The 284045-nt window shown below is 43.7% G+C and overlaps 15 protein-coding genes, 2 long non-coding RNA genes and 1 other non-coding gene across 39 annotated transcripts; 7 read left to right on the top strand and 11 right to left on the bottom strand.

Moving 5' to 3' along the window:
- Window positions 1-110819: 110819 nt before the first annotated feature.
- On the top strand, window positions 110820-112487 carry rag2 (recombination activating gene 2). The gene has a single exon (XM_037451765.2). The coding sequence runs from the start codon at window positions 110824-110826 to the stop codon at window positions 112420-112422; it is 1599 nt and encodes a 532-aa protein (XP_037307662.2). The 5' UTR covers window positions 110820-110823; the 3' UTR covers window positions 112423-112487.
- A 2323-nt stretch (window positions 112488-114810) lies between these two features.
- On the bottom strand, window positions 114811-118842 carry rag1 (recombination activating 1). The gene is made up of 3 exons (XM_037451397.2): window positions 118508-118842; window positions 117305-118425; window positions 114811-116564 (listed from the first exon to the last, which is right to left on the bottom strand). The coding sequence occupies exons 1-3, from the start codon at window positions 118840-118842 to the stop codon at window positions 114811-114813; spliced, it is 3210 nt and encodes a 1069-aa protein (XP_037307294.2).
- A 10607-nt stretch (window positions 118843-129449) lies between these two features.
- Window positions 129450-133049, bottom strand: si:ch211-256a21.4 (uncharacterized). Of its 2 annotated transcripts, XM_037450613.2 has the most exons (4): window positions 132821-133049; window positions 131921-132117; window positions 130712-130903; window positions 129450-130150 (listed from the first exon to the last, which is right to left on the bottom strand). In XM_037450613.2, the coding sequence occupies exons 2-4, from the start codon at window positions 132111-132113 to the stop codon at window positions 129837-129839; spliced, it is 699 nt and encodes a 232-aa protein (XP_037306510.2). In that variant the 5' UTR covers window positions 132114-132117; window positions 132821-133049; the 3' UTR covers window positions 129450-129836. The 2 variants fall into 2 exon arrangements, with proteins under 2 accessions (XP_037306510.2, XP_037306511.2); XM_037450614.2 differs by lacking the exon at window positions 132821-133049 and having other exon boundaries at window positions 131921-132202.
- Window positions 133050-133539: 490 nt separating this feature from the next.
- accs (1-aminocyclopropane-1-carboxylate synthase homolog (Arabidopsis)(non-functional)) lies at window positions 133540-141483 on the bottom strand. Of its 2 annotated transcripts, none has more exons than XM_062563204.1 (16): window positions 141398-141483; window positions 139246-139908; window positions 138424-139160; window positions 138281-138340; window positions 138105-138175; window positions 137948-138017; window positions 137311-137377; window positions 136826-136923; window positions 136559-136636; window positions 136270-136370; window positions 135731-135820; window positions 135599-135644; window positions 135267-135408; window positions 134926-135068; window positions 134620-134773; window positions 133540-134457 (listed from the first exon to the last, which is right to left on the bottom strand). In XM_062563204.1, exons 2-16 carry the CDS (start codon window positions 139883-139885, stop codon window positions 134042-134044), a joined length of 2913 nt encoding a protein of 970 aa, XP_062419188.1. In that variant the 5' UTR covers window positions 139886-139908; window positions 141398-141483; the 3' UTR covers window positions 133540-134041. The 2 variants fall into 2 exon arrangements, with proteins under 2 accessions (XP_062419188.1, XP_037306507.2); XM_037450610.2 differs by lacking the exon at window positions 141398-141483 and adding an exon at window positions 140061-140539 and having other exon boundaries at window positions 133541-134457.
- Window positions 141484-141585: 102 nt separating this feature from the next.
- furinb (furin (paired basic amino acid cleaving enzyme) b) lies at window positions 141586-193501 on the top strand. Of its 2 annotated transcripts, none has more exons than XM_037450612.2 (16): window positions 141586-141777; window positions 146936-147212; window positions 165869-165967; window positions 170752-170847; window positions 172028-172156; window positions 172263-172339; window positions 179977-180065; window positions 182074-182246; window positions 184309-184521; window positions 185723-185823; window positions 187539-187642; window positions 188534-188651; window positions 188808-188987; window positions 189150-189277; window positions 189679-189807; window positions 190749-193501. In XM_037450612.2, exons 2-16 carry the CDS (start codon window positions 147036-147038, stop codon window positions 191444-191446), a joined length of 2511 nt encoding a protein of 836 aa, XP_037306509.2. In that variant the 5' UTR covers window positions 141586-141777; window positions 146936-147035; the 3' UTR covers window positions 191447-193501. The 2 variants fall into 2 exon arrangements, with proteins under 2 accessions (XP_037306509.2, XP_037306508.2); XM_037450611.2 differs by having other exon boundaries at window positions 141586-141781.
- A 4217-nt stretch (window positions 193502-197718) lies between these two features.
- Window positions 197719-210757, bottom strand: man2a2 (mannosidase, alpha, class 2A, member 2). Of its 9 annotated transcripts, XM_037452009.2 has the most exons (24): window positions 210622-210757; window positions 209436-209492; window positions 209169-209262; window positions 208585-209047; window positions 207995-208252; window positions 207712-207856; window positions 206606-206777; window positions 206244-206371; window positions 205776-205949; window positions 205183-205369; window positions 204523-204700; window positions 204070-204272; window positions 203399-203581; window positions 203170-203284; window positions 202978-203048; window positions 202724-202889; window positions 202327-202563; window positions 201971-202093; window positions 201602-201716; window positions 201245-201378; window positions 200930-201071; window positions 200579-200712; window positions 199448-199834; window positions 197719-199142 (listed from the first exon to the last, which is right to left on the bottom strand). In XM_037452009.2, the coding sequence occupies exons 4-24, from the start codon at window positions 208714-208716 to the stop codon at window positions 198990-198992; spliced, it is 3537 nt and encodes a 1178-aa protein (XP_037307906.2). In that variant the 5' UTR covers window positions 208717-209047; window positions 209169-209262; window positions 209436-209492; window positions 210622-210757; the 3' UTR covers window positions 197719-198989. The 9 variants fall into 9 exon arrangements, with proteins under 9 accessions (XP_037307906.2, XP_037307909.2, XP_037307902.2 ...); XM_037452012.2 differs by having other exon boundaries at window positions 199448-199561; window positions 199640-199834; window positions 208585-209492; XM_037452005.2 differs by having other exon boundaries at window positions 209169-209492.
- A 2034-nt stretch (window positions 210758-212791) lies between these two features.
- On the top strand, window positions 212792-218209 carry unc45a (unc-45 myosin chaperone A). The gene is made up of 19 exons (XM_037452013.2): window positions 212792-212970; window positions 213110-213302; window positions 213444-213619; window positions 213703-213792; window positions 213903-214070; window positions 214278-214446; window positions 214550-214720; window positions 214799-214970; window positions 215061-215361; window positions 215459-215553; window positions 215678-215819; window positions 216014-216154; window positions 216303-216430; window positions 216502-216568; window positions 216659-216772; window positions 216855-216970; window positions 217291-217408; window positions 217485-217640; window positions 217759-218209. The coding sequence occupies exons 1-19, from the start codon at window positions 212947-212949 to the stop codon at window positions 218032-218034; spliced, it is 2817 nt and encodes a 938-aa protein (XP_037307910.2). The 5' UTR covers window positions 212792-212946; the 3' UTR covers window positions 218035-218209.
- Window positions 218210-218826: 617 nt separating this feature from the next.
- Window positions 218827-222133, top strand: LOC119196380 (RCC1 domain-containing protein 1-like). Of its 2 annotated transcripts, none has more exons than XM_037452017.2 (8): window positions 218827-219119; window positions 219246-219455; window positions 219541-219706; window positions 219802-219923; window positions 219994-220098; window positions 221191-221346; window positions 221428-221457; window positions 221583-222133. In XM_037452017.2, exons 1-8 carry the CDS (start codon window positions 218918-218920, stop codon window positions 221738-221740), a joined length of 1149 nt encoding a protein of 382 aa, XP_037307914.2. In that variant the 5' UTR covers window positions 218827-218917; the 3' UTR covers window positions 221741-222133. The 2 variants fall into 2 exon arrangements, with proteins under 2 accessions (XP_037307914.2, XP_037307913.2); XM_037452016.2 differs by having other exon boundaries at window positions 221176-221346.
- LOC119196382 (calcium and integrin-binding protein 1-like) lies at window positions 221809-223680 on the bottom strand. Its single transcript, XM_037452026.2, has 7 exons — window positions 223563-223680; window positions 223073-223107; window positions 222892-222991; window positions 222623-222776; window positions 222424-222542; window positions 222229-222317; window positions 221809-222130 (listed from the first exon to the last, which is right to left on the bottom strand). Exons 1-7 carry the CDS (start codon window positions 223611-223613, stop codon window positions 222109-222111), a joined length of 570 nt encoding a protein of 189 aa, XP_037307923.1. The 5' UTR covers window positions 223614-223680; the 3' UTR covers window positions 221809-222108.
- Window positions 223681-223952: 272 nt separating this feature from the next.
- On the bottom strand, window positions 223953-232138 carry LOC119196375 (titin-like). 2 transcript variants are annotated; one of them, XM_037452002.2, is made up of 4 exons: window positions 231902-232138; window positions 231377-231488; window positions 224831-231100; window positions 223953-224650 (listed from the first exon to the last, which is right to left on the bottom strand). In XM_037452002.2, exons 1-4 carry the CDS (start codon window positions 231920-231922, stop codon window positions 224616-224618), a joined length of 6438 nt encoding a protein of 2145 aa, XP_037307899.2. In that variant the 5' UTR covers window positions 231923-232138; the 3' UTR covers window positions 223953-224615. The 2 variants fall into 2 exon arrangements, with proteins under 2 accessions (XP_037307899.2, XP_037307900.2); XM_037452003.2 differs by lacking the exons at window positions 231377-231488; window positions 231902-232138 and having other exon boundaries at window positions 224831-230401; window positions 230497-230677.
- A 366-nt stretch (window positions 232139-232504) lies between these two features.
- On the top strand, window positions 232505-235185 carry gdpgp1 (GDP-D-glucose phosphorylase 1). Of its 6 annotated transcripts, none has more exons than XM_037452023.2 (2): window positions 232505-232741; window positions 233536-235185. In XM_037452023.2, exon 2 carries the CDS (start codon window positions 233610-233612, stop codon window positions 234696-234698), a length of 1089 nt encoding a protein of 362 aa, XP_037307920.2. In that variant the 5' UTR covers window positions 232505-232741; window positions 233536-233609; the 3' UTR covers window positions 234699-235185. The 6 variants fall into 6 exon arrangements, with proteins under 6 accessions (XP_037307920.2, XP_037307918.2, XP_037307915.2 ...); XM_037452021.2 differs by having other exon boundaries at window positions 233487-235185; XM_037452018.2 differs by having other exon boundaries at window positions 232506-232741; window positions 233472-235185.
- A 1456-nt stretch (window positions 235186-236641) lies between these two features.
- Window positions 236642-242606, top strand: rhcgb (Rh family, C glycoprotein b). The gene is made up of 11 exons (XM_037452014.2): window positions 236642-237504; window positions 238369-238561; window positions 239113-239263; window positions 239441-239588; window positions 239696-239862; window positions 240065-240202; window positions 240294-240430; window positions 240582-240706; window positions 240880-240953; window positions 241288-241355; window positions 241936-242606. The coding sequence occupies exons 1-11, from the start codon at window positions 237282-237284 to the stop codon at window positions 241973-241975; spliced, it is 1464 nt and encodes a 487-aa protein (XP_037307911.2). The 5' UTR covers window positions 236642-237281; the 3' UTR covers window positions 241976-242606.
- Window positions 242607-248142: 5536 nt separating this feature from the next.
- Window positions 248143-251238, bottom strand: LOC134131241 (uncharacterized). The gene is made up of 2 exons (XR_009956641.1): window positions 250712-251238; window positions 248143-248402 (listed from the first exon to the last, which is right to left on the bottom strand). It is a non-coding gene; the product is annotated as an uncharacterized LOC134131241 (long non-coding RNA).
- A 2784-nt stretch (window positions 251239-254022) lies between these two features.
- LOC119196445 (uncharacterized) lies at window positions 254023-263258 on the bottom strand. The gene is made up of 5 exons (XR_005114310.2): window positions 263086-263258; window positions 261629-261817; window positions 260936-261010; window positions 259546-259882; window positions 254023-254376 (listed from the first exon to the last, which is right to left on the bottom strand). It is a non-coding gene; the product is annotated as an uncharacterized LOC119196445 (long non-coding RNA).
- Window positions 263259-264917: 1659 nt separating this feature from the next.
- Window positions 264918-266964, bottom strand: LOC119196444 (Golgi apparatus membrane protein TVP23 homolog A-like). 3 transcript variants are annotated; one of them, XM_037452145.2, is made up of 7 exons: window positions 266909-266964; window positions 266241-266323; window positions 265750-265894; window positions 265537-265626; window positions 265336-265464; window positions 265113-265241; window positions 264918-265023 (listed from the first exon to the last, which is right to left on the bottom strand). In XM_037452145.2, exons 2-7 carry the CDS (start codon window positions 266318-266320, stop codon window positions 264997-264999), a joined length of 600 nt encoding a protein of 199 aa, XP_037308042.2. In that variant the 5' UTR covers window positions 266321-266323; window positions 266909-266964; the 3' UTR covers window positions 264918-264996. The 3 variants fall into 3 exon arrangements, with proteins under 3 accessions (XP_037308042.2, XP_037308040.2, XP_037308041.2); XM_037452143.2 differs by lacking the exon at window positions 266909-266964 and adding an exon at window positions 266424-266775; XM_037452144.2 differs by lacking the exon at window positions 266909-266964 and adding an exon at window positions 266479-266775.
- Window positions 266736-266808, bottom strand: trnar-ucg (transfer RNA arginine (anticodon UCG)). The gene has a single exon. It is a non-coding gene; the product is annotated as a tRNA-Arg (tRNA).
- Window positions 266965-267559: 595 nt separating the features above from the next.
- On the top strand, window positions 267560-274429 carry polg (polymerase (DNA directed), gamma). The gene is made up of 22 exons (XM_037452137.2): window positions 267560-268144; window positions 268334-268529; window positions 268716-268883; window positions 269042-269188; window positions 269335-269414; window positions 269522-269704; window positions 269886-270028; window positions 270154-270277; window positions 270365-270589; window positions 270668-270785; window positions 271141-271221; window positions 271351-271467; window positions 271579-271739; window positions 271826-271879; window positions 271969-272086; window positions 272188-272323; window positions 272429-272675; window positions 272800-272922; window positions 273017-273185; window positions 273281-273489; window positions 273568-273728; window positions 274292-274429. The coding sequence occupies exons 1-22, from the start codon at window positions 267573-267575 to the stop codon at window positions 274354-274356; spliced, it is 3597 nt and encodes a 1198-aa protein (XP_037308034.2). The 5' UTR covers window positions 267560-267572; the 3' UTR covers window positions 274357-274429.
- fanci (FA complementation group I) lies at window positions 274367-283666 on the bottom strand. Of its 2 annotated transcripts, XM_062562987.1 has the most exons (38): window positions 283533-283666; window positions 283266-283368; window positions 283101-283173; window positions 282841-282971; window positions 282410-282563; window positions 282219-282276; window positions 282019-282060; window positions 281728-281851; window positions 281515-281600; window positions 281279-281411; window positions 281106-281183; window positions 280880-281016; window positions 280577-280757; window positions 280387-280474; window positions 280152-280282; window positions 280008-280078; window positions 279753-279867; window positions 279499-279621; window positions 279279-279347; window positions 279075-279176; window positions 278799-278990; window positions 278350-278471; window positions 278098-278259; window positions 277607-277786; window positions 277353-277519; window positions 277191-277267; window positions 276928-277044; window positions 276799-276850; window positions 276595-276722; window positions 276019-276084; window positions 275826-275922; window positions 275537-275721; window positions 275397-275453; window positions 275250-275309; window positions 275082-275156; window positions 274843-274938; window positions 274654-274755; window positions 274367-274497 (listed from the first exon to the last, which is right to left on the bottom strand). In XM_062562987.1, exons 2-38 carry the CDS (start codon window positions 283344-283346, stop codon window positions 274435-274437), a joined length of 3975 nt encoding a protein of 1324 aa, XP_062418971.1. In that variant the 5' UTR covers window positions 283347-283368; window positions 283533-283666; the 3' UTR covers window positions 274367-274434. The 2 variants fall into 2 exon arrangements, with proteins under 2 accessions (XP_062418971.1, XP_037308033.2); XM_037452136.2 differs by having other exon boundaries at window positions 283266-283660.
- Between the last annotated feature and the right edge of the window lie 379 nt (window positions 283667-284045).

Raw genomic sequence — 284045 nt, 5'->3', positions numbered from 1 at the left:
TTGAATTTTTTGTTGGCACCACTGTTCTCAGGGCAGTGCTAGTTTGCCTGTTTGATTGTTTAGTATGCGGTTCCAACAGTTGAAGGACAGACGGCTTTGGAAACCCAAGGCTCTTTAGATTGAAGGACTCCCGCTGAGTGGAAGAAGTTGCAAACAGCATGAGTCAATTTTATGTCTAAGCAGGGCTTCTTCCTGTGGATATAGTGCACTTTTAAAGTGCTCTAAACTCTGCTGGTGTTATTCTCTCCACGATGAGAGCTTTTACCTCTTTTTTTTTTTTTCCATGCGCAGTGGTCAACAGTGAGCCGCTGTGGCTGCTCACTCAGAATCAGGTGATACCATTTCTCTCTCAGCCGATCCATCATTTTAACAGACATTTCATGATGTCTGTCACATGAGAGTAACTTGAAACATGTGGTTTTTAGCTCCATGGTGAAAAAGCAGGATAGACATAAATGCATGATATTATCTAAGGTTCCAGGAAGTTCACATCAACACCTCAATAAGCAACATATTCGCCATATAACATATTCAGTGCATACCCTTTCAAAGCGGGTTGATTCCTCGGCCCCTGCTAGAAATGCTTGGAGGCTCCTCTTGAACCTCTGTTGATTAAAAGGAAATTAAAGAGTTTTCTTTGTTACACAAGTGCATCCACCATCCAGCAGCAGAAAGGAACTGCAGTTTGGGCCTTCAGTTGGATGTGGGCAAGAAGCTCAAGCCAGTTCACAAAACTCTGATGTCCCGCCTTCTACTGCTCATCAATTCTTTATTTCAAAATATACTGAGACTGAACGCGCCACGCGTCCCAATTACACCAAATTTGACACAGCATGTCCTTGGCTCCTGGGTAACATACCTACCACGTGTAGATTGGAGGACCATTTATTGAGGTATGTGTAGGATGCACATAAACATGCACACACAGACAGAAAAACACAAAGGGATCCCTTGCTGTCTGGGTTGGTAACATATTTCCTACGGATCCCCACTGGAGATATAGTCAAAAGGTTTTCACAGAATATTCAGTGTACTTCACTGTAAAGGTAAAGCAATTATTACATAATGAATGTTTAACACTTGCTTTCACTACAGTCATGTATTACCACATCTACACTGTTGATAATGAAGGGGTCACATAAAGATGGCATTACCCATCGCCTGCAGCCAATGTGTAGAAGCTGCTGGATAAAACCACACTAGGATAAACTAGACAAACACAAGTGTATTTCTTCATGCCTTAGAGGGAAGTTGGGGTAGCAAAAATGTTGTTTATTCAGGGAGACTACTATCTACACAAGAACCCTTTAAGGTACACATTGGCTCTATCTTTCACATAGGGTGGGAATCAGGTAAGTAATCATGCAACGCATTATATTGATCAGGAATGATTGTTATCTATTTTGTTTTACAGCTACCTAGAATACACTTGGTGTAACAACCACATTGATTGAAACAAGGATAGAAAAGCAAAAAAAACAACTGAGAGAATATTTGAACTCTCGTAGCATTCATGCTCTTGGGGAAGACAGTTATTGTATTTTCATTTGTCAAAACCAGTATCTGTTATTCTGTAGATGTTCCCACTAAAAAAAATTGTCTTATCTTATATTTTCTGCCTTCAGATTAGAGCAGGCAAATTTTTGTCTTAACTGCTGACCCTGCCCATCAAGGTGAGTTTAAATATTTTACGTAATTCATGTTCCCATCATTCAAAATGAAGGACAACTACACTCACCGGCCACTTTATTAGGTACCCCATGCTAGTAACGGGTTGGACCCCCTTTTGCCTTCAGAACTGCCTCAATTCTTCGTGGCATAGATTCAACAAGGTGCTGGAAGCATTCCTCAGGGAGTTTGGTCCATATTGACATGATGGCATCACACAGTTGCCGCAGATTTGTCGGCTGCACATCCATGATGCGAATCTCCCGTTCCACCACATCCCAAAGATGCTCTATTGGATTGAGATCTGGTGATTGTGGAGGCCATTTGAGTACAGCGAACTCATTGTCATGTTCAAGAAACCAGTCTGAGATGATTCCAGCTTTGTGACATGGCGCTTTATCCTGCTGAAAGTAGCCATCAGAAGTTGGGTACATTGTGGTCATAAAGGGATGGACATGGTCAGCAACAATACTCAGGTAGGCTGTGGCGTTGCAACGATGCTCAATTGGTACCAAGGGGCCCAAAGAGTGCCAAGAAAATATTCCCCACACCATGACACCACCACCACCAGCCTGAACTGTTGATACAAGGCAGGATGGATCCATGCTTTCATGTTGTAGACGCCAAATTCTGACCCTACCATCCGAATGTCGCAGCAGAAATCGAGACTCATCAGACCAGGCAATGTTTTTCCAATCTTTTATTGTCCAATTTCGATGAGCTTGTGCAAATTGTAGCCTCAGTTTCCTGTTCTTAGCTGAAAGGAGTGGCACCCGGTGTGGTCTTCTGCTGCTGTAGCCCATCTGCCTCAAAGTTCGACGTACTGTGCGTTCAGAGATGCTCTTATGCCCACCTTGGTTGTAACGGGTGGTTATTTGAGTCACTGTTGCCCTTCTATCAGCTCGAACCAGTCTGGCCATTCTCCTCTGACCTCTGGCATCAACAAGGCATTTCCGCCCACAGAACTGCCGCTCACTGGATGTTTTTTCTTTTTCGGACCATTCTCTGTAAACCCTAGAGATGGTTGTGCGTGAAAATCCCAGTAGATTAGCAGTTTCTGAAATACTCAGACCAGCCCTTCTGGCACCAACAATCATGCCACGTTCAAAGTCACTCAAATCACCTTTCTTCCCCATACTGATGCTCGGTTTGAACTGCAGGAGATTGTCTTGACAATGTCTACATGCCTAAATGCACTGAGTTGCCGCCATGTGATTGGCTGCTTAGAAATTAAGTATTAACGAGCAGTTGGACAGGTGTACCTAATAAAGTGGCCGGTGAGTGTATCTTTCCAGGTTCACATCATCCAATCATGTTGGCTTAAATCTGCCACCATTGTCATATGCTTTATTTAAGGAAATTGCTTTCCCTAGCATAAGGCCTCCATTGAGACCAGCATGAAAAGTATTTATTCACTTACATTTCCAAGTTAATTGTGATGTAGTTAGAAATGTAGATATTGAATACCTGTGAAGACAAAACCTCTGAGGAAGAAGAAAAAAAAACTAATAAGGCCTCAAAATAATATGCACCTAATAATGTTTTCAGTTATGACTGGAGTTTTAAAAAAGAGACGAAAAAAAAAGCTGCATGTCACCTTTACATTCAGATGAACTCTAAACCCGATTGGGGCACCATTGCTCACCGTGGATTATGACACAAGGAATATTAACTTAACCTGCGTATTGATGAATAATATATTATTTTTCTCACAACCCCGAATGTCAAATGTGAGTAATTTACGAGTAATCTTTCATCTGTAAACAAAAACAATGCGCCCAATGTCAGCGGCCCTCCCATATAACCCCAAACAACCTCCTTTGAACAGGTTATTTTCTCATTGATTGTTCACACACTTAAGACTAAGCTCCGGAATAAATCTCACACACACAGTATAGCAGCAGGATACTGTACATCTAAAAGAGCAACCTGATGTCAAATTGGCCTCGTACAAATACACGTGGTGGTTTTTTCGTGGTTAGAAATGTTCATTGGATAGCACAGACAAGAAAATGAAAAAGCAATAATTCAATTATTCTGTCTGGAGTAATGCAAACAATAGTGCTAGTAAATAATAATAATAAAGATAATAATACTTTTATAAAGAGAAGAGTGGGTTTTCCTATTAGGCACTGAAAGATCCAACTGAGGACGTGTTACAATTCCATGATTACCAGGCCTAAAGTTACACTTAGCACATTTGTGAGGAGCAGCATATCACATCTTTCCAATGACAAACCTGACTAATGTGATTGCAGATAAACATGATGATGGTGGTACACACATGCTCTATTCGCTCTGCAAAGGATGGTCCCTTAAGATTAAACACTCACATAGCTGTGGTTCATTCAGTTCACAACCTGATGGAAGTTTGAGGCTGCTTGAACAGGGGGGAGGGATTTGGTTGTTGGAAATTGTTGTAATTTAACATAACATTTAATCTGGTGTTGTCAAGAGCCAATAAGCATATTTGCAGCACAATGGCATAATTGTTATATAACAACCAAACCAGTATATAGGAACGCACGTGAACATTATATACAGTACTTCTCTCCGTTCACTTCAATCCACCGGAGACTCGATCTAGAAAACATGATTGCTTTGTTTTACTGAATTTGGAGGTCTGAGGAGTGAAAATCTAAGATGATACGAAGACTCCTCCTATCGCCCAGGCTCGGAGCAGAGGAACTCTAAACACCCCGAAGCCCACCCACATGGCCTGAGTCACGCTCACAGTGGTACACTGTAGTGACAGATGGACTGTGCACAGAGAGATGCCTTTGATTGGATGAAATACAAATGCCTGCTGCAAGCCATCACACAACGTACAGTTAACGTGCCACAGCAGACAATGTGCTCTCTGTGTTGTTTTCTTTGCTGATGAGCGATGGTTCCAAAAGGTACAGGTGGAAGTGGGACCTTTCACATTGATGCACTACCCCGTCACGCCCGGTGAAACGATCCATAAGTCACCTACCTTCCCTGTCCTCGTCCCTCCAGTGGTCCTGGTATTGGGCAGATCCCAGCGTGTTTCTGACGGTGCACATCTGGCACTCGGCGGCCAGCGCTGCCTTCAGTGTTGCCTACATTGAAAACTGCAACCTCTTCTTGGCACCTATGCAGCAAATTTGGAATCATGGCATACTTCCAAAATGGTTTGAGGCAGACTACATTTTGTAATGTTTCGCCAACAATGATGTTCCTCTATCAGGCAGCCAAAACATACGTCCACTCATTCTGAGTCCCACTACTGCTAATATACGTATATGGATATATAGTTATAGATATTAATTATTACTTTTTGTATTGCAACAAGGGCAGCTCTGTTCATGTTCCCTGGTCATCTCCTGTTTCTACAAGCGCAGTCATCTGTGACAGCAGGACCTACAGCCTGGAGGCCCCGAGGAGGAGCTAATTCAGGTATCTGCCCCATCTGCTCTCAAATCTTAATATAACAGCAAGGCAAATTTGAGGTTTTAAGTTCACTTTGTTATTATTAAAACACTGATTTTTCAGATTTTAAATATCACAATTATGGGTGGTTTAGGCCCTTTCTGTTGTTTAGGTGCATGGTCATTTTTGGTGTGTATTGAGATGTTCTATCAAGCTCTCTACTCCCTAAATAACAGCACTCAGTCCCTGAAACAAAATGTACATGAAATTTGAAGATGCAAAGCCGTAAGCAGACATAATATTCAGGCGTCACTAATGGTAATAAATCCATTGAATACATGTTTTGCTATATTTGGATAAGAAAGCAGCCTTACAACTTAGAACATCTTAATATCTGAAACAAAAAAAACCTTTTGATTTACCGTAGAATTTTGAAATTAATTAAGCATCCCTCCCTTTAATGCACCTGAAAAAACTTTTTCCTTTCAACCTAAGGCCCCCATCTGGCGGATGAGATGAAAAGACTGTGCTCACTACATTTGCATCAAAGTCTCAATGAGTCAGCTACACAAGTGGAGACAGCTGCACCTGCTGTTTTTTCCTTTTTTTTGTTTCTCACAGTGAATTGAGGTTCACCTAATGCAACCAGGATCATTTTTAATTTCTTCATGGCTCTGTTGTTGAATGCGTTTTGTTTTTTTCTTTCAACAGCTTTTATCAAGAGACTAGAGAAGTAAATGTATTAGATGTACAGGGCCAGAGACATTTTTTGGTAACCATCATCCACTGTGTCTGTTATGTTGCTCTATTCAGTTGAAATCAGCAGATACGTACGTGACACAAAATATCCTAATGTTCATTGGGAATATAACGTGTATCAAGAATGTTAGAAAGTTGAGTGAAACCTTCCTGTGATTTTATCCAACCTGCCACACACTGAATAATAGTCTATGTGTTGGTGTGCAGGGGGATTGTTTCTTGACATTGTGTTTATCGTAGTAAAAATACTATGTTTCAGTCAGAAGGAACATCTGGGGGGGGGGGGGGTTGTGAACACCAAAAACTTTTTGAGTGTTGGTCCTGAATGGCTTCAGACTGAAGCTCCTAAACCGGATGCAACAGCTGCTGATTGCTGAGACTCCGGCTGAACATCTCCAAGGAAAACAAGTGAGTCGATGATGGATGATGTCGATAGGGGCGAATCATCTTCATCTCAGGCCGTGTGGTTTTCTACAGTGTCTCTGTCTCTTACTGGGTGTCTGTCTTGCTGATCAGAGAAAAAACATCTGGAGTTCAACGGTCTCCTCTTGGCCAAACCATCAGAATGATGAAGTGGCCTGACAGTCATTGAGTAGGCTGGGATACACAACATCTTGCCCTATTGCAATCTTCATTGGAGGTCAGTGTATTAGCAATAAAAAAGGAATCCCTTTCAAAAGGAAAACGGCCGGTCAGCATTCGAGACAGGCTCAACAATGTACACCTCCTCCCATACAAGCATGACAACAGCGTAAATCATAAAGGGCAATGGGAAGTCTCATCTCTTTTTTTACCAGATGACGCCTCCGGTGATACCGAAAGGTTGACTTTTTGCTTTTTAAAGCGGACAGCTACATCCCTTTTCCTTCCAAGAGGAAAAAGAAAAAAGAAAAGTGTGTACCTGGAGTACACAGCAGAAGGATTGTAAAGGTAGGTGGGAGAAGGGGGGGCTGACTTGGAAGACTTTTCTGCGACATCAGGCATCTCGGTAGAATGGATGGCCTTGAAAGCGCCGAGTTAACAGAAAACAGCCACGGAGATGCATCACGGGGCTCTCGCCGAAGGATGTGTCTGTGCAGCGCCGTATCGGGGGGGGGGGGCAAACCGTGATTGGCTTTGCTTGTTTTGTCATTTGTTAACTTCCCTCGATCAACCCAACAAAAAACACAGTCAGCCTCCGAGCAGCATGGATAATCTTGACAAGAACATATCAGATGCATCTGTTAACATGGAGCATGCTGGCTTATAATTTATTGGGACTGTTGTTGTACGTGCAGTGTGCTGAGCAGCCCTCTTAAAGCACATGAAAAGGGGCCTTCAACTACCCTGAAGAATTATAACTTTTTTAAATACTAATTCCATCATTATGAAACACTACTAAATCAATTATGAAAGTATGCTTACACAACAAACTGTTTATCTCAGCAAAAAGGATGGAAATGTTAGAATCAACAATAAGGTACAAAGTACAAGCAGTACAAAATAATTGTATTGTGTAATGTAGTGTATTGTGTTATTTGCAATGGCTTTGAAGTTGTCGCATAATAACACGGACAGAAATACGGGAAAATACCACATTCTTTGTGTTGGAAATATATGGAGATAAGCTAATGAAATTGAAATTAGCTTCAAGTGGGTATTATCCCAAGTTTTCAGTGAAAATAAAAAGCAATATTATTCACTTCTGAGTTTTTAAAAAAGTCTTCTCTCCACCGAACCACAGACTTAGAAGAAAATAGATGATGTTAATCACAGATTTCCTCTGTTTGCCACATTCCTCTGAAGCACACCAGTCCAGGAAGCGAGAGATGAAATTAGAGCGGATGAACAGATGTAGACGGCAAAAAAAGGGGAAATAAAGGAGAGGAGGACATTCACTCGGGAGAAGTGTATTGAGCCAGACCTCAAGAAGCACTGCAGATCAACCTCTCTTTGACCCCAGGGGCTAATCACAATTTTAAAGCATCCCCGTGCCCCACCTTGTCTTGACCCTAAAGGCGTACTCAGAGGTAACCTCTCGCGAAGGTGTCTCCTCTGGACTCATTAGAAATGGATGTGGTGTTTCTGTCAGACATGTTGGATGTGAGCGGTTTGATCAGCTCTGCCAAAGCGGAACACGCAGCACTTGGCTTGCACCACGATGTGCCCGATTCAGTGTCTCTGGACTTTGTAGTCAGGGAGAGTAACCCCAAAGGGCAACACAAAGCTCTGTCCTCTCTTTTTAAGTAAAAGCATTTTCCCTCTCCCCTCTGAGGAGGAAAGTCAACATAGAGAGTAAGACTTGAAATATTTCAGTATATGGCTCCATTACTTATATCCCATAATACATCTTTGTATTTCTTTATATCCGGTGCCTGCTTTGTCCCAGTAAGCTGTCCAGGAGTCAAATACAAAGATAGCAGTTACTAAGTAAATGGGTCCCTATGCGATAGCGTTTCATTTTATTTCGCCCCTTTTTATTTTTCTCAGTCAACCAATTGCTGAGCTCTGTGTGGGTGCATAAGAGCATCCTCTTTTTCATCCCCGAGGGATAAAAGTCACCTTCTCCAAATCTCATTGAACAAAAAGTCACACCGAAAATAAAAGCTAAACTCTATATTCCGCCTCTGCACAGAGTTCAAGCTTAAAGAGAACAGGGTTGGCACTTTTTAGTTCTCTCTTTGTCAGCAGGAACAGACAGACAGACAGACAGAACCTGGAGGAAAAACAACTGTAATGTAATTTAAATACATGCGTTCTGTTGAAATCACTTGACTTGCAATTTCTTTTACTCTGCCTCCTTCTTTAGCTAACTCCACCTTCCCCATCACCCCTCTGAACCTAATTCACTCATTCTCGCGGTTTCTCCTTCTCGCACATCGTGCCTCATCAAAGACGAAGGAGCAGAAAAATTGAATCAGGTCATTCTAAATCATTGATGGAGCATGAGAAGCATGTAAAAAATGAATCCGACAGGGGAGCTGTAATAAGCCATAAACAGGTACTGTGTTTTGATTAACAAGCATTTATTTCTCAACGAACTTTGCTAAAAATTATCATAGTGAAGATTAATCTTCAGTACTTAAAACATCCTTGATATTTTAAGATATTCATGATTTTTATGGTCAATATTATTTATTATCATCTAAGAACCGCACAGTACGTTACGAGGAAAAAAAGAATGAAAAGATAGAAAGAAAGAACTCAATTTTATGTCAAGAGAGAACATGTGACGTCGGTATCTCACTATTTCAAAGGTCTTTGGAGCAATCAATGGCCTTACAACTGTTACTATGGAAACGTGTATTTCTACTGTTGATTGACAACTGACACAACCTGAGGGCTTACTCACTCTCAAGTAGAGCTCCAGCAGCTGTTAGTGAGCATCTACACAATCTATTATATTAGTTTCATCCAAATCAGATATTCTTATGAACAGTTAAGAGGGATGTATCTATTTATATACCTAACAATACTGAGATTTTGATATTAATCTCAACATCCTTGATCCAATGCTGATGGCATGAACACAAAGTTTGGGATAAAGACTCAAGTGTGTGTTTTCAGATGTTTTTCTGCAAACAACAAAACATCTCAAAAGAATTGTGCAGAAATTGGCAAACTAAAATCTCTTCAAAATTTCCCACTCCACGAGCCAAATGTCTTCCCATGACAGCACTTGTACTTTCAACCTCTGTTCTACAGTTGTTTAAATGGCTCTAATTCCTAATATCTGCACATGTCTGTATCTTCCAGAAATAATTTAAAATTAATAAAAGTCCTGCATGCTTGGTTAGTTTCCTTGTCGTATTTGCCTCTTCCTGCTACTTCTTACCATACTACCATAAAAGGATTAATTACTGACCAATTCTCCTGTCTGCTCATTTATCCAGAAAAACTACTCATCATCTTGGGCTTTTTTATTATATCTGATTACATGCCCAAACAATGTGTTTACAGTGAACTACACTAACTAAATTTACCCCTAATGAGATGACAGTAAGTCCAATATTGTCCATCTAACAAGCTCACAAAAGGAACATGCCAACATTTTGTAGGCAGGATTTAATCGATGGAAAATAATTGTAATCTTAGGGGCAAGAGAGGAGGAAAGGTTGTGGTGATGAATTGGGTCACAAAAGATATTAATGGGCTTGGTGAAACAAGTGAAAGTACTTTAAATGGGCAATTGTTTCAGATCGAATCAAATGTGATGCAATAAAATAATGTAAAATGTAAGCTGCTTTCACACCACTCCACAACAAGAGCCTCATCTGTAAGAAATGACTCGAGAACGAAGCAGAGTTACGGAAGCTCGTATGAAGCAGCATCGTCTTGTACATCCAAGATTTTCATTCCTCATTGTCTTGTATTGCCCATCACTAATGACTTTGCTACATGTATGTGTCTTGTGTAGGATCTATGGTTCTTTGGCTTTGCAACTCTATTAATGCAAATTATTTTTATTTTTTTAGATTAGAAATTGAGAAGTTCAAATTTCTGACACAATATCAGATATCAGAAATTTACCTTCATGGTTGTGTTCTAAATTGCTGCATGTTAATTTCCATTAGTTCTCCAACGATGATGGATGTAAATAAAATATCCATATAAATGTCCCTAGACCTGCCTCATGTTAAAGTCTGAAATGTAACTGCACCATTGTACTGTATTTAGTCATGTTTCTGTACCAACTCTGATACATTCAATGGTTATTGTGGAGTATCATTGATCATTTGAATGCATTTCTCAGTCAATGCAGAATGAAAGCGGTTGGGTTTTGCAAACACACACACACACACACTACGGAGCTGAAGATAAAGCTTAGAGCAGAAGTTCAAATTTGGAGTTTGTAGGAGGATAAAGAGGACGGAGGATTTAATGTGCGTTGCACCTCTCCATCGTTTTTATTCTTTTTCTCTAACTTGCTGCCCGCATGGGCTTATTGACCCCCTAATAACACAGGAGTAACAGCCATGAACAACTATCCTCAAAGAAAAAGATCAGAAAAAAAACACATGTTAAAAAAAAACATGTATGCTTTGTGTTTCTTCTTAATTTGCGTTCTTTATCTCACCACTGTAGATCTACCCTCTGCTATGTGTCATTCCCTCCCCACCACCCTGATTCACTGAACCCTGCCTAGTATTTCCACCGGTTGATGGGTTAATCCCCCCACCTTCCCCCCCCGCATCGTATCCTCAGACTTATCTGGTCACCAAGGTGCATGAGATAGGCCCGCTGTGCAGTATGTAATGGTAGTCTGTGTTGTGTGCTCGGTCATCCTGCTGTTTCACAGATGCTGTGCATGATGTGATGGTGGTGTGATGATGTGGTTATTATAGAGGGGACGCAATAAGGGACACTAGTCCCCTGGGTAAATGTATACTATGAAAGTGGATAAAGTCCATGATTAACACACCTTGCGCCCTTGTTCTTGTACTGGTACGTCTACACGTGCACATGCACATGCAAACACATCTCGCACACACTGTGTAAAGAGACATGTTTGTAGGCCTGATGAGTTTGGTAGCAACTAATACATTTTGTTCCTTAAACCCTTCAGTTTGTAGGAAAATTATTTATACTGGAGAGTTCTTTCCAACAATTACACTATTCTGTAAAGATTATATTTTCACTAACGCTTGTACCAAAATGTTAATACAGTTATTGAATGTGCTTGTCAATAACTGTTGCATATAGCTGACTGGGTGATTTGATTGGCAGACGGAGTTACAGCTCCAGCTTTAAGAGCAACTTCTGCACAGATTTCAGTCATATAAAATATGTCTTCCTCATGCAAGTTAACATTTATGACATTTAATAGAAATCAACAAAAGATTCAAATGTCCATTGTTGTGTGTTGTGCTATTCAATTAAGGTCAAAAATATTGAATAAGGGGACTGAAAATGTAGGTTGACTATAAAGTGGCAGACAGCACAAGCTTACTTCTACGTACGTGTTGGTCCCATAATGGCAGACTGTTCTAGTTACGTGAGAGAGAATACAGTATTTTGGGATCCCCTTTTTGTTGCTTGCAAGCCCAAAAAGAATGAAACCTGCCTCCCAAGGGGCAGGAATAATAATTAGCAATTTGTTTTTGCAAAGAACCCATTAGCCCTCATGGTGTATTGCACGGCTCGCGGTAGTCAGTGAGCATATACAGTACCTAGATACATAGCACTTTGCACAGATCCATCATGTTGAGCTATTATGCTGCTAGCTGTGCTGTGGATAATTGCATGGACAATACCTCATCTGTGCTTTATTTCTGGCCAAGAATAAGCAGATAAATAAATAATTGTGAAATCTAAAAAGGTACTTATGGTTGGATGGGCTCAGCAAGTTTGCACTGATAGATTTAAAGTCTCATCAGCTCCAAGGGTTAATTTGCTTGATTTGTTTGTTGTTCCACTTCACTATGTTTGAAGAACTCTTCCTGTAAGGATAAATCAAGTGAAGAAGTGTAATGTGACCAACACTTCTACTTTGATCCTTGTGTGTGTGTGTGTGTGTGTGTGTGTGTGTGCTGGAATGGCTTTGTAAAATAAGTATGGAGATGTTGCATTAGAAGAATTAAAATAGGCTCTCAACATGTTTGATGGCTGAGCCAGCAGCTAAAAGGCCAACAGTGCAGACAGACCCAACAGTGTTTACGTAGGGGGGAACTGGAGCGTGGATGCAAAATTCTGCGCTCAACCATGGGAGGCTGATTTATGTGTATGAATTAAAATTCAACTCATCACCCAAATAATATTATACAAAATGAATATGAGTCTCCAGTTTCCCCTGGAAAATCCCTCCAATGCGAAAAAAAGAAGAAAAATCAAAGCATGTGCCAGCCAGACTAAGAACACTTTGATAAAATATTGTTATAAAGAAGTCAACACCAACACAAAATGAATTAATGTGATCATATATTTACCCAAATCGGTTTGAGTTTGACAAAATAAAACTTTCAATAAACTCTTTTTTTACTTCTATATGTGAAGTAAATCTAGAAACCTAATTATTAAAAATATTTGCTCAGATCAAAAGATATATTCTTTTATTAAACCCAATATTAGATCCCTTCCACCATCGTGTGACTCCCTGAACCTTTAAAAGCAGACGGCTCCGAGCAGTGATACTCTTTATTCCTCCATTTTCTCTTTCTTCCTCACTATCGTGCGCCATGAAATATACGCAGCTTTCAGATGAAATGTGAATACTTTCTGTAAGATTGCATGGCATGAGGGTTAAAATCCTACTTTGGAAAAAAAGTATCTTGCGGCCTGTTAGCGCAAAAATATTTTGCACTCATGCACTCCGATTCGTTCCTACAGCTTATAAAAGGTGTCAGTAGACCTCGCCGTTTTAACAGTTGAGGGATGATGAGAAAATGTGCAATTTGCACTAATGTTATTAGTGCAGCAACATGTTTGCATCCACAATTTAGATAAATATTTGGAGTATTGACCGTAGGTACGATTTGGTTGAGATTTAACGTAAAATCCAGCAGTATATTCTTTCTGAAAAACTGCATCATGTCAAAAAGGCTGACTATTGAGGGGATAAGGATTTTGTGTTTCGTTTAAAGTGTTACGTCTAGCAACTGCAAAAAAATCAAACAACGTAGCAGCTGGCTGCGAGATGAAACCACGCCTACTTGAGTAAGCCAAAAGCATCAAGGCAGCCTGTACTAACATGACAGCCAGAGACGTAAAGATCAAGCACTGAATTTGATCAATTAACCGTTATGTCCAACAACAAAAAAAGAGGAAACATTCTTAAGTTCCTCCATCTCGCTCCCTACTGCTCGGGGAATACTACCGTCTGCTCTCTTCCTGGCAGCAGTCTTTTAGCCACGGGAAGTTGGGACGCCGACCAGTCTGCTGTCCTGCTCCTATTCTGTAGCTTTAGTGGGAAAACACGGTGGAATTAGCCAGCTACTTTGTGCACTCAAACAACTGCATCCTCACAGCGTAGGAAATCTCATTGTCAGATAATCCGACATTTAAATGGATTGAATAGATTTTGTGATTTACTGCAATATCAATTTAAAGTCCACGGAAAGAACATGCTTTTAATGTTATACATCATTGCTCAATAATTAGTCGGAGTCAGCAGTGCTCCTGAGGATTAGGCACATGCCTGAGTTTGAGGTCCGTTATCCAATTAACTTATTACCATTTCTGAGAAACCCGACGGGAACCGGCCACATTGATTTTCATTTGGTTTGAGGTTCTTCATGTCTTCGTCCATTCTTCTTCTCCTTTGACTCCTACGGGTCAGTGAAATGTCCCTCCTGACCCACCATAGGGGCGGGTGGACCCAACCCCTTTCTTACTTCCACTTAGGGTGCCCCACTATTTAAGCCACACCCGAGTGGTTTTCTCTCTCCCTCCAGATTCCCAGGCACTCGGTAGGTCTCACTGGTGCTTGTAAGGTGAGGCTCATTTGCTGTGGGTTTCACCCTTTGTACTTTATGTCTTTTCTTCTGGTCCAGCCCAGAGCCTCTCACTTTGAGCTGCAGTGAGCACCCTAGGGAGCCTCTCAGTGCCACTGTAGTTTTGTTTTGTTTGCTCCGTTTTTGTGTTGCTGGGTTTTGTTTAGCTTTGCATGGTTTTGTATTTGTTTTTGATTATCTTTTTTAACAATAGAGCTTGCAGGGAGAAATTCTATATTATATATCTCCTTTTTATGGTTTATGGCCATCCTGTGTCAATGCATGTTTAATAAATATTGTAATTTTTTGCTGTCACATCTCTGTCTCTGTAACCTCTTTCTCTCTTTGACGAGGCTCCTTGATGGCACCAGTTTAAAGGCAAGTTTTCTGCACAGTAGGTCATCAGCTAGAAGCTGTTGACGTGTGTTATCCTAATCTCTAACTTTGTAAACCGTCTCATTTTTGCCAAAACGCATACCTCACAAGGCAAATGAAGACAAAACCGTTTTGCATTAGAAGTGCAAGAACACTAGTAGTAGGGCTAAATTACGTCTGTGTTGCCGTACTGTCCCTGTACGTCCTGCAGCAGCAAACGTGTCCCTGAACAAATGCATTCATGGGCTTACTCAGACTGCCACACAATGCACGCACAGAAGCTGCTGCCTCTTCCAGGCTTTTGTCCTTGTTTGTTTTATGTGGACATCGGCGTATACATTTGTCCAAGGACTCTCTGTGGAACTCCTTGCATTGCAGGACACATATGGCAGCCCCCCCCCCCCCCCCCCCAAAAAAAAACATCCTTTCGCACATGCTCTGGAATATTCTGCTGCTTTCCTAAACCCTCTCTTTCCAGGTTTAGTCTGTTCAGAGTGGTGTAAAAACGACTCGCGTTCAAACAGTCACAGCTGCACCAGAACTAAATTCACACCAAATAATGTGATGACCGTATCTACAAAAAGGTAGAATGCCACCCTTCATCAGACACTATTAGAAGAATCTTATAGTTACAATGTGTTGACTTTCTGGTGTCTCGCCATGGCTCCCTTGTTTGTTATTTTTTCATCTTGAAAAGTTCAAGTAAAATGACCTGCAAACGCAAGAGATTTGGTCTGTTAGGACTTAAATGATGAAAGACATTTTTTTATGTATTTGTGAGGAGCAGAAGTGCCATTCCTGAATAGCATAGACAGTGTTTAGTTCATAAAAGCTTATTACGCCTACTTTTACCACAAAACATGGCCGAGCTGCAACACAATACACCATTATTGACAGTACCCCAAATTATTTCCATCAGCAGTACAACTCCATTAAAGACCATGTGACCATGTCCTCACACCTGCCAATTTCCATTCACACACAGCTATTAGATTTCAAGGTACATATGTGATACATAAAATAAAAAAATGGGTGTCTGTATTATGTATAACTGATTATGGTGCTTCTTGTAGTACCACACAGAGGTTGTGTGATAGAGCGGAGGAAGTGCAGCAGCTTAAAACGTGATTTCCTGAACATATCTAAATACCACAGTGACCCCTGCTGGACAGGTCAAACTGTTTAATACCCTTTAAAATTAAAACAAATAGAGATCGACAAAGAAAAAAAAGAGATGGAGGAATTTGTATGTTTTGTTCTTGGGAAGTAAATGATTTCTGTTCATTTAGGTCAAAAAGTCTGGTAAAATTCACTTAATGCTTTATATTGATAGTGGACATCTAATTAATACATTTACTGCTGACATTTTTACAAAGATTTTTACTCCATTGTCTCTGAGGCAGAGGCTGCATGTTGGACAAATATGAGGTTGTGGCAAATTATTCTATTTTGTGCTTTCATACATGAATCTTATTCATGTAAAAGACCCTTAAACTCAATATGCAAAGAAAGTTTAAAAATAAAAAAAAGAATCTGAGCTGGCAATCAACTGGAATGGAAACACCATAATCCTCACTCCAACCCATCTTTTTACAAGAAAAAGAAGAAAAAAAAAGAAATAATTCATATGCATGAAAAGTGTGAAAGTAAGCAGCCGTACCATCCACACATCACCGTCAACTCCCTCAGCATCATTCAGATGACTGACAGGGCCTAGAAAATTGACAGCGAAGAGCAGCTTGATCAAATGTGAGCTGACTTGTCACTAAATGTGTAAATGTGGCGTCTATCAGGTCAAGCAGGAAGTGGATGTCATCCCCACGGGAGATCTAATGGATTTACAGTACTGCCACACAGATGTTAGGGAAATGACATTTATTTTGAACGTGTAAGCTCAGTCTTGGCGGTGGAGCGTGAAATGAGTCAAATATGCCTGTTGGCTTTGTTCAGATTTCTCTAAAAGGGTTTGTATTTACCTTTTTCTCTTATTTAAGAGTCTTCCCAAAAGGGGCACTAGGGAACTTTTCTGTCTTTATATTTCTCAAAAGAAATCTGGACTGTATTCTGACTAAACAGTCCAACATACTGTCTTACATTACAGCGGACAGCAAGTGCTTCTGGTGAGATAAACACATTTCCAATTAAAGTCCAAGTCCCTGACATAGTGGAGTGCGCATGTGTACACACTAGCTGAACATCATGCACTGTTGAATAAAAACACCAAGAGGGGTTTTCAGGTGAGTAGCTTCACCAGCTTGAGTCAAATTACCATTCAGATCACTTAGCTCATTACTGTAATTTTCATGTGGCTTCAGATGAGGATCAATTATGAGGGCAGAACAACACAAAGCTTGCTTTTGTGTCTTCTAACTTCAAGCCATGGGCTTCCAAACGAGCACAATGTAAATAACGCCCAAATACATAATCTCACTTTCACCATCAATGTAGACTACACTATTTTCCCTGCATGTTCACAAATAGGTTATTTAGCCTCCCGTCTACAGCGTTCCTTTATAAAAAAATCACTGAAGTGCCAAACTAATTGGGTTGTGTGTATGTGTGCAATGTCATCTGCATCAAAAATCAATGTGTTTTTTTTTTTTATACAAGAGCCAACAACATGACACAGTGAGTGAAGAATAGTGTAAATATTAAAAAAAGCATGTTCTCAACAAGCAGCCCTTTACCCCTGTCATTGTTTGACCGAAGTGCAGCATCTCTTACACCCCCTGCTGTGAAACGGAGCAAGCTTAAGTGCAATCTGGTGGCTTTTGTGTTGGGGTTGTTTTGCCTCCTCCTGAAATGGCTGCACTAATGAACTCGGGAGAAGCCGAACGTCGTCGAAAAACAACACGTACTAATCTTGTGCTCTTGAGAGGGACATCAATTATGTCTTTGTCTGGGACAGGGTCTGTGCGCCATTATTCAACATGATCTAAATTAAAATCTAAAAACATCTCCATGTGATATTTATGTCTTAAAAAAGGCCAGACTTTTGAATAACTGTTATTAGTTTTAGTACAATGGCTTATGTAAGTTTGAAATCATCAAGTGAAGCTAGCAATCACCAACGACTGAACAGAAGCATGTTAAATATTTAAACTTTCATTTGAAGAAGCTTAACTGAATAAATACTGCATTTGCAGAATTAAAGTCAATGGTCAACTACTCTACAATAGGAATATTATTGTATCAGGTTTTTAAAATGCACAATTAAGGGCTTCATGTCATATTGCTTGGATTACATTTTGAAGACATTAACTTTTGTCACTGCTAGGTATGTGATTTGTTGGATCTTTGTCTTTGTTATTAACCTTCTAAGAAAAATAAATAAATTCATTTTCACAGGGGACTGATGGATTGTGCTCAAAGTTATATATTTTTTGTACTAGATTCTTATCAAACAGCTCTCCCCTATGAATTTCTACCATGTATCTTCAATCAAGAGGCCCTGGCTTAATGTGACACAATGAGGACAGATGTAATCCACACCCTCGGACTGTATTTATTGGACAGTTGCACATCATAACCCGGAGCAGTGAGATGCTCGCGCATCCATTTTTATAGAAGAAAAAAAAAAAACAGCCTCACTGCGATATTAAATATTTTTCACTTCATAACAATGCACCAGCTGCTGAATAGGACAGCATGTGAGGCAACACACTTCATTTCAGCATTCGATTTATAGCATTATCCATCATCATATGAGGAAGTTGTCCCTGACCCCTCATCATAAGATGCATGCAGATACACCAAAAGCTGCTTTCTCTCTGAATGAAAAATGATTTTATATATATATATATATATAAAATCATTTCATACATTTTCATTGTCAGTAGCATTATTGCTGGATTGAGATAATGACATTGGGTAAGAAAAGTGGTTAAAAAATACAGATATAATCATGCCATAACATGTCATCATATACATGAATCTAGTGCTTGGTTAAACTTATGGCTTCGCACTCAAGTGGCCAAAGAAGAAAACACTTAAAGCTTTCTCTCCCTCTCTCTGGAGCATCTTGACCCGCAGGTAGAGAGCCACACATGCAGCACTTTACGTGTAGTTTTATATGTTCTTTTCAAGCTGTTGGTCATCCCCAGTAAAATGGATTCAAACTATTTGGGAATTTTCTTTCCCTGTACTTAATATGTCATTTAATCATGTCATATTCCGTGAAAATACATGAAATGTTCCTCTTTTCCATCAGCACAGTCTGCCTATGTTGCACACATTCTTCCCGAGCATATTGTTGACAAGATCGCTCTTCATTTCTCCCAGCCTCCACCTCTTCTAATCTTCATCTGTTTATCATTCCATCCATCTTGCGCATGAAAAACATTCCGGCAATCATTTACACAGCAGATTATTGCCGCTGTCTGTTCATGATAAAGCACTATGATAAATAGAATATTCCAGTAAAAAGAATTAAAGCGTCAAGTATTTCCTCCCAGTGCTCATGAGAGAGGCCGTATTCCCATGTTTATATGACACCTGTCCTCTTGTAAACTGTGGTAAGCGGAAACAGCAGCTGGTAACCTATAAAATGTTCTGCATCCCAAATCCAAATATTTATGAAAATAAAAACAGCAGGCTTTAAATCAGACCTCGAGAAAGGACTTTACTGAGAAGCAATGTCGTGTCCAATCCTTTGCTGCATCCGTTGATGAGTTCATTTTATGTATTAAATGAATGTAGGCGCATGCATGAGTCCTGGAGGTTTGCTTTTAAGAACATCCATGTATTTAACAGGGACAGAGTACTTAAAAGTCTCACATTTAGTCACACGTTGTTTTTCACATGCTGTAGCAGTACTACTTATTTTTCAGAACAATGGTGTTTCATGTAAATCAGTTGCTTGCTTATATATTTAATGCAGGCCCATATCTGTTGCTTTAAAATGTTAAATGTGCGTCTCACATGTGGATCTGATGACAAATATTCAGAATGTTCTTAAATACCCATTATACGGTAGGCTTATATCATCCACCGGCTATCCCCACTCTCCATCTTTTCTTGCCCACCTAATTTTTGTTTAAATGCGGTAAAATAATGTGGTCAGGCCTCATAGAAGCTTTTGCCTGTAGGTACAGAGAGCAAAGATTGTTATATTTGTTTTCTGTGTCCGGGGGGACCGTATCAATCTGAGGTGAGAGTAAAGATATAATAATAATAGCTCATTTGAATGAACATTATGGCAAACCTGGTAATGAAATAACCTGCAATCAACAGTGTATATCATCTGTAGAAGAATTGAGAATCTTCAATAATTTTGATAAAGCATCTATGGCACATTCCTGGCTGAGAGAATACCAATAAAGTTCTATTTTTGCAAGCATTAAACACCTTGTTTGGTTCACCATGTTAATTTCATTGGAAATGTTTATTATTCTGCTCTTGACCAGTGTGGAGTTCACAACATGTGCGCAGCATTTAATAAAAAGGAGCTGCCAATAGAGAAGCCCAACAAAAAAAGAAATGTACACGGCTATTTTACATTATTGTGATATTGTAATACTGAGCAAATGCTGGACCAGATGTCTGCAATATCTAAATCATGCCAATAATAGTTACAATGATCCCAGAACAGGAATATTTTATTTGATATTTCCCAACATAGTCTTTAACTTAGCAAAGATGTTGATTTATTTTAATGTGTTGTGTTGGGCTGCCACAGTATTTGCCTTTATAGCGTATTCACTGTATACTCTAAGCTTAAATGCACTTTGCCCCCGCTGTGTCTGAATCAATACCTGCCCGCTTGTAAGATTTGGCTCCAATAATTCATATGGCCAAGGCATTTTTTTTAAATCCCAGAACACTACATGAATACACTGTCTGTGTCTGACTTGTATTCCTCTTTTTGCCTAATTTCACATAAATGTAAGAATCAAAAGGATGAGCCTTAAAAAAGTGAAAAAGAAGAAGAGGGACGGGGCCATTTAGCGGCTACAGTGGAGGATTATATTCATTTCAAAGAAGAAGTGGGAGAATAATCCGTTTAACATTTGGGTGTCTCCGCCCTTGGGGAACATGGGGCCTTCTAACTAGTGTTTTAGCAGTCATCACGGCCTCACGGAGCAGTGCTCAGTCTCATTACCACTTAACGGCCTTATTAAAGTCCAGCTCCAAACCCCTTACATGATATCAAACGTGTTCCATTAAATTGTGACATCTCGTACAAAGTTGTAGAACCTATTAAAAAACGCATGGTGAGGAAAGAGCCACAGACACAAATAGTGGAGGAAACCTATTGGATTTTTTTTTTTTTTACTATTTCCAAAGCTTAATTTAGGAAATTAGAGCAGCTCATGTTGATTGTGAAACGCTTACTGTTAAATACGTCCCTTGAGGGAGAGTCTTATGGTAAGTGTGTTTCCCACATGATCATTAACCATAAACATCAAAGGCTCTTGACCCAATCATTTCTGGTGTGGAGGAGCTAATGCAGCTTTAATTAAAATCCTTTTAAAGATCACCATGGGTGACCGCTGCAATATGCTGTCAGGATCATCATTGGCTTCTCTCATTTACAGTCTTTATAACGTTGTCACACGAATCAAACTGATATTCTTAGTTTGTTTTCAAAAATCATCATGATTTTTTTTACTACTACTTTCAGACTTGCATCAACTGAAAATAAGAATAACATGTTTGACACTAAAAAGGCACAACCAAAATTACCAAAATATTTTAAAATACATTTTTAATTTTAAATAGGGGACTGCTCAAAAGAAGAATGACAACATTCAGATTTTGCTGAAAGGTTTACAGTAATTTCCCCTCACAATGGGGATTGATAAATTGACCTAAAGTTACAGTCTCTCCCAGAAGGAATGTAATTGTTTTTTTAACTATGCATAACACCAAAAAGCACTAATAAAAAGCATCAGTGACACCGGAGCTTATCAATACTCAAATCTATAACAATTAGGCACTGTTGCCCATTTTTAAAGTTTCAAGATTTTTGGCCGGCCGAAGAAACGTGGCAGATTCTGTGGTAGAGAACCCCCCTATATCCCTATAAATACATACATTATTTTTTGTAAGCTAAATAAAGCATATTTAACCTAGTTTAAAGTCATAATAAAAACATACCTGCATGTATAATAATCTATTCCTGCCAAAAAAACAGTAAACACTGCATCTTTGATTAACTCTTTGGAACTTGTTTTCATCTTCTGTACATCTTTGCCAAATTGGATTTATTTTTGTATTCCATCATATCCTATCCCAAAAAGGCGTATTCGACCAGATTAGTCGAGTCCGTAAACCAACAAGTGGGATAAATCAAAAGTATACACGGCCCGCCAAGCAACGTCAACAAAGCAAGGAGAAGCTAGGATAAGAACACACACAGAAGGAGAGTCCGTTCATCATCTGCTTGGATCGACGTTACGTCAATAGATCATTACATAGCAAAGCATTTTTCCTTATGTTAAATATTACATATTTTAACGTGTAATGGATAGGAAAATAACCGTATGAATATTTGGCAAAAATAATCCAAACTGTCTTTTGAAGTCATTAAAACATGTTGTTCTACCGATTGGAAAACACTTGTTGTTTCGTCCCGCCTCGGCTCCAGGAAAAGCTCCCTCAGCTGCACGTGCTCGACTCCACCTGCCTCGTGAAGCTGGGGAAACATGTCTCATCCTATCGCTCCATCAGCACCGGTTCCCCCAGAGGCTGCATTCTTTCCCCCTGTGCTCTTCTTCCCGTACACTAACAGCTGCTTCTCCAGCCACCAGTTTGTCAAAGGTTTGTGGAGGACCCCACCCTCATTGTACCCAGCTACAGAAAGTCAACCTGCCAAAGACAGTGATGTTGCCATCATCACGTCCATCCTCTGCTCCTCCATCACAGTCTGGTACGCTGCAGCCACAGCCAACGACGCAAGGGCAGCTTGCGCCGCGTCAGAGAGCTCATTCCACTTTGGCAATAAATGTTCCTGATTCTTAAAGACATTGTCAAGAGGTTTTGTTTCATGAAGATACAATATTTAGCTATTCATACTAGGTTCTGTCCGTACTCAAAGTGCATTCAAACACAAGTAGACAAATGTGAGTCCTTAGCTATGATGTCAAGGCTTTTATGTGAATGTGGCCATGATGTTACCTCCAGCGAGTACATATCTTCTGAATGCTCCCTCAGTAGTGACCTTCAAATGGGTCCTCTGAGCCATGTTGCTTCGAGTCACAAAGGAGAGTCGGTGAATGCAAGAAGGGTTGACAAAAATGCCTTAGTTCTCATTTGTTTTATTAAACTTGTACTCAAAATATGAGATATTTGAAATAGAATGAATGCCCCAGTGGCACTCCGACCATAAATTAATAGTCTTTATGGCATTTAAATGCCACACAAGATTAGATACTTGCGTCACCATCACACCTGGAGCTTTACACACCCCCTCTGTCATACAAGGGCAATCTATGGTGAAACCAGGATAGCAGAGAACAGACTGTATGAGCCTCAGAGCCTCCTGCAGCAGAGCTGTCAATGCAGAGCTCGCTGTCCAACAAGCATCTTTCTCCATCCTCCCTTCCTCTTTCTCCTGGCAAATGATTTGTAGAGGGACAGATCATGCGTTGCCAAAACCACAGATATCTGGCAGAAGATCACACAGATGGGCCACTGAGCCAGCTGAACCCACAGGCAGCTGGGAGTGATGATGCACAGGATGCTTCCTATCAACAGGATGTACTGTAGCACAGAAGCTTCACAGGCGGACACTGAAGGAGGTCCTGCTAAGAAACAGAGGACCAGAGAGGAGGAACTCCAATCTGCAGATCTGAGTAAACAGTTGAAGGGGGATATGAGGGAGGAGAAGAAAAGGGAAGCCTTTCTTTGGACATACGACAAAATTACACGTGGGACCTTTATGACTTTAAAGATATTCAACCCACTCTGCGTCTTGCAGGGGTCGTCGTCCTGTAGCAGCACTAAAGGCCATAACTCAGAGTTTTGTTTTATGCTTAAAATAATACCATTTAATCAGAGATTTGCATTGGCAAGCCCATTATGATACATATTGCAATACATGTGTCAATTTATTGTGATAGTTGAGTGGACTATAGTCATACATTTAATTTAACTCACATCAAGGTTGTATTATTTCAAGTCTTACTTGTGCACTACTTAATGAGACTTTAACAAAGCAAGTTCCGCCGGATAACTTTAAATGAGAAAGCACCCTATAAAATTGCTTTAATTAAGTGCAGGAAACTTGTCATTTCTGTTAGGAATGTCCTTTAACCATTCCCCTTTTCATAATGTTTCTACCTCTTTGCCCAGGATTTTCTCTCTTCGTAAGGCACAGCTCGCAAAATAAGCAGAAAAAGACAATGAAGATGCAAAAATGATCAACTCCATTCTTGCTGAATGGTTGGAAATTGCATTTATCTGCATAAGTGATGGCACACATCAGCTGGTCTAAATAATCTTCATCTATTTTTCATTTGGTTATTAAAAATGCTGCATATCACCCACAAATGGGCCAAACAAAAGTGTTAATCACCGGTAGTTGTAACAAATACTTTTAATGCACTTAAAAAATCCACCCTTAAATACTTTAACAGCAAAAGTGTTTTTTTTCAGTTTTAAAAGTGTCAGTTCAAAAAGATTTTAAAATTACATTCAGTTGCATGGACAAATGCACTTGATATACTTGGGCTTCTTTCCTTGAAAACTTTCCTACCTATATTCCCATAGTATTAATTATGGTCCTCTCCTTGTATTCACTCTAGCCAATACTGTGTACTAAATTTAGTGCAGACAACACATAATCATGGACAGGACAGAAGTTTGAACCAGAGTGAGGTTGAATGTGTGTGTTAGTGCCATGGGTAGAAAATGTTCTTTGGGTCAAATTGGCACAAAAACATTTAATAAACAGCTGATGGAAAATATGGCGATGAAGGATAATACACAGAACAACTGACAAAATTGTACAAACAGCTAAGCACTGCCAATAACAACATTAAGGCAGTGGTTTTCTGTAGGGTACGATGTCCCATAGATTTGACCTTTTGATGATCGCAAGTAATAACTGTACGCCTACAGTAACTACTTCCCCTTATCCATACAGATTTACATCTCAAATGAATGTTCACTGCCAAAGATACAACTGTAATACATTTTCTAGGATAGAAGTAGCTATATATATATATTAGAGGACATCTTGGTAATTCATATCATGGCCAATGATCTAGCAACAAGTGAGTGAGTGAGTGAGAGGAGTTTAAATACTGAGGTGAGGTGCAGCGTAATGGACAGGTGTGAGTGGTTGAGCTGATGATGTGGGTGTGGCTGACAGCTGCACTGAAGGAGCTAATTAGGTTAGTGAGGCAGACTGACAGGGAGTGTATGAGAGCAGGACTGTGACACACAAAATAAGAACGTCTGTAAGAGGCTTTTCTACCCTACAACGTTAAATGATTATGCACACATGTCACCCTTCTCCTACAAATGTGGAATTTCTTTGTCACTTTGGTGCCGGCTTGTAGCTCACTCATCTGCATACTCTCCCTAATCACAAGAACGCAAAAGAAGAGCATCTCAGATGCTTTTGTCCATGTGTTGTTACAGTGCTGAGTCATGCATAGGGATGGGTGTTATTTGGGGGTTTTTTCCGATACCGGTGCCTTTACCAAAACAATGATTGAAACAAAAAAGTGAACGGCCGAATAATACGTGACTAATTAAATATTGCCGGCGCAAGGAATTGTGGGACTGCATATTTCCCCTCCTTTCGTAAAGGATGGTCCGGTGGTTCTGCCACAAAAAAAAAGAAGGGTTAGAAAGTCGAAATTATGACTTAAGATAAGGTAATCTTATAAGCTCCTTGCAGCTGGTTGTTGACGTCACTACTGTCACAGAGAGGTGTCGTTCGTTTGTTACCAACGTCTCGCTGATGAGCTGTTGAACCGGGAAGTCTGAATCTGTGAATATCTTGCCAACTTTGCCGAACTTTAAACGTTCTACGGACACTCAGTCCACACCTCATAACCAACATCGAGGGACAGGGACGTTCATGCAAGCACGACAAATTTCAAGTATAACGAAAAGACTGTTTCTCTTTTATTTACACTGTCTCTATAGTTATTTACTGCTCTACTACCTCTGCTTTCACTTTATCTATCACATACCAATCTCTCGAAACTCTCAAACACATACAGTGTGAATAAAATATAATTGGTACCCTTTTACACAAATAACTTGAAGAAGCAGCCTGATTTATGTCAACAATGAATCTTGATTTATAGTTGCCTGTTGTACACTGACCATCATTCTTTGTACTATGTCCTGCTTGCAGGACAAGGGGGACCAGTAATTGTTATTAATATGTCATGCAGCTTTATTTCATGGCCATATGCAGATTAGCTGATGTTTGCCTCTGAGAAAGATCTTACACACACAATGCAGACCCAAATGAGAAAAATACCACGGGTCAGATTTCTGCATAGTTCTGAAATTTACATATGATCTGAAATGTAAATGTTTGAGTAATACACCTGTTAACATGGCAGTAAAACCAATTCACTCTTCAGTCTAATTGTACTATACATTTTTCATCAGAAGAAAATGCGGGCTATTAAACAGAAAAGTCACATGCCCAATAACAAGGGCATCCTTTCGAGCAAAAGGATAGCTGTTTAAAACTCTATCAGACAGAGATCAATATCACAGAGCATTAAGAATTCCTCACACTGGTCTGACATTTATTTTGGGATGACCGGTGCTTCAACATGAATATAGAATAGACAAGTGAGACCACACAATCTTTCAACGTTTCTTATCTTCACCTCTCATTTAAACCAAGACATTTGCCATTCGTTTTTGTATCCTTTATAAAAAACATTTACATTTGGGACATCAAACTACCGATATACTACTGTTGCTAAGCCAAACTCAGAAATATTGTGTCATGAACACAAACCAAAACATAAAGGATAAAAAAAAAGATTTGTAAACGCTAGGTTTGATAACAGCTAATTCTTAACAGTTTGAGAAAAACATTTATTAGGTCAGATTCTAAGATTTGTGTAGAATATTAGTGTGTATTTGCACAATACCAAGCTGGTCGAATAACGTACTCTCAGTACACAGGGCCAGTAGCAGGCTCAGAGCCCAAGATACCTTAATTTATTAAAGATAAATAGTAATAAAAACATGTACTGGTCCTCTCCACAACAGTGTCTTTGCCTTTAATTTCACACAACAATTTATGATGCATGAATTCATGAAATGAATAATTTATGAACATTTAAAAAGACATTATTCTTAGAGGACATTTATTTTAAATAATGTGAAATTTTAAATTTAATAGAAAATAAGCAATAGCAAACCTTATGGCAGCCCAGGGGGATAATTCATTAAAAAGAAAGAAGAGGAATTAAATGTAACCACACGGTTTATTGTTTAGTTTCAACAAACACATGAATAAAAAGAAGTCTTCAGCACAACACTTATGCTGTTTAAAAAAAAATTTAAGATGCCTTATCACTTACCACTTTACTACACGTAATTTAAGAGGTGTGTTGACACACATATTCAGTAATAGAATCCCCTGCAAGCAAAACAAATTAATTAACTTTAAATACTGAATGTGGTTACAACTGGAAACAACATTTATCTTCATTATGTAAAAATGTATATAACTACGAGACAATGAGTCTTGTTTTTAACATATATGCATCCTGACAACTGGACAACGCTCAGCGGCACTGTAAGTAATGGATCTTTTACAGATTACGTTACACAACATGTAACCTTGTCAATCGATTAGTTTGAGAATAGCTCCTTTGGAAATATATTTACTGAGGAAAAATGGTGACGTGTTGACATGGTGACAATGCTTATTTTATATATATATATATATATATATATATATATATATATATATATATATATATATATATATATACCGTATATATATATATATATACACTAATATAATAGTTTCACCTTTTAAGTTAAATTACTGAAAGTAATGAGCTTTTGCACGATATTTAAATTTTTCAAATTTTCACCTGTGTATATGTGTTATATTTTATCTATTTATTAACTTCGCCCTACCTATTATTGGCTGATTTGGCTCACAAGAAATCAATGATCTATTATCAATAATCATATAACAATCATAATATTATCAATATTTATTTTTTATCTGTTCCAAACTGTTGCGTCAATGTCCAGTTGATCTTCCCAGATGTTCCAGACCCTCTATGTCTATGTTAATCTTCAAACTATATATTCACCCTCTGAAAAGAAGAAAACCTTGGAGTAGCTTTGATCCATGACTTGCTGCTTGCAAACTTTGTTAATAAATATCCCGTTTAATGATTTTCTCCTGGTGTCGAGTAAGGATCTTTCAAACATTCGGCCATTGATTAGATACAAGATGATCAATTCCTAAAAAGTGTTTCCTAGGACGTCATCAATTTTTAGCCCTTAGTGTACAAAGGCCACATCGCAGAGTGCATCCCTGGACACATTATAAAAGGAGATGAAGTTGTCAGCGTAGAGTAACTGGAGTGTGCAAATCAAGAGCGAAAATGCTTGGAAGCCTTTTTCTTTTTTTTTTAAGAATGTTCATGAGCCTGTGGGGAAGGTTAGCTAGAAAACAGTTGGGTTTACCAACACTGCTTTTTTGAATCCAATGAAAATGATTATGCTGATTTCAATGAAATGTTTTGAGAGAAATGGATGATGTGTCCATGGGTTTTGTATTAAAAGGAGAAGTAAGACTGATGTTGAATTTATTCAGCAAACAAATAAATAATAAATAGTCGTGTAGTTCAGTTTCTAAGGTCATTTGTCCTCTGATTTGTGCTAATACCGCGGTTAATTATTTGCTTTCCTGGAGTCAATTTCAATGATTTCCACAATAAAAGTCGGTCTAAATTGTCTCATGCATTGCCAATCTGTCCAGCTTCGTGTGGTGGGCAGCAGGTGCAGAGCTCAAACTAATGAATATGCAAATCAACAATGAATGTGCAACTACAGCTGAGGGGCGAAGGACAACAAGCAACAAAACATTACACAAATATAGCGTTCAACGTTGTTTCACTTTAGCCTAACAGACTGCAACTGGTGATGGACGGTCAGAATCCCAGTGTGAAAATACAGCTCCACAATAACGGCAACAGCACATCAACATAATTTACTGCTTAAAATGAAAAAAGGTAAATTCCACGTTCCCAAGATTGATAAAATTAAGTGGAGTACTGGGGTTTGCCAACTATGCAATTTAATTTATGCAGCCAACTAATACCGCCACCCCATTTGAGATCACAGGGTAACATTATCACCAATAGACTGCAAGATGATTACCCTAGGGTTTAAATACAATAATGGAAATTCACAATTTTGTGTTTAAACAGTAGGCTTTGTAGGCCCGGACTAAAAGAGGAACAAAAAATCACCTCAAAATGTAACTTAATGTCATTTAATCTATTTGTAATGCAAAAATGAAATGTTCTTTAACTGCGTTTTATCCAGATGCAGTATGAATATGTCCTTGTGTTTGAGAACGTCTGGGGTTATTTATTATAAGTGGGAAGGGGAATAACAGCAATCATTACATGCAGAATTAAAGTTGACGCTGCTGATGTTTTAGATAAGAGGAATATTTCATAAACACACACACACACAGTGTGATTTCTTTCATAATCCACATTGCTTTACAGAGAAAATACAAAACCAGGTATTTTCCTCGCGGTTCAGCGTCCCAGCTTCCCAGCTTGCAAAGTTGCTATTGGTAAGCAAATAAGCCGATTCAGTGGATGCGTTTATGCATCCCACAGCAACGACTCAACAGAGGGCCAATCCTGCAGCGCTCTCGCTCACTGTACACCAGACATCTCTTAAGGAGACAAACACGCGTGTGCGCACTGATACTGCGCGGTTGTTGGTACGGCGCGCTGAGGAGAGACGACACGAGAGGGCTGCGACAGGGAGCAAGGGGAGGAGGGTGGCATCTACGTCCAAACAAACGCCTCTTTAGAATTCTACACAGCACTTCGCTGCAGCGTGTTTGGTTTCCAGGCAGCGCTGCATTATTAATGCACCCATCTACCCCGACTCCCCCCCCCCCCCCCCCAGAGCCCAGAGAGAAGGGTGGGCACAGATAGGAGGAGGAGGAGAAACAGCAAGTCAGGGTGGGGTTAAGGGAGAGATGTATTTAAGGGTGCGGATCAGCACAGGCTTCCTTTTGATACAAAAATGTACAGATTTAGGAGGTGGCTCAAGATTTTAAGACGTTGTTGAGTACCGCACAGCCCCAAACGGGGTCATTTCAGGACTGAGGGCTTCTACCTCTCAACAAATCCGATGAAAGTACCAAAGCCTTCTACAGCGTGACACTGAGGTTCTCGACTCTCACTAACATGCAGTCCCTCGTCGACAGCAGGACAACGATGGAGGTCTAAAATATTTTAGAGCCAATGGGTCAGTCCAGAGTTAATAAAGCCAGCTGTATTCTACAATGGTTGGAATACTAATGATCAGCTTAAATATGCACCAGTAATGCAAAAGAAAACTACAAGCCAATCAGGGACGGGACAGTGGGCACAAAGGAATGAGGCCATGCCAACAGGTGCCTTTAATACATTGGCACTGATTAGGGAGGAAGCCATCACGAGGGCTGCATTTGGACGCCTACAGCCTACACTTCATTCCCACCGAGAGCCTTCTCCACCACATTTGCACTTTTGTTATGCAGAACCAGTTACTACACAGAGGATTTTTATTTAGAACCAAGACAGCCAATCCTTTGACTCCTTTCAGCCTTTCAGACAACAAGCGGTGCAGACCTTCAATTCAATACTTTATACTTTATAATCAATCTAAATAATAAAAGCCCAAGACTTATAATATTGCTGTTGGGTTCATTGCATATTTGTGGCAAAAGTTGGCACACCCCTGGTGTAAAAAGGCCCGTACTATTGTAAGTAGTTTTTAAGTTTTCATTTAAGGGATGATAATAGAACTGACTTTGATGGCAATGCCATAACTTTTACCTTGGGAAAAGTAATTCATCAAGAAATCTCATGCCTTTTTGAATTAAGTTGTACCTGAATTTAAGGGGTATTCTAGCAATATTATTCCGGCACCAGTGCAATTCTAGGATCATTATCTGATGATATCTGACTTCATGAAAACATATAACTGTTCACACTGATGGACAGACTGCCAAAGATGGAATCCTTACTATAATAAACAGTCCCTTTCTCTCTGTCTAGTTAACAAACCAAGATTTACTTTGAAAACCAGCAAATGTGCGTCTGTCCGGGAGACTGAGAAGGGGGATGGAGATCGAGAGAGATAAAGTTTCCAATTTCCCCAGTCACTGACATCATAAGGTACATATTGAGTCTCTTCACAGATTGGCATTGAGCATGCCTTGATGCTGCAGCCCCCAGTGGGAAAATGTTAAGATTTGACCTTTTGGCAGAACAAATGCAGTTCTGCTTTTGAAGCTTGCAGATTTTGGTCAGCTCTTTTAATTCCACTTCTTCTAGGCACGTTATTGCTTATTCAAGGTAATGGGTTTGATGTAATGAATTCTTGCAGAGTCCAAACTATGTCCCCCTAGTGACCTCATGTCTTTAAATGAAATACTCAGCAGAGCAGCGAGCGGGAGGTCATTGTGGTACACGGCCTCGGCACACTGCTCTGCAGGGAACACCCTGGAAGATGCTGCCCTCCATCATCTATGAATTGAACCCTGCAACCTTTATTTTGTTTTTCTCCATCCGTCCTCAGAACCCAGCTCAATTTGTTCTCATTTTTCTTGGCAATAAAATTCTGGGGCACTCCACCGAGGATGTCAATACCCATTATCTATTGTCTTTTGTTCTGTACGAGCAAACAAAAGAAAAGAGGATTCAGCAGCCGTTGAGCAGAGACTGACCGTTGTCTGGCGCCTCTGATCTGCAACGTGACCAATCAAAGTGTTAGGCCTGCACCATTTCCCTCCAGCACCATTGAAACCTGTGACAAAGGAAAGCAGCAACAGTAAGTTGTTGTGCGACATCGTCTCGTCAAAGGAGTCAGCCTGGACTTGCTTAAGAGGACTAACATTGACTCCCCCCCCCCCCCCCCCCCAATTAGTCAACTGATCATTTTAGGTTTGGGTAAGTAGCCAAGTTTTCACTGTTTTTTTTTTTTGCTTTCAAAAAACTTGAGCACATTTATAGTAAACAATACCTCGATAAAAAATACTATCAACATTTTCAGGGGTGTTGTAGATTAAAATAAATCGTCACAACATGAGTTATTCGGCTTCTTGTAACTTTGTCGACTAACGCACTGCCCGTTGTGATGGTCAATACACTCTGGTTTCCAAATGATGACAAGTTCTCCAACTTTGCAGCAGAGCTAATGAATATATCAGTTTAACCACAATGAGACCCAAGTCCTCATGGTACAGGAAGATAATCAAATAAGAGACAATTAGTCAGAGACAGGCTGTGAAGAGTGGAACGAAGTTTATTCATATTCCATTCCAGACACATATTAACTTTATTTCATTATGTACATTTTTATAAATAATCAAACGTTATATGATTAGCATACAGTGGTAAGGATAATCCACAAAGCCATGCTTATCAATGTGAATGGTCTCATTCGGCATGAACTTGGCACTGGTCCAAATAACTTGTAACCCACCCCAGCAGATAAAGAATGACTTGATGTGCAAAAATAGTGGTTTTGTATTCAGTCTAGTTTTGTAAAAATAATATATTCCAATGATTCAATTTTAGGGTGCACTTCAATGTCACTGTAACTTGCATTGGGAGAGTTATTTGTTCCATAGAAAAGTTCACTTATAAAGATACAGAACAATACATTTATGCATAAGCAGACCGCCACATGCAGTTAAAAGGAAACTTTCCTGGAGTGACATTTAATGCTCCCTTTTCATGTGGCTTAGAGAAAATTGGGAGGACGGAGCCACTTTTTCTATTAGCTATTTCTGCTGCTGTTTTATACCATCCGTTTCTTTACTTCTTCAAATTAAATGATAATAGTTCCTCAAATGGCAATTCCACGTTTATATTGAGGGGAAGCAACAATGTAATGAACAAGCTTTGTTTTATTGCTTTGTTCACGGTTTCCTGCCTCCCTTTCTTTGTCATCTCACAGTGCTTAAGTGTCTTTCTGTTTGTCCTTCAGCCTGACAGGAACATTGCTGTAAATCCCTTTCTTTGAAAAAGTGGTAGAGTTTCAAGTAAACAATTTCACAAACTGCCACGGTGTGTTTTCCTGCCCCACATCTCACTTTTTATCTTCTTTATTTGTGCGTTCAATCCCACTGATATTTCTTCTACCAGTAGCAAAGAAACTCATTAAGGGAATTGGAGTCATTGGATATGGAGCAAAGCAAAAGGTGAAGTGATAAACCTTTTCAACTTAGTGAGAATTAGCCTGTGAGCAGCGACCCCCCATTACATTTTGTTTTATAGGACAAGGTTGTGAAACAAGAATCAATTTTAATTTACAGATGTGCTGAAATAATTCTTGCAGAGTTTTGCATATTAGCGGTAAGTCCCCGAAATTGTATATGTGACTGGACTACATCGACCCTGCACAAACGGGTTTAATATAGAACAATTACTTCATACTAAACGTATGAATAAATATATAATTAATAATGTTTGGTTATTATTGTGTGACTTGCATATTTATTCCGTTTTTTAAAAATTCTATCATCGACACAAATATGACATGTTTAAATATGAAGTATTGGAGTCAGTATCGTAATACAATATTCAACAATATAAAGTTGAACAACTTACTGTCCAAAAAAAACATGTAATGTAAAGATTTCAAAGAGCCTAAAAGGGCCGATCTGTGACATCCTGAGGGACAGTGACACACATAGACACACAACATTTGAAAATTAAAACCGTGAAGGGCCCTTTTCCCCCAGTAAGTGAGATCTTATAGCACGTAGCCCCAAAAAATTGCATATTTCAAGCATGTACTCTGGCAATCGAGTGGAGCAGCTATGTTGGCTGACGCAAAAAGCTGAAAGCCCGAATGGCCGTAACAAGAGACAGTTTTTGGTTTGTATATCCGGGTCTCCCATAGAAAACATGTCGAACTCTGATAAGCAGACGTGTTCTTTATGTATAAAAAATGTATTACTCCACGGTTATTAAAACACAAGATCTCTTAATTATAGGTATTTACAAAAGGTTCTGCCAATAGATCATCCTGAAACACACATTTTTTCTTTTTTTTAAAATTGTTATTATATTAATCTAAAGTTTAACTGGGATAATATGACACTCTAAATTCATGTGACGCCTATGGCTTGAAATAAGATATCGCTCTGTTTGAGTTGAGGCAACTGTGCTCAGTCCACTTGATTTTCACTAGTGTTACAAAGTGGAAGTTGTTCTCTTACTAATTATTTAGAGTGAGTGCCACCAGCTTAAAGAGAGCACACAAACCACACAACAGACCGTTCTCATTTGGGCTTACTTCAAGCGTTATTCAGAGTTATTTAAACCGTAATAAAAGGACCTTTAAAAATGCTAAGCTGTTGTACTTAAATGTTCCCGCTTACTGTGCGCCGCAAACACGGAAGACCCCGAAGGGTCAGCTCTTGTATACATGGAGACCAAGGTCCTGCTTGCCTTCTTCCTGTACAGCAGCATGCATGGATGTGTGTGGGTCTTGCATATATCTGTATTCCCTCGGTGTACTTGATGTGCGATGTATATGTTAAGCCTGTATCTCTGTTTGCACGTCATACGTTGCAGTCATGCAGTTTAAGGAATCAACCACCACAATTCCCATTTCTCATTTATCCAAATATTTTTCCTGAATATAGAGGGAAATGCTTTCACTGTTTACAGAAGATGTGGTAAAGGAGAGCAGCGTTGCAATAGCAGGTTGAGGTGAGAAAAGAATAATAAAGATCGGGAAAGAAAGCATCCTTTATCCTTGACTTCATAACCAATACTAACCTTGATTTAAAAATACACCGATTGGTGACAACACTAATCCCAAGGACTGGCTTATGAAGTGTCTGCCAAAACGCAGTTCAATTGACACACTGCGTCAATGAGCTAAACTGACTGTGTGCCTCATCTCAGTTGAGATACTGTAAAATTCCATTTAAAAGCTGTACTCGCGCTCAGAACTAGCACAGACTTGCTGATGGGAATTTATAATGGATATTTGTCATTTTAGGTAAAGCTATGTATCCTGCAGCTTGCCTTTTGGCAGCAGATTAAGTGATACAGTCTGGTTAAGGTTGATTTGAGAATTGCTTTAACATTGGGACAATGCACAGAGGAGTGCCTCATAAATTGGTGGGAGTAGTTCAAATGACCCGTGAATATTTCAAATTCTATCTGGCTTTGATTGTAAGCGTGTAGTGTGAGCGTAATTATGTCAGTAACACATTTATTGCAGTTACATGAGCACATTTGAGCATCACAGAGGTCATTGTTGTTGAGTTGTTGAGGTTTTTTTTCCCCCAAATGTGTGACCTGAACAGACTGTGTTATGGGAGGCGGTAGATGTGAGTCGTGCTGGCAGTGTGTGTGTCTGTGTGCAAACACCTTCACCTCCAAGTCATAGTGAGATGTCACCTTTACCTTCAGAGCAACATGGACCAACTCTTGCAGCCTGTAACGTAATGTTTGTTCTCTGTTGACATAAGAGATGCAAGTCTGGGTTGTGTTTTGTTTGTAAAACATTTTCTTTGGCCAGACCATATTTAATAGTATATTATGTATATATGTATTTCATATGTATTTGGGTATTATTAAGCCTGAATCCATTTTATTAGGCTAATTACTTTTACCATTTCAGATCTCAATAAATCTTTACATTTATCTGATTTCTTTTGTCAGTACTTTGTCAGATTGTTTTTTTTTTATTTAACAGAAATGAAACCATTTATGATGCACAGTGGCCAACTGGTCACATGCAACATTACTGCACACAGTATACTGTAAATACCTTCAACTTTGTGTATTTACTTTACTTTTGACACTTGGGTACCCTTTATCTTTATTTCAAAAGAAGAATGTGAATACTTTTCCACAACTGATCTTGAGGGCAACATGCTTATATGTATATAAGTGTGTGTGTGTGTGCGCGTGTACCCTCTGTGCACATTACAGCTCACTCATCCTCTGCTCAGTCCACCTTTTAATCAACCTCAGCCCCGAGATCAATAGCCTGCGAAGGACAATCCAATCAACCACTCATAATAACAAACCAATTAAAATATAATCCATTTATCCGTCACCTTTAATAAGCATATTTAATTTCCAATGGGAATCTCCAGCATCCTGACTTTCCATAATGAGAATGCCTCTTTCAAGGGCGACGTGGTAGAGTTGCCAACTTTACAATCACCAAATAAAGGATGCACCCTTCCTCCTAATCATGAACCCAAATGCATAGTGTTGACCTATGACAGAACTCGCCTCATTTAGATGCTAAACATCATCTAACCTTCTAGAGAATCCATTGACCATGCTAGGGCACTGAGGGGGTGCCCGTCAAACACTGGTACCTGATCTTCCGATGTACCACTTTGTGTGCATGCTTAAAGGCTCTTAGATTTTGTATGTTCATAAAAAGTATTTCTGCAAATCATGCAAATTGGAAAAATAATGGTGTTTCACCCGTGTAGAATGAGCCAGAAACCCAAACGTTTCAAATACCTTGAGTGCACTTTCAAAGATCACCTTGAGAACATTCAAATGCAATGATGGATGGGCCCTTATTGACAGCTACAGAGATAAATATGGCCTAAAGCCTGCCAAATGCTGTCAACACTACTTAGCCCTCAACTTGTCAGTTTACTGTATGAATTTATGCTGTATGCATTATAAAACAATGTACATCCCATTAAACATACAAATTCAGTAATCATTTTATAGTTTATCATAATCTTTACTCACTTTTGGCCTGTATTTCAGTTACAGTGTAACACAAACTACACCTTGATTATACAGGACAGTGTTCAGGAAAGCCATAAAGCTTGGATGATAATGCAAAGTGATGAAGCACAATTCCAGAAGATGCAATCCATCCAGAGGTCAGCACTGTTAAGTGTTTCTGACTAACTTCTGATTAACTCAAGCCAAGATGCTTCTGTTTGAGGACTGTGGCCTCACTTCACGTTCTTCTAATAAACAAGACGGGTTTAATGTGTAAAACAAATCATTATATTAGCTATTTGTGCTCAGTTTTTTTTTTTTTTTTTTTTACTGGAAAGCTTTGCAGATATAGCTAAGAGAGCCATAAATAAGTGGTGGGTTAGTTAGTATGCGTCTCGCTGTGGTGGCGGGGCGTGGTTTGGCTCGGCTGCAGAGGGGCAGAGTGGTGGAGGTGTAATTGGTCTCAGCTGCATTCTGATGTGGTTCTTCTTTTAAAGTCAACAGAATGACAACAGTGACTGTATTTAAGGAACAGCTAAATGAACAAAATATACTTAATTACTCTCTCTTCACAAAGATGAATAGTTTCCGTTGATTTAAGTTTTTTAAGTTGTTTTTTTTTACATGATTTGATGTGTCTGATAATGATGATTTTAACAATCATGTGTCACCGAGCTATTTTGAACCATGTTGGAACCCTTCCAAAAATAGGTTTTGCCATTTTTTTGTCTCCATCCTTATTCTCTCTACCACACATGCGCACAATCCAGAAAGGGTTACAAATCGAACATCTTACTGCACTCTGGCATCAAAGCCCTTTGTACCTGAGCCAACACCTGGTTCCTCTCTACCTGCCAAAGATGCCTAGCAAGAGGGCTCAGGTGCCTGGAAGAGCTGGGTGGAATTACACTGCTGATCCATGCATTTTCTGGAGTTATTTCCAGACAGAACACACCACATACTGCGATTGCGCCAAATTTCAAATAATGTCAAATACAGTGAATAATCCGTTTTGCATATGGACTGCATATGAACATTTTCTGCATTGATGAACCCGGTAATGACTCCACACACAGGCCTTGATCCTATCCTATGGCTGTGTGTTCAACTTAGAAAAATGATCCTGGATTTACTTTGCACATGAAAGCTAAGCCATTTTAAAGTCGCAGTGTATATTAAGACATGAGTCAGTCTAAAATGATGTAACATTAGGCAGCTTAATGTTCTGTACCATCATCAAAACAATGTTAGCCTGTCACCGGGCTCGCCTCCCCTCCTATCTTTGATGTTGCAGGAGGGCCGCCGCCTGAGACATCGCCCAAGATCTTTAAAGACTTCACAGCTCTCACCTGCCAAGCAAAAACAACAGGAGCAGGAAACTGCACCAGCAACCTTTCAATACTGCCTAACGGGCACAGCACGTGATGCCTTTTGAAGATCTCCAGTTCTAATAATAGGTACACACTTAAGACCATGGTGACTCCCACGATTTTAGAGATTCATTCAATTATCTGCTTTATGGTTGATGGCTTGAATGTTGATAATGCAAACTGTACAAAGGCACATCTTTCCATTGATCTTAATATCACTACTGTAATATACCTTTAGATTCTTTTTTTTTTTTACTATATCTAGAGGTTTGCTGGAAGGACAAACTGATTCATGTCATCCTTCTTTTGATCTTTATTTTTTAATACTTGCGTGTTATAAAAACCGCTTCAGCACATATTTCACCTTCATTTACAATTGTTAACATAGAAACTTTAACAGCGTAATACTTTTTGGCAGGTTAACTGCACAGTGTGAATATCAAATACTTACACACTTAGGTATACTATGTGTCATACAAAACTCATACGTTCTTTTGAAACCAATGCATCTCGCTTGTCACTCTGGGGCTGAACTGAGACTTGTGTGTGTGACGCCTGCTGCCATTTATTGCTCAACAGCTGGCTGATGGGGCAACCACTGAGCTACATCCCTGGAGCTGCTGCTCCTGAAGATGATGAATAGCCACAGCAGTCACTCTGCGCCTATCTCTTCTTCCCGATGTACATTTTCCACTTTAAAGTGTTCCACTGACTCTGGTACATCGTTGCGTTCTCATCCAGATAATAATACGTATGATCAGTGAAGGTAGGTGTGTGTGGGTGTGTGTGTGGGTGTTGGAGGAAGGGAGCTAAACATATTAGTTCAAAGTTAATAAATACTAGTGCTAGTAACCTTCCATCAAAGGGCGAAAAAACACCAGTTGTTTTCTTTTGTTATTGCATTTCTCTCTCTCTCTCTCTCTCTCTGCCTCCGCTTTACTCCACAGAACTTCAGGGAAAACTTTCCCCGAGGTGTCAAGAAGTCTGATGCTGCAAAGCCCGGTGGAGTCCATATGTGGTTGTGTGGGCTGGAAGCGATTTTTGCTGCAGTTGTTGGCCACCTATGGCGTTCGCTTGCCCACAGGCACGGCTATGGCTCCTCGGCTGTAAGGTCGGGCGCTGGGCCCTCTCCGTGAAGCTGAACGGTTGAATCTCTCCTCTCTGCTGAGTCCCAGCTGTGGCCCTGCATCCCCACCGGCCCCTTTTAATGTGATGGTGGAAGCAACAAGGACCTGTGCGATCAACGCGGCCGCGGAGACACAAACGCAGCCGAACACACAACGTCTGCTCTGGCTCTAATGATTCGAGGTTTATTAGGCGGAATATATGGTCATCTGTAGAACTTCATGCAGAAAAACTCAACCCATGTTTTACTGGCTTTTTTAATCTTTGGAAAGAAGAAATTGTCTAAAGCACCGTTTGTCGCATTGGTGTTTTTTTAAGTACTTTTTGTATAGAAATAGAGATGGTTTCACTAATATTTACAGCACACTTGGTAAGAACCCTAGGAATTGATTCACTTCTTTTCACACGGTCTGTCCCTTTATGTGTATATATATAAATATATATATATATATATATATACACATAAAGGGACAGACCGTGTCTCACCGGCCACTTTATTAGGTACACCAGTCTAACTGCTCGTTAACACTTAATTTCTAAGCAGCCAATCACATGGCGGCAACTCAGTGCATTTAGGCATGTAGACATTGTCAAGACAATCTCCTGCAGTTCAAACCGAGCATCAGTATGGGGAAGAAAGGTGATTTGAGTGACTTTGAACGTGGCATGATTGTTGGTGCCAGAAGGGCTGGTCTGAGTATTCCAGAAACTGCTAATCTACTGGGATTTTCACGCACAACCATCTCTAGGGTTTACAGAGAATGGTCCGAAAAAGAAAAAACATCCAGTGAGCGGCAGTTCTGTGGGCGGAAATGCCTTGTTGATGCCAGAGGTCAGAGGAGAATGGCCAGACTGGTTCGAGCTGATAGAAGGGCAACAGTGACTCAAATAACCACCCGTTACAACCAAGGTGGGCATAAGAGCATCTCTGAACGCACAGTACGTCCAACTTTGAGGCAGATGGGCTACAGCAGCAGAAGACCACACCGGGTGCCACTCCTTTCAGCTAAGAACAGGAAACTGAGGCTACAATTTGCACAAGCTCATCGAAATTGGACAATAGAAGATTGGAAAAACGTTGCCTGGTCTGATGAGTCTCGATTTCTGCTGCGACATTCGGATGGTAGGGTCAGAATTTGGCGTCTACAACATGAAAGCATGGATCCATCCTGCCTTGTATCAACGGTTCAGGCTGGTGGTGGTGGTGTCATGGTGTGGGGAATATTTTCTTGGCACTCTTTGGGCCCCTTGGTACCAATTGAGCATCGTTGCAACGCCACAGCCTACCTGAGTATTGTTGCCGACCATGTCCATCCCTTTATGACCACAATGTACCCAACTTCTGATGGCTACTTTCAGCAGGATAAAGCGCCATGTCATAAAGCTGGAATCATCTCAGACTGGTTTCTTGAACATGACAATGAGTTCGCTGTACTCAAATGGCCTCCACAATCACCAGATCTCAATCCAATAGAGCATCTTTGGGATGTGGTGGAACGGGAGATTCGCATCATGGATGTGCAGCCGACAAATCTGCGGCAACTGTGTGATGCCATCATGTCAATATGGACCAAACTCCCTGAGGAATGCTTCCAGCACCTTGTTGAATCTATGCCACGAAGAATTGAGGCAGTTCTGAAGGCAAAAGGGGGTCCAACCCGTTACTAGCATGGGGTACCTAATAAAGTGGCCGGTGAGTGTATATATATACATAAAACTCTCAATGCATTTAAATTTTCATTCCATTATATAACAAGCGTTTTGAACATTTACAATATTAGTTTTGCTTCCCACAACCACTGCGGAACTTAGTGCAAGATAAAGAAAAGTTTTTTTCAGACAAAATAACAAGAGTTAAAATTAGATTAACTGTTAATTCAGATTAATTGTAGACAAGAGACCTTGACAGCTGACTCCAAATACAGAATATTAAATAACAACCTTTCATTAATGTGCGCATACTGTCCTCTCACAGGAGGTCAGAGCTGATAGTCAGGTACCAGCAGGGATCAGGCATTTCTTCATTAAGAGGGATACTCGCCACCAGAAGGGCTTCAACCTTTGTTGAATAATTGTCTGTTTGTTGTTTCTACCATATCGTTTGGTTCCTATATTTTATCTTACTGTTAATCAACCACCAGTTTGTACGATACAATAAACTATGACACAACAAAGAAATGTGAGTCCTGCATTTAATAAACTAACCTCAAAAAATAAACTCAAAATGAAATGAATATTGAGTTTAGCATGCTGCATTACTTGGTTCCAATGAATGAATTTATACATAGGAGGCCTGGGGAAGATTGCTCAGTGTTATCTTTGGTAATCCATAAGGGTTGTGAGCTACAGCATAGCATGGTCTGAGGCTCGCTTGCTAATCGTAAATTCACACAGATCTACTTAGAGAAAGGCAAATATCAACAAGTCCTGCGCTGCCTTCTCTATTTTCTCATTAGGCAGATAGATGGAAGATACCAGTGGTAGAGGTGGAGGCAAGAAAAGATTAGTTTCCCTTCACAAACAACCACATATCCTTGACTTTTAATTAAAAATGCCATCGCAATTAGACACGGTAGTTTAAAGGACTGCCAAAATAAAAAAAATAAAAAGAGTTCAGGCCCCGCTCTTAAGGCAATCCAGAGCAGTTCCAAGAGAATAAAGCTTTTTACTTTTCTCATTGTGAATGTTCCCTTTTTTTCTTTTGGAAACTTAAATCGGCTTATAGGTTTTCTTGCAAAAGCACTGCAGTAGAAGCCAAATAGGAGTCAGGGAGGAGTAAATGGAACTCGGAGTCATGACAGTGTTTACAGAGGACGTTGGAGATTGAGGTCAAGAAGTAACCGAGCGCAAAATAAATGGTAACAATTAATCAACAGTTAATGTGAATAACACCATTCATCTAAAACAATCTGGTATCACCGAGTCAGGTTACTGAAGTAATGAATCTGCGCAACTCTGACATTTGAAATTCTTCAAGGGAAGGGCAACAGCCTGTAGCAGCCAACGTAGTCATTGGAAAACAGGAGCAACAGCAGGGCTCTAACTGACGCACACTGTACACTTCTGAGTCAACCACACACATGAAAGTCCTAAAATAGCACTAGCACGTATTGTGAAAACAGAAACTAGGTCTACTACTTTGGCCTACTTAGGCTTATTTTCCAGTTGATTTCCCTTACTTAATACTACTATAAATGAAACAGCGATTGCCCAAAAGAATCCAAAGTTGTGAAATGGCTTTATGTTTGATGAAAAATATATATTTTCCATCCTGTGTATGAATGATGTAGCAGCTTGTTGTTGCACCACTGTCAATCACCAAATATTATATGTTAAGTTCAATTATCAGTTCTTTTTTTTTTTGCAAAATGTTCCATCTTTGTCTTAATAGTTTAGAATGTTTTTGTTTTTAAAATTCTCCCCTTTTCACTATTGTTCTGTTGTCTGATAATGTGTTTTACCTGCATGTAAACACATGGGAACACAGTGCCACTGCCCAGGCTTTTCTGTTTTTGCCAATTGCATGACAAATGGGTCTTGGTGAATTAGTATTCCCCTGGGACGTTTTCTGGAGAGGTGACCATGTGGAGATAAAAAACAATCAGCAGAGCTCTTAACAGATGCTGTAATTACCTGAGCAGACTCGCACAGGCGCTTGAGCACACCCGGGTGGAAGACGTAGCTTCTGTGATCCCCGGCCTGCAGAGGAGGGATCGGTCCAATCCAGTTGAGCGGCGGCATCTTGGGAGGAAATGTAACCTCCAATCGAGCCACACGGCTGAAGTCGCACATTGGAGGGCTTAACAGAGAAGACGTTAGTCCAAGATTCACAGGTGGGTTTCAGTCGTGTGACTCGTTGCCTTTTGGGGAAATGTTTGTGAGAAAGCATGTTTTTTTCTAATATTCTTAGTTTGCTGTTAATGGAAGGTACCCTTACTTTAAATCAAACCCATCTAATACAACAAACGCTGCCTTCAAAAAGTAATAATGTATTTTGAAACATTACACTGTGTTTGTTCGATTTGAAGGCCTAACCTTGTGGTGCTATTGAGTTGTAATGCATTGTACAGCATACATTGGTACTAAGAATGTATCCACCATGTTTATATCAATGATTGAGCTAAATATCAGCAACACTTAACACGTAAATATCGACCCAGATCGCTGGCATGAAACATTTACTTGTCTTGTCTAGACATTTAGCTAATAATAGTGGGCTAGTGTGTGATATTCTGATTATGTGAATGCAAAGTTATCTCCCTGCTTAGCTTAACCTTTCTGTGGGAATTAATCATTTTGTACAGCAATGTCGAAGGATTGAAGGCAAAATTGCTTAAAGGGTCATGAAAAAACAGGAGAACATTAGAGTTTGATGTTTTTGAAAGATGTGAGGTTAATGTGGTGCCATGCTGAGAGAACTAGTCCTTCCATTCAGCTAACGCAGCACTCTGTCATTTCTAAGCTGTGAATGACCTTTGATGCTAGTTATGGCTCCCTGGTTGTAGCCGTACCTCTACTCTACGCTTTCTCACACAAATATATATATATATATATAAAAATGCAAGTTGTAATACTAAGCAGGGGGGTCCAGTAGAATAGTTTGTTAAAGCTAAGCCAAGTTCTGTTCTTATAACGAGTAAATGCAACACTGTTTAACTTTATACTATGTCATTTCCCATTGGGATGCACGTTCTTCTTCTGATGATGAGCTTATCTGTGCAATTTAAGTAAGATCAGATAATCAGAAATGTTATACAACTGAGCCTTGTTATGACTGTATCAAGCCATCCAAGAAACAATAATTGAAGAGATATATATTTCTTTGTTTGTATTTTAATCATCAGTTTAGTTGTTGTTTTTTGTAAAAAGATATTAAAAGATATTAAAACCAATATTTTCATGGATACGGAAGCAAGGTGACCAAGAGATGAGAAACAAATTGGATGATAGATTATTGTTTTCAGTGTATTTTACAGCTGATTTAAGACATGGGTCTAAACCGACCCGTTAACATAAGAGATGGTAGCAGAAAGCTAACACAAGAGGAAGGATAGTACAGTGTCAGCTCCATATAAAACACAAAAAGCCCTGTTATAGCCACATAAAAGCCACTTATAGACTAGAAAAATAACCAAAGATCAAAAAAGGTTTGCTAATCTGATTGGTGGAAAACGTGGAACTCGAGAACGGTCGATGAATTAAATGCAATCAGCCAAAAAGTCCCCTAGATGTTGCTCTGTGGGGGTTTTCTCTGGCGCGGATGTCTAAAAGGGGAATTGTGAATCCACTGAGCGATTTTGATCATGATAAAATCAAGCATTACGGGGAAACATCAGTATTTGGCACAAAGACTCTGGGCTGGCACCACATTTTACAGCAATAGCTTTCATCCTAATACAATGGGGGGGGGGGGGGGAAAGCTTTTCCACACAGTGTACAGCTTTATCCATTAGCCTGTTTCAAAAATAGACATTTTCTTTGGAGACCGTCTCAATTATTCACTCTTTGCCTTCAGTGACATCACCTGCACCTGTCTTTTTTGACTTTTTACTTTCTTTGTCTCCTTCAGCCTGAGATGGGCAGGTGCCAAAATGCAGCTACAGCCTCGACTCAGAGAAAGGCCCTGAAACAAATCTTATCTCTGCAGAGAGCTCCAATGGGGCACCTAACCAAAGGGAATAATTATCTTCAAAATTAGGCTAATCCAAAGCTATCAAATACAAACAAACTTCACTGTAAGTTTTGAGAAAATGCAATTATTAAAATGGGATTAAAATGCAAATGTGTGGTTTACGTGGAGGATACAAGACGCCAGACTCCCTACTGGCTCAGTTTTCTGAGGAGTCAGCAGGCCCCTCGTTGAGGATTATGTGTCTAATTGTGTTTGCACAGATTTAATAATAATAGTTTCATGAAATGTATATGAAATATGATGGTTCACATATTTAGAAAAGGCACTGACATGCGTACATTGATCTGGAAGTGCCAATAAGCAAATTAGGAAATTATTTTGCAAAATGTATTAATGTCTTATATATAAAAAATGAAAACATTTGTCAACAATGTAATTTGTTTAGCAGTATCAAAATAAAAATATTAGTTCTAGTTCAAATTCAGGTTCAAATTAAGATTTCAATTTTTAAGATTCATTGACATGAATTTGGTTTGTGGTTGAAGATATAAAATCACAAAATAAATAAATAAATGTATTATATATTTTGTCATTCTCTCCTGATGTAAGTACCGTTTTGTGAGCCTTTTTTTCTTAATGCATTATGTGACATTGACATTTCATGTCCTCGACTCATTTTGCTTCCGTATTTTTTGCACAATATTTTTGATCCACTCAATTGAACCCTTTTGACGAACACATGTGTTTTTTTACACTCACACACACACAGACACAAATCGAGGCCGCCACGCCCTGACATTGCAGCTGTCCCTCTAAATCTTTTCAGTTTGCCAGTGTTGTCCTTCATTCTGTGATACGAAACATACAGTACAGACTCATGAAAAAGCAAGAGCGAGACATTTCAGAAGACTGGTGAAAAATTGGCATCAACCTTAAGCCAAACAAATAAATTAAAAACATAGCACCAGAGTTGCAGACTATTGGCTTTAAAATATTATACAAATTGGAGAAAGAAAAAAGAGAGGCCATGGATTGAGCTAACAACAAAATTGCAGAAATTAATCTTTAAATATAGTTTCTTGGCTCTCCTCAGTACCTAAATAATTGATCAGCGAGTGGCACCGGGGGGAGTTGTGTTTGCAGATATGTTGTTTTCACACGTATTCAGCCCATGCAATCGCTGTGTTTTTCCCGCATACTATTAACACATACTGGACAGTATCTGCATAGAAGGCTGAAGCTGGAATGCAGGAAGGACAAATAGTGCCTTCAATAAGTAATACAGCAATCAATGTAGTTCCTACCACTGTGCAAGCAACACAAATCTAGAGCACAGTATGCTGGTGGCAAAACAACACAAATCAGTAATGGCTTCTGCAGAGAGGGGGAAAAAAAGTTGTAAGTTTGTCAGTTTTAGCTATGCTGACAACACCTCAAATATTTTACTGCATGATGCCATGAATAAATATGCCCAAAAGTTGTGTCTAAATACATTTCTTAAAGGAGTTGCAAAGTAATGTTTTCAGGATGTTTTTTCCAGAACAAACACAGGATTATTCAAGACCAATCAATTATAATGAAACGCTTGTATGAGACATTTGTTTGATCTCATTAACCAAACAGTTGAGAGCATGGTTGGTGGGGGGGGAATGGATTTGGGTCAGAATTAGGTTTGAAGCACACTGAAATGACACAGAGCCGATGAATCCACTTCAGAAACCCAAACGTGAATCTCAGTCCAGCAGAACCACTGCACGTTACTGTTTGGATGTTGGTCCACTCCCATCCCCTCCCGTTCAGCTTCTTTTTTTTTTTCTCAGTTGTGAGAATGGGATTCCTGGCTGCAATTTGTTTCTGTCAGGATGATTAATGGCTTTCAATGCAAGTACAGCTTATATGGATATGGGAAGGTGCATCTCTACAGCAGCCAATCGATAGATCTGTGATCGTCCAACAACCCGCCCTGAGGGCCGAGAGATTTAGTGGCCATACGAGCAGCCTTGAATCTCCTCACAGCTACTCTCATGCAGATTAATGAAAACGTTTCCTTAAACGTGCTCTAACGTTTTCTAATAATGCTTCAGGTATTAATTATGAAGGCCAACGGCCTGTAGGAGCTTTTTTTTTGAGTGGATCCGTAAACGCACATTTTAGTTCATGTGGACTGGTCTCTAGTTTGAATTTTTTTTTCGTCCTCATCTTATCTTTTTGCAACCTTTTAAGGCACAAGAAATGTATTGCTAAGCACAAGAAAACCTTTTTTTCGGTGACCAACGTGGTTTCCATTAACTTTCATGAAATGAGAACGCACTGTAAGGGTTAAGGCTGGCAGATGAAAACACGAGTCATGAGTCTCGGACTTACCAATCACAAGCTACACCCTTATAGCATAGCCTGCTCTGTGGTATTTTACCCAAAATAGACAAAATGAGACCATAAACTATTGTTTACAGGGTTATGAAGCAATAAATCATGGAGAAATTGGCTAATTTTCACATAGACTTCCAGAACATTGGTCTTCTATTTGGAACAAGTTTGTGTTACAGACAACTGTTAAGATGCGTTTCATGGATAATATAATAAAAACTGTTTTAGGGGAGACTGGTATTACCTTGATATGGTTCATTGGCACGGCCCTTGGATCCTGGATGGATTCACCAGAGGGAAGAAGTAAGCATTCTCTCCATCGTACTATAGTGGTACTTTAGTCCTCTGCTCGGGGCAACATTGGCGTGGCAAAAAAAACACAAAAATATTTTCTCAGTGATTTACAAAAAAAACAAACAACCAAAGCCACCACAAGAATAATGAATAGCGGTGCAAATCCTGCCCATCCTGTTGGTAGAGAGCTGCAGCAGACACGCAGACAGCAGATGTCACAACATTAGTAGGACAAACAGATCTGCTCCAGAGCTCCAGCAGTGTCTCAAGCACACAAACGCCGCGTAAAGCTACACATTATAGTCATCAACAGCAATTCACGACAAGCACACTACTTTCTGATATTTTTGGTGAGTGATGCCGAGTGGCTGGACAAAGCGTAGCAGGCGCCATGTCTCCGAGCGCATCTTTCTTTGCTTGAAGTGTACCTCTTGCGCGACAGATTTGTATCAAAAAAACGACCAACAAAACAGGAAAAAAGGAGCAAACAAAGACTTTTATTCCTCCGCATCCAGGGGCCATATTTTGAGAGCGTTTTACAAGCAGCAGGTTTACGGGAGTATTTATTCTCGCAGCTGAGTTGGCAGAAAAAGCAACACAGCAAAGCAACGCGGGAGGCAGGGTCCGACAGCTCAAACAGGCCGCTGACCGGCAATGATGTGGATGAATGTTGCAGCAGGTAAGAGTGTGTCAGGTGTCAGCCACATGTCAATTATATCATTATACAAATATTTTAACAAAAGAAAAAGGTGTTTTATAAATCTCTTACTATGTTGATTACGTTGTTATATTTGGGAAAATACTGTGACAAAAAGTGTTTCTAATCATAAAAAAAAAAAAAAATCAAACTTTTTAAATATGCATCCATCTTTGGCCTTTAATTCTTTTCTAACTTTCGTCATAATGGGACATGATGCTGCACTGAGGTGCTCTAGTCCCACAGGCTCTGACTCCCACCCACCTCATTTGCTTTCGTCTTTCTTTCGGTTCCTTTCCTTTGTCCCCACCAGGTGACAACACACATTTTCTCCTAATAACGTCAATTGTCCTCTGGCTTTTCCTCCCTGTGAATAAAAAAAACTGATCCATGGTGAGAATTTGTTCTTCTTAATCATTGCCTCGGAATAAATGAAATCTGATCTCCTTCTCTCCAGAATGGCTCCTGCTGATCTCCATCAGAAAGGCATGAGTCTCATCAAGCGTTGTGGTTCTGCCTCACAGCTTCATTCATCCAAGATGAGAGCTTAATAGAGACTGATTCATTGATATTACAGCAAAACAGTGATTTGCCAGAACAGGAACCAGCAGGAACAGAGAAGGAGGGGGGGGGTCCCAGGTCTGCAGTCATACGCTAAGATGCCCAGGATAAAAACCTCCGTTTATTCTCCCGCTGCTCTGCTACATCGTTCTTCTCCTCTGACTCAATAATGCTGAACAGGAGCAGAAGAGAGAGGAGAAGCTGCCACGGTCTCAGTGGAGCGAAGAAACACGTGTGACAAAATCAAATCTGGTCCGGTCAAAGGTGGACCCTGCCAGTCTCCCTGAGGGAGGGGGAATCAGCATTGAAAGGATGATCAGCATACCGTGTACCTTCAGATGTGCACAACCAAAACACTCACATTCTTATAGGCTTTGCTAAAACACCCATGCATTACAAAAGGGAAACTTAATGAATGAGTTTAGATTTGATTAGATCCCCTAACTCACTTTACTCTTTAAATTGCATTAGGGATGTAATTCTAATGTCCGATATCTATTAACACAGCTGCCCGTAAACGTCCACCATTTTTATCAAGCAAATGAAATAAATGATTGTGTGGCTCCTCACCATCATGGAATGACATCATACAGGCCTTTAATTTGCAGATCCTTGTGGTTCAAAGTCAGCCGTCGGTCTGTTTCAGCACTTTGATGTGCAACACCTCATGGAGCCAAAGCACCAACTGAAGCCATTATACAGTGTTCTGCTCACTAATAGATTTATTAGAAGGCCGGAGCCAGCTTGTTACCGAGGGTCTGAGGAAATGTGCGGTCGGAGTGATCTTTCCATCTGCATGCCATGCCAGGCTTGAAAAAAGGGGCCCGTAAATTAGTTCCGAATGAGGACAACGTGAAAGAGATATCCAGCCACAGTCCTTTTGTCTCCGACCCCGGCGATGTTGGTGAGGTGGCATCCCTCTACTTTCATGCGTCGTCGTACAATCAGGCTGGCATTTCCCTTATCGGGATCCATCACTATGCCTCATTCTTAATCATCAGCAGCAGCAGTGAAAATTCATTACCCAAGTAAATTATCTCTTTAGTATTTCAGTATTTCTTTTCCTTTTTCTTCCCTGGAGGTAAGGAAGCATCAAGTAAACTGCTATGCCGTATATGTTTTTGATTGTAAACATTCATCTTGGAAAGCCAGTATATTTATCGTACTTATAGTATAGTACACTTTTGGTCCAAGTTAATTAAATGTTTTCTTTGCTGTTGTTTTTATTTGAGAGGTCGACATCTCTCCCGCTTTCCTTTCATACCCTCTTGTCAAAATGGAGGTATCCTCAACAGTAAAAGGTTCAGAATTTATATATTAGCATCTCTCAAATACTGAATGATAAAGCACTCTGGCAGTCCAGTGCACTTACACAGCACAAGCTGTAAAACATCTGTTGAAAGCAGGGCATAAGTCATTACCCGATCCACTCATGAACATACGCTCATAAAACGTACTCCCTCTTTCTGCATATACCTGTGTACGAGTGTGTGTCAGTTGGTCCGTGTCTCAGTTTATGACGTTTGCAAAGAGCATGGTCCAGTCAGGAGTCGTATAAAATGTTAAACATGGACATGAAAAGAGAAAAGAAGGCATTGTCACCACTGACATTTAGTTGACCTACAAGGCTATGAATGTTATCAGTTAATGTGACCAATTTAAAATGAAGAGATTTGGTCAGTGATGGGATGCTGTCTATCAACGTCCAAAAAAGAAATCCTATCTTGAAATGTATTGATTCCGGCATTTTTGTCTTCATTTGAAGGCCTACAGTCAGAGATTGGAAATGGTGGGGAGTTTTTAATTTTTTATTCTTCCTTAATGCCCCCTCAAACACTGGTTTGGCAAATGTTCCTTACCTTTTTGCTTTTTCTTTTCTTATATTTTCATTTTATGTACATTTTTGGACATCTGTTAAAGATGGGTTTGAATGTTGTGTCATTATATTTAAAGTGAGCTGGAAGTATTACAAACTCAGGTATGTATAGAGTATTCGACAAACGTACAGAACTCATTTTAGTTAGCTTATTAAATACTAAAGCTAATAGAAATAAGCACTTTCAATCCAGACAAGTAAGCCTGCTTATTGTGTCCACCATTAGACGTCTGCAGCTCACCCAGAATGCAGCAGCTCGGCTGGTCTTCAACCTTCCGAAATACTCCCACACCACACCACACCACTTCTCCGTTCTCCTCGCTGGTCACCAGTGGCTGCCCGCATCCAGTTCAAAACATTGGTACTGACGTACCATGCTGTGAATGGATCGGGACCAGTCTACATCCAGGACATGTTGAAACCTTACATCCCAACCCGCACACTCTGACACAATGTAATTAAATCTGCACCCAACCACAGTTATTGTTAAGTGCAAGTTCTGCAGTTCTGATCTAGACAGCTTGACAGTTATAGCAACACTAACCCATGGTAGTGGGGTGAGGTGGAGAGTAAATGAATCACATATCACTCCATTTGTTTGAACATTAAGCTGAATGGGTACATTTACATGTCTGTCTGCACTGATCCAAACTGATCGCACCGTGTTGGCAGATGTGCATAAAAACGTACAAGCACAAGATTATCCAAACACATGCGGATTGACAACCCAATCAACATTCTGCATTTGCCACAGGTCAGCTCAACGTTTGACATCGGATGATTGTCTGTGTCGGTGGAATCTATTGGAGAGAAATGAAATAACATCACAGTTTACTAGAGCACATATTGTAACGCACAACACAGCGTGGATATTCCCTCCCTAACCTGTCTTCCTCCCACTCATTTACCCTTCTGAACATTTGTCATCCATTTCCTTTCCCGTCCACCTCGCTGGACGTGCAAGGCCAAATCGTGGAAACCCAATGGCCAGCGGTGTATGTGCACAATTCCCACCTCTCCCCTCATTCCGTTCATCTCCCCCCCCCCCCCAACCCTTTGGAAATGGGGGCCGATGAATCTTCATTGCATCCGGTGGCGTGGAAAGCGCCTCTCCCCTAAATGACTATTGATGATAATGCCACGCCGTAAGGAATGTGAGCGTCGTATGGAAATGCCTGGAGGACCGGGGTGGGGAGGTGTGGGCGGGTAATTCTGTGAAGTGCTATGGATAACTTGGGAGGGGATGCAGTCAACCTGAAGCCTGAATGTTCCTTTTCTCTCCCATTTTAACCAAGGAGGAGAGGAGATAATGTGTTACTTAAAAATAAAACAAAGACACCTCCATTAATGCAATTGTGCACCCTCATATTTCGAATGTATTTTGGATTGATCTTCATGTGTAATTACGTAGGAAAGATGTCATGAGGCACAAATTGTCCCGCACAATATCGTTCTCATGCCGCATAATATTCAGAGTTCTGACCTTCCTTTGTGCTTGAAAACAGACTGTCTGAAGAATGATGAGTTTATTATCAAAGAGGCTGAATAAATGGTCCCCATGATCTTCTGAAGATCATTCTCCAATTAACACAAGAAGCTTCTGGGTCTTATGTGCACTGGTGATATCAACTCCCCAAAGGCCTATAAAATGTGTGCTTGGTTGAAAGGAACTAAGAAAAGCCCGGACTGCACAGTAAGAACATGTTTACAAGGCTTGTGAAACAAAAGACAACCATGGGAAGCGTTTAAAAACATGCAGTGCAGGATTTCAGTAAAACACCTCGCCCGGTGACTTCATGGAATCGTCCCTTATTCTTTATTAAAAAGAACTCTGCTTGTGCCAAATGCGTTTACACTGCTGAGGGGGAAAACATGCATATTGTATGCAATTCCCATTATCGGAACACATATCTATATCCTGAGATGCACAGAGATTGTAGACACTATTTTCGAGAGCATGCCGGACGTAATTAGTAGATTGAATGAGAATGCGACAGACTGGATCTAATATGCAACATCATTTGAAATGGTTTACTCAATCTCACAGAGCTGCCTGAACTTCTAGCAAATTGTGTATAGCTCAGTCAATTGTGTCATATTTCTATTTTTATGTATGCAGCTTTTGGTGTTTACCCCATTTCATAATGGTCCATTGTTTTTTGTTATTATCGTTCTATTCATTATTGTGAAACGTTCTACTTTTGTCAGGCCGTAATCTTAAACTTTACTGATCACCTTTTCCAAAGTAATGACAATGAGGCAAGATGAAGGACTCACAAATACCATTCAGTTACTGTATGCTTTTTTTTATTTTAAAACAGAGCGTCTGGTGGAGTCGAGGTATTCGTATATCAACACCTGGTTTAGTACGTGTCTACATTTTTAAAGTTAGCACCCAGAGAGGAATGTGTACAATCTATCATACTTAAAATCCATAGAAAGAACAAAGATTACATGTGAGATCATTTGAACATTCTTCCATTAAAAATTATTTTTAAGAAACATAACTGTCAAAGCCGTTTGCTCTAAACACAGTAAATATTGAGTTACTTTATCTTTCAATTACTTTAATTGACTAGAAGTGATGAGTTTTAATGTTCGTTTTTTCATGTTATTTCAGCTGGTAAACAGTAGAAAACACAGAAAGTGGATTAACTAAGCTATAGATATTGATTTTTTTTGTAAAATAAAAGATCCACGACTAAAGAAGAAGAAGCTTTACATCGGACCCGTACTGTATTTAGAGGTATTCTCTCTTGTTATGTACAGTGTACCACAAATACCTTTCTTGGTTTCCGGTTGTAAAAGTCAACCGGCTTGCAGAATGCTCCTGCTCCCTCTTTATAGCCCCCCCTCCCCCCCCCACCTGCGAGACCAACCTACCGGAGGCCTTCAGTAACCCAAGTCTCCCACCAAAGCCAAACAGTCACCCACCACAGAGCATTAGGGACTCTGACAAGGAAAAGAGATCCTAACTAAGACCTTAATGCACTTCCAAAGGCACAAATTGTCTCATGCAACATGAGACCTGGCAGGAATCGCCTCTGGTTTATCTTTCTCAACGGCCTCGTGTCTTCCCTCGGACTGTTGATGTGGAGTAGCATGGAAAGAAAGGCAGTCGGGTCATGTACCATTTTCTGGAGGCCTTGACGGAACGGATGGGTCACCATTACTGTAATGAGGCTACAGGAATGGCCGCCACGCTTCCCTCATTTACGCCATCTCAGCCCGCGCCTCCTCCAGGGGATACTCTCTTTTCTCTATAATAGCCTACTCAGTCTTCTTTTACTCCCTCTCTCTTTTGCTCTTTGCTCTCATTCCCTTTTTACTATCTCAGATATTTACAAGAGGTGCGTACATATGTGTCTGTGCTGGAGGGAGAAGTGTATTGCATGGGAGCTTAAGGTTAATAAGGAGTGCTGGCATGTGTCTGGCTGTAGGACGGTCATAGCATGAACACAGGGTTCATAAAGTTCATTTTAGGCTGCTTAAATAGTATCTGTGGCAGGTACGAAAAGTTTCACTTGTAATCATCCACATCAGAACAAGACGTGTAAAACATGTCTGACAGAATCTCAAAAAATGGACGAAAGGATGTGAATATTAGAATATATTTAAATTGAGGCTTGCGTGAGGTTGCTGTTTAGGGTCCAGTATTTGACATAACCACGTAAGATAAGCAAGTTGACATTATGAAATACAGGAATTTGAATGGTGACTTTATAGTTAAACAGTATTCAGAACTTTATCTGTTTTTGCCTCTCTTGCAGATCAAGAGCTGAACTGCACGGCACATCCCGAGCATGCTTCCCAAAACCACTTTGCAACAGCAGTCCATCTTCTTCAAAAGCATTTTCCCGTCCCACTTGGTCAGCATCACGAGGCCAGGTGAGGACCACCGTTTCCAGACAGCTTCAACCGGCAACCATTGCTTCCTAAAGGGAGCATCCATTTGTAGCACGTCAGTATCCCATATTTCCTTCCCTATTCCAAAACTCATTTCTCTAATACTATTGTTATTATACTATTGTTAACCTCTCTGTATTCTTTCATTTGAAAAAAAAAAACATAATGAAGAAAATATGAAATATAAACCACTAATCCAACACCAAGTTGTTCATGTGTTGTGCACTGTTAGAAGCCTTATTGGTCGATAGCAAGTAGGAAAACAAAATTATCAATAATTGGGATCAGGCACCAATAACCAAACTATTAATGTAATCTCATGATTGGTGTTTACCCAATATGTCAATACAACACGTGTGTCCAGGAATGAGAGTTTGATCTTATGCTAGATAAACCCATATGTGTGCATGTGGTGCAGAGATAAAAAAATAAAATAAAAAAAAGGAAAGAGGGAAGGACTTGAAAAGCAGATCTTAACCGCTGCAATAAACCACTGTTAACTAAAAACACAACAATTGAGATTGTGCGGACACTGCTCTGCTTTTTTCAACTAATGAAATGTGAGGCCATTCCTGCTTGCAGTCTTGCCCCATGTCTAAACCTAACACATGTTTTGTGGTTTTGTGGTTTAAATTCCCCTGGGAGAAATAGGTGTCAAACACTCTTCATTAATGGAGTATTATAAATAAACAACACTACAGGGACATTTCACTCAGAGAGGCTCCCGATCCCAGCAGTCATGGTTTCAATGGTATCGGGTTGCATTTCGTAACACAGAGGAGTGGAGAATTTCCCAGATGGAGTTACAAAAGTCCTTCAAAGGCAATGCTGCTCAGGTACCTTTTCATTGAAGTCCTTCCCGGCCTTTTCATCTTTTGCTCACACTATACCGGGGAGATGATTGTAGGCAGAAAATAAAGCGACAGCAAACACGCGGAAGCTTTGGCTTCATCCCTAATGAAAAGAAAATCACAGATTTCTCCTAAATATCTGAGTAAGATCAAGAAATTAACTGATTGCCAGATGAAGTCCCTTAATCAAATTACTCAGTCTAATTGAAGGATTTTCATTTTCAGTGTTTGTGTAAAGAGCCTAGCACCCTTCAAGCGTATGCAGCATCGTTGTGTGTTTGACAAACAGGGAGAAAACAAACTGCAGGATAGTAAAAATCCTCAATTCACTCAAATCTCAATTATTAGTTTAAAACGTGTGTGTTGAAAAGTTAAAAAGATTACACTCATTGCCTGCAGTACGTTTTTACAAAGCAATTATATAACAATAATTATTAAGTTAAAAGGATGATGATTCACCATTTGTCCCAGTTCTTTGCAATGGAAAATTGTTATCTGGTCTCAAGTGGTCAAAATCTGTAGAAAAAGATCAACTCCTTTGGTTTCCGCCCACATACCTTTGGAAAAAATTGCAGTATTGTGATTGGTCCTTGTAGTAAAATGTCTGACAAAGAAAAAACACCCTCTCTTGTGAATACGTAGTGCACATTGTTCAGAGGTTACACAATGAATGGAAGCGTGTTGGTGGGTGGGTGACAGCATCACACTGCCTAGGTGGAGAAGTTTAAAGAATCCCTAATACAACACCTATCTCCATACCCAAAACCCAGTGGTATGAGGGCCCACCTGACAGGCACCAAAGGCGGTTTATACACTGCTTTGTTTTAACGGTCAATGATTATTAGGAAAGTTTTAACAAAACCGGTCTGCCCAGCACTTCAGCTTATGTGTTTTATGTGGAGAGCTAAGGCTTAACACATTCCCTTGGAGACAGCGTTGGGTTTTCTTAAACTGCTCTAAGAGGGGAGACACTTCTAATATTTTCTCTTAAGTGTACCTTGACTTTTCTGTGCAGCCGTCGTTAACCCTCTGCCCTCTCCACGTTAGGGTCCGTGCGGGATTCTAAATGACAGAATAGATATTACATTACACGGGGGGGGCCCTGAGGACACCACGTAACTATGACAGCCTGCTTTTCTTTATTAGTGGCTCTTTAATTAACGCCTTGATTGTCACCCATGGCAACTCGCCTGCTATCTCTCTCTATTGCAACAACAGCCGAATGCGTCTTTAAATAAAACGGATATCAAGAGACCTGCTGTATTTTTTTGCTAACAGAACAACTAGCTCGTTGTCAAACACCAAAGCACGGGCACACTTATAAATACAATAAGAGGAGCACTGGAAATTATTGATTTATTTTCTTTGCCACATCAACCACTAATGACTAACCAATCATATTAACTCGGGCGAATTAGAAAAACATAAGTGGGCACCTTATTTCAATTCATAGACTAATTAAAAAGTTTTTTTGATTTGGAAATAAAATATATTTTACAAATGTACTGGGCTAAAGGACAGTCAGTGTGTGGCAGTTGATGACAGTTGAGTTTTCTTTTTTTTAAAAGCCATCAGTCCAAAATAACGCTATTAAAATTCTGTTCTCCCCAATGTTGGACATCATGCAGATTCCATGTATTATTGCGCTGCAGCCTGTCCCCTGCTCCGTCAGCGATGTGCGCACACACACACACACACACACACACACACACACACACACACGCATCAAAGTCAGCGAACAGCTAATCAGAGAGGCCACAGTGGATGAAGTGAAGTGAACCAGATAAAATAACCTCTCTTCCTCTCTCTCCCACCACCTGGACTGTTGCGCTACATACTACTACAAAATCTTGTTCATCTGCCTCCAGTTTGGGCTTTTGAATCTGGAAACTGTTGGAAGCTGGCCCCGTCATGTCTAAAGCAGGCATGCCCTCCCTCTTACAGAACTACTGTTCTGGTATTGTGAAGAATTTACCAGAACTGAAGCAGTGATGCACCGTTACAAGGTTTGAGTGAGAAAGATGCCGAAATCTCGGTGCAGACACAGAGCCTCGATATTAATATTTCATTTCCTTCTTCAAGTAGGGGTGTAAAGTAACCCTTATCTAAAACAGCTATAATATAACCATCTGTACGTAGTCTGAGCACTCAGCTCAAGTTCTTGTGGCATCTGCTGGCTACGACCAAGCCGGTGATTCACATCAGCAGAAGGAGGAGGAGGAGGAAGGACTGATACTTAATGTTTCTGGAGTAACAGTGACTGATATTAAGTTATGCTATGTTAACACTTGTTAACATTTAAACCCAACACAACTTCAGATTCCTTTACATTCTGAAGAGGAAACAAATGTATTAAATATCCTGGCGTCATTTATTTGAACTACCTTCAGCATGATATTGACAATTGACTAAGATTAAAGGGATATTACACACATTGATATATAAAGTGGAGTAGGTAAGTCTACTTTGACAAGAAGCCGTCTGTGATCAGATCAGAAATTCCTGAACAAGGATGTATCCACATACGTCTTCCCCCATGAACGTATGTTAGTTATTAATCCTTAGAAAATATACAAGGCACAGTACAAAACAAAGGCACTTAACTCCATCAACTGGTTGCCAAAATACCCTATTTAATCTTTAAACAACCATTAAGTTTTACATTACTTGATCTACTAATCAACTTAACGCATGCCTTTAGATGACTAGAATCCATTATCTTTCCTCCACTTTGAAGGTCGGCCAACTCACTTTTAAAGATATTGTCCTAAGAAAGGACACAGCAGTGCTGGGAAAACATTTCCACTTTTAAGAGCTACCACAGTGGACGTCTGAAATTTCTCATTTGGAGTTGACAGGGTGCTGCTGGGAGCAGAGCAGCATCACTCAGGGACAGCTCCCTGGCCGTGGCTCCTATCTCTCATTTTCTCTCCCTTCTCTGCAAATACGCCCCCCCCCCCCCCCATACCTGCTCACATAACCCAGAGACAGCCAGGCTGCTCAGCGGTGCGGACTCCCCCACTCACAGCAACACGGTGCGCCGACGGGCTCAAAACAAAAGAGGCACCGTGGCCGCGCTTCACCACAGTGTCATCGCGCCAGGTGATGTGTGTGTGTGTGTGTGTGTGTGTGTGTGTGTGTGTGTGTGTTGTATCGTTGCCGCAAAGTTGCATCCACTTGAATTGATGAATGCTGTACAGCCTCGATTGGTAAAATAACTCTCGGATATCCTGCAGTTTCATCATCACAGAAACCGTTACATTAAAAACATATTCCTAATTCGGAAGCAAAGTCACAAGCTAATGGGATGAGCGGTTCGGCTCAATAAGCTTGCGGCATGTGGTTTCAGACTCCTGATGTGGTAAGAATTTGGGAGAAAGGTCTGGTTCATTTTTTGTTACAACCCTAATAACATTTCCAAGAGCCGTGGCCCATGACAATGCCCTTTAGTCCTCAGATATTCATGAAGTAATTAATAGCTGATTTAGGGGGATTATACTACATGAACGTGCCTTTGTTTTGGTGACCTTGGAGAGGATGACTAATCTCTCTAATTGAGTAGTTGTAAACACTGTTTTCCTTCTCTGTTCCAGTGTCCTTTTTGCTCATGTTTGTTGAGGAGGCAAGGTACTGTGGCAATGCATCTAGAGGCATTTTGGACCACAAGAAATGCATGAAATTTAAAAAGAATAATTTTTATAATTAGTGTTTTCAAACTAAAATAACAAAAATTAAAATAATGTTTTCACTGTTCTGTTGTCTGTAACCCTCAGCACAAAACTAAAAAAAACACACTTAATATTCATACTTTAATAGTATTTCTGCATTTTACAATCCGATGATGGATTTTGCTGTCTATGCTATCCTTGAAAACCCTGTTTCATACATATTTAATAAGGTCCTCTAAACAATTTTTACATTTTGTCATCTTCAATGATGCACACCATCAAACTCAGAGGAAAAGTACTTTATTCCAGCCCCATTGTCTGTACACACACCCCCATCTCAACACCCAGCCTGTTACACTGCCAACTTAACCCTGGCTCGAATGGATGGCTGCAGTCTCAAAGAACCTATAATGGATCACGTTCATATGATATATTAGTAAACCAAGACATGAATTTGAATGATATGATTGCACATCTCAAACAGCATGTCTACAGAGTGTAGATGCGCTTGTGCTAAGTGGTAAACATTAATCACAACGGCCCTGAGGCTGTTTCAGTGCATGCTAAAGCAAATGTTCCTGTTCATTGACAGCATTGGAAAATGAATGTAGATTAGACACATGTTCTGGAAATAAATCAATATACAAATGAACAATGTTCCTGCACAATGACAACCAGCAAATTCTGTGATATCTGTGAGGGACTTAACTGTACATTTGAATGTATAAGTACTGTATATAATATTTAGTGGGTCTTAACAACATGGCTTTTGTTCACATACCTTAAGTCTGTAACACTTCGTACACATGCAAGTGCAAGATTATGTATGATGGCCCGAAACACCCTACTGGACCCAAAATAACCTGTGTTTGTATCACTGAACAGCTTGTGCTGGTCCACTTCAACCAGGCAAAGACATTATGGCTCTGCTAGAAGGGAACGAGAAAGAAGGTGTGGAAATTGAACACTGAAGGTACTTAAGATTATCATTAATACCACCTCACTCTTTATTGTAATCACTCCAACACACAGATTCTTTTTGTGCCAATCACACAGATGTTTTCCCCCAGAAAACTCAGAATTAATTATTGTAATAGGATTGTTGCTTATCCCTTTCTCTAAATGTATCTCACAGGAAAAGATAACATTTGATAAATGAACACTTACAAATACGATAAGATAATATTGTAGTATCCAATATATTTTTGTCTCTTTGCCCATCTGCAGCGACATGTTTTCAGAGAATTCATAAAAGAAAACCCTCATTAATTTGGATTAGAGGGTGAAGCGAAATGGGATTCCTGAATCGTAGGTGTGTATCCCTTGATATTAATAAACAAAGATGTACTAATCCTGCAGAATGAAATGTATTCATATTTTTTAAATGATCTGTGGTTCTCCAACAAAGTCCATAACTATCACTGTTTAGTAGTACGGCAAAAGCGCTCTCTGTATTAGTATCTTCATGTCTAATAATTTCCTAGGATCCAGGGTCCTGGTTTCTATACAATCAAGGCTGAGTGTATGCTACACCGTGTGCTCAGACAAATTGACTATAATGTAATTTAAGGGATTAGCCTCATTAGGCATGTCTGATAATGTAATTCAAGTTTTTACAGACAGTATTTGCAATTGTGTTGATGATAAACACTGTAACTAGAACTGGATTGAGAGGACGAGGACTCTCCTGCATGTGTGTCTGCTATCCTTTAATCAAGTTAAAATTCCATTAAGAGAACCCTGTCTTCAGCAAAATTTCTCCCTCATTAAAAGGTTTAGAGACTGCTCTCCTTTCACGTATCCACTCCCACAGTCACATGCTCCTGCCTAATTCATTTACTTACGTTTCCTATAGACACCAACGATATAATTGCAGTGGTAATGAACGTGCAAAAGCAGCAAATTGAGATGAGAATAATATTAGTAACCCAGCAACGCTTGCTGCTGCTTCCAAATTACCAACCGTCTCTTGGTACATGCATGCAGAGACCCACATACATGCAGAGGGACCCAAACCGCAAACTGATGCATCTGCTTTCTAAGCCCAGTATTCTGGTAGGACTGAATTTGCCAGTGTGAAGCTGGCATTCTTAACAGTCTAAAGCGGTTCCCCGGGGACGTCTCTGATGTAGTCAGCAATGCAACAGCAAGGTCACACGGCTTAGGTCACATAGTTTCCAAAAAATAGGCCCATTACATGATTATTAACAGAAACAAACTAGGGGGCGCCTTTAAAAAGCAATTACCCACAATATTCTGAAGTTGCAGAATATTTTCTATTATTCATACAGGGGTTAGAAAAGGTTAGAAAAGACATTTTGATCAGAGGCTCAAATGGATGAATGTGAGCGAGTATGAAGGGATGGATAAACATTTCAAGCCTTGAAGTAAATTCGTTTCTAAGAGAAAAGTGAATCATTGGAGTCGGGGAGTGAAGAGAGAGAGTTTCAAGCAGCAGGTTTCCGATCAGTGTTTTGAAATGGAAGCATTCAATGCATCAAAATGTAGTGAATCAATTCTGACCTGGAGCATGATGTGTGATACGTGAATGTGATGACACAAAACAGCTTAACATTGAGAGTATGTTGTGTTGGATCAGCCATGACAAATTAGCAAAGAACAAAACCTTGTACAGCAGATGGTGATGGAATTTGCGTTAGCCGAGAAGGACTTTAGTGAAAACTCTGCATTCTGACCTGATTGTGATGCTAAAAGAAAGTTAAAAAGGATCAACAAAGAACATGTGATTGTTACGCTTCCTGGTCGCTCGAACCGGGGGGCAACATAAGGGCAACAGGTTGAGGCAAGTGAGGCGTTAGCCACACAAAATACAGTACGCAAAAAGTACCAAAGAAAAGAACAAACAACCTCCCCCCCCCCCTCATTGACCGGTGCTTAGCACCCAGAATATAGTGGGTGGTGCTCACTCTAGCCTAGAGTATTAACAACAGGTACACCTACGTGTATGCAATATGTAAACCCCGGAGTATCGTACCTGTCCTCATTGACCCTGTGCGCACAACAAAAATAAATCTCAAAAACAGTAGGCTGTTACCAACTGCAATTTTAACACAAACCAGTGCTCTGCAAAAGAGCTTTTTTCACTGAAAACAAACATGGACTATACGAAGGAGAATGGTTGATGGGAGATCTGGAACAGGTGTGGTGCTTTGATGAGGGGAACCAGGTGTGCACATGTGTGAAGTAAGAGAATGGAAACAGAAGGGGGAGACAGAACAACACAAACCAACAACACACAAAAAAAGAACACAATACCGTAGACGTACACACAGAGCACTGTACGTAACAGTGATCAAACATGAGTATACCTAACCTCCATCAAATAGCTCGATGATGTAAGTTTTCATGGAAATCATGATTTAAATTAGCTGCAAACTCCGAACTCTGAAAAACCAAATTTCAACTTATTGTACACATCAAGTGCACTCGGGAATCTTTATTATTATACTAAGTTTTTCCACCATTAATCCCAGCTGCTTTAAATCAAATATGCCCCAAATGTTGTGCTGTCTGTGCTTCAAGGTATAGCTCTCTGTTCCTTTGACTCAATTAATGGTTATGCACGTTACATGTAATCAGGCAGCAGCCCCAACTTCATCTCTGCTGACATGTGCTTCTTTTTCAAAGGGAGATGCAGTGGCAGGGATTAAATTGCATTAACTGCATAATTATTTCCCTTGAAATGGATCATTCCAAAAATTGGCGTCATGGGACGCGTGCAGTACCCGGACTACTGCAGCTGTTCCTTTGCTCTACATGCCCTCGTTTTTTCATTTTTTCTTGTCGTTTTTGTTTCATTGGGTAAATCACATGAGGTTTTTGTCTTTTTACGTCATTCTGTCTGTGTGTGTTACTGCACCTGCCATGTTTAAAACATTCACCTTTACGACCTCACACATACTGAATCATAACGTAGTGTGAGAGCAAACACTATTTCAGGCATGCACGCATGCTGTTGGCAGCCCACTCAGTACAATGGAATACAGCAACACACTATGAGAAATGGCTATTTGCATGTTGCATTGGAGATAAAAGAGAGCACAGTGCATTTGCTGTTAAATGACTGTAGACCTTCTCGGTTTTGTTTTAATAAGTTTTGAGGGTTTGGAACCAAGTGTCTGGCAGAAGCTCTGAATTCTTATTCACCCCCTTGAAAAAACAGCACACTGCAGCATGATTACGCCTCTCACATTTTTACTAACTGTCACAAAAACAACAAGCAGTTGAGACACATCGCTTCAGGGAAAAATATGCATACTAAGATATTGTTTCCTTTGAAAAATACGGGAGACCCTTTGCTTTGGTATCGAGCCTTCTGAGTTTTGTGTTTGCGATGCAAAGCACGGCGACGTGTCTTGAAGTAGGTTAGAGTGACACTGTCAGTGCAAACGGAACAACATTAGTCAGCTCTCACTCAAAAGTGACAAAACCAATTACAATCACCTAGAGAAATTTAGTCTATGCTAGCAATTACATGTGCTTGATAGGCATTATTACCCTGGCAAGGTGTTGAGTGTGTTTGTGTGTGGGCAGAATCCTCTTTAAGGACTTAACATGATTCCCATGGTGAGGTTAAAAAGCTGAATATGAATGATTTATCAGTATGTCATTTTTAGCAAGGCCCAAGGGCGTGTCCTAATATGAAAACAGTTCTCCCTGAAACCTAAATGCAACACCAGTTCAAACTCAGCAGCATGCAGCATTGCTGTCATACATAAGCAGTAGAGGCTAAAATATGGTGTTATCAGACCCTAGTAGCGGTGTAAGGATTAACCGACAGGGCTCGGAAGACTTCATTACAGTCATAGATATCTCTACATTGACGCCAACTGAGAATCTGAATTCTGTAAAGCAAAGAATCTCTCTTTACACACGGTCAAAATGGGGTGCCATTTGGGCATCGACCATGTTAAATAATAATGAACCTGAAAAACCCCCGTCTCTCTGTGCAGCGTTGTGGTCGGAGCGTCAGGGCTCTGCAGCATGTCCAGCATGTCAGGCTAACCCGGGGTCTTAGACTTCATCTCCCCTTTTGCTGCTGGATTGTCTGCTAACGCTTTATGAATTCATGGAACAAACTTTCTCATCGTACAAGAGCCGACAGGCAAAGTCAGTCTGCTTTGGCAACTTAAATTGTCTACGTTAGCCATACTAACTTATAACTCTACTTCTTTACTGCAGAATATCTCCATTACTGGCAGAATATCTCCATTACTGATATTCCTATTTGCCCTTAAAGTAATCTTGTATTCATATAACTAGTGCTACTTTGGCGTGTTTTTTCACTGACTACACACACTGACTAGAAATGTACATCAATTGTATGAATGGGGTTTCATTTTTTTGTTACTAAGCCAATGTTATGGGTCTGTTGGACCCGTTGTATTTTGGGGTGAGGACAACAAAATAAAACCATCTTATTTTAAAATATTCAGCAGATGTTTGCTTGTTGTTTGCTAATTAGAAGCAAGATGAACAGCAGATGTGGTTAACATTGGGGAGCTTAGACCTGTTTTTTCTCGTGGCTCCGACATGGCCGGCCTCCTCTTTAGGAGCTCCTGTCTGTCCCAGCTTGCGCAATGTAACAAAAATGTTGCATGTGATCAGAGATGGGCGGTATTACTTATAGATAGCCACGAAAAAATCTAACTAAATATTTTAGCGGAGTGTGACATATGTCAACTAGCTTGATGTATAATTTATGTCTGGGTCTGGCTACAAAGCATGTATGTAGTGATATATGGTTATAAAAGCTAACTAACATCATCGATGCTAACGTGCTAGCTATAGGTAGATGATATCCTTGTCAAGAGACGTCTGACCAAGGGTGTAACCATGATTTAGACATTGGGGGGTCCAAATGAATACCCTTCCCCATATTTTTTTTTTGTGTTAAGTGCATTGCCTACAATTCTAGATTTATACATGAATATTTGCACATTTAGAACAGTTTCGAGAACTGCATTATCCATTTGAATGCACATCTAAAGGACCCGACCGTTCCATATCCCTGCGCACTCAAAGCAACGGGTTGGATTTTGCGCGACTGTTTTAGCTTTTAGCTCGGGGGTGATTTGCCGGAAAACCCCCGGAAAACCTACAAATGATCGTTTTCAGGCAATGCAAGTTTTCGCAACCAGACAATAATGAAGGTGGATGTCATGAGTGAATGATGTCCATTTTATATATATATAATAAAAAAAATATGTGTATACATATATATCTGTATACACTCATATTTTGATGAATTTGGCCCATCCCTGCATGCTGCGCCCCTCAGCCGTGTCCCGAAAAAAAATATTTACTGTGCTTCACTTTTCCCACATGTTGTTAAATTCCTGCCTTATTCCAATATTGATTCAATTCCTTTTTTTTCATCAAAATTCTACAAGTTCTGTTCTAATAGGTATTTTGGAAATCTAACGTGTACGGAAGTATTCACAGCCTCTGCAATGGCACTCAAATTGAGCTCAGGTGCATCCTGTTCCCACTGATCCACATCCTTGAGATGGTGATTGGAATCCACCCTGCTATATTCACTTGATTGATTGAGGCACACATCAGGCCCCACAGACGACAGTGCATGTCGTAGCAAAAACAAGCCACGAAGTCAAAGGAATTGTCTGTAGACCTCTGAGGCAGAATTGTTTCAAGGCACAAATCTGGTGCTTGAGATCTTGAGAGGTTCTGCAAAGAAGAATGGGAGAAACTGCCCAGAAACAGGTGTGCTAAGCTTGTACTGAGGACTTGAGGCTGTTAAATGCTGCCAAAGGCGCTTCCGCAACGTATTAAGCAAAGGCTGTGAATACTTTTATACAGGTTATATTTTGGTTCTTTATTTTGTATCATTTTGAAACGTATGATCAACCTTTTTTTTACTTTATTATGGGTCTGTTGAATTGAGGAAAAAAAATGTAATCAATTCTGGAAGAAGGCTGTTGCATAACAAAATGTAAGTGAAGCGCTGTGGAAACTCTTCGGATGCACTGCATATTAGAGCATCCTCTATCAGGTTTCCTAGTGTGTATTTGTAAGACTGAAGGTACACAGGACCCTACAATTTCCATACTTTTATTCGTCCAGACCCACATACAGAACACTGTATGTAATTTAAATGTGAGAGGTGGGGGGGTATGGTGTGAGGTTGATGAAAATGTGCTTTGATGTACAGTATGTTCCTTGCAGAAAATGAGTAGAGGCCAATAAGTAAGAAGGAAAAAGAATGAATTATTTTTTTTATTTCTTTTATAGAAATGTATTCCCACTGACTCAAATACAAGGTAAAAGTAAGGTTTAAACGGTAAAGATAAGGTAAGCATGGTGAGCTTCTGTGTTTTAAAGACAAGTTGAGGATAAATTCACACCTCTGGAAGGCGACAAGGTCTGGAAAAGGCTGATGTAAAGCTGACATGGCTGGAGCCGTGACCCATTTTCATTTTTAATTTGTTAGTCCATCTAGGCTGGTCACCGGCAGCAGCTGCAGAGGTTATGCACACACAGAGCCAAACAACTATCACACTAGTAATAGTGTAAAAGTAAGTTAAAAGAGCAGATAGTCGGGGGTTATTAATGGAAAACATTGAAATCATTAAATTGGACTGTATCTATTTTGTAACCATTCACACAGGTTATGTATAGCATACTGCTAGAATATATCTGTTGGTATAAGTTTTCCTTCTTTACTCCTCACACATTAAAAAGGTACACGCACAAAAACCAAGCGTAAAAGCATTCATGTGTAGTCTTTACTGGACAACATGAAATCAATGCTGAATTGTATTATCTTGATAGTGAACTTTAACTCCGGATGTTAACGTTGCTCCTTGCATTTGGAGCCTGAAAACATACGAAGCCGTTCTGAAACTAGAGAAATCCATTTCTAACTAAGTGGACTATCAGAATGAATTACCTTAAATGAGTTAAACCATCTGTCTAATCGTGAGGGATCTAAGTTAAACTTGCAAAGTGTTTCTTTTGCCAGGTCTACACCACTTGTGGAGCAAAGACACGACAACAGTGTGGCTGCTTGTTGTCCGCGCCTAATTTAATTTGTTCATCTTAAGTAAGCAAACTCTAGCTCATTTATTTTACTGTGGATCATCTCCAGGCGGAAGGCAACCCATTAGGGTCAACAAAATCCCCAGAAACTCAGCCAAGGATCTGTGGGTATATTGTCCAATTATGCACCGCACAATTTCCATCTAATGCCAACGTGCCGTGCCAAGTGAAAAACAAATGAGTATTTTTCGTCTGATGTGGCGAGGCAGAAAGTAAGGTTGGGCAAGTGGCTGGGCTTGTAATGCATCTGACTGGCAGGAAACCACAGCGCGCCATCACAGCCCTGCAGTTAACGTTTGTTTAAGAGCTACCGTGTAGCTCTCTGGCTTTTAGGCAGAAATGGATCATTATATGTTTTCATTAGTGAATAAACTACCTGAAAGCACAAATCAACTCTATGAACGATGGATCAGTTGCATGTTCTGTGTAAAGGGTCACTCTAAGTTCTATAGAGCTTTTTTAATTTACTTTTAACTATTTTGGTTGTTGGAATTTGTTACGGTTTGGCTCATTAACCATAACAAATGACGGACGATAGCAGCAGAGATTTAACAGAAAAAGTTTTATTCTAAAACATATAAATCATGCTTTCCAAATGTAACGAGAGAGAGACATTGTTGGAAGAGGAGGCTTGCAGAGCGCCACGCTGCAGCCTCCACACAATGCTTGTGCGGTCGCACCAGGTGCGTTCGGGAGAAGTGACAGCGTCTGCCCCAGTTTGGGCCCGTCTGAAAGGCCGGCTGCAGCAACCAGCTGCATCCAATCTGGCCAACGGCATCCCTCTCCAACCAGGAACCTGCAAGAGGAACACGGCAGAGGCCGTGCAGCTGCCACAGCTCTCAACTTCACCACTAATTCTTTATTCCGTGTCTGTGTGCTGCCGGTGTGTTACTAAAGTAAGAGATCACCTGAGGAACTTGGCAGCAATAAAAGCCAAATATGTGCCCCGTGATTCGTTTGAGACCGAAACACAGCAAAGGGAAAAGCCTGACATTGGTCATGTGGATACAACCACAAACCCAAATGAATGATAATATGTGTGAATGGGAATAGGTGGTGCATTTTTCACTGTTTCAATTTAAGATTATGATATTTCAATGGTGTGTTTAACTTTTTTCCACAACAAAATCACTTAACGCAGCCCATAATGTAGAACCTAAAAAAAAACATTAGTATTCACATAAATGACATTGCATGGTTTAATACATAGAGCATGTTGAACAGAGAACGCTGCAATGTCCCAGTGATTTTCCTACATTTTTACTGTAATGTGAACTTAACAGCTATTGTGCTTTTGTAACGCACTTAAAAATGAATATAAAGTAAAGGGAAAGAGGATGTGTGCAGTGGAGTCCTAATATGTACTATCGCTTGATTACTTGGTCTTAATATGTACTAATGTTTGATTACTGGGTCTACAGGCAGCTTAGTTTGTTTGCCCAGTACAGGGGGCTCATCCATGACAAGCAGTTGTATATGCCAATAACCAGCTTGCCACAGAATTAACATGATCCTGCCTTAGGAGCAAAACATGGAGCAGCAGACGCAAGGCAGTGAGGGCTGATTTTACTCCCTATGCATCCACATAAAATTGGCCATGCCATGGCTAAAGGGAAAGAATGCACAACCTATAAAAGCTTACGTTTTGAAAGCTTTCATCTTGATTGTACGAAGGTCAAACTACATTAGAAGGCAGGACATTAAAAGATGACTCACACTGTAACAACAGGCAACAGTAGGAGCAGATGTGCACAGAAAAGAGAAACGGATGGCATTTGAATGAATATTTTTTGACATCCCGCCAGTGGCCGAGAGAAAGTCCTTTTTCCTTGTGTTTGACATTTGTCCCATGTGCTCCACCATTGATTCAACTCCCTTGTAGAATGGATGCAAAACAGCTGCAAAAGTAGTATTCAATGAATGCAGTATGGGGGGATTTAAACTGCCTACACATGATCTCCGACAGTCTGCAGATTAAAGTATTTCAGTCCTCTCATAGCCCCGTATCAGCAATTGGTATTACTTTCAGCATGTCAGTGAAAAGCCTTCTTCCTGCCACCATCAAAGGAGGGCTTGGACTTTTGAATCCTGCCTGTCAAAATTCAAATAGACCCTTTTGGGAGCAGTGTCATTCATCTCTCCTCAGTCAATAGCTGGCAGCTCTGTCCCTCCATTGATTATCAACTGGGAGGGAGGAAAAGTGGGATGACAGGCAGCCTTTTGTTCCCTCTCCTAAAGGAGGGGTGCCAGCAAAATAGCTCGCCACAATTAAAACCTCAATTTATCAGCTGGAGTTTACTTTATGGTAGCACCCAGATGTTATCTAATGCACTTGGTGAAAAGGAGATCAAAGAGGTACAAATGTGTTTAAATATGGTTACTTGCTTAATTGGTCTTGGTTCCTGTCTTGTCTAGTGTTTTCTTTGTGGCTTTCCCGCTCGATTTAGTTGCGTCTGATGTACGTCCGAGATTACGCACAAGTAAAAGGACTTTGAGATCCGAATTGTATTTGTTTACAAAAAAGTTAACACCTTTCACACGAATACAAACTGATCCTTTCACCTCAACATAGGGACTGCTGATCTGACAAAGTGGAACCATCACATAGGGGTTGAGTTCAAGGTTAAATGTGAAAAACAGCTATGTGGCAAAGGCCAGGATAAAACTCAGTCCACTTGTTGCACCTTGACCCCACAAATGATTGCTCATCATGATGAATTAAGTCTCCTTGACAAAGCAGGGAGCCAATTGGACAAGGGCAGAGCCTGGAGACATGAACTTGAGCTCGCTCTGTCAACTCCCATAGCCTGCTGCAGAATGAATAAGTTAACAAGCTGTCACAACATTAGCCAGTGAATATCTGGTGATTTAGATTCCAAATGCATTGCCCTGATTTGCCAGCATTGTTTCTGAACGATCCCAACAACGTGATGCGAACACAATTGGGGTCGCTGAGAAGGAACAGAAATTCGCCGTCATTTCCTGGTAGAACTTTTTGCAACATTATAAATGTAACATTTGGATCACACAAAAACAACTGCTGAATGCCTCCACAGAAATGAGCCCCACCAAATGGAAGCGGGAATGGGGTCAGATGTTGGCCTGCATTCATCCTGCAAGGCTCCATACCTGTGTTTAATGTGAGCAGTATACAGAAAGAAGGAGTTTAATGGATAAATGCAGCAGGTAATTCAGGCACTGCATGCAACCTAATGAGGGATAGAATTCCGAGAAACCAATCTTTTCTCCCCCCCCCCTCCATTGGTTGCACCAGGATCTCTTATAGACCTACACTGCCCTCTGACAGGTCTGAAGGGTACTGCAGCATTGGTTTCACCTCATTCACCTCACCTCTGATAATGTTCCTGTTTGCACATACTACAAATTAAGATGGAATAAAGTCACACTGACCAGTAGATATATGTGGGAATGTTGCAAAATAGTCAAATAGATTTTTACACAACATAGCCCTCAGTAGAAGCCAAGGGAAGCACAGATTTGAATTGATGTATCCAATCAACATGATGAATGAGAAAAGCCAAGCGTTCTTTTTGCAATACCGGATCTCGCTCTGCAGTATTGTTCATTCTATTGTGAGAGGATCGAGGTCTTCTTGTTGATATGCATTTACCCATTAAGGGAGGTTTTGTTCTTACACAGGTCAATACAGTATTTGCATTGAAGTATTTGCAGATGTGTAGCTTCAATCTCTCTTTCAATTTGTCAAGCAAAACAAAAAAAATGCAATTGAAACCTTTTGAACCATCAAACTGCACTCTTGCATTTTAATTATTTTTTCATAATTGCTTGGGGACCAACAACCAAGGTTTTTTTTTTTTTTTTTTGTTGCAATGTTAAATTGGTGGTTTACAAATCTTTCAGTGATGAACTGTGAGATCTGAAATGGAACATTAAACATGGATTTCCAAGCTATGTTTCGCTGCCAACAGATCACATGTAGAGCAGGGTGCTTCTAGTAGATCACACAGCACGCACAACAGCGCTACATCACTACATTATTCTTGCCACCTGTTCAAAGAAACGCGGTGTTCATCTCAAAGCAGGTCAGACACAGTATGAGGGTAGTCTTCTAGCACAATGTCTAAATTTAATACTTAATGCAGCGTTTTTCCCCTCCAGTCCTCGCACTCTCTGGACAAACAAGGTGAAACACAGCAGATGGGAACATCTGTAAGCGTTTCCTGAGTGTACACTGTTGGAATATCTCATTTTATGTCAGCTCCATGCTTTTTGATACTCTACATACGCGACAGTGCCAGCTGGCAACAGCACTGAAAAACATCCTTGATGAAAAGATTACGCTGGAACACCTTGATGAAAGGTAGTCCCATGAATACTGTGTGTCTTTTTCGGCAACAGTTAGCTCTGCGAGTCGGAACGATACCCTTGGACTCGGGTCCCTGGAAGAACCACTCGATACATAAAAGGAGCATAACCAAACCTCAACAATACCACTGTAGTGGGATCATTTATCTTGATCTAGCTTTAGGACTAGCAATTAATACAGTCCTATATGAATAGGATCATCCAGTGCACTTTTGTGTACTTTTTCTTTTTGGGGGGGGGGGGATCTGATGAAGTCCCAGCACGGCCTTACTTTTATAGACTGTTACCTTAGGCTGTGCCAATGCTAGCACTCGCTAGAAAAGCATTAACATTAAACTGCTGGTCTTGTCTGAATAAAAGATCATAAATAAAAGAGAAGGTCAAGTGTGTTCTGAAGTGGTGATGGTTTAGTTTGGTCTGTATACTTTAAAAGGAGGGTTAATGTGTGTATGAGCAATGCTGCACTATTGATTTTGTGATTCCGCCCGAGCAAAAGCAATCGAAAGGTGTCCTTTTCACTTTGTCGGATGTCACGTACACAGAGTACCTATTCTCGTGTAGTTAGTCTTTCCCTCTCAAGAGTTAATGTCACACTGAATGATCCTTTAACGCTGGTCAATTCTGCCAACCTGACACCATCATAAGAACAATGACCTCCCGTTCCAACCTTCGAGGCAGCCACGAGGAACAAGCTAGTTCTGTGGACAGCTATGCTTTGTTCTGAAATTGTGTGCCAAAACATTCAGCCTGCGTTCTATTCTGCAGGCCTGTGTGTAATGTGTCTGGCGCCGCTATCAAGTGGGCTTTAGATTTCTATCCACCCCACTAGAGTGGCTTTCAAACTTCTCCGGGAGCCCGTTTGTTTTGTGACCCACGATAATTTATTGGACTATTGTGTGGGCTTATTGAGCAAAATTGATCCTGTTTTCAGGCTACTAACCTGTTGTAGTGTTTTATTCAGCTCAGCACACAATGCAGAGACCACGAAGGGCTTTGGCAACATAACATGGCCATTATTCTGTAAGCTTATACAGAATCATTTCCTGAAGCAGGTTAATCTGCCCATCAGCAAATTTTGAGTTTCTACCCAACACTCTCGAAGCTGGTTCGTTTAGCTTCAATTATCATCTCATGTCAAACACATGATGACACAACAAAAAATAACCTCCAGATGTCCCTCAGGGGTGTGTTTAAAAAGAAGCAAAATGGAAAGGAAAATAACGGACACACAGATTTCCTCTCTCCTTGAGGAAGTAGCGCATCGACACATTATTATTTCCAAATATTCTCCTCTGCATGAGCTCGGCTGGACACATTTCTTCTCTGTGTGGGATCTTACAATAATCTCTCTCTCTCTCACTCACTCACTCACTCACTCACTCACACACATGAATGCAGAGTGTGCTGGAACCTGGTACAGCCACAACTAATGAGAGAGAGAGAGAGAGGGGATGAGCTCACTCACCCAGACCATCTCTGCCAAGACAAAACAAACCCGGAGAGTGAAAATCATCGTATCAGGGCGATAGCAGACAAATAAAGGGAGACTGTCAAGAAATGATCACGTTGGTATTCAAGCCATGACTTGCTGCGCCTTGTCACAATAAAACAGAGGGAATGCAAGTGGCGGCTCAGAGAGAGCGAGGACGGGACGGAGAGAGAGAGAGAGAGAGAGAGAGAGCTGTTAAACTGTTTAGCCTGTTTGCTTCATGCCACTGCAGAACATCTCTTCTGAAATGGCTGTATCTGAAATCAGCTTTGAACAGAAGAGACACTCCGAAGCCTTGTGTGCCCAGGCGTGCCTGTCCGACCCAGGAAGAGTAGACTTCACGGATGAACTGTCATTGCTTACATACGCAACTACACACCAAACATTAATCAAAGACAGCAGTCGCTTTCCAAAAATACAAAAAAGAAAAGAAACCGGTGAAGGATCCGAGACAGGTGCCGAGCTGCTTTTGAAAGACAGAGGGCAGGCGAGAGTGGGGACACAAAGAGTGGGTGATACCTGGAGGAAACAGGGTGCATGCTGTTTCATGTACTTTAAGGTAAAACAACACTTTATTCTACCTTGTCGAACGAGCACGAGGCAGAAATTGTGTGCAGTGTTTCTTGCAATTTAAATGCAAAGCACGGCTCCACTGCAACCTGTCTGAGACAGCAGGGACTCTCTCAAGTGGTGCTGGCAGGGACCGTCTGTGAACCTGCCTGTGGATCATCGTAAACCCTGCACCTGTTCACGACTCTGTCACGGAGCCCCACGCCTTTTTAAATGCACGTTGCACACGGCTCGACACATGCTGAAATATATGCACACTTGTGGACCATGATTCATCGTATGTCCAGGGTTATTGATTATGTGCTAAGTAATAAGCCGGTGGAACAAGGTCACGGAATATGGATCAAAAAGAGACGCATTTGCATCTAATTGCCGATGAACGCTGCGACAGATAACCACAATGGAACCAACGGCTTTAATTAAACAAGACTTCCTACAAAAGCTCAGGAGACGAAAAGCAAAGTAACCAGGCCTCCCGAGCCAAAGAGCGTCTTTGGATGAGAAATGTGAGAGGCCTATCCCTATTCTTGTTTGATGCAGACTTTTTTGCTGCTTTTTGCGCTAAACAACTTTCACGGCAGAAGTGATTTGTAATTAATGGTGGCTTTGTAACTCATCTATATCCCTGAACCCTGACGAGCCCGATCAATAGCTCTGCCTGTGGCCTTCTCTCTCTCTCTCTCTCTCACTCTCTCACTCTCTCTCTCTCTCACTGCAGCAGAACTCGGTTACATCACAAGTTACCCTGTGCGAGCACAAACACACTCACACACCGTCACACAAACAACGATGAGCCACAGAAGGAAGTTACAGTCAAAAGTAAAGTGAATCCTCTGCCCATATTTTACAAGAGGAGAACATTTTCTCATAAGGAGACCTTTTTTGCTAGTTTTTTTAGGGGCATTTTTTCAGCTGTGAGCAGCTGAACACTTTGTAAATACAGCTGGCCGACTCCTTGTAAATATACTCCTTGTAAAGTTGTAAATACAAACTTGTCAGCAAGAAGTTGCCTTTTCATCCATCAGACACAGAGCAATTCAAGAAATGTTTTGGAATTTGATTCTGGCCACTTAATTAATGCAAATCTTGTCATTCTGTATGAAACTGATGTACTGTAAATACCCTAAAAATAAAATCTAATCCAACAAAGAAGAAGAAATTAAATGGCAGGATAAGGGAAGAGGAGACAGTTACCACATTTTACCTGAAAGGTCACCTCATAAACGGATGGCCCGCAATGTGCTGTTCTTTTAATGCTCCCCGTCATTATGGGTCCTGATTTTCATCTTCCATTTTTATTTTCATTTTTGGAGTCACCCATTCATTTCAACCTTCCCTTTGTGCCGACACAATATCAATCACGCCAGTGTCACAACTTAACCGTGCAGGCGGCACGAGTGTTAATAACAACCTTATTAGATAAGAGGAAAAACAAACAGGCCCCCTCTTACACCTCAATCTCCAACATGAAGTGATAGAGCAGGTGCGCGTAGATGACACAAACAAATTAGAAGAGGAGGAATGTGTGACAGGACGCGCTATCACCTTGTGTTAGGTCCAGCAGGAGTGGCATTTTATTCAGTTGTGTCAGCACTCCTATGGCTCACAGACACACAATGACGCGCGCGCACACACACACACTCTGGATGGCTGCTAAGAAGTCTGAAGAGTGGGATGAGGTTGCTGTAAAAGCAATTTCCTCTTGAGAGAAAGGTCTCATGATTCTTGTGAGACGAAGCATCTGGGAGGATCGGAGACAGATGTGGAAAAAACTGCATGAAATTCAGCAATGTCCTCATTCACTGCAACTGTGTTTTTCGGTAACCTTTTCTCTCAAAAGTTTCTCCGATGTATTTGCCATTTTTTGAGGGACTTCCCATTAATCATTGGCTGACAAGCAGCGAGGCTCTCCTGTTGACGACACTCCTTCGGAGGGGGAGTGTGCCCACGGGCTTGATGCGTATCCAGTCACCTCGTTCACGGAGCACTTTCTTGTTCACTTCTCATCAGTGTTGCTCATGCATATTTCTTACACTTGTTGCTTATTATCTAATATGAAAAGAGTTTTTGCTAGTTTCCGGTTCATATTCGACTTGTGCTCGCAGCATCAAGGAGAAAATATCCGGCCAAGTGAAAGACATAAGAAGGAGCTCGGGCTGTACTGTTATGTCCAAACATGGGAATGATTGGCTTGGCTGATCCATGACTCACTGATTAAATAAAAAAAAAAATTGGTTGTGGCAGGTGAAGTGCTGGAGCAGAGCCAGGGACTGGCCTCTGGGGTGGTGATATTTATGCCTCCATTCCTTCTCCCTCCTCATCCTCCTTCTCTGTTTTAGAGAAACACAAACAAACCTACTACACGACACCCACACGAAGGGTAGGAATAAAAGTTTTTTTTTACAGAGCAGAAGAGTGGAGAAGAAAAGGTCTCATCTTTGCACGTATTTACCATGAGATTGCCTTGCTGTTTTCTTTTTGATTGCAGTGTCATGTGAACCTCTTCAACACGCCCAAGTTTGGAGATGGCTGCCACCCCTTCTCCGGCCCTAAAAAAAACTCCAGAGTTATTTGTGGTTCATTTTTGTTTTAAATATCTTATTTTTCTCTTTCCTTACCGCTCTAGTTTCGTCTTCGCTAAATCCTGAAGGAAATGTCTGGCTACGAAGCTGATAAATGATTTTCTCCTCATGCTTTTTGTTCCATACATGGGCAGGTAGCATGCAGAGCTCTTTCACTGAAAACAGATGCTTGCTGTTAGAAACGCTTGATGCTTAAGAGAGTTGTTGTAGTGACCCCTAAACCATAAAAAGAATACGGAGACACTCGGTAGAGCCGAGTCTGCGGGTTTGTCATCACGAGTCACCCATGTGACACTAAATCTTTGATTGGTGCAGGTGCACCACTACAAATGATCTCAGGCCTTAAAAGTGAGTGCAATGGAATAAAGCCGGACAAAGTATTGTGCATACGTCTGCAAGAATCAAAGCTTTCTTGTGTCCTAAAATAGAGAGGTGCCTTTTTTTAAATGTTGATGAATAATTTAACGGATTGGGGCTCACAAGATTTCAAAGGTCTGCTAGAAATGGATGAAAATGCAAAACAAAAGGGTAATGAACTCTTGAACATGTGAGCTTACACAGGGGGTGGGATGTGAAGCGTGAGCGGGGAGGAGTCCACGCGGTGGGACAAGTCCGTAGGAATCTCTGCTCTCCTCTGCTTTCCTGGGCATCAAAGACACCTGCAGCTGCACTGTCTGCAGTGATAACAAAGCCACTCTCCTTGCTTTTCCCCTCCCATTTTAATTACAAATATTCATAAGCAGCTTAACTGCATGGACAGGGTTTTTCCTTTAACAGACGAGGGTGTGGGGGTGTCTGGGTAACAACGCAGCTGTTGGATACGATAAGATTATTTACCGTTTTTTTTGTTTTTTTATTTGTTTATTTACTGTAAAATATTCATACCCCCACACAATCATTGAATCCAATTTTCCCTCCCCCATACCTTTTTTTAAATGGGGGATGAAATAAATATATAAAAAATAGATAAATCATATCAGGATAAACATTCACAGTGAAAAGCTAGAAGGTAAACTTGTATCGTGCATCTGAGACGGTTTTGCGCGTCAATTCCTAAATGATCTCAAAGTCCTTACCAGCTTTCATATATATTCTTATTTTTCATCTGCCTTTGCATAGCGTTGGGCACAACGCTGCATGGCTCATAAGTGGTCACCTGACAACCAGTTTATTATACAGGACACCTAATTTCACCAAAGGTGTGGAGCCTGTAGCCACGGAAAGAGAGAGACAGACAGACAGCGAGAAGAGGAGAGAAAAAATAAAAGCACACTGCACGCCTCACTTCTCCATGGAACATTATAATCCTAACGAAGTGTGGAAGTCACCTTGCATGAGGAGAACGTAAAAGGGAGACAGCCGTGATAGAGACACAGGTATTTTTGCTTGTCAGTGCACTTCAGAAACTTCTGAAAGCAAAACACAATGTTTTCCAGTGAAATAGGCTGACAAAAGGGGCAGATGGTGGGCATTTATCTATTCTGACAAAGTAGTTTGGTAAACTGCAGTGGAAAATATTTGGGATTCTGTTAGAATGCCAGAAACTCAACACCTCCTAGCAGTAGCGTTTTATCACTTCTTGGATGTCTAATTGCAACGGAGTCATCCGCTAACGGGAATGAGCGAAAGTACAGCACTGACAGGACTGTTGATTGGGAATCTGAAATTATCAAGCAGGAATCAGCTGCACAACAAGAAAATCTGCTGTTTCACCTGAATGCCTCCTTTCTTTCCCGCCACACACAGATATTTGGCTTTTGCTTTGTTCATTGCACAATGTCGTGTAGTGTAGAGTTGTATAGTTCACATATTTTTTTCCCAGCTCACTCACCAGGCTCGGGTCGTTATTAAATTTAATGACTCAATCTTATAATTATTCCCCTTTTTAGGGTCATAGTTGTTCACATAACAAACACAGCAACACCATATTTACCCTTTGCACAAAAAATAAAATGTAATCCAACAAAGAAGAAGAAATGAAATGGCCGGATGGGGAGAGGAGGAGAGAGAGAGCAGAGCCGGAGCCGTCAGCTAACGAGAAGCATCATTAGAAGCCTGAATACCCATCTAAATAGTGAGAGTAAAGCCCATTGTAGCGCCGAGTGGTGACGTGAAGAAGGTCTATTCTTGTCTCATTTTTGGGAGTGCGGGCGGCTTTATTTTTGTTTTCAAATCAGAGGTGGACAGTAATTACATTTTAGTCTCATTAGTGGTTCCCCCTTGACTCTGCACGGTCATCTGGGTAATGTATGTGGACCTTCCTGTTTTGGCGAAAACGGATTTGCGCTGCATTAGCTGATGAAGGCAGGTAAATTACATTATGTCACCCAATGTTATCCTAATGTCAGTGATTCTGCGATGGATCAGCCCCGGTGGACAGTGTCAGACAAAACTCACAGATGTTTCTCCACTCTGTCTCTCCGTCTGCAATGGGACGGACCAAAGAAACGTGGGCAGGCCGCGTATCCTTCAAATCACCTTAAAGAGTCACTCGGTAATTGAATTCTGACTTCACTTGGTTCCAAACAGGACTATTGATGAGGTGTTACCGAGGCAAAGAAATGACGGTCAGGGAATGACTGTGTCACACACACGAGAGGTGCACAAAAGGGGGAGGAAAATCTTTTTTGGAATTGAATGGAAAAAGATGAACTCATCAGCAGTTTCACCAATTTGCAGGCTGTTCAAACCTCTCGCCTCCCATTCAGGGAAAACAGATGGAGGTTTTCTTTTCCAGAGCTGTGGCTCTCAAATCAAACAACTAATATTTTTAGGTTTAGGTTTGTGCGGGAATACGTGTGTGACTAACGGAGGTCTAACAACGGCAACTCACGCCACGCAGCACCCGTGTGTGTGACCTTGAAATTGAAATTGGGGGACTATTGTTCAGACAGCAGCAGCCAACGCTCCGTTTGTTGCCCTGACATTAATCAAGTCACTGACTGCTCCCTCTGTCACCGGGTGTTAGGAGTCATTTGGGGTTGCATTTTTATCTCTTTTTAGTGTTAGTCATAAGAATCCCGGTTCAGGTTATTTTACAGATCAGATTCAGGGATGGGGGTCAGATCTGATCAGCACAACGTTTAAAAAAAGAGCAAATATATAGGGCTATTGCTCATTCTCACTGTACAGAAACAAATGCAAGGGTAACGATTGCCTGTAAACGTTATTTCACACTTTGATGCTTAACATTAAACTGTGTAGTTAGTCCACGACACACACGTGCATGCTGAACCGTGACCGGGGATCTGTACGCATTATGGATCCACTTTTGCCAATATAAACAGGGCCATGTGCAATAATATGTTATCAATCACTGCAAACAGTACAAATGCACTATGTTCCAGGTTAAACATGAGTATGGACCAAACTGTCAGTTGAGTTGCTGTAGCTTTAATTAACTTAATGTGACAGGTAGCACTGCGGGATAGACTGACGTCATCAGGGAGCGTCTTATTTAACTAGCAGGCGACACCCACTTTGTCCCAGCTGTCCCCCGGTTCCTTACCGTGAGCGAAAGGGAGATCGGTAGGTAGGTTGCTAACTTGCGGGTCTAGTGTTATTTCAGCAATGTCAGTTTGCTAAATATTTTTGTAGGTTTGGCCGGCGGAGTGGAGTCCCGTTAAACTTCGTCGGGGAGGGTCTGACGCCTTAGCCTTTCCAGGTAAAAGGATCATAGGACCACCGCAGACAAACAATATTTATTTGACCGAATCTGTTTAATTTTCAGGTGGCGCACAGCTGCTGTTTTGCCCCAGGTTTTCTTTCACGGTTGCACAATAACGACTGAGTGTTGTTAACCGTGATTGTATTGCTATATTGTGCGTTTCCTTGTTCCTGTTGATCTCCGTTTTTTTGTGTACTCGCCTTATTTTATTTTATTGATTTCGAGCGGGGGGTGCTCGCTGTGTGGAGGAGTGGCGCGGGCACATTCGGGTTGACTTTGCATGAACTATTTCTAATTTTTCTTGTTGTCATTGTGCGAGTGGGTTTGTAGTGAGTGTGCCGTGTTTGTGTGTGTGTTTGTTGCATGTTTACAGGTGGCACTGGGTGTTTTACTGTACGGGGAGATTCGCTGTCCCCACACAGACGGCCGCCCTACCCTCGCTGTGGCTAGGGAACCGGGCGAGTATATAGATTTTCTGGTAGCAAGCTTTTATAAATATCCATTGTACATAATTATAGTATTGTCTTAATAAATTGTTTTGTACGGTAAAGATGTCTCTGTCCCTTGAGTGAAAATTAATTCGGGTACCTCGTGTCACATTTGGCGTTGCTGGCAGGATCAAGGACAGAGACAGTCATTGCCAGTCATTTTTTTTTATTGTATGTTTGTATATACCGTGAAGCTGGTTCCCTAAAGGAATCATACATTTGACGATAAGCTTGTTTTTTGTATGGTGTTTTTTTTGTTGTTTTTTTGTGTATTTTGGAGCAAAACAGCAGTCTGTCTGCCAGAGGGCCCCTGAAACAGCGCTCCCAGCAGCTTTTGGAGACGATACGGTGTTAACATGGAAGAGGAGATGCAAGAACTTCGGGAAATGGTGCAGCGGTTAAAGGCAGATAATGAGCGGCTGTCACAAGAAAGACAGGCCCTGAACCCGGTCCCGGGGCCCTCGACCACACCTCCCTCTGCCAGCAGTGGTAATACTGACCATGCACCAACTCTTGGTGTGGAAACCTCTACTAGGTCGATGCCAGTAGTTGAACGTGTGGTTTACATCCCTAAAGATAAGTGTTCCACATTTACGGGGGAAGGGGAGGTATCAGTGAGGGAATGGGTGGATGAGGTGCAGTCGAAATTACGCACACGTAGGATGTCTACGATAGAACAGGCTCATTTCATTTATGACCATTTAGGAGGAGTAGCAAGAGATGAGATTAAGTATCGTCCTAGACAGGTTCGGGAAGATCCCAAACTAATTTTTTCCATCCTTCAGACTCAGTATGGCTGTGCAGACTCACCTATTGCTTTATTGCAGAATTTCCACTCTAGGAAACAGCAAGAAGGGGAGACATTGCGTGAGTATGCAAATGCGCTATTCTCGCTAATGGATATTGTTATACAACAATCTCCTGATGGGGTTGCACAGGCGGCTAGCCTCTTACGTGATCAATATGTGGAGTTTGTGTCAGATGGCAACCTTAGCCGTGCGCTAAAAGAACTTGTTCGCACTAACCCCGCCTATGATCTCCATGACATCCGTGATGCAGCCATCCGATGGGAGCGAGAAGGTAGACCGTGGGAAGGGAGGCCGAGAAGCTATTCCGTCCCGTCTGTTTATAGCATTCATCAGGGTGCTTCAGGTAGACCAGAGTGCATGGTTCCCCATGCTACTTTGAAGTCTGAGGTAGCTGAGCTGCGGGAAATGCTAAAAAGTCAGCAGGAGCAGTTTATGCAGTTTTCCAAAACATTGTTGGCCTTAAGCGCCCCTAAGCGCCCTCAGTTTCAATCTAGGGGTGCAGTCATCTGTAGGCGGTGTCAACTGCCAGGTCATTTCGCTAGGGACTGTGAGAATGAACGGGCAGCTCCCCAACCTGGACATTTCCATCGATCTGGACAGGATGGGTCAAGGTTCACGCAGCCACCGTCGGAAAACTGACACCCTCTGACGGGCAGAGCCGCCAATCAGATGGGGTCATGCTAGGCTCGAATAGCATAGTTCCGGTCGACCCTGAATCAATCTCTAAGTTGGTACATCCATGCCCCCACGTTGTTGTCCATATAGCGGGGGTGGGGGTCCCCTGTCTGTTGGACACTGGATCAATGGTGTCCACTATAACTGAAAGCTTCTTTATTCAGCATTTCCAGTCGTGGGGTCAGGAGAGGCTGCAGTCATGCAGATGGTTGCAGCTCAGAGCGGCTAACCATCTAGACATCCCCTATGTTGGCTATTTAGAGCTAGACGTCACTGTGCTGGGCAAAGTGATTCCAAAACGTGGCATTCTCATTGTTAAAGACCCCCCGCAATCCTTACCCAAACCAGATCACCCAGGGGTCTTGGGAATGAACATTATTGGTCAGTGTTTTGAAGAACTGTTTGGTCAGCACGGACTGGGTATGTTCGACCTTCCCGCTATTAAGGGTGCGAATAGCACCTGGCACCAGGCCTTGCAGTACTGTCATCAAGTGCACCTCACACCACAGGCTGAGAAAGTAGGGACAGTCAGAGTTAGGGGTAAGACCAGAGTATGTGTCCCGGCTGGCACCATGAAGCTAGTGGCAACCACTTGCTCCCAAGGAGCCTTTAATTCTCGCTGCTCGGTACTATTCCAACCCCCGGAGAATAGCAACCTCCCCGGTGGCTTATTGCTGGCACCAGCTATCGTAAAGGTCACACAAAGTACTGTGTACCTGCCATTCGTCAATGTAAGCACTGTTGATATATTTCTTCCCCCCCGCATTAGGGTGGGAGAAGTGTGCCAGGTAGAGATTGTGAGCCTACCTGCAGGTGTTACCGAAATTGAGGGGATGTCGGACCAAGGAGTTGTGGCAACGTCCTCGGTCCAAGCTGCTGGGGGGAGATCAGTACAGAATGCCATCGGGGACATCGACTTGTCCAGTCTACCCGCCCATGAACAAGGCAAGGTGAGGTCCCTTTTGCATAAATATGAGTCAGTGTTCTCCGCATGTGAGGGTGACATAGGCTGTACAAACCTCATTGTTCATGACATACCTTTACTGGATAACACGCCCGTAAGGCAGCGTTATCGACGTATCCCGCCGTCGGACTATGAGGCAGTCAAAGCTCATATCCACCAGTTGCTGGAAAACCAGGTTATTAGGGAAAGTAGCAGCCCCTACGCCTCTCCGGTTGTCCTGGTGAAAAAGAAAGATGGCAGCATACGTCTTTGTGTGGATTATCGCCAACTTAACGGCAAAACAAGGAAAGATGCTTTCCCTTTGCCCCGCATCGAAGAGTCGCTGGATGCCTTGTCGGGTGCCCGCTGGTTCAGTACCATGGATCTGGCCAGTGGGTACAATCAAGTTGCCGTGGCAGAGGCCGACAAGAACAAGACAGCTTTTTGTACGCCCTTTGGGTTGTTTGAATTTAACCGTATGCCCTTCGGTTTGTGTAATGCACCAGGCACTTTCCAACGCTTGATGGAACGAATGTTTGGGGCCCAACATTTTGAGTCATTACTTTTGTATTTGGACGATGTGGTGGTGTTTTCCTCTACCATAGAGGAGCATGTGAAACGCCTGGAGGCAGTACTGCGTCGGCTTCGCCAAGAAGGCCTGAAAGTCAAATTGGAGAAATGCAACTTCTTTCAGCCCGAAGTGAAGTATCTGGGCCACGTTATTTCAAAGGATGGAGTGTCCACAGACCCAGAGAAAATCAGCGCAGTGGCTAATTGGGCCCCACCCAAACGCACATCAGAATTACGTTCCTTTTTGGGTTTCGCTAGTTATTATCGAAGGTTTGTCAATGGCTTTGCTACTCTTGCCGCCCCTCTGCACCGTCTAGTAGCTGAAATGACGGGATCCAAAAGAAAAAAACCATCCAGCCGCCCATTCAATGAGGTTTGGACAGACGAATGCGCAAAAAGCTTCCACGATCTGAGGGCAAGGTTGGTATCTGCGCCAGTACTAAATTATGCTGACTTCTCCCTGCCCTTTATCCTGGAGGTCGATGCCAGCTACAGTGGTCTCGGAGCAGTGCTCTCGCAAGAACAGGGTGGTAAGGTGAGACCAGTGGCCTACGCTAGCAGAGGATTGAAGCCAACGGAACGAAACATGACAAATTACAGTTCCATGAAATTGGAGTTCCTGGCGCTCAAGTGGGCCATGACCGAGAAATTCAGGGAGTATCTCCTGGGTCAGAAGTGTGTGGTGTTTACAGATAATAACCCTTTAAGCTACCTATCCACGGCTAAGTTGGGTGCCCTCGAGCAGCGGTGGGCGGCTCAACTATCTGACTTTGATTTCACCATTAAGTACAGACCCGGCCGAGTCAATGGTAACGCAGACGGATTATCCCGGCAGTATCAAACGGATACGTCTGCCGAAGGATGTGGTGCCTTGATGCCGGGCAGTGCCATCCCCCAGATGATAGCACAACTCAGTACACAACCAAACATGGAGGTAACTCAATCAACCGTGTCAGCGTTCCCTACCCACTCTGTTGCAGATCTGGCTGCGTTACAGGAAGCCGATCCAATCATCAGTTGCTTCCTGGCTTTTTGGGATCGGAAACGGGGCCCGGATCAGCAGGAGAGGCAGACCCTCCCCAAACCGGTTTTGGAAATGCTTCGCCAATGGGAGAGGATGACCAAGGAGGAGGGAGTTTTGTATCGCTGTGTATCTAGATCCGATGGCGGGGAAGAAGGACAACAGCTAGTATTACCTGCTAAACTAAAAGAGGAAGTATTGCATCAGTTACATCAGGGCCAAGGACACCAAGGTGTGGAAAGAACAACTGACCTGGTGAGACAAAGATGCTACTGGCCCGGTATGATTAATGAGATTAAAGAGTATTGCCAGAACTGTGAACGATGTACATTGGCAAAAGCGGTCCAACCAAAAGTTCGTGCCTCCATGGGCCATTTATTGGCCTCCCGGCCGAATCAGATATTGGCCATTGACTTCACCCTGCTTGAACCTTCTAGAGATGGTAGAGAACATGTTCTGATTATGACTGATGTGTTTTCTAAGTATACGCAGGCCATCCCCACCAGAGACCAACGAGCACCTACGGTGGCCCGACTGCTAGTACATGAGTGGTTCTACAGGTTTGGGGTTCCATCTAGGATCCATTCCGACCAAGGGAGAAGTTTTGAAGCGGTACTCATCCAGCAACTATGTGAGTTGTACGGGGTCCAGAAAAGCAGGACCACGCCTTACAGGCCACAAGGAAATGGGCAGTGTGAACGGTTCAACCGCACGTTGCATAATCTGCTGCGTACGTTGCCAGTGGAGAAGAAGAGGGACTGGACGTTGTACCTCCCACAACTTACATTCGCCTACAACACCACCACACACCAATCAACTGGTGAGTCACCGTATCTGCTGATGTTTGGTCAAGATCCACAGTTGCCGGTGGACTTCTTGTTAGGGAGAGTTAAAGAGCCCGCTGCTGGTACGGTGGACGGCTGGCTTGGCGAACATCAAAGGCGACTGCGAACAGCTTACGACGGGGCAAGACATCGGATGCAGGGGGCTGCACAACGGAGAGAGGAGAGACATGACCGAAATGTTGATGAGGGGCTGGCCGTCGATCAGTTGGTGTATCTGAGGGACCACAGTGCGAGGGGAAGAAACAAGATTCAGGATCACTGGAACCCACGACCCTACAGAATTTTGAAGGCGCCCACAAATGGTGGGTCGGTATATACTGTGGCCCCCGTCGACAAACCCGACCAAACTAAGCAGGTGCATCGAACAATGATTAGATTGGTTCCCCGAAATGCTTTTCATGTTCCAACTCCCCGGGATGAGCAAAGCACGGTAGAAAATACCGAGGAAGAGGAAGAACCTGAAGAGGTTTGGATTTTGAGGGAGAGGCCACTTGCCCCAGACGGTGCCAACCCAGCGGGAGTGGAACATCCTTGCAGCATTGCTAGAACGGAGGAAGTGCAGTTTGGAGTGACTCCCAACCCACAAGTGCGATCACCAGGCCACCTTGCAGTGGAAGGGACAGGCCAGCCAAACCTCCCTCCAGAACCAGTGTGTCGACGGACAACCCGAGTAACAGCGGGCAAACATTCTAATCTCCATCGCTTGCCAGAGACAACCGTGAGTGGGCGGGGTGTGCCATAAAATAGGTACCCTTAGGCCAGGGAGGTGAGTTTTACCCTCGGGACGAGGATAAAAGTGGTGGGGGTAGATTGTGACAGGTAGCACTGCGGGATAGACTGACGTCATCAGGGAGCGTCTTATTTAACTAGCAGGCGACACCCACTTTGTCCCAGCTGTCCCCCGGTTCCTTACCGTGAGCGAAAGGGAGATCGGTAGGTAGGTTGCTAACTTGCGGGTCTAGTGTTATTTCAGCAATGTCAGTTTGCTAAATATTTTTGTAGGTTTGGCCGGCGGAGTGGAGTCCCGTTAAACTTCGTCGGGGAGGGTCTGACGCCTTAGCCTTTCCAGGTAAAAGGATCATAGGACCACCGCAGACAAACAATATTTATTTGACCGAATCTGTTTAATTTTCAGGTGGCGCACAGCTGCTGTTTTGCCCCAGGTTTTCTTTCACGGTTGCACAATAACGACTGAGTGTTGTTAACCGTGATTGTATTGCTATATTGTGCGTTTCCTTGTTCCTGTTGATCTCCGTTTTTTTGTGTACTCGCCTTATTTTATTTTATTGATTTCGAGCGGGGGGTGCTCGCTGTGTGGAGGAGTGGCGCGGGCACATTCGGGTTGACTTTGCATGAACTATTTCTAATTTTTCTTGTTGTCATTGTGCGAGTGGGTTTGTAGTGAGTGTGCCGTGTTTGTGTGTGTGTTTGTTGCATGTTTACAGGTGGCACTGGGTGTTTTACTGTACGGGGAGATTCGCTGTCCCCACACAGACGGCCGCCCTACCCTCGCTGTGGCTAGGGAACCGGGCGAGTATATAGATTTTCTGGTAGCAAGCTTTTATAAATATCCATTGTACATAATTATAGTATTGTCTTAATAAATTGTTTTGTACGGTAAAGATGTCTCTGTCCCTTGAGTGAAAATTAATTCGGGTACCTCGTGTCACATTAAATCAGAGTGTTATATAAGCAACCACAACTATTTTTCTTTTTTGGACAGGAACCTGAAGTCCAAATAGTAAAGTTTGTGTTGGTTTCCAACATTTTCTACTGGCCTGATGTGAACTATAAAAAATACCCCAGATTTAACTAAACGTTTAATCAAAGGTAAATAATGACTGGTACATTAATTTCTGAAATAATGGCTGGACCATAAAATGGAATTTCAGCACAAATTCGAGGCGTAGTAGCTTTTATAGATCGTTTACAACCATAGAAATCACCGTCATAATGAATAACTTCGAATTAGTTGCACTTTTGATTGAAAAACAGGACCTGAGGACATAAAACATCTAAAATGAAACTCTGCAGTGCATGGGAGCAAACATGTAAACACAGCCGTCTAAAGTAATCAAAATGTTTTTTTCCTACAAAAGCTAATTGGACATTAGAACCACAGAGTTAGAAAAAAAAAACCTCTAGAGTGGGCCGTCATTTCGAAAGGTTCTTGTCGGAGTGGAATGTTCGCCTAGCAACAGACTTTTTAAATCCGTCATTACAAACTGCTTCACAATTTCCATATCAACAGTCTAAACTATTAAGTCCAGCCATAGTCCTGATTATGATTTGGTTAGTGATATTAAAGTTAAGAGGCTTCATGTTTTAATTCTCTCCCACAACGCAAGTAGACTTTCAAAAGGCAGAACCCTTACACCTTTGAAGATGCTGCACTACGTCGCCATGGGATACCTTTAGTTACTATGGTTGTGCAACCCTTTAAAAAACACCTCACAAATATGTTTTGTTATTGGAGGTCCGTCCGGAACGTGTCACTGTTTGATTTTGGCCAAAATTAAACAGAATATATTTTTTTAATTTTATGACCTCACTAGGGGACAGTAATGCGCTCTGCTGTTTGGTCTGATTTACCACAGGGGTGGATAGGCCAACATCTAGGTCACCAAAAAAATGGACTCTGTAGTTGCAGCCTAAGATTGTAATATTTAAATAAAGACCAGAGTTATTGGATTATTTTCCAGACACAAGGTCCACATGAGAAGCATGAGAAAGATAACAATTTGAGGAAAAGGTTCCAACCAGCCTTGCTGAGCTACCAGCTACCCTTAAAACCAAGTCAACTATGTGAAGCTATTAGCTGTTAGAGTTTCACTCAGCCCCTCTAGAGACTGAGATTGGTCCAAAAGCGTTCAGCCACTGGTTTAAAGAGCCGAGATGCATCAATTGGGAGCAGACCAGTGACGACAGCTGAAGGAGGTCGCTCCGAGACAAAGTGGGACACGTAGCCTTGGGTCCTTCCACAACTGTTGAACACAGGATGAGAGGGAAAAAAACGTAATTCACAAAGAGGACCAGCTGTAGTAAACAACTCTCTAAAGCAAATACACACCAGGAATAAAAGGTAGAAGTCTCAATTAAAACAAAAGCATCAAGGGACAGGGGGGCACGACAGTTACACAAAGAAACTAAAAGCAACATCAATGCTGACTAAAGCTTTTTTTACTCTTTTACTGAGAAGGACATCGGATAGGTGTGAACCTGTATTTTACAGCAACACTACGGAGTTTTACTTACCGCTCTGTATCAAAGTGACCAGGTCGGACTGCAAGACCAACTGTATCATGTCTACCGGTGTGTGTGTGGACACTGATCTCAGATTCTTTGCGTTTTGTTTCCTATCATTCCGCAAAACATACCAGGTATCAATGAAACCCTATTGAACTTAGCTAATACATTCCTGCAAGTGTACTAAATTGCATTAAAAGATTTTCTTTGGTGGCCCAGACCTGTCAAGTGGTTTTGCCAAATATATTAAGCATTTTGCTATGATGGAGGTTGAAGAGAGGTGTCCCACTTTCACACTACTTAAGTGCAAATATGCTTTGAAGGGATATCATGCCAAACCAATGAAGGAAACTATCAATGGAAAAAGCAACAGTTTATTATATGATAGGAATGTGCCCCGTGCAAGAACATTTCTGCATTCTTTATTCTTCGTACTGTAAGTGTGCCACGTGTATTTAATGTTGCACTTTAAGGAAGTGTCAACGTGATTATTGAATGTAACTGATGTAGGATTTTCTATTTCAAAAAGTTCCACGATAGGTCTTGACCACTCTGAAATATCTCAGGGAGATTTTAATATAAGATCCAATTGGTGAATGTGGCTCAAAAATCATTCATACAAGTTACAAAACAATTCTAGCATGATGCCAAATGTACATTAATGGCAAAGTCTGTGAAGGATGGCAATATCTTTGACAATTTGTCCAACAGTGGAGCACACGTGGCCATCAGGTAATCATGCAGGTTGAAATTTACATAATCTTATAATGTTGGCACTATATTTGTCACTACTTTTATCTCTATGATTCAAATCGGCATTGGGAGTAACTGCACATGACAGAAATGTGAAAGTCCATTTCTTTGCAAATGTAACTGTCAAAGGGAATGTGTCTGAATAGCACATACCATCAATTAATTTGTGACTCTTATAGAATGTTGTGATGTAACGTTGACTCTATTTGGTCCTCCCACAAATGTACAACAACAAGTTAATTATACAGATGTCACTGCTTACCCACTCACATGTATCCTGTCATCACAAATGACATAATTGCTTCCAACAAGTTCAGAAAATGATCACCGAAAATTAAAAGTGAATCACAATGTAACATTATTACACCATGATGTGCTCCAGTCTTCTCATCGACTTTAATTAATCAAAATTAATAAAAATATATATTTTTTTAATTGGTATTTTTTCAGTATACAAATGATGAAAGAATAATCAATACAGTCATTAGATTGATGCCTTATTAAAAATAATTATCACTATATTAATCCATGACTAAAAGAAGCGGGAAGTGGCCACGATGATGATATCTCACACTCAATAGACTTTGGCCTGAAACATCTTGGTGGAAATCTAGCAGTAAATGTACAGAAAAAGCCGTTTATCTTTTCAAGTATTCTATTCTGCTCTCCCCTCATCGCCGCGCTGCAGCCGGGGGAGGAAACTGGCTATAGTGCACACAGGAGGGCTGTAATGTGGTTTCAGTGGCTGGGCCCCTGCAGCATCGTACCCTCAGGTGGGGAACCTCTCAGACAGTGTTGGCACATCAGCACTCCAATTATCAACAGGACGAGTGCCCTTTCGTTTCCATTACATATTTCCTACTTTCTTCCCACTGCACCCTCCTTCTGCTTTGCCTGTGCTCTCATCTCTAGCCCTGGCTCCTTCACCCTCAACACTTTCCATCTCATCTTTGGACTCTTAGATGGGAACAATCATTCCTTTTTTTTTTCCCCCTACTAACAACTGTGTTATTCTGCACTGAACTGCGGGCACTCTCACCGAGCCAGTACCTACTTTACCAAATGGAAGCATATTGGACTCGCTCTCCCTGGAAGGGATCTGATGGTTCTACTGATCCCATCAGTAAAACACTGAAATCAACAAGAGAATCATACTATCACATTCACGTTGGAAGTTGCAAGTCGCGTCCTGTTATATTCACTTTTCATTAAGCATTTATTTTTTGTTATCCTCTTTCATTCCAGTGTGACACACACACACACACACTTTGTCATAAAAGCCTCAAAGAAAACATTTCCAGGTGCTTGAGTTAATACTGATAAACAATCACAATTCATATTTTTAGCTTTGAATCACTGCATGCTGTGAGTGATGAAATAATAAAATCCGTAGAGCTACGGATCTAAAAGACATGATTCATCATTTTGGTGATCCTACTATACTTCTCTTGCACGCTGGGGAGACTTTGTCTTCCCATTATAATTAGCATCAAGGCTCCTTCTGTCTAGAAGCCAGCCAGCAAGGGCACTCAGGGATGGTTGAGTCAATATGTCTTCTCTGCACTTTTTAATACAGAAGTGCAGAGTGACTGACAAGTCATTTCAACAGGGCTCGGTTCCCAGATTTCCATCCTTTCTCACAGCGCCGTCTGTTACGGAGGAAACTCAGTGAAGCAACTGTTTTAACTTCTTTTCAAGGACTAATAGAAACTTACCATTACATGCATTAGTTATATTACAATCCATTTTACAGTAGTTACAGATACCTGCAATGGTTCAAATTAAAACCAGTGAAAAATTATCTTTGTGGAGCTCTGTGTGGTTGACATTCAATCAAAACTAATGTTAAATAGTGTAAAAATGCTAATTGAAGACTGGGACGAAATAAATAATGTTGACCAACATTAGGAAATTACTTCCCAGAGAAAGCTTCAACTTATGCGTGACGAAATGCAAAATATGTATTTATTTTACTTAGTTTGATACATTAAGTCTAAGTGTACAATAGGAGGTTTACTCAGAATTGAATATGGCAACCAACACTGCAACAAATGGACGATTCCACACATCAAAAAGTTTCCAAGCAGGTAATATGAACATGTAAAACTTCTGAGATGTCAGGAATAGATTCAATTGGGAAAAAAACCCATAAAAAATGAGCAGTACTTTCCTCAAATGTCCTAACATGTCCAGCGAAATGGACCCCAGGTGAACTCCAGGTAATTATTTTGTTACTAACCCAATTTACTCAACTGGCTTTAAACATCACACACAATATAACAAATACCTAAAGGGAATTGAGCTTTAACTCACCAGGAAAGCACATGTTTAAAGTTTTTAGTATCTCTCACAAAACTGCAGCTCTTCAATGCCTCGTACTTCAAAATGTAATTTTTAGTTGTCAACTTTTATTCATCCTAACCTTTTTTTTCTGCTCACAACACAGACAAAAAGAAAGATCGTCTATTAAGAGATGGACGATCACTTTTATCGATCTCTGTGCACGGAGTGACATAGAATTCACTTTCTCTACACAGGGGAGCTGTGACAACTTGTTCACTTCCAATATGACACAGTAATGCATTTCCAAACTCTGTTTACACCCTGAAGCAGAAGTTAAAAGTAAAATCGAACAGTGATTGAAACTGAAAACTCGCTTTTTGCCACCATCGGTAACAGAAAGATGTGTTGCTATTAAATGTGGCCACGAGCTGTATTTTTTTGTCTACTCTGCCTCTTGGTACTGTGCTGGGACTCCTCGTGAAGCCCCGGTGGAGCCCGATTGCCTATTCCGCCTCCCCTGTATTTGTCCATCCTTTCATTGTGACGTATCCAAGAGTATAATGAAAACAAATAGCACAAACCAGCAACTTCAGTGGAGCTGAGTAATGAGAATGAGCTCGACTATAAAGGATGGATTGGCGTAGTTATTTAAAAAGGTAACACAAGTCGAGCGGCTCTTTCTCCCCCTGCGAAGGTTACAGAATACAAGATTAAAGGAGCGTCGTTCCGCAGCCTTAAATGTTTGGCAATGAACGCATCTCTGCGAGAGAAAATGAAGGAGCAGCTGGGAGAGAAGATGGCAGGGTGTGCGAGGGTAAGTCGAAGAGGAGGAACAATGGAGTGAAAAGTGAGAGAGATGTTGGGGGGAGTTTGGTGAGACATTTAGGAGGAGACGACAGTGTAATGATGGGTGAAGAGGCAAGTGATGGATGAGACAGTGAGAGGGAGCGAGGGAAAGAGAAAGAGAGAAGGAGGACAGGGGAGAGCAATTGTGCTGTTCTTGACACTTGCACAGAAAACACCTTGGCAAGCTGTCAATCCGACAGGCCCGCTTGATTGATTTTCTCCTCTTTTCAATCAGCATTTCACTTTGTGTCCCTCTCTTCCTGCCGAATGTACCCTGATACCAACGATCTGCTTCTTTTTTTTTTTTTTACGTCCTTTATGGCAACCGTTTTGTCGCTTGCCCTCAAAGCGGCAACATAAATAAGCTTAGAAATGAGAACTATAGTCTCGTTAATGCTCCGTCCGCACAACTAATCGGGAACTGCTGGGAAATGATCCTGTAAATCATACTATGTACAGTAGCTGCTAATATGATCAACGTTTGGTTTTATTTTAGTGTTTCTGTTTTTCCTTGGTCCATACCACTATATATCTTTACATTATTCTTTGTGTTTGCTTTTTAGTCTGCACCAGTACCTGCGGGACATATTGGCCTACTTAGCAGCTCGATGCTCACTGGCCATGTTCGGTAGTGAACATTGGCTATTTCACAAAAGAGCGGCTAACTTCTACCACTACCACTTCATGTATCTAAGTTTGAGCCGCCAAGTATACTATCGAGCAAAACCACAGCACGCTTTGAAATGACAAGGTGACGATTTACTTGAAGCACAGGCGGATGCAACGTACAATGCGTCTACATTGAAAGTGAATATATAGGAGAGCTAAGGAGGACAAAAACAATCAAGCAGAGTAACCTTTTCATGGCCATCGAGAATTTAACACGCAGCAAATAAAAGGCTTAGGTTTGACACACCTGTATTTATTTTAAGTGTAGTAAACTTCCTTACTGTCAGTCTAAGTCTCAGGCTTTCTTCTTTACACACAAGTTATTCTAATTGTTTTTTCCTCAGTATTTGATCTTTAAATGCATTATCATATCATTGGAAATGATGCAAGTCACATGGTTTATTGCTGCAGTGGGACTGTATCCGCTTTAAGCGCTTGAGCTGACTCAGACGCTGGGCAGAATTCCCGGGGATGAAAAAGTGAGTTGGACGTCGGAGGTGTGTCCAAGAGACAGTGCCTATTGATTTTGGGGCGGATGGATGAATAGATCAAATGCTTTTTGCTTTTTCTCCTGATTTCCCCATACGTCCGTGTAGGCCAAGGCCACTCAAAAAAAAAAACACCAATTGTTTAGGTTTTTTCACAAAATAGTACAAGTTGGGTGCGGGTTTAGTATTAATCAGAGAGACAGATGGAACGGGGCATGTGGGTGGCGTCTCTGGGGAAAGATCCTGAAGTTGTGAAAGGCAAGTTGCAGTTAAAGCCAGAGTACACAGGTAATTATTGCACAGCACGTGGAAGCCGCAGGTTGCAATGTAAAGGAAAACCTCACACGTTAAAAGCTGCTTTTTTTTTTGCAAAAAATAGGGTGGTGAACAGGGAGAATACATGTATGCATTGATTTGGAAAAAAAAGAAATACGTGAAAGTGCCAGCACAGAAGGCAGGAGATTACTCGAGATCCACCAGCCGAAACGACATAATAAGACGATAAAATCCGACAGCCTTGCCTGTTACTTTAGATATGACATCCATCATTCACCATGCATCTTCACAGTTCAGAAACGTGTCAATCACTCCGTCCTTCTCACGTCTCACCAGTTCCAAGACCGTACAAAAAGGGAAATCAATTATCTTACCAGCCCTTTTCTATCTCCAGCTCTTGACCCTGTTGCTTTTTAGCATTTACCATGAATATGAAATTCATGATGTAGATTACATTCCTGATTACAGAACTGCAGTCTTCCTTTTGCAATGTGAATACTAGGTAGATGTAATCAGGGGCCGGTGGCAAAAGTGTCCTTATTTAGTTTGAGTGAAGATAGCAACTGGGAAATGAAAAACCCAGTCTCATTTCCTGTCTGCTACATCGGCTATGAGGCTTCAAAACACAAAATGTTACTCTGGTGATACATATCGCTCAGCCCTTAGACACCAACCGTAAACCCAACACAAAATTGCTTTTCCCCCACTTTCTGTGTAGGCCACTGTGAATGCCGCTGCTAAAGAGAGCTTGTGAGGGGGGCAATTATGCAAGGAGCAATGCATTTCACAATTTCCTTTTGTCCTTAGAACCCTGGCCAGGCCTAGAGGTCTCATTCACCAGGGTCATAGTGATAGTGATGACTCCAGGCCTAATTAGATAGCGGAAATACGGGTATTATTTATTGCATTTAATATTCTGTCTGCAACAGATACAGGCTTCATAAATAATGTAAATTCCAGATACGCAGACGGTTATTCAAAATGAAGGAAGTGGTTACCCTCCATGAACACCGTACACTTCCTTGCCTTGCACTGTGCCTGTTTGGACCTCAGAATCACGTCGAAGACCCCTGTCTCCTCGTTTTAATCCGACACAAACGAGGGCTGTCCTGAGCCTGCAGAGAGCGGCCAGGGAGAAATGCCAGAGAATAAAGGCAGACAATGAGGCAGGCAAGCAAATAGTGAGGGAAGACACGTCACAGATGTTAAAAATACAACAAAACGAATAATCTGCAGGACACAGATAAAGTTCAGCAGCAATTAAGACACGAGGCGTTGTTTTCTTAGTCTTAACTCCAAAAAACTGAAATTTACATAAACACCGCTGCGTGTTGCAAATGCCTAAATAACAGTTCTCTGCTGTCTCTGAAACGTGTAAGTCTCCATCTGTTTATCTTATCATTTGTGATAAACGTGCATTCAGAGTCAGTGTTCTCACAGTTCTACAATAAGCAACAAAAATTCACTTTAAAACACAATTTATTTACGTCGGTGGGTTCGCCACTCTGGACCAGTCATGTACCTGATCCCAAGATATTTCCTCTAGTCCCCCTATCCACCAGCTGTCCTTTCTTATGTTGTTAATGTTGTTAATGGCATAACATAGCTGTACCTGCATCAGCACAGGGGTGCCCTCACAAGACCAAGTCATGACGATGTCAAGCGTAGTGTTTCTGAAAAAAAAGTCTTAAATGCAAGGTTAAGAAAAGATTTCCTCTGACCCGTATTAATGATCAAACCATATGCTTCGTTTTGCAAAGGTCAGGTTCATTAAAAGTGATACAAGCTGCAATGAAAAAAACCCGACATATTTTCATCAGAAGTCTTCCGCATAATCTGCCTGGCAAGCGTACATTTTTCTACCACCTGGCAAAGGGAACATAATATCACTACAAACCTGAAGTACCCTCTTCTACTCGCCCTGTCCTTGCTTGGATTCAAGCAGGTAAAGTAGAGATGAGGAGCAGAACAACCAAATTGGCTTTTCTGCAGAATACATAGAAGTTTACAGCAGCAGACTGTTTGTCTCCGTAAATCCCCGTGATCCGCCACAGAATCTAGCCTCCATCGGAGAGGGGCTCCGTCTGGGGCCCGAGGCGAGCCCTGACAGGTGGTGCCGTCCTGGGTACTGGCAAGGTGACTGCCTGCTACAGAGGGACAGGGCCGGCTACTCTCTCTGTGGATCCATAGCTGCTGGGGGGACAAAAGGTGTCCATGAGACTCTGTGCATTTAATAACTGCAAGACAACTTGGCGGCTAAATATTTGGTTGAACTTTGGAAACATACACGTATTAGTACATTGACTTCACTGATTCAGGCTCCTTTCTTGACGTATACATACATTCTTGATAATTTACCACTATAGAGGGTTCTTTAAAAAAAACTTACAGCATTAGTTATCTGATAATCTCTTTCATATCCAAGCAACATTGGTGCTGGTAACTGAATTGATCATTTTGAATTGATAGCTCGTGAAATCAGTGGTGACACCCAGTCCTTGCATTCACATAATTGCCTGCTCCAAAACATGAGAATGTGTTTTAAGTGGAGAGCTGTTGGAGAGACAAACCTTCACGTACAAGCGGAGACGGACAAATTAAAGAATCACAGTCACCACTGTTCGTTGACACGAGCTTTGAGAAACATATCAGGACAGAAAGTTCCCGTATGACAATAATGTAAATCTCCCAAATCACTCTTCCAGCTATGAAAAGTACTTTCTACTCCAGCCATTTCAAACCCACTGGACTCACTGTTCGTCGGAGCAAAGCTGAACTTCCTCCTCCACAGACTCTCACGCAGAGCAGAGCTTTGCGCTTTCTGCTCCAGACCTCACTGTCGGTGAGTGTGTATGCTCACCTGCGTGTATATATATGTGTGTCCGGGCACCGTGTGTGCATGTGTTTGGTGGTGTGTGTGTGTGCACCCCCCCCACAATTCATTAGTGCACTGGGATCATTGGACGAGGCTGAGTTTCCTCAGATGTGGTAATAGTGACACCAACAGGAGGAGAAATGTACGTTGCTGCCAGAGGGAAACACATCCCCACTACCTTCACCGATCACATCCTGGGTGCAAGCAGTTCATGGAGACATATTAGGCAAGGGTAAAATAAAACAAAATATTAATGGCACCCATTTTTTTATCCCAGTCTTAAATAGGCCAGGAGAAAACTGCAAATGGCGTGCTTTGACTTGACACTGTGCAGGACTCTTTGCACCTTACAGTAGTCCATCTCCCTCTCTGCAATAACTGACTCTGTTCAGCAGTCGTTGATTTCTCTCTCTCGACGGAAAAATTCCCAAAGGAACGATCTTGCGATCTCTGTCATGATTTCATATCAGACACGTCATCTCGGGAACTGTTAAAATGATCATCATTTAATATTGCTGGTTTAGTAGAGGGCGGGGTGAGTCAGTGTCTGTGCCAGGGACTGCAGAGTGTTAACTTACATGGTCCAAGATGAATAGAAGTCTAATAAGAGTTAGAATGACTTAAATCAACACATCTGATTGCTGAGTCAATAATGTTGTTTCTTTGGTGAATATTTGGTGAATATTAATTTATTTTCTATAAAAGTTTGCACATCAGGTCTTAACTCTTCTAATCCTGGTGAGTGGAGGAAAATGACATTTATCAAATATTTTCTCTTTTATGCTTTTTACTTCAGTGTATTTCAGAAGGAAATAATCACATTTTCACTGCTTCAAACTCCACTACTTAGCATATTAAGATTTTAAAACACAACAATAACCATATCAAATGTGACAAATTGCTTGACATTAGAACACTAGATTATTTTAAATTAGCTCTATTTAAAAAGCGCCCCCCGCTAACCTGCATGACAGAAAAAAACGGCTTTGAAGATGACTGACTGATTTAAAAGAGCTTCTTTGTTAAAATGCCTGTGTTTCACCACTTTGCTGCAGGGCCACTGCTTCTATTGGTTTCACCATCCTTAACGCACTACTAACCATTTACATCAATTGAGGTTATCGCCACAACATCTGTTTTGGTGAGAATCAAGACCTATCTTTGCAAATTGGAGTTGTCATATTTAAGGAAATATCGCAATACCTGTGTTATTTTGCCCAGGTAAGATTCTGAGTGCAAGAATTTGACCTGGAATGGATTATTTTTACCCCTTTTGTGTTGCTATTTCTGAGCTGACTTCCTCTATCATCAACACAAATGCATCATGGTAATGTACAGCTGTTGCTTGTTTGTTTTTAGGCATTAACGAAGGACAGGATATAGGATTAGCTGCATAACAGCAGATTGTTATGAAGATCTATCTTTAAAATGTGGGGAATACTAAATAAAGGGGAATCATCTGTCACTCTGGTTTCTATTCTGATCTGGGTCCAGGCCTGAAATAAACCAGCCAAGTAACTTAAAGATGCCTCAATGTTACACAGTTTATTCTCTCTGTGGCATCAATTACCACGATCCTTATCAATTACCCATCTGGCTTAGCGCAAAGATATGTTGTTGTCAATGTCCTGTAATTGCCAAATGTTGCTTGTACAATTTCGGATGCGTACTCTGCAGCTGCTGTCCGCTTGGCAGTGCATCGAGCTGAACTGCCTGAAGTGGCTGTTACTTGCTGGATCAGGGTGGTAAATATATTACTGCGACACGCCAAGGCCCAGTATTTCCAAGTTATAGAAAATGTAGCCACTGGACTTTAATAGAAACATCCCAGCAGTTTAGGTCCATCATGATATGATGCTTGGCATTACCAAACCCAGCTATAGCAGTTCATATATAAAATGATTTCCACATGTGTTTTATTGTAGCCTACAGTTATGCTTTTCTGCTGCATCTTCATTGCACAACAAAATGGCTCAAATTCAATGTCATGTGATATGATTGACGTGTTATTTGTTGGAGGTGTCCGTGTCAGGGGACAAATGAGACATCACGACAGGACTGAATGGATGTGGTTGTGAACAGTAAAGGATCACAGTCTGCTGATCTATGAACAGCTGTGCCATATGGAGGCCCTTTGTCTGTTTGAATCGCTCTCTCTCTCAGCCTTGTCATCTGGTTGTTACTGTTGGTGCCCCACTATCAGTGCACCTGCAAACAACAGTGGGGCCAGACAAGTGCTTGGGGGGGGGGGGGGGGTGCCCTTTTATCTCCATCTCATCTCTCCTGTTGTGGTATCACCAACTGAAAGGCTGTGGTCACGGCCCTCACTTCTCAGCCACCACAGGCAGCGGCACCACCTGGGGGGCGAATGAGCCGCTGTGCTTCAGGGCTGCAGGGCGCCCGTGTCCTGTTGTTGTGTGTTTGCCTGTGTGTGCGCGCCGATACACACAACAACAGAAGCATGCCAAAGCATGCCAAAGCATGTCAGCACAACACCGGGCTGAGATATGCACAGAATATCTTGTGTTGAATCTGTGTCATATTCATCAATGAAATGTGCTGCTTTTAATCAAATCAAAGATCATCGGCAGTATGGATTCATCACATCAGACACGATGACCTTCAGCAAGGGCCTTTCTCCACTTCAGATGTGAGTTATGCATGGATACTATACTCAATCACAATACAAAAAAAGACATGTGTGTCAATACAGTTTGCTTTGCTGCAGCTCTGAAGATTCAACATAACCCCAAAAAGCTTTTGTCCTTGAGGCCTTGCTCCACTGTGACATCGACCAATGAAATGTGAGGCGACATGTGCATCGCTTCGGACCAAATAAGAAAACTGTGAACACATTGTTGAGTAAAGTGAACCAACGTGCGTGCTGGAAAATGCGGTCCAATGCAGTTTGAACTGTGGCCAAATCCAGTTACGCTTGCTTAAGTTTTTCATATAGAATGTTTAAAAGACATTCAGTCTATTTTCTCTTCCTCTCCGCTCACCCACACAAATACCAGTGTGCAGGCACACGCACTTCTGGATACATACTGTGTGACTCCACAGCATCAGACCAAGTTACAAACACTAATTTGATGACACACAACAGAAAGCATTTGCAACTTACAGCCAGCTAAGGCAGCAAAAAGTAATAATTACTGTAAAGCAATATGATCAAACACACAAATCTAATCCATATTAAATTAACCAACACATACTATTTTACATCCCCCCCCCCCACAGATTTACAGCCTTTGTAAGCTTTTATTTCGACAGAAAAGCGAGTCACAGACTGTGGCCACATGAAATTGATTAGAGTGCTGCATGTACACCCAGTGGGCTACAAACACTGGAAAGCTGACAAGTGTACCCTGCAAACCTCTCCCCCGCCTCAGAAAACCTCACACAACAAACGCACACATGACTGCTCCTTCCCTTCCCACTCATGCACACACTTTAGTTCCTTGGTATCGAAACGACTTTCTGTCCAGATTTCGAATTCGAATTCGAATCCCCCCCCCCCCCCTCACTGAGCAAAGGTCAAGTCATTCATTTGAACACACATCCATACGATTTAGCACAAACTGGTTGGTCACAAAGCCTGTTTCACACCACTGCGTAGGATTCTTTTCCAAAGTCGGACTAAACTAGACAAAATAGGTGGTTTGATGAGCTCAGTGACGGAGTGACAACATCAGTAAGAGGCAGTGAAATCTATCAATCTGACTTATGGCTCATATATTACCAACGTATCAATACAGTTTTGTCCATAACATAGTCCACGTTAGTTAGGCAAACGTACAACACAACACACATCCAGGGAGACCAGATAAGGAAAAGAAGACAGAGAGCGCTTGGTGCCGGTGCACCAGTGGAAAACAGCTTAATCACAAAATACTCTGCCGCACACGGGAACCCTGACAGTGAAGAGCATGACGATAAAATACTCTACCTTATTGCTTTTATAATACAGTAACCATGTTACCATGATCTAATAAAAAAAATGTCATGTACCGGCTGTATTGAAAGTGTCAAAATGCTTTAATTTCATCATCTGAATCCCTTTCAAAATCCAGGTCTTATGTTGAAGTCTGTTCTCCCTTCAAAAAGTTTCTTCCCCCCTCCGTGTTTAAGTCGTTAGTAGTATTCCTCACAGCATTTAAAGAGCTTAGCGTCAAATGTCAAATTCTTCTTTCAACATGTGCAACCGTGGCTCCGCCAGTCACATGATTCATGTGACTGGCGGAGCCACGGCTCTCGTAGACAGACTAGCGTTGGCTTGGCGAGGTCCGATCCCACTTCCAACAACCTGTAAGTGTCCCATCGTTAAGGCGCTCTAATCTTTCCCCAACGTCCCTTAAGTTACCTTTGCGGCAATGAAGTGTGTCTAATTGCGTGCCGCTCACGCCACCCACAGCTCCACGTCACAGCTGTGGGTTTAACTTTTGCAAACCTGTCTCTTCGGTATTCAAGACAATGTGGGAAATCCATGCTAACCTCAAGCTACGCTTGCAAGCCAATAGTTCAGGGGTCACTAACAGTCGGATCCCAGTCGGAATAAGAGACCCAGACCTAAAACTGATGGTGCAACATAGTTTAGAAAATATTATAATACTCCACTGGCCATTAGACCACTGGCTTGCAAGTTGTCAAAAATGGTCAAAATGTTCTGAACAGATTGGCTTCAAATCCTTTCCAATCTCTATTCTCAAAAGTCTTTCAATTAGATTAAGGTGATTTTAAGGTCAGATTTACCCAAAACTCTATTTTTCTTCCAAAACAATAAAAACCAACAAATGTTTGGTCTTGTATTCATCACCATTTGTGTCATCATCATCTCGATCTTGTACCTTTTTGCTGTCAGGTGTGCTTTGACCTTTTTGTCTTTGGGCCTCACAAGCGATTGATGTTTCTCTTTAGTCACCTTCCCGGTTTTATACCACAAGTAACAAATAAAGTACAAGTTTTCTACAAGTACAGCAGTTTTCTTCCTATGATGCCTTAGAGGATACATGAATACATTATGGGTGCATAATGTGTGCACAGAAATGTAAATGCTTGCACGTCAGGTACGTTGACATAGTAATGAACGCCCCTGTCACAGCACACCTAATTGCATTCAGACCTGCACATGGTGTGATGTGGAATGACTTAACCATCAGACTAAGTCTTTTTCCAGCTTTTCCCATCAAATCCCCTTTCTACTACCAATCTGTTGTAGGTTATAATAGGTGCGGCGCTCCATGGCAAATGATTATCTCCGTAGTCTTTGTTTTGTGAGATCATCAAACAAAATTCAGCAGTGTGACAACCACTTTAGTGCAAATGAGAACTGACTATTCAATTTAACTCAGCCCAAAGGGCCTTCTGAAAGTGTTTTTGGTCAATGTAATGGAATTTTATCACCAGGAAATCACGTATGTAAAATGATAATTTTGCAATTTTAATTATATTACGCTTTCAAATTCTCTCAACCAGTGGACATTGCGAGCGGCACAACCTTCAGAAATGGAAAGCAGCAGAGAGGGCTAGCAGAGCCTGCCAAACACAACACTTCTATTTGACGCAATCTGTCTTTGTGCTCTGCCCACAGCCCGAGCAAACAGCTCCGTCCCCCCCCCCCCCCCAAATAAAACACAGGCCTCTGCCAGCACGGCTGCTCCGAAAGAGATTTCCATCAAAATAAAAAAGGCCTTATTAGTGTCAAATACGAATATTCACCATGGCAAAGTGCACCCGGATTCAGATAGCATCACATGAGCATAGAGGAGCCAAATCAAACGCTCAAGCAAAAGGGCCCCGGACAAAAAGTTGACGGACGGTGGGATGGCGATGGCGCATATGAAAGGGATCACAGCTGACGTAATTAAAATAAAACTGGGCTGGCTCTAATCACCTTTCTGTCACTCGGCCAATGGCTGATAGCCGGCACGAGAGGAAATACGCATACAAGGAAAAAAAATGGAGGGAGTATATTAGCATTTTCGTTTGTGGCGACCCATTTTACGAGGCCTTGGAGTTGCATAACATCTTGCCATGATAAGCAGATCATATTGGATGTAACCAGTGAATTAATAAGCTGATTAGCAAGTGCACTTTAGAAGGACGCCGTGTGTGTAATGGACAACACGTTTTGGCTGTAATTATAATCGGTAACAAACAGGATTTTTAGAATTTGAAACATGTTTATATCTGAAATGATCCTTTTCTTTTATATGAGTTATTGCTCAGTTTTAAAGACTCTTATTTTCTTAAAACATTCTTGTTGCTGTGTTGGTCTAAGGCAGGTTAAGTAATGTAACCTCGAGCTATATGTGATGGTACCTTTTTTTTTTTTTACATCTTACCGTGGTTAAAATGAGACAAGATGTATTTGGTACGTATTATTCATAATTAATTCAGTTCAATTTTAAAACTGCCAATAAAAATTGTTGAACTTTTATTTTACAGTCAGTTTTAGACTTCACACAGATGTTAATACATCTTTAATATATATTGGACTAAATCAGTTAGTTAGCCATTAGGAAATTCACTCCAACTGGACCTCATTGAATATTAATTGAATTGAATACCTCTGCTCTAAGGGATAAAGCAGGTGCAGTAAGGCCAAATGAAGGTTTGGAGAGATAATTGCCCCCACAGAGTTATTCTCTCATCACCACTTCCCAGCCGTGAAGGAGATTTCGGGCGGCTGAAATAGGGTTGATTTCCAAGGGGTGGTTGAGGTGGTGCCGACCCCAGAAAACACAGCTGATCACCTCCCTGCTGGGAGATCCGGTAGATCGCCAGAAAGAACTGGAGGATATTATCAGCCAGGAGGACATTTGGGCAGCTGGGCTTGGATTGATGGCTGCGTAGAGGCATAAACTCACAGCGCACGCAGCATTTTCACCTTGAAGCGTGACGTGTATTGTTTATCTCCCTTGTCACTTCTTCTTTTTTTTTTTTTTTGATTGGCCTGCATTAGCCACCTCAGATGCAAGCCGGCACGAGTGCAGTCACAGACAAGACAACAACGGGTGCGCCGTTTATTGATGTATTTTACACAACTTGAAAACCTTTTCAGCATTATTACGACTCATCTGGATTTAAAGGGAATCTTGGCCCATTTTTCAACTGGGTGCAATGTGGGTGGATGAAGATGAACAGCGTTAACATCACCGGGGAGATGACTCCATAGACGAGTCGGGTGGGAGCCCAAACTAGAAATCCGAGCAGGAGCCCCAGGTGGAGCTGCTGACTGACACGGACCATGGGGGGGGGGTAACTACATCATTCATCAACACCATTCACGCTGCTTCGCAAAAAGCTGTTCTTTTCATGCAGCCTGGCCACGCCCACTTCACGACTCTAGTTTGAATGATTTAAGGATATTCGCAAACTCAACAATTAGTTTGACACGCCCTGGTCTACAGTTACAAACCTCTCCGTCAACAGCTGCAGATTAGAAGGAGGGAACTTGACACGAGGGCAGGAATTGGAAGGAATTAACCTGGAGGAGGGAAAGGTGTTTTACTGGGACATGCTACTTTACATTTATTGGTCAGGGTATCGTGGGCCGTCCATCCGGCACTGTTTTTTTTTTCAACCATGTCACTCTAAATATATCATTATTGTTACGGAAGTTTAATTTAAATTCCCTACACATCTATGTTTACTATCTATATATTATGTTTTGTTATTCCTATATCAAAATATTGTTAACATTTTGCCTTTAAAAATGTCTGTATGATAAATGGTTTAAGTGCTTGTTCGAGGTTACTGAAATAAAACTTTGAATGAATCCTGCCCTAAAATCCCTCCAAATAATCCCGACAGGCTGATTCATCCAGATGCCAAATGCTGAGCAGTCATTGATTGTGTGGAGGAGGCAATTGCAGGCCACTCAGTGTCAAAGAGACACAACCACTTTCCAGAACACCTCCTTTTGCTCTGATTTTTACGCTTACGGCAGCATATTTATAATTACACATGCTAATCAAGGTGGGAGTTCACAGTAAGCCATTCCATTTTGTCAGCATCTCTGAGTGGCAACAGAGGATCAACAGCCAAATCACTTCTCTACCATTTGGCAGAGATTACAGAGACAACCCCCACCACTCCACACAGTCCTCACCTGTCAAATAGTCATCACACATCACGCCGCTATGAGTTGAATGCTCAATCAATGGATATCGCCATGCTTTTAAGTCGTTGATCAAGGTTTGGGTTTTGTTGTGGTAAGTGCACTGAATACAGAAAGCGGGCAGAGCTTCAACTCTAACAGCGGGACAGCGATTTGCATGTTTATTAAGCATGAACATTGTAATACAGACTATTCCAAAGGGAATTATTTCGTTATCCACACACATAATGTGCATTTAATACTATCTATATTACCTACTAAAGTTAAACGTTGAAACATAAATGTCCTTCAAAGGTCCAATGCTTTTCCATTTACTTTCATGGATTAAGAAATATTTGACGTTTACTGATTTTTTTTACTGTACAAACTTATAAACGTCAGTGAATATAAGTCTTGATTAAAAGAACCATTCCCCGTGAAATAGCATTGTGTTTGTCTCAAAGCATCAGATCAATGCTGGATATTTCCTCCTCTCTGATTCCGGCGTAATCAAAAGCATGTTGGGATCGATTGGTATTAATAAAGATCCACATGCACTGGTTAACTACCTTATTTTCAAACAGCAGGAATTGCATTACTATACTCTTCTCAATGAATACTACCCTTAATATGCCAATATAAATTCTGACTAGATGGGGAAAACAGGGTTTTAGTAAAATATTCGGTCGGATCATTGCCGTTGTCCTTTCAGTACTAAGAGGTTTTAGCTAAGCGAATATCGACACGGATCCTGACTATCCAGTTGGTTGATCTATTATCACTATGAAAACATATGTGCAGTGTTGAAATTATACACAACAACTTTATAGAACAGACCGTTTTTAAAATAGAAGAAATAGTTTTTATGTAATCATTTTCAAAAGTATATTCATTTGGATCCGTGTAAAAAAACTGAAGAAGGAAATGTTCTTATGTTAAACTTGCTTGTAATCACATCCTTGAAATGCCTCCAATAAATTACGTTGCAGTGATTTGCATAATAAATAGCAGCTTTATTAAGCCCTGTACATAATACCTGCTGCAGAATTAGGACCTCGAGCCTCACCTCTAGCACTGTACCATTTATTCCCACAGCTGCCACCTGTCATACCAGCAGCGCCATCATTCATTACAAAAAGATAATAAGACGCTCGGTAAGAGAGAGCTGTGTAAGAGGAATATCTTTCATCACACCCTTATCGTACAGTGCGGGCTGTCTAGCAGCCCATAAAATGTAATCATGATGATCAAGTGGTGTTATTGACTGTGGTTGTAACAGAGTGTCCGATGTGTCGGGACAGTCCGGGGGCCTCTCATGCTGAACGGTGTTTTATGCTCAGGGATCTTGTTCTCACTGCACTGCCTTTTAATCGTAAAAAATAATCAAGGGTGATTCATTGACAACCAAATATGGGATCCTATCTGGGACCTTCAGTTTCACCGGGAAGTTCACTGATGTGTGGCATCGATTGCAACAGGGAGCCCTCTAATCGGAATCATGGGGAAATCAATAGCTGGCGTTGCCTGTGGTCCTGTTCATGCTTCAGTGTACACGTCTGAAGTGAGCCCCCCCCCCCCCCCCCCCCCCCTCCGGCGCTGAAACAGTCCGACCATTTGCTTTAAGAAAATCGAGACTCGCTGCGTTTCGGGAGGCCCGAGGAGATAAACCGGAGGAGACAGAGATAAAGGAGGAGAGCACTGAGACAGGTGCACGCAGAGGGCGGGTGATACAACAAGGTCATTCTGTTTGATTGAAAACTGTTGTGTGGGTTTCTGTAGTCAAAACTTCAATCCATCAAGCTTCTGGGGAGCAGGGGACAAAACAAGCGACTGACCTCGACCCCCCCGATCCACGGGATGGAACCAGCCACCGAGCTGTCCTGCTGTTGTCTCGTCTAGCTCCCTCTGCGCCCTGACCCGCTCTGTTCCCTCGTCTCCTGATCGCTACGCCGTCTCTTTCGGGAGCATGTCGTCGCGTCGTCCACTCGCCGCGTTTTCCCCCCCCCGCAGAGGCAAGGGATGGACGCGGTGAGGATGGCTTTAGTGTCACAGCCTCAGGCCATGAACTGTGACACTTTCCTGAAGGCAGTTTGTGTAAATGAAGCAGACAAAGAAGAGCTCAGAGGAGCCAAGGAGAGACTCCTGGGCTTCCACCGGCATCTGGTCTGGTTCCAGGTTGAGGCAGACTGCGAGGCCTGGCATCCTGCCACTAACTGGCAACCAAAAACTGCTGTTTACCCACACAAACAGAGGAGAAACACGTTCAGTGGAGCGGGGGATCCAAGAACAATAACAGCGAGGTGAAGGACAAGGGATTTTATGCAAAGGAACATTGAGCATGCGAGGGGCACTGTGTATTTAAGACCCCTCTTTTATTGTATGCTCACGCTTTGCTTTGCCAAAATATGTCTCTGAGGAAACATATCCTACGTTCATGCTGTGAATTTCCATCCAAAAGAAGTCCGAGGAGGAGTAACATGATGAGGGCTATCTGTGGGGTTTCTGTTGCATGAATTAGCTTTATATATGTTTGCATATGTGTACTCAAAGGGTCAATAAGTCCCTTCTCAGAGCAAACGTCAGCAAGGTTTTTTTCAAACTTGAATGACTTAACCTCGTGGTGGTGGGGAGCACAAGCAGCTGCACGCACAACGTTTCAAACGTCACCACTTCATGAAGACGATGAGGCATGTAACATGTCAGCAAACAGTTGCCTTCAGCAACCAGCAAGCAGCAGATATAAAGCACCATTGTAATTCATTGCAGGCTCGCTTCTGACCATCTGATGGATGAAAGTTTAAACTTCCTTCTGTTCTGGTCTACTGCAACTCCTGTGAGGAACAATTGTTATTTTAACTGCATGCTCCACTATTTTCCCCAAGTTGGTCCCCAACAGTGTCTGCCTGTTGTTTGGTGCTGGGCAGTTTCAAACATTTAGCTCCTTTTTGAACGTTTTCTCTGGAAACAGCGGCCTGCTGTGACTGGAAACAAGGTCTACAAATGTGAACCTAAACTTAGGAACCGCAGGCAGGCTCCACTGCAGAGTGTTTTCCGTTGCTGAAACAGTGGCACAGTGTGTGCACACAATACATAGGAGACAGAGTTGAGAATGAAATGTTCCAGAATAAAAACAATTAAGCTGAACATGCAGAAACAGAAACTATACTTATTTCAACCTGCAGCACAATCGTTTTCGCATTTATCCTAAACTTGAGGTGCAATATTGATACTCGTGGGGTAGCTGGTGTTTCATAGTCTGAAGTGTCGTGTTGGTGAGAATGTTTTGGGGATTACACTCCACCACGTACCAGATGATGAACCAACGTACCGCAGCGCTGTTAACCAGCGAGCTGGAAGTGCCCCACCAGCAATCGGCACCAATCCCCATGAAGGGGAACTATTACCATAACATTAAATAGTGATAGAAACCACTGCACAGTGATCATCGGGACATCGGGGAGCTGTCACCGCGCCATCCGTCAAAACTGTGCTACAGGGTCGCAACAGTCAGGTAGTGATGCATTACACGGGACAGAAACAGGTGCTACAATATATTCTAATCACTTTGTTCTATCAATTATGTACAAATGCAAGGCCTGGAGCCTGTCACACACACCGCTGTGCCTCCGCCTCGTTCTCTGCACCATCCTGAGTGCGGCTACGTAGCAGGCAGAATATTTCAACACTGCTTTGTGTGGATGCCTTGAGGTGACTTAGAGACGTTTGTTTTTCTAAGGCAGAATTCATGAGGATTGAACAGTTTGAAACAATGAAGGGAAGGAAAAAACAGCATTATGCACATCCCACTGACATCTGAATTCATGTGTTATATCTTCTCTAGTAAATTCTTTTCTCTTGCACCCAGTGTAGACACACAGGTGCTCTGCTGTTTTGTGCTTTCAAGCCGTAACGGTCTTCCAGGCACTTGTGGTTTCTGCCTCTTTGTTTTTCACACTCCTCAAGTTCTCTCTCTGCCGTTCAGTGCACAAAAGAATTATGGTAATGCGAGGGTAGACATCTGCTTGCAGCTCAGTTCTTTCCTATGCGTTTTAGGCATGTGTGTCGCTCGTATACAGGATCCACTCTTGGGTAAAATCTGTAAAATGGAGTAATTTCATTATAAAACTTGCATTATAATGAATCAGTGACTCAAGCTCCCCCGTACAGCATGTCAGGTTGTTGAAGTGGGCGGAAACCCATAGCCATGTTTGTTCAAATAAGAATGAGCCATTTTTCCCTGAGAGCAGTGTGTGTCTGAAGATCAAATCATTTTTGGTGCCAAAAATAAATGAAACCATGAGGAAAAGAAAGGAGGAAAAGGCTTAGTCTGAAAGCAAGACACAAGGAGAAATGAGCCATGTCGGATGGAAAAACAAAGCTTTGACTTAACGCGATAGTAGCAAAGCCGAAAATGTGAATCTATGCAGCGGAACAGTAAATACTGTATGTACAAAACAGGCACTCTGTTTAAAAAGTATTTCTCATGAAGCACTGCTTGGATAGATGAAATAAAACGTATGTTTCTTAATTCCAATGGAGGGTCAGCATATATTGCCTGAAAATGTCCCTAAATGTGTCCTAAATCAACTTTAAAGAAGTGAATTAAGAGACCCCGGAAAATGCTTCAGATATTGAATAAAGAAACTGAATTAAAGGTGACAGACACAACATATGTTAATCTAAATTGAAATGGTGGTGGGTTTCATTGTCGGTTAATACAATATTTAAAATGTGATGTTTTAAAAGCCACACAGTGAACATATTGAATATGGACATTTCTTTCAGAAATAACCAACTGACAAATAACAATTCATTTTATGTAATAGACTTAATAGCATAAAGAGCACACAAACTAGCCTTCACTGTATTTATATTGTTTGCCCCCATCCTCTCACCAGATTCCCATCAGAGGTGTGTCTTGCTGCAGCAGTTAAGAGGACTACGATGTCGGATTCATTAAAAACGTTCGGTCACCATGTGTTTGCTCGAAAACGTTATCGGAACTGTTGCAATTATTTATCCATCTATCAAATCACCGAATTGAAATTGAAAATTAAAATTTGTTAAAATGGTGAAGCAGCAAGAAAAAAAGCAGCGTGTCCCTTTTGTCGTTTTGGATCCAACATTTAAAGAACTGGAAGAAAAACCAACATACACACAACATCTGTCTTAAAACTTTATTTCAACTGACAGGAGCCTGTTCTACCCTCTTCGGCACAACTGATATCCAGTTATGTCTTTGAAGTGATACACTAAATGCATTTAGGCAGCACACCTGCCTGTGAGCAGCAGTCACAGACTGTTTAACCTCACGATCAGGATGTGTGTCAGTGAGTCGACGAAGCTTCAACAAGCTCTCTCCCCCCCCCAGCTGCCTTCAGAGCCTCCGGTCGGTCTCTTGTTATTCTTAGATCCGCTCTAAAGCGAGCTCAGGCCCCGCAACCAGGCTCTGCTCTAAGGTAAGCAAACTAAGAATTAAGGGAAGAACTGATGGTTCTCTGGGCTTCTTTTCAGGTGATATTGTGCAACCGTTTACTCTCACAGAGCTTCTGCAACCATCCGGCTGCCTCTTTTGTCATGTCGCTCTTTGTGTCGAAGCGACTCACACTGAGCACTGCGGCAATAATAAGGCTGTTGAAGCTACTGATATGACACAGTAATGTTATGAAGTCAGTTGAAGTAATGATTACGCAACAGCCTCACTCAGAAAAGAAGGAGAGAAGGAATCCAAGGGAGGTGGAAGGAATTGTTTACCATTGATTAAATTGGCAAATGGATTCAGTCATTTTGTTTTGCTCCCTTTTTGAACGCAAAAATTCACATTGCAGAATGCCGACACTGGGACATCCAGTCCAATAATATCTTCATGGTATTTACACCAGAAAATGTAACCCAAGTTCATGGAAAACAATGCAGAGTTCATGAAGCAGCTCTTAAGTGTTTGTGTCTGTATTAAAGACCACCGTGTAAGATTCTGGTGAAAAATGTAAAAGTTTAAACGTAAGCTTTTGTCGTGGTAAATAATAAAGTCATCGTTCCTTACTTGAGTGACAACAAGTTCATGTACAGTGTTGGAAAAAAAGTGAGACTGCATTTGTCGTTTTTACCATCATTATAACACCTACATATAATGTAATAATAGTAATAATAATTGGTGGGAGCTGTTGTTAAGAGGCTGGATTACTTTATGCCTCTGTGATGATTCTCCAGGTGTTACTCTAATAAACAGGAAGTCAAATTTTAAACCTTTGAAGGAAAACAATCAACAGCTGACTCACATGTTGTTGTGTTTCTGTGTTTTTGTGCTGTTTTTCACGCAGACAGCTGCTGGGAAATGACCCTTCAACCATTAACTCCAGTGAACTGTGCAGGCCTTCTGCAGCCTGGTTTCTCCCTGCTGCAGCTGGATGGGGAAGTTCTTTTCTTTGGCCAGAAAGGTTGGCCCAAGCGCTCCTGTCCAACTGGAGTGTTTAGTGTTCGCTTCACATGTGGAGAGATGAAGCTGAGGGCCATCTCTTTCTCCAATGACTCATGCTACCTTCCTCCGCTGCGTTGCCCGGCCGTCTGCCGCCTCGACCCGTACGACGGCCTCCCCGAGGGTTACCTCATCCACGGCGGGCGAACCCCGAACAACGAGATCTCGTCGAGCCTCTACGTGCTGACCACAGACAGCCGCGGCTGCAACCGCAAACTCACCCTGCGCTGCAAAGAGAAAGAACTCGTGGGAGAAGTGCCGGCGGCCAGATACGGCCACACCATGAGCCTGGTCCACAGCCGCGGGAAGACGGCCTGTCTGCTGTTTGGTGGCAGGTCCTACATGCCTGCAGGGGAGCGGACCACAGAGAGCTGGAACAGCGTGGTCGACTGCCCCCCCCGGGTGTTCCTGTTCGACCTGGAGTTTGGCTGCTGCTCGGCTCACGCTCTCCCCGAGCTCAGCGAAGGCCAGTCCTTCCACCTGGCCCTCGCCAGAGAAGACTGCGTCTACCTGATCGGGGGTCACTCGGCGGCCTCTGACTCTCGCCCCCCCCGACTCTTCCGTCTGCGCGTGGAGCTCCTGCAGGGCAGCCCCTCGCTTTCCTGTGAGGCCCTCGCGACCGGCATGTCGATCTCCAGTGCCATAATCAACCGCACGGGTCGCACTCACAATTACATCATATTAGGCGGCTATCAGGCAGACTCTCAGAAGAGGATGGAGTGCAGCGCTGTGAGTGTCAACGAGGAAGGGATCCACTTTGAGCCTTTGGAATCACCCAAGTGGACTCCTGACATCACACATAGTCGCACTTGGTTCGGCAGCAGCGCGGCGGAGGGCAGCGTCCTCCTCGCTGTTCCCACCGAAGGAAGGCCATCCCAAGCAGACATGCACTACTTCTATAAGGTGAGCTTCCCGACCGAAGAAGAGGCCGGCGGGGAAGAAGGAATCCAGGGCTGCAGCCAGGACTCAACCGACTACGACTCCACTCCCCTCGAGGACTCCGAGGAGCTCTACTTCGGTCGAGAGCCCCATGAGCTGGAGGACAGTAACGACGGAGAAGCTGACAATTACAATGAGGAGGACGAGGAAGACGAGTCGCAAACGGGCTACTGGATCAAATGCTGCCTGGGCTGTCAGGTCGACCCCAACATTTGGGAGCCCTACTACTCCACCGAGCTCCACCGGCCGGCCATGATCTTCTGCTCCAGAGGGGAAGGGGGGCATTGGGTCCACGCCCAGTGCATGGATCTGTCTGAGACCCTGCTGCTCAGGCTCTCCCAGGGAAACAAAAGGTACTTCTGCCTGGACCACGGAGGCCTGCCTCACCAGGAGATGACCCCGCCTCGACAGGTCCAGCCTCTGAAGCTCACACCCATGAAGGTTAAGGACAGGAAAACTCCCGCTTCCATTAAGATGTCCCCGGCCAAAAAACTCTTTTTGAGGAGGCTTTTTGAATGACTCCCGTTGGCGATGTATGCAGATGAGATAACTGGATTGCTCTGTATATTTAGTGTGTTGATGTTTACCGAATAATAGATTGATGAACAAACTGATATGTAATCAATACAAAACATTTTGTGAAGAAAATAAATAATAAAGTTGCAACACGATGTCTCTTGGCTAAAATGTTTGACAAAACACAAACAAACGGAATCACTTTACGAATTTAATCTTTAATGTTTTTCCCAGCTGTACAATAGTTGATTTTAATTTTGTATTCCCCCACAAAACAGGTTTTATTTCCTAACCCTTTATGTTATGGCCAGATGGAGCCAAATTAGTTTTACCATTATTTTTTAAAGATTAGATTGATGATCACTGAATGAGAAATATCCCACATACTGATCTGTACTCAATGAGAAAAATATATGCAGATTCTGTCTTCATACTTCTTCATATCTTTTCTCAATTTAGGATGACAGATATGTTGATATATCATTGTTTTTAATTTGCATTTCTTTCTATCAGTTCAAGACCATGGGGTAGGGCATAATTAAGGTTTAATGAACACATTTACTTGCAGCCCCATATGTTCTGAAATTATTCAGTTCGTTAAAACTGTTAAATAATAGGTACATACAGTATGTACTGTATCTAGTAGGAGGCAAACAAAATAAACAACCTGAATCTAAATGTCTTTATAATGCTTGAATTTTCTTTTTGAATGTCACGATGTCATATACAATGCGTCCATGTGACAGTTTTTAATGTTTGTACAGTATCTACTGCAGTGTTTCTAGTTTGGGTTTTTGTTAGCTGTATGACAGCTTCAATACCTACAAACAGCAAATATAAGCTGATTATTACAGAAAAACAAACAACAAGCTCAATTCAGATGTTTTATTTATTCATGATTTCATGTGAAACAAAGACAAAGAGTATAACCCCCCCCCCCACGAAGGTAACTCATCAAAATAGTGGTAAGTCGTTTGCTACAGTAAAAATACATAAGAAAAATCTGAATGCTATACAACATTGTAAAAATGTAAATACATGTAAAAATAAACCTGAGTTTAATACAGTACAAGTAGGCAAAATGAATCACCAATAAGTCTTCAGCAACAGAGTAAACAGTTAATGTGATATTAAAGTTTTAAATGGTTTAAAAGTGAGCCAGTGTAATTGCGTGAATCATCCATCATCCATTACTTTGGAAATGCAATTCATTATGGCAAAAAAACAAATGTGAGTCTAAAACACGTTGGTATTTTAGGAAAGTGACAAATACGGGATGAAATGTGAACATTTCACCGCTGCCATGGTTAAACACGACAGTGAAATAAAATCAAACATTCAAACAAATGGGAGAAGAAAATTGCCTGTCACAATTTGAAATGATGAGGTCACAGAAAAAAACGCGATAATCAATCAATCAAACAAATATAGTTGCCAACAAATCAGTTTACACACTTTCTAGCTCCTGCTCATCCCTCTGCTCTGTCGACCGTGGCAGTGACGAAATATCAGCAGAGGAAAAAGTGCCAGGTTATGTAGAGAAGTAGAGAAAAATCCCTGCCGGCCGGGCGAGTCTACGGGGATGAAGCTTTGTAATGGACCATACCGATTTTCATGGTATCAAGAAAAAGGTCAGTATACACTTTATTCCACGTGACGAATATGAAAAAGTAGCACCTGTCCTCCACCGTGCAAGTAAAAAAAGAGATAGAAATTGGTTCAAAGTAAACCGGCATCTATTCTGCCCCTGAGGGATCCCACGATGGAGTTCTAAAGTAATCTTTTTCAGAGGGCACTCATGAAACAAAGAACATTTGGGTCCCTGAGATTGCATTATGTTCCAGCTCAAATGATATATTAATACAGTGGCCACACATGTGGTCTTTTTAACACAATTTCCTGCTATGACTTACAGCACTTTCATCTGTTTCCATAAACATCCGCTCTATATAAATGCATAAATGTGTCATATCCATGCAATACAATAAACTGTGCCATATTTCAAAGACAGTGACAATAAAAAAATAACTGTCCCTGAGAGCAAGAGAACAGAAATGTGTGAGTTGCTTCCATTTTCCTCTGCTAGCCCATCTTTGCCTTGCGGTAAAGAAGACTGTCCAAATGCAACTAAATATTGAAATCAAGCAAAACACCCAATATAAAAATGTGTAGTGAGAAAAACACAACAGGATGAGGTGAGTTTAAATCTGCAAACAAATATTTATATCTAAACAAAATGAGAATAATTGTTCTTTCAAAATCTTGATCTAAAAATCAATGAATTAGTAAAGAAACTTAATTCGTAAACAGAAATCATATTACTATGACGCCATTAAATTAGTATATAACTTCCCTGCAATTAATTGAATAACGTTCTCATTTTAAGAACATTCAAAAGTCATCAACTTCCAGAGAAGAGAACATGTTTTCACTCTCCTGACTTGCTTCTGGGTCAATGGTGGCTTGCAGAGCTTTAGCAGAGTCCTTGTGAGCTTCCATAAACTTCTGCAAGTACTTGGAGGTGTAGAGCCAGTGATGTTTCAACACGTCCTCGAGCTCAAAGGCCTTCGACTGACGCGCGTTCATCTTCCGGAAACGCCTGAAAAGCTTGTTGGCTGACTCGTTCCCCTCGCTGGCCCAGGCTCCTATTGATCCATCTCTCTCTATGATTTCAGGCACGTGGGCCAAAGTCTTATGCAAGTAGTTGGTTATCTTTCCATTGTACCTGTACTTGAAGGTAGAAGAGAGAAGGTCGGCAAAGCGCTGGGAGTTGAAGCTGTAGCGGCACAGCTGGTCGGGGCACTCCTTGGCAGGGCAGGTGGCGCGCCACACGGGCTTCATTTGGATGTAGAGCCTCATCAGTTCCCTCAGGGCCTCCCTCCTCTCCTCTGAGGGCACCAGCTCACAAATCACCTCAACAACCTCTTGGGTCATTAGCCTGCGGGCGTAGTTCCCATTCATCCTCATCACCGGTTTGAGCTTCATCTTCGTCCGGAGCTGTTTGTCCAGCGCCGCCCTCCAGCTTCGCCGTTCCTCCCGAGTCGGGTTGACCTTTTGGTACATCTCCCCGATCTCGTCCTGGAAGATCTTGTAGAACTCAGTGGCGTTGCCGATGTCACAGTGCAACGCATCCAGCGTGGGCTGGGTCTCCATGAAGGGTTTGGCAGAGACCCCTTTGACTCTGTCGCGCAGCTCATCCACAGATTCAGAAAACGGGTTGGTTCTCCATATCTCGTAACGATCCAGGTTCTCTTCGTGACTGCGAGTGATGGAGTGCAGCACCATGTTCTTAGAGGCCTCTGCCCGAGTGGAGTCACAAAGAGTGCAGACGTAGGTGGACCCTGACGCCTCCAGGCCCTCTACCTCGCGCACCATCTTCTCATCATACCCCGTGCCTCTGAAGTGAAAGCGGAAGGAGCGAGGTAGTCCGCCCACGGAGAGAATGAGCCGGCTTTCTTTCATTGCGTTGCGCTCCGCAACTATTGGCCCCAGGACAGCTGTGAGTGTCTCGTGGTTGGACTCATCCACAAACATCAAGCACAGAGGCTTACAGGACAGTTCTGAGTTTGGCTTTGGCTCGGTGAAGATGGTAACCTCATCCCCCTCGCCGTCTGCCAGCACAGAGATGGACATGACAGTAAATGAAAAACGCACAGCCTTCTCGGGAACAGGTGGTCCTCCGCCGTGCTTCTCGCTGACATCCCCCATGCCGTCACAGGATTCCTTGATCATGACGCTGAAGCCGGAGGTGCAAGCGCTGTCTTCCATGCCGCTCTCTCTCAACCCCTCCAGGAGGTCCTCCTCCAGATCCTTCAATGCCGACACCAGAGCCACATCGTACCGAAACCGTCGCGTGATGGTGTCAGCTGGGAAGTCATCCACAGAGGAAGCCCATCCAGAGAGCCCATTAATAATGCCAACGGTGCAAGATGTAGACACATTCTTGAGTGCTGGTTGCCATTCAAAGGGGTGAAAGCCAGGCAGAAGCCCCTTCTCTGCAGCCCGCAGGGTGTTCAGGGGCTGAAAGATCTGGCGGCCGCTGGTGGCTTTGACAGTCCGGTACATCTTGTGATATTGGCTGCAGCTCAGGAAAGTGTTGACTCGAATGGCTAAGCACACAGCAGGATGCAACTCAAAGCCTCTTCCTGCAGAGAGAGAGAAAAGCAAAAGACAGGACGTTTCAGAGAGAGACAGAGAGGGGGGGGGGGAAAGGGAAAGGATTCAGGTAAAATGTTATTCACAAACCAAACTGCCCATTCCCACTGCTAAACACTGCAGTGTCCTCATTTAACATCCCAGATGTAGAGTCATTTAGACTATGAGACAAAGAACAATTGCAAATTTAACACCCAGATGTGAATGTATCATTGTCAAAAGCCCTCTAGCCCATGATTACAAAATCCAATAATTCCTCATTTCCAAATGTTATAAGGGGACACGGGGTGAATCGGCGAAGCTAGCTAAAGTGATGTATTGGATGTAGATGAAAACAGACACCAGCTGGCTTCTATTCCCCAGAGAGGAAGATGGTGCTGTCTGTGTAATTTGCAGATACAAGGGCTGCTGATGTTGTTTTGATTCTAACAGCCCCTTCACAAGAGTTGTTATCATGCATTAAAGTCCGTGTGAGACTGAGAGACTGACAGGAACAGAGTGAACGTGGGAGAGAATCAGGTAGAGGTTGAGGATGTTCAAGAAAGAGAGATGGAAAATAATGCCTTCAATCTTTTCAACTCATCGTTTCTAGTGAGTGGACCGTATTCCTCAGAGATAGAAAGACATATTAATAAATTAACCAACACTACAGTTTTCTTTATTTGTTCCATTTCCTTGGGTACAGAGAGCCACTTTTTGACTAAACAAAAGCCTTAACATAGCATCTCACCTTGCATCATGGCCTCCAGCTCATCTGCCCGACGGTGTTCATTCCCAGACCTCAGTGCGAGCAGAAACAGGGTCTGACACACAGACCTCAGGTCGCCCCCCTCCTCTTTATCTGCAAACGCCTTCAGCTGGTTCTTCATGTCCCTCAGCCGATGCTTCTGTGCACGGCGGGTCAGCGATAGCAGGTGCTGACGAGGTCTTCCCCCTTTGTTGGTCAGCGCGTAGCTGTCAGGCGCCGGTGGCCGCTGCTTATCGTCCTGTTCATCCACATCATGGCCGCGACTATGAGCTTTGAACGAGTCCAGCCTGAACTCCTTGCCACAGCCGCCCGTGGGGCAGAGCAAAGACAGGGAATGCAGCGCCGACAGGAAGCCTTTAGCGGGCGGAGCGAGTTCATCGACCGAGCAAGACATGTTGCAGGCCGGGCAGTGAGGCCCCAGAACACGGTTGTATTTTAAAATACAGCCGCGGCAGAAGAGGTGTCTACAGGGAGACTGCACCGGATCAGAGAGCAGGTGGTCGCACACCCGGCAGGTGAAAGAATGGAGGAAGTCCACGGGGAGCTTCTCGGAGATTAACTTGGTACTCAGGTGGTCTGTCTGGCAGTGGGTGATGTTCTTCACCCAGTGCTCTCTCTGGATACTGGCCCTTAGCATAGGACCATGATGATTGTCTCCAAATGGCCTGAGAGCCTTCCTCTCACCGACAACAATGCAATCGCCGGGGTCCCTCCTGGTCCTCTTTGCCAGACTCTGCACTCTGGGAATGGCTTTGCGCCTCTTCCTCCCTGTCCGCTGAAATGAAGGTTTCCTGGGGGAGCAAAGGTTGCAGGTGGAAGAGTGGGGTTTCCACTCAGGGACTCTTGTTCTGGAGAAGCTACAGAAGCCCCCTCCTCTTATGATTACCACCCAACAGCGATGGCAGAAGGAAAGCGGGTGAACAGATTCTGTGTCCTCCTTCACGTCCACTTTAAAGACTTTGAGAACGACGTCTGGCCAGCCTGTAAACTTGCAGCCCATTTTACGCAAAGCGCCTTTGCTGACCTCGTCCAGATCCCCATTAACATCATGCACCGGACCTTTGACTGTTCTCAGGGCCATTCCACACAGACGACACAAGCACCTTAAAAGAGAAACAAAAATGTTTTTTAAATTTCAATAATGGAATTCACCACAATGTTTACAGTATTGTTGCATTTAATCACCTGAGTTGGTTCATGTGGGTGTCCATTTCCTGCAGCTTCACATCGACTCTCCGGCCAGGGCCCTCCACAATTTCCTTGCTTTTTCCCCCTAGGCACAATTTCATAACACTCTCTGAACCCGTGCCATTGTCAGCCTCTGTGTTTGAAGCTGCAGGAGGAGAAATCCCTGTCACGGCCCCTTCTTCGGGCCGAGTCTCTGTGGGCAAAGGCACCTTCTCCATGGACTTCAGCCTAAACAGTTTGAACTTCCACTGAGAGTACTTAGAGTGGGGATGGCAGAGCTCAGCCGGCATGGAGGATCTGTGGCCGTCTGTCTCCAGGCTCCCCTCTGCCATGATGTGGCTTAGTCTTCAGACCCTGGAGAGGAGAGACAGAAAAGCTTAGTTGGGTGTATCAACAAAAGTATAAAAATAATTTCCGTCGTCCACGCGATACAAGCCTGTGGATGCTTTAAAAAAAACTCATTATGAAGCTGAAATATACCAAATGACTTCTCAGCATTGCGCCCACGACACAATCTAACATTTTTCTCGAGTCCTGTTGAATTTATACGCCGGGTACTCTGAAATCGCACTGAACAGAGAGGAGTGAGCCCCTACGCAGAGGGCTGTGTTATACCCTAAGTGGCATTTGGATCTTGTGTAAAATGCATGAGACAAGCATTTGGGAATCGATACAGCACAAACATTTTTCATTTCTCCCATCTCCAATCCCATCGTTTAGGGAGCCATTGTGATTTTTTTTTTCTTCCTTTGACACAGCAAGGTTGTCTAAATGGGCAACCTTTCCTCCCTAAGGCTGTCAATCATTTATATTACTCGTTTTCTTGGCCGGACAGTGAATTGGAGCTTTGGGAGCCAACGACAGGCATTTTAGATGTGACTAATAGAATAAGAGATTCGGAAAAACCTATTTCATAATACATATATATATTGACCAAATAGGAGGGAAAAGAAAACAACAAACCCCTCATAATGAATAAAGATCATAAAGAATTATTCCAAACACATCATTGTTGAATCTAGGAGTCGTATTGAAATTGCATCGACAGGTCTTAAATCATCTCCTCCCATATTGTCTATGTTCTATTAAAGTCCAGAAGAAGTAATACAATCTTACCATTGCAAAGCTATAGTGCACAAAATCTAGGGTCTTTTGTAAATATCCGTCTTTGAGCTGCGTTTTCTCCCTGGGAGGCTTGAATCTGGCAGAACTCCTTCATTTCCTTGGCTCTGTGTGTAATTGGCAAGCTGAACTCTCCTTTCAGACAAACAGCTGAGCCTCTATGCATGTGTGTGTCAGCTGGGCTCTTACCTTGTTTTTTTTAGTTTCAGCTGGCGTCCGCTCCCCTGGGGGTCCTTTTCGCATGGGAGCACAAGGGAAGCCCTGGAGCCTGCCCCCATGCATCACATACACTGCCTATGTTGGAGTCTCTGCTTCGAGCGCCTGTTACCAGGAGTTATGATTCCATGCGCAGGGATTGCCCCTGTCTGTCTCCTTGGGTCTTGTATTTATACCCTTCCTTCGATGGGATCCCAACAGTCAACCCCTGACACCTGATGCAGGCAGCTGATTTGAACCCAAAAAAACAAGGTCAATGCACAGTTGCAAACATGTGTCTGCAGAGAATCCACATAGCCCATATCGGGCTTTTTACCACACCACACCAATCCTCAGCTGGCAGCACTTGTGTTTTACCTTTATCTCCCCTCTCTCACACCCATCTGCAGGCTCACCTCATGCAGGTGGCCTCTCTCTGACAGACTGTGAGACACTTTTAAACTAACTGAATAATTGATGAATCATGATGATTAATAAATGCATTTTCCCATCCCAAGGACAAATAAAAAGTTGTGTCATAAATTATTGTAAAAGAGAGACATTACAAATGAAGAATTTGACCATACTTTTAAAAACATGGATGAATACAAGACGACGGTTGAGAAAACACTCCCACCTGCTCTGGGGTGCCTTACAATTAGTTCCTGTCAAAAACAGAGCACTACAATTTAACTAAAAACTTGAGGAATAGTCTAAAAATTCACATTTAAGATCACAAGGATTTCAGGTCAGTGTTTAATGTACTCCGTTCATCTATAAGCCTTCAAGAGTGACATATTTTGTCAGATTTCTGTGTGCTGTCATTTTAAAGAGAGAGGTTGTGGTTGACAAGAACTAATGATATGTGTTATTAAGTGTGTGTGTGTGTCTGTGTGCGTCTAGGTGTGTGAAGGCAGTGGGAATAAAGGGCGATGTGTTAGTATGTGTCAGGGTGTGAACAAGGCAGTATATCTTATATGAAGTCAGATGAATAAAAGGGCAGATATTGCTGAACAGAAGTAGCCATTTAATGGTAAAATATGTAATACAAACTAGTCATGTTAGGATAAATACCAATTAGCAACATTCAGAGGTAAATAACCGCAATAGGTCCAACAATCTTTTATTTAATGGCAAAATTACTTTTCTTTGTTCTGTGCTACTCTCAAGTTGTGCGCCCATTGCTGTTGCAATGTCAGCAGCACATTTGATTCCTGTTTCCAAATACTGTCTACATTCATTCAACAAGATTTAATTAGAAAGCATCGCTTGATGTAATGTCTCAGTAGGTATGGGAAGTATTTGCCCAAGATCATTCTTGTTTGTAATCATCATGGGGATTAATCCGGTGTATTCGCCACGGGGGCCTGTTGCTGTTGCCTTGGGTTTACCGGCTGAGTCATTAAATACACAGTCAGTGGTCACCAAACTACAGTTGGGTCTCTTCCACTCCTGTCAGCTCAACAGGGGAATAGCATGAACACTGATGGGTTTTGCAGTTTATATTTTGTGCATATCCTTAAGAGTCACCTTAGACAACAATGGATTATTTGTTTCTTTAAGACTATCACACTTATTTACAAGAACGGCGAATATACAAAAAAGTTAGTGAGGGAAAAGCTCTGTTTTCTGGGACTATCCAAATCCATCAGAAACAGTGTCCAAGAAGAAGCAAATGATGGATTGTAGCAAGATGTTCCCAGCCTATTTATAGTTGTTATTTAGATTTATGATAGCCGAGTAGCCTCATGTTTCCAAGGTAAACGACACTCCAAGCTCCACGGCAGACAGGGACGGAGCTGCAGATGTCGGCCTGACAAACAAGCAGTGACCCCCTGAGACCCTCATCTCTGTGCGCCTGCTAATTGACTTGTTATTGATCAACTCAAAGAGCGTCTGATTTATGGGAAAGAGGAGCTGTGGAGACAGCCACCTGGCGTGGAGCGGAGTGTTATGAATGTGATGCGCCAACCCCGGGGGACTTGAGGCTGCAGTTTAGGAGGACGCATAGGAGGAGTGCAATGCACCAGTGAACGGACACCTTGAACCAGGCCGCGTTTCTTTTCTGTGAAAATGATAAATCCAAACAACACCCGTGAGCATGCAGTGACTGTGTGTGCATGAGCGCGTCGCAGGTGTGTGCAGCGCGAGGGACGAGTGGAAATACAGTTGGATTACGAACAGGGTGTCGGGTGTCTTCTTTGTGTTATGGAGAAACACCACATAGCATAAAGAAGTTCAACTAATCCACCATGAGAGACTTCAGACTCATTGATATTGGACCTGTGTGACACAAGGACACAGACATGCCCGAGAAAGGAAAGACAGCGAAGGTGTAAGTGGTGAAAGACAGAAGGGGGATATACTAGTGATCTTTTGTAAAGGAGTTGCACAGGATAACAAGCTTAGCTCGGAGAAGAGAACACAAAAGGGCTTAAAGCTGATTGCAGGCTGTGACAAGGTAAGAGGGGAGAGATCAAGCCTTTCAGGCAGAACTATGTAAGCCAAAGGTCCAAGAAAGACCCCCTGACAGCTCAAGTCATGTGGCAGCTTAAGGAGGAGTGGACAATGAATTTATTCCACAGCATCAGTGGTATCTTCTTCAGGCAATAAAATGTCAGCGTCGTCCACATTTAAATAGGCCGACCAAAATTGCAGCATGATATTTCTAAATGTCATGAAGCATGTGGGCATCTTTGAAATTGTATTCAGGGTAAAGAGGGCACTTCGATCTCTTATTTCCACCGAGAGTTACGCAATATACTGAGCATTGCATATGCAAATTTTTAATTGCATTCTCGCAGCACGTCCAACCACTCCGTCGGCGCCGTCCAGCCGATTCTGAGGGAGCGGCCCCCACTGTCCACCCTCCCTGGAGGATTTGGCAGATTAATACTCAAAGAGGTAGACTTCAATGCAGAGCTATTTGTCAAAGCTACCTGCCAGAACAAAAGCCTCACCCAACCACTCAAATCTCCCCTCATTCATCTCTCCCTGCCTCTCCCTCTTAAAGTCTTGTTTCCCTCGTGTCGCTCCTCTCCGCTCCACCTCACCTCGGGTTTTGTTAATAATCAATTATGTGATTATTTGAATGAGATGATTAATTACTGCCTTTCCCGTCCCTCTCTTTGTAGCACAGGTTAGCGCGCCTATAATCACACAGTGACAGCCGGGGGGGGGGACAGCTGAGGTGAGTGATTCTGTCTCGTGACCCGGCGGGACTCATCCTGACTCAACAGAGACACACCAACAACAACAACAAAAAACAGTCAGCCTGAAACGAACAAAATGTCCAGCTAGCAAAATATTCATTTTATTTGATAGTCAGGTCTCGGGACTGCATTAATTTGTTCCAAGTCTTGCATGATAACTGTTCCTGAGGCGCCGCTGAATTATTTTGGCATCGGGCCGATTCCATTAATCTTTTCCGTTCTGCTAGAAAAAAAGGACAAAAATGTTACCGTAGTGGAGCAGGCGGCCTAGAGGTCAACGACTTGCAGAGATTGCAATGGAGACATAGTGCGTTTCTGCTTGGGTTTTACGAGACGCCGCTGTGAATGGAGGGAGATCCGTATCTCAGCAATCCAGATGGATGTTGATCCACTCTCCAGTATAAATCAAACAGAATTAAAACCTAAGCCAGATTCAGGAGCACAAAAGTTGAGTGGGGAATCAAGACCAGTGTCTTTAATTCTGTCTTTAATTAAATGTAGATTTCCCTGATTGAGGAGCGGTCTTTTTGATGCCAAGGGACCCCAAGTCACGTAAACATCCACTCACTGGATTTGTCTTGTGTTTAACTACGTATTAGTCCTCATTTCACTAAATGGTCTGGTGCTGGTGCACACAGGGGGGGGGGGGGGGGTCTGTCAGCTGAGGGATATTAGCTTGCAAACACCCCCCAGATTCCCAACATCCCGCAAGATTTCTGGGCATGTTGTTAAACACCTTGATAACACGGTCACATCAGCACAGTTTTCAGATGCCGTGATGTGGAACTTCACTTGACTGGTCATTCTCCCTCCCACATCCCCCCCCCCCTACCTTCCTCCCCCCCCCCCCCTCCGTCAACGTAATGAGCAAATCATGGCCACCAGGGAGAGATGTAGGGAGAAAAATTGGTCCCATTATATGTTAAGGAGTGTGAAAAGAGCACTGCTGTTGTCCGTCAACTCCGACCTCCGGCTGTCTGTAGTCTTACCTTCCCGCCGAACACAATGAGCTCCTTTATTGCACACAGAGATCTACTTACTATTTCCCTGTCTTTCAACCTCAAAGTCCATTGTAGGAAATGCCAGGACAGCAGTGCCCTTTGCCGCACTGGCTCTGCTCAGAGCTCAGAGAAGGTTACGAGAGACACAGCAACGCACGGCGATCCGAGGTTGATTTAGAGTGACTGGTCTTAAACCAGACTTATAGAGTACAGTAATTACAGGAGGGGAGAGGAGGGGCTGCGAAGGATGCTGCAGAGAGGCGGGGGGCTTGGAGAGCGAGGTAGTTGTCATTTGGCAGCCAGTCCAGTTGGAAAGGGAAATTACTGTTGGAGCCAGAGCCCGGGTGGTGGACCATTTATCAGCCAGTCATCGCCATGATTCACGCGACCCAGCGGGGAGCCATTATTTTACCGCCGGCTCCCTCACGATATCCTGCCGGTGGCGAGGATGATGATAGCTACATGCTTCACGGGCCCATGAGCTGACACGTACGGTAATTGTTTGAGCACAACAGTTCTCTTTTCCAGATTGTGAGTCACATAGCAGTCTGGGGATTGGACCACACTGAGAAAGAATTGAACAGTTGAGCCTAGCTCAGGGGCATATGGCGTTTGTTCACCGCAGCAGAACGTGAAGATGCCTCGGGAACGGACTTACAAACATGTGGTCCCCGTCGGAGGCAAGGATGACTGGCAATGAATACATACAGATCACAAATACACCATCCACCTGCTCAGGGAGCGCACTGGGACCTGGTAGATCTGTAGGCAGTGATACGGTTTCCCTTTGCCCGCTTTGCATGTACGAGCACGTATAACAGTCCCAGAATAAGCAAAATAATTCATTTCTGAATAGGAAATTGGCAAGGGAGGTCTGTGATGGCCTTCTCATAATAACAATGATAAAAAATACTATTCTTCTATTCAAACTCCCCTCACTCTCTCTTAACCAACTTCCCCTTCAGGCACCCATGGGAGGCACATCATTTTAATATACACAGGTTTTCATCTCTTCACTTTTTGTAAAAAAAAAAAAAAAAGACCTGGAGACAGGAAGAGTGAGAGAGACGGGGACTATTTATTCAGTCAGACGGGCTGACGTGTGTGGAATAGATTTCAGCTAAAGAGGAAGCTGTCTACACAATGGCAGTTTGCATCGGTGAGTGAATGGAATCACGCCATTGACTCATTGACTCTGCTCGATAGCGAGCATCAAATTGAGATTTTTGAATGATTCGTCATCTTCACCACAGACAGGTGTGGTGCTCCATAATGGCTCCATAATCTATTTGATGCAAAACATTTCAGCACATTTAACAAAGACTCTCCAGCTAGTCAGGCTGTTCTTACAGGGGCAGTCAGCAATTTTTATCCAATGCACGTTTGTCTGGCTCTGTAAAAAACACCGTGTCAGTCAATCAACAACAGGAGGTGTCACTGCTGGTGCTAGTGAACGGAGTAGAGGGCCGGTTAGCAGAACAATATACAATGCAAACTATTGGCGCTTGGAATTCAAGGGAAATGTAATACAGTGATGGCTTGCATGGAAGGAGCGATTTTCAACACAGTCTGAATCAGGTATTTTTTACAGATTTTTACAGATCTTGTTATTGCTTTTTAAATCATTCACTCGTGCAAAATGATGTTCCAAAGACGTCTGCAACAAGATCTTCTTCTCCGTCTTCTGTGCTCGCTTCACTTTTCCGTGCCATTCACTGTCTTTGTGAAAAAGTGTGTGTGACTCCACTGGTAGAGCAGAGCCCATTATTGTAAATAGGCCAATAAGTAACTTCACACAACGTGTCTATAAAGCAAGCACACTCTATATGCAAAGCAGAAGCACACCGTTAAAGAAACTGGCGCCAAGTGATTATATTTGTAATTTAATTTCCTTGGTCACACAGAGATAAGAGCAGGGAGCGGCTACAGTTGGCCAGGGATGAATAGAGTGATGAGAATGGGACTGCAGCGTCATTGTCTGGACCGAGATGTCCGAGAAGACACCACTTACGAACAAGGGTACCGGCGGGCAGATACGGCGCATACGTGGGGATTCACAAGTCCAAATTCAAAAGACACAAAAAGATAAGCGGAGAAAGTTGTACTATGTGCAAGAACACCCGCACTCTCAAGTGAACGTTAAGTGCAGGATAATCAAGAAAATAATTTGTCCCCTCAATCAAGCTCCGTCTCTTCCTTTCTGTCAGCATCCTTCGCGCTCACGAGTCTAATCAGGGATGTGGTCCGGGTGAGATGTCAGTCACAAAGCGCCATGGCTCATTGCAGATTCAAAGTGCCGGATCAATCCTTAGTCCCTGCAAAAAGACGACTGAAGGACACAAAGTGTACTCTGCCGCCAGCATCTCTCTGTCTTTCTATTGTCTGTCTTTCCTATTTTCAAATGAGGACAGTGCAGTTTCGTGCGAAATAAGCCGGTGATCAAACTGATTTTGAGTACATCGGGATATTCAGGGCCGTTGCTGGAAGAGAGGCGACAAAAGTCATTCAAATCTGACACCAACACAGGTGTTAGCACAGGGGTCAGTGTCAAATCCTTCAAGGAATATTGGATCTACAAACCGAAGAATAGAAACGCGTTAAGATTCAAGGAATTGCCCCACAACCAAAACAATGGCTGCGGTTGCAGAAAGAACAAAACACTCCTGCCGGAAGCAAGGTTTTCTACATTCAAGTGTTCTGTCTCTCCAAACAGATGCAAGTGATGTGATCAGTTGGTTTAGAGGTGATCAGTGTTTTTAAGTCTGTGAGAGATGTGACAGACTGGTTGTGGGGGGGGGGGGGGGGGGAGGGGGTCGGTGCATGTGACGCTGGATGTTTTTTTAACATGTTTTTAATGGTGATCGAGGTTGATCACAGCATCGGAGTGAGATGCGTCGTGCTGTTGTTAAGCAACAGCCAGATGTGGTTGTGGGGGGTTCTGCGTTCACAGATGACATGGAGGCCGGTAGCTGTTGGCTCATAGATTTTCTCGCCCGTTATGGAGGTTACGTTCGCTCAGGCGTTGAGTGTATTTGACGCGCTGATGACCGGTGTTCTTTGGCTTCTGCCACAATGAGTGTGAAACGCTTTGATGCAACAGACTTGATGTCGTTGAGTAGTGCAGCTACGGCGGCGCTCATTCAAGTACATCAAGTGTGAAACGACGGGTGCAGGGGCTGCTACAGTCGTCCAAATGAGGGGACAGACAACGCAGCCCCGGGGGGGGCGGCTGCCAGGCTTGTGTTTTTTCGATCCCATACATTTGATGGCTTTTGGAATACGTGTATGTAGCGGTTGGGTTCTGACGGGAAGGGTTTTTATTGGGAACTGGTTTGATGGGAAATGTTTCCCAGTGGTTGGGATTCCATGCGGTCCTGCAGGGTTGTCAGAAGATGCAGAAGATGTGGGAGCACTTCACGGCGCAGAGCTTGAGCATTCCAGCAGGGATGCCAATTTTCACTCTCCCCTTGTTCTCCCTTCTCTCCTCCTCTCATCACTATGTCTATTCCTCCCCTGCTGTCAAGTCTTTCTGCATATTTCTTTAGCGTTTTGACTTTGAACCCAACAGCATTAACCTGTCAGGGAAGTTACAAATTTTCTGAGTGAATTATGTAAACTTCAGAGACATAAAACTGCAAAAAGCATGGAGTTCTCACTTTATTCCATAATTCATCATGCCCCCAGATTGAGGAAAATAAAACTGGACTGATTAGGTAGTCTGGCACATTCTGGCTCGAAATCTTCTGAAATATGCTTGAGAATATTAATCACACTTTGTCTACCTCGCAAATAAAAATCAAACGCTCACACAAACGCATGCACATATCCATAGATGGAGAGCTTTTTTCATTGTGATTTCATTACTCAAATCAAACGAGAGCCACGTCTCACAACATTTTGCCCAGAACTCGTTGCAAAGAGGCAAAGCGATAGACGTTACAACAGCGCCACCAAACGGCCGAGCTGAAAACCACAGCTCGCTCTCTTCCACTCGGCAGCACAAACTCACAGCGCTGATTAAAGATGCTTCGCCTCGGCAGACGGCAACTTTTATTTATTCATCTCGATGAACACAACCGCAAACGCGGGAGAGAAAAGAGATGCACACACTTGGGGGGGGACGGGGCGGTGGCACTGCAGCATAATTAGTAGGACACGGTTGTATAATTGGTCTCTAATTAATATGAAGAGCAGTGGTTTATCCCAGGAATGTGTTCAACACATGCTGCCCGAATCTCGGAGCCATCTCCTGATTGATGTCTTTGTGGCGACTGCCCTTCGACAATCAGCACCCGCAATCTGTGTCTGTCAGGCCACCTGTCCGTCAGTGTGTGACGTCATCTCCTACCACTCATCGGTGGTTTCATCCCGTGGGCCTGAACGTCTCACTATCTCCGGGTGGATTTGGTCTCGCTTTCTACCGTGGCGTTCTCCACCTTTGGTCTGAAAGGGGAAAGCGTAGCGTTTGTGGTGGTGGAAAAGTAGAGGGGGGGGGGGGGGGGGGTTATGGACACTGGCTGACAAAAGACTGTATGCTTGCTTTGGCAGATCTAAACGGACAAAGGAAATCAATTAAAAAATGACTCTTATTATAAGTAAAGAGTGTAACTGCTCCCTAAATTTAGCAAATGAGGCTTGATGGAGTTTCTTTTCAGTGATGAAAGTTGTCACTGCGAGGCACAGCTAGAAACGGGAGGTCAACACAGTGAATTGAATGAATTTGAAGTTTGGGCGGAACAATTCTCTACGTGGATGCGCTGAGACGACCTTCAAGGGCATTTTCCTCATTTACACAGCAATTAAGCACTATCCTGTCTGTAAATGAAAAAAGAGGCAAAAATCCTCCGTGGATTTAATAACAAACTCATTACCAAGGCCCAACTCGGCAGAACTGCCTTTTAATTAGAGCAACACCTGATTAACGCCCAATTAACAGAGCCAGAGCCGCTTAATTCTCCCCCACTTTGGCAGGTCGAGAACATAAACATAAGCAGTCCAACATCCGAGTGCTTCCTCTCCCCCAGGGAACGTGTGACAGGAAAGTAAATAACGGCTTTGGAGGCCGTCTGCTGTCAGGTGGTCAAAACAAAGAGCCGGGGAATGTGTGCTGGAAATGCACATGCACGTGCACATGTACATGCACATGCACGTGCACATGTACGTGCACATGCACCTCCTGGTGGGCTGATGTAGGACGACTCGTCACTCATCACCAATCTCTGATGCAACCTTTTAACTTGTATTTAGCTGTGGGACCGTGTGCTGAGCACATGACCAGCACAGTCAAAGTAAGACTTGTGACAAGTGGTAATAAAGAGGAGCATTGATTGATGGACTGGTATGCCATAAAGAGACAGCTTTTGTGAATAATCTGAAACCACAATGCTTTATTTCCAATGTGCATTTCACAATAATGTCAACGTCCATATACATGGAAAAAAAAACGTACTTTTCTTTTGTTGAGGTCCATCAATAGTGTCACACACACACAATACGGCGCTGTTTTAACATTCAACCACTATATTACAGCAACCACTGAAATGTTTAGTCTTTTATCTTTTAAGTCACTTCGTACTGATGACAACCTGGACATTGAGCATCAGGTCTTTGGGATACTGGATGCTTCAGTCCAAAGTATTTCCAGGATTCAGACTTAATTCCTCTGGCAAAAACTCTGTTCACAGTTCATCTGTATTCACTCTGCTTGTACAGCACCGAGCTATGAAGCAGTGAATAATTGCTGGTTTCTCATTGAGTCTGTGGGCTCTTATGTGTTTTCCCCGGTCATGTCCTTGCTTATGCACTCGAACCGAGGCTCTTGTGAGCCATGTTTCTTTTGCTGTTACAAGGGTAATAGCCATTGCTGAAGGAGCGGTTTGGGGCCTTCTTTTGATGGGAAATCCGACACGACTCCATGGCCCTCTCCAAGTCCGGCAGGATGTCAGGCACAACAGCTTGCTCGGCTACAAAGACGATCATCTCCAGGACCAACAGCAGGACCCAACCTAAAGCTCCTAGCCAATAGGAGGAGCCCAGGCTGGAAAAGTCTTGACGGATTTCTTCCCGGTGCTGATAGGTAAAAAGAGACCAGCTGAGGAGGAAAAAGAATCCTGTAAATAGAGGAAACAGAATGAGTCAAATTAAGTATCATTGGGGGGGGGGGGGGGTCATTGGGGTCAAATGTCACGTGCCTTGAGCTTTATGGAAGAGTTTCTATGATAATGAACTGCAATTCCCTGCAGGGTACATCAATAAGGAGAACATGAAAGAAACCAAAAGAAAAAGAAGTATGAACTCCACAAAGCAGAGGGCTATTTGGAGGTTATTTAGAAATGGTTTTTACTATTGTGTACTACTATTAATTATTCATTTAAAAGAAAAGAAGAAAAAAAACATGGGTGTGTGGCTTAGGAAAAACAGATGGGTTTCAATGTAGTCTTTAAGCTTCCCATGATACAATTGTATTGTGACAATTGCATTCAATATGGACATGAAATGCAATTACAAAGTCACACGTTTTAACTGTGACCCTCTCGCTCACATCAATGCTGCAGAGAGCACGGCCAGAAAAGGATGCCGGCTTGCATCGTGCAAAATGCCACATTAGGTCATCCTGGTATTTTCAGTACGTGTTGTGACATATTGTTTCCCTAGCAGCGCAGTGGTGTTACCCGTGGAGCCCATGGTGAGCAACAGGAGCGTTGAGGGGTAGAGGGCTTGTCCTGCCATGAGGAGGGAGCGCGTGTTGGAGTAGGAGTGCACCGTCTCAGATCTCCAGCAGAGGGCGAACACCAGGCACAACACACCGGTGCTCACGGCCATGAGGAAGGACAGCACTCCGAAGACTCTGTCTGCTTCCAGCACTGGAAGACACGGTGGACAGTTCAAAACGCTGCCACAGGTGCACTTTAGGGCTTGTTTCGAGGTGACATTGAATTGCTTTCATTCTTACAGTGTGTTTGAACAACAGCAGTTTAACTTCATAGCACCACCTATGATAAGGTCTCTTATCTCATTTCTAAATGGCACCATCTGTGAGTACATGTACTGTTACAGACGGTTTGTGACTTGTTCATTTGTTTTTTTTTCTATGTTTACTGCTTATCAATGTGGTCATTATAGATAGTAGCTTTCAGACATTGCTGTATTTTTGTAAGCCATGCAAGAAAGACAATGTTTTCTTCAAGGATTCAAGGCATCACAGCGCCATCGGTCATTTTTGTGCTTAAGTGTTGCCTTTAGTGTGTTTTCACTTCTGATACGTCCTGCTGGACACTTATCCAAGTCTATACTTTCTAACTACAGTTTAATTACTTACTAGACTAATCCCTGCTTCCATGTCTAAAATATCATTAAAAAAAACGTTTTCCTAGTTTGATAATCGATTCACATCCACAGCGGCTTTCATCTGAGAGGCCGAGGACGCGTCCAATCTGAACTGTTGCATCGTTACACTGCCAGAGGAACACGACCGACAGCTCGTCCTTTAGTTAAACACGTCAACAAACACCGTGCATGTGACAGAGAGAAGCTGACCAACATTTCAAGACTTTTTTTTTTGTCCCCGGCCAAGTAGGAACGCGTCTGATAGGAATTCTCTTCTGTGGTACAGCGGCGAGCTCCAACTTGTCTGCTGAGGAGCTGCCTCGCAGCGCTGTGTTTTTACAGATGCTCCTCGTGGTGTCAAAGGATGATTCATGTGTGAAATAAAAGGCAGACTGAGGCTGATCTGCAGCAGAATCAGTGCCTCATCAACATTGCAAAGGCGTGTTTACATATTCTGCCCCTTTTCATACATTTTCAAACATGAAACCTAAACCGGAGTTACATTTTTAGACCGACGACAAATTTTTAAGATGAAAATGTGGCTTGTTGCTCACCGTTGAAGAAAATGCCATCTTTAGTGTTCGTCTGGTCACTTTTAGTGTTATTCCACTCTGTCCAGAGTCCCCTGTCCTTCAGCCAGAAGGGTGTCCAGACTGCGTAGCAGACACACAGGCAACCGGACAACCCCAGACAGGACTGAGAAAACCTGAAGCGACTGTTGGAGTCCCTCAGCTCCAGAAACGTCATAGTTCTGGATCACCAAGAGGAAAAAGTATTGAGTATTTAGATTGCATTGAAAGTCTGCATTGCAGTCCAGGCTGCAGGAGTAGTGACTGCCATGAGCCAGAGACATTTATGACAGCCATAAAGACCACGTCACACACACACCAACTCACAGCAGGGTCCAAGGAGTGCTGTTCTGCATTTATGATCATCCTAGACCTTTCATTACCATTCCGTTGCCAGGACTACAGCTTTGGTTTGAGCTTACCTTCTGTCAGCTACTGAATTAACCAACGTTACATCAGGAAATACAAAGGGGCTCATTTAGGAGGCTTGTTGAGTGAGTCTAGCAATGCTTCAATCCCTACATAAAGTGATGCAATGTGTTTTTCCTCTCTTTAAGACCTATTATCACCCTTGAGTACATCCTGCTCAAGATGACATGCGTGTACATGTTGTGTGTGAACGTTCACCTTTGTTTGTGTCTGAGATGAAAGGTGACACTGCTGACCTTCCTACTGCACTTTGTACTACTCAGTTAGGTGAAGAGTTTTCGGATGTTAGTCAAAGGAGCCTCATCATCCCTAAACCGTCAGCGTAGCTCCGGACTCAAATGTGTTTTATCAGTGGCTGGCCAAAGCCTTTCCTCAACGGTGAAAAGTCTTTAAACCAACCTACCTTAAGTACATCAAATTTCAGAAAGTGAAATTCTAATTAAAATAGTGTCTTACCTTTGTTGTTGTAGAGAAAATAACAGGAGCAAAGCTCTTAGTTTAGTCCACACGACGTTTATGACACTACGTGTACTGCTGTACAAACACTTTCCACAGCCTACTGGTACCGATCGAGACCACGAGCCCTCACTTGCAAACCAAACCCTTCAGTGTTACTCCGCCTCCGCTGCCATGGAAACTCCCCCAGGCAGCGGCTAAATTTCCCCGTGAATTCTCCACTGCGACCCACGACTCACTTTCTACACTGTACGTGCACTGTAGAAAGTGAAAGCGACATTCAATGTTTGAGGAAGCAGATGTTTGTGTAGAAACTATCCAACAGTAGTGAATATAATAACTGAACTGTGAAGGGAAGTCATGGGGTTTTTAGGGGAGCCTTTGATTCTTAGAAAACACACAGACATTTGTTAGTGTGAAATGAGCGGTGGTGTCAGCAGGCCATTACGCGTGACCAGACATGGAAGGAAATCCCACTCTCTGGTTGCCTCAGCAGGTGGCGGAGCCATGATGATGATGATGATGATGATGGCGTCGTCACCCTCGGATATCCCCCCTCTGCGTCACACCACCAACGGAACAGCGCCCACAGCCCACCCAGACACCAACACTGACGCTACAACACTGATTTCATGAAAAATAAGACTGTAATATATAGATATTAAAATATTTTGTAATGGCCAATTCAGATGTACTCTAGAAGAAAAGATGATAGTCAAATAAAGAATAATATTTATTCACAGATCATTACACGATGACAGAAAGTACAATACCTTCTGATAAAATAAAGTGCATCTAAACAAATAATAGAGTGCATGTATTTTTAAGGTAACAATTAAAAAGGATACAGCCCAACTGATTTTGATTGATTTAAATTTGGCATTCACATAGCATGCAGTAAATAAACATACATTTTAGCAAGCTGGATTACATTTTAGCAAGATGGATTACAAAATAAACAAAGCCGTGTCCCTTTGCGGATGGAGAATAAGGCCTTGAGATGCAGGTAGAGAAGCACTTTGTCGTTTCCTTCCACACTGGCCTCCTTTTTACGCTGCTCTTAGGTAATGTTTTATACTCTCTAAAAATCTGCCAAACTTTGACTGTGCGTCTTTGGGTTTGCTTCAAGCTTCGCCCGTAAAAGCAGGGACAAAAAAAAGACGCTATAGGGGCCGACTCTTGAAATTTGGCAGCTGCATTGGTGCCAGTTTTATCCTAAGCTTACTTCCCGGCTCTTTGGAGCAGGGCCTTGAACACATCGAGAATCTCTGGGTCCTCCCCAGCAGACAGCTCCGGAGTGTTTTTCTCCAGCCAATCGGAGGCATTGATCTGGTGGCTGAGCGTGCCGATCAGAGAGGCCAGGCTCTCTGCCGGCTTGGATGCTTGGCAGTCCAGCAACACAAACTCGTCAGCGGCCAGCGAGCCGGTGTCAGGGACAGGGCTGTCCTTCTCCTTCTCTTGGTCTGATGACTTGCTCTGAGGTGATGATGTTGAATTGACAACCGCAGCATTGTCTGAATCGGCACTGTCCTCTTTCACAGATCTGCTGCCGTTCTCAGCGGCTTCTTTGACGGGCGAATAAGGGCTGCCGCTTTCCTCTTCCATTTCTCGCAAGGCCTTCCTAATTCGCTTCAAGCCTGAAAAAACACAGAACATTAACAGTGTGAAGTCAGCAACTATATCATTAAAAGCAGAACCAAAAATAACAGAAACGTTGTTCAAGACAAGAATATGAGAATCAGAATTGGCTTTATTGAATCAGAGTGAATAAGATGCAACGACTGTCCAGATCGACTGACCGAGCTGAAGGTGGTGCTGTTGGTCCGCGAAGACGATACGGAACCAGCCGGGCGTGGGGCAGAAGAAGGCCTGACCGCAACTCAACACCACCTTGTGTCTGAGGAAACGCCTCCACAGGGCCAACTCCTCCTCAAACGTGGACTCTCTGAGGTACTACCAAAGCAAAGGGACACATCAAGCCCTCTGAAAGGAACGCGCAAGGCTTTCCAGAAACATCCGCGTGGGGTAATTGTGCGTTTGATTTAGTGCAGTAAAAACAAACATGCATCAGCCCCAACATCGTAGAGGGACTTTGATTTTGTTACCTCGCGGAAGTCGGCCCAGACAAACAGTGAAGCAGCTCTGTGCAGGTAGGGGATTCTCATACTCAGCAGCTCTCCAGTCAGGTAAGTGTGAGCAGCTTTCAGTCTGCATCGGTTCTTGGGCAAAAACTCGTCGCTGATCCACTCTGGAACACAAGCGTTACGTGACAGTACGTGTGTGGATAACATTTGCTTTTTGCAGCAGAACCATGCCATTCAAAGAAGCAGCTGAAATGATTCCAGTTCAGTTATTAAAAATCCCCAAAAGAAACCTGGCTGCCATGTGTAAGGACAGTGGACTATTTCCTCATATCATTGTTTTTTGGCGAAGCTTGGATCCATACCTCTGTCCTGGAGCAGTTGTGCCACCTGGTGCTGGGTTGTACCAGAGATACCGTGGAAAGCGCCCAGCTTGGCCATAGCCTCCACAAGGTCTGTGTTCTCAGTATACAGAGTGCCTAGTCTGGTTCCAGCCATTGCAAAGTCCTAGAAACGCCAGGACGAAGAAAAACAAAATACATACATACATGAAATGTCCCGTCTGTGTTTAAACCATCCTAAGCATGTGTGAGCGGTGAGATGCTTGGAAGAGCCCAAAAAGCAACTTGGGGAACAACGGGACATTTGCCCAGGACAATCTACAGATACAGCAGACACTGTGCAGAACAGTCCGTACCTTGCTCAGACCCCACATGACGTGTGTCCTCTGTGCGTCGGGCAAACTGAAAGAGGAGCACGTTGTTAGCCGTCAAGACGCTAACTTTGGCCACGTTGCTTATGATTAACGCTGTGATAGAGTCGCCGTTACCTGTCTATCCGGAGGACACTGTGAAAGGCAACAGGTTCTTCAAAGACCGTCAGCATGTAAATTTCATCAATGATGGAGTGGAGCTCATTTCTAAAGTAGGAGATAAGGAGAATTTAAGTAAATATACAGTGCAGCAATAATAATAAACCTTATTTTTGTGTTGTTAATCATTGTTTTAAGAGTAAGAAAATGCCACAGAAATGTAAAGGTCCCCTTAAGCATCCCGTGTCAGGGTAAAAGCACTGTGGTTTACGGTTACAGCAGCTTAGTGCCTGCAAGCAGGAGGGAATTAATCTGGCAAGATGATTTAGAAAACATGATGCAGGAGGCTCCTTGGCACATAGCTGCACTTCCCAATATGCTGATGGTTAAGAGAGGTGATAAAACTCCATCAAGGCCGCTTGATATTCCGTGCACGCCGGCACAGCTCTCGGGCCGTAAAAATGAAACAGTTCCCGGAAGACCTGTGCGCGGCGGTGCTCTGGCACCAGAATTACAGCGTTGGGCCACAGCAGGAGATAGTAGTGGGAAAAGCATACCTTTTGGCAAACTCCAAGAAGGCAATCATCTCTTCGGGAGTGTAGATCTCAGCCAGAGGGTTGTGGGGGTTCATCAGTATAACCGCTCGGATAGTCAACCCCTAAAAAGACATGGCCAGGTTCTAAATGAATATGAACGATGAAGCTGTAAAACCATCACTCAGAATAATGTTAAAGAGCTTTTTTTTTAACTGAGAGCTCCTTCGAAGCATTTTTGGAATGGTTTAGTCCATCTTAAATAATCAATTAAAAAGGTAAGTATTTCAGAATGAACACATTTAGGGATTACCTTTTGTTTAGCCCTTTCGAGTCCTTCCTCGAGTTTGCTCACAGTAAGGTGGAAGGGCTGCCCGCCTTTCCCGTCGGCCTGAAAAAAACCCCACCAAGACCACAACATTCAAATTGGGCAACAGACAATACACCTGACCACATGATGCATCATCCAAAGAAAGTGAAAGAAGCCAAATGTGAGATGAACTGAGTGTCTATGATCAGTACACAAAGAGCTAACATTTTAAACGAGCACTGCAAAGACGTTCATGCTCTGTAGTCCTACCTCACAGTTAAGAGGAACATGGAAGAGATTGACATCACTGTACAAATGTAGATCCTCAGTGATGACGCCGTAGAAAGGAGTGGGAATGAGAATGGCATCTACAACACGAAACACACAATGAGCACTGAAGAGCAAACGCACACATCAACACCTTGTCTGAATTTACCAGGCATTTTTGTAGAAACACAATGATCCACGTTGACAGTAGTAGGAAAACATAGGCTACCTTCATCAGCCTCATCATTTTCAAAGCACTTGTGGAGCAAAACAATATATTTTACGGCTCTAAAATAAAGCCGTGCTTGCCATGGCACTAAGGAACAATAAATTGATGTACCTGTCCAATAAATGCATTATTGTGTTTATGTGTTTTGTTAAATGATTATGCAATAACTTCCCCATCATTCATGTTTCACACAATAATCATTTATTAACAAAAGAGTATTAATATGGATTTGTTGCATGTCAGAGCAATCTGTGCCTACCTTTAGGGTCACAAATTACTGCAGCAATACATGAGAAGAGGGAACTGCAGCCATTCATCACCACAACCTGAACAAACCAAAACACACACAAACCCACTGTGTTATGAGAGACCCGATTAAAGCACAGATGGAGGCCTGAAAAACAGACTACAAATTCATCCAGCAGTTATATTACATCTGTGAATAAAAAAAATAATGTGAGTTCAGTTACAGCATTTAGTCTTTGTAGACATTAAAGAAGTAATCAGATAAACTCATTAAATCCATTGCCTTCATTCCTGACAAAAAGTAGGTGCTATCACAGTGTCTCCTGTAGCAGCGGCATAAGATATTCATCAAATATTACTTATTTCACAACTTGCTGGAAATATGTGCCGCCATGGGAAGGAACCCTGATCCTGATGGAATACCTCTACACAAACATAACAAAGAAATATGCATGTAGGTGTATTCAGGTGACACTAATAGTCTACCAGCTGTACAGCATGATGATCTTAAAGTAGTATTATGCTAAATGATATATATTTCCCTCCAACGGGTAAAAAGGTAAACACTGTCGTCTTACAGAATGTAATGGCTTAGCAGTTAGTGAATTCAATTGACGGAGGCAGCTGTCAAAGCAACGCTCTTCACTCACGTTATCGGCTTTCAGTGGTTTTGGAGAACAGCAGTAGTGAGTCAGGAACTTTGCAACCTCCTCTCTCAGACTGAAAAAGAGCAAAGGCAATAAAACGGCTTTAGTTTCACATGTAGAGATAAAATGTAACTGTAAAGGCCACTCTTTATTGTCTTACAACGTGTGTCCCCGCCAGTCGGAATACTGCAGCAAGGCTGAGCCAATGTGGAGCATGTCCGGCTTGGTGAGCTGTAGCAAAGAAGAAGAAGAAGAAGAAGAAGCACATTTTGTTGTAGAATTTGTGAATGCAGACAGAAAGCATTGAGATGAGCGGCCTTAGAATGCAGCTCATACCCGTTTATAGAGAAGATCATAGCAGAGCTTGTTCTCACTGGTACCCATGTTGATTATACCCTGCGGGTGAGGTAAACATATGTCAAACTTCATTATGATTTCACTTCTAGCCACATCAGATCGTATCCGCGACACAGACTCACGTGGGGGTTCTCCGTGGTGTGGTATTTGTCCATTGCATACTGGGCAAAGCTCTCCTGGAGAATGCCGTGGGTCTGCCGGATGCTGTTGCCGCGGTCGGACAGGTACACGCTGTGGCCGACGGGCGACGTGGCTCTCGGAGTTGCCAAAACGTGCGGGGACACTTCGCAGGCCTTCACGGGTGTAGGCGCGGTTGGCTTCTGACGGGGACCCGCCCGTGTGGCGAGAGCCTCCGAGGGGGGCTGAGGCAGCGACGACGTGACAGAGGGGGGGGCGGCGGCGGCGGCGGCGGCTCTGGTCACCGGCGGGGGGGCCGGCGGGTGAGCCGGGGACGAGAGGGACGGCTCGGTCGGCGTCGCCGCCGCGGCGCCCTGCTTCACGGCGGCCAGTGCCCGCGTGAGCATGCTGAACAGGCGCAGTTCGTGCTGGCGCTCCTCCTCCGCCCTCTTCTCCTCCCGCTGTTCCCTGCGCTCCTCGGCCTGCAGCTCCCTCTCCAGCCGCGCCTCCTCCAGGGAGAGGAGGCGCTCCTCCGCCGACTGCTGCCACTTCAGGAAGCTGGCCATGGCTCTGTCCAGGCTCTTTTGACTGCCGCACCTGGCGGCCCCGTGGCCCCGAGGGGTTTTGCCACCCAGGCGTCGCTTCCTCTGTCTAACAGACGTCGGGGGACCAGTAGCCTGCTTACTCGGCGGCGCGGGGACGGCGTCTGCGGCAGATCCACCAATGTTCAGGTCACTGAAACCTAAGGGCAGGAGATGAAACAGACTTTCGCGTACACAGCACTTTCTATACGGCGTGGTGATTGTTTTGATAACGATATTGATCACCTGAAGGTGAGATTCTCGCATTTGTCGAGACGTCTCCTCGACCCAGAGAGTCCTCGGGCCCCAGGAGAGACTGCCCGTCAGTCTCCTGGTCATCTCCAGATCCGTAGTACATCTCGGGGGGAGGGTCGTCACTATTCAGCATGCTTTCCTCAACATCTTCACACTTAATGGCCAGTGGATCCCCAGCTTCCGGAGGCTGACCAAACAGGAACCCACCTGAGGAGGTGGGGCCAAAGGCGCCTGCTGGAGGTCCTTGCAGGTATGCCACAGGCCCACCCTGGCTCTGAAACACCTGTTGGGCTATGACAGCTCCACCCATGGAGGAGTAGGTGACAGCGGGTCGGTTGGCCAGCACCCGGTCCATCACATCGTAGAACTTCCACGACCTCATCTTGTGGTTGTCCTTAATGCGGCGGTACTCCAGCTTCATCTTTTTGATCTTCTCCCGGCACTGGTCCCCGGTGCGGTAGATGCCCTTCTCCCGCAAAATGTGGGCTATGCGGTCAAATACACGCTGGTTGCGCAATGAGCTCTCCAACTCCATCTGGACCGACTCGTCGGACCACAGCTGGAGCAGCTCCACTATCTCCGGGTCGGTCCAGTTGCTTCCCCGCTCATGCCTCCTGCCGCGGAAGTCCATCCTCTTAAGTCACAGGACGCTTTCTGCCAGACAAAGACGAGAGAAGGATAGTGGGAAGAAACATTAGGGGTCACCGCTGCCTCGGAGTACCCGCACACGACGTCGCTTACGCCGGTGCACGTACCCCCAGTGTAGTTACACTGGTGCATTTAAACAACGAACGCGCGATATTTACCCGCTCGTGATCCGGTTAGTACAGAGTGCAGCTCTATCGGGAGCAGGTTGTGTTGGGGCTGTCACTCTTACGTGACCCTCACGTGGGTTCATTCATGTCACGGTGGGTCAGCCCGGTTTCTACCGGCTCGAAATGCTAACGCTGTTTCCAGCCGGTAGGCTACTAAGGTATTTACTTCATATTTTTTGGGAGCGAATTGGTCATAACTTAGCTAGACTATACGGCCGCGTCCAAAACATCTACATCCGGGTTGACGGCACATGCGTGCTGTCCTTATTCCGGGATAACTTTGGTCCGCGCTAAAGGGTAGCTATTTGCTGGGGTAGCTGGGGTTCACTTATATACCAGGCTATATAACGTCTAGATGACACAACCATACGAGCCAGACCGGGTTACTTTGTGTTACGGCACCATCTAGCGTACGGTGGGCTTTTTCCACTCATGCATGTAAGATCAGTAGATATCCACAAGATGGCGGTCACACACAGAGTGACAAGCCATGGTACAAGACCGGCTGACTTGACAGCGGGGGTGTGTGTGTTTTGTTCACAAGCGCAGCCCAGTAATCCGGTAAAACGATAAAATAACAAAGATGGCGTTTGCAACCACTCAAAAACAATTACTCTTTTTACTACTACTTTTTACTACTACTTTCTTTTTAATGTCGTAACATTACCAAATTATCTATCTACACTCTGTAGGTACAAATAGTTGTTACGCTTATACTTTTTACGGTTGTACATCATAGATGGTTAATTTAGTATTATGCCATATTAATCAATAAGCTTATCAATACTTATGAAGTTGTGACTGATAATGACGAATATAGGGTGGGTAAAGGTGACCTCAGGCAAATGCATTCCTGTTTTGGTCTGCATTGAAACAATCACCCGTCCCATTTGGCGACCACGGTGTGCAAATCAAGCACTAGTGGCCCGTTATGTGACGTATTTCCTGGAGAAAATGGCTTGTGGCAGTTTGTTGTCATCTCCATACAGTGCTGAGCCGTTATATAGTATTGGCACGTAGCCCCATCATTCTCCATTTTTATTTCTCCCAACCGTGTATTTATTTTGTCAGTGAATTCACATCGGCATGACGTTAACCGTAGCAAGCAAACAAAACAAATCACGTGAAACAACTGACCAAAGCCCACTAAGAAGAAAGCAACGGGCAACGTATGACCCAAGTGATGATAGTGGCAAGTTGGTGGAGGGAAACAAGCCAGAGCCGGATCGTTAGTTGGGGGGTTTTAACGGGACCACCTGGAGGAAAGGATGGGCGTGATCGCGTCACGGCTCGTTCCTGTGGAGCCACTAGCTAAGTAGGAGACGTACCGCCTTGGGGTTAGATGGGAAGTCAAACCCTCGGGAGAAAGGAGAGTCTCCGCCCGCGGGAAGAGGAGGAAGACAGTGAGGAGGCAGGACGTCTCGCGTGGCATCCTAGTTTCACGAGTTAGCGAGATGTGTTGAGAGCAGGCAGGAGGGGGTAGAGGGGGGGCTGTGGAGGAGTGGGTGGGAACAATGGGAGTATTCGCGGAAAGCATGAAGGCTCTTTTTGCATAAAGTCTGTGCCAGCGCAGACGAACAGCTTTTTTTTCCCACCAGTGCTCCCAGTCAGTGGCTCGCTTCCATACAGGTGGACCTTTTGTTTCGTGACGGGACCGAGGCATGACGTGACCGGGATCGTCCGCAGCGCTCCCTCGCTGAAGTTTATTGTGGGTGAGGTGACGGCATGGTTGGTTCTAACTCTTGTTTGTATTTGCTGTGCAGTTTTCTGCAGCGTGTCTCGTGTGATTCTGCTGATTCAGGTGGTCTTTTTTCTTTCTTCACCTCTCTCCGTCTCCCTCTCTCTTTTCTTCTCACGCATGTTCAATTACTTACAAACCAGATATGGTTCAAACTACCGGCACTATTTTATCCTCCTCCTGGCACCATATATCTGTGTCTATTTTAAAAAGCAGCCGCTCAGTTTGAACAAACAAACTGAAAAACTCCCATCTTTTGCAATGTAACTCATCCTATGCTGTCCTGTGATTATAATTGTTATTAACGTTTTTTTTTTATTTATTCTTACCTCAAGTGCAACTCCCAGTGGGATCTCAACAAGGCAGTAGGTCAAGGTCACTAGCCATTGATGTAAAAAGCAGGGCTCTAAGCTCTCCTCCTCAAATGGACACCTGGTCAAATTAAAGATCACCCAATAAGACTAAAATGTTATAATATGTTATTTTTTTTTGTGCCTACGTCGTGTCCAAGTCAGTTAAGGGATCCAAGCTATTTTAAAGGAATGCTCCTATGTTTAAGCTGCTGGAGGAAGGGGGACTTTATGATGCACACACCTCTCTTGCGCTTGATTCCTGAGCAATCCTCCAAACCACATGATAGCAAACTCTTAGGTGCACTCATTTCTATCACAAACACATAAAGCAGGAACGCAGTAGATAGAAGAAAGACCCCCGTGTATGACTCTATACAGTAGGGCGCAGTGTTGTGGATGAGCGGATGTTTGACACAAGGAACAATGCCAAGGTTCTGATGGCTGGATCTCTCTCTCTCTCTCTCTCTGTGGGACGCCACTTACAGAAATGATTCTTTCTGCTGGACACATTGCTGCTGCCCCAGACAACATCCTCTATCAGGCTTTTCCATCTCAATCTCTCTGGGCAGTGGGAGGAAAGATGGCTCAGGCGCTGAGCGGCGTTCGCTTCCGAGCGTGCCTCCTGTCGAGCAGCTCGCCGTTCACTTTCAACTGAGTAGCGCCATCCCGATGGAGCGCAACATGCCTGAACAATACCTCTGGCCTGCCAATTGCAATCTGACCCGGAGCAATTTTCCCTCTCGGGGGCGAGGAAAGTTTGGCTTTCAGCCGGGTCCTTCACAAATGCTGCAGTTCTCTCCTGTGCCTTTTTTTTTTTTTTTTTTTTCCTTTCTCTCCGGTGAGAATGGAGCCCAGAGCACATGGCGGGTGATGCTTCGGCTGGTGGGCAGTCTGAAATAGAGCCGGAGTGCTGCGTGTGGTTTGTCACCTCGAGTGGCTGTCAGTGCCGATGGAGAACACCCTCTCACCTCCATCAAGTGATGTGTTCTTCTGTCACATGATTTATATTGGGCCTCTCGGGTGAGATAACAGTGTCGAGGGAGTCAACTCAATGCATATGCTGCACATTTGGGCTTTCATACCTGTTCATATAAGCCGGGGGCTGATTCTGATCTCCACCAAACGCTTCCTCTGGTGGCAGTTAGGGCTCAAGTGTTTCCCTTGTCATGCAGATTTTTCTCAATTCTCTTGACTCCCCTTTTCTTTTTGAACCGGCGCTCTAAAGAGTTTGATCTGGAGCCGGGGTATAATTCTACAATGTAATCTAATAATTCCATGCCGTGATATTGATGATATGCTGGCGTTATCGGTTTAACTGTCGCGCAACATAAATAATCAGGATTGGCCAATACTAAAGTGTGTGTGTGTGTGTGTGTGTGGCCGTATCATTTGGCCATAACACAGGCTGAAAGATCAGCAAATATATTAACAACAAAATAAGCAACATATTGATGCACTTAAAATTCCCCCCAGACTTTGCTAGATTTATGCACACTCAATATGCATTACATTACATGTCATTTAGCGGACAAAAGCGACTTACACTATAACCCGTGCATTACATTTTGCCTGGGGAGCAATTAGGGTGTTGGGTGTATTGCTCGGGGACACTTCAACATGGCACCAGGCTTGCGGTGCCCAGCACACCACGCCACTCCATGCGCCACCATCGACCCATATGCAGCTTAAAATATGTTAAAAGCTGTTGTTCCTCTCAGCTGCAACTCCAGCAGGGTAAAGCACGGCTGGATATTCTGTTGCCCACAGGCTCAAATGGTTGTACCGAGACAAAAAAAGGACGCTGTGCTGATGCGTTGCAGATCCATCACCCCCTCGAACTCACGGGACCAGAATGCCTCTGGTTGTTTTTGTTGTTGAACACAACCCAACGAGATGATTCATTGTCTTTTAATGGAATCCTATTGTGACAAAATCCTATTTTCAGATGATGTAAATCACAGTTGTTGTTGTTGTCTAAATAGATAACAGGCTTACTAACTAGAATGACTCAGATTTATTAAGTTCTTAGTTAGGTGAGAAAATAAAAAAATAGCTTTTTTATCAGTCAAGAATGTAAATGTTCATAGGAGTTTTTTTTATAGGTGCAATGTCCTTTTAAAATGTTTAGATGTGGCTGTTGTGTTCAATAATAGAGAAAGCGTTTCTCATAACACCAGAATCTTCAATCCGATATTCCTCACCATCCTTAATGTTGTGCGATACTGAACTTAACACAGAAGGTGCTGAATTAATGATTCAGCGCTGTGGTATTATTTTAACAGGTCACCTATCCACCCCAGCAGCTCCAGTGACTCGAGTGTAACGCTTCCTCATTATGACATTATGCAACTCCTTTGCTTTTTCTGTTATAGATTTGATGCACATGGGGGGCTTGAAGGTGGAAGTTTGATCTCCGTTTGATGTGTATTGTAGGAGTCTGGCGGCCTCTGTTTAACTCGTCTCCGCGCTGCGTTTTGATCGGAGGTGTTTATGGGCGTTGGGTTATTATGTGCTCGTTATTTTCTGCAATGATGTGCCGCTCCCCTCCCCCCCCCCCCCCATCTATTCCACCCTGTCGCTGACAGCGGACCCCCTGTTTTCGTGACTCCAGCATCGCGGCTAATGAGCTCAGAAGAATTGCACCACAGGAAGAGTGACAGCCCCCCGCCCATGCCGCTGCTCTCCAATCCACGCCCACTCCTAAATGAATAGACACAGACGTGTCCAGAACCAGAAAGCTCCTTCTTCTTCTCTAAATATTTTGGATAGAACCAATTGTTAAAGCGCAGCTTAACGCTGGTTAAAACCGAATTTAAGGCAAAACGACGCCTTACCTGCAAACCAATTACCTCGCTACTTTTATAATTGCCCACTGCCAAGGCTATAAGTATCTTCACATCTTCATATCATTGGAGTCGGTAGGTTTTCTTTCACAAGTCCACAAGAACGAGGCCATCCATTTAACTGGAGCCATATTAATGGTGTAAAATCAATATGAATGTCACTCCCTAAAAGGCGTTTCTTTTACATGAGAGTAAACAAGGTTTTTTTTTAAACCTCAGCCCTTTTTGTATGTCCGTGGGTAACACGGCATGGAATCCCTATGTTCCCCACTGTGACGGGACTGTCTGTGCTGCCACGCGTTGTAACGGATGTTATGTGCCGTCTTTATTTCCACTACAGTGGGGTCAGCAGGTAAAGAGACCCGGGTACTAGCCCTGAGGCCACCTCCTGCAAAATAATCACATCATTGCGATGCACTGTGAGGAAAAAAACCCTTTTTCTTTCTCCTTCAGTGCCTGTGAGGAGTCCAAGCACAGTCAGTGGAACAGACCGTTCCACTGACTGTGGAAGATGGGCTCCCGTTGTTTTTCAAAAAATCCATTAACAAGACTGACCGTCTAAAGCTCCATGACATCCCCCTAAAGCCCACAGTGGTCATCAAATTCCACATCTAGAAACAGTCTGACAGAAGGAACGCTGCATTTTTTGTTGCTGCCTTCACGGACTTGAAGTGTTGATTTGTTTGGTAGAGAAAAGACCACATTGTCCATGGACTCAACCTGGTTCATTGCCTCGGGAGCACAAATTACAGCGCAAAAATATTAAACATGAAAAAAAAAATGTAGTTAGCACATGAGTGGCTTAAAGTCCTTGTACTGGAGGATGATGTTTAATATTTGTATTACTGGACAATGACAACCAAACATAAAGCAGGGAAAATAAACGGTATGAAAGTATATTGAGAGTTAAGACACAAGTGCTGACACTCGTTTAAATCATATGCTTGATGATTTACTGAGGAAGTTTTTTTGGCTGAGCACATAGTAGTTATTTACTTGCTGTATAGAGAAAGTATTTATAAATGATATACATTTTTGTAAGTGTGTCTATCGTGAGCACAACAAGAGTTTAGATGAGCGCAGCTCTATTGAGTGCTCAAAATAAAGGGATTATCCTTTTTAGGGAGCATGGATGTGATCAGTCATTTGGATGGAATCTTTAAACCCAACACAACACACTTACTGTTCCTTAATTCAAAAGGCTTAGACTGAACGCTCAAGATAGCTCCTGTTTCTTTTCACATGAGTGTAGCAGGGATTGACTCACTGACAGGCAAGCGGACCGGCATCTCCACCTGCGTCACCTCACTCCTCTCCGTTCTCCTCCCGGCTTGGGCCCACTCGCTTCGCCGCCGTGACACCTTTCCTCTCACTCCGCTTCCGTTAACTTACCACAAAGCTCTTCCTCTTTAACGTGCCACTTACTGGCTCTGTTCCCACAACTTAAAGAGCTGCCAAGCCAAAAAGCCTGCGGAATACCCCAACCTGAAGAACATGCTTCCTTTCAGTGCTCAAAGGATGGTTCCTTTTATCTCGCTTGATACTTTACTATTCAATTAAAATATGCACGACAGTGGTTTGCTATAATGAATTAATGGTGGATGTGAAATGTAGGAATATCCCAAATGAAAGAACAGTGTCTAAGTGAGCGTATAAATGTCCTGTTAAAGCTCATCCTGCATTGCTGCGAAACAGTTGGTCTTAATATTTATTCTTTGCACATTTGTGAAGAAGATTTTTTTTTTTTTTTGCCCCCTCACAGTTGTCAATGGGCAGTAAGCAAATTGTGCATCGTGCTGTATATTTTTGCTTCCAGTTTGGGGTTTGCTCTCCGATGCGGTTTCAGCAGGAGGCAATTTCTTGGCCAAGGGTGACCCAGTGAAGAAGGCCGTGTTAGTGTTTTAAAAGCAGCCTCTGTCCTCTCATCCCTAGGACCCTCTTCTGCTACCTGCTGTAAGGTGGAGCCGGCCCCATTCTCCCTGGAAGAGACAGACGGACGGAAGGGCCGCCCCGTGGAGTGTGCTCCTTTTTCATGGATGCCAGGTTGGCCCTGCTGCACCTGTGGACGGTCCTTGTCCTAATGACAGCGGAGCCGAGGCGGATTGACGCTGCCGACGTCTACACCAACACTTGGGCTGTCCAGATAAGTGGGGGGCCGGAGGAAGCCCAACGCATCGCCAGGAAACACGGTTTCATTAACCACGGCAATGTAAGCCCTTCTTAAATACAAGTGTATGTGTGTGAATTTGTGAGTTTGGTTCTCGTGCACAACGACTGCCGTACACATTCCCAGCTCGGGCTCGTAGGCAAACGCCGGTGTTAGAAAAACTATTATACAGTACATCAAAAGCCAGGCATCTGAGAGCCAGACGTGGCCCCCACAGGCTTCCAAAACGGTGGCCCTCTCCCCGTTATCGGGTTTTAAGTGGGGCGCGCGGCACTCGCAAACACTCTGGCAAACAGTTGTATTTACAGAGCAGTGTTAGAAAGAGACGGAAATAGCTAGACTATTATTGCATGGTCTCAATAAAGGTTGTTGTATTTAATTATGATGTACGTAGTTTAGTTTTATTGCCACCACTTCAGCGTCTGTCTTTGGCATTCCCAAGTGATTTTAATTAAATAGGCTGTGATGTCATACCGTCGGCAGATAAGAAAAATAATTTGAACAGAGGGAAAGGGGCAAGTCGTGACTAAGCCAAGCTTTTCCTCGCTTGCTATGTGGTCCCCTTCTTTTCCCCAGTGCAAAGTCGGGTGTTTTTATTCTCCCTGTTACCGTGTGTTCACGTGACTTAACGCTTCGCTGGTCTGAGGGACCCATCGGTCCAGTTGGGTTGTGGAGCTCATTGCATTGATGAAACACATTGTACTGTGCAGAGAAGAAGAAGAAGAAGAGTGTGCATTAGGTGCAATGGCCCCTGGCAGACTTGTACTCTAAATTGTTTTTTTTCTCCAGTCTTAGTGACTTAGGTAAAATGAAATGTTAATATTCTAATATCAAGGAGCACACGTACATATTCCAGACAGCCGCCCAGATTTCTCTCCTTTCCTCATATGACCCAAACCACAAAGACATCCGCCTCCGTTCTGTCTCCTTGACCAATGGTTTGATATCTTCTGGGAGGAGTAGAGCTAGAAGCAGTCAAAGGCTGTCACTCAACCTCTGATGCCTTATGGCTGCTTCTCTTTGTCGTGCACACTGGTGTCACCTCAGAGTGTGGCCTAAAAAAAACTCAAGATGTCCGTCTACTTTAGGTGAAGAAATGCTGTAGAGGAGCTTGTTTTATCCACTTTTGATGGCAGAGTCCAATTTTGCAGAGGAAAACAAAAATGTACTTTTGTACTACCCCTCTTTTTTGATCCCTCCTTCCTTTTAGGAACCAAACGGCTTGAGTGCAGCATCCCTGGAAGGATGACATTCGGTACTGTCCACCATCTGAAATGATATTCTGCACGTTATTGTTTCACAGAGGCGCCCGAATCCAATAGTCTCTATTGAGCCGGTGTATAGTGTCGACACTGTATGTGCAGTGACTGCACAGTGTGGGTTGGGGGGGGGGGGGGGCTGCGGGTTAAGCGAAGCTTTGCGCGGCTACGGGCCGAAGGGAAACGGCTTAGTCACTTCTTTCGTCATCCTCGGTTGTTCTATAGAGCGCAAGGAGGCGGATGTGGCCTCTAATCAGGAGGAAATGGGATTTTTATCACTAATGTGATTACTGGATCATCACGTAACTGATTTTTTGTTCCCTGCAGTGCTCAGACGTGCTTTATTGTTTTATGCTTTATTTATTCCAGATTCACTCATTGCCGCGGCCGGCAGGGCGAGAGAGCGTGTTTGTCTTGGTGTAAACGCGCGTGGGTGCGCGCACACACACACACACACACACACGTATTCGACGCCAGGCTTTAAGTGCAAAAGCCATCAAGACTTCTCGGTGTGTGGCGTCGTTACACCAGGAGGGTTGTTGTATCCGTTTCTTTGTGATAAGTTCAGTGATGTGTGTTGTTGTTTTTGTGTCTGCGTGGGCATTCCAGTGGAGCTAAATGTCGCGCTGTGTTTCTCGGTTAGCGGAGTCTGAACCGTTGTTTTTCTGTGTGGGCGTCGACAAACAGACCGGCCCCGCTGCGTGGGGTAGACTGCCCCCCCCCCCCCCCCCCCCCTAACCCCCCCTTCCTCTCTGTCCATCTGGGTCTCTACAATTCGATTTTCTATTCATAGCAGACTTAAGTTTGGCAACAGTGTAAATGTAACCTGAAATAAACATTACACTGGTTATCCAACCCCCCCCCCCACTCACTACTCCATCGACCGCAACCCTCTCCAACAGCCGGGGGGGGGGGTGTGACGCAGGGCTATCGTGTAGTTTCCAGTTGGTCTCCAAATGTTTTGATTGCACTCACCCCGAGTCTGATTGTGCTATAATATTCCATCAAAATTCAATATTCCCGCCGCAATTTCTGGCTTTTAAGGACCACTGTTGGCCAATTTCATCCCATCACAACACCAAAACCGGGCACACTTACCGGCTGTGTGCCACGTGGAATGTAATGTTCCGGGGCCACTGTGCCTTTTTTTGCTCTGCACGTGACACCCCCCCCCCCCCCCCCCGCCAACCGCGAGGCGCAGCAGCCGACTCTCTCTCTCTCTCTCTCTGGCCACTGGATTCAAATGTGGTGAACTGGCATGAAATATAACTAAGTAAATGCATGAACTCTCTCTTTCTCTGCTAAAGGATTGACTTCATGCTTTATTGCTTGAGAAATGACACCGGCGCTTTTCAGAATGCCAAAGTGCTCTGTGTGTGAGGAGAGTTTGATTGTTTCCGTCGGGCTGATTGTATCAAATAGACAGTTGCTTTATCTTGATTTCACTTGGGTTGTGTACAGTTGGGAAGTGCATGTGTGTGTGTGTGTGTGTTCATTTGTTTGTCTAGCTAATGTTCTTGTCCTTATTTGAAGGTAATATTTTATTAAAAGGAACATCAAAAGTCTAGTCTGTTTCTCCATCCATGCACGTTGTGGTGTCTCTAGTGCATATTCACTCCTTGTTGTTCATGTCCTCACACTTTGCTACTCCAGTTTTATCTATAAACCCACACTATGCGGTTCTGTAGCTATGCCCATACCTGCAGTATTTGCTGTCTTCTATTTCCCACGGGACTGTTCAAGGGAAAACAGCCAGCGCCTCTATGCATGAAAGCTCTGAAGTCTTTCCATTAGCACTAACACATCACAATGAAAGTGATTTAATTCTAATGCTACCAGGAGAACATTCTAAAAAAGTGTATAAATCCTACAATTTATTTATGTATATTTGCTCTGTCATGCTAATCTTCCCAGTTGTTTTCAAAATGATTTGTGTACTTTAGTCGTTTATTAGTTTTTTCTCTCACTGCAATGACTGTGCAGGAGGGAAATATATCCTTGTAGATGTTTCTGAAGGGATAAATCTCAAATTGTCTGATGCCCCATGTACACAAGCGGTGGAAATAAATCTTCATTATAATAGCCAAAATGGACATGATGCTGACAACAAACAAACCAACAAGATAGCAAAAAATAGGGAGACTATAGTATGGAGTCATAATAGCAAGTTAGCATTATAGTTCATACAACTGTGCATATGACTGTATGCTTTATTCCTATATGAAGCTACAAATGTAAACTACGCTGTGTTGCTTTCAGACGTCTCTCCTTTTTGTTTATATACTGTGATTTAATTCATTATTAATTCAATATATTAATAATACAGATTGAATGACTGACAATTCCTAATTACATTCCCACTCTCACGTTGCCTCCCAAACCTCATTAAGCGGCATGACCTTATGCAAAGCCCTCTTTCATATCCAGATGCCCCAACTGCATCCATTAGATATTTATCCAATACTACAGTACTATTATTATGTGTGCGACAACCCACTGGAATCTGAATTTGTGAAATACTTTTGTGAGTTGCCATCTTAGTAACCGATCGTTATCTTTTGACAGGCAGCTCGGCTCCACAGCGATCTTTCATAATCTACTATTCCAGATACTATCCCTGGATCCCTGGAGAATTTCGTGGTGGACTTTTTTTTTTAATAGCCTGATTATTCTTGCAAGCCACAGCTTTTTCTTGACTCCCAGATGCTGGCTCATTCTGAACTGACCAGAGGCTGTAAATCTGTTCCACATATGGATAGTTTAAAATGTGTCCCTTATGGCACCATTCTTTATGGATATTCAAAGAATTACTCCAATGCATGTATCTTGTGGCTACAGAATGTATAACTGAATAAGGCATAAATCATAAAGTAGTTAATAAAAACAAATACAAATATTTTTTTTCCCCCTAATGATTCCCGCAGTCACTCGACACTTCACAATGTGCATAAAATCTCAATAATAGATTATCAAACAGAAACCGCGTATGAAGAGAAATGCTTTTTAATCTTCTTTTAACATGCAGACATTAACATGAAAAGGTACTTCTCTGCAGTAACACGAGCTAACGTGCCTGCTGGCATCGCATGTTGCTGCTTCCCTCGACCTTACGTTCCTCCTCGGTTGTTCAGTATTCTGAATTGGATCGCTACGCGCACTTCTCCATCTGGGGGGGGGGGGGGGGGGTGCGCGTGTGCACGCTTTTGTTTCTGCGATGGTGAGTTTTAGGTCTCAAAGTTGGATGCGACCTTCTGCTCCTGCTTTCTTCCCCCACGGCCGTACTGACAAGCACTCGTGAGCCCCTGCCCGCCGGCTGGCGCATCTAAAGCCCGTTCTACTGTTAGCTGCTCATGGAGAAAACTGCCAGTGTATTATTTGCAGTCGATTTACTCTTGGGTCGAGAGTGGGGGCATTAACACGCTGATAGTTCTCAAGGTCACTTTGAGAAAAGGAGTCCTCTCTGGTATTTGTTGTAATTACTTAGTTATGAAATACAATTCGGGCGAGACCCCTTTTGGGTTTGTGTCTTCCTGCTTTCGCCACTTTATGAGATATTCAATACCTGTCTCCCACCACTACCACAGTATCCCATAAAGCCCAGTGGCGAATGTTGCTTTACGTTCTTATTTGCCTTTGTGTGAGCCATTTTTATCCTGCATCTTCTTCCTTCTTCCTCTTCTAAAAACCTCCAATATCTGCAGGTTGTTTGAGGTCGGGTCTCGCGTCTCCTCGTGCTCGCCTTCCTTTCTTCATCCTCTCGCTTTCACTTCAGTTGTTTACTGATTCGAGTGAAGTGCACCTCTTCTTCCCAGAGCCGTTTCTCATTTAAATGCACCACTTTATTACATGGAGCCTGCAGCCACCGATCTTCTTACCTTTTTAGCGGTTTCAAAAATATTTCCTCGAATTAGGTTGGCGCAATGGCACAGATGGACAGACTACTATTGGTCAAAACGTTCCCGAGACAACCCGATTTAACCAACGATTCACAAGGATGCAGGTTTGGAAAGAAGGATTTTGCTTTTGTGTGAGTGATGGTGGTCAGAGGACTCTAAAGACCAGACGGCAGAGATCACGTGTGTGGAAAAGAATAAAGTCTATCAGACTGTTCTTTGTTCCGCTGAGATACCGAGGCAGCCGTCCGTGTGCTTTGTCTACCTCCATTCAGGTCTCTCTTCTTCAGGGAGGGCTTTTTAAGACTACTCACATTTATAATCTACCCATTATTGATTTAGTCTGGCTGACTAAATTGAAGATGGAACGTTCCTCGTGTAAGACACTGACTTCTGTTCCAATGGAGGAATATAACGACAATATGAATCAGCCTTGGCTTCAGCTACAATTGCCACTCGTCTGAGAGTGTGTGCTCTTCCTCAGCTATTCTCAGTTTTACAGCGTGCTGCAGTGGATGCTAAACATTAAGGACACGTGACCAAGTGCTGTATTTTATATATTTAGCTATGAATGTGATACTCCTCACGATTCCTATTTCTATTTCCAAGAGCTTTAAAAACGTCACAGTGAAGAATATATGTATGTTTGCATCACTGAATATGCATTCACTTCAATGCATAATGCGTAAGGCAATTCAAAATTAGAGCTTGATCACAAATAGCATTTTTAATGATTGCACTTGTGTTTTGTTGGCTTAAAGTTAGCTTAAATCTCATTCTCTACTGAATGAACGCATGCTTTAGATCATTTAAAGTTCCAGAAATGAAGGACTATTTTATTACATCAGAGGCAACAGATTACCGTGATATCAGCCTGTGTGTGTCCCCCTCACCGAATGGTCCCCAGGCGTCCTTTGCATCAGAGAAGAGGTCGAGATCAGATGTAATATATGCGTGTGGAGATCTTGTGTGTCACGTTATTTCCACGAAATCCTTTGTTGCTGCAGAGCGTCTGGCTGTACCGTACGCACAACATTCAGGTGGGTATTACAGAGCACGTTCAAAGGCACGCTGCATAATGTGCAGTCGGATTCTGAAATGACTCAGGCTGGTGAACTCCATCATTGCAGACCTTTGCAATATCATTACGAAACCTTTAGAGATGCTCCGCCTCTGCGTGGCTCCGTCCTTGTGCTTATTGCATCGAGGCATCAATTATGAATGATGAAAACTGTATACATTGATCCGCTAAAATAAATAATTAAATACATTTTGGCTTTAGCAGAAATCAATGTGAAACACTTGGACTTGCAATATTTAAAATGAAATGAAACTAGTTGCATTTCAAACTGCTGCAGCCACTACTGCTCTCGTTATTTCTTCCACTGACAGCGCCGTGCTACTATACGACAATAGCTGCTGTTAAAAGGAAAATATTATAATGGTGCCTACAATACACACGCCACACACACACAACAAGTGTGAAAAAAGTTTCCTTCTTTGCACTTCTAAGGTGAGCTTATGAGATCGTCCCTTATCCTGCCCACAGGTTAAAGAGACTATGCAGAGACCACGTTGGGAATAACCACACAGCATCCTGCATAGCAAACAACAGCCCCATGTTTCTCATCTTGACTGAGAGGAAATAATATCACACAAGGAAGGAAAATAGGAAAATCTTATGAAACAATAAAGTTGTTGGTGAGGGACAAAGTTTTTAGCCAGAGGTGTAAGTGTGGGATCAGATTAGTGCCCGTCCAGTAATACATTCTCAACAACTCTTTTTATCCGTGCTGCACTAAAACATGAAGCCTTCAAGTGTGATAATGACAGTAATATATTTGACTTTATATTTTAGTATTTGATATATTTTCTTCATTGTTTGGAAGGCAGCATAATGCCTTGGATCTTTTTTACGTACAGAAGTCAAACCGGCATGAATATTTGAAGCCCATGATATATATATATATAAATATATATATCAGAGATCAGTACGCAGATCATTATTTTGAAAGAGGGTGATGGTCACAAGTTATCCAGGGGTTCGTGGTTCAATGTTTCCACTGCATTCATATCATTTCTTTGAGTTTTTTTTTTTAATTTAATGTATTGATAAATTCCACAGCAGCGTTAATAAAACGCCTTATCTTTGCATTATTCCAAAAGTACAAAAGATGTACTAGGGGCTGTGAATGGAAGCTTAATATATGCACGACCTCTGCCTTGGAAAGCATCCTATGGTGCATGCACATCTGTCTCACTAGTGACACAAGACATCCGCAAGTAACAAGTAACAGACAAATCAAGTGGAACCTTTTATCAAGCAGCTCCACCAATCTTAATTGCCTTAAACAGATTGCTTTTTTTCTTTCTTTTCTTCTATTTCTCCTATAGAAAAGTCTGAGATGATTTCATGACAGCAAAAAAAAAAGAAAAAAGTGTGCTTCGTGCTGCAGTAAAAAGAAAGAGAAATGACCTTTTGAGGAAAGCGGAATGAAGAAGTAAAAGGTCTGCGAGGCTGGAGATATCAGGCTCCCCTCTGAAGCGTGACTCTTGGCCAATTGCGAGCTGATGCGATTTAGCCGAGACAAGACCGAGAGTGATGGTGAAATAACAAGGCAGCTGGGCCCCCTGGACACGTGCGCCAGAGGTGATCGGGTAGTTTCTCCCTGGAGTGGAGACAAAGTAGTTGGATTCGTGTTTTCATCTGTAACTGTTGAGAGCGGAGAGTTCTGTTCTGTCAAATCCGTTGTAAGCAAACGCACGACGGGCGGTCCAACAAATAGGCCGCCATTATCTGTCTATGCGCCCGCGTTTGGATTCTTATACATGGAAGCTACTCTCTGGGATGTATGGATTTTAAATTCTACTTTAAAAAAAATAAATAGTGTTAGCCGTGGGTAATGATCCTTGTGCAGCCATTAGAGTTCTCTGGGTGGAGTGGGTGGGTGCTGTCATGCGGCCCCTCACCAGGGGAAAGGGAGCCAGACCAATCCTAAGTCTGAATAATAATGAAGAAGAGTGTCCGCCACGTGGAAAGACTACCGTTCACAGTCGAGGATGAATGCAGAATACTTTTGCAGCGTTCATCTCTGTCTTGGAGCTCCTTTTGTGGGCAAAGAGAGCGCGCCGAGCCGCATGGGCGCCTCCGTATAACGTATAAACGACGCAGAGGTTCTTCAAACTGTATTCCCTGAAAATAAAACTGACGTGAAAGAATGGAGCAACTGACCCAGACAGAACCAGGGGCTTTTTGTTCAAATGGCATTTACAACCTTCTGGCTCTTAGCGCCTGATAAAGAGTTTGTCTCAGATTTACACTGATTCAAGCTGTGGGAAATGGACTCCAGAGGGCATCTTCATGGAGTACTCCACCCTCTGTTTGTATTCACATGTACTTCTTAGCCCATGACGCTTGTCCCTTGTGACTCCAAACCCACTTTCTGTGCTGTGTGCAGAAGACTGCATCAGCTAAAAAATACGCATTTTCATTAGTTGAGAAAATAAATGCAACTTCCAGACAATCTTGATTTATGTACTTTACATGGCCATAATAAGGAGTAATGCACCTGCTACTTAAATGTCCTCCCATTAAGACGTTGGATAAAAGTGTACTATAGATTTCTAGGCTACATTATACTGTAATGGCAAAGATGAGTGCATTATTTATGTCTACTTGTTTTGTGGAGACGAGGATCTTTCACAAAGCCCCCCCTCCACCCTCCATCTATGCTGCATTAGGTCTGCAACAAGAGGTTGCTTGCTGTCCCTTGTAAGATGTTGCATAGTGGAAGTGAATGGCGCTGTTGTCATTCTATTCCTCTCATTATCCAACAATACACTTTGGGCAGTGGAGAAGCTCAAATTAGCCACACCGTGGTACATGCTTTGTTTTTGTCATCCCTACACAGAGTGACCGCAGGGCTCAAGCCAGATGCCCATGTGTGCTTAAATATATATGAACAATGCAGAAAACCATGGCTTTATTTATTTGGGCAAACAGTCATTTGCATGGATGCCACCACTGCATTGTGACTTGTTTTCTATGATCAGAACCAATGGTAGGACATAACCATTCTGTCCAAGCAATTGGATTGAAATCCTCTTTTTTTTTGTTGCCCCTCAGATTACAGACGTAGTGTTGTCTTAACCCTGATGGCATTGTTCTTTTAGCATAGCTGTTGGAGTTGGTTTAAGGAGGATGGGAAAAGAGAGACTACGGTGGTAGTTCGATGATGTAGCTCACCAGAAGGTTTCAGCATTTTCCCGTTGTAATGAAGGCCGTCACCGGACCCTGCTGCACAAGAGTCCTTCAGAACAAGAGCTTTGTTCTCTTAATATTTCTAGTGCTTCTAAGCGAATGCATGCAGCCCGCACTGGGAAGGGAAGTGCCTCTGTTTCTGCTGCATTACATTTATATAAGCCCGCTGCAATATGATATCTTTAGACTCTCAATCCTAAATGGAAACGTGAAATAGCTAAACTCCTCAAAATTATACTTCTCTAAATCATCCTCCGATTATTTTTGCTTTCTCTCATCTTTAGATTGTTTTAGTTTGTGTTGCGTTTGTCGACCCCCGCTTCTGCTAATCACGCTGTGTTGTGTCAAGATGAAATGGCTGTAAATGTCATGCCCTTCGGAACAAAGTGGGTGTTTTGCTTTGAATAGCAGCGTAACAAAGCATGCCTGATTTGGCTGGCTGAATGCCACGCTTTAATGGTTTAATCATTCTCTGTCATTAAATAATCCGATTTTTGTCCCAACAACGCCGTCACGCCCTCCATTCATACCTCGCCAAAAATAAATTCCAACAGAGAGATTAATATATGAAACGATCAAACAATGAACCCGGAGTTTTTCCCCATCAGCGTGTTTGTCGAGGTGCGAGTCTTTAGTGCATCAACACAGCTATGAAGAGCAATAAAATGTCTATCAATTCAAAACTACATATTCTTGCTTTCCTGCCTGCATGTCCAGGAAGTGGCAGTGAACACAGCAGTCCTTGATGTTTACTGCTTTGTTAGTGAAGGCCGTATGCACCCAGCAGTGAGAGGGATACCCTGCTTTTTTTCAGTTGGAAATCTTTCTTTAATGGATGTCAATAAATAACTGCATTAAGGGTACACATGCTCATGTGGAGGATTTGATTTTCACGCGTTTAACCTCTTTATTCCCATTTGTGCACAGATTCATTGTTTTCCTCATAACTGCTCGACCACGCGCTCTGATTTCGGCACGGAGCCGGCTCCCATACGGAGGTTATTTCAGGCCCCCGTGAGGCCACGCAAAGCTCAGGACCCCCGTTCCCAATACACAGAGACCCAATTCTCCAAATCGCCATGTTCTGATGGCCTCGACTTTCTGTGCTTTTAAGGTTCCAGAAAGGGTTTTATTGTTGAGTTGGATCGAGGTCTAGATCAAAGCCACACAAAGTACCACTCTTGTAGTGCTCTTGCTCCCGTAGTTCCGAGGCCGCTGCACATCGTGTCCTCGGCTCCACTCAAAATGAATATGATGAAACGAAGGGAGCTTGATCTTCATCTATGGGCTAATGTGAGTAAACAAGCAGCGTAAGGATATCTCGTATTGGATTGTCAATCTTACAACTCTCATTTGAACTAGTCACCACGTATGTTGACACAGAACTAACTCTTGCATCTTTTTTTTATTGCAATTCAAATTTGTAATAATCTAAACACAGAACCTTTCGGTGTGAGATTGAAATAGAAATATAATGCAATAATTTCATAATTTTTTTTATTTAAGAAAAAATCGTAATATCATACATTTCCACAAACATTATAAATCTTTGGTAGAAGAGAACTGCGCTCTCGTTTCAGGTTCCAATGATATGTTGCCCTAAGAGATGCGTTGTGGATGTGCATATATGCACATTCTTTTCTGCCTGATGGTTTTAATGGTTGTACATGAAGCACTTTGTGAAGCGCCTTCCTAGTTTTCATACAGAAGCGTTGCCTCTTCTTGCAGGGTCTGAAGGTGCTGACTGCTAAAATTCTACTGAGCTGAGACCTTGAAGTGAAGGGCACATTGGAGGCGCAGGACATTTACACATTTCCGTTTTAGTCGTCCATCACTGCAGCTTTAGATCCACGACGCCTCTTAGGGCAACTATTAATAGATTGACTGATCTGACTATGAAAAATCAATAGGAGAACCCTTTTAAGCGTGCTGTAGATACTGTGCCGACAAGTAGAAGGATTTTAATTTCTTATTTGAAGTGTGCGCTTTTCCAACAGGTTGAAACAAAGTAATGTAGGATCACCAAGGCAACATTAACATACCTAAGTGGAGGAGAAGAGGACGAGGAGAGAGACAGATATTGTTTTTCTTTTTTGCTTGACTCAAGTGCATATTGTGATGATCCACATCGCATCACAATCGCTCCAAACACTGTGTGGTATTCCAATCAGGTCGACATGCCGCGTCCACGCTAGCAGTGCTCAAGTTATACTTTAACAGAACAAGAACCTGTGAATACTAAACACTCTAAAATACTCAATATTTCATTAGATTTCGTTTCGCAGTGAGTTTTTTGTCTTCCTCCTCATTTACATAATTCTATGCTTCATTGCCTGAGCCCTTTGTCAGATGCACTCGCTGTAGTGGCCCGTTTTCTTCCACGGCTTCCTCGGGTTTAAATAGAAATTAGGCTGTTCTCCCCAGAATGTCAGTTTACTCTCCCCAGAGAGCAGTAAAATTAACACAGTATGATCTCGATCCTCGGCTTTTATGTAAAGTTGCTTTCATTTATCATCAAGTCTTTTCCGGTTATTCCTCATGGCTCAAGTGCAAGAGGCCCCTTGTGGCCCATGTTTCAGCAAAGATCCTGTTTACAAATCCTCGTAGTTCATCTCTATCTCCACAGACGCCCATGTGACCATTACAACTGTGATCTGTATCAGAGCACCTGACCAGCATAAAGGCTGCTGCTACTAACAGAAGGAGGAACAAGCTTCTGCAGCTCTGTACAAACCATTGGCTCCATCTCCCCGGTCCCCATGAATATTCAAACGCTTCGCTGAAGCAGAGTTAAAGTTGGATGTTTACTAATTTGGTGAGCACATTTTACCACAAAGTTGGGGATTTGAGACCTGAAGAATCAGCCCAGTGAGATAAATCTCAAATTAAAAAGGCAAGAGGATCTGAAATATTTAAAAGCGTATCTCTCACACACACCCATGCAATGTTGTTTTTCTCCGTCTGCCTTTCTCAAAGCCCCGACTGTATGGTGTGGAGGTGTTTGTGTGCCTGGGCGCACATATGTAAATGAGTTTGAACACCAGCCTGAGTTCGATATGCTGGCTGTGTGTATCAGTGACACTTTAAGCAAGGTTTGGCTGAGTGATGATGTAGTTTTATACTGTGTGTGTGTGTGTAAGCCCTCTCTCTCTCTCTCTGCTCGATCCCTTATCTAAAAATCACAACCCAAAGATAGAGTACATCAGGAATACTACATTCTCAAAAGAAATATGTAAATGTTTGACGCGAATGCATACGATTGATACACTCATTAAGCCTTGAGGGATGTGCTGGAGATTCACCATGTTTTATTCAGGTTCTGGAATCACAGAAGGTGTTACCACGACGGATTAGAATGACAAGGCAGCCGTCACTAACTTCAACACAACGGTTTGAAATGAGTTCCATGGTGATATTGGTCCAAAGGTCAGGCATCAGTAGGGCCTCTCCGCCTTTGTAGCCTTTTTCTAATGTAGTTTTTGCCCATCTCAATTTTATCCTTTGATGCATTTCGTTCTCCCTCCTCTCTTTTCTTTCATGTTCCATCCATGTGCTCTACTCTCCCCAAATAGAAAGAAGTTTGGTCGGCCACACCGCGATTTAGACTCTTTTTACCTTGATAAGGATCTTTGTGCTTCTCCAACAGCTGCTTCTTTATAGCTATTAAAGAACATTTATTCAGTGGCCCTTGTCAGTTTTAACGGCTTTTACTGCTGCCCGTGTCTTACTGCTTTACCGCTGGAGGGACAGTCTTTGTAGACATTCTGTTAAATCTCTGCGATTCAGCCACATAATTAGCCCAAACTCTTCTGTGGCAGAGTTTTTCCCAAGATGCAGAGTCCCCTGAGCTGGGGAATGTAGACGAGGCGGGCTACAAGCACAACTGTAGCTCGGATGCAAACAAATAATTACCCTTCATTTGAAAACATTCAATTAGCCTCTATTTCCGAGTAAAATAATGACTTCCCCCCCCAGCTAAGCGGAACGTCGGAGTTTCAGCTGTAATTAGTCCTGACGATGGAAGCTCAGTGCAGACCAGAGGTCACTAACTGGAAGGCTGCGGTCCGGGTCCGGACCCAGAAGTTGTCCCATCTCGAACCCGGACCAAAAGCTAAAAAAGAAAAGACCCTTGGGATTTAAACGTGACACACAGGTTGTCTTTCAGGTAGAGGCTTAAAGCACTGATAGAGATAAAGCACACATTTTATTATTTATTTTTTTAAATGCAGCCCTACTTTTATTTAGTTAATTGAGAGAACATTATTTATATTTGCAGTCACACATATATGTTCAGTTCTTTGTTTATACTGAATAATTTTTTAATTTGTTAGTCGTGTATTGATTACATGCAGATGTTGATACTCCATTCCTCCATTTAATCCCACTAAGTAGTCACATAATGATCTCCCGGACCGTTGCTTCTCGAAATCTTCTCTGACTGCACCTCCTCACATGTGAGTCGGTGTAGACGATAAGTACACAACTGTTTCATTAAACCAACAGCAGGAATATCACAACACACCACCCGACACGCCGGCTCTGCCTACACAGAAAGTACCCGTCGCTGCACGGCTTCACGCTGGCCTGATTTGTGTAAAGAGGCAAAGTTAATGAAAGGCAAGGCTACGTTTTAACAGGAGCAGACTTGGCGGGGTGCGCGGCGATCAATGTGTCGCTGACACTTCTACCTCCAAGAGCCTCGCCGCCGCTCGGCGGAGCGAAAGAGCGCCGCGTGCAGCGCTGCGGATATCTCGCACATTGATTTGCTCGCAGTAGCGTCTTCCATCAAGGTTAGCGAAGTCATACAGCATATTGCAGGCTGTCAATCAAGGGGCTCACTGTTTACAGGGAATACCTGTTGTTATTATTATTATTTCTGTGTCTCTAACCAACCATTGATGGTAGCCTTTTCTCCCTAAAAGATGCATCCTGGTTGCCGCCAGTTCCAATAAGGGCGGTTTGCACATCTGCACCCTGGGGAAGCATGAGGGAACGCGCTTAATGTGGAAGTCTGTCACCCAATATCTGCGTAGTGGACCTCAGAGCTCCCATGCAAGAAACACACATTAAGATACACGCATATATGATTCATCCGTCGGTGGGAATCCACACACGCTGCCTCTACACTGCCACATCTCTGAATATTGGAGTTTCCCTGCAGGATTTCACCGCGTCGATAAGATAAATTAGATTTTCATTTTTGTCACTCAAGACAACAACAACAACAACCGCAGCGTGGTTGGCACAAAACAAAATTCAGGCCCGCGTTTCAACAAGAGCGGTGCGTCATTTTATCCCCCCCCCGCTTTGATGGGAACATACTTGTGACATCGGAGGGTTGAGCGTAACACTCGTATGCACACACGCTGCAATGTGAAATAACGTCCGGCCGCAGCCCAGTGGAAGCTCGCCACGTTTCTGTTTTTCGGCACCGCTGATCTGAAGCCAATCCCCTGTGGCCAATGTTGACTTGACAGCTGTGGCGGGGGGGGGGGGCATGAGCCCAAGGCAGCCCGCGCACCGCAGAGCCCAGAGCGGGACACGCGGCAGAATACGGGACGTAGAAGAAACACCGTGACGTTACTTTCAGCCGCCTTGAAGTCTTAACAAACCGACTCTGACTGGTAACGCCAGCAGATGGCTTGAAGGAACGCGTCGTGTGACCTTTGCTTCGGGACATGTAGAGGCTTTTTTTTACTTTCATTTCCCAATGGTGAATGGCAGGTAGAGGAAATGGGCAAGGATTAGAATAAAAATGGAAACACTGAGTTGGCTGAAGAGCTGCTGGAGAATAACAAGTACACCTGGTTGATTCCTCTGACGCCTCACCCAGCTCTCAGACTGACTGGAAGCTTTTAAGAAGTGACCATCTTAATCTCCGTTGCATTCAAACGCAGCCAACGTCAAAAATCTGCTCCGTGTAAGTTTAAAGTGTCTCAACTCACAACCTTGAAATGATGTCGGAGTTAATTGACCTAAGAGGAATAACTCTATAGTGACATGTTTCACTAAAAAGTTATTGTAAATACTTAATGAGAAGTGTGTTCATAATTAATGATAGTATTGTCATATTTAATGGATAGTTTCTGACAGAGATCAATGCAGTGGTTCGAACTCAACTGATTCTCAGTGGATTTCAAATCTAAGATGAAAAGCATTAATATGGTTAAATGTGAAGTCCACTTATGGGCTTATTTTGAACAGTGGTCTTCAAAGGAGGGAAAAAAGGAATTAATTATCCTTCATAAATAATTTCTTCAAACACAGAACAAAGGCTTCTTTTTCATTGGAATTTACTATCAAATTATTGTATTATGTGAGAACATAAATTCCCCTCACTTATTCCTTTGGGTTTAGTGAAAAGAGAAAAAAGACTAAATACAAGGACATTTTCTGCTCTGATTACTGAAAATCTTTTCCCCATTTTCTGTTAAGAGCAGTCATTATTCACCATTCTGTCCTCAGCTACGCTGTTCTGTAAGGGTAACATTCTTTGCAAGCTCACTGTGTGCTGTAATTTATTTATAAGTACATGCTTATCTCCATACAAGTGGAATGATACAATATTCTTAAATTCAATTTCGAGTTAATTTGATTTATGTTGTAAAAGTATTTATTTTGATTTGACCACGTTTATTGGACTTCATCTAAATAAGTTTGACTTGAAACAATTAGTCACTTCACACGTATCCTTGTGAACTGATAATCATTTGGTTGACAGACTTAATTAAAGGAAAAAAAAGGAAAATGAAACAATAATTGAATTCAACTTTAATTGCACCTCCAATTCCAAACTAGATTAGTGTTTTTAACATGATGTTATTATTTTCAGTTATATCCGACATACAGCTTCTTTAATTTGGTACCTCAGCACTACAGGAAGGTAAAGGCAAGATGGAAATGGCTGCAAAATATGAGACGCGAGTGTAAAGGTCAGTATTCCTCTATGGCCGACTCGCAGCGTAGCGGCAGGGTGACTAATGGCCCACAGCGCACTCAATTATTATCACTGACACGCACAGACACACACGCACACACACACACTCTCCTCATGTGATTATTTCGGGTTCCGTCTTTAGAGATGCATGACTCAGCCACACTCATGGGCAGCTACACCAACATTTCTATCTCCCATCTTAATTTCCCAAGACCCATAGACTGTAGATCTAAATGAGCACATCGGCACTCCAGGAAATAGCTTTGTCTCGCATCCCAAAAAAGCCGCCGCGGTGTGACGCAAACAAACTAGCCTCTTGCCCCGCTGCAATCAATGTGAAAATCGGTCTCATTCATTTATTTGGTTACAGCCATCATCACATCTTAATCTTGCCTCATTTCAAAGCTATTTCCTTTGATGTTTCCAGACAGGGTGTCCGTAAGTCCAGTGACTTTCTTTTTCAACTCCAAGGAGACTATTATGTCATTTTATCTGGTGATTTAAGTTCTACTTTCCGTGCAGTGTTACCCATATTAATGTATATGGCCTATTTCGCCTTACATTGGCTCGATATATTTTCCTGCTCTCGCCCCATTTTGAATCATTTAGGGACTGCTGTTGTGCAGAGCTGTCACTTTTCAAAAGCAGAATAATTCATCTTTCCCACACATAGTTGTGTACGACCTGAACTCCGAGGGCAAGTGGATCATTTTTGCGGGAATACAGACTAATTTAAAATTGATGATCATTCCGTTTGTGTCGAAATTATCACAGCAAGGGATTCAAAAGCAAGTCTCAAATATTTTAGAAATGAATTCAAATGGTCCGGCTCTGTATCTGTGTTGCCAGACGGGGCCTCGGCGCTCCCGGCTCCCCGTCTGGTCGGCTCGCAGGATCGGCCCGCCGCCCCAGGAGAGCCTTCCATCCTGCTGCGTCTGCTCTTCTCCCACCTCACACACATCCATCCTGCCTGGTCGGCCCGTCAGACCCCCCCCCCCCCCCCCCTCATCTTCTCCTCCGCTCCACTGGGCTTGTGAAGGTGAGCCCGTCCCCAGCGGCACTACTGTACAGATTGCAACGCTTCCACTTGAAATGGAGGCTTCCCCCTTGTGAATATCCGTGTAAAGAGAATCAGGGCGGCTCCTTCTCGTCTTCTTCCTCCAACTTGGGTTTTGTTGTTTTAGGGCTTTTTTGTGGCACACTTGCTTCTGGATGTCTGTACCATTTACTCTCAATCTTGGGTCTCGGGTCATGTGCCCTTGACCGCGATAACTGGAGGGAGGGGGGGGGACAGACAGACTGCTCCGTGCGTCAGAGCTGCCAAAACCACCAACATCCTCCCAGAAGTGTTAGGCCCTTTTTTTGACAGCTGTCCCCCAACCGCCAAATGTTCCTTTATGAGCAGGCTCTGCACTGCGGCAAAGAGCCGCACATTGAAGGCTCCATTCGAGCTCTGGATTGATGCAAAGGTCTAATGGATGACCTCTAATCACTGTGGCTGTGGGCAGGCTTGGGTGGGCACGAGGTCGTACACTCAGGCACAAGACAAAGGGAGACGCAGACTATAAGACACATGAGGAAACAATCAGGAATCAGGGAAGACGATTGGACTGGTGACATGAGGAAGGGCAAGTGACCTGAAACGAGAGGAAGGTTACTGCTTTCAAAATAAAACGGAAATGACAAGACCAAAACATGAAGACAAGACCCCCAGCTCGACCTCACCCTGTGACAACGCTATGTGGCACTCACGACAGTCCTGTGGCCAATATGTTCTGTGTGCTAACCAAAGAATACTGGGGGGGGGGGGGGGGGTTCAGCCAGTGCCGTAATAGACGCTCCTTTAGCGTGTGACATGTGAGCACAGAACTGTCACGGTTTGGGTCCTCTTCCTGTCTTATTTTGTAGTTTTCTTGTCTCTCGTGTCTCTGGGTGAGCTTCACTTCCTGTCCTGTGATTGCCTGATTGCTTCCACCTGTGTCCAATCACCTGCACCTCCCTTGTGGATTTAAGCCCCGTGTGCCTGTTGTCCCTTGTCGCGTCATTGTCTATGTTCCCGTCGTCGTTGGTGCACCTTCCTCGGTTTTTGGTTCGAATAAAGAGCACCTGTTCGTGAACGCGTTTGAGTCCCGCCTTCCGCCTGCACCAGCACCCACCTTGACAAGAACGCCCCGCTCGGTTTCTCAAATAAATGTGTCGTTTTCCAGCCCTTTTTGAAATGACCAGCGTCTGCACATGAGCACATTTGCTCTCATTGTGCTCATGAATGCTTTGGTGGCCATTGAGTGTTATCAGGCCATCCTGTTGCTGTCGCTACACTCATTGCCTCTCCCTTTATGTTTGTGCAGGTTTTCGGTGATTATTATCACTTCAGGCATCATGCTGTGGAGAAGAGGGCTTTGTTCGGCCACAGGGGGATGCACATCAGACTGGAAAAAGAACCCCAGGTAAAACTGTTGTCACACCTCATTTCCACACTCCATGTTGACAACAAAGGGCAGAAAGACAGATTGGATTAGACACAGAGGGTGTATATATCACAGGAGAAAAGGGTGACAGCTTGTCAAACTGTGTGTTCTGTTCAGTCCACGTTGGTCTGCCCCCGTGACCCAATATGAGGTACTACCCAACTGTTAATATGCAAATTAATCATGCCAAACAACACAACAGCTGGGACAATCTCTGTATTTTTGAGTCTTGAAATTGACTCGACTCCAGTGGACTTATTATTTGCATTTAGATGCTGACTAGAGGAGAAAATTGGCATTCATCATCGTAAAGTAACAAGAACATTTTCAGCCCCTGAATGTCGTTTTCATTTGGACATTTTGTGTTGAATTTGCATACAGACCAACCACCAATTTATAGGAATACAATAAAATCTCAGTTTCAGTAGATGCGTCCCGGATGTGGTTGAGTCAGGAAATGCCAACATTGTGCGAGCCCAGGAAACGGGCAGTGTACGTAGTCATTTATCAGGTAGGTAAAAATATATATCCATTTTCTATATCCATTGTATTAGTGGCAGACAGTAGAGAGTGGAGGAGGGAAGAAAGCGTGCATTATGCTCTGTTGTAAATTAGCCTTCTAGCAAGAGCCAAGTCTCTGGGTTCTTTACGTAATTACGTCCCTGCGCTGGTTTTGATTCATTGTGATGGTTCATTTTGGTTTAAGACAGTGTTGTTATTACAACTCACACAATCCAGCTGGATTTGGATCAAAGCAAATCCACCTGACTACAGTAAAAATAACACTAGATACAATCTTTATTGTTTTACAGGAGCTTTACAAGCCTTCCCCTATACATACATATTATATTTAGATGGGGAAATTCTAGATGCATCAAGACATAAGCTATTACAAGGCCTGTAAGAAAGACAACTTGAGTTTACTCGATACAGGCAAGATTACTTAATGTATTCAAAACAGAAGAGATCATGAAGGAAACCAAAGAAGTTAACCTTTTCATTTAAACTTCTCCAGTGGTTAACATGGTGCATTCTTTAGTTTAAAAAATGTCATAACCTTCTGCAAGCTCTGCTCATGGGATTGGCTCCCTTTATTCACACCTGCGCTGTTGAGGGAGGACATTTTTTGGTCTGTTTGGACCTGAGTGGGCAGAAGGCCACAAAGGTCTTAATACAAAAAAATCATACTCCACAAACCCAACTATGAATGTTTTTATTCAGTGTGTGTGTGTGTGTGTGTGTGTGTGTGTGTGTGTGTGTGTGTGGGTGTGTGTGTGGGTGTGTGTGTGTGTGTGTGTGTGTGTGTGTGTGTGTGTGTGTGTGTGTGTGTGTGTGTGTGTGTGTGTGTGTGTGTGTGTGTGTGTGTGTGTGTGTGTGTGTGTGTGTGTGTGTGTGTGTGTGTGTGTGTGTGTGTGTGTGTGTGTGTGTGTGCAAATCCTCTGCAGCTAAAATAAAAATAATGAATCGATTTGAGCAGCAAGATGCAGTATCTCTTTGTAGTGTGACTCACTGGGTGTAGAATGTGTGAGATTGCCATCGGTAGTGTATCATAAGGTTCATTTTTCAGCCATTTTTCGCCCAAGACCATTGCGATTGGTTTGAGTGAAATAGAAACACGCCAGGGCAGAGCGACGCGTAGAGACAGCTGGTCCCTGGCACAGGGCCCTTGAGACAGGTCAGGTGACGCAACGTGCCGGTGAACGATCTGGACGCAAACACCCTGATGCCACCTGACTCGTCTGCTGTGTTTACATTGCAAACCCTGTCGGCTGTTGTATAAATCCCCCCCCCCTGTTTAAAAGCGCCTCACGAGGTACCCGGCTTGGGCCATCTGTAGCGGCGCAGGTCTGCCAAGTAGATCCGAGGGCACGGAGCGAGTCAAGCTGGCTGAGGAGAGGACTGATGCGACATGGAGCCCCGGGACGTCGTTAATGTGACACGCGGTGACATTCAGGGAGGCCAGCGGCGCCGGGGTTCTCACAGGCGTCCGCTACGGCACATAAAGGGTTCTCTGATTTAATGAGAGCTAGCGTTGACAGAGGCAAAGATGAAACGCAGGATGAACTGTTAACTGGACCGGACGCCGAATCGGTGGCCTCTTGAATAAAATGATTCTGGATGAGCCACAGAGCATGTTGAATTTAAAACTAGAGCCCCGGCGGCAGAGCCAAGGAGAGAAAGACATGTTCGACAAAAGAGATTCCATCTCATTGGTTCGTCCGTGTCAGCGGGTCAGGTTCAACATGTGATTTAACCCCCAGCTATTGAGGGCGCCGGGTCTCTGGCTGAGGAGTAGCCGTTTGTCCCTCGGTTACCTACAGAACCAGATACAGACCCAACCTCAGGCCAAGCACCACCACTGCCAAAAAACACCACCGCATCAGTGAGTGGGTTTTATTCATGAGAATTGGTACATTCATTGTGTGTGTGTGTGTGTGTGTGTGTGTGACCATCTGATTCCTGGAAAAAGGGAAATAAAAGGTTTCGGCTTTACGTGGTTCCAAGCAAAAACCTTTGAAACGCGGGGTGAGCCGTAACGGCTGGATGTAGATTCATCAATGCTGTAAGCTTTGAGGTTTCCTCTCTCACATTTACCTCCATTGTCTCCTTTCCACGGCACCGTGGTGCTAACATGCCACTTATCACCATCTCCTTTGAATAATCACACAGTGGCAAAATTACATCGGCAGCTGTGTAAGCTCTTACCATTGTGGGTTTTTTTTTTTTATCCTCTCTCCTTTCCCCTCACCTTCTCTATGAAGGATAACATTGATTTGTTTTGGGACGGCTGCTGTTTCTTTTGTACAAACCGCAGGGTAAGGCAGCTCACTGCGTGCCGTGTCTCTCTCTCTGTGTGAAAGACTGCCCTAAATGTACATTTTATATTGTAGGTTTTGAGGGCGTACTGTTAAAGGAAAAGGTTGTAAATAATATATATTTGTGTTATCGTTATAATCCCATGAAAGGACTAAAACCAACAATGCAAGGTTTTTTTTCTTCTCTCAATCCCCAGATTGTCTGTTTTGAGCTCGGTACCAAGCCCGCTACCAAAGGCATAAATGGCTCACTATGAGTCACAGGAGGGTCGTGGAGGAATAATGTATGTTTGTCGGGGACGATTTTCAGCAGCGGATTAACGGCACCAGCGAGGGTGGGAGGCATCGTCCCTTGTCCCAGTTCTCACATGTCTACGGGTTGTGGTCTTTTCATGGGGTTTGTTGATAATACAAAATATAAGGTTTGCAAAGCACAGGCTGTCCGCATTACAAACAATACCAGCGTGCTTTCTCCACGACAGGAAACCCCTCAGGACACTGTGCGAGAGTTGGAACAAATAGTTTTATTTTCTCAAGCGGATCACAGACCCGGGCCACCTCCACACCTCACTCTGGCCTCATGATCGCTTCCCTGTGAGGTTGTGTTTGGCTCCGTGTTGTCCGTGTCCCAGACCACAGGGTGCGGCCCTGGACATTAATCGATGTAATGAAATGAGATCAATGTTAGTTCCTCTAGGGTCATTGAATAATGTAAATGGCTTCATTCATCTTGAAGCTAGACCAACCTCAGAAGCTGCACATTCACACCTCACGCTTCCTACTGTAAGAGCATGTTATCATGAAACAAGCACCCACTTCTAGAAACATCTCTGACAGGCTGAGAGAAAGACAAAAAGACCTGAATAACAAGATGGACTTTCAGAATCCTCTGGGCAATGTGCAGGAAAAGGTTTAGGTTTAGACACAAGTTGCTTGAGGGCTCTTGACCTTAAAGTAGAATCCGTTTAAGCTTTTGTCACCTTCAGCAAAAATTCATCACTGAGAATGATAATTGCCAACAGCATTTGCTTTAAGTGCTTCAGAGGATAAGTGTCTGTTCTACAGTGGGACACTCCATCCACTGCTACAGCAGTAGCAGCCCACTTCAGCTCCCAAATACTACTGTACTTCATTTATTACATCTGATGGGCTTTTACTTTATTGGAATACAGAGTATGGTTTGAAATGAGCAATAACACAGTATACATAGTCAAATGTGAAAAATACTGTACAAGTTTGGAAAAATATGGACAAATTTGTCTATGGATGTCTCATTATTCTTAAGTCACAGCGCAAAATATATACATATAGATACAATCATGGCAGGAACAAGAAACTGGTAACAGTCAATTATTTCCAATTGTTTGGCTTTTTTTGCATAATGTACATTTATATTTATATATATATATATATATATATATATAAGTGTGATATGACATTTGCTATTCTTGGTACGAGCATTTATTCTGACACCCAGCCAGTCCTGTGCACATCCCTGCAGCCTGCAGGACTTCAAAGGCCCCTTTCTGCCACAGTCAGTGTGAGGAGCCACTTCCCCTCAGCCTCTCAGAAATGAAATAAATTAGATTTGCCCCACATTTCTGCCTCTCTTTCTAGATATTGCTTTTTGGAACACAGCTGCGATTCTTCCACGTCCTACGGTCTGTAGGACAATGCAATCATTTTGAAAATTAGAAAATTGGTAATTTCCAAATGAGATGTGAAGATATCTGTGTGAACTGTGAATCGTGTGTGTGTGTGTGTGTGTGTGTGTGTGTGTGTGTGTGTGTGTGTGTGTGTGTGTGTGTGTGTGTGTGTGTGTGTGTGTGTGTGTGTGTGTGTGTGTGTGTGTGTGTGTGTGTGTGTGTGTGTGTGTGTGTGTGTGTGTGTGTGTGTGTGTGTGTGTGTGTGTGTGTGTGTGTGTGTGTGTGTGTGTGTGACTCCCAGGTCCAGTGGGCGGAGCAGCAAGTGGTGAAAAAAAGGAAGAAGAGGGATATCTTTGAAGACCCAACAGATCCAGATTTCCCTGAGCAGTGGTACCTGGTGAGTGGTCTCTTATCTTTGTATTTTACACGTAGTTAATCTGTCACCGTAGCAGAGTTGACGTTGACATTTCTAAAATATCTCATTCGGTGTGTAATACATAACAGCAAACAAATTAGTTGGTGCAGTTGGTCGAAGGTTTTTCCTTTTCTGTATTCCCGAAGAGAGGATCCTCCTCTGCATTCAGATGTGTTAATAGCATATTTCAGTCTCTGCTCTGCAATTATTTCTAATTAAAGCTTGATGGCCTTCTTATCCAGTCGCGTATGAAGAGCTCTCAATAGTTTCAGCTCTGCAGAATCTTATTTGAGACGTATTCATTATCCCAGCAGCACAAGTTATTTATTTCCTTATTGTCAGTCAGAAATGATATAGGCTTAATTTATTACCACTTCACTGCATAAACAGTCAAAAGTGCAATATGATGTATTCCAGGATTCCCAGTTGAATCAGAAAATGAAATGTAAGGACAGGTTGAACACTGATAGCGTGGTTCTGGCTCTGTCTGTCTGGTTATTCACACCTTTTCTCTGAGACCCTTAAATTAGCCATAATCTCCCCTTTTTACCTTTGCCACTGGCAGGGATTAATGACAGTGACTACCCCAGACATATCACCAGTGAATAGAAGTAGTGAAACCGATTCTGCCATTCAGCATTAAACCTCTTATCGTCTCAGTACTCCAACCTTTAATTCTCATATATTTAGTATTCAACGCGGATGTGAGTTGAAAGCCAAACCGGAGTTTAGTGTTAAGGCATATGCTTCCCATGCTGACTTTTTATTTGGCAGTAAAAAACTATTTATTGTACTCGGGCGCTTTCATCTTGGCTAATTCTGGGGATTTCATTTTTTCTTTTGCAAACATTTACTTAAAATATGTATTGAAAGTTCCAAGCCTACATCCAGGAACTGCAGCTTCCGCCAGAGCGGCAGCCAATTTCAATTCATCAAAATTGGATTTGAAGTGTCGATGAATCACCTCTGATCTTCCCTCTTTATGTCGTGGTGCTTGTGTTTGTATTGAGCATATTTGATTTTGACTGGAGTCTTTTCAGCGGGGCAAAGGCCTTTGCAGATGATTCAAGGTGTTCTCACAGCCACGGGCCCTTTCCTGTTCTCTCGGGTGTGTCAGTCACAGCGGATTGACAGCTGAGCAAAAGCCTTGCGTCTCTTTCAGTCCACGCCAACGCACCAAGACCTGAATACTAAAGTAGCCTGGGCTCTCGGTTACACGGGAAGAGGTGTAGTGGTGACTATCCTGGACGACGGCATTGAGAAAGATCACCCCGACCTCATCAGCAATTATGTAAGCACGTCGAGGACTCGCTATTTCTAGACAAAATGTAAGAGAAAAAGGTTATGCCAGTGTGTTTTTTTTTTTTATTGCCACTGTCCTTTCCTGTCTGTTCAAGGACCCTGAGGCCAGCTATGATGTTAATGACGGAGATGCCGACCCCCAACCGAGGTACACGCAGCGAAATGAAAACAGGTGAGTCGGGCCGAAGCAGAAATCCGGCGACGCTGCTACGAATGGATCAGAATCACCCCCCCCTTTGTCCAACCCTTGTTGTTTTCGACTCGGCACCAGCCGCCTCTAAGTGTTGGTTGACAGCGGCTTTTGGTCCAGTGCTCTCGGCTGAAGCATCTGCATTTAGAAACCAATTATACAAAGTTAGAAAGCACTGGTGCAGTCATTCTGCAAAGTCTTGAAAGATGCTCCTGCGGTGCCTCAGTACACGAGCCAAGCAGCACTAGCTGCATTTTGAGATTCAGTCCGCACCTCCCCACGGTATCTAATCCTACACTTGTTTACTGGCCCTCAGTGGTTCATGCTCTTCCCCTCCAGCCTCTGGTCACATTAAAAAACACACTTTTTGACCCAAATGTATCGATGGAAGACTACAGCGCCAGCGGGGGGGGGCGAATCCTTCTCCCCTTTTCCTTCAAACACTGTGGTCTTCTGCCCTTTGTCCAATCCCCCTGCAGCAGATAAGAAGCTGCATGGCACAGCAGGATTTCTCTCAAATCTCTCTTATCTGGGGCGAGTTCCACCAAGCCTTTGTGTGGTTGGTTGTTTTTCTCTTTTATTGTCCATTTCAAAGCGCAGCATCCATTTGCAGTCGGTCGAGGGGGAGCTAAAACAGCAGCTGACTTTTCATGAGATAATAGAAATAGTTTTAGGAGAATATAGTCCAGGAAGATGTTCTGATTTGAACTTTCACATTGTTTTTTTTTTTTTTACTTTGTTTTTCTGTCCCCATCTTTTCATCCTCCGTATTTATTAATCCTGAAAGATGCTGGCCTCAGCTGCTTTATTCAGCAGAGGCCCTCGTTTCTCGTCCTTGAGCGCCCGTGCAGGGCGGCCCGCCCCCCCCCCCTGTCAGCGTAAAGTAGATCCCACTCCGTCCTGCTGATAGGGCAAAGCACCACTGGAAGGGATTACTCCCTGCCTCTGGTTCACTTCAGAGTCCCCAACTGCACCGTGCTATTACTTCAGAAAGACCCTCACACCATCTAGTAAAACACTAACTCTGCCACCCGTGTGAGTGGAATTGCCAGAACAATTACCGTGGACTGGATCCATGTATTGGGACAACCGAGGGTGTGTCTGATGCACAGCGTGGAGCGGCGGCGCTTGGTGCGACGTGGAAACGCATTACATCCAATGAGTTACGTAAACCATAGAGAAATACAGGCCGACAGTGAGTAATGCTCACAACCCCCTCACAATGAGATGATATGAATATATTCATAGGACAACAAAAAGCTGAGGAGAGTCGGAGGCGGGCCTGTGATGGCCCGTTCGTTTGTGCTGCTGACAAGCGGGGCTGATGTTTGAATTCTCACATCTGGGTTTATCCTCAGAGATGCTGCTCTGTAGTCTGCAGCTGGCAGCTCTGGCAGATTTTGGTGAAGGGCGTTCAGTGTGCGTTGAAGGCTGGCTGAAGTGCGGCCAAGCAGGTAATCTGTTGTGCTTCACAATATCATTGTTTTTCTGTTTATTCCACGTGTCCTCTGTTATGATGTCGGTGTGTAGAGGGTGGGGATAGAGCAGAGGCCACCTCCTGTTATTAAACCACAACAAATGGTGACACAAGGGCTGTGCAGTATTGTCAATGCGAGACCAAAATCTCGGTGTATGTATCTATGTATCCAATAGTACAATCTTGTCACTAAACCAAATAATATAGTCATTAATTTTTTAACTAAATCAGTCAAATCCTTTAAGTCACCCTGAAAACTGATTAGGCTCATGTGTAAAATAACAAAGCTATGTGTAACTACTACCATCACATTAATTATGCATCTGAATCTGCACTGCTACTACTACTGGAGATTTTCAGTTGACTTTTTTTTTAATGTTATCTGGGTAAGTGCTTTGTTGTGTGGATTGATTTTTTTTTTTTGTTTGTTTCAGGTTGTTTTAATGTCTCGATCCATCTAACTTCCCCTTGGAAAGCCATTAGCTTCTGTTGAGAACTTTTCACAGGGGGGCCATTAATTGAGATGCACCGTACGATTGTGCAGTGACAGGTTTTATTGGAAAATGATTGGCATGCCTCGTCTGCCCTTCAGACCAACCTCGTCAACACCCACGTACTAAAGTGACTGAAACTCAAGGCCGGGGATGAGAAGGAAGACACATTTTGGTTAATCAAGTTGATTGCATTGTGAATGACCAACAGAGGTTTTTTCACGTCTCTCTCTATCAAATCGCTTTGTGCTTTGTGGAAAATGGCTTTGTTTCTGCGAACAAAGCTTTGCTTTAATACACTGCAAAGAGAAAATGGTAAACGCACCTCCAGCAGACACATGTTTTGCATTATCTCATCTTATTAAATTCTTGATTACTTTTGACCTTAATCAAGGTCGGGCAGCTATCCCCCTGCAATCGAAGTTTAAAAGTTAAATGCAATAATCAATACTATTAGTAACTATGTTTATGGAGTATGAAAATATATAAGAAAAAATGACATTTCTAGTGCGCCAAAATATACAAATTATTTATAAAACTCTAAAGTAAGAAGTGGAAGTAATTAATCCTTATAACCTTCATAACGGATATCTTGATTTGACTTTGAATCATTATTTTATCTCTTACTTAACCAAGCATATTGCTTAAATCAAAATGTGACAGTGTCAGGCTCTAGAGGTTAAATGTCTATGTGCTTCACTGTAAACACCACATTCTAAATGTGTCACTGTGCAGTATTTTGCTTACTTCTCAGAAAATAACCCCCAATCCGCATGGAATTCAAGCTGCAACACCTGAAACGGGCAAAAGGGTCAAATACTATTTATGGGCTTTTTTTCCTCGGCCGGCTGGCAGACACGTGGCGTCTGAAGGCTGAGGCGTTCCAAGTATGTGAATGCAAGTTAAAATAACTCACACAAACTGCATAGATGCATTACGTGATTTGACATAAGAGTTTGTCCTTCTTTCAACGACATGAACAAATGAATTCAGTGGGTTAACCGTGTGAGCAGTGTGAGAACGATATTTTCTCTTATTTACCACTGCAAAATAAATGCTTTCCACTGTTCACACAGCGTTTATCAATTATTGTTTACAAAGCTGCCGCCCTTCGTCCGGCCCGACGGATAATATTCTGCCTCCCGTCGTCTTGTTTGTTCTGCCTTAGTGTTACAGACAGCCAGGTGGTTTTTGAAGGGGAAGTCGGCGGGTACCTCGCTCTTAAATCCGATTTTTCTCTCTTCCTGTCTTCTCTCCCGCTTTTCCTGTTTGACGTGAGAGATGTATTTTTGTCTACAAAAGGGCAGCGTGATTGAAGCTGCTGTCTTTGAGACATTTTGACAGGACACTGTTGAATAGGGTGTGTAAAGAGTGTAAAGATTTAGACAGTTTAGACCACGTTCTGCTGATTATTCTTATTTGCAATAACCTTAACGCTTTATTGCTTGACAGACTGTATGTAGTTGGCTCTCTGTGAGCAGCACTGAGTTGCTTTGCAATGTCCCTCGTGTTGGTCATTCCATCCAGAATAGTTTATTGCCTCTCCTCCCATAGTCCTCCATGCAGTCATGATTTTTATTGGCCTCGTAGTAACGGATCCATTTCCATTTCCGACCCCATTCGTCTTCAAGTTAGATTTTTTTCTCTCCCCGTCCACGTGAGTTTCCTCCCCGATAAGAATGTGCAAGTCAGATGGATTAGACCGGTTATGACCGTTTATGTGTGTACATTCGCCTGATGATGATCAAAAGTTCTTCTCTGCCTTCGGGCCCGTTGTTTTTTGCACTCGTCGCTTTAAGTAGCGAGGAATGCAAATGATCTGTCTGTCTGTGATGTGCACAAAGCACACATATTATTAAATATACACATATTAAAACATGGAATTTTAACGTAACCGATCCTTTACCCTGCAACGCTGAAGACAGTTTGAACCAATCGTTCAAACGCTGCTCACATCTCAAAGTAAAAAAAGGAAAGTTTATATAATTCACAAGAAGTCCTCCTGTAGCAATTAAAAAATAATCTTAGAATTAGTCCTAAAAAAATAAGCAATGTTTTATTTACAACTAATGACTGTAATTACTTGCTTGAATGAGTGGACGCTTACGGCTGACTTTAGAATTGGACCAACACCGAGGCTTCAATGCCAGTGTTTTTTGGCCATGTAGCGTAATTATACTGGTGTTGGATGTGCTGCTTACTGCACATTAGTAGGCCGCACCGTTAAGAACTTTGACACTGTACGGTCTGTGGTCAGAGAGGCGGTGCTGAGAAACATGCACATTCTCCAGTAAATGGTGGAGCAATGACTTGACCAAACACGCTGCCTAATCCTGAGGAGCAATAATGAAAGCATTACTTCACTCCGTCCCTCTGCTCCATCTGATAAGATAAGGGAGGTCACATTGGTTTCGTGAATAGAGTGTCTCTAGTCCAGGGGGCTTTCATCAATGCTTTGTTGGGTCTTTTCTCCACAGCTTGTCTTTGGGACAAAGAATGCATCTTTTCCTCTGACTCTCCCTCTAATATCTACCAACCTCGCTTCTCTTTCTCCCCGATGAGGCGGCGTCGTCGCTAAGCTCTCGTTGTTTATCACCCGTCCCTCGTATGAATTCTTCAGACAACACTTGGCGCGTGACCCCGAGGGCCGCTGCGTATGACACCTTTTTCCAATCGCTTTTAAATGGATATAGAATGGAGGCGTGCAAGCAAAGTGTCTCGGAAATGATCTCATTTTATGGACATTTGACAAATGGAATTGTGGCTTCGCCTCAAACCCTTTTTTGTCTCTGCTCTGGAACGTCCGAGCCTCCCCGGATGTATTAAGCTGTCTGGCTGGTTCAGCTGAATTCATTCCAGGCCAAACACGGCTCATTTGGACGTGCGAAGCCTCTCCGTAGACGTCTCCATGACTTGATGTGTGAGTATTTGCAGCTAAAGGAGAAGCAGACCTCCTGTCAAAGTATTGACCCTCATGGACTTTTATTGAAATAGTCTACGTGACTCAGGCCATTGTCTGCATGCTCTGTTGGTTTGAATTGTTTCTTTTAAAGCGAAGCGCTTGGAGCCAGGCATTTGTTAGTTGGTCATTGAAATTTTTAGATTTGATTTGCAATTCAACTGCAGTAATTTGGCCATCGGTGCTGACTATTTGTACGAGTTATGTGAGGGTGAATAATCACACCTTTCTTTTGATAGTGAAATAATGTGGTACATTTGCAGTATATTTCCCTCTTCGTTTACTCCGTACAGTTCCACCCTGAGAAAATAAATTTGACGACTATATTGCTCTAAAATGTAGCTCGATCGTACGTTTTACAGCGTGAAAACCAACAGATGGAAACTTAAAGTTGCATTAATCACTTTGAAGTATAATTCCCAAGACAAATTGCTCATTAGAATCTGCTCTGGTTCGCGTTAACATGGAGAATGCTTCTGCTACATTCAATTATAGAAGCACTTAAGAGTCACGTATTCTTCAACTATACACCTCGTTTACCAAGTTCTTTTTGTGATAAGCAGCCACAGCACCGCAGTCACTTCCTCACCATCATTTGACTGACTTCTCACTCGTATATTTGTGAATTACATTGATTATCTAATGCTTATTAGGTCATCGTGGCGTTTGATGCTGCACTCTTCAATGAAAAACTGCAGCTACATTACATAACGCTGCCAAGGAATGTCCCCCCCACGTCATAAATCTCAATTCAACCCCTGAGTACATATATATTGTTCTTGGGGGAGCCATCAGCCTCTCATTACCAGCTGCCATCCATGCGAGTTAGTTAGCAGTAAAACAGTGTAGTTTAACCTCTTGATAGCAATAATCATAATTTCACTGCCTTTGTGGTGCATTAATCTTTGCCATGTGTGGTGCCGAGGTCCGTGTTGAGAAATGGGGATCACTTGTTCGAAAATCCCTCGCAGTGGTTGACATCTGAATGAATGGTTTCTCAGGAGGCCGCGTTGCCTCATTCCACGCCGTCTTTCTCTGTAGTTGTTGTGAGTTGGTTCGAGAATGTTTTAAAAGTGTGAATTAGTGGGTGGGTTATAAATCACAGACCCACACGTAGTCTAATCAGAATCCCGGCTGGAGGCTCTGACCCTGTGGAAATCATTTTTGGCTCCTCCAAAACCATGTTGTGTCCATAATTAGCTGTGTTTCCACACAGTGTGTTGTTTCCTCGGGCATCTCTAACTGTAATCAGCAGACAATCTTAATGATCTGCGCTGAACGGCGAATGCTGCTTTCGCCCCCTCCACTCGCGGTCGGATCACACCGCTTTAACCCCTCGAGTCAACGCTGTGAAGTTGGGGACTTTTCATTGGATTGATTTTACAGGCAACTTGTGGTTGCTCTATGCGGTTAGAGTTTAACGTTTGCAAAGTGTTGTCGTGTTTGACGCCTCAATGACGCTCTGTGGGGAACCGCTTTATTCTCAGAAACCACTGGTTGAAGGTATTAATGAGAGAAAAGTTCATTTGCATCAATAACATCTGCTAATCTGATTTGTCTGGCTTTTGACCGTCATGGTTCAGTTAAAGTTAGTCTTCATCTTGCTCCTCTGGTTTCACCTCGGTTACTCTTTGTAAGATCAATCAGAAAGGGTTAGAAGGACATCCGTCTGAAGCTTTGTGCGCGCCGATGTATAGTGTTCACAGAAGATTTGTTAATTTGGAGGTCTAAAGGGGTTAATGGTTTCACAAAGTTGAATCGTTGAGTTTTATTGACCCTTTGTGTGACTCCGCGTCAGATGAAGACTTTGCCAAAGGGAATCACCCACAATGCATTGCAGCGTGACTTTAAACATGGGGTGGCCAGTGGAAGCCGGGAGACGTAACCATAAAAAGGTAAAGTTAGAGTTACCCACACACATTAAGGATGCTTGAACAGCAAAATAAATGTATCAAATACTTACTTTATTTAAAAATTTTAAAAAATGGTGCACAGAAGACTTTTTTTCCCCTACAAACTAAAACTAAAAAATGTTGCAGCTAAAGGACAGAAATATTCTCATGTGAAACCACTGAAACGGCTTCCCAGTAGAAAACTGATTAACAAAATATGTTTTCACTGACTTAAGACATTGTAAGGCAAAATGGGTTTGAACATATCCCTAAAAATCCCTCCAATCACCGCCTCTTTTTTCTTTTGTACGTAATAATTGTGGTAATCTAACTTTGACAGACACGCGTATAAAGCAGTGCAGTTTTTACACCTGCGTTTGCCTCTTTGTTCTTGGTGTGCTGTGTGAGAAACAAAGCCAGTGTGTCCTTGACACTTTGTTCGAGTCATCTTCAGCCAAAAAGGTGTTTTTTTTTTTTTTTTTTGGGAAGCGATGCTTGAATTCTCCAGCTGCTCTTAACGAATGTCCCCTTCAGCGTGAAAGTCATTTTCGAGGCTCTCGCACTTATCGTCACAGCCCCGGCAGCCACAAAAGGGGCCACTGGCTTCGTGTTTCTCTTGTGACTTTGCCTTTTGTGTTTTGAGCTTCATCCTCGGTATTGTGTGGAGGCGCCGCTCGGGTTCGTCATCTGCTGGCGTTTCGCCGCGAGCAAACGGTTATTATATTCTGACGCTGCTGCTTTCTGTGTGAATCGCCCCTGTGTGATCTCCCCATTCTCCTCTCCTGTGACCCTCTCCCCAGGCACGGGACGCGATGTGCGGGAGAAGTTGCAGCAGCGGCCGACAACGGCGTGTGCGGCGTCGGTGTGGCCTACAACGCTAAGATAGGAGGTGAGTGACGCATGCTGCTGGGATTTTTATTTTTTTCCCAATGAGAAATAATATGCAAAATAATACTCGCACTGAAATGAATTAGCGTACTGCAGGGGGGGTTTTGCATCTGCCAAATTCCATTTATTCCAGCTAGTCTTTCAGCAGATATTTCTCTGGAAAATGGGTTAATTTTGGCTTTTTTAACATTATTTAAAAGGACGATGCCTAGAAAGGTGTATGTTTCATATTCAAATGTTAACATGATTAATGTATTTTTATTTCAAACCAATAAAGATAGTAACACACTCAACCTATGACACAATTCTTCCAGCAATTGGATGACAATCCCATTTTTGTAAGTGTTCTGTTGCTTGTTCCGTTAAGAAGCAACAAAACACTGTTAAGATAAGATAATCCTTTATTAGTGTTGAAGCAGAGACATTTACAACAATGCCTTCATTTAATGTTGCGCTGAGGCCATAAAACTGACTTCTCAACCCTTCACTTTCCCCTGAGGTTTGCACATGATAAAGTGTTCCAACAAGGCTTTTACTAACTTTATTCACCAAACAATCTGTCAGTGACATGATTGCAGCCAACAAGACTCAGCGGGGCCTCGTGGAGCCCTGAGCGCCCCCCCCCCCCCCCCCTTCACAGATGTTCCTCATAATTCTGCTTCTTTGTCTTCATTAACATCCATCTCCCGATGGAGAACGGCCTCGTCCTCGTAATTTACTCCTCCCTGAATCTGTTCGTGTCAGGAGATTGTTCATAAACAGCTGTGATTTGCTCCCAAATTCCTCTGTGTGCGTGTGTGTGTGCGTGCGTGCGTGCGTGCGTGTGTGTGTGCGTGCGTGTGTGTGTGTGTGTGCGTTCCTACCCGCTGCCTCTGACTTGCTTGACAATAGTGTCTTCTTCATAAGGAATCGTTGAGCTGCAGGACGTGGATGAGAACAATGGCGGTTTTACAGTCGGAGAGATCTGCCCGAGCAAACATTACTGTTCAAATGTCACGAGTCTCCATGCCAACGCAGTCATTAGCGCTTGGGCTGCGTCTCTCCTGGCACGCGTCTTTTGAGGCCGGTTTGTCGCGAACGGACTATTTGAGTCTTGATGTGCGCGGCGGCGGCGGCGGCGGTAGGGCTGCCTCTGAGGTCCGCCGGTCTTTTCCCAGTAATGGACCTTATTTCACTGCACGCCGCTCTACAGCCATTGATGTTCCCGAGCAGGGATCCGAGGGCGCTCACTTCAAAGGCTCTGGCGGGGTTTTTTTCCTTCAGGTGTGATGAAAGGTGACATTCAGCGCCGCCCCGCGTGGGGCCCCACAGGGCGTCCGGGGCTTTGTAACCGCTCGGCTGGTTCGGGCCGGCGTGCGCAGCGTTCCCTCTTTGCTTTTGTCCTTTCTCGGCGTTGGTCGGGGGGGGGAAGAGAACTAGCCGTTCCTGGCTTGATAACCAGCCGGGTTTTTAAACGTGACGGTAAAAAAGAAAAATACGTCCATCAGAGCAGCATCTGCTGCGAAGAAGAAGCGTACGCTTACTCATTAAAACGACTAGAACTCCCACTTCTGTGTGGCTGTTTGTTCTTTCTGTGGCAGAAAATACGAGTTCTTTCAGTCGTGTTAAGTTCCCCCTCGTCTTCATCCCATGCTGTTTTTCTCCAAGTCAAGTTTTGACACTTCCCCAACTGCCTTAAACATGAATTCACACGCCCACTATTGTTATGTTCAAAAAACCTTTGGGCGGAGGCAAAGAACTCAAGGATTTGTTAAGTTATAATAAAGCGGTTTTAATAAAATAATGAGTTGTGATGTAGAGATGTCCTGAATCTCCACAGGCCACGACTGACTATGCTTCCACTCTAGAACCACCCGGTCTTATCTTTTTGATTTATTGGAAGTTTTATGAGCACACTAAATGACAAGATAATTGTCACACTGTTCACTATCCATTTAACATGGTTCCCTCTGTCACTCTGTGTGCTTTGGGTAACCCGCTCCGCTCTGCGTGTCCTGGTCGGCCTGCAGGGGTTCGCATGCTCGACGGCGAGGTGACGGACGTGGTGGAGGCCCACTCTCTGAGCCTGAACCCGCAGCACATCCACATTTACAGCGCCAGCTGGGGCCCGGAGGACGACGGCAAGTCACTGGACGGCCCGGCCAAGCTGGCGAAGGAGGCTTTCATCCAGGGAATCACCAAGGTGAGTCGCGCCGCATCCACTTCCATTGACAATCTTCCCTGTTTCTTGCGTCATTCAAATCGTCAGCTCCGCGTTGCTACGCGGGTGTTTGTGTGCTAAATATGACACCGAAGCCAGCGGATTGTTATCTTAGCCGAAGGAAACCCCTCCACGGTATCACAAAAAGAACGTCTTTGGGTTTGGTTGAGCTTGAGGACAGCAGAAAAAGGGTCTGTCAGGGAGTTAGGAATGTGTCTTAGCTCCTGTTAAAGCGGGGAAAACACACCGATCAATTGGGAAGCAGACAGAGACACAACACCACAGCTCTTTATGGTTAGGAGAGGCGAAGGGTAGTTTGTGACACTCTGTCTGATGTCATCGTTTCTCATGTGTCGGCATGCTGCATCAGCTGGATGATCGATGGGAGATTGAAGGAAATAGAATCAAAGCAGCAGTCAGCGACGCACGACAATAAGTCAACCCAAAGACCACAGTGATTTTTTTTTTCATGCAAAAGAATGATTCATATGTCACAATGGGAATTGCTCCACACATGGTGGTGTGTTAGTGAGGAGGAATTGCACTGACAGCAGCACAATACGGCCTTTCTGCTTCAGCATGTGTCCTCCTGGCGCTGAGATAACGTCTAGCATCCAGGATTTTACTCATCCGGCCTCCTGCGAAGGCAGCGTTGGGTCATGAATCGTGCAGGAAGGTTTAGGTAGAGCCACAAGACTCTCTGACACGATCCAGACACCGTCAACACATTCAAATGACATTCTCCCCACAAACCTGTCGTCATTTGTGCTATTGAGGGGTTTTAAGTGGAGAATCAGGAAAATTAAATGAGAAATCATGTTTTAACAACTCTAAAAAAAAGCTTTTTTTAAAGTCTGCGTTCAGGTGAAAATGAGGTCTCTTGGTACCTTTTCAAGTTGTCAATAAAAAACAGTTTTACAACATCAAGGATGAGTAAAGCACAGATTCAAATATCTTTCTAATTTGTCAAGACTGAAAAGCTACAATACTGGAACTGATGATGTGAGGACATTATGTATGATTATGAATTATTAATAATGTTTTTTTTTGTCTTTTACTAATTATTTCTGCTCTCTGTATGTGGGATTTTACTCTACTTTTATCTTTTTTGCCATCACACAGTATTGTTTTGTTATTGAAGAATATTTTATCTGCCCACTTGCCTTAAACCGTATGTGGATGAAGACATTTTATTCTTAATGTCAGTGTCTGGGATTATTTTCTTTTGAGTAACATGATTAGTGATGAAAATAAATGTGTTGGAAGATTATAATGATGATCATACCTATACAAGCACTGTGATAATAAGTCATGATAAAAGGCAGCTCTCTAAAAGAATTTCTTAGGGGGAAGAAATAAAACCAATTAAAAGGTCATTTGAAAATGTTTCAAATGGACACTGAAGTTGACTTGACTTCCATCCGGAGGGATTTCAGAGCTTTACCGTCTTGCAGAGGACCCTCTGTCTCCAGGTCAGGGGTCAGCAACCAGGCTGCAGACCTCAGAAATCAGCCTGTTAGTCACAGATAGAAGATCAACACTGAAAACAGGCAGGGAAACTTTACAAATCATGTCTAGGGATCATCAGGTAACTAGTGCAGGGAGAAATGCCAGAATTGAGAAAATCCGTCCCTTTTTTGGGGCATTTAAGCGATTACAGAGTAGTGATCTAATCAGCTGGAGACAAAAGCACTGCCACGGTCCAACCAGCCATGTTCCCCGTTGACATATAACAACCTTTGTTACTTTGCTAAAATGTGTGTGTGTGTGTGTGTGTGTGTGTGTGTGTGTTAGAAGCATACAGTCTCACTGCCAAATATCATGTTGTCATTTATCATGCCCTCAAATTGTGTTGTGCTTGAGTAGATTTTGTAATTACATTCCTTGTGTTTGCTTCCTGATGCTCTGGCCTGACATTATGACGCATTAATAAGAGCTGTGCCTGCGGCGGCTCGTAAGCAAACGCACGCAAGTGACAAAGCGCACGCGCACGCAGACGAACGTCTCGTTCAAGGACGATGTTTGAATGCCTCTACACCAACAGGGACGCGGTGGACAAGGCTCCATCTTTGTGTGGGCCTCGGGTAACGGGGGCCGCGAGCAGGACAGCTGCAACTGCGACGGCTACACCAACAGCATTTACACCCTCTCCATCAGCAGCACCACGCAGTCCGGCAACGTGCCGTGGTACAGCGAGCCCTGCTCCTCCACCCTCGCCACCACCTTCAGCTCCGGGAACCCTGGGGAGAAACAGATAGTGAGCGTGCACGCCCACACACACACACACACTTTGAACGTCTTGCCGTTTTGTGTGGGATTGTTTTAATACTTTGAATGCCCAACGCACTATAAATGTCAGCGTGACAAAAAGCATCCAAATCGCCCTCACGCATGGACGGAACCTTTTCAAGTGTGCATACACATTAATCTCCTCTCTGGAAAAATGAAACAAAAAAGGGCAGCAAATTGCAGAAATCTGAGTGACTGATGTAGCATACAGTGAGCGAAGCTGACTGACAATGAGAAATGCCACATGCTTCCGTCAAGCTGCTCGTCTGCTGAAGGAAGAGTTGCCTCCGAGACATTGAACATTAACATAAAACAAACCAAACATCTGCCATTTCCTTCAAAATACACCAGAGACCTGCTGCAGGCGAGCAGACATAACTCATCAAATAGATGAAATTGAAGTCACTCTGAAATGTACGGCAGCTGTTGGCTTGTTGCTCTGCTAGTCAGAAGCTGTCGTTTGCTCCATCAGTGAGTTCATAGAGCTTTGGTTTTTTTTTTTTGTTTTTTTACAAAAATCAAGTATTCAGTTCAATAAAAAATGTCCCTAATGAAGTAGACGAAATGCTCATCAGAAGTTCCTCAGTAATTTGTTCAGACGATCTTTTTGACGGATGATGGGTTCAAACCCAAATGGTTCCGTTTAGAGCTGAAACCAGCAGCAAAACCTTGACAAATGACTAATGACTAATGATGAAGTATGAAGTGTTGTTTCACGCGGCTCTGATGGGGTGTGCGTGCTGACGACGCGCGACGGCCGTTAGCGCCTCGATGTGTCGGGTCAAAGGTCGTAAACCGGAAAGCTGCACCTGACCTTTGTAGCTGTCGTGGCCCCTCTGGCTTTTTCTCATTGGCGTCATGTCCCCCCCCTCCCCCCCATCATGACCCAGACAGGCCTCATTGCTTTCTGGCCACGGCAGACACGCGTTGCTGGAGGTGTACGCTGAGTACTAACACACTCTGCCTCTCAATCACCTGACCCGGCTGGCCTGATTTGGCCGACTTTCACTTCCCCCGACTGTGACCTTTTGGCGGAGATCCACAGACCTGAGACTGAACCTGCTCCCCTCCCCACCCCCCCCCCCCCCTCCCCATCTCAATGTGTCATATTAACTGTGTCTGAGCCTCCATATTCCTGTTCACTTCCGCTCTCTTCTCCTGTCTCCAAGGTGACCACAGACCTGAGGCAAAAATGCACCGACTCACACACGGGGACGTCCGCCTCCGCCCCGCTGGCTACTGGCATCATTGCTCTGGCTCTGGAGGCCAAGTGAGTGAGAATGAACCTCCTCCTGCAGCAGAGCCTCGGCCCTGGTGGCAATTTGATCTTGCAGTAAACACGGATGGCGTTGATGTGTGGAGAAGGAATTGCTTAGTGACACTTCTGGGAGGAGGTTAACACCATTTTATTCACATAAGTAAATGACGTGCAATAGATAAGTCGTAGTCTGTCGATGTCAGCATTGACCTTGGAAGACTAATTTAAAACAGTATTTTCAATTACAATTTCTATGACAATATTAACACCAGCATTTATATATTTTATGACCGTACAATATAATACTAAATATAATAGTTTAAGAACTCTAAAACGTTTGCATTAGCTGATTTCTCAACTGCATTTGTTCTTCTTTGTGTGCGTGTGTGTGTGTGTGTGTGTGTGCGCGTGTATGTGTGTGTGTGTGTGTGTGCGCGTGCGTGCGTGTGCTCCCGTCTGGAAGTTGTTATTGGCTTAAATTTGAGCCCAGAAATCTGTTCCTCAGCAAATTGAGCTTTTAATAACCTGTTAATTAGTCCGACAAATCAGCAGCTGCAGCGCACACAGACCTGTGAATACCTGCAGAACGTCTCTCATTATCGCTCACCAAGGACGCCAGGTGTCACAACCAAAGTTTCCGTCAGCGGCGCCAACGCGTTTCGCCCTTTTCTTCGTATCTTCGGTCGTATCTTTCGCCGCGTTGATTCCTCATCAGTCAGCTGTCATCACTTAGCTCACTTCCCCATTAGCGTACCGACGGGTGTCGAAACCAAATCCAGTATTGCCTCGCCACCCGGGCCTCGGCCGCGTTCCACATGCTCAGCATACACACGTTTATCTCACCTCCCCCGTCATGGGAGAAGGGCCCTGATTGACAGGCCTAAAGTTTACACCATTAAGGTTATCTAACACCACGGCGCAGTCGGCTGTGTTCTCCCGGCAGGTAGCCGGTAATAACGGGGTAGTTTTTTATCAAAGTGGGACCACACGAAACATCACAGAGATGGAATCATTTAATAGGCAGAGTGTTGTGGCTTTCTGGTGTTTCAATATTTCACCGTCCCCCTTCGCTCCTGGCGGAGGTGACATTGAGGGGGTGGGGGTGGCGGAGCAGGGATCCCACCCATTTCTAACACACCAGAGGATGTGAGATGTGAATGCTGATACGGGCAGAGGTGACACCAAAGTGCCATCCTGGATCTATATCGGTCTGTGGTGGCGGTCCACTCAGGACGCATCGTCTTAAAACGCAGCGCCGTTATCTCATCAGCGGTGTCTTAAAGGCTTTTTGTCCTAATTCTTCCTCTCTGTGCTTCCTTAATAAATCTATCTTCAAAAAAACACGCACTTTTATTAGTCTTGTACCGGTGGAAGGTGACCTCATCCCCCCCCCCAGTCCCAGACCTCATTAGAAACATCATTACGGAGAGGTCTAGACACAGTACTTCACACCGCCGTATCTACTGTTTTACAGTGTTCCGTGACCTTTCAACACAGTAGGTTATGATGGACCTTTTTAATGCTGGAGTTTTAAACCATGTTAAAACCATAACCTTTGTTATGCTTGACTGGCACATCGCTCGGGGCTTCCCTTACGCCTCGCCGTAATATTTTAGAAATATATCTCATATTTCAGGTGCGTCCCGCCGTAACGCAAATACGTTTCAGGACGTGACTCAAGGGACAGCACGGTGACTCCGCTTTCCCTCCCGTCTCTGCCTCCGCAGTGTGAACCTGACCTGGAGGGACATGCAGCACCTGGTGGTGAGAACGTCCCGGCCCGGACACCTCAGCGCCGGGGACTGGAAGACCAACGGAGTGGGACGCAGAGGTGGGGCGCACGCTACTCCGGAACACGCACACGTGGTCTTCTATTAAATGTGTACTTCCATCCTTGGCACACAATAGAATGTTTATTTCTGAGCACATCCGTTATATAACAATTTTTATATAATGAGTAAATTGCTCAATAATGACCTCTCACTCTGTTCCTTGGAGACTCACTCCATGTGTCCTCGGGTCTCTGCATGCAATAACAAAATTTTACAGTTTGAGTTCTGTGCAAAACGATTGGATCGAGTTTTGTCTCCACATTTCTCCAATATGTACAAGTTACTCCTCCTGCATTGTCCCACGAGAAAAGATCCCAAAGGATTTTTTCATATTTTTTTTTTTCCCCGATGGCTTCATTTTAAGCCACATTTGCATAATCCCTAACGTCCATGTTTTTTCACAGACGGAGCCGTAAGCCACACTGAGCGAGACAGCAGCCTGCTGCACAACACAAAGTCCAGATTCTGAACAAAGAAAAACCCGACATCAGCTTTATGCTGTTATGTGGCTCACACGTGAACCCACATCATTTCCTGACAAACCTTGACCCGGCAGAAGTGCACAGCTAACGTCATTGCCAGGGCCAGATGACTGAGCTGCAATTATCCTCTTGGTCCATTTAGGCTCTAGTGGAGTCCTGACTAATGGCACAATTAACAACACACGCTGTCTGCCCCCTACATGAGGTCGACTGTGCAAGACCCTGCTGCTGGCTCGGGTGTTCCTTTCAATAACAAAAATAACTAATAATAATCGTCCGATAGGGATGGCTGGGATTGTAAAAGAATGGATGGTCGACTGCCAGCTATTTCTCTTTTGGAGATGTTATCTCATGGTTTCCGCCCACCAACCTGCCGCTGTCTTCGTCTCCCGTCTTCTTTCCCCACAGTGAGTCATTCGTACGGCTACGGGCTTCTGGATGCAGGTGCCATGGTGGCTCTGGCACAGGACTGGACCACAGTGGCGCCGCAGCATCAGTGTGTTCACACCATGCTCACACAACCAAGGTTCTCTCTCTCTCTCTCTGTGTGTGTGTGTTCCACCATGCAGCTCAGCCTGATCGATGTCACTGTATTCTCCTTGGAGCTGTGACGTTCATGTAGATTTCTGCAGCCACACAACATTAACCAAGCTCCCCCCAACCCCCCTCGTAAAACCCGCAGAGACGTCGGGAGCAAGCTGGTGTTCAGCAAGAGCGTGGACGCGTGCTGGGGACGACCCGACTACGTCAGCTCTCTGGAACACGTCCAGGCTCGCATCACTCTGTCCCACAACCAGAGAGGAAAACTGGCCATCCATCTCATCAGCCCACTGGGCACGTGTTCCACCTTGCTGTTTCCCAGGTACACAGTAAATGCTCCTCTATACACACACACACACACACACACACACATCTCTTTCTCTGCACAACCACAATGCGCCCACAAGTTGACTCTGTGGGGAAAAGACTGTGTTCTACCTCAGAAATAAATCGCCCAATCACCTCATCTCCCCTTTTCTCCCAGGCCCAATGACTTCTCCTCTGAGGGATTCAACGACTGGGCCTTTATGACCACCCACTCGTGGGGCGAGGATCCTCAAGGGGAATGGACACTGGAAATAGAGAATGTAGCGGCTAATGGACGTGACCTTGGTAACCCAACTCATCACCGGGATTTGTTTAGTCTGCTCACGTTGCATTCGTGGAAGCGCGCACTGCCCCATTAAAAGCGCTGTGGCACATGTTCATGCTTCTCAAATTAGCCTCTGCTCAGTTCCGGGCTTTCTGTATCCCTCTAACGCATTTTTTATAAATCAATGGGCTGCATTTTCCTCCAAAATGCAAACAGCAGCATATTTCTCAGGAAAGTTTACTATGGAAGTCCTAGAATCTGGTGTGTCTTTGGTAACTAAGATATGAAGGCATCACCTCCTCCTCCACCGCTGTCTTTGGTCCTTCTTCATCGATTCCTTTTCTTCCCCCCTCATATCACACTGTTCACTCTCTCTAAAGAAGTGTTGCTTTAATATTTCTGTCTCTTCCAACTCTCTCAGTTGTTTTGAGTCAGTTCACCCTCATCCTGTGGGGAACTGGATCGAGCGTCGTCAACCCCTCCTTGTCTGACTACCCTCGACCGTCCAACAACAGCTGCAAGACCTTCGATGCCCAGCAGATCTGTATCGGTGAGATCATTCAGGCAATTCACACAAACTTTGATGGAATGGGCTCTTTTTGTGGGGGGGGGGGGGGGGCCGCGGCTCGCAGTCATCTAACTACGAAGAAAGCCGTCTTTGTGGGTCTGTGTGTCCTTAGCGTTTTGTCGATCTATTTTACACACGGCTGCTTTAAAGTATGTGTCGTATTGAAGATGATTCAATTTAGTATTTCTCTATTAACAAAAAACATTTAAGCCTTGAGAGATTTTCATACATCACGCATAATTACTTCTTCCTTGATTACTTTAATTAATAAAAGAAAAAAAAATCTTAAATTAAAGTCTGTCTGCTGGTCATCTTTATAATCCTGGGTATTGTCCCCTAACTATGAATCCTTAGTTTCAACAATCGAGTCATAGCTGTTCTTCTTATATTATATATATTCGTATATATTGTGGTTCCTAACAAATCTATTCACACACACACACCAAGCCCAGCTGCTTCCGGATTGATTTCCACCACGTTAAACTGTGTTCAGATCCATTTTTCTGCTGCTCCTGTCCAGAAAATCCTTGGACGAAGCTGAAAAAATGTACTTTTTGTAGTTTTTGATGGGTATGGTCTTGGCACTAGATCCTTCATTACAGGCTGTTGGTCAGACTGTGTCGGATATTTCAATCTGTGAACAGAAGGTGTCTATTTATAACCTTAGTATTAGCAAGTATTCGAACAATTCTTCTCCATCAGATCAGACTTCAAAACAACAAAAATCATTTGAAAACATAGCTAAATTAGCAATGATTCATCAGTTAATTACCAAAAACAATAATTGAAAATACCAAACTTGGGAGGTTGCAGCTTTTCAAATATGAGAATTGTTTGCTTTTCATTATCTCGGGCCGTTGGTCCCATGAAAGAAGCATGAGACTGAACGTTGCTTTTGCTTTCATCTCCCACGCTGCTTTCAGAGTGCAGCCCCGGCTTCTCCCTCTTCCTCCAGGGTTGTGTGAAGTTGTGTCCGCCGGGCTTCGCCTCCGGCCCACAGCTCCTCAACCTCTCCCTGGAGAACTGGGTGGACCTGTCCTCCGTGCAGGCCTGCCTACCCTGCAACGCCGCCTGCCTCACCTGCTCCGGCACGGCGCCTACAAACTGCCTCTCCTGCCCGCCTCACAGCCACCTGGTTCTCACCGCCTGCCTGCACAAGAACCAGGTCCAGCGCAAATCCCCTCCACCTGGGGGCCTGGAGGTCGACGGGGCGCGGCCACAGGGCGAGAGCCCCACAGCGGCGGGGGACGGCGGAGGAGGAGGAGGAGGCGGCGAGGAACCGCCGGAGCTGGGCGTAGCGCCGTCCTCTCAGTTGCCGGCGGTGGTTGCCGTGCTCAGCTGTGCCTTCGTCCTGTCTGCCTTCGTCGGGGTCTTCTTCTTGCTGCAGATGCGCTCGGGCGGCGCTTCTTCGGGCTGGAGGACCAAACTGCCCTCTGTGTACTCGCAGGCGGGGGTGCGGGCGGGCTTCGGCTTTGGCTGGGGCCGAAGGCGGGAGAGGAAGGCCCGCATTTGCTACAGGGGGATCCCCACTGTGTGGGGGGACGAGGACGTGATCGCCTTCCAGTCTGAATCAGACAGCGAGGAGAGGACCGCTTTTATCAAGACCCAGAGCGCGGTCTAGCTGAAGCGGCGTCTGACGTCGCGGCCGCTTGTCATCAGCGTTTAGACCTGGATGTACAGAGCTGATTCACGCAGGGGGATCACAAAGGCTGCGCAAAAACCAGAACGCAGGCCTTGCTGCCCCATCAGCACACCACCCAAATGCACCACGCTGTGTTTTTTTGCGTAGTTATGAACATTTAACAATGTTTGTTAATGTATCTTATTGATTAATATTAGATGACAGATGTATTCATGATGCATTTGAATCTTGAATACTTGAATCGTGCAAAAATCACCCGTTTGAGGTGTTATGCAACTGTTATTTGTTTTGATTGATCAAAGCTTAACCATATTTTGTCCAGTTCGTCAAAGAAATATTCTACAAACTAAGTATTGCACTCCCATAAAACTGAGGACTTATCAGAGAAATTGAAATCAAAGCACCAGAGGACGAGGTATCCTGGCATTTATTTCCAATAAAGATACAAATCCATGTCGTTGTTGCAGACTTGTTGAAGCCCCTCCTAACTACCCAAGAACGTTATACAACCCTAGTGAGCGAAGTAGTACTTTCTGTGGCAATTAGACTGCTTCTCTGAGCCACTTTTCCTATATATACATTAATTTGTAGCCTCAAACACCTGACCACAGGCAGGACATTTTGTATTCTATTGTATCAGATTCGTAGCAGATTGTGTGCCGGCGGTCGCCTATTCATTAATACTAAAGGAAACTTCAAATGGAAGCATCGTTCAGCGTGCCGGGGCAGCACGATAAAACACCCCGTCGGCTGTTTTTAGGAGAGCGAAACTGGAGGAAGCTCTGTTTTCAATCCCTGCAAAGTGGGAATTGCCACCACGGCAGAGACCCAAAATCCCATAGACTTGTTGTAAAGTAACACGGTTTCTGAATCCCGCTGCTTTGCTGACCTTTACAGCACTGCTGTGGTTTCTGCTGGTAAGAAATGACATTATATTCTCTTCATTTGTCCCCACAGAGCATATATTGATTCTCTCCAGAACATCTTCATCATGGTAAAGCTCTTTCTATCTTTCTTGTGAGCTCCCCGCATTGGGAGACAAACACAGGCTTTATTTCCTCATCTATAACAGTGTAGACCCCCACGCAGGTTGAATCAAAGTCCTTTCGTATAACAACAAGTACAGTGATTAAGTAATGAGATCTTGGATCACATTTTCTATGCTTGTTTTGTATCCTTTTTTTATTTAACTGACGATGGATGTTGATATTGTGCAGATCAGCCTCATGCTGGAATAAAAACTGTCTGTTGCATAGATGGACTGATGTGTCCAAACTGCCAGATTATTATTATTATTATTGTTTTTTGCATCTGACACAACGACACCGACAGAGAGCAGATGGTTCATCACTTCTTCACTACTGTACATTATTGAAAGTATGTCCCCTTCACTGATGGCGCTTTGGTTCAACAGGGCGCCACCATTCGGGGGGTTTTCTCCGTAATATCCAGTTGTAGGCTTTTAAGAAACCAGTTTCAATAAGCTGTTCCCCTGAAAGTTTAAATTAATATAAATGGAAAAGGTTTGTATGCATATGGAAACTTAAAAGATGCCAGCTGGTTGCAGTGTTGTTCATTAGCAGATTTTCTTCATAACACGCTCTAAAACTCAGGTAACTGGGTACATGGGGAAAGGTACATTAATTCTGAAGTCCATAATTAGATCTGCCAGGAGAACTGGCTGCACACAGCAAGCGCCACGCTTTTCATTCTAAATGCACAATGTGTGAAAATAAAAGTGCGTTGCATTGACTCATGGAGTTCAAAAGCAGAAGGATTTAAAAGTTCTTGTATCCTTTACATCATCATTATGCTGGTTGTCATTGGTTCTTTTGTCACATACTCCTTTTTTTTTTTAGCCTGTACTAATTAGCAGTCATTGTCGGAACAATAATGCCCACAAAATATTTAATTAAAATTAGGGCCGGGACTTTAGCGCGTTAATTACGATTAATTAATTACAATGTGAATTAAGATTAATTAATTACACAAAAATAACACATTAAACATTTTTTACGCATTTTTACGCATTCTTATTTTTTGCACCGCGGAACGTTTCTTACTGGATGAGTTTCGGAGGACCGATTATACTGGAGCACCAACTAGCGACCATGACTTCAGACAACAACAAACCACAGTGAACATGAACGAAGAAGCTGACGAGACCGTGTCGGGTGGCCCCGTGAATGGGAAATCTTATTATAATAAACACACGGATGGAAGCGTCGATAAGAGCGTGGTTGTGTGCAAGCTGTGCAACAAGGAATTCACATCGAGCCTCAAGTATCACCTCAACGCTAAACATTTAGCAGCTAGCGTGGACGTACAAGGACCCACACCCAACCCACACTGCACCAGATGACTGGTTTAAGGACCAGGGTAACTAAGTCCACGTCTGAAAAAATAACCAATGTTCTGAATGTACTTGAAGGTATTGGTCTACTTAAAAAAACATAGTTTACAGAAGGTCTACTTACCTATAGGCTACCTGAATTTCTGAAAGTACTATATTTCTAACATTTTTTTACCCTACATATTTTGACTTTTTTCACAATATTTTTTTCCCATGACATGACTGGAATGATCTTAGATGGAGCAACCCACACGTCCCTGTCACTAATGCCAAATGCCCCAACCTTATCTGGGTTCAACCCTCAAGGGACATGGTGGCTCTTCCTAAATCCTTTTTTACTTTTGGGTAACTGACATTTATAAAAAATCATAATGGGATATTGCCCCAGAGACGGATTGGTGCATCTTGGAGGATCAACCATGCTATTCATCCTTCCTGCATTGGTAAAGGCACCAGTGAGTTGAATTTGAATGTAACAGAGAATTGGAGGGTGGATGCACTAAAAAGGGTAAACAAATCTACACCCTGTGCCAGACTGTCAGTTTAAGGTTGTCCACAGGATGCCCTGAAGTAGACAAACATGTGATTGTCTTGAAAAATGCCCTGAGGCTGTAATAAGTTTCATGTCAGTGTGACCACTGAATGAGACACATCTGCTCATCTTTACTGACTCTCCCGTCAAAAAGGTGGAACCCTATAGGCTACGTAGCATGGCTAATAAGTGCTAAAAGGCTAAAGCAAAGCAATTAACATGCAATTCATCATCATCATTCAAAAGATTCTTCATCATTCTTGACAATGCCATCATAACTCAAGTGAACGCGCCTTGTGTTTCTGCATAACCCCCAGGGTTCACTTCTCTGAAACAACCAGTGGGGACAATGCCCCCACTACTACCTCCGCGGTAGTGCGCTCAAGACTTGGCGGGTGGGATTTGAACCCACTGGCGGTGCGCACAGAGGCTTTTGGCACCCTGCACTCACCCCTACACTACCAGTCCTGGTCACATTTTGGCAACTTTGATTCTCCTATTTAACCTTGAGCATGTGAGTTAAACATCAAAAGTCTTTTTAAATGCTATTTCAACATCTGGGCTTGAACCCACAACCTTTAGGTGTAGGCCAGGGGCTAATGTCAGCAGCTCTTCCACTGTGCTACTTCACCACACACTAACCAACCCTTTGTTTGTTGTATTTAACCTTGAGATTGCTACTCAAACCTGAAGTAAAGCCAAAGGCTCAACCCCAAGACTGGGCTTGAACCCACAACCTTCAAGTGCAGTGCAGGGGCTTATGTCAGCAGCTCTTCCACTGTGCTACTTCACCACACACTAACCAACCCTTTGTTTGTTGTATTTAACCTTGAGATTGCTACTCAAACCTGAAGTAAAGCTAAAGGCTCAAACCCAAGCCTGGGCTTGAACCCACAACCTTCAAGTGCAGTGCAGGGGCTTATGTCAGCAGCTCTTCCACTGTGCTACTTCACCACACACTAACCAACCCTTTGTTTGTTGTATTTAACCTTGAGATTGCTACTCAAACCTGAAGTAAAGCCAAAGGCTCAAACCCAAGACTGCGCTTGAACCCACAACCTACATGGTAAGGACAGTAGCTCCTCAGCTCTTGTGCTGCACTACCTCACCATGCACAAATTAAATTTTTGTTTCTCGTATTTAACCTTGAGACTGCTAATCAAACCTCAAAACTCTTTCAAAGCAGAAGTGATGTCTGCATGAAGGGGCATGAACCCACAACCTCAGACAGCAGGTTGGAGCCTGCAGCCCTTCAGTTGTTCCCTTGTGCTATTCAAGCACATGCCTCATTTTGTCCGTTTCTCATATTAGACCTTGGGATTGTTTACTAAACCTCAAAACTGTTTCAAAGTTTACAGTTTGAAGCCCTGACTGCAACCAAACCCTCCTTCTGAGAGAGCAGGTTTGAACTGAGGATCCTCCACACTTCAGCCTTCCTGCTATCTCCCTGCACTGTTCCACCACACACTTGTTGATGCTTTTGAATCCAACCTCAATTCTCATAGATTCTCAGGCTGGAATCCACAACCGTTCCATACCGTTACAATAGAATTGCAGGTCAAGTAAAGTCATATAATGGCATTTCTAATAAAGCCCTAGTTGATTTCACTACTTTTATGCTGTGATCCTTATTTCACTTTTTTCGACATGTGTGCTGATGCCCGTGTGTGAATTGAGAGGATCCATACCGACTCCCCTATGGAGCTAAACCAGTCTGAGGGTCCTCCTCAGCTGATGTGGAGAATAAATCTCGGAAGAAATAAACACGTTTGACACACGGCACCTTGAGGAGAGAGAATCAAATCCCAAATGTGGATCAGGAAGGTCAGCTTTGATTCCACTAGAGACACCAGAACTCACGATGATTCACAGTGTCACTGTTTGTTTAATTTAAAATTAGGGCCGGGACTTTAGCGCGTTTATTACGATTAATTAATTACAATGTGAATTAAGATTAATTAATTACACAAAAAATAACACAAACTATTGCTACACTTGTCTGCTGGAATTGGTTGAACAAAAATAAAAATTTATGTGAAAAAAATTACTTCTCACTGTTCTCGGGTCAAATATTTATGCAATTAAAATGCGCTTAATTTCGATTAATTAATTACAAAGCCTCTAATTAATTAGATTAATATTTTTAATAGAGTCCCGGCCCTAATTAAAATGTATTCTTAAAAGAGCACCGTTGGGGCACATTTCCCCTCCACATCAATTTGACACCGAGGTTCCAGTCTACTTATTCCCGCCAGGCCCCCCCTGCTTGTGCTGAATCTGACGCTCATAGATAAGGAACCATTGAGAAACAGCAGAGTGAAACAGTAGCCGAGCTAGGAGGGGGAGGGGGGGGGGGGGGGGGGGGCGGTACAGTCAGCGCCCCCCCCCCCCCCCCCCACTTCCACACGCGCAGTGCAGTGATCCCTCTCAGGCCTCAGGCGTCCCCACCACCACACTCTGTGCTGCTGATCCCTTTTTATGACACAGGGGTGAAAACGTACTACTTTTCCTGCTCTGTTTACCATCAGGTCAACTCCTTTAAAAGCTCCAGCCATCTGACTGACGGCATCTGTGCAAAAGGGTGTCCTGCTGGACTGACTCAACATTGCCCTCCTCCTGATGGATAATCAATTGAGCCGCATGCAAATAAAGCAGATTCTCGAGAAATAGATCTAATTTCAGATGGAGAAACTGTTTAGAATCTTAGTTTTGATCTTTATTCAATCCTCATCTCCTCTGTTCTACTGCCGCTTTAATCCATCATGAATAATTAAATAAGAGCTCTTGCCTTCACATGTTCTCTGCTCAAACAAAAACTGCGCTAGAGCAGACATCACATACTAAAAAAAAAGACATTGTACAGATATTTAGACACATAAAGGGAGATGAGCCTATGCCAATGAAAAGTGAATATAGAATATAAAATGTGGTGAAAACCTGGTCTCAAAGGACCGTAAGGGGGGGGGTGTCCAGGTGGGAGGTTGGCGAGATGTCCCGCCTCAGCGCCGCGACGACAGCGTCTTCCACGGCGACAAATTACAAAACTCTTCTCTAAGCTTGTCAGTGGTCACTTGGTGGTATTTTGGCCTACAGATCGTTTGATGTTCATTTTTGAGAAACCTCTCGTCACTTGCAATTATAAAATAACTTCAACAGCCCAACAGACCAGTCCACATACTTAGATGTACTATATGCCCATGGGATTTGCATACATTATTTCATCATACTCTTACTGTTTTATACAAGCAGGAAATGCAATCAATCTGCAATTTCAGCTTCTCGAATGAAGAGTCCTACTTTTCAGTTTGAAAATCTTTAATGTCTCCGTGTTCTGGATTGTTGTTGGTACAAAACAAGTCATTAAAAAATAACTTGTGCATTTTACACTTTTTTTTTTCCTGCCATGTCATAGACTTGCCTTAATTAAAAACAATCACAAGTTGCAGCTCTGAACGGATATTTCAAAACCCAATGTGAGACCGGGTGGTTTTTATTTGGGTGAACAAACCCTTTTGTTTCTCTTCATCTCAAATGGGAATCTCCCTCTGTGCCGCAATGATATCACAGACATCCCACAGTACTAAGAATGGTCCCTGATAGTTTGCGTTGAAAGTCTCAACACAAAAAAAAAAAAAAAACCTTGAATATTCACAAGATACTCTGCAGACACATACAGATTAATCTGCCTTGTGGTTACGAGGTTAAGTCGTTTCGTATGGTCCTATACTGCAGACAGTATGGTACACTAAACACTGGCAGCAGTCAAGTACAAGCACAGGAACGACAGACACAGTTTTCTCATCAGCAAAGAGGAAGCTCGTGGAGGGAAAAAAAACAAGTGAAGGAAAGAAAGTCTGCAGACTATCAACAAGAAAATCCAGCATACACAAAGGTAAAAGTCATTGGATGTGATAAATGATTACTAGTGGCCGATGGGGGGGGGGGGGCTCTTGGACTTAGACATACGATTAAGAGCTTCAAGAGCTGCAGCATGAGTCTCCTCACGAGCTGAGAGCACAACACACATTCTCTTCGCTGCATTCGAGTCTGTCAAAAAAAAAAAAAAAAACTGAAGTATAAAAACAAAATCACCGTGATGTGTCTTCATAATTGCATACATGAACAAAATAACATACCCACCCACCCACCCAAATAAAGCTTTGTAAATTGCACTGGGATGTGGCACAAGTCCCAACCCTCCACCCTCCCATCTTTTGGGATATTTACATTCAGAAGTTCAGTCCAGGATGGAGCAAAGTTAGAAAAAGGACACAAGATCTTACAAAGCAGAACCAAGTGATACCCGGATGAGTGTGATGAGCGATTCTGGCAGTCTCTCTCGTTGTGGAACAGCTGCGGTCGAGGTCCACCCGGGTTTTGCTGCTCTCCGAGTTGTCCACAGTAACAGCTGTTGGCTGCCCCCTGCTGTGCAGACAGTCCTGTTACAGTGGAACCTTTTTCTCCGAGCTGTAGGTTTTTGTTTTTTTTGTTTTTTATGGTTCTGCTTGACAAAACAGAGGGACCCAGACCCCGTTTTGTTGCCAGTCCGTGGCCGGCGTTGACGCGGTTCTCGGTGCAAGGAGTCTGGGGGGGGGGGGGGGGGGGGGTTCATTTCCTCTTTTAGTCCCGAACGGAGCTTAACGCAGTTTGAGCTTGAAGGCAGAGATCTCCATGGGATCCAGGCTGATGGTGGAGTCGTTGGCTAGAGGCGTGCTGGAGTGCATCAGCGTCAGGGACATGGGCTGGAGCAGCTGCAGGTCCACGTCCTTGAACAGTCCCGATACGCTCAGCTGCACAGAGGGAATGACGAAATGCCAAGTTTAGCTTACAGGAGGTAAAAAAACTAAAACAATTCCAATGGTGCAATGACTATTCAGACCAGTAGAAAGTAGCAATAACACTTTGATAATACACCATTGCATCATTTTACTATCATTAATAACAACTCATTCATAATTAGCCTCCTTTAGCCTAAAGGCGCCGCTATGTGGAAAGCCATTTGGAGGCAATACAGTGTGCTGTTAAGCACCTTTACGTAAATTACTTAGTGACCTCTGCTAATGCAACATTTCTTGAGAGATTAACTTAAAATCACCTGTCCCTGTGTGGTGGTGCAGTTGAAGCCGAGGTTTGGCGCGTCCAGCCCACAGTCCAGCGCCAGCCGGTGAAGAATCAGAGCCGTGTGAGGAGACGGAGACTGAGGGTCCTGCTGCTCACACGGGAGAAACGTGTCAATTTGAAAGTCAGAACACAGCCAAATAATTGCGCTTTTGTTCCGTCTCGTCACCTGAGTCTGGATACTGCGCAGGTTCACCAGGTGGAAGTCGCAGGGGAGGATGGACTTGAGAGGGGCGAAGGTTTGCAAGGGAGGGATGCCGCGTCTTTTCGGCAGGACGGGCAGCGCCAAGACCTTGTGGTTTAAGAAGGAGTTGGTCATGTGACCCAGGATGGACGGGAAGCTGGTTGTTTCACTGTCCATCATCTGCAGGAGGGCAGAAACAAAGTGAAGTCACAGTAGTAAATGACAGCGTAAGAACAGGATCAATGATGCAGTCGTTCTTTACAGCACTGCGTTACGAGGAAGAGGCTCCAACTACGGCGTCAGAAAACAACGACATTTTCTAATTCTAGACCAAACAGAACTAATCAATCTTTATTGGATTTTTTACAGCCAGAGCACCGGTGTGTTTTTTTTTTTATATTGAGAGCATTACAGTGTTAGAAATGCCAAGGCAACGTCCTCCCAAACACCATCAGCAGTTTCACCGTAGAGCTGTATGAGAAAAGGGCAACCAATGCTTTCCATTCTCTCCACAACGTGAACTCATTTCCTTTATTGATCACACTGTTACATTCACCGGTGCTCGCACAAAAGTGGACTAGTTTTGCTGGAGCTACGAGGGTGACGAAAAGGAAAAACACCTCAACTTGCGCTACAGGAAAGACTATGACGGGTGCTGACAGCGTTACCTCTTGAACTTCGGCACTCAAGATTTTGGAGAGGAAATAATGAAACAAGGACAAGAGTTTGGCAAAGAGGCCATCATGCTGAAGGTAATGGAGTGAAAAAACAAAAAAAGGTAAGCAAAGTTAGGGAGCGGGACAACAAATAGACAGATGCAGGTGTAATGACCACTGATGTAACAACAAACTTGATAAACACAGTTTCATTTTTTGTGAGCTGGAATATCAAAAACAGCTCATCTTTGCCGTCATTTTGACCGACCTTGTTGCCCGTTGATCTCCTCTCCAGCAGCAGGCGGAAGCGATTGGTCGTCTTCTTGTTGTCCTTCAGGCCCTGACCCAGCCCACGATTATCGTCCTGCATCAGCCGTCGGTCCATAATCACTTCAAGCTGGCCTGAGTATTCAAAGTCCAGACATCAGTCAATGAAGACACACTTTGAACTATTTGTCCCTTACAAAACGGCTCCATTATTCGCCTGACGATGATTTTAAAAAAAAAAGGTTAGCTCAGTAGAATAAACGAAGACAAAGAGCGAATCAAAGACAACTTTCATTAAAAATGAAATGACGAAAAATGACACCCATTAGATGACGCGTAGTGAACTACAGACCAGTCTCCAGGCTGGTGACACCGAGCGACTGGGCTGTGTGCAGCGTGAGGCGGTGGTGGCTGTCCTGGATGTACGCCTGGCTGGACATGGGATAAAAGTTGCCCTGCAGGGGAATCTTCAGGTGGTGGCGACGGGGCTGCATCTACAACAAGAGATCCAACCCAAAACGACACAAACTTAAGCGCTAGGAAAGTAAGAGATAGTTGTACTTGAGAGAAATGTCACAACAACATTAAATAATCAGCATCTGGTAAGATTTGTATTGCACTTCTATGCAAATAACTATTCTCCTCTGAAGCGGAGGGTGGGACTAACCTGGAAGCCATTGAGATCGGTGTGAAAGACGTCTCCGTTCTGGATGTCAGTGACCAGTCGCATTGCCAGCTCCTTATTGGTCTGATCTCTGATGTCCACCGTGGTGGTGATCTCTACTGACAAACCATCCACTCCTTAAAGAATTTTAAAAAAAACAGAAAGATCAAGCTTCAGAAGAAAGGGAAAATTGTTAAAAATCTACCTATTGCGGAACAATTACTATTTGAAAGAAGTATTTACATTTGCCTCAAAGTAAGAAATATGTGGAACAAAGTAGTTGTTGTGAATTGTCATTCTGTCAGATATATTGGTCCATGATAAGAACACTTTGCACGGTCCGGTTGTTTTGATGATTACCTGGCACATTGTGAATGCGAATGGTCTGCTGGAAATGCTGGTAGTAGGCCACCACCTCCGAGAAGAGAGGCCCCTCCACGACGCGCACCACAGGGGGCTCTTTCTGGTTGTAAGGCTGAAAGCAGGGAGAAGGGGGGGGGGGGGGGGGGTAAAGTAAAAACGTGAGCGAAATTTGTGCTAAAAAATGGAAGAAAAAGAATGGATGACGACATACAGCACAGCGGCAAAGCCTCGAGGCTCCGTTGTCTTTAAAAACAAAGAAGAGATGAAGCACCACCCAGTCTGCCTGCTTTTCCACCCAGAGCACCCCAGCATGAGGCAAAGACACAATACACAAGGAAGGCAAATAAACATCCAAGATTAGAATACCTTTGCTTTTCCATCAGGCAGGAACAGGTAAGCGCCGCTCTTGTCTTTAGAGGGACGGGTGCCGTAGACGATGAACTGCATCTGAACCTTCACTTCCTGAGGATCATCCTTCCGCCTGACGCTCTAAATAGAAATGCAATAAAGAGAGCACAACATTAAAAAAAAATAATTCAAAAAGAGATCAAAAGGTTGTTTGAGCTACCACGAGACATTCCATGTTTACTTTGATCAAACTGCCAGGTTGTACCGGGAAATCAAGCTGATCATTATACTCTCCAAAAAAAGATCAAAAGTAGAAAACTGAGCCTGAATTCCGTTGGTATAAAGTAAGAGATAAATAGAGACAAAACACAAACCTCTAGAAGGCCAGTGGCTCCAGAGAAGCCCAGAGTGAGAGATTGGCTGCTGATGTAGAAGGTCTGAGGGTCGGACTGCTGGGAGCGGACAGGAAGCGGGTCAGCGGCCCGAGCGGTGACGCCCCGACCGGACAGCCTGAGCAGGGTGTCCGATCGCAGCGTCATGGGCGAGTCGGGGGAGTCATAGAGGTGAAACACGGCCAGGCCCAGCGGGGGGAGACGCACCATGAAGGCCGCCTGGACGGTGGAAGGTGGATGAACAGGTCGATACAAATTAGCAAAAGCATCTATTCACTCCGTTTCACTCTGTGACAGATCCAGTGCAGACAATGATGGAGAGTCCGCCTAGTGATGATATTTATATAACTACGTGGACCCAAACAATCTCTTCGCTCACCTCAAACACCTCTGCACTCATTTGAGTAGCAGAGCTCCACTGAGCACTCAGCTGCACAGGGAGGGTCTGTCCATCCTCGGTAAGAACCCGCACCCTGAGCGTGTTGACCAACACGGTCACCACAGATAGGCGCTCCTGCTCGACGGGGTTGAACAGAACCAGGTACCTGGGAGGGAAAAAGAAGGAAAAACATCCATCAGAAGCACAGGATGGGGGACGGGGCAGCGGAGATGAACGAGGTCAGGGGAGAATACCTCGGCCCTGATGGATCCAGCTCGATTAGAGTGCTCTGAGGAAGAGAGTCTTGAGTTGCACGTCTGTCATCCTACGAAATGAAGAACATAAAACAGGAAACACACTGAGAAACCGGCCTATTTTGTTCCTTTTACGATATTAAAACAGTTTATTACACAGTGGGGGAAGCGTCCCTCCGCGTTTCCTCTTACCGTCTCCAGGAAGGGCTCCGTCTGGTAAAAGCGATAAAACTCCTTGTTTTTCATCACCAGGAAATGAGCAGCGTTGATGATTACTCTCTTCAGACCAATGAGTGCCCGCAGTAATCTAGGGAGGAGAAGAAAGAAAAATCAATGGCCGACTGCAGCCTGCGCGGCTCGTTATTCTGAAGGAGGTGCGGAGGAGACGCCGTCCAGCCGTTCATTTCTCAACACTCCTTACTTGTTGCCGTAGTCGGTGACAACGTTCTCCTTGGCGGTGCCAGTGATTGCATCGTGATGCTGGAAGAGGCCAACGGACTGCCGCGCGTCCACCAGCAGGGCATAATCGGAGAGCGGGTAGCGCCCCTCCATTCCCACATGCCGCGCGTTCGCAACCGCCAAGCTGTAGAGGATCTCTGCCCCCCTGAAGGAGAGGAGGAGCAAGGAGGAGCCCCTTAGTACCTCGGGTCAGTCGGTTCACGTGACGGCGTTACTTTAAGACGACTGTGGTTCGGCAGTTTTATTTTGTTTTCTAACTTTACGCAGATGTTGTGTTCCCTCAAATTGGGATCTGTGCAACATGCTCACAAGGAGACGTTAGTACGTATCATAGGTTTTTGATGTTTTGCCTCTTATTTTTTTATTTTCTTATAATTGAGTGATATAAAAGCATTTTCACATGTCTAACCACTTATTTTAAATAAGCAATTTGCGTGACAATTCATTATAGGCATTTTTCCGATCAGTTTGAAAATAAATATTTACATTAAAAAAATACCTGTACAATATGTATTATAGCGTGGTTTTGTAGAAAAGCCTCCGTTTGGCAGTGACACAAGTTGTAGAACTGCGTGACGGAGCGAGCTTCAGCATCGTTAGTTCCCCGCAGGTTGTAAAGAGATCAAATCTCACCTGAGATGTGACTCGATCACACGGTCCATACTCTTATAAAAGGGCCGAGAGGTGAAGTAGCCGGTCCAGTAGTGGTCTTCCCGGTCCGCATAGGAAAAGAAATCTCCACTGACCACTGGGTAGTCGGGTGGTCTGGACCCCTGGGCCACATTGTGTGCTTTGTACACGGCGTTGAAGTACTCGGTGAGAGTCCCAAACTGAGCCTGGATCAGCAGACAGACACATGACATATTATTTTTAAAAACACAGCTCCAGAGGGGGGGAAAAAAAGAGAATTTCACATTAAAATGCATGTGCCTTTCATCTTGCATGGCGTAAGATAACAAAGATGTGACAGACTCTTTGTTGGAGTTAAAATACCACTGCATGATTCATTAATAGAAGAAAGTATCTGTCTGCACGGCGTATCTACCATATGTTGAGGGAGTGAGAGTAGACAAAGAACATGCTCACTTGTACGTGCATCTCTGGGTGAGAGTTCATGTAGTCGAACAGCTTCTGGTAGTTTGTGTACTGCTGATCCCACTCCAGCGCCTTGTCGTAGCGGAAGTCATCTCCCAGAGGCACGAGAAGCACCTTGCTGCGGTAAAGTTTGGACTTCTTACGGTACTGATCCAGGAGAAGGTTTGCCCTGAATGAAAGTGGGGTGTAAGGAAAATAAGGAAGAAAAGTCACTAATCAATAGGACCATGGAAGGCGGAAGATTGACTTGCAGATTAATTCCACTAAACACTGAAACATGTCCTCTAGAAAGAAACATAAGAAAAACATGTTTAGCATTTCTGTATTGACATTTATGATCTAAAAAAGGGCCGACATATGCACCACAGCTGGATACGACTCATCCATCTGTGCAATGTTAGAAAATAGTGAACACAGGTCCAACCTGACATCTTCAAATATCATGTAATAACTACAGAATGTTTTGTTGCTTTCGCTTAATAAATGACCCCTGCTATTTAAACTACTTACTCAACAACTAATCCGCTCTAATACACACCAAATAACAATATACCGGCCGTAATCAATGTCCAGGTTCTATACCAGCTCAAGAGCCTTCTTGAATGCGTTCGCTTGGAGAGCCATGATCGAACACCCCACATGGCTGCTCACCTCTCTGCTACATTAGTATCCACCACAGCTTTTGGCGGCACTTTCCAAGGACAGTTGATCCGGCCCCCCGGTAACCTCTTGAAGTCAAACTGGCAGCAGATCTTTGGGTCGGGCCCGCAGGTGTGCGGCACGTCGTAGCTGTAGAAGGGCATCATGTGGCAAAAGATGTCCGTGCTTGATCCGGTGTCTGTCGAAGCAGTAAAGTCAAATTCAAAACTCTGTCTTGAGGGGGTTCCACTGTTAACGTCATCAGGCACGTTCTAGTGTGGGTGATACATGCGACTGGGTTCACCCCAATGATCATAAACTTGTTGACATCCACGAAGGAACAGAGTACCACAGATTATATTGATAAAACAGTGTAATATCAGACAACTATTCCATTTTAAAAACAAATTGAAATCTTCAGCAGTCCAATTTATTGGGAAATAACAGCAAAGAGAGCACTTTTGGCGTTTTTTTGCGCACTGATTGTTCATCCGAAACGTCCCTCTCTTTACAAGGCCATTACGAGGGGCATGACTCATTCCGCTATGAGCTCAGAAAAGATAAGCACATGAATCAGAGCACATCGCCGGCCCTGGCACACTCACCCCAGGACTGCCGCCACATGAACTCCAGGCTGCGCGTGGCGGAAAAGTGTTTTTTGATGGAGTAGTGGATCCTCTGGATGAGCATGCTGGTCAGGTTGGCCCTCTTAAGCAAATAGGACATGGTAGCACTGTGACCAAACGGGTCTACGGCCCAGCCGCTGCGAGGAGTGATGCCTATGACAGGAGGCAAGTGGTTCAACTTCATGCTCAGATAAAAGGCCGCATCCTTTAGAAAGTCGTTCTCCTCAGCAGGCAGCACTAAGCAGCACTAAGTAGCACAGAGTATTGTGTCACCCGCTGACTGAGGGGCTTGACCAGCTCAGATTGGACGAATGTAGTCATTTTAACTAAACTAAAAAGGAGCTGGGCTAAAGAAAAAGATGTCGCTGAATGAGGTTAAGAGGCATTTAACCACAATTTGTCTGAATATGAATATGACCTACAAAGCTCAAGTGAGGAATCATTTACCGAGATTTCTCTCCAGCCACTGATGCCCTTCAATGAGCTGGTCTATCATGGCAAAGTAGTGAGCGCTGGCTTCATCGGTCATAACCCAGCCTCCCGTGACAATCTCCAGCTGCCCTCCAAGGATCAGCCTGTTGAACAGAGAGGATTCGGAAAGCAAGGTGAGGATAATCCGGTCCTTAAGGAGGAGTCACGTTAACCAAATAACAAGCTATTTTTAGAGCCACCGCATGCTGCAAGCAGGTTTTATCCATTGTGTAGACAACTGCACATAAGGCCAGTAGGCATTAAGAAACATGAACTAATTATTGAGTTATGTGCGTATTTCAGAGGCAGACTGTGTGCTTCTCCAAACTGTGACTCACTTGCGCATAGCCTCCTGCTTTTGTAAGTCTGCAGTCTCCCACCACTTGGAGAAGAATGAGATTTCACACCAGATGAACTTCCTGCGAGGATCCTCGGTCAGCTTCACCACCATGTTGTTTAAAATATGCTGCGTCTGGTCTGTGAAGTACTTGTCAAAAGTCTTGACCCAACCTAAAAACACAAGCCGATAAAGAACTGTTGGCAAACCGAAACTTTATGTAGCTGGCTGATACAAAGGCATGAAGACGGGGCAGGAAAGAGCGCTGCAACACATCAAAAATAAAACTCATATTTAATTCAAGTCGCGCTGTTTCCCCAGAGAAAGCTTTTTAGCAGAGTGGTTTTAACGAAAGTGAATTCAAGCACTTTTTATGCACCTTTGGTGCTCAACAGTGAGATATAACAGTCTATAAATATCCTGTCGAATATATATATATATATATATATATGACATAAATTGTATCCTAATATATTTCATAGAGATATACATCATTGCTGCAGCCATGCTGAGAAGCATGTGCTGCAGTCAGTTGTGAGTAACACGACTATTTACTGAGGTCTTTACAATATCGTGAGTGGTTTGAGCGGCTTACCTGCAGTTCATTAAAACCCTTAAAGTACCTTCTTTGCATTTAGTTAACTGAGCTTATTAGCAGTAAAGCTTTCACACGTCTTCGGTGTGAGCTGACAAAATGCTTTCTGGTTGACAAACACATCTGTCTGGGAACTCAATGCAGGCAACTAGACACCAAACAAATCTTTTCAGCAGCGTAATCAAATACAGCTCGAATTATTGAAGATCCAAATGCGCAGGTCTCTGCAGCCAGGCAACATATCAACGACTGTCACGTTAGTAAGCCTTTGGCAGGCTGGTAAACAAGTTTAATGATGTCTGCAAAAGGAATCTCAGCCAATCCCACATATAAATAGCTAGAGTTTGCCAATGCCAATGTCTAAGGTGTCAATTTCTACAATTTACAATTTCTCTGCAAACGAGGGGAAAGAAAGTGGTGGGACACACGCGAGGGCTCAGGATACAGACGGAGTGGCACAGAGACCTTTTCTGCTTCCAATGAACCTTGCTGTTCGTCTCCTCTCAGCTCACCTGGATCATTGTGGGAGTGGGGGACAACAAACACTTGCAGCGGTTCACTGTCCCACTCATCAGGCTCATAGGTAATGTCGAAGCCCTGTTTCCACACGCCACCATCAGGGTTGTCAAACTTGAGGATGGAGTGCACATCCAGCATCTAGAATGAAAAACATAGGGATCATTCGCTAGTATTGAACAGCAACTATAAATACAGCACTGATAATGATTTGGCCGATAAACTTCTCTGCCTTTTATCCTTTGGGGAAAACTAGTAGCCTAAACACCACAAACCTACCTGAACATCTGCTTGATTGTGGCTCCCTAAAGCAGGTTGGCAATCCTGGGGCTTGACAGCTAGGAAGGTGGGACGGCCGTCAAAGGGTAGGACCCAGGAACCGTTGGCGCTCCTAAATGGCAGGTGGCCGCTGGGAGACACTGCTCCTGTGTCTGTGAGCTCCATCACAGAGTCCTTTATGTGGCTGATGATTTGGTGGTTCTCCTCCAGGAGCTGCTCCAGCTGCTCTATTCGGTTTTGCAAAACCGAGATTTGGCTCTAAAACACACACACAGAAAAAAAAAAAAAAATCATAAATCACATAACTGTACGAGATCATAAAATATCTCTTGACCAGGCATTAATCCCGCAATAAGAACCTTCAGATTACACCAAGGTGACAAGTAGCAGCATTAGTTCAATTCGTCCTAGAGATATTTATACAACGAGGGGGGGGATGATTTTGTATATTGTGGAAAACAAAATAATAATAATGAAACTTATACATGTTAATTTATGATTTATCAAACACCTGGTGGACAAAACATGTAACAACTATGGAAAAAGTATTTTACATAGTATGCACCTCCAACATCCGGCATTATTCTTACCCGTGGAAAGTTGCCGCCGTTCTGTCTCCTTGCAGGGTCATGTTGGACTCGGTCCAACATCAGATATAGCGAGAATACCGCCACACAGAATATGGCCCCTCCACACACTGTCACCTGTTTCCTCAACTTCATCCTCTTCTAGAGCGGTCCTGGGGTTTAAATTTTTTTAAACGGCCCGTTTCCAAGAAAGAGAAACGCTCCTGGAATGCAATCCGACACAGAAAGAAAGGGGAAGGTGACCAGCTACGCCGGTGATAATGGTTCAGTCTCACTCCTGCGATGCCTCCAGCCTCCGCTCAACATACTGCAGAGCAAAACGAAGCGGGCTGCGGCAATGGCCGCAGTGGACAAGGGTACTAAATCAGCAATAGCTGGCAAGCGGTCTGTCAGCTTTGGCCAAACCACAGACACCGGTGGGCTCCTTCAAAGTAGCCCTTGTGCTCAACCATCCAAACCAATGACACTGCAGGAAAAGGAGAAGAAGAAAAACGCCACACAGAAGGGGCTCAAACAGGGGGTCTAGTGTCCTTGTAGCATGATGTCCGTCACTGTGGGCCTGCTTTCTGGGTCCAGTCCCTACTCACACGGCACGGTGAAATCCTCTAGTGCAGCCACAGTCCCCTTCTGATCAGTGGGCCTCCAGTGCCATAACAGTTGGCCCTCTAGGCTGCGGCAGTGCTGAGAAATAAGCCGAGATATGGACCAATTTGGCACAGGAAAGCGGCTCTCTTTTTATTTCTTCTTCTTTTTAATTTCTATGAAATCAAAGCTCAAATGCTTGAGGCAGCTCCAGGAATTAAAATGAAACAAATGTCATTCTTCGCGCTGTAGTATTGTAACAGCAGCTCTACCTGGGCAGAAGTGCTGAGTTGAATTCACATGAGGGGGGAGGGAGGGGTCTTCTCCAGCTGTTGAGGAAAATGTTTTTAAGTTAATGGGTGGTAAGTAACACACACAAAAAAACCACATTCAGCCATAAAAAGCCAAAGGTCAGAGACGTTTTTTGATGCGACGAGTTGAGTAAACAGGAGGGTTTGGGGTCATTGTGTCACACTGACAACTAGTCTACAAATCCAACAGGATCATAAGCCCCTCACTTTGCAGGCTGATCATATCTGAGCATTACCCCAGGGAGCCCGGGATAATAACCTGGCATTCACAGTTGCTCACGCTGACTGATAAATAGCCTCACTGTCATCAGGTGGGCAAATATTTGTGAGATCGTCTTCAACTAAACAACACGTAACGTAACCATCTGGGCCGCGTGATGAATAAATCCAACAAGAAGGGCTTTGTAAATGGAGGTGCTGGACAGAGATAACTGAACCACTGCGGCCAATTCCTTTATGTGGCACTACGTCAAAAAAAAAATGAACCACAAAAATAGAGGGAAACATTCGCATGAAGTACCACGTCACCCCAAAACCGTGTCCTTGGGGTTATTACTGTTTGACTGGGATGACTTTTGGTCCGCTGTGGCTGGGCAGCTAGCCAGCAGCAGCGCGTGCCTTCCCAAGCAAAAGCACCTAACGTTACATACCTGCATTTGGGACATTCTGCCGTGTCAACTCCGATACAAGGCAGACACTTTATACATTTAGCTCGTTGACCTATAATCCACTTTAATCTACTCTGCTAAAGTTTACCAATCCCCTCGGGCATCACGAACATGCAGCGGAACACGCTAGCGTTAGCCAGCCGACGTTCTGTTGTACAGATTACGTTCAAGACTGATTTGACAGCTAGCTTCGAGAGCCGATGTTACGGCGTTAGCATAAGGGCTGATGAGGCTGACTGAACGGCAGTCACGGTTCTCCTCCGGCATCCGGGGGGGGGGGGCTGCGCTGCACGGCGGACGTATGTCCGACCCCACGGAAGACAGCGAGTAACGCGACTGCCTTGATAACAATTGGACGATACGTGGTTGAAATCTCCTGGCCAACCAATTCACTTTACAACTGCACCTCGGGCTAACGCGTCCCTACGCCCCTGGAAGCCTGTCTATTTGAGAATAATATCAAATAAATCGGACGTTACCCATTAAGGGGGTGTAATCCGGAAGAGCGTGGAGCCAGGCAGTGCGTGAGTTCGCAGCTCCCGGCTGACAGATTACCCGTTGAACCAGTTAGCTTAGCAGCTAGCACCAATGAGCTGCCGCAAAGGCTTCTGGGAAGCGAGGATTGTAAAAAAAAAATGAAATGGACCATTATAAATAAAATACCTTAATTTATGGGGTGATTGAAGAAAGTACCCGCCACGAAATAGACAATAGCATGATTAAAAAGAAACATAGATCCATAAAAATGGCTCAACACACAATAAACAAAACGATTCGAGGGGATTGATGGCAGCCTATGAGAGAGAATAATTACATAAGTAGTAAATGATCCTGCGATAATACCCTGGATCATCTGCTCAGACACACCTCCGTTCAGAACGACACAAGATATGAAATGAAATAACGTGAGATATAATAACAAATATTTCCTAGAAGGGCACTACTCTACTATTTCTAGTTGTAGACTAAAGTAATTCAAAAATGTATTAGATTTATTTGTAGTACTTTGTAGATTTCTTTAGTACTTTGGAGTTACCCTAAAAACATTTTTAAACAATCTCCCGAAAGGTCTAAACTTTGTCGACGGTTAGCTAATTCATATCTATTTAATTCACCTAAATAAATAACTTCACCATTTATGCTTAAGTATGAATGGAGAACAATACAGAAAAATAATGGCCCATGTCTCACTTGTTGTGCATTCAGTGCAGTGGCAGCTTTAATTAAAAATAAAAATGCAGTAATTTAGGTGAAATTCTGGATAATAAATTGTGCCCACATTGGATAATGCATTGAACATGTTCAGTAACAAAGATGACGTAATAGCTTGAACAATGCTGCACTTCCTTTTTCATTCAGCACTTTAATAAATGGATGAGTAATCTTTTTAAGATAAGAAATGTATGTCATGCAGCTTTTATAATGTTGTAAGAGGGACTAGTGACCCCTGTTGTTTCTACCTCCCTGTCTGAGACACTTGCCGTGATGGAGGGGCTTAATCAGTGCTGCCTTTTCTGTGACCAAAGTAAAAGACCAGGGAGACAGCTGCGGAGAAGTGACACCTGCATGCAGGTAAATGGCACCTGGGAAGCCCTGTGCGGAAAATGTACTGATGCTGTGCATGGATTATTTTGGTTGATCAAACTCTTTACAAGTTTTGGTAACAGAAGGTTGGTTGACACTTAAATAATGGGCAGATTGTGGGGTACATAACAGATGGGACAGATGGTATTGTTTTTTATTCGCAACAGACTGATAGACTTTTCATCAGGCTCATAAAACTATTGTAAATTCAGTGAGTGACAAGGTTTAGGACAGATATTTCCAGACTTAAAAAATTTGGTTTGGAACCACAAAGTACACCAGGTATTGACACATCATTTTCCAGGAGAGCTATCTCTCACACAGGAAAGTCTTGTTTACACAGCTGGTTTTGATTTTGATTATAGGAAGGGACTAATCTCTTTGGTTCCAACATGTTGTTGCTGAGCCTTGTGGACAGCCTGTGGATCTGGTATGTGTGACGTCTCACAACAAGGCCAGCACTGAGGAAAAATGTTCTATAGACACAAAAAGGCCCAGGTAATATGAGTCTTAGCAGGTGTACCTGAAAACAAATCCAAAAAGGAACAACCCTGTCTCCACGGCAACAGAAGCACAACAATGGGCTCGGCTGTCCTGGTAAATGAGTCTCGAGGGGACTGAAGGAAATACCATACCAGTACACTTACTTTTGTGTTTTTAACATGTGAGAATAGGTTTTCAATCTCACATTTTAAGACCCAACATGCAATGTCTTCATATAAATTTACTCCAACATGGTGCTGTGTTTTGTTATTGGGTATATAGGATCTTTATCCTTTATCCTTATGATGGTAATACATTATTTACAAGGTAATACATTATTTAATAATCCTTATTCTGTTAAGCCCATTATAAATAGCAACTTTCTGTGTTGCTATGTATTGCATCAGTAACTGGTGGTGCTTGTTCTCTTCTTATCTGTATAGACTGAAGAAAGCCACAGAATTAAAATGTAACCAAATAAAGAAGAGATGGAGACAGGCACACTATGGCTCCCCTCTTCCTTTTATGGTAATAGAACGTGAGGGGAGGGGCGGGGAGGGGAGGGTAGGGGCGGGGCTCTTGTCGAAACGTCATCAGCGTGCTCTGGACAACCGGAAGCGTAGCAAGATCTAACATGTTTGGCTGAAGTTAGCGGTGTTTGTGACCAAGTAGAGTAAAAATTAAACCACATATTCGCTACACTACGTAACGCTGCACTTGTGTATTACAATTGGAAGATGAGTGCGAGTGCAAACGAAAAGGTAAAACAACAAAAGCTAGCTACGCAGCTTTTTTTTTTTTTTTTTAGCTTAGCAGATTTCCTCCATAACATTTTTTTCGAAGCATTTCTGTCATCCTAAACCCTTTTTTTCATATCTTTTTTTTTTCATCGTAACGCAGGACTCCGCAGCCCTGAAGGAAGACGGCAACACCCTTTTCAAGGCAGGAGACATCCCGGGCGCCGTTTGCTGTTACACCAAAGCGATAAAGCGCAGTGACAGCCCAGCAGAGAAGGCTGTCCTGTACCGCAACCGCTCCGCCTGCTACTTGAAACAAGAGGAGTACCACAAAGCGGAGGCTGATGCCTCCAAAGGTCGGATTTATTGCAGCTGGGATGTAGCGTTAATACAGTTTATACATTGTTTGATTGCAAAGACGTGTTTTACACTGTATTGATATTTTCGTGGATGCAGCAAGACGGTGATATTGAATGTGAGTCCGTCACTCTCTTCAGTTCTCGACATTGACCCGGGTGATGTGAAAGCCAGGTTTCGGAGAGCTCAAGCTTTCCAGAAACTCTGTCGGTTCGATCAGGCGTTTCTGGACGCTCAGAGGTGTGCCCAGCTGGAGCCCAAAAACAAAGCCTTCCATGACTTGCTCAGACAGATAGCAGCACAGATCCAGCAGAAGGTGACGTGTTTTGAGTGAATGGCGTGTCAGGGAAAAAACAGAAAACTGTTGCTAATTATGCTCTCTTTTCTTGTACTGTGCAGTCGGTGCAACTGAACTCCACAGATTCTCGCGTGCAGCAAATGTTCTCACTTCTCATAGACGCGTCTGCGAAAGACTCCGACAGACAAAAGGTAAAGCATAATTTTCTCTTTTTATTATGTGTGATCATCATTCATTTCATCTCGATTTGTACGTAAAGTTGTGATGCACCAAAAAGATGTCATCCATTCAACAATTTCAGGCTGCTCAGAATCTGGTGGTATTGTCTCGAGAAGACGCAGGAGCTGAGCAGATCTTCCGCAACGATGGCGTGAAGCTGATTCAGAAACTTCTTCAGTCAAAGCAGGAGGATATTGTCCTTTCTGCCCTAAGGACCCTGGTTGGGATGTGCACAGGGCATCAGTCCAGAGTAAGATTGAAAGCTTACTCTAAACTTAATTTACTACATTTTGGTCAATGTCTTTGTTTTTGTGTGTGTGTACACATGAGTGGTCCTCTTGATTGTAATTATATCTAGACGTCCATGTTTGTCAGAGACCATAATCTCCACGCTGGTAAAGTGCTAAATTAATTTACTGCCTGCAATTATTATAAAATATATTTTTTATGTCCCAAGACCATGGCTATAGTGAATGAGCTGGGGATGGAACAGCTATGTGCAGTAATGGGGGCAGGGGCCTCCACTGTGTCTCTGGCTGCCTGCCACCTGCTGCAAGTGATGTTTGAGGCTCTGACAGAAGGCATGAAAAAAGAGTTCAGAGGGAAAGATGAAGCCATACTTCCTGGTGAGTTTGGATCGTGTTTATATTTGGAGTTGGCCACACAGTGTAACACAATGCTTTGTGTCTTGTGCCATCACACGTTATTGACTGTGTGAATTCAACACAGAACCCTCCAAGGAGCTACGCTCAATGTTACGGCACCTCATGGAAATGATGCCAGCATCTAATGTGTCGGGGTCGGGCAGAGACAGCGCCATCAACCTCCTGATCAAACAAGTTCCCCGAAAGTCCATGAAAAACCCAGATAACTCCCTCACGTTATGGGTGATAGACCAGGGTACGAACACACCTGCCCTTAATGTAGATTTTCTCACATTTCTTCGGATGAATGAACTCCTTTTTTTCCCTCTTGCAGGACTGAAGAAAGTCCTGGAGGTGGCTGGGACCGTCCCTGAGCTCTCAGAAGGACCACCTCTTACTGACAACTCCCACATGAGCTGCTCTGTCTTACTCAGCAAACTCTACGATGACCTGAAGAGCGACGCAGAGAGGGAGAACTTCAACAAGCTGTGTGAAGAATATGTGCAGTGAGTAAACCTCCAACACTGTTTTTGTTAAGTGAGCAAAAAAAAAACATTCTTTAACCAGCTTGCTTTTTGACCATCTTTTTTTGTCAGGCAACACTTTAGTCGACATGGCCTAGACGGCAAGCTGCGAGCCATCCAGACGGTGTCCGTGCTTCTCCAAGGACCTAGTGACGTGGGTAACAGAGCTCTGGAGATGTCAGGAATGATGGACGCGGTCATCGCTCTGTGTGCTTCCGAAGACGTAACTCACCAGCAGGTTGCGGTGGAAACTGTAATCCATGCGGCCGGCAAGGCGAAGAGAGCCTCCTTCATCACTGCCAACGGCGTGGCACTTCTGAAGGATCTCTACAAGAAGAGCGAGAACGACAGGATACGTGTGAGAGCTCTGGTGGTAAGTGCTGCTCCGAAGCAAGTGTATTTCTCTTCAAGCAGTCAGAGAAAAAGAAACCTCTGAAGATATACCTGGTCCTCTGGTGCTTACTACACAGGGTTTGTGCAAGCTTGGATCAGCTGGTGGGACAGACTTCAGCATGAAGCAGTTTGCAGAGGGATCCACGCTAAAGCTCGCCAAGCAGTGCAGGAAGTATGTTTGTTTGAATCCTGAGTAATGTGCCATGGCTGGTCCACATTGCTGCTAAACCCGATCTAAAAACAACAGATAATGAAGCATTCACGGTATAATAAGAAGAAAACTGTGTTTCTTTTAGGTGGCTGTGTAATGAGTCTCTGCCACCAACCTCCCGTCGGTGGTCTGTGGAAGGCCTCGCATACCTCACCTTTGATGCCGATGTAAAGGAAGACCTGGTGGAAGACAAGAATTCTCTCCTGGCCATGTTTGAGCTAGCAAAGGTTTGACTGCTGATTATAATCAGAGGTTTTAATGCTGACACATCGACAATACAGGGCAAATATAAAGCCAGTGTATCTCAGAGGAGCATCTTACTGGCTATTTAAATATTTGTCTGCAGTGTTTGAAACCACCCTTGACCGCATACCCAAAAAGCTTAGTGTCGACAACCTTGTTTTACTTTGTGTTCCTCCAGTCTGAGGATAAGACGGTGCTCTTCGCCATTGGCTCCACGTTAGTGAATTGCACCAACAGCTATGAGGTAGAGAAGCCAGACCCTCAGATGGTGGAGCTGGCCAAGTATGCAAAGCAGCATGTGCCTGAGGAGCACCCCAAGGTGCCATTTCAATTCTTAATTTTTCACAGAGATACATATGCTGCACACAAACAACCCGGGATATTGCACTCTACTCCACTACTCTCCTGTTTCTAGAGAATTTTACATCCGTGTTCTACATGTAGCGGTTTGTCTTCCCATGCTTCAGGATGCACCTCCCTACGTGGAGAAAAGACTGAAGAAGCTGTTGGAGACTGGTGTGGTGTCTGCATTGGTGTGTATGGTCAAACAGGAAAGCCCTGCCCTCACTGAGGCTTGTAGAGACTGTATCGCCAGGTAGGAAAATGGTAGTCAAACACTCACTGTTCTCTCCCAAGACTTTCTGTTGATGCCATTTTTCACAACAGGGTATTCTTGGCTTTGGTGGAACGACAAGAAGACCGAGGCACAGTGGTGGCACAGGGTGGTGGAAAGGTAGAATACTGGTAGTTTAGACTGCACACTGATCTAAACACCTTCCTTTAGAAGATTCAGATCATTTGTATGATTTGTTTTCCTCCAAAGGCGTTGATCCCACTGGCATCTGACAACACGGATGTAGGTAAAATAAAAGCAGCACAAGCCCTGGCAAAGATAACCATCACATCTAATCCAGAGATAGCCTTCCCAGGAGAACGGGTGAGAAATTGCAAGCTACAAAAATCTGTGGTAAAAAAAAAAACAATTTCCTGTCTAACCATATCTATCTTTCTGTTGTCAGATCTATGAGATGGTGCGCCCCCTTGTCAGTATTCTCAGTCTCGAATGCACCCTGCTGCAGAACTTTGAGGCACTGATGGCTCTCACCAACTTGGCTGGCATCAGTGAAAGACTCAGGTTGGCCACTAGTGGGAGCCTCTCTCATAAGAACGCATGCATTACCATTGTCACAGGACATCATCTAAAAGATTACTTCTTTTGTTTACCTACCTTCCTCAAAGCAAGGAACATTATTAACTTATTTTGTACCTTTTTTTTAAGATGTATTACTACGCCTTGTGTAAATTTATACTTTGTGCTGTCTGATATTGTTGAGTTTGAAAGCTTCGCACTCAAATGTTATTGCCTTTTTTTATTTATATAATACATCTTCTCTTATTGCATAATGGTTTTGTTTAGAGCATCTGCTTGTATTGATCACAAGTCTTATTTCACAGACAAAAGATCATAAAGGAGAAGGCAGTCCCAAAAATAGAAGGCTACATGTTTGAGGAGCACGACCTGGTCCGAGCTTCTGCCACAGAGTGTATGTGCAATCTGGTTTTGAGCACAGAGGTAAGACCCATATAAAATAGATGATCGCATGGCACGCATGTGTTGAGAAGTAGATTTAAAAGCGGTGCGTCCCCAGGTGCAGAAGCTGTACCTGGCCACGGGGAATGACCGCCTGAAGCTGCTCGTGCTCTACAGCGGAGAAGACGACGAGAGGCTGCGGAAAGCTGCTGCGGGAACTCTGGCCATGCTGACGGCTGAGCAGCCTGAGCTCTGTGCACGCATCCCCGGAACAGTAAGCAGACCCCAGTAGCAGATCACAGTTCCCACCCACCCGTCACCTCAGCACTGTGGCCCACTGCAACGATTCACCTCTCGATTTAAGCAAACGTTACTTCCTCTTCTCTCCTCAGACAACCCACTGGCTAGAGATCATACAGTCGCTATTGCTCTGCGACATACCTGACCTGTGCCACCGTGGAGTGGTCATAGTTCACAACATGATGCAGGCGGAGAAGAGCCTGGCCGAGACGATCATGGAGAGTGAAGCACTGGAGATACTTTCTGTGTTGGCCAAGGGAGGAGAGGGCACGCCGCAGCCGGTTTCTAAGGTTGCCCAGAGCTGCCTGGAGAAGGCCGTGGAGTACAGCATCATCATGACCAGGGACGGCAAAGGAACTGAACCCTGAAACCACAGCTGCAGGGTGTGAATGCGCCTCCTGGTAAAGCTGAAGGGCTCTAGTTTGTGTTTTTGTCTGGGACCATGAAATCATTTCACTTTGGCAGGAAATCAGCTCTCGTCTGGATGGGTAACAGTCCACCCCTAAATGCTCACTTGTCTTAAGCAAAAACTGAAAAGGTGAAACTGAAAACATGAAGAAAAAAATAATTGTACCAATTGAAAGGTAGATTCTTGCTGATATGGTTTGGTGTTTTACATTTTCCACTAATTGTATTATTCGCATATTGTACTCTATCTGCAGGGTGGCATGGAGAAAAGACTTTCGACCAGAGGTTTCTTTAGGTAACCAACCTACCTGCGTGGGTTTAGAAAAGGTGATGATTTGGGGTTGGAAAATAAATCCTGTCTGTGCACTGAATGATGATGGACCAACACGTTTTTTTGACTTGGGAGACCAATAAGGCTGCTCTATACAAATTACTATAGATTGATTATTTTATATTTGCATGTTTTTTTGTATCATGATTATTCCACAAAATGTCTTTCCATCCCATGCACTACTGTTGAGTATGAAATATTTTGCAGCAGTTTTCAGCAATAACACTTTTTTTTAAAGGAAATGCATAAAGACCAAATACAAAAACATTGAATTCAAAGATTTGGATGCGTTTTATTTCGAATATTTGTTATAACTATTATCACTCCTCTACATTTACAATGTTGTACGGGTCGTCGTTTTGACTGAATAAAATGTACGTACCCGAATGATAATATGGTCGTTTCCGCTTCCTGCGCCTCCTGCGCATGCGCCGTACATACAGTTACTGCCGGTGTTCAAAACTTTGCGGACAACTGCGTCGCAAGGCTCTGCGGCGCAAACAGCGTTTCCAATGCGGTGGTTCGGATTTGGTTTTAACGCGTTTGGACAAATATATGTGCGCGAGAAGCTGCTGAAAGGGGAGTACAGCGATGCGGCGGAAGACGTTAAAGTGAGTAGTCCAACGGAGCTCTGCAGTCAGCTGGACTGCTGCGTGAGGAACGAATGTCAAACACAAGCAAGTTGGAGTCGAAGAGCATCTTTGCATCTGAATAGTAAGTACGTGCACACAAATGCGTGATTTTGGAGACGCATTGCATGTTAAATGCATGAGTAATATCGCACCGTATTGATAACGTTACATATTAACTCGTGCAGCCGTCTTGCTCCCCGTCTATTAGGTGACAGCTGTGTGTGCCTCGCGGGGTTCGACTCCAGTGAGTCGTGTAACGCGCGTCCTGTGACACGGAGTCGTGGCTGTAAAGATGTCCTCATCAGTGAATCCTTCTTGACCCTCGCTTTTTCGGACCGAATTGAGTCCTGGGACCTGCAGAAGCAAGAGGAGACTCCATCATGGAGCATGGAAATAAAACCCCACCCCGAGAGCTCTGGTAATTTACCCGTTATATCATCTAGTTTGACCACTACAATAAGTGTGATAATTGGATAAACGGTACAATCCTTGCTTCCGCGCAGGGCCCTGTGTGACGCTCCCATTGGCCCCCGGGGGTTACATAGCCCCTCTCCCGCCCCTCTACCGCCCGCTGTCACCACACCTGCGAGCCAAGAGGCTGGCGCTGAGTTCAGAGCACGCCGTCCTGCTCGGGGCCTCTGGAGCTGTGTACACCTGGGGACTGGGCAGGTAACGTGACCCCTAATAACTGGACGCACAAAGGAAAATGTATATTTTTTTAAATACACACACATTTTAGCATATCTTGATTGTGTGTTTTACAGCCATGGTCAGTTGGGGCACGGAGACTTGGCCTCTGAGGAGAAGCCCAGGATAGTGGAGGCCCTCTGGGGGATGCCCATGAGCCATGTAGCAACAGGAGGCTGGCACTCTGTCTCTATTAGTGGTAAGTGTCTTAAGGGGGAAACAAGTTATACCTTCAAAAAGGATTTACCACAAATGACATTTTACTTCAGATGGAGGAGACCTCTATGTGTGGGGGTGGAATGAAAGTGGCCAACTTGGACTTCCATCGCGAGGTCTGAGGAAAGCACTGCAGCAGCAAAGTAGCCAACAAGAAGGTACGTCTCTATTGCCATTCAAGAAATAAAGTTAGGGGACATTTAACTTAAAATCAAACTATTATATTTACCTCTCACCTCTCACGCCCAAGACACTGCACTGAACTGCGTTGTTTGGGATGGCTACAATAACTAAGTGACCTTCGTTGGTACATGTATGGAGGACTAAAAGTGCCACAATTAAATAAATAAACACATCATTAAATAATTGCTTAAATGTGTCATTAATTAATTAAAAATATAATTAAATACATAAATGTGTTTATAAATGTTTCATTAATTAATTAAAATACAGATTCATGTTATGTAAAATACATATATACTTATTTCACTATTTACATTTACATTTCATGATCCTGCGTTGCAGTGCTTCATGAATTACTTAAAACTGTCAAACTGACCCATCAAAAGTTGGTAGGCGGAACCTAACGCCTGATTGGTTACCCTGTGTATCAAGTCAAGACAAATCAATTCCGGATACTAGATTGATGCAGAGCTACTAAACGACTGAATCCATCCACCCCACCGTGGACAACAAATCTCCACCTGTTGTAAACACATAAATTGTAATGAAACATCTAGAAAGATGCATTGTTTATCTGCTAATATCACTGACCTGATGAGCTTATGGTCGCCATCTATATGCCACAAAGAGTTTGGGCCAGGAACAAAATACTGCCGTGGCCAGGTCAGACTGGATTCGTGTTAGCCCCGCCCACTGACTTTGATCGGTCAGTTTGACAGTTTTAAGTAATTCATGAAGCACTGCAACGCAGGATCATGAAATGTAAATGTAAATAGTGAAATATGTATTTTTTATAAAATAAATCTGTATTTTAATTAATTAATGACACATTTAATTACACATTTATGTATTTAATTCTAATTTTAATTAATTAATGACACATTTAAGTACACATTTATGTATTTTTTTCTAATTTTAATTAATTAATGACACATTTAAGTAATTATTTAATTGTGTATTTATTTACTTGTGGCACTTTTAGTCCTCCATATACATGAACCCTCAACCCTTAATAGTAAGTGGATATAACTGCAACGTTAACTACTGAACAGGAGCACGATATCTAGATGCCAGCACATCTCCTGCTGAAGAGTCCAAGGAGGGGGAAAAGCATGAAGAGGTATTCATATCAATCCAGGCATTCCCAGCTCTGCTTGACGTCACTCCACCATGTGAAATTAGAACAGTGAGCTGTGGATGCCGCCACACAGCTGCAGTGACAAGTAAGAAACCACACTTTACCATGGTAAATCCACTACATCACGTATTCTTGGCAAAATCTCATCTTTATTTTCCAATTCCAGCAAAAGGTGACCTCTATACTTGGGGCTGGGGTAAGTTTGAATTTGGACCTAAACTGACACCCAAAGCACTTTCCCCACTCCCAGTTTAATTCATCAGTATGCTTAGAGCACAAATATTGGAAACGTGGAACTCACCCTTCCACTGTCCTTTTCAGGTGACTATGGCCAACTTGGACAGCAGAATTTACTCAGTTCAGATGAGCCGCAGCGGGTGGAGTTCTTCAGGGAGCAGCAGATGCATGTGACTGACGTAGTGTGTGGGGCGTGGAACACTTTTGCTGCTGTCGTCGAGGAGGAAGTAGCTTGCTCATAAGGACTTTATGGGATCCAGTTAATTAACATGGACCCTGGACTTTGAACAAACATACCAGGAAGCAAAAATAGTAACAGCAAAAGACTGAATTGAGTTTTTATTTATTTAGTGATATACAAGCTCCTTTTTGTTTATCTTAAAACAATCAACTGCATAAATGAGCACTTTGGAGGTATTAAAATGTTTCTCTCTAGAAAAAAATGAATAAATCACAGGTTATATATTTCACAAAGAATGCATCAAACAGTTAAGGCAATAAAATCTCCAGATAACTATACTTGTAGGGAAATCCCTAAAACTGTTGTAATTGAAAATTAAATACCACAAGGGTTAAAAGTAGAGGTCTTTCCAAAGGCCAATGGACGTTTTCACAGCACAATCTTAAAAGAACTGTGGGGAAATCAAAATATAACCAGCTGTTAGGGGCGAACATAATTGTGATAAATAGTGCAGATATCAGTGATTTCAGCAATTTTGTTTGTAGTCACCTGACAAAATCTGGAGACCTTGAAATGACGTGCTGAAACTCTGAGAGGTTTACGGTTCCATCCTTGTCAATGTCGGACTCTTCAAGAATCTGAAAAACATACATAAGGAAACATCCGTTAAACATACACAGACCATTGCAACCATCGAGTGTACTTGTGCACATCGATGAAGGGCAGAAGGCTCATTGAACTCACATTGCTGATGAGCTGTCTCATTTCCTCTGGGGTCAGTCTTGTCTCGTCCGTCTCACCAGTCAGACAGTTGACCAAGTTCTCCAAATCACCATAGTCAAGAGTTCCATCATCATCAAAGTCTGAAAATATTTAGAAACTTGTTACACAGATTTATAGCCTTAAAGATATAATTACTGACCAACCTTCTTCACTTATTTACCAAATATACGGAATGCATAGTGGGATTTGATTTCCATGGTAGCAGAGTCGCTGAAGGCACTCAAGAGATCCAGAAAGTCCTCAAAAGTGAGGCTTCCATTTTTGCAATCAGATGTTGAGAATACATAGCAGATTCTCCTCCTGAAGGGGTTGGACTGTGCCAGGAACAAGTACACAGGTCAGTATAATCTATCAGTACTGGAAGCACAAATCACATAGAAACACACAGGACAGAATTAGTCATGTCCATGTTTCGAAGTAGCTTCTCACCTTGAGCTCCGGCAGAGTGAGAATCCGCTCCATTGGAACTCTTGCATTGAGCTGGTCTTTCTCATCTTTAGTGAGCAGTTCAGTGAATCTCTTGTGAGCACTAAACAACAACAAAAATAGCTTAATTGGGTTTTTCAACAGTTTAAAAAAAAAAAAAAAATACATGCAGCTGATAACTTACAGAAGAATTTCTTGTTTTGTCAAGAAAGTCAGCTCCTAAAAGTCAAAGTGAGCATTAATGGAAGGATCAGTCACAGATTAACCAAACTTACTTCAAACAATACTTTGCCACAAGAATCCATGAATGAGTCCAATTTGTCATAATGAACCCATGATCTGCCCAACATGAAGTTATATTAGCAAACTTAGCTTTCGCTGTAATGATGGCGTGATGAAGACTATGGGAATAACGGTCATTAGCGTTATATTTACTTTAAGGTCATACGACAACTAATGTTAGTGACGTCAAGTACAAACTTCAGAGTTGTTGCTTCGTATGACATTGTGTCTTTAGCCCATTGCTTTTATTTTGACTCTAAAACTTTAAGCTAGCAATGCTACGTTTAGTTCCTTTAATTCGCTATTCGCACACGCAAAAACTTAAACTGGTAAACACGAACACTCAGTACGATGCTACATTTGCTCTTTGACGACTTTCTTTGGGCACTTACTTGATATTCTGAGAGCAAATCCTTCCCAAGTTGACTGGCCGTGGTGCCCATTTTGAAATGTACTTTGGTTGTTTTGAAGAGTTCTCTATATGTTCCACTCTGCTCACTTCCGGGATCGTTCTCTTTCCTGTATTTGACTACGTGACCGTTTCCATGGTGACGTACGTGCAAACTGACAAAGGGACGGTGTCAGATGACAGCCGGATAGTTGTAGTTATATCTTTTTCATGTAAATGTGTCTATATTAAACAGTGCTTCGACATTATAAAACGGCCCGATTCCTATTGTTTGTTTACCGCTGATTTAATTAATGTTCTCCTTTTGTAATAAAGTATTTACACGAGGAGAAGAAACAAGGAGAGAGGAACATGACGAATGACGACAAGCAAATGACTTTAGAGGCGACCTTTATTGTATTTACCCAGAGAGCTACCACCTGTCCTACAACTATACTTCAGTTTACCACAATATAAAAAAAGTTTCAGCAAAATAAAAGATATTGCATTCAAGAAATAAAACCACATATAAATGTATAGTTGGAAGAATTGTAGGGGAACCAGGTAAAGAAACTATAACCATGTCACTAATTATTGACCTGCACATGCTAAATATAAACACTAATATTTAAGCCATCATATCTGTCCATAAACGCTCTTGTGCTTTATATTTGCTTTTATACTGTTTCTTTCGTTTAAACAATTAATTTAGTCTTGTTTGTATTATTTTAAAATGTCCACATGCCGACGTCCCAAAACAACCCCAAAGTAAAACACCAACAGCTGTTTAGCATCTTCATTTTCCAGTTGTTTTGCAAAAAACAGGATATATGTTGTTGCTATTATTTGAACCAACAAACAGATGCATTTTCTTGTATAATATAAAATCATTAATAATCCTTTGTAGTTTACATACAACATAACAAAAAAATCAGAAAGTTCTTGCACTGAATTTGGAAAAAAATGTGGGGGTTCAACGAAGAACCAAAACGAAAATATAAAGAATCTTGACTGGAAGATCAGGAAATGGTTTCTTCAACTCCAGAAAGAAGAGGCGCTAAGCTCCTGGATTGGTCTCCCAATCCGTTGTATCTGAAAAAAATGTATAAATTTTAAACGCAGGAAAGATGGGACAATGTAGAAAAGGTTTCCAGTGGTTATCTAAGATCATTCACATTCTACGTAGGCTTCAATCCTATCCCAATTATTTTGCTTTTTATTTCTACTTAATAAAACATCTCTTATGTGATTTTTTTTCTTTAGAGATTGTACCTATCATTTTCGTCCCCTCCTTGGTCTCAGCTGAAACACCGGCCCCGTGTTCGTTTTCGCCGGTCACTCTGAAGAAGTAGATCCCTCCCTCCTCCAGGTCGGACACCTTGTAGGACAGGCGGCGGCATTTGTCTGTGAGCCTAGTCCACCCTTTTCTGCTGATGTCCCGTACATCTACATAGTAGTTCTTGACAGGGGCTCCTCCCTCATTTTCAGGGATGTCCCAGGTAACAGTGGCAGAGTTCTTAGTCACATCTTTAACCGCTACATGTGCTGGTGGACCAGGTGAATCCAAAACCCTCACACTCAGCATCAAAGAGGCAGATCCAGCGACGTTTTGCAGTTTGACCACATATTTGCCGGAGTCATCGCGTGTCGCTCTTTCCAGGGTGATGGAGGTGACGGAGCTGCTGGTGTTGATCATTCCTCTGACTCTAAGATCCACATCTGCTTTGTCCCATGTCACACCAGGAACGGGCTTGCCGATAAAAGGCACAGTCAAAGTGAAGGTGCTGCCCTCTTTAACTAGCAGGGTCTTCCTAATGTCTGTGCTAACATCAAACCGGGGCTGCTCCTCTCTCTCCATTGCTACTTCAGGATCTGTTTCAGGACTGGGCTCACTAAAGCCCACCTTGTTTATGGATCTGACAATAAAAACATATTCCGTCCCGGAGTTGAGTGCAGTTACTGTGAACTCTCTTTTTTCTGTGTTGGGAACACCAACAGTCCAGTCTTCTTCCGCTGACTTTCTGAATTCAACTTTGTACCCAGTTACTGCGGCTCCACCATCAAACAGCGGCTTGTTCCATGTCAGAGTGATGGATGAGCTGGATGAATCGATTATGGTGGGTTTGGCAGGGGGGGAGGGTAGAAACTTTGGATCGTCTGCCAGAGTGAGTGGGCATGGGAGACTGGGCTCACTTAGACCCGCAGCGTTCTCAGCAAAGACTCTGAATTCATACTCGCATCCCTGGTGCAGGCCGGAGGCTTTGACCCGTAGGTCATACACCGGCTTCTTGTTAACGCGAACCCAACGGACACCCTGCTTCTCCCTCCTCTCGATGATGTAACCGCTTATCTGGCTGCCGCCATCAGAGGCAGGTCTCTTCCAGCAGATAGTCATGGCCTCGATGGTAACATTTGTGACCTCAACCTCGGTGGGAGCGGACGGGATGGTGAAGGGATCCACGGCCTTGACCGGCTCACTTTCCAAAGTCTCCCCTTCCCCATATTTGTTCACTGCCCTCACCCTAAAAAGGTATTCATTTCCTTTGAGTAACTTGGTTACTTTACAAGTGGTTGCCACCATGTCACTGTACACGAGGGTCCAGGCTACGCGGCTGGTTTCACATTTCTCTACAATGTAGTGGATGATCTCAGCGCCGCCAGTCTCACACGGGGGCCCCCACGACACGCTGCATTTCTCTGCTGAGAGTCCAGACACTTCTAGAGGTCCAGCAGGTGGCCCGGGTCTGTCCAGAACTTTGCAGGGAATGGCCATAGATGTGGTACCCCCTGTACTCTGCAGGGTCAGAAGATACTGTCCCGAGTCTTTCCTAACACTTTCTCTGATAAGTAGAGAGGTGTGGGTCTTTGTTGCAGTTATCTCAACGCGTCCCTTGGTGTCGATATTTCTACCATTCTTCAACCAGATCACCGTTGGGTTGGGGCGGCCACAGATGTCAGCATCTATTCTTAGGAGGTCTCCTGCTTTGACAACAACCACCTGTCTAAATTTGTCCTCCATGATAATTTTGGGTGGCTCCACATCGTGCTGTACTGTGAGAGGTCCGGTGGTTTCAGAGGGGGCACTGAAGAGCTCTGCTGCATTCTTCGCAATCACACGAAAATCATACTGTTCACCTTCTGAGAGGCCAGTAATTTCCAAGAAGGTGTCCAGTAAGTGTGCGAAGTTGCACTTAAGCCAGCAAGTATCTGGCAGTTTTTTACGCTCAACGATATACCCGGTAATTTTAGCACCACCATCATATTCTGGTTTGTCCCATGCGAGGGAAACTGAGCTGTTTGTTATGTTGGTGACAGTGAGGTTGCGCGGGGGGTCGCACTGGTCTCTTGCTGTTACAGGTTCAGATGCCTTGCTGCATGGTCCAACACCAGCCATATTCTCAGCACAGACCCTGAACTCATATATCAGACCTTCTTCCACACTTGTTACCTTGAATTGGTTCTCAGTCACCGGGCTTCGGTTTAACTTTGACCACAGAATACTGCTTTGATCTTTGCATTCAACATGATAACCGATAATGGGGCTGCCACCGTCGCTGTCTGGCTTGCTCCACGCAACCACCATGACGGACTTTGAGGCACTAAGGATACGGAGATTGGTTGGTGGACCAGGGGGCTTAAAAGGATACTGGGCAACAACAGGGTCAGACTCAACAAAATGGCTTTTGCCATAGCGGTTCTCCGCGGCAACACGAAAATGATATTCTGTGCCCTGTGTCAAACGGCACACCTTCATTGATGTTCTGGCGACCGTTGCTGACATAGTTTGCCATATTGTGCTGCCTGCTTCTCGCTTCTCAACGACATAATTACTGATCTGACATCCACCAGTGTAATGTGGGGGCTGCCAAGACAAAGACACAGAGTCAGCACTGACTTCATCCACACTGAGCTCACTCGGTGGTCCAGGTTTTTCAAACACATTGACAAAGATTTCAGCAGATGTGGTTCCAGTTGAGTTGGTTAAAGTCACCTCATACATGCCAGCGTCTATTCGGGATGCATCTTTGACAATGATCTGAGATGATGTGTCCGATGTGTGTGTGTTCACTCTGCTAGTCTCTTTCAGCAAGTTGCCATCTTTCTTCCAGGCAACTGTTGTTGTAGGTCCACTCTTGAATGGAACATCAATCTTTAAGTCGTTGCCTGCCTTTACGCTGAATGTCTTGGAGAGCAAGTTGATAATGGGTTCAGCTCTGGTATCCTTTACTTCAACAGGTGCCAAGAGGAACTTTGGTTCACTTTTTCCTTTTTCGTTCACAGCAATGACTCTAAACAAATACTCCTTTCCTTTGGCCAGCCCATCAATAGTCACTTCCAGTGCTTTACCCTCTGAACACATTGTCCACGAGTCATCTCCCTTCACCTGCATTTCTACAATATAACATGTGATTTTGCTTCCACCATCATGTTCAGGCTTCTCCCAAGACAGTCTTGCACCATTGCATGTAACATCGCTGAGAGATATTTTGCCAGGACACAGAGGAGCCTCAGACAATTTAACAGCCTCAGTGGTCTCTGCTGGCAGTCCAGCACCAAACTCATTCACAGCCAGAACACGGAAATAATAGAAGCTCCCTTCGGTGAGGTTGTCAATCTTGAATGAGTTTCTCACACAGTTGCCGCAGACGCTTGTGAATGCCTTCCTGGCCTCCTCCCGCTTTTCTACGATGTAGTGTGAAATCTTTGATCCTCCGTCAATGAGAGGAGCCTCCCAAGAGATCAACGCAGAGTTCCTCTTTACATCCTTCACCTCCAAGTTTGTTGGTGCACTCGGAGAGTCCAACACTCTGACGTTGATGAATGCAGATTTAGAGCCGCAGCAGTTCTCGGCAGTCAGTATGTATTTCCCTGCTTCGTTTCTGTTGACATTCTCGATCAATAACTCTGTACAGGAGCTCGTGACCTCAATTTGCGCACGCTCACTGACAGTGCCCCCATCTTTTGACCATCTAACCTCAGGCTCTGGCTTTCCTCTGATGGCAACAAGGAGACGTAATGTGGAACAGGCTCGAACAATTACAATTTTCCTCAAGGTAGCGTCCAACTCAATTTCAGGGGCCTCCAGTTTCTCAGCAGCTACCACAGACCCCGGCAGCTCTGCATACTCCCCAACTCCACTGGCATTCATGGCACTTATACGAAAATCATACTTTACATTTTCTCTCAGTCTCTTCACGGTGTAGTTTGTGTCCTCTACACCTGTGCTGGGTGTACACGCGATCCACTCGTCTTCTGCTGCCTCCTTCATCTCAACGACGAATCCACTGACAGCTGCTCCACCGTCATAGATGGGCTTTGACCAGCTCAGAGACACAGTGCTGCTGGAAAAGTCTGTCACTTTGGGGTTGGTAGGGGGCCCAGGTGGGTAGGTAGCTTCACATGCTTTTATATACTCGCTTGGCTCACTGGGTGGACCAACACCTGCAGCATTCTCTGCGAATACTCTGAACTGAAAGTGATGTCCCTCAGCCAGTCCTGTGCATCGGAAGCGCAAATCGCTTAGTCTTCTCTTGTTGCATTTGGTCCATCTGACACCTTCTTTGTCACATTTCTCAAGGATGTAGCCATCAATCTCCGAGCCGCCGTCCTGCTCAGGCCTTTCCCATGATAGCACCATTGAGTCACCAGTCACAGCGCTGGCTGTAGGGGTAGAAGGTGCGCCAGGTGTTGTAAAAGGGTTTTGTGCAATAAAGGCATCTGATTCCAGAAATTCACCAACACCAAATTTATTCACAGCAGCAATCCTGAATATATACTCTTTACCGGGCACAAGTTTTGACACTTTGTAGCTGACGGCTTCAACGTGAGGGTCAACCCCCGTCCATGTAACACGGCTGGTCTCCCTTTTCTCTATTATGTAGTGGGAAATGTTGTCACCCCCGTCATTTAACGGAAGATTCCAGTGAAGATTACACTTCTCTGCACTGACAACTTTTACCTTCAGAGGTCCACCTGGAGGACCAGGTCTATCAAGCACCTTCACAACAACAGGGATAGATGTTGTTCCACCTATGTTGCTGAGGCTCAAGACAAAGTGTCCCCCATCCGCTCGTGTACAGTCCCTCACTGTCAGAGTTGTATGAGTCAAGGTGTTTTTAACCTCTGTTCTCTGTGTTTTTTTGTCAATTAATTTTCCGTTCTTCGACCACGTCACCGCAGGGAGGGGCTTCCCAAAGTAATCAGCATCAATGACGAATGTCCCACCAGCTTGAACAAGGGTCGTACTCTTGAACTTAGGATCAATGGATGCTGTGGGTTCTTCAATAACATCCTGGGCGACAATGGTTATCATTTCTGATGGTGTGCTCCAAACACCAGCACCATTCTTAGCAGTTACTCTGAACTCATAACTTTGGCCTCCTGTCAGACCTGTGACTGTGAACTGATTCTCAATAACACTGGTGAAGTTAGCTTTCATCCATCTGCCATCTGGGAGCTCCCGCTTTTCAACAACGTATCCCGTAATGCTGCTTCCCCCATCGTACTTGGGTTTGGCCCACTGAAGTGTGATGTTCTCTCTGGTAATGACAACAGCTTCAGGGGTACCTGGTGGATCACAGGGGTCTCTTGCCACATAGCATTCAGATATCTTGCTGGATGGGCTGAGCCCAGCGATATTTTCAGCAAAGACTCTGAATTCATACTCAATCCCTTCCTCCAATCCACTTGTTTTGAAACGGCCGCCGTCTGGTATGACGAGTTTGTTTAGCTTGGTCCATAAAATGCTGTTTTTCTCTTTGCGTTCCAGATGATAGCCGATGACGGGGCTGCCCCCATCTTTTGCTGGAGGCTCCCATTCAACCACCATGCTGTACTTTGCCACTGTGGACACAAAGGGTTTGCCAGGAGCATTGGGCACGTTAAAAGGATATTGTGCAATGACAATAGGAGAAGTGATCGCAGTACTCTTTCCATACCTATTTTCTGCAAACACTCTGAATTGGTATTCATTTCCTGTCTTCAGCTTGGTGACTTTGATTGTGGTTCTCACTGTCGTTGCGGACACAGTCTGCCATTCTGTGCTTAGAGTTTCCCGTTTCTCCACTATGTAGTTGTCCAGCTGACAGCCTCCTGTGTATTCTGGCGGCTCCCATGAAATGATAACGTGGTCAGAACTGATCTCATCGATCCTCACGGGCCCCGTGGGTGGGCCTGGCTTTTCAAGAACAACCACTGCAATTTCTCCTGAATGTTTTCCGGAACTGTTGCTGGCGGTGACAGAGTATTGACCACTGTGCTCCCTGGCCGCACGTCTTATGTGGAGAACTGATAGTGATGATGTATTTACAACCTCTAGCCTTGATGTCTCTTTTACTGCCTGACCATCTTTGTTCCATTCGATCTTTGGTGCTGGGTGCCCAATTACTGGGATCTCTACTTTAAGATCTTCACCATTCCTTACAGTGAATGTGCCAAAAGTTACTTGGAGTTTTGGTTTAACAGCATTATCCTTATCTGCGACAGGGCTAGGTTGGACCTTGGGGTTGGGTTCTCCGGTCTCCGCAGAAATGGCGGGCTGACCTGCAGTGTGAGGGGGGGGGGGGGAAGCACCACATACATGGAACTTTTAAATAAGATCCTTTGCAGAGTCTGAATAATTATTAAATATCCATGTGTCATTGAATAAGCTAACTCAAGGCATGGTAAATTACTGTATGAATGGCTTATTTTTATTTTGAATACTGACTTTTCATAACTTCTCATTTTAGCTCACATAAAAGCATCAAACAACAGATTGTTTGAACAAAGATTATTTTTTTCTGCAGTTATTGTTTGTTTTCCAGAGGCATGATATACCTTGGACAATGACTGTGAGGCGTGACTGGGAATCCTCAGCTGTGAGTGCTGCATCAGTATCCAATGTCATATTTATTTTTAGAGTGTGACCCTTATCTGTTTTTTCTGCAACCTACAAAAGAGAGAGCACAAAGATGTGAGTGAAAATTAAATTTAAAACCAGCGGAAACAATTTAGGGCAAAATACATTTCGGCATACTACTAAGGTTCTTTCCTTATTATGTTCTTCGGTCACATTTAAAAAACGCTTCACACATTTATTCACAAAGGATTTAAACAAAATTGCTTTATACAAGCTAGATTGTAGGCTATGATAGTTAATGTACTGTGTTGGTAACAGAAACTGTTGCTGCTGTTAAAAATAAGTTATGGCACTACCATCTGTTCTGCCAAACACACACACACACTTTTTTAAAGCTCTGACAAGGTTTTAATCCTCTCACTTCAGTGAAAGACATTATTGCTATAGGTTTCCTCAATTCTTACTGTATATGTTTCAAACACGTTTAAGATAGGTCAACTTACTTTGTGGTTGCTTGATTCCATCGTTTCTTTTACGTATCTTTATTTATGTATTCAAAATGAAATGTCAATTTAAAATCCAGCTGGTTCAGTCTTCGGCTGTGACGAGCCTCAAACTCTTCACAACTGGGCCAGTCACACTCCGCTTTATCTCCAAAATGTCCATGAAGAGACTAAAATAACCATGAAGCCGGATTGGCCAGCTGGCCATTCTTTCAAAGCTAGGCCTGCATGGATCAGCTGGGAAAAAATGGAAATGTGCTCAACAGGAAAACATTGTCCACATACCCTATAGCTTTAAAGTTTGGATGTCATAAAAATAGAATAATGTTCTCAAATGGGTACCTTTATAAATATAAATCAAGAAATGCTGCACGTAGAAATCCCCACCCTGCACAGAGATGTGTTCATGACACTGCCTACTTATGAATAATCATAGTTATAACCATGGGTTTTAATACGAAAATGACATTAAACATTATTCATACGTAGTAGTGTCATAACCACCTCGGTTGAACATTGAGCAAGTTATTATCATTTAAAGTACGTGTATCACTACCAACACAAAGTTACGGGTGAGCGAGCTGCCCCTACCAAGATGGCCGCCGTGTGCGGACGTTCTGCCGTAAGACATCTAGCCTTTATTTTTATGTCTTATTCCGAGAAGATGCGAATACAAATTGTATTACTATGAAAAACGGAAAACGGAAACGGAAACCGGACCGAGGATTTACAAAACGTGGTAGAAGAAGAAATATTCAAGTCCGCGGTTCGCCATCTAGACGGCGTTTAACCCTCCTTTTGTTCCAAGGCGCTGAATTAGAGTGAAGTTTAAAGACAAAGGTGAGCAGCCTGTGATATAATGTTAGTGTTAACACGTGTTCGTAGGTTAGGGAAACTTTGGCTAACGCTACTGTGAGCTAAGCTATAAGCACATGTACTCTGTGACGTAACGTTAATAAGAGAATTGAGGTACGTAACGTATTTTATTGTTATACTTATATTCTAAACACAATGTCGAGCTAAATGTTACACCTTTTCCTTCAGTTAACGCTACATTAACGTGGTCGCTACGTTAATAATTACGTTGTAAAGGTTCTGTAACATTTCATCACATCTGATGAAAATATAAACAATGTTTTGATAAATTTACCATGAAGTACGTGCGTAAAATGAATTCATATATCTATTCATCTATGTGTTATTATAACAGCTAATGGCAACTACTCACAAGTTGTTTGAGTACTTGTACATTTTGCTGTCAATTTTTAAGCAAATGCATGACATTTGACGTTAATTGTTCAGTTGTGAAGGGGATTTATTTAGGGTTTCTGCCCTCCTTGTCACAGTCTGTAAACCAAGGCTGGAATTAAATACGCCAGTCAATCAGTTACTGGGAAAAATGAAAGCTTCACATTCAGGAACATTTTCTGGTTAATTTGTCCTCTGCAATAGTGAACAACTATGGGTTATGGTTCCATTGTCAATACACAATTTATTTTTATTTTGATATGTCAAATGATGGACATTGCCTCTTACATTTTAATGACTATACATTTGAATAATTTACCAGTAAAACCCTGTGCAGACTATCCAGAGGCGGCTCACCTGACCTGGCTCTCCTTATGACGATGCAGCAGAATGAGCCCTGAAGAGACCTGTCATCGTGAACCCTACGTCTCTACCGCACGGTTCCCCGGCAGATCCAACCATGCCGCTGCAGTTTGTGTATAGTGACCAGGACTTTGTCCCAGACGTGCGTTGGAGTGATGGGGAAAGACTCGGGATTTCATCAACGGCATCAAAGTTTGACACAACCATCCAAGCCGGCTGGACAGACAGGATGAAGGCGGGGCTCTTCCGCTACCATCTGGGGGATTTACAGACACGGATCCTGCCGGGCCCGCATGGCTACGTGGCCCAGCTCAACATTCAAAGAGGAATAGAGAGAAGAAAGCCTCAGGAGATACTAAGCATTCAGCAGGAGTTCAATGCCGAGCAGTTTAATTTTAACAAAATTAATCCAGAAGAGATCCTATTTGAGATGATAAAGGGCGTTGAGGGAGGAAGTGAAAAGGGACAGTTGCATGAACCCTGCAGGATGGTTGTGCTGGTCAACGTCAGCCCTTTGGAGTTTGGCCATTGTCTCTTTGTTCCACGCCCGTCAGGGTGTTTCCCACAGGTCATGACGAGCTTTGCCATCCAGGTTGGCATCGAATCCGTGCTCCTGAGCTCCGACCCTGGCTTCCGCGTAGGGTTCAATAGTCTGGGAGCATTTGCGTCGGTCAATCATTTACACCTACATGGGTATTACCTGCAGCACCAGCTTAAGATAGAATCTACCCCAGTCAAGCCTCTGGTTCCCGAGAAGGGCTTTTATGGCTTGTTGGACTTTCCGGCAGGTTTTTTGTTTTACACAGAATCCGAGAGGGTGGCGGAAGTCGCTGAAGCCATCTGCCGAGTCACCAACTTTCTCGTGGACGGCAACATTGCCCACAACGTGTTCCTGACGAGAGGATGTGCCCCCCGTGAACGCACACAAAGCGAAAAGGAACGCTGTTCAAGAAGAGGCGTCCGCGTCGCTGTATGGCCGAGGGCGTCGTGCTTCGGTGCCAAAGAGGAATCGGCCTTCAACGTGGCTCTCTGTGAGCTCGCTGGACATTTACCTTTTAAGAACAGGAAGGACTACGAGTTCATCTCTGAGAGAGAGGTAATAGGTATCATCCAGAGGTATCTCCTGCCTGATTCAGAGTTTCACACGTTGGAACAGCAGCTTACTCGTCATTTAAAGGATAAATAAAGTATCTGTAGCCTTTTTGAATCAACGCTTTTACAATGAGTTTCTCTACACTTTATTGTGCTTTGGGGTTTCACTGAATCTTTTCCTGCACATTGGACATGCTCAAAAATACCTTCATGCATAAAGATCTTTATCAGGGGGAATATATTCAATGGAAGGGTGTGCTGTATTCAAACTGTTTTTAAAATAAACTGCCAAATTTTTTTGTTGTGTGATGAATGTAAGGAAAGCCAATCAGACCAATACCACACTGGCCTTTTTTAAGATATGTGTTGCCTTTCGTTTTGCCACAAGAATATTCAAAAGAAGAGTTGTGTCAACTGTAAATCTCTCGTGATGAAAGTGTTAGATTCAGTATGACTTCAAAGGGGAAAAGGTTCAATGATACGAGATTCATTTCCACTTTTGCACTTGAATTTTTTTATTTGTGTAACAAATTCAGAGAAGTCATGTGTAACAGCAGCTGTCAATCAAGCCCAGTCTGTACCTGCCCACACAGGCCGGAATTGTGGTTGAAACAGTGACAATAACAAGATTCACCTCTGTGTGGCACAAGACACTCGAAAATCACAGGTGTAAATATTGGTGTATTTATCTTTTCCAGTGGAGATTTATGATATTTAACTGAGTAACACCTGCACCTTTCCTGCAATGGAAAGGACTATAGGGTGGTGGGGGGGGGGGGGGGGGTGTACTTTTCTCCTCACACCAATCACTGGGAATTTGCTGGTTGTTGCTTGAGACGTGGACCTATGACTTGAAGGTTGTAGGTTGCAGGGTAAATCCCTTCCACCGGCCCTTGTTACTAATCCTAACTTGTTCCAGTGAGGCTTCTCTGGGGCCTGCAGAATAAAGAAGATATAAAAGCTGCTTCAACGAGCCAGACGGCGGGACTCGGATGAAGGTGGAAAGATGCTCCTCATCTTCCCTGAAGAGAACATCATGTGCCAGAACGACGTCTCCAAGGCAGCAGTGCTGAGCCGAGCAGTAAGTTCAACCTGCTCATTTTAATGAGGCAAAGAAAAGGAGAGAACAGGAGTTTTACACCCTTCAAAGAGAGACCTGTGTTGTTTCAGCACAAACCCCCAGGACAGAGGAATGTAAGGAAAAACCCTTTAATGAATTAATGAACACAGAAAGATAAGGGAACAGGATAAGGACCAGTCGAGGCATCTATGGGTCCCATCTGCTAAGACGGGAGGCCCTCGGGAACGAGGTGAGGTAACAAGTAGTTTGAGAAAGTTCAAGAGTTCCTGAGAGACAACAAATTCTCCAACCAACACATTTCTCATCACGGTTTCATCGAAAGAGAACCTGGTGTCCTGCATGTGACATTTGAGCTGCTGCTTTTTCCAACTGCGCTGACCTCGCTCATATGACACGCAGGTCAGACACGCTTACTATTTACATTAAGCAGCCTGTGTGCATTCACTCGTCCTTTCTCTAATGTAAAGGTCGCATAGTGGTCAGTGAAGCAAGAGTTTACTCTGTACTAACTCTAGTTAGTACCTCATCATAGCTAAAGGTGAAGAAACTACAGAGAAGACTTGATAGCAGTCGCTATGTGAACAAAGGGATTATTTACACTCTCCTTCATACGGAAGGGATGGTTTGACATTCTCACCACTGTTTACCCAGCAACTGTTCACTGACAAGCATTTCCGGGCCATACCCTTCCCTTGAGTTTAGTCATCTTTAGTTTAAGAGTCACAATCAAGTCTGATTGTGATTCTAAGCAAACAAGTTATTGTGTGTTATAAAATGACTTGAATGAATTCTGGTGGCTGCATTGACATATTTTCGGTTCTGACATGAGAAGGATACGAATCCGGTCTCCTAACTCTGAGACGCAGAGGTTATTATGATTTTAAGAAGGATTACACCGTTTGAATTACAGTTTATGACTATACCATTTTACACAAATGTGGCAATTAGGTGATTAATTAAGCAAATAGACAAAATATAAGGTTTAAAAGGGAACTAAAATAGATGATTCTACAGTATGCTTTTACAAAAAGTCTTGTCCTTGAATCCTGCGCCTGTGATCGTCAACTGAGTCCAACCTGTTGTGCATCTTTCTAATGGGTCACAGACATTATTTACAGTTGATGCTTCACAGAATCCGCCCTGTTGAGGAGACGAGGACTAAGCCACTGAGGCAAAGGGCTTTGTTATATATACAAGCTTCATATTTAATACAAATGTGACTTTTTGTGTTTGTTTAAAGGGAGACGGTGTCTCTCCCTGCCCTTCTGTCAGCTGTGTGTCAGCGGGAGGTCCAAGTCGACTTCTGTCTCCTGTACGATTAGGATGAGATCAACGTTAAATCTCCGTCCTTTACTGTAAAAACTTCAGATCAAAAGAACTTTACATTTCAGGGAAACAAGTCTAGTTCACACACGGTCACTCCCTCCACCAAGGGTGGGAGTGACCGTGGGAGTGTCCTCCTATTAAAGCAGCCAACATCCTCCGCCGTGCATACGCTCCTCTGGGCCTCTTACAGTCGCTTTCAGCCCACCTCGACCCGTTCGGCTGCAGCTCTCACAGCGTTCATTGCCAAAAGGTTTGGACCAACCAAACACGATGGGCTGTGTTCAGAGCTTCAGGGACTTGTGCGACGGTCAGAAAAACACCAACGTCCGTATCAGCCTGCCAGCGGTTTGCGTCGTGTGGCAAACAGCCATGATCATCTTGTTTGGGGTTTTCATTCGCTACGATGAAGAATCAGATCCACACTGGGTCGAGCACAGACACCAAAAAAATATAACAAGCGACATAGAGAACGACTTCTACTTCAGATATCCAAGTAAGTAATTGCATGTTTAATCTAAAATGTTTCTCTCTCCTTTATGTTCTCTTTCACAGTATTTCTAGTATTTCAATTTCTATTTGTTCATTTGTTCTTATTCATTATTAGCCCTTCTCAACTTAACACCTATCTTTTCTTCATCCATATATCAGCTTATTCCAGCTGACAAGGCTCTGCGTCCCAGAGGTGCACATTTCCCTCCGGGGACTGAATCCCTTCATTCTTTTGTTTACCGTTCACCTGCGGCGATGTTTATCCCTCTGCATTCACACGGGGTAAAAATGTTTCAGCCTGACGACAACACCGTGGGTTGTCGAAATGGAGAAATATGTTTCAACGAAATAGATGAATGTTGCTGCATTCGTCGACAAAGCCCTTGGTGTCAGTGTCAGGCTGTCCTGAGGCCCTCGTAGAGGTGGTGTGGGATGTCAGATGATAAATGGACACGCTGACACATTCGTGCGAGCAGTAAGACCTCTTTCAGATCTTCTTTTTCAACACGAGGCCCGCAGGCCAGGGCCGGACGGAAGACACCGGTCTGCGATGCTCGGCTCGTGTGTTTCTTAATTGAGCTGTAAAAAAAGAAATCCTCCAATATTGCGCAAAGTAAAATTGGTCTGTCATTGATGTTCCATGCAGACAACATGGTCTGTTTCAGTGGGAACCTATTGTTCCCCGAGGCGTGTCAGACGGTGACTGTATTACGCTGTAAAGGATTGCGGGCTGGTTTGCGGTGGTATCGGTATTCTGCTGGAAGGGTGTTTGCTGTCCCACACAGAAGAACAACTCTTTACAGAAACCAGACCTTTTATCTTGATTGATTGACAATTCCTCCTCCCGTCTAACGCTTTTCTGTCCCAGGTTTCCAGGACGTGCATGTGATGATCTTTGTGGGATTTGGCTTCCTGATGACGTTTCTTAAGCGCTACAGCTTCGGCGCCGTGGGTTTCAACTTCCTGATCGCAGCCTTTGGCCTCCAATGGGCGCTGCTGATGCAGGGCTGGTTCCACCACCTGGACCCTGCGGACGGAAAGATCAAAATCGGAATTGAAAGGTGATTGTTCACTTTTATTCTCAGTCAAAAGGGTGGTGTTTTTCTTTAGAATGATTCCTTCATCTTATTCTATTTAATTCTGATGAATGACTTCAAAGCAACAGAATAATCTACAGGAGGAGCTGTGAGCATCACCACTAAGTAAATAAATGCTTTTCAGCTTGGGTTCTTTTGTTTAAATTCTCGGTACTATGTTGTTTCAATGGGAAAATACAGACATGAATACCTTGTTAGAACTGGTCTAACTAGCAGGATGTAGATTATGGCTTTTGTAAAATCAGTAGGTGGAACGTGAACAGAAACTTAGTATACTGAGCAGATTATAGTTGTTAAATGCAGCCAAACAACCTAAATAATTGCAGAATGAGTGAAAGAAAGACAAAGATTAGGAAAACAAGACCGTTTCATTAACTGCTTCAGTGCTCGAAATGCACTAATTATATTTATTGCATCCCTCGCCAAATATACTACAATCAAAACAAATATTTGGGCAGAGCGGATTAAAACTCTTTTCTATATTGTCTCTCTGACTTCTTTCCCTCTCAACTCAGCATGATCAACGCTGACTTCTGTGTGGCGGGCTGCTTGATAGCCTTCGGGGCGGTGCTGGGTAAAGTCAGTGCAGTCCAGCTGCTGGTTATGACCCTGTTTGGGGTCACGCTGTTTGCTGTGGAGGAATACATTATCCTAAATATCATACATGTAAGTTGAAATCCTTCTTGATACCATCGATCGTTTGAGTAAAGTGGAAGAGAAAATATATGATGTTGCCTATCAATTCCTCAGATTTGTGTGTTCATGCTTCAATCCTGTGACTCAGATTGATGGATTTTGCACTTTTAAGCTGCTCATTCACAACCATCATTTACATTCCCGAAGGCCAGAGATGCCGGAGGCTCCATGGTGATCCACACGTTCGGTGCTTACTATGGTCTGACCATCTCGTGGATGCTCTATCGGCCCAACCTGGACCAGAGCGACCGTTTGCACGGCTCCGTCTATCACTCGGATGTCTTTGCCATGATCGGTGAGCGTAATCCAATCCCAATTCCATTACTTTCACCATGCTTCTTGCTTTTCTGGAGGTAGCGGGGATCTGCTGGATGTTTAAGGCGCAACCTGCTTTCTGCGTAGGCACCCTGTTCTTGTGGATGTTCTGGCCCAGCTTCAACTCGGCCATCACAGACCACGGCGACGGGCAGCACCGAGCGGCCATGAACACGTACCTGGCTTTGGCCGCGACGGTGCTCACTACTGTCGCCATCTCCAGCCTCTTCCAGAAGCATGGGAAACTAGACATGGTAAGGACCACCCTGGTTTGACTGTCAGTTAAATGTGAAACTATCGGGTCGATCCAACAGTATTTGAAATAGAACTTACAGGGGATGTACGCATACACGGTTTCATTCGATGCAGCAAACACATCATTCAGGAAAGAGGGATCAAACCGGTGCTTCATTCATTCTGTGACTAACGGAGGCATTTTTCTGCACACGCTTCCAGGTCCACATCCAGAACTCCACTCTTGCTGGAGGTGTTGCGGTTGGAACTGCAGCGGAGTTCATGCTGATGCCCTACGGCGCTCTAATCGTGGGCTTCTGCTGTGGAATCATCTCCACACTGGGATACATCTACCTCTCGGTGTGGTATTCATCAGGTTTATTGTAATTTAGCTATCATGGGATAAGCCTCCTTATTCTTTGACTGGTCTCTCTCTCTCTCTCTCTCTCAGCCTTTCATGGAGAAGCACCTGAAGATTCAGGACACGTGTGGCATCCACAACCTGCACGCCATGCCGGGAGTCATCGGGGGCATCGTGGGAGCCATCACTGCTGCAGCTGCAACGGAGTCTGTTTATGGTGTTGAGGGGTGAGTGGCCTTTGCTGACAAACAGAGAGCTCAAGGTCAGGTAGCTGCTTTTTTCAATAGAAATGACCACAATTACCCGAAAAATAAATGAATATATTGATATAGTCTTTTGTTCTGAAAGAAATGTATATCACACTTTTTGTTGTTAAAGGCTCATCAACACCTTTGACTTCAAAGATGATTTCAAAGACATGGTACCCTTACGGCAGGGCGGCCACCAGGCTGCGGGCCTCTGTGTGGCGCTCTGCTTTGGCGTGGGCGGAGGTATTGCTGTCGGTAAGTAGTTCCCTCTGCAACCACCCTTGAATGTGACTACATAAAAGCAATGATCCAGTATTTACTGTAAATAACTGTGACATTGTACTGTGTTTTAACAAGCCCGCTCCGTTCGCATGCAGTGGGTGACGGACTGCGCGTTGGGATAATAAATGAATTGATATTTTCCGCAGGTTGTATTTTAAGACTGCCCATCTGGGGAGATCCCGCAGATGACAATTGTTTTGACGATGAGGCGTACTGGGAGGTGAGAAAGTATTCTTTACAACAATAAGGAGGTTCTGACAATTACATTAAAAAAAGGTAAATTAATTCATTAAAACAAAAAATAGTTTAACAATGTTCACTTATCTTTTGCTCTCACGCGTGTGTATATATGAAAACATACTTTTACACACTAGACTTTTTGTTTGTTTTCAAGCAGTATACTGTTTTGTGTTCCTCAGTCTGTTCCTACCAGCATCATGTCCCTCGTTTTCCATGTTGTGACAACAACAAGTGCACAAAGCATCATACATCTTGAGTGATTTTGTTGTTATTCCACCCGTGAATCATTAAATGAAGATTTGAATTGCTCACAGGTCCCTGATGAGGAAGAGGACATCCCACCAATTCTCCAGTACAACAACCACATGCGGAGCAAAGATGTGTAAGTGTCCTTTGGGTTTATCTGACATCTGTGTCATGCACTTTAGGCTCTTCTCACGCCAAGCACAACATACAGGAAGTGCCTTTGTGATGCATTCAGTGTCCTCTTGGTGGCAGCAGATCCACACGTGATTCTTCATGCTGTTTCTGACCTTTGTCGTGAAGATTTATTGATGGGGAACATCAACAAATCTTATACCCGAGGGGCCTGCAGTGTCCATGTCACTCGGTGAGGGCTAGATTACAAAATGCTGAAGCGAAGCTCATCTGCGCTGGGGGTGCTAGGGGTTTGTCTCAGTGCAGCTCCTCAAAGTGACCTTAGCGGCTGTGTTTACTGTTTACTGTGAAAATAAAAATGATACTATTAGAACATGCTGAGCAGTCAGTGTAATGCACCCAGCAGAGGGATCCTGATTGTTCATGCACAGAGAGAGTGGATGCATGAACAACGAGAGGCCAAACCTTAGGCCAAAGAAGAAAATACGCTGATCGGAAGCTTGACACCACACACACACACACACACACACTACGAGCCACAATGAGGTTTTTTCAGTAATAACGTGATGATCTTCTCTTTTCAGAGCGGAGTCAAATTTCTCTGTGGAACCGACCTCACGCTAGGCCTCGTCCTAATGGGCGTCTCTCTTCATCACACGTGATCTGTTTGGTCCTTTTAATTTTCCTACAGACAGAAATATTCCTTTAAAACAATCAATTTGTTGTTTGTTTGCTTAAGACCTACACAAGATGTACTTTGCTGTACGTCCCTGTCTCTATGACAGGTCACATTGAAAGACAATGCAGAGGTTTGTATGAACAGCTAGAGCTGTTGCATTTGTATTAAATTTAGTAATGCGAATATGTGCAGTATCCCTTTACACCCTAATTTAGCATTAGCATACATTCTATAAACTCGAAATATGTGTCTTTCAAAACCCCATAATGTACTGTTGCAATCACTAAATAATGTATTTTTTAATTGTATTGTTTTGTGTTTTATTTGTATCTTATTCACGAGCCCCCACCCATTGGTGCTCACGGCCGGAGTTACTGAGAAATTGTTGGTGCAAAATAAACCGTCTATCAAATGTTTTGTATTATGTATAGATACAAATAAGAGGGTTTAAGTAATATGTCACGTTACTGTTCTGAGAATGAGTGGTTGTGTCAAAAGCTGTTTGTAAATTTAAACTTTCCCAATTTAAATATATAAGTCATGCTGTCTTGAAAAATAATTTCATTGTAATGTAATTTTGAGGATCCGTAAATACTTAATTAAATCATTTCTGATATATAATTCATATCTTCAATGAATGAGAAATGCTTTTTTTTCTCTAATTAAATTTTGCAAAACTTGATGGAATAAAAAAAAACAAAAGAAAAACAACCTACCAATTAAAAGAGGAGGAAACAAGTAGTTTCCCTCATTCAAGAGGCCCGTCAGTGTCCCCTCTCTCGTGGAGTCAGGCTGAGGGTAAAGGTCAAACCCTGATTGCTCTCCCGGGACAATCTGTTGCTAAAAAACAAACTAGAGGACAGCGTCATCCTTGTGACCTCTGGTCAAAGAGTAGCAAAAGGGCAAGGTCACTGGCAGGGCTGCACACATGCGCCAGAGTCCATCAATTTGAATTCATTGAGAGAGAGAAACACTGTGGACTCATATGCTGACTATTGGAGCTGTTTTTGCTGAATAGAAATGTTGAGGAGTAGTTTCCTTCTATGAGAAATAATCTTTTGGTAAATAGACCACTATGTCCTTAAATGCAGAATGTTGTTTCCCTATGAGGTCCATTGTGTCCTTACGATGGCGTTGATCTCCATAAGCTCTGTCCACCTGTCCGCCGTGTTCCTCATTGATGGAAACCAGGCTGCCGCTCGTGGTGGGAGTGCAGATGATTCCCACACATGAGTAGCAGCGAGGAATCCATCGCCTCGTCCAGTCTTCTCGCTAACAAAGGCGGGCTTAGTGCTGTTTTCTTTTGTCATCAGTAACGTGTTTGAGTAAAGGAGGTAATGGTGCCACAAGTGCTCCAATTAAACAAGACGCAGCCCTGCTGGGAAGAAAGGCTCCCTCGTTGCCCCCAATACCCCCCAAAATACACACACACACACACACACACCGGGCCTCTTCTTATCCTACCCCCATGCAGTCCCCGTCCCAACTCTGCTCATGTTTATTCATCAGCCACTTACAGGGCAAATGCGGAGGCCTATTAAAACTAAATCTCTCTTATTTATAAATGATACGGGCCCATCCTCTCTGGAAGCCGGGCGCCTTGCGGCATCACAGCAACGAATGTTCAAAGACGCTCGCCCTGCTTTGGACAGACAGTGACCACCGATTGGATTGACTTGCACGAGGGGGGAAAACAGAAACTGTACAGGGGAAGCAGAAAAGACGCCACACAGAGACAGTGGGATGGAAAAACTTGAGGAGGCAAGGGGGGCATGAAGAGAGGGAGGCACAGACAGAGAATGAGGCCTCACTTTCATTGCTGATGACTGACTGCCTGCCATCCCGGGCTCAATCATGATCTTTGATTGGCAGCTCAGGGGTGGGGTGGGGTGGGGGGGGAAGCGAGGGTGGGAAAGAGGGTGCAGGACGAGAGCTTAGAATGGGAGCCTCACAAAACATGCTCCACGCAGGGGGCCGCGCAGACGCTCATTAATGATAAAGAACACACCAGGGAAAGTGTGTTTTCTCCGCGTGTTGTTTGTAGGTTGAGATTAGTTTGTAATCTCGTGATGTAAAATGCACAGATCATCACGGGGACGGAGTCCAACGTGGGGGGTCGCATCACAGCACCTGGCAGAGGCTGTTTGGCCTTTTTTTGTTTTCTTATTTTTCACTGTTATTCCAAGAGAGCGATACTGCGTGTCTAAGGGTGATTGTGTTGCCGGCGTATTCATTTGATTGTTTTACAGTTTTACTCAGTCACTACGCAGTTAAACCCTGAATTCACTTTGCAGTTACGAGGATCTACAGCGGTTAGAGGATATTCAGGCATATGTGTTCACTCCCCTATAAAGAGAGCAGTAAAGGCTCCCACTGAAAGAAACCACAAGTCCATAGAACTAGTCATAAACCATTCAAGCCCACACTCCTTTCTCTCTGTACTTAATCTGCTCACCTTTTGTGCTGCTTCAGTTTCCCCTAAAGGTTACCTCACAGCAGGTGCATCTGATTGGCAAAACCTCTCTGACTGTTTATATCTGGACTGTTTTTTTGATGCCCAATTGTTGCACCCAAAAAAAACAGGATATCCTTGCATTTTGCTTTTCTGATATCTGAACAAGAGGGTTGAAGTACAAGATGCAGTTTATTGATGATGTCGCGGTTCTCAATCAAATAAACACTGTGTGCTACAGCACATACTTTGTGAGGGCAGCGGCAGGATGTATTGAAGGCATATAAAAAGTATGCAATTTTTAATACTTTTAGATTTGAGAGGTTTTTAGAATTTTATATGACACGTATGCTATACTTGTAGCTTTACATTACATAACAGATGATTAGCTTATAAGATTTGATGCATTTGCTGCGACCCCTTTGTGGCTTGTGGCCTTGCAATTGAGTGCAAGCCTTTAAACTGCGTAGTGCATTTATATTGTTTATCTGGTGCGTACAGTCCAAACGATCCAAGGCTCCACCTCTGCCACCTCTGGCCGTGACTTCTTTCCCTTCCGCTGATGAGCCTCCTACCTCTGGCCTCCCCACGCCACTAACCGTCCACAGAGGCTGCTTAAGTGTCCCTGTCGGACCACAGTGGAGAGGAACAGCAGATTAACCATGATCCCATCCTCTCGCCGCTAGCCCCTTCATACGCTCCGTTACACCAGCATTTAAAAGGAGGAGGGGACACCATTCAGGCCCCTGATATGAATCCCAGACGAAGGGAACAAGAACAGAGCGTTCACCCCCCCCACCCCCAGTTTCACAGAAAAGACCCCTTTCTGGCACCCTCTTATTTTGGTTGCTACAGGCTCCTGGGTTCAATGGTAGACTCCCGTTGTGCGTGGACAAAGCCTCTCAGTCAGGCGGCGATGGTTGCTAGGGGAGGCAGAATGTGTGGGGAGGGACGGGCTGCCGTTGTCCCAGACGAAATGTCTCTCTTAAGGCGGCCGGGAATCCGGTGATTGACAGGTGGCTACACGCTCCACTGCGGATCACCCGGGAGGTCCGTGGGGCCTCATATCGGCGACCGTGTAAGTGTGTGTGTGTGTGTGTGGGTGTGTGTTAGTGGCAGGTTATGTTAGTTGCCAAAGGGAACATGGGGGTTGGGGATAAAGTACTGAAGGTTTCTGCTGATATGGAAGTGGGACCATTTTTTTTTTTACCTGTAGAGGGAGCTGCTACTGCTGTAAAAACAGCTGTTCAATCACCTTAACAACTATTAACCCTTCATGTTTGTTCGGCTGTGAGCCTGCTCACAGTGGGACTAAAAATACCATGAAACATGGAGAAAAACCTGCATTGAAAATGCTTTTTGTAGTATAAACTAGAATAGAAATGCCCTGAAAGGTTGCCTCAAGTTCAGAATTTGTTTTCTTTTGTTTGAGCTTTGTAGTTTGAGACCAGCAGGTAATTTATTCTCTGTGATCATCTGGTCTTACTTCAAAATGTCTATTTAGGAGCAAGATGTAGTTTAGATACCACTCATGATCCGGTACATACATTATACTGTTGGACTGAGTGTAATCACTGTATCCTCGTGTTACTGATCACTGTATCTGTCACGGTTTGGGTTCTTGTCTTGTCTTATTTTGTAGTTCAATGTCTCTTGTGTCCCTGGGTAACTTCACTTCCTGCCTTGTCCTGTTTCCCCTGTGATTGTCTGCCGTGCCTGATCCTTTCCACCTGTGTTCAATCACCTGCACCTCCCTTGTGTGTTTAAGCCCTGTGAGTCTCTTGTCTTATGTGGAGTCATTACATGTCGACGTTCTGCGTCATGTCAAGTAAGTCTGTTTGTGTTTTCAAAGTCCACGTCCCTGATTTTTGTCTGTTTTGTTTTCTCCTCCGTCCTGCCCTTTTTTGGTTGGAGTGATTTTGAGTTTTGACTTAAAGTCCTTTTACTTTATCATTACTCCGCATCTGAGTCCTCCCTCCTTGCCTACGAGCCCCTGTACTGACAGTATCATCTTGTTACTGATCACTGCATCCTCTTGTTACTGATCACTGTATCCTCCTGTTACTGATCGCCGCATCATCTTGTTACTGATCACTGCATCCTCTTGTTACTGATCACTGCATCCTCTTGTTACTGATCGCCGCATCCTCCTGTTACTGATCACTGCATCCTCTTGTTACTGATCACTGTATCTTCCTGTTACTGATCGCCGCATCATCTTGTTACTGATCACTGCATCCTCTTGTTACTGATCACTGTATCTTCCTGTTACTGATCGCCGCATCATCTTGTTACTGATCACTGCATCCTCCTGTTACTGATCACTGCATCCTCTTGTTACTGATCACTGCATCCTCCTGTTACTGATCACTGCATCCTCTTGTTACTGATCACTGCATCCTCTTGTTACTGATCACTGCATCCTCCTGTTACTGATCACTGTATCATCTTGTTACTGATCACTGTATCATCTTGTTACTGATCACTGCATCCTCCTGTTACTGATCACTGCATCCTCTTGTTACTGATCACCGCATCCTCCTGTTACTGATCGCCGCATCATCTTGTTACTGATCACTGCATCCTCTTGTTACTGATCGCCGCATCATCTTGTTACTGATCGCCGCATCCTCTTGTTACTGATCGCCGCATCATCTTGTTACTGATCACTGCATCCTCCTGTTACTGATCACTGCATCCTCCTGTTACTGATCACTGCATCCTCTTGTTACTGATCACTGCATCCTCCTGTTACTGATCACTGCATCCTCTTGTTACTGATCACTGCATCCTCTTGTTACTGATCACTGCATCCTCCTGTTACTGATCACTGTATCATCTTGTTACTGATCACTGCATCCTCCTGTTACTGATCACTGCATCCTCTTGTTACTGATCACCGCATCCTCCTGTTACTGATCGCCGCATCATCTTGTTACTGATCACTGCATCCTCTTGTTACTGATCGCCGCATCATCTTGTTACTGATCGCCGCATCCTCTTGTTACTGATCGCCGCATCATCTTGTTACTGATCACTGCATCCTCCTGTTACTGATCACTGCATCCTCCTGTTACTGATCACTGCATCCTCTTGTTACTGATCACTGCATCCTCCTGTTACTGATCACTGTATCATCTTGTTACTGATCACTGCATCCTCCTGTTACTGATCACTGCATCCTCTTGTTACTGATCACTGCATCCTCCTGTTACTGATCACTGTATCATCTTGTTACTGATCACTGCATCCTCTTGTTACTGATCACTGCATCCTCCTGTTACTGATCACTGTATCATCTTGTTACTGATCACTGCATCCTCCTGTTACTGATCACTGCATCCTCTTGTTACTGATCACTGCATCCTCTTGTTACTGATCACCGCATCCTCCTGTTACTGATCGCCGCATCATCTTGTTACTGATCACTGCATCCTCTTGTTACTGATCACCGCATCCTCCTGTTACTGATCGCCGCATCATCTTGTTACTGATCACTGCATCCTCTTGTTACTGATCGCCGCATCATCTTGTTACTGATCGCCGCATCATCTTGTTACTGATCACTGCATCATCTTGGCTTCTGAACGGTCAATAAATGAAGGCATCTGAGGGGAAAAATACTCTTTGGTGGAGATAATAACATCAATCCGGAGAGACTTGTTGAAGTTTGAACACTGCTTTATTATAACATGCATGAATATTGATTTTGCAATGCATTTGGGGGATGGACTCCATCCTGCCGTAGGACAGACCAGGGGCCGGGATGCTGAGCCGAGCTATATCCCCCCCATTGGGAGTCCAGACACTGGTGATGGTGGTAGAGAATAAGTTGCTCCAATTTCCTGATGTGCCAGGTACTGCTGTAGATTGGAGGTGTCGGGGGGGGGGGGGGGGTGGCGGGTCGCCTTTGGTGCGCGCTGAAATGACAGCAGAGCGAGAGAACAGTCGTTTAACGTTTGCCAGCACTGATGCAATTGGTTTACGGTAACATCACCCACATCTGGTTGGCTGGTACCACCTGACCCCGCCCCTAATCAGCTGGCCGTGTGCCCCCATGGAGGGAGGGAGCCTACCGGGAATGGCAACGCTTGTCCACTGTCTTCCTGACTGAATTTTCGCCTAAGCTTCATTTCGTGGATATTGATTAAAGACTATCCTAGAGAATTTTAAATGAAAACTGAAAACTTTAAACGAGAACTGAAAAAAAGGAGAAAGGGTTAGCTCCATACTCATTGGCTCAACAGTTATGCAGTGCGATTTTCTTTATTTTGTCTTATATTGTATACATACACATATATTAATGATCTACGATGATGTATGTATTATCTAAGTATAACAGTGATAAAATGAAAGATATTTGACCCAAAAATAAAACAACAAAGGGTTAAACTTTCCGATACACAGACAAACGCTTGTGTGTGTGTGTGAGACAGAGAGAACGTATTGTAAATCAAAAAGAGTAAATTAAGGCTGTCGATTTGGGTTTGTCGGCATCAAAAGGATTAGTGATATTCAGAGCTGTGTCTCCCCGGCCTGGGAACCGTTACCCCGCCACATTGTAGACACCAGCAGTCCCCGATTCCCCCTGCAGGGCCACAGGGGTGAGATGGAGCAGACAGGGTGTAGGACGTGGGGATCTAAAAGGGGTTCAGACGGGACCCCCCCAACACACGGAGCCCCTCAAACAGACGTCTGGGACAGTCTGGGTTCTGCACTCCCAGACAGGGAGCCCTTCAATCCATCAGATGCTCACCGCCCCCCCCCCCATCCCCCTTCCCCTTGACCTTGACTCTCTGTCACCGTGGCCCTCCAGACAGTCTGGGGTCAAAGGGTAACACAGCAGCCACACATCAGACACGGTTCAAGTCCCCTGTGTCCATATGAATGCTGAATGGTAAATCACCCTGAAATCAGCCTGTTGGAATGTGGCTTTGAATTCCTGCAGCGATGCACACAGACACCTCGAGGACACCGTTGTTGTGACAATATGAAGCCCATGGAAAACAAATGGTTTCGTTTTATTACATTCCAGCCTTCACGCTATTTCTCATCCTGCGGGAAGATGGATTTTAACAAAAAACTGTTGTGCCAATGGATATTTAGTTACATTTAAGAAGCGTTTCATCTGTTATTCAGAGGGAATCGGCCTCCAGCAGCATTAAGGACCACTTCCAAGCAGCCAGGCCACATTGTACCTTTCCCCTCCCACTGCTGATTCGCATCGTCTTCAGCCAGTCATGTCATGAGCGATTTGTGAGAGAGGGAACGGCTGCCTCCTCACGAGGCTTTTAAAAAAAAAAAAAAAAAACGCCAACTGGCACAGTGTGAAGCTCTGATGAGCCTCGTGTGAGCCTGTCTCTCACATACGGTCACTCGCTGTCTGTGAACTCTGTTAAACGTGCATCACTGTTTCTTTTATCAAAACACATGTACCTCATATACGTCATCATTTCCCCTCTAATCTGAACGTAATTCGTAAAAAACAGCTTATTTCTTTGGGAGACATTTGACATTCTAATAAGCTCATTCAAAGTCTGGATGCAAGCGTTGGTGTTGGTGAGCGCGGGACAACGCCAGCAGTCACAACACTGTTTATGTCACATTGAGGGGCTGTTCTCTCATTACACAAGTAGACGAGCAGGGTGACAAACACACACACACACACACACACACACACAGCTTCCTGTTCAGCTTCAACGTCAGGTTATTTATCAAATAGATGCCCTTTGTAGTTTTTAGATGCATTTGGGTTGCTGCCCAAAACCTTCATCGGTTTTTCACTGATTCCACTGGCTTTTTGCTTTTGGGGGAGAGGGGAGGGGGGGGGGGGGGGTAAAGATGGCATTGTGAATGCACTTATGTTTGAAATACGTATTAGAAATAAAGTTAAAGCGCTTTCCAAATTATTGCTTTGGATAACTAAGAGATTGAGTACTATTATTTTAATTGATAGTGAAGTTGCATGTTTATATTTTTTATTCCTGTGTTAATTTAATTCAGCTCGTCCTTTATACACAACTGATAGTGTCATGGAAAACATGTTTGTACAAGCCTTCATCGGATTTCAGTTCGTTTCACGCTTCACGAAAAAATCAATTCAGAAAATAAGTCAGTAAAATTACAGTTCGTTTTTTTTTTTTTTTTAAACTGTAATTTCCGTTATTAAACTACAAGCAGTACAGTCTCCCTTTTGTTATTCACGGAGGAAATACTATCTGTCAAGTACCTCTGCTTTTTGCATCCTCGAAAAATCTCGTTATAAATCCAGCATGTTTGAATTAATACTAATCAAACAACCCGATTATCGACATATTTTCGCAGCGGCGATCCGTCAAAATATAACAACTTAAAAAAAAAAAAAAGAATCGTCCTCCATTAAGGTGACGACAGGTGGACTGAGCGCCCACGCGGAGCGCGCGCTCTCAGAGGAGCACGGTGCGTCCCACCGGTCATCCATCAGCTGATGGAGTTACGCACCAATCAGGTCGTAAACACCCACGTAGAGTCGTACGTGATGAGGTGTAACGTGTAAACGAACACGTCGGGCAAATAAAAACAAACACAAACCAGATTTATTGAGTAACAAATGCACTTAAACAGGCTATATTGGATAATTGAAATAAACCTTAAAAATACACATAGGAAATAGAAAATTATTGATATATTGATTTATAAGGAGGTTATTACTAAAGCTTGTTTTTTATATAGGAAAGACATAGAGATCTTTCTTAAGCACATTTATTCGTTTCTTAATAGGGTCTAAGCATCTCAAACCAGAATATTATATAATAAGAATATTAACCTATTTTTAGACTTCACCATTACTAGTAATTTCCCATAAGTATCATGCTGAGATGATGGTTTGTAAAATATATTTTTAGATGAGCATATTGCTAAATTGTGTGTGTGTATTTTACTGCATCCTTTTTTTTTAATCCATTTAATTAGTAAGTAGAATACAGCACCACTCAAAAGTTTGGACACACTATCTCATTGAATTAAATGAAAAATGTGTCAACGTTTGACTGGAACTGAATACAATTGAAATACACGCATGCTCTAAAATGACTTATTGCATGGAAATCGAATATAATCAATTAGCTAAATGGAGAGTTGTCTTTGTCTTCCCGTTGGCTGTATTTTATCGAGTCAATTTCTGCAAAACGGCAGACAGAAGCGCGCATTCCCCTGGATCCCATAAACTATTCCTCTCCGTTACATATGTTCCTTTCCTATTTCAGAAATTCAACATTTAGCATCGGCTCCTTGGGGGGAGGAACCAATTGGTCATAAAGAGAGCCAGACTCTTTGGGAGGAGAGAAGGCCCCCCCTGTTGTTTTTAAACCAGCCACCTCCACCGCTCCGAAACGCAGGGGCCCAGGAGGCAGGGCTGTGGGGAGGGAGGGTGACGCAGGGCGGTGAGCCGGGTGGTGAGGAAGGGCTCGTAGGATGCATTAAATCAGCCCGATTGGGAGTTTTAGGCGAGGGCACCGCTCGGGTCTGACTGAAAGGCTGCCGGCAGCTCTTGAGTGATACTATTCACATCCTGGGAGAAAGGTCAGTGTCAGAGGAGTTCACAGGCCCCATCTCCATTCTTATGCTAAAGGATCATATACACATAGGCTTATTCAGTGGCTGCAAAGGCATAAACACTTTTTACTGACTTTCCCTCCAAAAGGTTTGAATTCTTTAACTTGAGGCCCTGCCTCGGAGTTCCTCTCCCTTCTTCTGAAGGATTTAATGTAAGATTGTTGAACTTGACATCATCTTTTAAAATACATTTGCATCTACGCTCTTGTAAGAAAGTCTCAATCATGTAAAAAAAAAAAAAAAAAAATCACCGAAAGGACCAGAAGAGATTAATGTTATTTTAAAAGTTTGTTCATGTTGCACTGTTCATTCTCCACCCCTACTACCCTTTATATTTCCTCTTTTACTGGCCACAAATTTGTTTTCCTTGTTTTTATGAACTTCCTGAGGCATTTTCCTGTCTGCCTCTGAGTCCACTGGTCAATGGCCAAAAGCAGGAAATAGCCACTTAATTAGCGGCCCTTGACCTTTTGGCTCTGGCTCAGGCGACTCCTGACCTCAGCATCTCTGCAGCCTGTTTAACGTCCTCTCGGGGGACTGTCCAGATCATGACCCCTGACCCCTGTGCTGCCATCCAACAGGTCCCTGACCAGCAGTCCCGCACCACACGAAACTCATCAAAAAAGCATTTTCGTCCCGAGCGTCACGTCAGCGATACGTTGGCAGCGGGACGCTAGCACGCTGAGGCTGACACGACCACGCCTCCAACACGCATGTTCAGAGCACACGGTAGTGAATGCATGTATGTGATGATGAAAATCACAAATGCAGCAGTCTTTTTATAAAAGCCATTGAAGCCTTTGGGCTTTCATTCCATCCCCACCCTGCAGAGGATGATTTCAGTTTCCAGAGGGGGAACCGGTGCCCCAAATCAGTGGCTGCACAACATTTTGGGTGGATTGAAAACATGCCGAATCGTGCCTGGCTCCACTGAGTGTGACTTTAGATTCAAGCACATGTTCAGTTCGTTCATGCAACTCCCATGTGCCCTCAACCGGATTAGAGCCTATTTTTGTCTCTTTTCTGTTTACCGTTTATTTTGTTTTCTAGATCCTCTGTTTGTATTTATTCACCAGTCTAGTTTTTTTGCTTATCTTAATGCGACAGCTATTGTACACATTACTGCAATATGTGACAGCCATGTTTTTACACATTATACAATTAACATGTATTTTTTTTTAATTTGTTGTAAACAGATAAGATATTTAAAAACAAATTAAAATACATTTTTGCACATTGAATAAAATCACAAGAAGTAATCCCAGGGAAGGTGTTTAATTGTGGAAAAAAGAATATCAAACTTCTAAATCTAAGATAAAGCATCATTTTAATGGAGAGGGAACCCTTTGAGATAAACTCTTACAGAATGCATGAGCATCTGATGAGTCGGACGCCACCAAGGCCTGTAATCCCCAAAACTGATTAATCCTCCAAACTTTTACTGCCTGGTGAGCAGTAAAAAGAAATTCAGATTTAAAAAAAAAAACAACCACAAAAACAGTTTTCCAAATATAACTCCCTCTGGTTATGTTATTAGTTCATATATCATCTTTCACAGCCAACATGGACAGAGTGAATGTCTTGTTTCAGAGTGTAGACAGTTTAGTGGGCAATGAATTTTTCTTTCCCCCCCCCCCCCCCCCCCGTCTGCTCCTCCTAATTAAACCTTAATGTGGGGTCACTCAAACACTGCGTCGCACCATCCTCACACAAATGACCATTTCAATCTAAAAACAGAAAGCAGACAAAAAAGCTCCTGCAGACTTGACTCCTGTATATTTTGGATCAATCCTTCACTCTTTTGAAGATTAAAGACAAATGGCTGTTGAAAATATACATATACATAAAAACACATATTTTAGGATGTCAGCAGTGTAATAATCTATCGTATCCTTTACTAATTGATCACTGAAATAATTGCTAAAAAAAAAGCATGATTGTCAAAAATATTTTCATTTATAGATTTATTTCAAAGAAATTACTACTTCAATTCAGGCATAGGAGAACAACAATTTCATATATTATGAATTACATTGCATTAAAACATGTAAATGCAGTGACTAGAATGTGATATATCAGTGAGGACGATTTAAAAGTAAGGCACGTAAACATGGTGGATCACACAGATTAATGCAATAACATGCATATCCGAATCAAACATTTCCGGCTTACACAACAGCTCTTTACTTTCAGTCCTTTGCCACACAGGACTCGTTTAGACCTTCTGGGGACTACATTTGGTTGAGTTTGGTCGAGGATCTCCTCTCAGAGTGCAGAGAGGCTCGCAGATCCCGTCCCGTCCTGGGAATAAACGACAGAGGGAGTCATTAGCATAATAATACAACTTTGTTCCATAAACACTCAATGCTGATTCACAAGAAAGAAGGAAGGGGTTTTTTTTTTCTCCACTGCAATACATACTTTCTCGACATTCATATTGAGAAAAGAACATTTGTCAAGAACTAGAAGATGAATTTTAATCATTTTTAAAAAGCCAACACATGAAGGTGCTGATGTATCAAAGCGAGTGATATGTTTTAAGAGCACAATGATTCTGAAAACCTAACCCTCTGCAAACAAACAACCAAATGTGCTGTTGGGCTTGAGATTTGGTTCTGTACATCAGAAATTGTAGGCAGTGTTTTTATAGAAAAACAAACTTTCCTTTCATGCCCAGTCAAAATAGGCCCCTGCGCTCTGCATGTTGTTCTTCTCTCCCATTTTCAGGCTGTATGCATGGAGGGATCTTAAGGCTTTTATCCCCACAGGGAACCAGCCCAAACTCTTTCTCTGTCAATTTTCACCCACTCCCCAATTCAGACAAGGCTTTTCTCCCACCAACCCCACAATGAAGGATTTGTCCTCGTTCCCTTTGTCCACCTCTGATATCTTTTTTTTTTTTTTTTTTTGACTGCTCCCTCTCTGCAGACAGCATGCAGCGTATGCAAATATGTGCTCTTTTATTCCTGGGTGAATGCAACCTTAAATGAGGACACACTTGCACACGTTTACAGAGGGGGCATGGAAACATGCACGTATTACAATCAGTAGATTTGCAGACCCTCTCTGACACCGGAGCACTTAAACATTCAACACAGGCGAGCAGACAGAAATATATTCTCATCTGATGCCACAGATGATTTTATCTATGTATTCCTATACAGGCAGTTTATCCCGAAAGGTTGATAAATATAACACAAGAATAGAGGCGTGGGTTGCAACAAATTCAAAAGCCTTGTTTTAGTTTGAAGTTTTAGCCGTTTTTTTATGGTTGATTTTGTTTGTAGAACTTCTGCAAGGAGACAAAGCTCTTGTCTTTGTGATGTAAGAAGTTCTTGTACTTCACCAACGCTGTGGCGCATTTGCCGTTTTATAAGCCCATAAGTCCACAGCACATACACAATGGCTGTTCAGATGTGTAGGATGAGGCTGAGAAATGAGACACAAGTGGTCCAACACAATAGCGGCTCTGAGGAAGAAGAGGTGTAGACTGGTAATGTGTAACTCTAAAGGCTGGATGAATTATAATGGTGTCTCGCAGCTTACATTCCCAAGCTGGCCCGTGCCATCTGTGAGTATGTGTGAATGGGTTAGCGCTAATGTGTGTGTGTGTGTGTGTGTGTGGTGGGGGGTTGACGTCTGCTGGACAGCTCTGACAGTTCGGCCTTTTCACTCGTACATTACTGAGCCGGCCGGGCCTCTTTCCCATAGCAACCCCAACAGAGGTCAAAGACCATGTACCCCCCCATCCATCCACCCAGCCAACCTCCACCTCCACCTCCTCCCCCGTACTGCAGGGTGGTCACAGACTCCCCAATCACCCCCCCCCCCCCGACTGGCCGCAGACAGAGCGACTGCACCCATGAACTTGAACTTGTGCGACGGAGTCGTATATCCATCTGATGCAAGAAAAGCGACACGAGGATGAGCACACTCTGGACTTTTCCCCCCCTCTTTTCAACCCTTAGCCTGGTATCAAATTCACATACTGTACCAGTAGAGTGACAATAAATGAAAAATGAGGCCACACCAAGGATTCAGCGCAGAACCTCATCTCCTCCTGATATGATTACAAAGGGCCGCTGCATTAAAGGCTCAGTCACCTAATTCTTCTATACTTTCATTGGAGCGTACAGGACCCCCACTCAGGACGCCACATCCAACAGACGTAATCTGAAAAGCTCGGGATGTAGAAACTTCTCTCCATCTTCCTCTAAGATACTTAATGTCAGGCTTTGTGCTACATTAGTCTCGGCCAAAGTTGCATTAAAAAAAAAAAACCCAGATGATCCCCGCTTGACCCACATTGGACCTCATCCAAGACTATGGGCGGCCCCAGCGAGCCCGGCTTTATAAATCACAGTCGAGCCGTTAAAACATTAATAGTGTCCACACATAGTGAGGGGAATCCAAAGAGGTAACCCAGGAGCTGTATGGTATTAACATTTTATCGCCACCATGGCTACGCTGCTTCACCCGGCTTCTGTCCCTTCATCATGTCACACATCATCATTTTCCTGCACTGAAAATCCCAGATAGTTATAAATGAATAACAGAGGAAAGGGGGACAAAAGGAAAAGGAAGGTAATCATCTATACTTATGTCATTTTAAGAAGGGGAGATACATTTTTTTTGTTTGGGTTTTAAGGTCATTTACAAGAAGAAATGTAAGCCTGAATATTTAAGTGTCCACAGCGTGCAGAGGAATATTCACATCCTAAATTCTCCCGACGCGCCGTCCAAGAGGCCAAAACTCACTGCTCAGACACTCTGGATTAAAACTGAGGTTATAACGATTCAAACATTTAACTGTTTGCACTAACACTCATTTTATGTCAAGCTGCATATCGCAATTAGTCAGAATAAGCGGTAGTAATCAATAGATAGATAAATAAATATGTTGTGTGTGTGTGTGTGTGTGTGTGTTGCTCTATTTTCTATTGATCCCTCTGCACGTAACACGCGTAGTAAGAACAAACCCATTCTACGGACAGATTTGCATCAGTCACCGCCCGTCTTGGAGCGCCCGGCCTCTGTTGGCTGCTGCAGCTGTCGCATGCGGCTGCAGGTCCTTGCGGGCTGCAGATTGCTTCAGCAGGACGACACTGCGCTAGCCAACGCGAGCCCAGCAGAGGTGCCATCGACACCGGTGGCCAAAACGTGTCTGCAACACCTGCCTCCGGCGCCTCCTTTGTCTCCATTGTCTTTAACCCTTTTCTCGATGAGTCTCCAGTTTTGACTTTACGAAAGCCACAGTTTTATCACATCCCCCCCCCACCCCCTGCCCCCCCTCCTCTGCTCCTCTTTTTTCCCCCCCCAAACGTACCATGGAGATCTGCAACAGAAACGTAGCACTAAGCGAGCTGCAGTATCACAATTATTTATTCCTCGCCTTCACCTTGCTTTCTTTCTTTCTTTTTTTGCTTCAGTCAAATCTGCCCCGGAGCGATGCGCTGTGTACCACAGGCGAGCAGTGAGAATGCCATTTATAAAGACAGCTCAGAGTCTTTGGAATATGAAGAGAGGGAATCGTCTCTTGACATGTGGGGCTAGCCCATGCCGTACATATTTTGGGGAAGCACATGTGCAGAATGAGGCTGATTAATTATCTCTATCCGCAGGTTACATCATTCAGCCTGTTGGGCACACACCCACCGCGTCAGCTCAGTCGTTCTCAGTGAAACCCTGTCTCTGCCTGTCTTGTGATGTTTCTGTGATGCCTGTCTGTGACATGTGGATTGTGTTTGCAAGAAGGACGATACACGGAGTATCGATAAAGTGTGCAATAAGTGTGCATGGGCGCGCCGCATGAAATGAGGTCAGATTCCCAATGTGGGAAAAAAAAAGGTGAAAATGTCTATTTGTTGCGTTTGTCCCGCCTTTGAGGCGACCGAAGCGCGATGTGCCGTGTGACAGGGTGCCGGCCCGCGCCTCTATATGCACGTCATGTCTGAATGCAGCAGGATCCCTCTCTAAACAGCATCTACATGCCTTTCAGACATGCAGAGGAGGCTGAAAAGACTAATGAACAGTCAGGTGGCACTCCAGGGCCCCCACCCCCCCCCCCCCCCTCATCACACATATCAAACGCACATACACTTGCTCACACATTAAAACTCAGCAGCTCGCCCGACCCCGTTGATCCGCACGACAGTCTAATGTCTCAGGCATCTGCTCATGTCTAGTCTGGAGGGTCTTTCCCACCCTGCCCCCCAGCCCAGGCCCGCCGCAGCACCAGCTCCCACAATGGTGGGAAAGCAGGCCTTCACTGAGGGCGGGGGGGGGATGGGGGGGTGGACTAAACAGCTATTGAGAGGGGAGAGAGCGGGGCTGAATGATAATGTGAAAATGCACGGCGCTGTTCATTAACACACAGGCAGCGCTGCAGCTGCACATGTTGGCCCCGGACACACATGCTCACGTGTCACCGGGCCGCTCCGCTCCGTCACAAGGAGCCTTCACGGGAGCTTTGTGTGGCTGCACATCCGCGTAGGAGGTTACAGGCGACGGGAGAGGTGGAGATTTGGAGATTTTATATGCGACAGAGACCTCTTTCGGGAAGGATGGGAGATTTTTAGTGTTTGTGTCAAATAAACCTTTTTAACCGTGTGTGCTGTTGTAGTAACAGGGTAATACTGGATATTATATATACATATATATATATATATATAATATAGAGAGAGAGAGAGTTGCAATCATAAAACGTTTAGGAATAATTGCTGAAGATGATTTGAGATACTCAATATATCCGGTAATTTAACTCCATCAAAAATGCCATTTAAAGCCCTTAAACTAGCCTGAAAATTGATATCACTACAGCTGCCTTGTGAGCTAAAACACATGTGTTCATAAAGTAAACTAAATCTAAAATTGTAATGGTTCTACTAAGAAGAAAAATAATGCAATTTCCCAAATAGTTATTATCTCAGTGATAGAATTCACCTGAGCGCTTTAACTGGAGGCACATTAAGACAGCTAAGATAATACTAAACTCCATAATGTAAATCCCATAATAAAAGGGGTTTTGCATGAATTCATCGACGAGGTTTGTCGGGTGGAAATAAAATGTACACCATCATCACCATCGTGGCTTGCATCAAGGAGTAAAGAACCACCATGACAAGAGAGGATGGCAGGTTTCCTTCAACCAGTGCCAGCTCATTAATTTTGTTTGCTACCCAGCCCCCAGCCCCCCCCCTTCCTCTTCCTCCCAGCACCAACCACCACCACCACCACCACCCTTCTCTCACCCACCGCCTCCCTCGAATCACCCCTTAACTGCTAATTAGCAGAAGCAGAAGATAGAAGAGAAAATGGGGAGGCCATGTGTGACTGGGGAGGAAATAGGAAACTCATCTTCTTTCCTTCTGCCCCCCCATCCCCCATCAAACACCCCCCCCCCCCCAACCCACTCGCTGCCCACCGCCATCACCACTGGTACCCAGGCAGAAAACCCACGATGCCGCTCACCTCGTGTGCCAGTCTGCCATTTTAGGTGCCGCCGCCGCGCGGCAACGTCTCCCCAAGATGGCTCCTGTGAGCGTGCCCGCGCCCCGGGGGATCCGGAAGGGTCTTTGTCCGCGTGCTGGCACGGCCGGTGTCCCACCCGTTGGCAGCACAGATGGCATTAGAGGCTCTTGGGCCAAAAAAAAAAAAAAAGGACGAAGAATGGGGGGGGGGGGGGGGGGGGGGGGGGAGCGGACAGGAGGAGGAGGAGGAGGAGGAGGAGGAGGTAGCGATTCCGGACCGACCACTTTTTCCCCTCCTCGCTCTTCCTTTCAGGGATCCACCATCATTCAATGGAAGCCTGTAAAAAGAGAGAAAAACCAAGGAATGAAAGAACAGAAACACATTTGCACTTTTAATTATAAGCACAGCCAAACGCAGGCTAAATAGTAACTTTGCTTTCTTCTTTGCTTTCACTGAGATGCTTTTCTCCATTGATGGCCAAGTTTTAGTGTGTGCATGAGTGCGTGTTTTTGCTCAAGGTGAAAGAACACATTTTTTCTTTTTTTATTTTACAGGTTGAAACAAGAACTCCCCGACTATCCCATAAATAAAGCCTCAAGTGTTTTTACTCCTCTTCATTGAGGAGGAGCGCCGTGCTGACACGCCCCGACAGGGGAAGCTCCGGGCAAACACTTGGACCTCATCGGCTCCCCCCCCCCCCCCCCCCCCCCCCACACACAGCCTAAAATCTCGCCGCGAAAAAACAAGCTGGTCTGCGATAGGCAGTTAGGAGGGTGAATGAAAAGCCCATCTCACTTTGGTGCTATTTAGCCTTTCGTGGCGTTCCACGGGCTGAGCGTTGATGCACGGCACTGAAGTGCCAAGTTCAAAAACTCAGATCCTGTCTACAGGATGGGCCCCGGGGCCCTTTTTCATTGAGCCACCACACAATGTGTCCCAAAGGCCTTGAGATTAGCCACGGCTTCAAATGCAGACGCCAAGTGTCTTTTTTAACCCTGTGTGTGTGTGTGTGTGTGTGTGTGTGTGTGTGACGCTGCACCACTCCACTGCGTTATTAAGCAGCCAACGCATTAGCGCAGTCTCCCTTTTCTTTCTCCTACAAACGTACGTCTCACAGGTACAAATTTTAAATATATAATAAATAGAAGTGACTCTCCCAAAAGATTAGAGGAAGGATGGCAGGACAACCCAGAGAGGAGCCTCCAGGGGCCCCAGAGAGACGTCCCGTTTGTTTGTCTTTTCACTTACTGCAGGTGAGCAGAAGGGATCAGATTAAACACCCTGAGGTGTGATCAGCCTCTTTTTTTTTCTCTGGAAGACACACGTCCCAGTAGCCCAATTAAAGAGGGCTGGGTTCTATTTAGCTCGCGCTCACGTCGTCATGACTTACATGGAAATAGAAGCGAGCCTTTGTTGGTGGTATTGGAAACACCTGTGCTTTCCGCCGTGACACGTTAAATGTCTCCTGTGAAAAGAAAAACAAAAAAAAGACTATTATTATGATGTAATATCAACGCTGTGCATTTATTATTCAATTTGATCTTCTTCCACAGGGTAAAAACTAAAGGGTTTGAGTCCGTGCTGTTCCCCTCCACCGGAGCGACCTGTTTAACATTCAGCACCACGTTGTAGAGGGCCTGAATGCACCGAAAACACCACACTGAGGGCCCTTTGTACAAGGAGCTCATATTCTGAATCCTCAAAATGAAGTGAATTGAGATGGGAAAAACAAACAAACAATGTGTCGCGCTATAAAGTCGTAAATGAGATGCTGGGTTAACTGGTGTGTGTTTTTTTTTAAAGAAATTTATCAATGGTTATTTTGTTTCCCTGAGACCCCAACATGTCTGATATATAGTTGAACATTTCATTCTGCAAAAAGGAACCATGAAACAAAGTCCTTTAAATCTGACACTGAAAGTGTGTATACTTAAAAATAAATACAAATTAATTGATGACGCGATGCATAAAAACAAATGTATTATATACACGTTTGGTAGCGATTTTGGATTATTTTGTGCTATTTTTTTTTTTTTTTTTTTATCAAACTAAAAAAAAAAAAAAAGTAAAACTATTTTCTCACCTTTTTGGGAGGTGAAAGCTCGAGGTGTCCCGCATCTTTCGGGGATGAACACAACGCTCCGGAAGTCATTTCTACTTTCGGTTATCTAGCTTTATGACAGGCATTTAAAACTCATACAGCTAGATAACCAAAGACAGAAACAGACCCCCTCTCGCTCTCTGCTGAAGCCCGACGCGATGCTGACGTGATCTAGAAGCAGGATGGAGAAGTAGGCCTTTAATATAAAAACACACACACACACACATCTCCAGTACGTTTTATTTAAATTACGGGCCAATGAGAATGACAGACAGCAGCTGAACACGACGTGGTGAGAGGAGATGGATCACGTGTGTTGCGAATAGTCCTGTCTTGATAAAAGAGTCTGGCTAAAGGCCTACTGATCACCACAGTGACCTCGTTATAATCTACATTTTAGATATATTCTAGAGCCTTCAAAAACATACAATTATTATTTTAAGATTTAGTAATAAAAAGAAATCAGTAGTTTGCCACGGTGTGTGAGGGGCACATTGCATCAGCATGCCTTGCAATTGACACACAGAGTATTTAAATATCGAAATATAATATTACATCATTGAAAACGTGTACAGTGTTTATTCTGATTGCCTTCGAAGCGATGTTTATTAATGTCGTTTAAACTGATAAGGGACGTATTAGAAATGCAAGTAGCGCCAGTTGCATTGAAAAAAAATCTATCTATTTCAGATGATAGATTTTCAGGCCTGGCCCGTAGAAAACTACCCGCTGGCCCGCCGTGCGATCTCATCCCACTAATCATGTCTGAAACACATGAACGGCTCTCTAACAACCACATGTACCGTTAGACCTGTGCGCATGTCATCATTTAAGCTACATGCTCAGCCTATTTGATGCCATTGGATGATCATAAAAGGTCAGTGTGACCAAACCGTGCACATGACCATGAACCCAAGACGTGTGAAGAAACACCACATATGATGCTCTGAGATCAACAGCTGGCCCAGTTTTCTTTTTTTTTTTTTTTTAATCTACTAAATGTGAATTGAGCTAGGCTTTAAGATGCTTTAATTTGCTCTGGGCTCTTTTGCTCCCGAGGGGCAACGAATCCTTACTTTTAATGAGAGTTGCGATTGGCCTACTTCTACTAGAACTGGACTATTTCACATGGCACGGATTATCCGCAAGAGCTATTACAGGATCCAATTTATTACTGATGATAATAATAGACCAAAGAGCGTAGTGAAATATTCTGGCACTTCAAAGAACACGGGGACCAAACGCGTTCCCTCGTTTGAAATGAAACGCCGGGGCGTTTGGTTAAAAAAAAAACATGTTACTTAACGAAAAAAAAAAAAGTGAATATCTAAAAGTCAAACTTAACATGCATCCTATGTGTAGCTCTCTGTGTATCATGTGGACGAGGCTTGACAACAGATTCAAAGCCAAGGCTGCGCGTCTCCACGCGCATCTCTTACCTCTTTCAGAAGCAAAGCGGACTCTGGAGACAAATGTCCTCAACTCCTCAGGTCGTAACGAGCCCCCCCGGATGGCTCTTTCTCTGCGTGGACATCGGGCCCATCGGGTAGAGAGTCCGCTCTCAGGTGAGTGCGGTCGCATCCTCAGTCCTCCAGCTTCTGCCTCTCCTCCGGGCTGCGCGCTTCCTCTACTCGCTCCCGCACTGACGTCACGCCAGAGCCACGACCAATCACAGAGCCCGCAGCGCCGGAGAACGCACCAGTTCAAAAGGACGTCTCACTCAAGGAGGTTTTCTCTTGCTTTTTGTTGATTTCTTAACGCCGCTACTATGACTCAACCCTGGTGTATTGATAATGACACTTTTGGTTTATCGACATGGGATAGCAATGTGCAGGACAAACCTCCTTTTCTGGAGTCTTTTTTTGTATCATATTCCCAGTTTACCCAGTAATTCTGAGCACTATGCTGGAAATTGAAAATTCATCAATGATCGTGACAAATCGGCATCATCGAGGTCCATTCAGCAATTTCCCCGGCTTTTGATGATTTCACATTATGTAAGTTACATATTTCTTAATATGATATGTCTCGATTCAGACCAAATTGTGCAATCAGAAAGGTACCACATATTTTTACAATTTGAGAGTCCAGCTTATTGCCTCTGCAGATCTCCTGATTTAAATTAGCAAATTAATGGTCCCTCTGCCGTGTTATACACACAATTGAAAGAAGATCACCAACACCATGTGCATCAAAGGCCAACATAGCTTTTGGGCCAGACCAACGCAATGGATTCATAATTTTTATAACAGAAGTTGCTATATGGCCTTTGTGTAGCAGTAAGCTAGGCCACAGTGCAAATATTTCCCGCCTTAGCGTGTGTACGCTGCGAAAGGTTGATCGCAGGCTGGGAGCAAGAGCGAGTCCTCTCAATCCATAGAGGATCTTTGAGCTCCGATCCGTTTGTATGTGAAGGTCAGGGGCCACAGACAAGCAGACTGTTATCAGTTCCCTCCAAATCTGTGCGGGCAAGATATAATGTTTTTCTAAAGGATTTCACTGTGTTTGTAAAACAGACTGGTTCTAAATTAAAATGCAATCGAGTCGTCCCATTATGCGTATTAGCAAACATTAGCAAAAAGTAAATTACGTTACTGTAGTTTCTCTAAATTGGGTGAATAGAGGTGATCATTTAGTCTAAATACTTTTTTTATTACAGATTGGAATCTGCACTAAGTCCTGAACACAAATTAATTAATATTTAATTGAATAAAAACAAACAAAGTTTAAAATCAACTGGATTAAACGGGAAACAAGAATTTTTTTATTTGTGCTTTCTATTCCTTTGTTGATTTTCTTAATCATGTGGTGCATTCAGGCACACATCACAACACGTGGACCTAACAGTTCACAACTGTCCATATTTTTGCATTCCTGGTGCAACTTTTGGAAGTATTGTGTTTTTGTTTTTTTAACAGGCTATCAAAAAATACTCCAGGGTCTTTACATCAGACTTGACCCGGTGCTCTTTAAAGCAGAGCTTTGTTAAAAGCAGGTCACAACATTTACATCAAAAGCTGGAAACACAGCTTGGAGTGTATATGCTTAAAAACTATATTGGCTTTTGAATTATTTCATGCTGCTGTATTTGCAGATAAGTGGTGTTCAAACCAATGACAGTAGGAACAAATACAAATGCACTTATTTTTTTTATTGTGAACATGTGACCTGAAGTCAGCAGCATGTGGTATGCACGAGTAAGTAAATGCAGTTTGTGGGAACTTTGGAGATGAGGTAGCTCTCATCAAGCTTTTGATCATTTTTTCATTTCTCTCTCTTTCTCTCACACACACACACACACACACACACACACAGCAGAAGCAGAATGGCTGTAAAGGAGGAGGTAATCTTCATAGTATTCCAAAGATGATGTCTGGCTGGAAGGGGACACGTTACAAGTGAGATTTTATTCAGTTTTAATGAACTCTGACATGTTAACAGGACAACGATGCAGTCAATCACTCACACGCTGCAGAAGGTGCTGCCCTGAGAAAGCGCGGATGTCTGCAGGCTGGCCATCCTCTCCTACTGCCTTGCAGCGTAGGTAACCATAGAGATTGGCCACTTGGAGGGAAATACTCGCAACCACAAGGGACTGGGGAAGTCACCCGGATTGTACATTTAGGAGGGATGTTTTATAATCATAATGTGCTTCTACAGAGTATGCACACAAGCAGCATGTGTCTCACCAGCCATTTAATCTTCAGGGAGAAGAGGGAGATGAAGAAGAACAATGTCCATATGAGAGGACAGATGATAAGACCCAGCCAGAAAATCCTCGCCTCTGCCTCTGTCCCAATGCTATTGCCCAAGGAGGCCTGCACACACATCAATGCAAATGTTAATTACCTGCAACCCACCCACACACACTCTAACACAGAAAGTCTTACTTTTTTGGCCTCAAACACCCAGAGGCTCTTTCCATCTTCGTCAATCTGATTCCACCACCGCAGGCCGACCAGCAGCCTGCCAGTCACATTCTGAAAGCCAGGACATTGTGAGTAATCAAAGCGGAAAGGGGAAACGGTGCTGAAGTTCATTAGGAGGCATGAAAGGCACGAGAAGCAAAGTGGAATCAGTAGCTGACTTGGTTGACATCTCACCTTGACAGACCAGAAATCAAAAGACAGCAGAGTGATGATCAGCACAAAACACGAGGCAAAGTTCTCGCTGATCCAGTCGCAGAGTAAATAGGCAACAATGGCAACCACCCGGAAGAACAGGTGGAAAAAGGAGACGAGTGGGTGTCTGCAATCAAAAGCAAAGGATTGGCAAGGATTTAAAGCCTAAACATGCCAATAAGGCCTGTATAATTAAAGCAAGAAGACAACTTTGATACATGCTACAGCAGATCTACACCTCTGAGCACATTAAGAGGCAAAGAGACTCACTCTGAATCACAAACTAACAAAAAAAATAGCCACTTATAAACACCTGAGAGAGCATATTTCCTAATAGATGTTTCGCGTCATTTGAAACGACACTCGTTTTGACAAGCGTCTCTCAAACGACATCCCTTTTGATACTATATTCACTCAAATGTTCTCTGCCACACAAATGGGTCTATATTCGATAATGCATCGTCCTAGTGCACCTTAGGACTGCGCCTCTCCGCGCACTGTCCTGCTCGTCGGCAGCAAAGTCCAGCGCAACATCCTCCGTGTCATCCGCCATCGCCTGAGAAGCAAAACACAACCGGAATGAATCCGCCAACATCATCCTGCTAGAATACAGACCGACGCGATATACTTAGAGGCAGACGTGAACCCTTTGCTACCGTAGTGATGCCCATTGGTGTCATCATCGTAGACGTGAAAAGCAACGCGAAGTACCGTTTTCGGGGAAGTCGTAGCGTGAGCCGTTTTGTAGGGATGGAATAAGTGTTGCAGTGAATTAAGCCCGACACCGAAGCTCCCTCTGCAATCATTAAATGCACCTTCGTATCAGGAAGCTCGGTTTTAAAATTATTTTGGGGTTAAGACGACTCCCATAAAGATGACAATGCCACTTGCATGCAAGGATGTGACAGTCTCGATATTATAGCGACATTTTTTCAAATAAAAAAAATATACGCAATGTCGCAAAAGAGCGACCGCGGCAGGACTCGAACCTGCAATCTTCTGATCCGAAGTCAGACGCCTTATCCATTAGGCCACGCGGCCAGCCGATACAAACAGTGTTGTAATAACTCTAATTATATCTAACTTGCGCAGTACATTGTTGTATGTATATGTTCTTGTTAAATACTCGTGCATAAACTACCTTTTCCCATGGAGAAAAAATCTTCTAAACCGTGTTGTTCATCTAATCATTTCCTCGTATTCTTAGAAACGATTTGGTCATCCGGACCGCTCGGGGACGCTAATGGTTCGTCTTGCCTTTGATTCACTTCCTCGTGGTTTGAACACGTTCAATGAACAGTTTGTTATGAAGAGGTTTTACACACGTTGTGGAAAATGACCTCGGCGTTGTACAGAAAGACACCTATCAGGTGAGTTTTTGTGCTTTCAGCGACAATATCTAAAAAGGTTAGCGAGTGCAGGATTAACGCCACGTGACTATACTACGCTACGCTAGGTCCAGCTAACGCTCAACTGTTTTAACTCAATTTATTTCTAGCGTTGATGCTGAAGTTCGGGGATTTAGACCAAGTTAACCTCATCTGGGCAGAAATATCTGACACTGCTCTTTGAACAAGATTTCCTCCATTGAACAATATTGCACTGGCCAAACACATTGCATTATCTGTATCTACATTATATCTAGTTGCTAGATTAAATTAATAATATGTCAATAGTTTCTATAATATGTGTATCTAATGCCGTTTTGTGCCTCTCGTTTAGTTTTGTCAAAGACAAACTGTATCACGGTATCAATATATTAATCTCAATGTCTTCCAGCTCTAGTGTGAAGTCCCCATGAGGTGATGCTGCGCGTGTTGCACTGTCCTCTGCGGAGGACTCTCACCTCTATACAATGGAGGTGTCCACGCTCGCTCTATTCCACCATGCACGACTCGATTCAAGGCCAGGGCTCTACGGAGACCCGCCTGAACCCCCTTCAAATTCAGATGCTGTCGAGGAACCTCCACGAGCAGATATTTCGAGGGCTGCAACCGGAGTACGTAGAGGATGACGTGGAGCGCAGCATTCGGCACCTGCAGAAACATCAGCTGTGGGGGAAGGAGATTTCCCTTTTGCCCGAAGTGGAGCTGAAGCTGCCCCAGATGTATGGACAAAATATCGACGAGCACTTTCGTATCCTGGCCCAGAAGCAGAGTCTCCCCTACCTGGAGGCTGCCACCAGGCTGCAGCTGGCCCACCTCCCTCCCATGCCGCGCCAATGGAGCTGGGAGGTCGGGTGGACGCGCTACGGGCCCGACGGGCAGAGTCACAAGGTCGACTTCCCCGAGGAGCAGGCGCTGGTGTTTGATGTGGAGGTGTGCGTGGCAGAGGGACGATGTCCCACGTTGGCTGTGGCCGTGTCTCCCACTAACTGGTGAGAAATAAGCAAGCAAGGAATATAAAGAGAGTTAAACATGCAGGACTGGTTAGCCTCACCGTGTTGTGTGGTGGGTGAGTTGCGTTGTGTAACAGCAGGAGTTTGTATACAAAGAAAACGTTTTCTAGTGGATACGTGTTTATATAGGTCAATAGTTGCGTGATATTTTTATTTCTTCAATTCCAGGTACTCCTGGTGCAGTAAGCGCCTAATAGAAGAGAGGTACTCCTGGTCCAACCAGCTGACCCTGGCTGACCTCATCCCCTTAGAGACACCTATCAACTCTTCTCGCCCGCCAGGGGGTCAGTGGAAGGAGAGGCTCATCGTTGGCCATAATGTCAGTTTTGACCGCTCTTTCATTAAGGAGCAATACTTGCTGAAGGTCAGTTTTCAGAGGCTGGGTTTCTAATTTCTTTTTTTAACAGCTTTCTAGCACTGTCTCTTTTTGTTCTTTCTAAAGGTATCTTTATTGTATGACTTTATGATCCTTGTATGAATCACATGGAGCAACATACCTGTCTGTGTTTGACATAAACGTTCATGTGAAAAATGGCTTCCTTCTGTAAAGGGTTCTAAGGTTCGCTTCATGGACACAATGAGCCTTCACATGGCCATCTCTGGACTGACCGGATTCCAGCGCACACTGTGGATGGCCAACAAGATGGGCAAAAGGAGGGGTCTTCAGGAGGTCAAGGACCACATTAGGAAAGCTGGACAGAAAAGAGAGGGTCCAATGGTTGGTGTCCACCACATTTCAGCTAAAACATGCAGTATTTGTGGTAATGTCACTGCACTTTTTTTTTTTCTTTTTTTTGAAAGTGTCAGGATCTTTTTGGCTTTTTTTCTCCTCTTTTTCAGCAGCAAAAATACTCAACCTGATGTTTATGTGTGCAGGTTGGTTCCTGGGACTGGGTCAACATTAGCAGCATTAATAACCTGGTTGATGTACATGCTCTGTACGTGGGAGGGCCGCCACTGAAGAAAGAGGCCAGAGAGACGTTTGTGAAGGGCAGCATGAAGGACGTCAGGAACAACTTCCAGGTTAGATGTTCACGGCAAATGTTGTGTCAAATTGTCTCTTCTAATAGGCCAAATGTAAAAAATATATGTTATATCAAAGTACCCTAAATGACTTTCACTCATCATGAAGTTCTGACACATGCATGTGGCTTTGCTGACCCCTTCAGGAGTTAATGCAGTATTGTGCCATGGATGTCGAAGCCACACATCAAGTCTTCACTGAACAGCTTCCACTCTTCATGGAGAGGTCAGTTGATCCCGTTTCCTTTTAAATCCATTACTTGTCTAGTCAAAATGACATCGCATTGCACACAATGCTGCATAATGACTCCCGTCACGTTTATCTTTAATAAGGTGCCCTCATCCAGTGACGTTTGCAGGAATGCTGGAGATGGGTGTGAGCTACCTTCCTGTCAATCAAAATTGGAGGCGTTACCTGGAAGATTCTCAGGACATTTACGAAGAGCTCCAGAGAGAGATGAAGAAGTCTCTGATGAGTCTCGCGGACGATGCCTGCCAGCTGCTGCAGGATGACAGGTGATGAGACCCCATGTTCATCACCATGTTTATGACTTAAGCTCATTATTTAATCACGGCTCTACGTGTGATGAATGAAAAGGATTATAGACCCATGAATAATCTGTAGCTCCATAATTCCAAGTGCTTTGTATAATATTGTACATCACTGGCCTGGGTTCTATGTTCTTATTTTCTTAAGATACAAAGACGACCCCTGGCTCTGGGATCTTGAGTGGGATGTGCAGGAGTTTAAGCTGAAAAAAGAAGCAGCCAGCAAGAAGAAAAACTCCAAGAAAACAGGCGAAACTAAAGTTGCTACTCCTCTCCCAGACTCTGATGAAGGTACCTGCTCGGATCGGATCAGATACAAAGACAATGTTAGAATTATGAAATATTGTGGGTGACATATTATAACAACAATGCGAAAAAGATGAGAGGGATAAAAGTTTGAGTTGTTGTGATTTTAGACCCGGGCCCACCTGCTGAAGAGGAGATAGCAGGTCCTTGCCCAAGCAGGCTGGCTTTGGAGAAGCTGAAGGAAACCGTGAGTCGACTCCCTAAGAGAAGGCAACATCTGCCTGGACATCCAGGGTAAGTGAGATCACTTCCACACTAAGCCATACAATACTTATTCTTTCACTTTCCACCGTCCATTAACCCCCTCGATGTGTCCTTCAGGTGGTATCGTAAGCTGTGTGAGAAGATGTCGGAGGAGGACAGCTGGTCACCTGGCGCCAACCTCATCAGTCTACAGATGAGAGTCACTCCCAAGCTGATGGGTCTGACGTGGGACGGGTTCCCCCTGCACTACACGGACAAACACGGCTGGGGCTACCTGGTTCCTGGACGCAGGGACAACCTGGTACCCGGGGAGGGAAGCACCGGGCCCGTGTGCCCTCACAGGTAGGTGATGCACTGTGCTCGCATCACATCAGGGCAATAGGATGGGTTTACTGAAGGAGGGTTTGTCCCGTTCCACAGAGCTATTGAGCGTGTTTACAGAGAGCACTGTGAGCAGAACAGCAAAGTGCAGCCCGAGTATCCTGACTGCAGCCCTTCAGACGACCTCACGTGGACAGACGGCACACTGTGGGCAAAGGTGCATACGCTCACTACTTGATCCACCTTGAAGCGTTTACACGAATATGCTGTACATAAAGCCACTGTTTAGTAATAACATGAACTTCAGATTGTTCCTCATGACCATAGTGTAAAGTCACTAAGACGATGTGCATATATTGTACAGACGGGTGCCACAGCTAGTAGCTGGATGCTGCGTGACTTTTCATCCTAACGTTTACGGTATAAAATAAAGGGCTCAAATGTTAAATCCCGAGATTTACATTGTGCCGCTGTGGTTTTGGCGTTTAACCAGTGCTACTTCGACGCATTGACTAGGACCAATGCTAATGTTTGTCGTGACAATGTTGTGTGTTTCTTGACCCCACACCAAGGTGGAGGAGTTTGGGTCCTGGGAAAGTCTCAGGGAGGAAAATGGAGTCCGAATGATGGAAAATGGGGATAAGAAAAGCATGGCGAGTAAAATCATTGTCATTTAATTCAGATTATAGTCATGTTAATACAGAACAGCTTTAAAATGAAGCCTTTTATTGTGCTGAAAATGAACATTACTGCATGATACGGTTTGCATTCTGTATTAACAGCAGTCTCTAGAGCCACATCATGCGCCAGAGGAGAGTCGCTGCCATTATCACCACGGAAACGGTCCCTACAATGATGTAGATATCCCAGGGTGCTGGTTTTTCAAATTACCTCATAAGGTGACGTCTCACTGTGTACCTTCCAGCGCCCTGACTGCTGACATTGGCATACTGTCACTTCAGTGAAGTGCTTTCATGCTCTCACTGAGTGTGTGTGTGTGTGTGTTTCAGGATGGCAATAACAACAATGTTGGCAGTCCTTTTTCAAAAGACTTCCTATCCAAGATGGAGGATGGTACTCTCCGGGCTGGACATGGTGGAACCAACGCTACACGAGCTCTGGAGATCAACAAAATGGTGTCCTTCTGGAGGAATGCCCATAAACGTATTAGGTACCTACTCAGTTTCCCGCCATAGTTCATAATTCATCCGTTTGTCACAAAGATGGTGAGTGCAGGACTTGGCTGTGTCTTCGTAGCTCTCAGATGGTGCTGTGGCTGAGGAAAGGAGAGCTTCCTCGTATTGTCAGCAGGTTTGTCCCGACGCCTTCACTTACTCATCAGCCAGGACGGGGGTTAAGCCATCGCTGTGTTTCTAAACTACCTTTCGGGTCTCCCGAAGACACAAAGAGTTTGACGAAGAGGGCCAGTGTGGTGCCATATTGCCTCAAGTCATTACCGCGGGGACGGTAACGCGCCGAGCCGTGGAGCCGACGTGGCTGACGGCCAGTAATGCACGGGTGAGAAGCAGAGCCGACGGGTAGAAACGCGAGTCTCGGAGACGTGTGGCTGTCTTTTTTGACGCAGTGTTTTTTTTGTGTGTGTGTGTGTGTGTCCATAGCGAGACCGCGTAGGCAGCGAGCTGAAGGCCATGGTGCAGGTTCCACCTGGATATCACCTCGTGGGGGCAGATGTAGACTCCCAGGAGCTGTGGATTGCCGCCGTGCTTGGAGAGGCTCACTTTGCTGGAATGCACGGTGAGCATCTTGTATGGTTCTTCCCTTTTGACGCCGTGACATTAACGTTGTCGAAGGAGCATGTGAGGTTAACCGTGTTTCGCCTGGTGCCTCTGCGGCGTGCAGGCTGCACGGCGTTCGGCTGGATGACCCTGCAGGGAAAGAAGAGTCAGGGCACGGACCTGCACAGCCGCACCGCCGATACTGTGGGCATCAGCCGAGAGCACGCCAAGGTTTTCAACTACGGACGCATTTATGGCGCGGGACAACCCTTTGCCGAGAGGCTGCTGATGCAGTTCAACCACCGCCTCGATCAGGCCGAAGCTGCCAGTAAGGCCAAGCAGATGTACGCGCTGACCAAGGGCACGCGCAGGTACGGCCACTGGTTGTGGCTTTGAGGTTAAGATTCCATATTTTCTGGGTTACTTTTTTTTTTTTTTTTTTTTTTTCTGAAACGGTGATTTAGAGTGGAGTTCTAGTGCCACGTGTTTCATCAGATACCGGCTGTCTGAGGAGGGCGAGTGGCTGGTCAGTGAACTGGGTGTAGAGGTGGAGACGGAAGAAGATGGGAGCGTCACCCTGCAGGAGTTGCGGAGGATCACCCGGCTGGCTTCACAGAGGTGAGGAGGGAGTGAGGAAATAAACGCGCCGACTCGGGCAAGCACTTTGACCGCCACTAGATCTCGTCCCTCGTCCCCCCCCCCCCCCCCATAGCTCGCGGCGGAAGAGGTGGGACGTGGTTGACAAGCGCCTGTGGGCCGGAGGTACGGAGTCAGACATGTTCAACAAGCTGGAGGCCATTGCTCACTCTGCCCAGCCGGCCACTCCAGTTCTAGGCTGCAGGATCAGCAGAGCGCTGGAGCCCACGGCGGTCAGGGATGAGGTGAGCACAGCCTTCTATTGAGAAGATATGACCATGAAAACAAAAGCCCCAGCAGGATAAGGTCTAAGTTCCGACGATTTGCCATATTCTGTTAGTTTATAACTAGCAGGGTGAACTGGGTGGTCCAGAGCTCTGCGGTGGACTACCTGCATCTGATGCTGGTGGCCATGAAGTGGCTCTTTGAGGAGCACGACGTTGATGGTCGTTTCTGCATCAGCATCCACGATGAGGTGCGCTACCTCGTACGCAGTGAAGACCGCTACCGAGCGGCGCTGGCGCTGCAAATCACCAACCTGCTTACGAGGTCTGCCTCGCTATTTCATTCGTGCCCCGTTGGCATTTGGATTATGGATTAGGCAATAAAGGCTTGTGTCCCCTGCAGGAGTGTGTTTGCCCATGCGTTGGGCCTGCAGGACCTTCCCCAGTCAGTAGCTTTCTTCAGTGCAGTTGACATTGACCAGTGTCTGCGGAAGGAGGTCACAATGGACTGTGTGACCCCCTCAAACCCCACAGGTCTGGAAAGAAGATACAACCTAGCACCCGGTAAGTTCTGCATGCCATCATCAGCAGGGGGTTTGAAGGGTTGTATTTTATATATATATTATAAACAGCAGAGTATAAATACTTGCAGGTAGCAAAGAAATATTTGTAAATGAATTCCTGTGTTGTGTTCAACAGTATTGTTAACAAAAATGAATCTGAAATTTGGCCAAAACCCAAGTTTTTACATTGTTAAGAGCCTTACAGAGAGCGCTGTGCGTGACATGCCAGAAACCTGAAACTACATAGTGTAGCTTATCAAACATAAACAACTCAGTTCCCAGTACCTGCCACTGTTAGTAACATTCCATGCAAGATGTGATAATAAAAAGAAATCTGGAAATAAATAGAGTAAGAAAACTTTAAAACAAAACTGCTATTGACATAAAGCACAAACAGTCTTCAAGATGCATTGTGTGTATTGGGAACCATAGATCCTCCTCGGTCCGTAGTGAGTTGAGTAACTGATCAAGTAGGGCCATCTTAAGTAATATTATATGCATTACTAAATACATTTGAACTGTAAGAAAACAGAGTTCAACAAACTTTGTGCAAACTTTCCACAGGTGAAGCATTGGACATTTATCAAATCCTCAACGCTACTAAAGGCTCTCTGAACAAAGGAAGATAGTACTTTGTTCGCTTCAAACACCCAACCGCCTGGATGCTGTTTAGTAGAAGCTCAAGATCCGGGGGGGGGGGGGGGGGCTCACTGCTTTCTCTTCTTCTGACGGGGTTCTTGTGTCTCCTCGGCCTCTTGTGACGCGTTGGTCTGAAGGGATCCAAAGAAGAGACTTGACAAATTGATCCCGGCCAGCAGAGTGTGTTAAAAAAGGCGACATTCAAAACATCCCACGTGGGGAGGAACGGAGGACAATTCTGCTTCATTGACTCATGTGACGAGCTTCAGCGGAAGCCCTGCACGTACCTCCTGACTGGCGTCCTGCTCTTGAAGGGCTGCGTCCAGAGTAGCAGAGTTGATGCGGAAATCCCTGGAGGTGCTCAGCTTCATGTACTGCATCAGGTTCACCTGGACAGGTGTGCGAGCGTTGTGGTCAATGCTGTGTCGTACAACCCTCTTCATAGTATTCTGTCAAGTACCACAGTTCTCCCAAACCTTTGATTTCTTTGAGAGCGTGATGAGGAATTTTTCATACTGCTCAATACTGAAGATCACGTTAGGGATGGCTTTAGTCTCACGCAGAAGCTTTGCCTTACCAGAGGGGGAAAAAAAAAAAATGTATTAAGAATTTAGATTTGATTGAGGTCCACGTGTTTCAGTGTGTGTATGCATAATTGATACAATACATTATGTGTAAATCATTAATCACATTGTTATAGGAGGGAAATCCTTACAGAGGGAGCAGAGTTCACTTCATTTCTTTTCTTTTTCTTCTTGTCATCTGCTCCTCCACCACCAAATTCTCCATTCTAATAAAGTAAACGTGTTTTTGTTTTTTAAACATCAACCGTCCCTTGTGGAAAAGCGCAAGAAGATAATGGTTTGCTGAAAACGTGCTGTACCTGTGCATACGTGATGAAGGAGTAGCACTGTGGAGTTAGGTGGGAGCCCGACAGTTTGACCTGCACACAAAGAAAAACCAAACATGCTTAGCATGACTTCAGCAGTCTTAGAAGAACCAAGCGAGCGGAAGGACAGCCGAGACTCACCAGCTTCTCAAACCGTGCTGGCAGTGCAGCGTGCTGGCTGGCACACACCTGGATGTACTAAAAAAAAAAAAAAATGATCGTCACGCCAGATGATAAAACTTTCCTTTCAGTTGGTGACGGCGGAGGGGAGGAGTGCGTACGTATTTGACCAGCGTGGTGAGGGTGGTGTATGTGCGGCTCAGCGCTCTCAGCAGCGTGATGGTGCAGGGGCCGGGCAGCAGGGCCGTCTGGACCAGCTCGTTTAAAGCCGTCAAAAGGGTCCCGAGCTGCAGCGTCACTGCTTTCTCCATCGGGTCCTGTTGGCCTGCGGTCTGGGTGGCCTCGCCTACACGTCAGGAACGCGACGTCACAGACGTTTTAATTACCACGTAACGCCTTTTAACTCTCACCATTAATTCAAATTTAGCAGCCGCGTGAAAGGCGTCTTACCGGAACCCGACTTGTCAGAGGACGTCTGGCTTTTCTTCCGGGCTATCAGCCAGTCCACTTCATCAAGCACTCTGTCAACCTGAGACAGGACCAGCAGCTGGGGCGAGGGATTCAAAACGATGAAACACGATGAGCTCGCTGGGAAAACAGATTCTGAGGTATCGATGTCACGGCTTGTTGAGCCAACACTCACCGCTCCCGCGGGTGCAGTCTTCATGTTGATGATGGCAAAGTGACACTGTTTTTCCACCTCAACATTCTGGCCGTACACAAAGAAAGAAGATCTAAGAATGACATGCTCATTTTGACCCAGGTACCAGAAGGATAAATAAATGCTTTAGAGCAGTGGGTCTCAGCTGGTCTGGCTCCGGGACCCACCATCACCCCTAAATGACGACCCGCGACCCAAATCGAGGGACGTTCTCAACATCTCAAATTTATTCAAAATCAAGTTCATAAGCTGAATTTTATATTCCGGATGTTTAATTATCCTAATGACCCATATCAGAATGGTTTGACCCAACCTGGCACACGCTGCTAAAAACACGAGCCGGCAAAAAAGACGACACTCCGCTGCATTAAAAAAGTCCCTTCAAAATAAAATCACAGGATGAATTTTTTTGTGATTTTTTTTATTTTTAATTCTAATTTTAATTTTCCCATGCAAAGCCCCACCAGTTGAGAATCACTCCTTTTAGATGACCTAATTGGCCACACTTTGAATCACTGTAATAATGCCTAATTGCTTGTACTCTGCAATTCTGTGTACCTCATCAATGTCTCCAAGTTGACTGTGGATGTCTTGGCACAATTCCAGCAGCAGGCTTACAGGACTCTTATAGAGGACGTGCAGGTTGAAGAGGAGAGAGAGCAGCCCCTTGGAGAAAGCCGAATCCTCTGAATGAGAGAAACGAACCGGTCTCAGTACACTCCGTACTGCACAATGCACGCAAATAAGTAAACGGTCCCTCACCAAAACTGGTCTCCTTGCAGATCTTCACAGTCCAAGTGATCATCTGTACAAACTGTAGATGGGGGTGCGTGTTAGGGGAACAGGTGCTACGCAGGGTGCTGTGTGAAGTGCACTTAGGAGTACAGCTACCTGCTGGGAGGAGGGCTTTAGCTGGCGCGAAAGCACACACAAGATGCTGACCAGCAGCTGAGCCTCTTTGCTGTTAAATTCTTCCTCCCCTCCGCTTAACTGGGTGAAGAGCGCCCTCTGTTGACAGGCAAAGAAAATCAACAACATTCTGTGACATAATGTTTAATGCGAGGCTTGCTAATCAAACCACGGATTGTTGTGACTCTTTACCACCTTTTGAAATAAGTAGAGGGAAAAACCAAATCCATTCTGTGTGGGTGTACCTGAAACTGTCGGATGTAAAAGAAGTTCATCTCCGTGACGTTGCCTTCGTCCGGCTCGGCGTCGTCCTCAGAGATTTCTGTGAGAAAGAAGAAATTGGGGTGACCTCCTGTGCGCTGTGCAGACGCACTGCTTTCACTTCACGAGAAAGGTGGGTTTCTGACCCATGGAGGAGAGGAGCTGAGCCATCCTGTCCGCATAGCGCTGCTGACAAGCAGTGAAGATCCTGAGCAGACCTTCCAGACAAACCAGGGACAAGCTGGAGCGCTTCTCCTTCTTCCCTGCGTCCTCGACACCGCTGGGGACGTTGGTGTAACGCCACAACAGCACACTGGATCGTGCAGTGCGTCAAAGAACGTCAAAGACAACGTAACCGCGGTTCAACCAGGGGCTGTCGTTTAGGTGGCGTTATTTCTACCTCGTCGTGTCACAGAGGAAGCGGAAAGTTCTGTCCGTGTTCTGTCCATCCGGTCCATCCGTGTGTCCCGTCTCCTCCAGCTGCTGGATCTTCTGTACGGCCACATTCACGGCGTAGCGCACAAACTCTCCACTTGAGCGAAGCACTGAGAGAGCCTCCTCTCTGCTCTGAGTACTGTCCCTGAAGAAGAAAACAAAAGAAACAATCCAGCAGGGTTTCATTCTAGAAACTATTATTTCATGTTTTGGTGTTGCCAACTCTACCCCTGATTCAGTGCACATTCAATAAAATGCTATTTTTATATTTTAGCACATGAAGTTGGCTTATTCATGCGTTATAAAAGATGTTATTTTTCAAAAAATGAAATGACTGCTTCCCCTGATTAATAGAGTATTTATAAAATATGTGTGCTGTATATATTATTTAATTAAATCTGATCTATAAATGCAGTTATAGCCTGTATGGTCAACATAGCAACCAAAAACATTTACCGGAATAGCACAGTGAGGAGAGTTGATATGAAGCCCAAAGAGAGTAAACTACGAGGAATCTTGTTTGAGAGCCCTCGAGCCTTCCCAGATTTCTCCTTCAGGATCTCAGCCAGTTTGTGGTAGCGGTTGAACATCTCCAGGAGCTCCTCAAAGCGGCCCTTACTGCAACACACAGAGGCACGCAAACCATCACTTTAACAGCGGTGCTAAGGTGCACAGGATCGCAATCGTACAAGGAGAAGGGGTTGTTACCTGTAGTTGGCTTTGATGAAGTTGTACTCCATAAGGATCTCATACACACCCATCACCAGCACAGCATAGATGTTATTTTTAACCCCAACACTGTTTGCTGTGGAGAACTCGGCCGACTTGTCCTGACACACAGACACACATTATATGACTCAAGATGATGCTTTCAGTGGAACAACATCATCTGCCGTTCAAGGAATAAACAATTCATGAAAAAAATACTCAGCAATTTTTAGGAGAAGTGATTATTTGTCCCCTGCTTTCAGATATAAATCAGAATACAATAGAGAATTACAAACTTAACGTCTTGGCCTCGTGACTAAACAAATGAAAAAGTAGGAGTTATTCCTTTTGAAGGGTTCGGGGGTTAAAGACTGAGTCGAACCTTTGAAACCCATGAATCTGCTTTGTTCTATTGCAATGTGAGCTGTATACTTTTCTCAAATGCATACCAGCTCAAAGTCCTCTAGTTCACACTTGATCATACGTCTTGTCATGCTCTCAAGGACTGCCTGTAGTTCACACTGGTATCCCTCCCCTCCTTCATCCTCCTCCTCCTCCTCCTCCTCCTCGTCAGCGTTGGCTGATTGACGCATGTTCTGCAGCCACAGTAGGCAATGCACAGTGCAGCTCAACAGGTGGGCCTGAAATGGAACAAAAGCTTATTTAGAGCAAGATATCGACGTAGCACAAATGGGCACTAAAGTGCTACAACACAGGCAGAGTACCAGTGGCTCCTGCAGGTAGACCTGGTCTCCGAGTGCTGTGATGCACGGCTCCAGTTTCACCGGGGGCAGGAGGTCTTGTTCAGGCTCGTAGTACCGCCTCAGCTAAAGACAAGACAAAGACGTGACATACAGTTCCCCGCCCTATAGAGAACGTGACAAACTGGCTGTTGTACTGGTTTACAACCGCTACACACACACACACACCTGCGAGAGGAGGGTCTGCATGACGGAGCTCCCAAGTTGAGAGTTGCGACGGAGGACGTCATAGAAACCCTGAAAACGGTTGAGGATTTGCCTTCTTAGTACATTTCTTTACAAGATGTATACATGCAATTGCCTCGCGGTGGAGTAAAACAACTTCAGCATTTCAAGCCTGTCTGAAATGGTTCAGGAATGTGGCAACGGAGCATTGCGGAGGTCTAACCTCGTAGAGCATGAGGCGTACGTCGGCCTGCTGGCCGAGGCAGCGGCGCAGGCTGCTGAGGATCTCCAGACAGAACGCTTCGTTGGCAGCCGAGTTGTAGCCCGCGTGAACGTCCACTTGGATCTATTCAGGGTTCCAGGCGGACAGTTATTAAAGGCACGCAGTGCAAACGGGTCCTGTCCCAGGTGTCACGTACTGTCCCAGGTGTCTGTGTTTTGTCCATTGTCCTCACTAGAGGCTCACTGGAACTGTACCTGACTAGAGGAGACGGCCTGGCTACACTGGCTCGAGGCCAAGCTTCCCAACACTTTGAAGTTCTTTAGCAGCAACAAGAAGCCGCTCACTGCAGACTTCCTGCCATCCAGTTGGCTTGTGGAGAATAAAATGGAGGAAAGAAGCGTGTGAGAAGGCATCTTTGTGTGGGCCACTGCCTGAATTTGCTTACCAAAGGATGATGCATTGAATTGTACTGATAAATCTCATCGGACTCAAAGAGAAGCTTCACCCACCTGGAAAACATGGCCTTGCGGAGAACTAGAATCAAAGCATCTTTCAAAGACATACTGACCTTGAGCAAAGGCTGAAGAGTACAAAGAAAGATGATCAAACTAAATCAACCGATACAGTGTGAGTGTGTGTGTCAGTTTATTTACCTGGATAGCTTTTAGGAGACCCTGAACAGTGGTCAAAGGCAGGTATGATAGGTGGTCAAATGTCTCTGTCACCTTAGAAGATGACTCCAGGAGGATCATGGGAGCAGAAACCACAATGTCAGAAAAAAGATCTAATGATGCAGAAACAAAGACGAGAAAAGTCAGAATGTAATCTAACCAGACAGACACTGTCGTACACCAGAATACTCGGGCCGATATCTAATGGTTGTCTTACCCAAGTAATTATTGACAGGCGAGGCCGTCTTTGTGACCAATCGATTCAAGACTTGGTCCAGTATCTCGCCTCTGATGGGCTCGTGCACCTGTTGTAGAAGAAATGCACATCCTTCAGTGAGAAAACAATATAATGATGTTGTCAATTATGATAATTTGACATGTTTATTCTATGACATCTAATAAAATACCTTAAAGCCTTGCAGAAGCACCTGTCCTCCCAGCTTACACGCCTGCTGATTAGGGGTCCGGGCTACGCTAACAGTCCCTTCAGTGGTCTTGCCAAACGGTCCAGGTTTGGGTCCAAATGCATCCATAAGGAAGAAGCCCAGCTGAACCAGACCCTGGGTCACATGATCCCAACCAAACACACTGCAGAGGCAGAAGTATAGAATTCATGTGTCAACGATGAAGTGGTGAATCCAATACATATTTTTATAATTCAGGATTCAAGAAAAAGTTCTTCTGTTAAAAAAGTGTTTTGAAGCTCTGACCTGTTCTTGACTGTGTCCAGAATCATCTGAGCCACACTGCAGTGACCAGGCAGGAGGTCCCGCAGGAACTTTGACCCCTGCTGCAGTTGCTCATCCTTGAAGCTCTTGATGATCGCCCCTTTCAAAAGGTCAAACACCTAACCAAACCAAAAGATAAATGTACAGAGAAGATAAAATAATAAAAAATACCCCAATGAGTATCAGGAAGAATGTATAGAACTCTCACCTGCTCTTCATAACGCTGGATGCGTGCCACCGAGAGTAAGAGGGCAACGCTGAAAGAGCATAGATCCCCGTATGATGTCTGAGGAATAGCAAATCAAAGATGTATGGCATTAAAAAAAAGTTATGCATTTTTCAAAAATAACTTCACTAACCTACAGGTGAGATGTTACTAACCTTAACGCTTTTAAGGAATTCTCTGCCAAGTTCATGGTCGAGTCGTATAGCAAAGACTATGTGGAGGATGGCAGTGCCCTCCACATGCCTCAACTGGTCCAGTGGGATGGACTGAACCTCTAAATCCAGGCTCCTAAAGAAAGGATCAGTGAAAAGAAACAATCAGCAGTGGAAAGTATGCAGTAAGATTCAGTGTGAACACAGCGTGTTCCACTTGCAGTGTACGAGTCACTCACTCTCCAAGTTTCTGCTCCTCGTCCTGGCAGACATCTTTTTCCTTAAAATAACAGATGATCCCATCCAGGACCTGTTTCTTACAACCCTATGAGACAAGGGTGCAGAACAAGCCTTTAGATCATTAATGCAAGCAGGAAAGATGATCACCTATTGTTTGGTTTTACACACACACACACACACACACACAAAAACAATCACACACACACACTAACTTTTGCAGATAAAAGCAGCAGTTGATAAACCAGTGGTGGAATTTCCTGCAGATCCAGCTTGGTGAACATCCGCAGTACTTTCTCCACCACAAACTGCAGCTCCTCTGATGACAAGGGCACATCCCTAAAATTATATAGACAAAAAACAAAATGATGTTGTAGGCCCTGAGATGGTGGCCAACCAAACTACTGTCAGCATACACAAACATTACTAGCATTATAAAGTTGTATTACTCTGTGGGGGGTGGAATAGACTGAGAATGTGGTGGTTCGAGAGTCAAAGGGTCTAACCTGAACATGGTCGTCAGGTGGATCACACATTGCGGGTCCCATCTGCATGAAAATAAATCCATCACTCCTATAACTACTAGAACCATTTGTTAAAGATCAATACGAAATGGTTTGGACTCTAATATTTCCTCCCAGAGAGGTGATTGGACCTCGCGTATAGGCTCAATACCTCTTCAGTTTGAAATAGGAGATGTGCTCACCTGCTTGAGCAGAGGCTGTTGATCAGCTGTTTCTTGTATTCTCCACCACTGAGTTCGCCTAACATTACGATGGAACAAAAAGCAACCACAACAGACAACAAAAATCATCACATTCTAATATGCACCACGTGGCTTTCTTTCTGATGCAACGTCTAACGATAAAGTTACCAGCGCTTGTATTTTGCACTCACCTTTGCCGTAGGACAAGGCTTCACATGCCGAAAGGGCAGTAAGCACAGTAGGAAATAGCTCCAGGGATTTCCCACTGCCCATTTTCCCCACCTTAATGGCTTCAACAAAAAGAGACGCCAGTTTTGCAAGAGATGTTCCGGACAGCGTGTGAGTCTGTGGATAAGAATTAAAAGGGAAATGGCAATTAGACAGATGACTTGGAAAAAAAAAAAAGGCAAAAGGCAAGTGTAAAATGTCTCTATAAACGAGCAGTTGGGCATTTAAAATTCTCATTCAAAGACACTTTTGGACCCAAGTACAACCACAGCCCTGCCAGTTGCAAGAAATGTTTAGCTTTAATAGATGCAATTACTTGAGACTTTCCTTTGACAGGACAGATCAATATGTATATATATATATTATTATATATAATATTATTAACAGATCTTACCTCCAGCATCAGCAGTCCAATGATATCAGCTGCCACCTCAGCCTGAAGATCCCCAGACTCACACAGAGGGATGCAGTGCTGATAAACAAGGAGTCTGCGGTTTGACCCTTCGGGGGAATCTGGTGCGGAGCCTAAAATAGAGCAGAAAAAGATGGTAATTTATTCATATTAATTTATATATATACTATATATATGACATATATATTATCACATGATTCTGACTAGAGACATGTGTAAATCATACACTGTGTTATGCTTACCTTTGAATATGCCTTTAATCATGGCACCGACCTTCTTACTCTTCAGTGCGCCATTGTTAATCACAGTGGTTAGCTAGAAAGCAGAACATGTTTGTTTTGTTTCATAAATGATTTAATGACATAAAAATGTGGTGGGACCGGTTGAAATAGGTGAGCATTCGTTACCTGATCATTTGTGAGCGTGCACAGGTACTTCTGGAGTTCGGCAGTATTGTCCCCGTCTGACAGTGCGATGATTTTATCCATGTCGGGATTGGACTTGTTGTTTCTGTGAGCAACGTCGAATGCGAACCAAGTGCGGTAAACAAAACGCACAAATTAAGCGTTATGACGTTAGTTCGCGAGTGTTTAAATGATTTGACTGAACGGGATTGATTGAATTAGGTAAACTGCATCATCAAAGTTAATCCAGAAAGAGATAAAGTCAAGCACCTGAGTAACGTCGGCGAAGCTTGCGTAATTTCAAAGATGCGATAATAAAACGAAACTCCCGCCACCCCGAACTTCCTGGTAGGCTATTTGGTTGCCAGGTTTGGCTCATAATATCCTGAAACGCCATGAACATGATATTCCATTAGGCCGCAGCACAAAGACAAAAATAAAAAAAATGACAATAATAGGTACTACAATAACGTACAATAATTTACAAAGGTAAAGGTATAACCAAAAATGTGGAATGAAATATGAATATAAACATTTTGCTGAAAAACGTTTTTTCTGCAAACCTGTCACCCCGGTTTACAACACACGCCCACATCCGCAATGTTCGTAGTGTGGTGACGCCAACCACTCTTTATTATATCTATTTTTATTTTGAGTTATATAGTACAAGAACACCTTACTTAATAGCCTGGTGCATCCAAAATATCATTAAAAAAATTTCTACGACTGGATGTCCTCTCTTTGACAATATTTATTAATAGCCGTGAATTGCTATGTTATAAA

This window comes from Pungitius pungitius, chromosome 6, assembly GCF_949316345.1.
Source record: "Pungitius pungitius chromosome 6, fPunPun2.1, whole genome shotgun sequence".
Taxonomy (NCBI): Eukaryota; Metazoa; Chordata; class Actinopteri; order Perciformes; family Gasterosteidae; genus Pungitius; species Pungitius pungitius.
The sequence above is the reverse complement of the archived record's forward strand: the minus strand, read 5'-3'. Positions and strand labels throughout refer to the sequence as shown.

Bases quoted from the DNA above. Each gene is read 5' to 3' on its own strand.
- LOC119196382 (XM_037452026.2), bottom strand. From the start codon at position 223,613: ATGGGCACCACGGCCAGTCAACTTGGGAAGGATTTGCTCTCAGAATAT. The intron at 222,777-222,891 runs GTGAGAAGCTAC...TTCCTGGCACAG, and splicing joins TCACTCTGCCGGAGCTCAAG to TCCAACCCCTTCAGGAGGAG. The intron at 222,318-222,423 runs GTGAGTTCAATG...TATGTTTTTCAG, and splicing joins TGAGACAGCTCATCAGCAAT to ATTCTTGAAGAGTCCGACAT.
- rag1 (XM_037451397.2), bottom strand. From the start codon at position 118,842: ATGGCAGAGGGGAGCCTGGAGACAGACGGCCACAGATCCTCCATGCCG. The intron at 118,426-118,507 runs GTGATTAAATGC...TTCTCTTTTAAG, and splicing joins ACCCACATGAACCAACTCAG to GTGCTTGTGTCGTCTGTGTG. The intron at 116,565-117,304 runs GTGAGATGCTAT...CTCTCTCTGCAG, and splicing joins GCTGGAGGCCATGATGCAAG to GAAGAGGCTTTGAGTTGCAT.
- furinb (XM_037450612.2), top strand. From the start codon at position 147,036: ATGGATGCCAGGTTGGCCCTGCTGCACCTGTGGACGGTCCTTGTCCTA. The intron at 172,157-172,262 runs GTAAGCACGTCG...TGTCTGTTCAAG, and splicing joins CCGACCTCATCAGCAATTAT to GACCCTGAGGCCAGCTATGA. The intron at 187,643-188,533 runs GTGGGGCGCACG...CTTTCCCCACAG, and splicing joins CAACGGAGTGGGACGCAGAG to TGAGTCATTCGTACGGCTAC.
- man2a2 (XM_037452005.2), bottom strand. From the start codon at position 208,716: ATGAAGTTGAGGAAACAGGTGACAGTGTGTGGAGGGGCCATATTCTGT. The intron at 206,778-207,711 runs GTGAGCTGAGAG...TTGTGTTTTTAG, and splicing joins CCACTCCCACAATGATCCAG to GTTGGGTCAAGACTTTTGAC. The intron at 201,072-201,244 runs GTTAGTCCCACC...CTCTTGTTGTAG, and splicing joins CCGATCTCAATGGCTTCCAG to ATGCAGCCCCGTCGCCACCA.
- gdpgp1 (XM_037452023.2), top strand. From the start codon at position 233,610: ATGCCGCTGCAGTTTGTGTATAGTGACCAGGACTTTGTCCCAGACGTG.
- polg (XM_037452137.2), top strand. From the start codon at position 267,573: ATGCTGCGCGTGTTGCACTGTCCTCTGCGGAGGACTCTCACCTCTATA. The intron at 273,186-273,280 runs GTGAGCACAGCC...ATATTCTGTTAG, and splicing joins CCACGGCGGTCAGGGATGAG to TTTATAACTAGCAGGGTGAA. The intron at 273,729-274,291 runs GTAAGTTCTGCA...AACTTTCCACAG, and splicing joins AAGATACAACCTAGCACCCG to GTGAAGCATTGGACATTTAT.
- fanci (XM_062562987.1), bottom strand. From the start codon at position 283,346: ATGGATAAAATCATCGCACTGTCAGACGGGGACAATACTGCCGAACTC. The intron at 278,991-279,074 runs GTACTCTGCCTG...GTTCCATTTCAG, and splicing joins TCTACCTGCAGGAGCCACTG to GCCCACCTGTTGAGCTGCAC. The intron at 275,454-275,536 runs GTACGCACTCCT...TTTTTTTTTTAG, and splicing joins TCACCACGCTGGTCAAATAC to TACATCCAGGTGTGTGCCAG.
- LOC119196375 (XM_037452002.2), bottom strand. From the start codon at position 231,922: ATGGAATCAAGCAACCACAAA. The intron at 231,489-231,901 runs GTAAGTTGACCT...TCTCTTTTGTAG, and splicing joins TGGAATCAAGCAACCACAAA to GTTGCAGAAAAAACAGATAA. The intron at 224,651-224,830 runs GTACAATCTCTA...CATTTTTTTCAG, and splicing joins GGAGGGGACGAAAATGATAG to ATACAACGGATTGGGAGACC.
- accs (XM_062563204.1), bottom strand. From the start codon at position 139,885: ATGGACTTCCGCGGCAGGAGGCATGAGCGGGGAAGCAACTGGACCGAC. The intron at 136,371-136,558 runs GTAATCCCTAAA...ATGTCTTTTTAG, and splicing joins TCGAAAGGGCTAAACAAAAG to GGGTTGACTATCCGAGCGGT. The intron at 134,774-134,925 runs GTAACAAAATCA...TTGCTTTGGTAG, and splicing joins TCTGGGCCGACTTCCGCGAG to TACCTCAGAGAGTCCACGTT.
- si:ch211-256a21.4 (XM_037450613.2), bottom strand. From the start codon at position 132,113: ATGACGTTTCTGGAGCTGAGGGACTCCAACAGTCGCTTCAGGTTTTCT. The intron at 130,904-131,920 runs GTGAGCAACAAG...CGTGTCTTCCAG, and splicing joins AGATGGCATTTTCTTCAACG to TGCTGGAAGCAGACAGAGTC. The intron at 130,151-130,711 runs GTAACACCACTG...CTCTATTTACAG, and splicing joins GCTCACCATGGGCTCCACGG to GATTCTTTTTCCTCCTCAGC.
- rhcgb (XM_037452014.2), top strand. From the start codon at position 237,282: ATGGGCTGTGTTCAGAGCTTCAGGGACTTGTGCGACGGTCAGAAAAAC. The intron at 237,505-238,368 runs GTAAGTAATTGC...TTTCTGTCCCAG, and splicing joins CTTCTACTTCAGATATCCAA to GTTTCCAGGACGTGCATGTG. The intron at 240,707-240,879 runs GTAAGTAGTTCC...TATTTTCCGCAG, and splicing joins GGGCGGAGGTATTGCTGTCG to GTTGTATTTTAAGACTGCCC.
- unc45a (XM_037452013.2), top strand. From the start codon at position 212,947: ATGAGTGCGAGTGCAAACGAAAAG. The intron at 213,303-213,443 runs GTCGGATTTATT...CACTCTCTTCAG, and splicing joins GGAGGCTGATGCCTCCAAAG to TTCTCGACATTGACCCGGGT. The intron at 215,820-216,013 runs GTTTGACTGCTG...GTGTTCCTCCAG, and splicing joins CCATGTTTGAGCTAGCAAAG to TCTGAGGATAAGACGGTGCT.
- rag2 (XM_037451765.2), top strand. From the start codon at position 110,824: ATGACCCTTCAACCATTAACTCCAGTGAACTGTGCAGGCCTTCTGCAG.
- LOC119196444 (XM_037452143.2), bottom strand. From the start codon at position 266,573: ATGATTGCAGAGGGAGCTTCGGTGTCGGGCTTAATTCACTGCAACACT. The intron at 265,895-266,240 runs GTGCACTAGGAC...TTTTGATTGCAG, and splicing joins CGGAGAGGCGCAGTCCTAAG to ACACCCACTCGTCTCCTTTT. The intron at 265,242-265,335 runs GTGAGACACATG...TGACTTCCCCAG, and splicing joins CCCTGAAGATTAAATGGCTG to TCCCTTGTGGTTGCGAGTAT.
- LOC119196380 (XM_037452016.2), top strand. From the start codon at position 218,918: ATGCGGTGGTTCGGATTTGGTTTTAACGCGTTTGGACAAATATATGTG. The intron at 220,099-221,175 runs GTACGTCTCTAT...ACTACTGAACAG, and splicing joins GCAAAGTAGCCAACAAGAAG to GAGCACGATATCTAGATGCC. The intron at 221,347-221,427 runs GTAAGAAACCAC...TTCCAATTCCAG, and splicing joins CCACACAGCTGCAGTGACAA to CAAAAGGTGACCTCTATACT.